Raw genomic sequence first — 266,952 nt, 5'->3', positions numbered from 1 at the left:
ATGATGATGAGTTTTTTTTTTTTTAAATCTTAATAAATAATAACTAAGGATGCTTTTTTCCCAAACTTTAACTCTGAGTTAAAGTTTGTATTGTTCGTATTTTAGTATCGGTTTGCACAAATACTTGTTGCTCTGGCACAGGAAGATGGCCTTCAAAGCTCTGATTGGTTTAGTAGTTTTGTTCAACTGCTGTCAGTAAACACAGCATCAGACCTAAAGATGTGGGCAGCGATTCAGAGGTCTGGAACCAGTCTAGGTCTGTGAAATACTACTTTTAATACTAAATATGAAATGGAGTCGCACTTTAATCTCATTGTTTTCCCTTTTACAAGACCAAAAATTCAAATGACCTCAACTCTGGAGATGATCAACACAAGGTCATCAGGCCTTTAATGTGTTGCCTGGGTGAACACTTTTCTTTTAACATAAGCTTTTGATCTATTATTTTTAAGAGGTTACATGTGTGTCCATGACTGCAACAGCAACAGCAGAAACCTCCTATCAGTTCTGTCTGGGATCTCAGCAGCTCTACTTTGACAGACAGACAGAATTGTCCTGGCGGCCCCTGGTGGTCACTTTGGATAAAGGCACTCCCTCAACCAGAACTCCCAGTCACACACACAGACCCTGGATCCCTGCAGTGCCTCTAAACTGCTGCTCTACTGGTACTACTACCGGTCTTACTGGTGGACTGGTTAACTGGTGGTGGAATAGGAAGAGACAACACACTGGATTATTCGGTTAACATGAGCAATCACTATATGTGGGAAAATACTGAAGATTTGGGGGTGTCGGGGGGAGAGAGGGAGGGAGGGAGGGGCTGCTGAGGGTAGAACCGTGGAGCAAGCAGGGGGCGTGGCTTATAAGAGGAAGGGCGGGGTTAGAGACAAGGAAGGAGGTGTCCTGTTTCCAGAAGGCAAAAGGACGCAGAACAAAACACTCCAAGATGCTGTCTGTTACCCTCATGTTCTAGAAAAATTACATGTAACCTACAGATACAGATGAACAAATACATGTTAGGCAAACCAGATCATACCCTTGTCATATGTAGAAGTCACTACATTAGAGGACCACCAGGTTCGTCTTCATTTTCATTTTGTTGAAATCAAAGTTCCCCAACGCTACAGAAATCAGTACCGATCACTATCTGAAACATTAACTGCTTCAACCAGCTTATAGAAGCTTATTGACTTTTATAATCAAAAAGTAAGTGATATTTCATATTTTTCTTATCGTAAACGAATCCCATGAAAAGACCAAAACCAATGATTAATTGATCCCACTGTGTAGCCAAAGACTGATATATTAAGATATATTCCTCTGTGCCATAGAGCTCCACTGTTGTCCAAAAACTATTAAAAATACGTCAGTGAGCCGCACTGCTGGGGGTGGGGTGGGGTGGGGGTGGGGGTGACATTTACATTAACTACATTCTTGTATTTAAGTTTTCAAATATTTCAATGGCAGTGGGAGAAATAAGCAAAAACCATGTAAATTATGCAGTCATGCCACAGCTGAGATTGGTGACATGGCAGCTCACAATTGCCGGTTGTCATGGTAACGCAACAACCCTTCTGGTCCATGACTTTTCCAGGTGCAACGGAAAAAATAATCTCTATGAAGAGGTGCCGTGGTTTGCAAAACTTTTGGAACCAGTGCACTAGCGCATTAAACGTGTATCAACCCGCAGCTGAAAATAGTTCCCAACAAAAGCACAATTTGATCCTATTTGAGTTACATTTACTTAAAATCACGGTGGCCAGCTGTTTCAGGAAATGACTGAATGAGTCTTTTTTATAAGTGAAACTAGGCTATATATCTGTGACCCATTTTTAAAGACTTATATCTTCAGTAGAAATCAGTGGGTTGATTTGTGAGAGCCACAGACAGGGCCGGAGTAGCTCAGTGGGGTCCCTGGGGCAAAATTAGGTTTGGAGCCCTTATTAGATAGTTTGTGATAATTTGATTGCACACAAATTTATTTAGCAATATGCACCATGTAAGAATAATATCAACAGAAATATTAAAGGTATAATTACTCGATTTTGAAACAGGGGCCCCTCCACAAGACGCCCTCTAGATTGGATAAAAATGCATTACTGTCACCTTAAGGCCCTTACTGTGCCAATTCCTTTCATATTGTGTTCGTGGAGCACATTAACACCACTTAACCAGATGACCATACACTAATTGCCACACAGTGAACCTGGGGCCTCATGTGGGCTCCCCCATGAAAATAAACTGAATTACACCTGCACCCACCGATAATGAAGCCTGCATCGAATTTGACAGACTTGCGTACGTACAGTACATACAGTAAACTGTACATCTGAATTAATGACATGCAGGATTTCCTTTTTTATTAACAAGTTTTAATGCAACTTTTGCGCAATGTATTTGCTGCTTATGCGATTTAACTGTAAAAATATCTAAATAAAATAAACTGCACTCTTTCTGTGTGTGACAGTGGAAAAGGCTTCAAGCAGCATTTCGCTTTGCACTTGGACAGAAATACCTCCCCACCCCCCCAACTCCGAGACAGACCATGTGTTTATTGGACCAACACAGGACTCAGCACGATAGTTTATAAAATATGTGTGTATTGAAGAGAGAGATCACAAGCTAGAGGCTGAGCAGTGTCTCTCTGTGTGTGTGTGTATGTGTGTGTCTGTGTGTGTGTGTGTGCTTTATGCTGGTCTGGACAGTCTCTCAGGGTTGAATCCAGGGGGGGCGGGGCCATCGACTGGAGTGTCGAGCTCTGACTAAAAAGGTTTCTCTGCTATTAATGTGGATCATTGAGCAACATCAGCACACCAGATGCGCGCGCGTGTGTGTGTGTGTGTGTGTGTGTGTGTAGATATGGGTGAAGTGGGTCGAGCCAAAGGCAGGGGAGGTCTTAACTGATTGGCTGTCTGCAGATGACGATGTGAGTCAATGACATGCACCCTGGGCAAAAGAAATATCTGTCTTGGATCTTTCTCTTTCCGTCTTTTTTGGTCTCTCAGTCAGAAAAGTACGCACAAACACACACACACACACACACACACACACACACTCCTCCTCCTCTCTCTGTCTCCTCAGGATGGAAAAAGCAGATTCACCATCAGGTCACACCAGGAAAGGGACACAAGCTGGTTTTGGTTTGCAATTAAAACTTTCTCAAAAATGAATTTCAGTGCTACTGACACTAAATGGTTTGTATTAAAATAACTCCTTACTGCAGAAATAACAAAAAGTAAGATAAAAACCTATGTCTTTTCTATTTTTTCTTTTTTTTTTTTTAGCATAACCAACTCAAAGTTCAATAACCTGCTGCTGATGAAAACTTGTGTAAGATATGATCTTCTTATGATTTGGATGATAATTTTATTGATAGAGATTTATTTTTTCATCTTTGTCATAGCCTCAAGATCAAACTCAGAAACCTGCGCGCACATTTCAGCAAATGATAACTGTGCACATGGATGGCTCAGGAAAATAATTCAGTTTTGTTGGCTATCATCCGCATGTCTGCTTGGAACACAAGTTCACTTTGTAAATGGGAATCTACATGAAATACATAATATCAAAAAGTGCCCTGATGCTCTTTGAGCTTCCTTAAAGCTCTATGTTTTAACTAATTTGTTTTTATCATTTCTGTTCATTATAAACACAAGAGAGCATCACTTCCCGTGCGGCACTACAATTTCACACCAGTGAAAACTTCTGGAGGGTGTTAAGCTAATTTGTCACAGAAATAAACTACAACACAGGTAACATTTTAAGTTTTACAATAAATAATCACATCCAGCTACAAATTTCCTCTTAAAGCTGCATTCTATTTTGGCCACTTGGGGGCAGCGCAACAAGCTCTAAACACAACCAACATATTATTACCTTATAAAGTTTTCCGGGGAACTTGAACTTAGCAAACAGTTGCCTATTTACACAACGACATGATAAGTTGGTATGTTGTTATAACAAGAAACTATACTTTCTTTGTCATGGCGGCAGCGATACGCTGCCGTAGATGAGAGCAGTGAAAGTGAACCAAAACGGTAAAGTTGCGGGCCGTAAAACCAGAACAATGAGCAGAAAGACGCAAAAACGTTACATAAATGTAAAGCTGAGGGGAACTGAAGAAATGTTTTTTTCAGAATTGCTGATTTCAAAAGACAAAAAGACAAAAGCCTGTATATTTGTCAGTAAAGCAACACGTCCTCCCTGGCTCCTCCTGCTCAGTTCAGATGAGGGAAACGTTTCAGTCATGGCCGAAACAAAGTGTTAGAGTGGAGGCTGAGCGTTTACACCTCCTCCCTCCCTCCCTCCCTCTCTCCTCCTTTCTCACAGGGTGTGTCTTTTCACCCCGAGCCAGAGAACTCCCCTGGAATGTGAGATGAACAGAGACAGCCACTTCACAAGCTTTTAATGTGTTTCTATTGGTGTGTACCTTATTTGACCATGTGTGTTTTCATGTGTCAAGGCGGTAAAAAAGTTGCCCCAGAAGATTTCAGTATGCATGTGTGTTCATGAGTGTGTGTATTCATGTCAAATGAATCACCTTAGGCTTTTTTTCCCCTTTGTCACTGTTTTTAAATTTGTTCCCTATTCAAAATCCAAGATAAAGCCCTGAGCCAACATCTGGAACTTCCAATTTAGCGTCTAATGACTGTTGCATTCAAGTACCTTTGTGCTGGAAAAACACTAAGCAAATATACAGATAAATAAACATATGGAAAACAGTAACAGACACAGTCAAGTAGCTTTCTGATTTCTAACGGGCTGAAATGATCGGATCAAAAAAACAACAACTGTACAGCAAGCCACTAACCAATCATGGAAAGACTGAGTCATCATTCCTACAAGAAGTTTTCAGATCCTTTACTTACTGTTAGTAAAAGTAGCCATGTCACGCTGTAAAAATACTCTGTTACAAGTCCTGCATTCAAAATGCTACTTAAGTAAAAGTATGTAAAGTATTATTAGCTAAATGTTCTCTAGGTATCAAAAGTAAAAGTATTAAATGAATACAATTATTTTATCATTAATGCTGATGCAGTAATGTGTAATTTACTGTTGTCGAGGTGGAGCTTATTTTAACTATTTTATATACTGTTGGATCTTTTAATCTATACCAGTGTATCATATTTTATGACCCTATCATGTTTTGTATGTCAAATCTTAATTCTTAAAGTAACTAGTAACTAGTTCTCAACCTAGGGGTCTGTTTTTTTGCATGCACAATTTCCCTTTTTTGGGCCTTTAAAACACGTATTTAAATGAAACCACCTGAGAAGTTAAGAGGAAAAATCTGTCTTTGGTGGAACAACTCACTGAAACATGACATGGAGCCCCGACCAGTCAGAGCTGTTGTGTCAGGCCAAAATGTTGGGAACCACTGGTTTAATTTTAAACAATGTGTTATATTTTATAAGTTTATCATATACTTTATTTATGTAAAATCTGAAAAATAACTAGTAACTAGCTATAAAAAAGTGGAGTATAAGTATAAAGTACTTAAGTAAAGTACTAGTACCTCAAATCTATGTTTAAATACAGTACTCTAGTACATGTAGGCCTACTTACTGTATTAGCCTGAATAGAAGACAATATTTTTTTCTGGAAATGATGTTTACAGTACACACCGGCTCGTCCAGAAAGTGTTGCATTGTGGGTTGTTTGTAGCCTTAATGTTGCTAGGCCAGTGAGTGTCTTCACGTCTGTAGGGTCCGTGAGCCCTAAAAGTGTTTTGTTAGCCCAGTTTAAGTCTGTGACGGCTCGTGTAACATGTTTCACTGCGGCGGAGGAAATGAGAGTGAAAATGAGTGAAAAAGCATCTCCCAACGTCTTTCCCGCAGAAATGCGCCACTGAATCATCTGCCAAGCAGCCAAGACTGACCGCTGTCTCAGATGGTGAGAAGCTCAGAATCAGGGTCATCTTATATTCGGCCCAGTACGGTAGTTCCACCTTGGCAAACATGGACTAAATTGCTGCATAAAAAGTAGGTTTATTAGAGAACACAAACACGCTCACGTTACATCATCAGACATGTTTCCATGACTACAGCATGTCAGAGGTACAATCAGTTTCCCACTCTACTGAAGCTCAGGGGAATACGAGGTGACTCTGTTTATTGCTTTACTGTATTAGATGAGGATTGTACATTTGAATCATCAGGCATTCTGTTCATGTAGAAGACATGCAATAAGAAACAGCACCGTTCTTGTATTGCAGTGTAGAGGGAGTTAGTCCTAGTGTTATAGTGCCGGATGACAAGGGAAATGTAGTTCAACAAATATCAGTTATGATGGGATCTAAAATTAGATTTGTTTTTGACTTACAGTAAATCCATTCACACTTAATTCTCTCTCTCTCTCTCTCTCTCTCTCTCTCTCTCTCTCTCTCTCTCTCTCTCTCTCTCTCTCTCAGTGAGCCTGTCTGTGCCTGCCTCCAGCATACCTCAAGTTCCAGCCCACTTCTAATAGTTTTCCCCTCTCTCCCTCTCTCCCTCCCTCTGCTCCTCTGAGCTTCTGTTCGTCCTGTAGCTGTTTTTGTTCCCCCCCTTCTCTTTACAACTCCTCCTCTTCTTCATTCAATCACAGCGCAAGTTCCAATAATACTAAAATGTGCTAATTCAAACAGAATGACTTTATGTCCAACCAAGCTTCAAACACACACACACACACACACATACACACACACCTGTATGCCAATTAAGTTACACTGGTTTGACCTCTGCCTATACAAACACATAGAGACAAGCCTGGACAGGCATGCTGCTGTGGATATAGGGTTACACACATGCACACATTTGTGCAGGACGTCCTGACACGCAAATGAAGATGAGGTCATTTCTGAACGTTATGTTTTAAAAATCAGAGAACAGTTCAAGAGTGGCCTAGTCATGCTCACATCACAATAAAAGCAAAGTGAGGAGCTCAGAGTGAGGAGATCAGGTAAGAGGAAAAGAAGTAGTGGCTTCTTTGCATTGAAAAGGACTAGTTAAGGTGGATTGTGTAGCTACTCCGGACTCGCTGATTCTTAAGCCCTAACCTGCGATTGTCTGTGACAACTCTATCATCACTGTTCGAACCCACGTTGAATATCGCTCCGTTGTTTGGTCTGCAACCAAAAAGAAGGATACACAAATTTGCAGTTAGCCTAAAACAGAGCTGCTAGACGATCTCTGCACTGTCCACATCGCACTGACACAGTGACTTCCAAATCGTCCTGGCTGCCTGTCAAAACCAGACTTCAGTTAAGTATCCTGTTGTTTCTTCTCAGGTAAACCAGAATTATGTTTGGCTCAGCTTAAATACGTTAGCCAAAAAAACAAAACAAAAAAACCCCCAATAATAATATAGAATAATAATAATAAGATGGTGTTTTAATCCTTGTTTATGTGGTGAATGCTAGTTGGAGCTTCTTCCTGGCTTCACTCGCTGCACAGCACAGGTGCCAGTCACACTGGCAACAAGTAAAGGGAAGTGGTGCTGTGCTCTCTCTCGCAGGCGCTCTGCAGTGAAGTCACCACCACAGTCAGACAGCAGCCTGCAGCAGAGGTCTCAAAAACAAACAGTAAATATATAAAAGGAAATGTTTGACATTTTGGGAAATACGCTTATTCCCTTTCTGGCAGAGAGTTAGATGAGAAGATTGATACATTGATAATCAATCAGTTGTTCAGCTCAGAAACTGTCGTTCATGCATTCGTCACTTCACGCCTCGACTATTACAGTACAATAGGATTTTAACTGGAACAAAGACAGACCAGCACATTTCACCAGTCTTTGCGTCCAAGGGTGATTTATTCCCACTGGCTTTTAGAACTGATTTTAAAATGTTATTGATAACTGTGAACGCCTTGTGCATGTTTATATTACCGAACGTCTAACCCCCATGTGCCTATCGATCTCCGTATGTGCCCTGCAGCTTTATGGAAGTGTGATGCTAAATTGCTTCTTTAGTGAGAGCTGCGTAAAATCTGCCTTCTTTATATGACTGTCGTTTACATGCCTTTCATAACCAGCAAAAATAGAAGAGGGAAGATTGGGCATCCCTGTCTAATGCCCTGATACACAGCCTTTACACACATCGTGTGTGTGTGTGTGTGTGTGTGTGTGTGTGTGTGTGTGTGTGTGTGTGTGTGTGTGTAAAAAAAAAGCATGCATCGTCAACGCTTCTATATTTTGTTGTAACGACATTATAAAAAAGAGAATTTTCAAAATCAGGGTAAACATGTAAAAGTCCTTAGAAACCAGTAAATAATGAGGATCATCCAAAATCACATCTCTCACATATAATTCTTCTTGTATGCAGTGATATGTCTTCCTCACATGAAGCCTGATCATTCGTCATGAACCAACACACATAATCCTTTTTAAGTCTTTGCAAAAATGGTAGCAAACAATTTAGCATCATTTTAAGGAGGATTAATGGATCTCCTTTGAGACTCCCCGGACCAGATCATCTGGAGCTGGTTTGCTTCCTGTTTGGAGCTTCATGCAGTTGCTGTCATCCATATTTTGTAGCGCAAATCACCAGAGGAACCGTTTTCACGGGAGATTTGAAACCTTTTTCTTCTCCTTGTTTTTTAATGTTGTACTTTCTGTCTTTATTCCTTAGTCTTGCTTTGTTTATGTGTAAATGTTTGTTTGAATTTGCCTCACTTTGTCAACTGCGCTCTATAAATGAACTTTATATATATATATATATATATATATATATATATATATATATATATATATATATATATATGTTGTATCACGGCTGTAATTTCTATTGTCCGTGTGCAGTTGTTTGGACCTTAGAAGTCAAGTGAGCTTGTCTCTGAGTGGGCGTATCTTTCAGGCTGGGTCCAGCAGCTGGATCCCTCTCAGTCAATCTCATTGTAATGCTTCCCCTAGTGGATTACTGCTTAAACACTTTGGTTATACACGTGTACTGTTTTCTCCAGTCATGAAGCAGAAAGCAGCAGAGTTGGCAAATTAGCAGCCTGGCCACCACAGAAAGGGAGAGCCGTGCATTGTGGGAGCTCCCAGCGCGACGTGGGCCAGAATCTGACCAATCAGGTCACTCGGTTGGCAATGTTTTAACTGTGGATGTGTTGTTGACCTCAACCATCTAAACCCATCCAACACCAGACCAGGCTCGTGTAATTCTAGTTCTAGTAATCACACACACGGGGAAGTCTACTTTCAGTATCGTGGTTTTCTGAGTTTTAACTCTTAACTCTGTCTTTCTAGTTTTATTCCACTGTATATCCAAACCGAAGCAGGCAAATGCACAGCCACACACAGCGTTCTTTTTTCAGGACCACGTAGATTTTACTCTGTTCCTTTTCTCTGCTTTTTTTCTTGTGCGTATCACAAGAGGGCTGATGTTGCTGATACATTACAGCCTTATGAATACTTGGGAATCTGATTAGACAGCGGATTGTTCTGAAAAAACCCCACGTTCCCCAAACCCCAACATCTTGCTCAAAAATTCAAAATGGATTCTTATACTGAAACAGGGCTTGTTTCTCTTTAAAGCTTATATTTCTGATAATATTGTGCAGGGACGTGCACAGACCTTTTGAGGGGCTGTTGCTCTAACCTTTTTCCAAGCTGGTATTAACCTTAACACCGCCATCTATCAGTCTGACTGTAAAAGACGTGTACCGTATAGTGATCACACCATTTCAACATGGCACGGGGGCCCTTCATTTAATTACTTGCTATAGACAGCAGAAGCTATGTAAAGCATTCAAACTTTGAGGAAACATTTCTGAAACCAAAAAAGTGAAAACCACAATACTCAAACTTAAACATAAACTCTTTGGACTCAGATGATTATGAGTTGATATTGTAAACGTCATGTAAAGTCAAATTTTAAAAGTGGATTTTGCAAATTTGAGTCGCTGGAAATGAAGCTCTAGCGTAAGTTCAGTCAGGAAGACTGCTACTGCATGCTTAGGTGTAGTAATTCTTATACCATTCTGCCATTCACTCCTCTCACACGTGCTCACGTATATTTCCTGCTGTCATTATCCGGGGCTGTCACATCAGGACGTCAGCTGTTCCATCAGCTGGTCTCATCTATCCAGCAGCACAGTGACACACCTGCATTGTCAACCTGTCGTCCTACTGCCGCCCGTTTAAATATTGTTCTCATGCAACGGTTGCGCGCCCCTCCACCTCCCCATCTCGGCCCAGTCTTCGCAGGTCCATCAGCTCATCATTCCATCAAACCTCTTTAGTGTTCAGCCTCAGCAGAGCCATCAGCCGCCACCACCAGTGTCTGGACTCCACGTCGGGGATTTATTCTGCCGCTGCTCAGGGCAGACGCCCTCCACCACCAAAATCTCCCCCCGCAGAGTCTGAGCGCCAAAGACTCTGTCAAGGTTAACACCTCGCATTACCCTGTTTAAATAAACACTATCTTTACTCATTCACTTGTCTCTCCTGATTAAAATTGAATATACTTCACTGTATCATCCAACAGCAAGTTTTAATTGTACTCATATCTCCATGAATGAATCCCACAGACTGTCTGGATTTCCAGAATAAACATTTCTGTCTATGAAAGTTCCAGAGACAATAATACAAAGACAGTTCCAGGCAAAACGCTGTCATTCTTTTCAGTCCAATTCCATTTCAGTTCCGCTCAATGCTTCCTGGTGAAGCCCAGGAATTAGACTGGAGTGGGCTATATCTCTTTTGTATGTAAAATGATGCACTAGAATACAGAACAACTACAAAATGTCATAAAGGATTTCATGAACATATTTTCTGGCCTTACCATCCCATATTTCACTACAGAAGTGTTTTACTTGATCACCAGGCTCTCCGGTGCTCTCTGAGCTGGAGCGTTTGGGGTTAGCCCGCTACAGAAAAGCACTCTCTTTAACGTTACGTTAAAGTTGAAACCCATTCACAATACTACGCACAGTTATAATATACTGTGTATTTATCATTGATTGAAATATTCATTTTTAGTTAGTTATTAGCCTACTCCCAGCTTTTAAAAAAATGCTTCTGATAAAATAGGCCTACTCCACATTCAATTAAAAAAGTTAAAACTGTTAAATTTATGTTCAAAACCCAACATAACAAAAAAAAATACAAATGCATAAACTCCTAATTTGGACACTGAGTGCCTCATTTCCTTGATGGCCTCTATGAAAGACCTGTGCCAGGTGAGGAGAGGGGGCCAGGTGAGGCAGAATCCAGGCGATGTGGCGTTTCACCGGTCTCTTCCAGCCCTTCCACCTTACTCTCCATTCCTCAACCCTCACAGGGGAATCCTTTGCCTCATGGAGGTGGAACGTTTATCACCACCAGCCACATGATCAGATGTCGCTCTTGGACACAGTGATGCTGGGTGTCTGCAGACGATTTCCAGGGATGGATCAGACATGCAAAAAGATCCTGTCCCAGGTGCATTGAAAGTGTGGACATTACAACTTGTGGCCAAATGCAGAATGCAGGGTTGAGTAGCACTGTTGTATCACCATATCTGTAGCATCGACGCATATTGCAGCATTTCCGAGACTTGATCCTGAGATGTGTATGAAGTGTTTTGGTTGCATTAGTTTTAGTCGTTGAAGAGAACTGTGCGAAGAGTTTTGAAAAAGTGAAGATGGTGTAGAGAAATGTGAGTTAGCAATTCGGAGTTACAAAGAGCAGCTATTTATTAGAACATGAAAGTTGTTTATTCTGCATTCATTTATTTAACTGAATAACCAGTGTAAGTATTGAAGATGTACAGTTTATTATTTGTCAAGAACTAGGGCTTTAAATATGAGACACATTTTTACTAATTTCCCCGAATGTGCCCCCCCACCCCCCCATTCATTTTTATTGATCCCTGCAGGCAAACAGAGAAGCGGTGACTCGAGGAGACAGCAGCCTGAACCAGGAAAAGTGTGTCGCATCCCACTGATGATGATTTGCTGAAGCATCATAGCGCCCCCTGGTGGCCACATTGGAAGGTCACCATATGGTTCCAGCTCAGCTCTGACTCAAAGAGAAAGATGAAGAATTCTGTATTTTTATTTACTTTTTTTTACAGTTGTTTAACACCAAAAGCCAAACAATTCTGTAATAATAAGAAACAGCATTTTTTTGGTGTTCATTGTTAAGTTGACATAATTGCCTAACATGGTGATAATCTTTCATTTTATTGACTTTAAGCTACTATCAAAACTGGATTCATGCACATTTCACAACAAGTTTCACAATTCATGCAAGATCACAACTGAAATTTGAAAGTTATAATAATATAAATGTAATGTAAATAATGTTTGTTACAAAACTTTAGAATCAGAGTTTCTGAACACACCTATCAGAGATTCAAATCTGCTCTTCCAGCTGTGCATGCTGGGATGTCTCCCACTGTTTTAACAGCCCAGATAGCAAAATATGATTGAATGAACAGTGAAGTGCTGAATCTACATTGATGCCTGACACTGAAACCAAAGTGAGCGCTCGCTGTGTTCAGTGTTGAATAAACGTCAGATATTCAATCGTGACGGAATCAATAATCATTCACCCGTGATCTAAAAGGATGTCTGGGATTGAATTGTAGATTATGTTGATACACTGAAACAATGTTACACTAATTAACTACAAGAAACCAGACCTCTTCATGACATTTTCTTTATTTATACAACATTTGCACAACATAATGTTGTTCTCAACATGCAAGAAAACTTTTGCTTTCATTAATAAGACATTGTTGTAAATTGGTTAGTTCAATTAATTTCATTTAATCAATAATTTAGCTAATTCAATTTTCTTATTTAATTAAAAGTTTCCAAAAAGTAAACAACAGGATTCATTTTAAATTCATATAATGTTTACTAACAAAATGATTGAATGTGCCATGGAATATTTATGAAACTATACATACAGAACAAATAAATAAAGTGAAATATAATATCACGGCATGTCTCAACGCAAATTAAACAGTGAGTGAAATACATACAATATTAATGCGATCACCTCATGTGATTTCAAACCTGTAGTAGTAAAAACTCCTTTTAAGATGTGTGCAGAAGACGAAGAAATCTTAACATGATATTGCACTGCTATAGTAAACCCAGCAAACCCAAGGAGAGAGGCCAGTATTCAAAATGAGTAATCAGAGAGCGTTGTTCAATTTTTTTAAAGGTCAACACACAGTTCATCATTCAGGTTACTGAATACAATCACTATTCAGGTGTTCAGGTGTCAACATATATTGCTATTACTGGTTGGTTGGAGTGACCAAGGGGGGTGGACAGAAAGTAACATCTGTCCAATATGTCATTTTGTAATTGTGGGCAAAACCATGGCCTCAAAAATGATCATAAAGCTGACTCTGACACAGTAACCAGTAGGCGAAAAAAGGTGACTGAGTATGGGGCCTAGTCACGCCCATGACATACCATTTCATGCAGGTGGTGGTGGTGGAGAGGAAGGTGTGGTTCTGGCCTGAGGTGGTTTCTGGCATCATTATACAAAATAAAATGACTTCACATTCCTGGCAAACAAGGACATTTTAAGCAGCTGTCCTCAGTACAATATTTATTTTCACTCAAAATTCATTTTACTTATCGTTATTCTACCTAAGTCAGGTGCAGGATATGTAGGAAGCGCCCAGCAGTCTCTAAAAGGAGGTGTCAGCACACAGCTGGAATCGTAGATACTGTGAATCCTCAAAAGGAGAAAGTTTCCCTTTAGCTGAAAGGATGGCTTTAAAATGTTTCTGAAGAATTCCGTGTCTCTGAAAGACTTGAAGTCAAACCATCCAGATACAACTTTTATGTTCTTTTGATAGAGAATTTGTTTCCCTCACGTTAGCATTTAAATAGAAAAAGTATAAAAATGTATAGAATTTTACTAGTTTGATCTCAAGCAGCAAAGGTGATATTTACTAGCACAGCTAAAGAGTAAGTTTGAGAGTTTTTTTGCTGCTAACCTATCAAACATATCTGTTTTCACCAAATTGGTCAGCATAAAAGAGGCTTTGTTAAACCTTCAATTACTTGGCCGTAAGTTAAGCGGAAGCCTGGTATTTGCTGGTGCTAACGAGAATGAAAACGAGGCCCTTGTTCAGATGTTTGCTATAAAAAAATCCATCTACCAGGCCATTGCCAAAGAACTTGAAAATTCTAGTCTGCTACATGCATTTGGGTGTATTTTTACTGAGCTAGCTAGCTTAGCTTAGCTTAGCTTAGCTTGTTTGCTTGTTCCCCGCCAGCTCAGCGTCAAATATTCCAACATCAGTGGACCAATTTGCCAAGACAACAATGCAGCTATGAGCTGGCCTAGCATTGTGCTTAGTTAAAAGAATGTAACATACCTCCTTCTCCACAGGCTGAGGAGAGATGATGAGGACTTTGGACAGTTTGGAGCAGTTAAATGTAGCATTTTTTTTCTAGGTGAAGGCTTGGATCTCCCTCCTCTTTCAATTTACCTCCAAAAACTACTTGTAGATATTTTCCTCATTGCATGTCAATTATTAAGCTTTCTTTGTCATATAAAACCAAACAAGTTAAATGCATCACAGTGAAGAAGTGATTTATTTCAAATAAAATGGTTGCTTCCCTGTCCTCATTTAATTTAGAATATGTTGGCGGGAAGGTTCGCAGGCACAATAAGACAACACTGATTAAATGTTAGTATTTCAATGTTGAAATATAATGTTGATTCATTGGCACTATTGTAAAAATTTTAAATAGATTTTTAACCTCAGCCATACAGCAACTTGACCATAACTCAATGGTGAATTAACAACGTTTTCTATCTGGGAGCTGAAACGGAAAAACAAAGCAGCTCAAAGGAACCCACAGCAGCCCGGGCGGGAGCTGACGCGGGGTCAGCTGATTATCTCCAACAAAGACAACCAACAGGCTGCAGAGTTACAGCTGAACATGTGTTTATTGGTCACATCACACACAGAGAGTCAACAACTCAATGCTTCCAGACAGGAGCAGGGAACCATGGCTGGGTTAAAGAAAATGGATATAGTTTGGCAAAATGGCCGCTCATCGTCACCGCTGCTTATGTGCGACTGATGGTTCACACAATTTCATCACCTTAATCATGATGGATAGGCTGAGAACTCATCGCAGCAAACAAGGCTCCTGTAATTTTAGGAAACAGACTTGTGTTTTGCAATAAAAACCTGAATACAGTGTACCACTGTGAAGCTCCAGAACTGAGGAGAACTTATTACAGATTGTGTTATATTGTATAGGCCTACTAAAGCTGCATTCATTTTTCTTTTCACTTTGGGGGCCGTGGAACAAGCAGAAAATATTACCCTGTGAAGTTGTTATGGCTAACATGTTAGCAAAGACTATTTACTAGCCTATTTTACACATCCAGCAGACACAGAGCAACATTAGCATTCATTTGGAGTCGTATATCTGGCCACCTGAATGCCAGTCCAATATTAACACTCATTTAGCTCTGTTTTTGCTCTTTATTGACTTCTGACTTCTCTTTAGCTGCTAAATGCTCCACTATGTTCACTAGCTTGTTGCTAACTTTGTCTGTCTGCTGTTTGGTGCTGGGCAGGCAGTGTACAGTGGGTTTATCAGAGGTCTCGCGTTAAAAACAGCTGTGTGCTGGAAAGGAGGTTAACAGAGAGATGCGTGCGCACACGTGGGCAAAAAACCAAGCCAGAATGGCTGACAGGTTATGAGGAGGTCAACACAAGGAGACGTTTTTGCGCCTTAAACTGCACAAATCGCAATGGGTGGGAAACGATCATTATCTCAAGAAGGCCCTGGATTTTATATGGTGCAAAGAACTGGGAGGTGGTGGATAGTTCTGCAAGGAACCTGGCGGGGAAGAAAGACAGCTCACGCTGTTGCTGTGTGTTTATGGCTGTTTAATGAATTGTGAATTGTTGCTGTATGAGCAATGCTTTGGCGATCAGTTTGACGTGCGCTCAGAGTTTCAGTGTGCAACTCAGCTGTGCAAAATATTGGCTTTGGATTCCATGATAATATTACTTTTGAAAAAAAAATGCTAAGAAGGAGACTTCTGTGCTTTTAATGGCCATGCTGCCTGTTGATGGTTTGGGACGCACCCAGGTCGCTCACTACCTGTAGCTAGCTAAAAGACGCTAAAAAGCTCTGTAGAGCTGAGGGGAAGTGTAGAGTTGGGTGATAATTCTCTGTGGGCTCGTCGATGACCCCTTTTTTTGATCCATTGTTAATATAAAGAGTATTGATGTGATAGTGCAGCTTTAAAGTTGTTATGCAGGAAAGTAAACATGTTATGGAAAAGTTAAAAAGGTAACTTGATATTCTGTGATAATATATTTTCCACCTTCAAATACTCTGCAAAAGCACATTGTTGAATATATTAAGGATTAACTAAGAACCACTTTCTCAGTATTTAAGGACAGATTGGTATATTTGTACATTATATTTTATTCTGCCAATAATTCATTGAAAAATGGAATAAAATACGTTTGTATACATGACTTTTTTTTTAAGTATTGAAAGACATGAATGACATAAAACCTTTCCTTCCACTATTCACAAAAATGTTTTCAGGGCTTAACAGGACATTAAACAATAGAAAGGACATTCCACTGACATTGCTCAGAAAGCTTACAGCAACGGAAACATGAACGTGGAGGAAGCATGAGACTCTATTGGAAACGATGTGTTTAAGGCTTCTTGTAACAGAGGAAGTTCTTTCTCTGACTGCAGTCCCTTATATCGAAGAGTGTGGCGGGGGTCATCAGCAGGACGCCACAGAACCTCTGAGTTGGGCAACCTTTAATATTGTCGTACTGCACTCTTCCTCCTCCACCAACCCACACCCAGTGACCAGCCAGGTGACGCAGGCCCGTCCACACCTACCAACATTTAGCAGAGAGATATAAACACGATGAGTTGCTCAGTCACACAAATACACTGTAGAAAACTGCCCTACCTCATCAGTGGTAGCCCCTTGTGCTTTCTCTCGTGCAAAGTCGTGGTCATCTGGAGTGAGCAGAGTGGCCAGGTCATAGCGGTGGTTCTGGTAGGCAGTGGCAGGCTTATTTGGGTCCACCGCCTCCAGAGCCCTGCAGTGCATTAATGCCTCCTCCCAAGTCTTCTTCTCCTTCACCAGAACCAGCGTCTCGTTGTAACACATGAAACTATGTTTGACATCACAGGGATCGCTGTCCCATTTGTCTTTTTTGGTGTACTTGAAAGCACAGTTCTGACCATCGTCTGGCTCACCTGCAATAAAGTAGAAGAAGTGGGGGCACTTTACTGGATTCACATTACAAATCTACGTAGAAAAGGTTTCAGTCGTAGTCATCTGGACACTGTTTTCAGAATCAAGACGTTTCGGCTCCCATCCGGAAGTCATTCTCAATTGTGAAAAAATGGACCGGGAACTCAGAAATTTAAGCTACTCTGTGTTACATAAGCCCTGCCCTCAGGAAGGAGTCTACCTGAGTATCTAGGTACTAGAACACTCCTGGATGAATGAGGGACTACAGCGTCTTATTTTGAGATACTCAGGTAGACTCCTTCCTGAGGGCAGGGCTTATGTAACACAGAGTAGCTTAAATTTCTGAGTTCCCGGTCCATTTTTTCACAATTGAGAATGACTTCCGGATGGGAGCCGAAACGTCTTGATTCTGAAAACAGTGTCCAGATGACTACGACTGAAACCTTTTCTATGATAGAACACTCCTGGACAAATGAGGGACTACACCTTATTTCAAATCTACGTTCACATTCATTTATGTCTAGTCGAAACATCTTTTATATATTTTTCCATGCATGTTTGCCTTTATTTGAAGAGACAGTAGAGAATTGACAGGAAAAGAGGACAAAGGGACCCAGGGACCCAGGGACCCAGGGACCCAGGGACCCAGGTTCCCGTAACGAGTGCGGAGACGCCCACATCAGTAATTTATGCACAACGTGCTCCCTGGCGTTGTTGTTCAACATCACTGATGCCACCTTCCTCATGTATATGTACGAGCGCCTTCATTCGGGGTCCCTCATTGGCCACAACCAGAAAAGCCACGTTAAGGCGTCACTTTTCGCTGTGTTAAATATATTTTTGTGTTAATACTACAAAACTCTACATCTTAACACGCATTTTAATGTAGTCTAAACAAGTCACCTCTAAGATGTTACTGTCGCAAATGGCGTTCCATAATCATGTTAACGTGTCAACGCTACACCTAAATGAAATGCCACATGTGCATGACGCCTGTGTAACCATTGTAAGTCTATGGAAATTGTCGGTATAATGTCAGAGGTTGGTCAGATCACAGAGGTGGTCTGCATGAATATTCATATGTTCCCCCCCCATAGCAATGAAGCTGCTGCCGCTTGCTCTGCTAACGTGCTGCTCACACCTCCTGTGCTTACCGATGTCCCAGCTGGTGAAGTTGGCTATCTCGTCTCTTCTGGACCATTTCCACTCGGCTGAATCCTCTCGGTACAAACCGATCCAGCCCTGGCCACTGAAAAGGGCCTGATTCTCGTTTGCGTCTCTGATGGTAATAAGGTCAGTGTGTTTCTCCCTGCAGTAGGCCTGTGCATCGCGCCAGGACTTAGTGTCACTGTAATGTTTAAAGTTGTCAGTTCTCAGGCCCGCCCCACACACAGGAGGAAGGAGGAGCAGCAGGGGGACAAGAACGCAGATCATGTTTTCCACAGGAAGGATTCCATACACCTGCAGTCACATGCAAATTTGTATGGAGAATTTATTTTTTGTTGAATATGAAACATTTTTTTAATGTGAATCAAGTGGCTTGTAAAGCTGGACTCACGTCTGCTGTGAGGGTGCAGTGAGATAGATTGGTGCATGCAATTTGGTGACAGCGATGCATTTTTAAGCAGAAGTGTAGAAATTGTACCTTTTTAATAATGATTTTACTTTATATATTGTGTTTCGCACAGTCTCAGCAGGTCAAACCATTCATTATACTGTTCCAAAGAGTTGAACTCACATTTCAGTTGTTCTCATTTTATTTCTCTTGTCAGATCACTTAGCAAGTGTAAAGGAGTACTAATTTGATCAGGGCTCTGTGAATGCATTCCCACTATTATTTAAAATATTAAGTTTTTTTAAACATTTTTTTTTTACAAAGTAAGTCAATGGAGCAATCTTTAAATCCTCTTCAAACCTACTCCACTTTGAAATGCTACTTTTTCCACATAGCATACTTTCAGCCACGGATGTCATCTAAACTGTAAGCTGGTCACAAGACTTTCATCTATTAAACTTGTATTCAGCTTTCAGGTGTGGTTAAGCAGTGCAATGCAATGCATCTGAGCTTGAAGATTTTTCAGACATTTCATTTCAGACTTCTGAATTTTCAGCAGTGTTTTGCAAAATCATTTCAGCTTTCAGCATTCCCACGCATTTTCAGCAGGACATGCAATTTTTCTAGTTAAACCTGAAGCAGCAACAATATGATACAATCATAAATAAACGATGCTCTGCTGTAAATGTTAATGCATCAATAACTAGTGACTATGAAATAGACAATTCTTCATAATCATAACCTTTGAGTACACCTTTCTGCTAATGCTGTACCTCTACCACTCCCACTACTTATACGTCTCTGACATTTTGAATGCCTGACTTTTACTTGTAAAAGAGAAGTTTTACACTGTGGTGTCGCAATGTGCACTTAAAAATGTAAATAATTCTTCGACAAATGACAAGCAAGAACAGTTTGATGACAACTTGAAGTTAGTCATCATCAACTTGATGATGACTAACTTATAAAGCAAATAAAGGCAACAAGTCATACAGTGTTGTGACATCTCAGGCAAATTTCAAGACTGCAGGAGGATTTTCTTACAACACTGAAATGACCTGAAACCAACTGCTGCCTGGAAGGAAGGAATCATGCTTTGGAAAATGGTTGGCAGCAGTTTACAGTACAGACAATACATAATTAACATTATTATGTTTCTTTAAGTGCATGTCACAACATACCATCTGCCATCCATGGGAAGCCCCAGTGGGAAATGAACCCCTAGCCCCAGCAGTGTTAGTGCCTTGCTCTACTCAACTTGCCAGCCTTGTTTCTACAGCGGCACTCACCTTGGACGACGGCAGCAGGGAAGCCGGCTTTGAATCTCCGGGTTTCCAGCTACGGCTGTTTCTCGGTCAAGTCTGGGAAATACTCATTTCCCAGACTGACTGCACCAATCACAGCTCAGATAAACCCTGACTAGACCAATCACAACTGGGTGCTAAACCTGGTTGCAGAGATCCTGCCACCCACCCATCCTCTCTGTCTCTCTCTCTTCCTGTCTCCCCAGTCATCTTAATCTCGCCTGCCTTTTTTTTTGGTAAATCCTTGCGATGCCTCAGCAGCTATGCAAAGCAGAGTTTAGCACTAAAGAAGCTGTTGTATTCCACTTCGTGACTGTGATGGTAATAGTTTTTCATTGTGTTCTGTGACATAATGCATATAGTAAACTAAGTAAAAATGCTCAGGTGCCTATGCAAACAATAGATAATATACTGTAATGTAATCACTGAATTTCAAATTTTAATCCCGTACACTACTCGTTACTGAAAAAGTTATCACATTTCGTTACTGCCCAACACGGGTAATGAATTAATAAACAGTTAAATTATGAGCAATCAAAAGTGAGAAAGTCAAAGGTCAGAGGTCACAGCACCCAGACAATAGATTAAGTACATTTTCCAGACTTTGTATCTTGCAAGACTCCTATTTCATTACATGTAGTAAAAAAGCTGTCTAATCCGAACTTATTCAAAATCACAATAGGTATATTATGTGCAGAGTATAGGTGAGGTGCATAGTGAACTGGACACCTGAGTGGTGAGCTCTAGACATGCATTTACAATTAAAGAGACCAGAGTTTTCTCTGTTACAAAGCCTCAACAGTCAGCATTTGCCACTGTATATTACAAACATTTAGCAGAAACACAAAGTACAGTTGAGGCTGGTGAGAATGTCATTAGTTTTGCAGGTATTTGACCTAATGATGGCACTAGAAGAAAAGTCAGATGATCACCAATTATTACAATTCCAAATTTAAATTAAAATCCATCCAACAATTGTTGCTACGTTTCACTCTGAACCAAAAGGACTAACCTGCTGGTGGTGCTGGATGAAACGTCAGGGGATCACCAAAGTTATTTCAAAAAGAGGAGATCAGTTGGAAGTGTGCATCAATATTAATCAATATTTATAGAGGCTAGCAACAGAGAAAGACATCAATCACAAGCATCCATTTAGCGAAGAACAACTAAGATAGGAGACAGGACAGGAATCCCTGGAGACTGGATGCTGGTGGTGGTAGAGTAAAGCCAGCAGGTGGGAAACGGAGCCTCTCAGTTGAACCTCTTGGAACATCGACAAGGTAATGGTGTTGATGGGGAGGTGGTGGGTTACGCGAGAGTGAGAGTGCAGATGTGCACTGGTCATTTTTAATGTGTGTTGAGCACATATTTTATTATTCTCTTGAGTGACTGGAAATGGGGTTTTTCTACAACACCCTAGACATATTCTGTCGCTACCAGATAGACCTGCCTGTTCTGCTGTAACACACCCAGCCATTCAAATACCTTCATGCCTTAGTGATAGGCAAAACATTGCATTTGACAAACAAATGTGTCTTTGTGTGTGTGTGTGTGTGTGTGTGTGTGTGCGTGTGTGGCAATATGGATGTGAAGGCAGAATGCAAACAGTGCAGAACATTTTCCCCTGTTTTTTTTTTAAGGTTTAGAATGTGTGTGCTCACAAGAAAGTGGATGGATTCCCCCAAAACATTTCAGGCACAGGGCTTCACTGGACTACAAAAAAAGGCTGTCATCGTCGTGGCTGCGTGATTAAAAACAAGACCAATTCACACTGACCACATGCCAGTCTTCCTCAAGGTCAAACAGTCACACACACACACACAGACACGTGAATACTCTCAGGCTTTAATCACACACGTGAAAAGTTTTGCATCCGGCTCCCTCATTACACCTGCAATTCTGAAGCATGTAATGAACGTTACCGAGCTCTGCGCACACAGAAGTGGTCGTAACTACAGATGCAGACAAGAGGTACCTCTATCGTATCCTGGATCAATTCAGCTTCAGCTCGGATTTTACATCTTGGGTCAGGTTATTACATAAGACCCTCCTTGCCTTTGTTCTCTAAGAATGTATACGTTCGTTCTTCCTCTATCGTGGAACAAGGCAAGGCTGCCTCTTATCCCCCCTTTTGTTTGCCATCACTACTGAGCCGTTGGCTATATGGCTCCGGGCAGAGTTTGATGGCACTGACAGGATGGGAACCTCCCATGAACTGTCTTTATATGCAGATTATCTTCTTTTAAATATTCCTGACCCTGATAAATTCCTGCGGTGTCGCAGCAGGCACGCAAAGCAGAGCTTAGCAACTTGGTGTTTAAGTCTTTTGTGGCAGACGTAGGCCTTCCACGACCTCATGGTATTCGATGGTATATAGTTTGGGGCTACAGCACATTTGGCAGCCAGTGTTTTGGCTTTGGTTGTTTTGCTTGCCAAAACAACAAAATAATGAATAAACAGATAAATTACGAGCACTCAAAAGGTCACAGCACCCAGACAGGAGATGAAATAATTAAGTAAATATTCTTGACTTTGTAACTCAGTCTGTTGACATACAAGGTGTAAATGTAAATGTAAATGTGTTTCCAATGTAAACAAAACAGCCGCAGCAAGACACGTTTTTCAGCTCTCCGTTGCAGCTTGCCTTGTGACCATGGCAACCACAGAAACCACATCGAGAGAAACAATCGAGGAGCTAATTATACTTAAAAAACATTAGCTTCAACTGGGATTATCCGGTAGGCTGTGGGCCTATAAATATAAATATACTAGTTAAATCCTAGCTATACTTGCCAGTCATTTATCATGCTATATCGCTAATCATTATTTAAGCTACAAACGAATAACTTAACTTTCAAACTCTTATATATATATATATATATATATATATATCCTATGAAATATAATCTATAATGGTAGGTCATTATAGAAACCCGCGATCAAGATGGGGTAGTGCCCTTGAGCTTTGACTTTCTCATAACTGTAGACAACATTTATGACAACGACACTAAAATGTGCTTAAAAGAAAGTCGATAAAATATCTGTATGTTTATATCTACAGTGTGCACTTGTATGCGGGCCTATGCTTTTGTGGAAATTAACTCCAGTTGACTCAAGGGGTCATGATGTCTATGAAACTCTATTATAATATACTGGCAGACATTGCCAAAATAAAATCAAATAGGGTGGAACTGACTTAGAAAACTTAACTTAAATATATATAAAACAAATTTAAATACACTTCAGAAGCAAAACTAAATCAATTAATATATTATTTTAATAATCAGATAAACCATAAACAACCTGAAATAAAACCACAATACAATGTTGCCCTGTAGCTGGAATACATATGCCAACTAGCCTACAGCCAAGGGATTTCTCCCTCTGCAGAAGAGAAATGCTGACAAAAAAAGCTCCCAAACTCTCACTGTCTCTTTGGTGGAGTTGTTGGTACCCGGCCGAGTTATCGGCTGCTGATGGTGTTCGTGCTGATGTGGCACGTTGCAGGGTGGTTGGGGTGGTGGTGTTTCTTGCTGGACTGAAGAAAGTTATGCAGCACAAGTTTTGCTTCACACCTGTCTCTGCCTTTTCAGGGCTAACACTAAGCAATCTAAAGATGTGCCACTGGGATAATCATAAGCACCGATGCATCCACCCGAAACATGTAGTCGGCATCTACCACTGCCAGTAACACAATAGAAAAAAATACCTTTAGAATTATAATATTGGGATACAGGTGATGCTGGGGCCTGTATTACGACATGCTTTCCATCTATTGTGCCGATGCAGTGAGGGAAATTCAATTTTCTTTCAAATTCCTCTGCCATCTTTAGCCAGTCTGCCCTTGATGGACGTGGCATGTGTTCTTCATCCAGAGTGTACCAAACAGCACGTCCTACTTATCCTACAACTGATGCCATTGTGAAAATTCCAACTCGATACTTGTGGCCAATTGTCTGAGTGAATCACCTGTGGCCAGAAATTGGAAACTTACCTGCTGCAGGGAATATAAATACTTAAATAATAACAAATAATAAATAGCATGCATAAATAAACATAAATACCTAAGATTTTTTAATGTTACTTTTTGTTCTTGATGCTGAGGGTAAAAAAAAAAACTGTTGGAAGTTGCGTGTTTTAAATATGCATGTTTTTTAAATTTGAATATTAAATGTTCAATGTTGATTATTACAATTACCCAGTTCTCCAGTGGCCAACACAACAATAATTCATAATTCAAAATTTTAAATAAATGTTAGTTTTAGATTTCGTGTGTATGTCAGAGTCAGAGACAATAGAGACAGATATTGTCAGATATACTGTTCATATTGCTACTGTCTAATAAATCTGTGTATTTATTGGAAGCTGTTCTGCTCTCTGTGTGGAGGCATGATGCAAGATAAACACTATAGCTACATCAGCTCAGTTTTTTAGAAGCAGGCTATTTCAAAAATGAACAAACAAGTCCCAAGTTATTAAATATTTCATTTTTCTTACCTCAAGCAAATAGCCAGACAGCCCTCAGGACAAATGTCTTTTTGATAGGCTGTGTCCATTTTCTTGATAACTCGAGAGATCTTGTAAAGCAGTTTATCAAACTGTACAGGTGAGAGCCAGACATAGGACTTTAATCTATCAATGTGCAACTTCATTTCCTGAATTCAGGTCTGAAACTCAGCCACATCTCTGGTGGAGAGGATACTGTGTACCCATCATCTTTTTTTGTTTCTTTCTTAATTTTTTTCAAATTTGATCCAGCGGCACGCAAAGTAGGTCAGTCTCCTCTATATCAGTTTTTAACTGTTGTAGAAATAGAGTCACAGAGTTGCTTTACGACATAAACACTATGACGTGAACTTGCTTGGTGACGTCCTGCTGTCACTGATTCAACATACAGAACATCGACGTTGCTGGGTGGCAAGGGCTCACTGTCTTTTAAAGATAAACCAGGTTTTCTCTGTTGCCAACACTCAACAGTCAGCACCTGCCATTGTCATTGACATTTGCTAATTATCAGTAACACAAAGTACAGTTGAGGCTGATGAGAATGTCATTAGTTTTGCAGGTATTTGGTGAAAAAACTAATTATTGGACAAATTGAAAGTTTGACCTGATGATGGCGCTAGGAGAAAAGTCAGAGAAGGGGTTTGAGGGCATTGACCCATAAACTCTCTTTATACGCAGATGATCTTCTTTTCTATATTTCTCACCCAGCTTAATTTCATCCAGTGGTGCAAGACATTTTAAAAACATTTGCTCAATAATCAGTATACAAGTTAAACTTTCATAAGAGTGAACTCATGCCCACTCTCTCCATAGCAGAGACCATATCATTCTGTCCATTTCCTTATAAAGTGGTTCACAATGGCTGTGAGTATTTGTTTTTATGGTATTTTTATAACAAAATAAAGGTTCACCTCTTTTTCAAAATTGTAAGACAGGTGTCGTTGGTCCAGAAATGATATGAAATGATAATGAATGAATATGATGAAATGATAACCCTATGCAGTGGTTAACATAATGTTATTAAGCTAACATTAGCTAGCTACCTTCAATTAATAATATCAATATATCTGTTGGGAGAAAATGACATATTTGATAAATACCAATCAGGCTTTCGTCACAAACACAGCACAGAGACAGCTCTGCTAAGGGTCACGAATTACATTCTTATGCAGTTAGACCACGGTGAAGTTGCAATTTTAGTTCTCTCAGATTTGTCTGCAGCCTTTGACACTATTGACCACACTACTCCAATTGATCGGCTAGAAAAATGGGTTGGGATATCTACAATCAAGTATGGGACAACCTTGTCTGATCCCATGTGAAACCTTAAATCTAGGGGTCATTCCTGGGTTGAGAGAAATATAACTGTGTATATCATTATAGAACATTTCAATAACATTGAGAAACCTTTTAATCAAATCTGAATTTTTCAAGAGTTTTGAGCAAAAAGGCTTGCTCAATAGAATCAACAGCTATGAAAAAGTCAATAAATAGAATGGGACTGTCTGATTGTATAAAGGATTGTATAAAGCTGTACTGCCATATTTGCCTACTTGTGGTGATTTAAAAAAACAAAACGGTTTTGTTTCTTTGCATAACTAGCCATTTTCCTGAGCATACCATTAATCTTAAAACAGACTTTCTAACTTCCAGGAAGCCATTAGTTTCACTTCATTTCAATATTGTTATGTTTTGTTTTTGGCAGACCCAGAAGCAGACACAGAGACAGAGACAGAGGGTGCAGTAAGTTAAAAGGTTTTAATGAATAAATGATGGTAAGCAGGAGGGGTATCGCAGGACTGAGGAAGGCAGGAGGCAGGCAGATTGGTGGGATGGAGAATAGCAGGAGATGAGCTGGTTGGGCGAAAACACTGGCGCTGGAGTCCTGTGGCACAAAAGAAAAAAATCCAGTTATCCAAAGGCACAAGGGGGCAAAAAAAACAAACACAAAAAGGTACACTAGACAGTCTCCAAGAAGCTACAGTACCACAGAACAATATGGCGATGAGTGGCTACACACACACAAACGGGAGGAGGAGACAGCGGAAAGACACAGGAGAACACCAGGAAAACCCGGAGTCACGGCAGGAACCGTGACAAGTATGATATGAAAATAAACTTGCAATTTTTCAAAACGATGGTGTGTTCAAGGATGTGTTAGAAAATAAAATATAGAACACAAACATATTAAAAAAAAGATAATTTGAATTTGGTCATTTCTTGATTTAAAACATTTATTCAGCGTCTAACTGCTCACTGCAAGGTCCTTTGCATTTTTAAATTCACAGCCAATCTAAATGCTGCCTGGGAAGTGTCAAAAGGTCTCATAATGCACATTTGTTTGATGAGCTCTTCTACTGACCTCTGTGAGCTTTAGGTCTGTCTATACAGGCACATTTTATGGGAGCGTGATTATGTTTTGGTAAATCTAATGAAGATTCCACCTGTGCATTCTCAAAAATATTTTATTTCGCTTTCCCAACATAAACAACTGGAATACGGACAATCTTGTATTCACACACTTATTGAACACTGCTTCCACTTGGGTAGGCTTTATTAAACCACATACGCGTTATTCTTTTCATATTGGAAGAATATCACATTGACCAATCTGGCAGTCTCACAAGAGAATTTCTATACATTTTAAGAATTGCTCTTCAATCCATCACACCACACATATAAGCTGCCAAGTAGTAGTAACATTTTAAATGTTTGGATAGGTTTTCCTGCTGTTTCCTCTCACCAGATTAAACCACAGAGACCAATGGTGAGAATGAATATGTTTAATGAGTGCTGCTTAATGGATTGGATATCTATTTGCTAAAATTGGCTCCTATTTAATTTAAAAGGCTTTAGGTGATGCACCAAGTACATATTGCATTTTTTCTGACATGCGAGATGGCATTAAATTGCAAGATTTTTGAATGGAGTTTGGTGCAAAGTTCTTCGGTAAAGCTTTTTTTTAACGGGTCGGTAATTCATATACAGTATAACATGTATGTTTTGTCCTTGTAAAGCACTTTGTAATGTCTGGGTTTGATAAGCGCAATATAAATAAACTTTATAATTATTTATTATTAATAATTTTCAAGAAGTTCCCTAAAAATGACTATGTAATTTGATACAAATTATACAGAAAATAGGAATGTCCTTGAAAGAAAAGCGCCATTTAAACCCAAGTAAATATTCATTCATTATTCATTTATTATTGGAAACTTTATTCTCTATGTATACAGAATTGTATTCTTGCCTGTAGAAAAGTTTCACATTTTGACATGTTCTGCTGACCTGCTGTGAACTGACTAAATTACTTTTTCAAGGTTATGCTAGCATTCCATTTCAGTTAATGAATTGGAAGTATACCAACTGAACACTGTTCATAATTAGTTCAAAATTACATCATTCTTTTGAGGAAATGTCTCGGAAATTATGGACATGTAAAATGAAGCGTTACCGTTTTTTCCACATGTCAAGGGTACACTTGATTCAAAGTAAGTTTACATTAATGCAGAAAATAGTTTCATAATTTCAACAATAGATTTTATGTATTTCCAAACAGAAAAGAAACAATCTGTAATGTCCTTATATGAAATGGAGTAGCAGGTGATATGTAACGGTCTTCAGTATGAGAAGCTCACCAGACATGACTCATCACATGCCGCTCAGTGTGATGTCACCATACAGTCTATGGAGGTCACACTGTGGTGAGGGGCCAGGAACAGTAAGTCCAGGACAGTTCATGGTCAGTATCATCAGGAGTTGGCGCCGGTCCGCGGCCCTCTGATGATGTGGATCTTGGCTTCATCATCCAGCTCCTCCATGATTCTCTCCTGTTTGACGGACAGGATGGTGTAGCTAACTGGACAACTACAGGTTAAAGGAAAACACGCTAACATTTATTTTTTTTTTTTACTTCATTCATTTAATCATTATTGGACTGGAAACTCAGACCTATAGCCTATTGAGTACAAAAACAAAAAAACAAAACAAAACAAAGAAGAAACAGCACATGGCTAATCATCCAGAAGGGGAAATAAACAGCACATTGCTGTTTTAAAATCAATAATATCAATAATCAAATAACAGTTCAACAAGGTGCTTGTTTTTACAGCATTTGACACAGCTGAGGGGTTATTGTATTGTGCAACATTTTCTCTACAGTTCTAATGCTAAAACATGACATGGGAAGATCAAATGTTTGAATTGAACCACACAACACATGCACTTGTTTTCAATAGAAAAAAATGTTAATTATAGATTAGATTTTGCCAATACACAGAACAAATTGAGTAAGATTTCTGGTGTTTGATGAGAACGTCATGAATCGCCCTCTGTATGGAGTTCATTTCCCTCTGTTTTAACTGATTGATTTCACTCTCTGTCAACACATAGTTGGTGTTAAAAGACAGAGTCGAAGTTGTTTCCTGTAAATCATCTCTGATAGTGTCGTCGTGATGATTATTAAGTGAAATTTAATCATCTCCTAACCTGGGTGACACCAGGAGTGTTCGTTTATTACTCCGCCCTTCACCGCGGAACAAAACTGCATGAACTTCAACCACAGACTGACACGGCGCTCCGTTTCTTTTGCTTAGCTTCGCAGAGTAAAACAAAGGTGCTGTCGGATGGAACGACGTTACTTTTTGATGCAGCTATTCATCCTTCCCTTGCTTAGTGGGATTTACGCCATTAGCTATCTGCTGTATCTGACCGGAGATTAGCCAAACGTACGTGGGTTTGTTTTTTTTGCAAGCTTACTGCTTACAGCTCTCATCTCCAACAATGTTATATTCAGATTATACTGTCAGGAAAAGCTAAATATTTTGAACTCTAGATTTGGTATTTTGACCACACACCTGTGTCACTATATCTTTAGAATTAGTTAGCATGAAATACCAAGGCTTCCTTAACTCTCTTGACCATATTCGCTTGACAAATTCAAAAAATGCACAACAGAATTATTACTATCTGGGTGCATACCTGTATATGTATGTAAATAACTGTAAATATTGTTTTACTTACTTTTTAAATCAAATTTGATTCTATTTCTTAATTTATATATATATGTTCTATGTATGCGTAGCATAAATGGACTACAACTTACATTTCATTGTGCAACCCTGTGTAAAATGACAAATAAATGACTTTGATTCCTTGACCTTGACACAGACAAAACAGGACTTTTATATGTGCTTACTGGCTCAACGGACTAATTACAGGATTTTTATGTTAATGTCTCTAAACTTATGAACTGTAATGTACTAGACTCGAGACAAACAGAATTTGAACATCTGTAATACAGATAGTGCCACGATATTAATGTGCTGCATGTTTTAATAAAATGTTGTGAAACAGAACAATTCTCTTTCTTTTAGCACAGTTTACTGTGTGTGCACTGTTTATTGCATTAGATGTGATTATTGAGATATTTATATGTAACCATATTTACAGTGTTCACGGAGGGAGCAGCTGTGCAGTTAACAATGACACTGTGAGGGCTTAGGGTTTGCTGATGTTGCCTTGTATGAATTTTTTTTTTAAATGACTAATCGTTTAAACTCTACCTGGCAGTATTTAAAACGTGCTTGGCGTGCTTTAATTAGTTTTTTGTCAACCCCATTTTGTAAAAAAATAAGATCATTACGTTAATTCAGATTCCTCAGTTATACTGAAGCAGCCTATGTAATGCAAGTTTGAGTTAACCAAAGCATAATAATAAAAAATAAAAAAAATCATTCTGATACATTGTTGATGAGACTACTTGATAGCTCAAATTATTGTAGATTTAAAAAAGGTTTTCTTATATCCGTCCAGCTCCTGAATGAAGGACACGGTTAATATATTTTGTGCAGCAGCTCATGGCATCCATCGGACCGGGAAGCCCTGTGAAGGATACACATGCCGACCACAAACGCTCCGATCGCCAGGCCGGTCAGCAGGTTTCTGCTGCGCAGGCGCGCTGCATTTCTCTGCCAGTAGTCGAGCTCCTGTCGGCGGCGGAGGAGTTGTTTCTCTGCCGCTGTTAGTGAAGGTTTAGCGGATGCTTCTGCTCCTTTCTCCGCCATGACTTGTTTGGATAATCAGCTGCTTGAAGTAGATGTCACATGCACCGGAATAAGAATTTGTTTCTTTTTTTCTTTTTTTTTTTAACTCGCATACTGCCACCTACTGTGTCGGAGTGTGTAGATCATTACGTAATCTGAATGCTGATTGTAAATTAAAGTGATTATTTGCTAAAAATGATATCCTGCTCCCACCAGCTCATTTTCAGCTCAGCCTTTGGCCTTCTGTGGCTGTTTGGTATTTTCAGGATGGCACATGTTTAGTCGTTTTGTCAGTGGTGGAAGAGCTCAGATCTTACCACAGTGTAAAAATACTCTGTTACAAGTTAAAGTCCTCCATTCAAAATCTTACTTAAGTAAAAATACATGAGTATTAGCTTAACAACGTACCTGCCCTACCATATAATCTTTTCCAAATTTGTAATGTTGTTGTGAGTACACTCACTATTTTGACTTGTGTGTGTGTGTGTGTGTGTGTGTGTGTGTGTGTGTTTTGATTTAGGATTATAGTGATATACAGGCCTGTATTTCAAATTGTAGCCGTTTCTGTTTCGGATTATTTAGAAATGTTTTCTTAATATCTTATTTTGTATTTCAGTGGTGGCACTATTGTCATTATACTACATTACATTATTATTATTATTATTGTTATTACAGCAGCCCCTAAAATGATAATGTTCATTACGGGTTATCAATAAAACTAATCAGAAAAGACCAAACAGTAACGCCAAAAAAGGAAGAGAAATACAAAATGAATTGATCTGAAGTGCAGGGAAATACAGTGAAACCATCATTTTGACAAGTCAGTAGGTACAACCAGTGATCTCAATGTCCTCTAGTCGTCTTCTATCCATATCGGATTCACTTCAGGTTATTTTTGAAGAAGTGAAGCTGCAGTTTGAACTCCTTGTCACTCCTTGCAGGATGTTTGAAGTGGGCGTCGCGAGCTGCGTCGTTGTGGCCTGACTTGACTTGACTTGTTATAAATTGGTACATTGTGTCTTTGCCTCTAGCCCAATACATGCTTGGATAGGCTCCCAGCGTATGTTAAGTAGAAGTAAAAAACAGGTAGATAGGTATGGAGGACCAGAAGTGTCAGGGAAATAATAATAAAGCCTGTCTTTACAAATTAATTTATTAATCTATAAATTACAAAGTAAGTCCTTATTTGATATTTTAATGGACAATAATAATAAGAGGAATTATAAAATAATTTACAAGTGAAATATAAATCATCAATAAATAGTTCAAATTAAAAAGGGATTTACAAAAACAACATTAAAACTGTCAATAAGTACATCATTTTAAAATACATTAATGAATTCATAAATAAATAATGGAATTTCAAAATCTATTTGAAAATGCAGTTTAAATAGAGCCCAAAATGTCCCGGAAAGGCTAAATGGAGAGGCTAAAAGGAGTAGCTAAATGACTCAGCAAATCAAATAACTTATAAAATAAGGAAAAGCAGCTGTGACATGGAAATAAAAATGGAAAAGGAAATTGCTCTTTTAAATACCTGAATAAAATCTGTATATTATTCAGTTTGTGAATCCAGTTATTTATTTCTCTTATATTTTCAAATAGATTTCGAAATTCCATTATTTATTTATGAATTCATTAATGTATTTTAAAATGATGTACTTATTGACAGTTTTAATGTTGTTTTTGTAAATCCCTTTTTAATTTGAACTATTTGTTGATAGATTTCATTTTTTTTACTCTCCATTAAAATATCAAATAAGGACTTACTTTGTAATTTATTCTCTTTAGTCTATTTTTATTGTACAATTAGTTATTAATTAATTAAATGCTTTATTATTATTTCCCTGACACTTCTGGTCCTCCATACCTATCTACCTGTTTTTTACTTCTACTTAACATACGCTGGGAGCCTATCCAAGCATGTATTGGGCTAGAGGCAAAGACACAATGTACCAGTTTATAACAAGTCAGGCCACAACGACGCAGCTCGCTACGCCCACTTCAAACATCCTGCAAGGAGTGACAAGGAGTTCAAACTGCAGCTTCACTTCTTCAAAAATAACCTGAAGTGAATCCGATATGGACAGAAGACGACTAGAGGACATTGAGATCACTGGTTGTACCTATTGACTTGTCAAAATGATGGTTTCACTGTATTTCCCTGCACTTCAGATCAATTCATTTTGTATTTCTCTTCCTTTTTTGGCGTTACTGTTTGGTCTTTTCTGATTAGTTTTATTGATAACCCGTAATGAACATTATCATTTTAGGGGCTGCTGTAATAACAATAATAATAATAATAATGTAATGTAGTATAATGACAATAGTGCCACCACTGAAATACAAAATAAAATATTAAGAAAACAGTTTTAAATAATCCGAAACAAAAACTGCTGCAATTTGAAATATAGGCCTGTATATCACTATAATCCTAAATCAAAACACACACACGAGTCAATAAAAAGCCATGATGTAAAATGGTGAAATCTCATGTAAAACTACCGAAAACAGAACAACTCACTAGATTACAGCCGCTCAGACCCATCTATTACCTCACACTTTGCAGAGGCAGAGTCGACATGGCTCCAGAGCCTCTAACTAGAGCAGGGCCGTAAATACAGACAGTGCAGGTAGTGTGGTTGCATTTGGCCCGTGAAGTGGGGGGGCCTGTATCCTACAATGTGATGGGCGAAGAAAGAAACTCTGCTAACTTTCACAGTCACTACTCAGTAGCAATCTCTATCAAATTGATATGCTTATATAACATGTTAGTCCTAAGTTAAATAATCATATTGTGTTAGATATAAATTTCAAGTTACATGGTAAGCTTATAGGCTACAAGTTGGCGACAAGTAACTCACTTGTAGGTGAGTACAAGTGCTTTTTCAAGGGGATTTGGGGTATCTGATGGGCTGCCGTGCTCCTATTTAACAGGTTGTCATCATTTCGGAGTCCGCCGAGCGCCTGTTTCATTGTCTATGTGTTTTTCAGATGTGGGTAAAGCCGTTGTGTGCTGCCGTACCAAACCATGCCCTTCATCAGTGTTTTTAAGAGTATTAGTTACACTATTTATCTATAATCAATCTCAATCATTTTGCTTGGTGCTTGTAAATTTTATAGGTAGACTATGGGGAGTATAATGTTACAGCAGCATGTCCAGGCCCGGTTGTTGACGAACCACAGGCCCACAGTGGTACTAAAACACAGTTTAGAAAAGTCATAGTTGTTGAGAATTATTAAGGCACTTACCACCGGCCCTGGGTGATACATTATTAGTCTCGTTATGAATAATATGAGGATATTAAGGTGATTTTACCTGAACTGACGAGTGACATTCTGGTGTCTAGGCCCTACACATAGTGTACCGGCAGGCTATATTCATAAATGCAGAGTCGATTTTTATATGTAGGATATATGCCAGAAATAAGGCTGTTTGTTGTGCAGTAAAATCATCATTTGATGGGATTTATGCAGACTTTGTGTAGCTGGCCAGTTTTCGGGACATAGTGTTGTTTTTTGTTAAATATTGCAGCTCTCTTATGTCTCGTCGTGTGCTATAGGCTTCATTTTACTATCATCTCTTGCCTTTATATCGACAGAGCAGAGAAGGAGTACTTTCCTGCCATAAATGATTGAACGTTGACTTGACTTTTAACCCCCAGACCACCATGACGAGTCTCTCCTACCTGTTCCCATGTCGTACAGGACTGGCAGGTGAGGCTGTTTGATGGTAATGGGAAACGCAGCTTCATGGTTCTCAAACTGGAAGGCTGCTAAGTACAGAAAAGGTCAGCTAAGCTGTGTCTTACTAGTAATTCATTAGCTAACATTTAGGAAACAAGGTGGACTCAAACTTAGCTGCCAGTAAATCTGAGACACAGTAAGTACACAGTAACTAATTTCACTAATTCTAGCTGAACATTGCACACAGAAACACACATTTATGCACACACATACCTGTACAAACCACTGACAACTGAACTAATTATTTTTGAATACATTTACTGTATCAGTACTTATGCATGTCTATTTGTGCATTTCATTTCTGCAACTGCATTTCGTTTTTTCACATAAAGATTCTGTTTTCTCGCTCAGTTCCAATTTCTTAGACACATACCGAGGTCTCCAATGACTCTCATACTTTGATTGATTAATAACTGCTCAATTTATATAATTCCGTTTGTTTAAATCATACCTAATAAAGTGGCTATGCCTTACACTAAGGCAGTGGTTCTCAAACTTTTTCTGCCATGCCCCCTTCAGAAGCTGAAAAAGTTCATCCCCCCCATCCCAAGGTGGATTTTATTTTTATCAATCATTAACAATACGGGCAGTTGAAGTAAATAAAGTATTCGGGTTAGCAAAATACCCTTGCTAGCATTAGAGCACTTTTCTTTATGTCACCACATGAATCATATTCATGCAACTTTAGATCTGCTCAACACCCCACCACACTTCTTCATGCTGAAAGCTTTAATCCCATCCCGCTTAAGAAAAGTCTACCTCTAAGTCATCTCACTAGACTGAAAAGAATATGCGATGCTCCAGAACAATATGATAAAAGTAAAGAAGAGATGTTTTCCAAATTTAGAGAAAGAAATTAACAAGAAGATTGGCTTGTATGTGCAGAAAACAAAGTGGATAGCAGAGAGGCTTATCTGCAAGTTAAACAATCCTCCAGATCTAAGGCACACCTTATTTACTGCACTACATTCATCCCTAAAACTAAGAACATCAAGGACATCATTTTTAAACACTAGCATATTCTTCAAAATGACCCATCCTCCAACCCTTAAAGATCTACCTATGGTAACATTTATAGCAGTTCTTAAATGTATCTTATTTATGAGTTTTGTAATGGGTTTGTTATGATGAATTTTGTTATGATGTCTTTTTTATGATGTATCGTCTTGTTCTTCCTACTTTTTCTGTGTATAGCTGTTCTGTTTCTAAAAAGTTTTTAAATTAATCTGTTTTTAAGTGTGCCACATCAAACATTTTTGGGTTAAGGCCTCTTCTGTACAAACTTAGTACCATCCCTTAGTTGCACTTCTCCAGTTTATGGACCAAATATGGTGTCACATATGTCCCTTATTGGACACCCCCCTTGCCTCTCTGATGTAATGTGTTTCATGATGACCCTGATGAAGGCCACAAGCCGAAACAAGTTGGTCTAACAATAAAGTTATTCTATATATTACAAGTGTTGCTGGAGTTTTGACCTCTTTTGAAAACAACATCCCAGGGTTCCATCCTCAAGAGTATCACTCTAGGAGAGTGGTTTACCTCTGTAGATCTATAAAATGCCTACTTTCATGTTCCTGTCAACCCAGATCACAGAAAATTCCCCAGGAATGGCCCCCTGTGGAATGGAGGTTGCACCTTCAGGTAGAGCAGATGAATTGTAATTGCAACGGCAAAGCCCACGTAGACCTGTTTACCTCAGACTGCACGACTCATTGTCCTCTGTGGTTTTCTGTGGTGAAAGTCAGTGCCCCACTTGGGATGGATGCTATCTCCAGTGCCTATCTCCAGTGCCTGGCTGAGAGGGCTCCTTTATGCATTCCCTCCAGTCCCCCCGATAGCACCCACCCTTCACAGGGTGATATTGTCGCATCACAGAGATCCTTGGCAGCTTCCATTCAGGACAGACCTCCTGTTCCAGCTGGACGGAAGGGTTTGGCATCCGTCTCCCAGCCTTCTTCAATTGTGGGTATGGCCATTGAGAGGGGCCGGTCACTCTTAGCTGACTCAATGTGTGAGACCTTGCAGAGTGCAAGGGCTCCTTCCACAAGGGTGGTGTGCAGAGTTTTCTTCATGGTGCAGGGACAGGGGATTAGAACCAGTCTCCTGCCCTTTGCAGGTACTTGCAATATCTCTTTGAAGCTAGCCAGGCTGCTTCAGCTTTAAGCGAGGAGATTCTGAGAGGCTGAATATAAGCTACTACGTAGTATTTATAGTTGGGATGCACAGGTAGCCTACATGCCCAGAGCGTGAACAGACATATAGATATATAGACGTAAATAGATTTATCATGTAGCTGTGGAGTCATCTAAATTTTGCAGAATCAGCACTATGTGTTCAATGGCAGTTTACTGCAAATAGGCCCTGGCTACAAGACTTTAGCAACCAACTACAGGAACCATACCGTGGTATGGTATATCAAACAGAAAGTAATAATTTGTGAAATTTGGTGAAGATTGGAGGAAAATGAATTTAATATATATTAAATATAATTCTTGGAATGTTTTTTTTTTGTTTGAAAAACAAACATTTGCAAGTTGAGCAAAAAGTATAGGGTTTTTTTTGGTCCAATTTATTCATTTTCCAAGATGGAAGCAGGCCAGGCCAGTCCAACACCACAGCCACAAAATCAAAGAATCAGAGCAAGGAAGGACAGGCCCTGCTGTCTGTGCACTGCTAGCAAAATCTGCAAGATCAAGGTGGGCAGCTTCATCACTGATCTTAAGGTTCAGGTTCCAATGGTTAAGAGATTTTGAAAGCCATTGCTGATTGCATAGTCTCATTCACAGTCACATTCTACCATGATATTCATCACCTTTCAATTTTGGCTATTCAGGGAAAGGATGTGTGTCCCTGACGTTATGACAAGAATACAATTATGGAGAAATAATACTTAGACTTTTGGCATAAAATGAAAAATTCTTCTTATCAAATTCAAAATAAAACTCAACAAACACTGGCTTTCAAAAACCAATCCATATGCATCTGTATCTGCCCCTATCTCTAAGGTTAACACCAAGATGGCTGCTGTACAATAATGTTAAATGATGTCATGGATAGCATGACATGACTTTCGGTGGAGAGAGAGAGAGTCTCAGCAGTGGTCTTTCTCTCTGTGAAGAAGCAGTAAAACCTGACTCTTCCTTCTGCAGGTACAGGGTATGCCCTTTTCAACTAGGCCACTCTCTTTGTTCTCCACACGTGGTGTGGTGAGGCCCAACATAGTGGTGTAGCTAAATTTAAGGAAGTGATTCCATCTGCATTTAATTCAATGCCATGTCTCAATATAACAGAGGACTCCTATGCTAATTGATCATCTTGTTGATAGTGCTGCTCACTGCAAACGACTCTCGACTCTATTGCCCTTCTCAAAAGGAAGATAGTAAAACAAAGAAGGTTAACGCCCTGGTATTACCCCTAAACCTGCAAATTAAAGTAAAAATTGCAAAAACTTGAAAGGCAATAGCATTTCACCAATCTTGAAGAATCTCGTTTAGTCTGGCAAGATAGTCTTAAATATAGCAAAGCCCTCCATAATGCCAGAGCAGCCTACTACTCATCATTAATAGAGGAAAATAAGAACAACCCTAGGTTTCTTTTCAGCACTGTAGCCAGGCTGACAGAGAGTCACAGCTCTATTGAGCCATGTATTCCTCAGAAGTAATGACTTTATGAGCTTCTTTGATGATAAAATTTTAATTATTAGAGACAAAATTAATCACGTCCTGCCCTCAACCGGTACCGGTTCCTGTGTTATCTTCAAACACAGGAACCTTAGAAACAGCTGTAAAACCTGACATATATTTAGAATGGTTTCTGCCCTCTTAAAAGGAATTTTTTCCTTGCCACTGTCGCCAAATGCTTGCTCATGGTGGATCTCTGTAATTAATATTATAAAGAGTACGGTCTAGACCTGCTCTATAGGAAAAGCGCAATGAGATAACTTCTTAAAGTTAGGTTTTACCCTTGATTAGCACTTCTTTACTAGATATGATCAATCTGTCTTTGTTAACAATTAAAGACAATTTTCCACTTTGCATCAGGTAGTTCTTAGCCCCCGCAAAACTTGTCAGGTTTTATCCCTGACCTATGTGGTGGAAATTGCCGGCAAACACTCTGCAAATATGGCAGCTTGGTCAGTGGCCGTACGATTCAAACTATGCTGCTGTAGGTACCCCTCTATTATAATTTCTGGACGCGCCATTCTAGCGTAATGTTTTGATGTGCCGTTGACATCAGGTGACGTAGTATGAAGAGTGCGAAAAATCTGTGTAGGGAAGAGGTTGGGGTGTCTGGATGAGTCAAACACAGGACTTTCACCCAGGAGACGGGGTTCATTTCCTGTGTGAAACCAATAGTCAACGTTGACTTCTTTTTAACTTACGTTGCGTAGTAAGTTCGTATTTTAACCCAAACCATGATCTTTTCCTAAACCTACCCAAGTAGTTTTGGTGCCTAAGCCTAACCAAACTGCATCTGTTTCACACGTTTATTATTGTTACCATGACGGCGAAGGTCACCTGACTATGACGAAATGTTTCTCAGCAAGCTTTATTTTGAAAGTCTAACCGGACATTGCATATCTATTATTGCTAACTTGACCGCAGAGCCCTGCATGTGCAAAACTGATCCTAGAGCATAGGACCACTGACCAACCTGCTGTCGAGATGGGAGTGAGAATGTGTGGACACTGATGGGTTGAAGATTAAAATATATTGTACATATATATATTGGAGGGTCTCAAAAGAGAGAAAAATAACTCACTGTTTATAGTTTTGCAGGAACAAAGAAGTAATACATGATCGGCCCCCTGTTGCATATATAAGTCACCATATAGAAAACTTCCAGATTCTAGCAAGAGTCAGATTTCAACACCAACATTACACTTTATGGTAAACACAGCAGCTGGTTACAAAGACAGGATGCCTACTTCTACACAGGGGCCCCTTTCAAGAATCAAAGAATCATCCTAACAGCATGTGACCACCCAATTTCTTCTGAGGCATTTGGATCAACACAGTTACAAAAGACATACAGTAGTAACAGAAACAAACACAAAGTGAATATATGATAAACCCAAGTGCTTCTGCTAGTTTACTTTCACACCTCACAGTAGCTCCTTATGAGCCCAGAGGGAGGTGTTAACCTAGGGGTGGGTGACAGCCCCTTAAATCACAATTAACATCTTTAGACCAAATCATTTCAAAGAAAACAGTTTCTAAATGACTACGCAATAAACTTAACCCAAAGACACACATTTTATCACTGCACTTCAAATGACAGTCATTAGTCTTAGTACAAAACTAAGCTTCAGCTGAAGTAAAGCTTTCAGGTTTATTATTAGTGTGACTTCTGTAAACGGTAGAAAAATGATCCTGCAGCATACAAAACCAGTTCTGAGATAAAGGCGTAGCTGGATTAACCCATGAGGGACCGAGCCCTAGTGCAATGATTTGCTGTGCTCTGGCCCCAGGTTTTCTGTGTGCCACTTAGTTTGTGGTAATCTGCAGTTCTCTTTATAAATCTGTCCAAGGGTTTTGATAGTTTTATAAAATAAGCTGGTTTCTATGGGTTTTGATTATTCTGCTTACAGATGATTCAAATGATATCTTTCTGGTAGAGTTCAGACTGCTGTTGCAGATGGTTTCAAAAATCCCACAAGTATCCGACAAGGATAGGCTGACAGGTTGAGCAGATAATTGAGGTAAGATGATACAGGATGTTGGATCATGTTTACTCAGTTCAAATGTTTACATCTCATTGTTACTTGTGTTCTTACTAAGCTGAGCTAGGACTCATTTGACATTTGTTTGGCATTTCAGTCGTTTCTGCCACTTAACAAACCTGTTTTTGGTCGGGTAGGCTTCCTCCCTCTCTGTACTGTACATAAGTAATAATTATCTTCCAAATATCTTTTTCTATTTGTATATTATCTGGATGCTCAAGACACAGTCAATAACCAGCGTGTGTGGGACCAAAAACAGGTTTGTGGCAGAAACGACTGTAATGCCTTGAATCCTTCTAAATATACTGGTAATTGTCACAGAGACCAGTGTTTATATTTTATATAAAGTAAAATATATGTTCATATTTTATATTGGTTCTAACTGACCTACAAAGCATTATTTATAATTATAATGTATTAAACATTAATAAAGTTATTAGTTGCTACTTGGGTGGTGAAATTAATTTGGAATGTGTATTTTTTGCAGCCCCATGCATGCAAACATACAGACATGTGAGAGATGTTGCAGATCTATTTATGAATTTATCACAGAGTGGCTCCTGTTCCTAATGAGAAACAAAAAGTCTAATCCCTGATCTGTCTGACAGTTGGTTTCTGCACTGCAACAAGCCAATCCCCACTGAACCTGCGTGTGTGTGTGTGTGTGTGTGTGTGTGTGTGTGTGTGTGTGTGTGTATGTATGCATGTACTGTGTACAGTATGTGTGTGTTTGAATGTCTTCAAAAAATATCTTCACGTGCTTCCAAATTTCACTGATAACCAAGAGGTGTCAACTAATTAACATTTCTTGTTACTCTGTAGTCCAAACAGTAAGAGTATTATCAGGAATATCTTTTTATTATATTGATTTTGTATACTTGATCAAACATTGGGTTACTCTATCATTTTCTTGTATTATTGTCTGTGTTTGTTGTTGTTAAAACCTGCACCTGTGCTACTTAAAGAAAACCATTTGTCAGCGCCATACCCATAAATCCAGTATTTGCGAGCACCTTTTGGATTATTAATTTCCTGTTGCTGTCAACAGCAATGTAATGTCTTCTTGTAAAAGTACACACCCACACACACATTACCCTGAAAACATAACAGTGAGTGTTGAGTGAGTGGTTTGTTCATCTAGATAACTGTAAAATATGTGTATAGAAGAGTATAACTCAAGTAGAGTATATTTGTCTAAACTACAGAACATTACCGTTGTGCAGTGCATGAATCTGTCTATAGTATGTACGACAAACTAATCATTATAGTATACTGTTTTAGCAATTATTATACAAATATACATACTCAACATACTTAGCATTTTATACTAACTTGAAATTATTCACAATGTGTGACATCAATTGTCAATCAAACTGCAACTTGTTACTGAAAGTTAAACTTCACAAATAGACATCAGGATTTAATACTTATCTTTTTGTTTGTCGAGATTTTCTGGAGCTGTTTCACCACCACCCCCGAATTTATTTAATTTTTTTCCAGCTGTGAGTAGCTCAATTTCCTAGGTGCATTGCATTGTGGGAAAAATAGTATGCATCAACAGCACACTCAATAATTGGTATAGTTTATTTTGTAATTTTTCTAGTGTGAACACACTATATACTAAAAACCAGCTTACATTCAGTATGTAGATTGGATTTGGGACAGGGTGCAAGAGTCTACAGTCTTGGTGGCAGCTCTGTGAGGCTGTACTCACTCTGTGTTCAGACCTGAGCCCTGCGCGAAAAATCACAGCCCTCTAATTATTATTATTTGAATGGAGCCATTCTGTTGATGCAGAGGGCTCTGGCTTTCTATTACTGTATATACTTTCTGTGAGTATTAGAAAACCATTGTGCAGTGTTTTAGTGTCTGATAAGCCTTTAAACACATTCATCTGTTACTTCAACTGGACTTCCTGGATCATATTTCATTGTTTCATCTGTACCGAAACAACACGCCCGCCAACACAGCCCTTTAAGACTGAAAACAGCCCCTTGCACTGTTCTAACGCAGGGCTGTTTTCAGTCTTAATCCCCACTTAGGCGCATCTGTGAGCTAAATGCTAACATTTTCATGCTAATATGCTCACAATGACAATGCTAACATACTGATGCTAAGAAAGTATATCGTTTACAAACCAATGTTCACCATCTGAGCGTTAGCATCCTAAGATTTAAAATAATTAGCACTAAACACAAAGTGCAGCTGAGGGAATGTCATTAGTTTTGCAGGTATTTGGTCATAAACCAAAGTATTGGACAAATAGAACATTTGAGCTGCTGGATGCGCTAGAAGAAAAGTCAGTAGGATTCAGCCTTTGGGGACCATGAATGTCTGTACAAATTTTCATTTGAACCCATCTGGTAGTAGTTGAGATATTTCAGTCTGGACCAAAGCAGCGGACCAACAGACATTGCCATCCAAAGAGCCATGCTGCTGTCATGGCTAAAAATCTAAAGCAAAATCTGCATTACTATAACAATGCAATTATTAAGTAGCCTTGCTAACAAAAGCATCTTGTTAACTTTGATGATGGTGCAAGACTGAAGATTGATGAGGGAAAGTATCACACTAGGACGTGAGAAAGAGAAAAGTAGTAGACGAGCACAGTAGCTAATGCCGCATCCTTTTCTGCCGGTGTTTGTGAGAGCGCGGAATTGTAGGCGGGACATGTTCAATGATGCAATGACACACACCTGCACACTTGTTAGCCTGTTCCATTGTGTGTTCTGTGCGAATGCTAGGAAGGAGTCTTGCCTTGCCTCTGTAGGACCCGACTTGGAAGGACCCGTCCTACCAAGGAAGCATCCTTGACTTTGAGAAGCAACTTGAGTGTCAGGATCCCACAGTTTTCCGATTCTTCCTGCTGATGCCTCAAGTCTTATTGCCTGTATCCACTTTTGTCTTCTTAAAAGCTCAGTTTTTCAGTTCGGCAGCTAATAAAAACTTAGTTCTGGGTTCTTTACACTGTTGGTAGTGCATCCCATCCATAGACTGTATATAAAGATGGACCCCCGGTGGCTGGCTGCAGTAAAGGTCATAAACCCCACCCCCGCCATGTTAGCAGATGGGACATGGGCCAAACTAAAAACTCAAAGAACACGTCAAATACACACTGATGTATGTTCAAGTGTGAATTTTTCTGATAAGTTTGGTTTTAATTAGTTATTTTATGTTATAAAAAGGGGGTTACACAGCTGAGGCCAGCTCACTATTGTGGCGACCGGGTGTATGAGCGGGACCTCGATACCGCAGATCCGACCCCTATCACCACTGAGCATGATTCTGGCTCCAAATGACATCACCAGCGCAAGATGGTAGCTACCGTATACGGGATATTTTGGCTTCATTAATTGTGCTCTGTCTCTATGGAATAAAGGTTCCGCAAATCTAAAACTGTGTCTTAAAGAGTCTCTGGCTTCTCTGGGATAATGTAGTCCAGATTTGACATTGTGAAAAAAGATGTGAAATCAATTTTTTGCATTTTCACAAATAAAATAAAGGTTTCACAAATCTGAAACTGTCTTTTAAAGAATCTTTAGCCTCTCTGGGATAATCTAGTGCAGTTTTGACAAGTCTAGGTATAGTGGTTTTTGATCTTCAACTAACTTCGATGATTAATTCATCTAAACCATCAACCTGTCTCTTTGACCCCATTCCAACTAGGCTGCTTAAAGACGTTTTACCCTTAGTTAGCACTTCTTTACTGGATATGATCAATCTGTCTTTATTAACAGGCTATGTACCACAATCCTTTAAAGTAGCTGTAATTAAACTGCTTCTTAAAAAGCCCACTCTCGATCCAGGGGTTTTAGCCAACTATAGACCTATATCTAACCTTCCCTTTCTCTCTAAGATCCTTGAGAAAGCAGTCTCCAATCATTTGTGTGACTTTCTAAATAACAATAGTTTATGAGGTTCCTGCATACCAGGAGGAGGGTAAGTTCCCCTAGTGTAGATGGGGCTGTTCTTCAAGATGCACACAGACTGTCTGGATAACCACCGATAATGAGGAAATAAAATAGTGTGTCTGACTGTGTGAGTTTTCACTAAACCCCTCTAAAGCTCAGCAAGTTAAGTTTCCCTTAACTGCTGAATCGGAAGCTAACTTCAGCGTCATGAACATCCATGACTGGGACTCAATTTGGAAAACCCTATCTGGTCATATCTGCATCACCGGGATCCAACCGGACCCTACCTGCCAATGTTTTGAGAGCATCGTACTGACAATGAAGACGGTTATGAAAAGCTGCTGAAAATGGAGACTGAGAGGGCAGTGAAACAAATCCTCCTCGCTGAGGAACAGCTGAAGCAGACTGTGCTTCAGCAGCAAGAGACACGGCTGAGAATACAGCTGCTTCTTCTTCAGATTCAGGCCTGTGAGCTAAGTTCTGTTAAATTCTGTTAAAAATATTAGTTTTGTTAGTGGCCAACTATGTACTTCTTTGTTGGTGTTGTTACCTAATTAAAACAATAAAAAGCACAATTAAAACCCTGTTTGGACCCTGCATTCCTGTTGTTGTTGTTTCAGGAGGCCTAACTATATTTCGCAATGCTTCACATTTCTTCAATAACTTTGTTCTGTTAGAACTGAAGCACTTTCACATTTGAAGGGCACATTCAATTTAGAGTTTAAATGTAATGAACATCTTGGGTAACAATATCTGCAAGAAGTGAAGCCTAGGCTATTTGTCTACATCAAATCCACCTCTGAGGTGGGATATAAATGATCCCAAATTGATCCAGATCTCTGCCTTAAATTTTGAAATACCCAAATGCAGCATTTTGTCCATCTTAAAGGTAGGATTGGATTACCAAATCTGAATCCCAAACTTCAGGACAGCAATCTTTGGATCTGCTTTGACATACCAAATTTTCAGATCAGAATTTAATCCAATCCAACCAATATAATCCTGTGAGATAATGTTGAAATACCAGCTCCAGGAGATGGTGTGCAGGCAGAAACAATTCATGAGAGGAGAGATGTTTTGGGAACACTAAAAGACAATAAGCTTTCACCCTGCAATAAGATTTTCATTATCGATTCATCTATTAAGAAAAGCAACAAATCCTAACCCTGGAGAATCTGAAACCACAGAATGATTGGCATTTTTGCATTTTCATTTGTTTGTTAAAAGGTGGAGTACGCAATTCTGGAGAAATCCAGCACAATGACAAATATCACGATATAGAGCGAACAACAACGCAGCAACTAATGTAACTAACGTTAGCTAGGTGGTGGGTTAGCAAACTGTCCCTACAGTTGCTGCTGCGAAGCTAACAGCCAGAGAGGACGAGATGGTTTCCCAGAGCCAGCACAGCAGCTCCAGACAGCGATACTCACAACTCTCCTGCTACTGTAGCTAACATCACACACAAAAAAAAACATTTGAATAACGTACAGCAATGTCTCTTTCCAGAAATCATGACCCGCTTACTCAAGATAATGCACAGACCTTGTTGTGAGCAGTTTCATGTAGAAATAGTTCCTACACGAAACTGCACACAACAAACCAAGAAGCTATTTATTAGTTTCGTCACCAATATCTCTGCATATATAACCATGTTTGTTTAAAGTTATATACCTATACAAGTAAAACACAAGTGGTGCTATTTTATGCATATTGAATGTTACCATTAATAATCCAAACCGCAACTTTGCGACTCTGAATGTCATAACACAGTGGCCTCACATTCTCCTAGGAATCGTCCATGTCCCGGCTGTAAAGGCAGTGTAGGACCTTCATAAATAACTCTCAAGGAGTGTTTTAACTTTCAGCGTGACTCCAAGGAATGATTCTGAGACAAAGTACAGAACCCGGAGTGATTGGTCTTAAGTATTTTATTGATGGTATAATATAACACACAAACAATAAGCAATAAGTTATTACACTTCACACATTTAAGAAGTGCATGACAACCATGGCAAGGAGAGTTTTGAGAGAGAGAGAGAGTTTTGTTTTATGATCAGCTGCCAAATAAGCTAGTGGATTCTAAAGTTTACTGTCCATTTCCCCAATTTGGTCAGCACAAACCATAGGAAACTGGCAAAATCCTCTTCTTCTTTCTGTTATTTGTCATTATTTTATGCTTGTGAATTAATCTGATATTTTAAATACAAATTAAAAGGATACTCCAGCTATTACAGTCAGGGGACTTGCAAGTGACAATAAAAAAAAAAAAAAAAAAAAAAAAAAAGAATGTTCAAAATCAAAGTATATAGCACAAGCTATAAGATATGCTGACTTTTAGGGTCTTAAAATGCTGGATCCTACATTTCCCACAATGCAACTCGACAGCATCTTTCTTCAGTCCCTGCCTAACAGGTAAATGCCCCCCCCCCCCCCCAAAGCCAAGACAACCCTGATGACATCACTATGACATCATCAGGGTTATTTTCTCAAACTTAAAATATCATACAACTGTTTTCATAGGCTGAGTAGGACTCCCCGTGACAAGACAAGAAAACTGAACTTTGTGTAAAAAGGTGGAGTGCCCCTTTAATAACCCCTGTATTGCGCACTTAGATGTATTGTCCTTCAAAATAAGCGATCACAGAAAGATCTGGAGGTTTGTGAAAGCATACAGTGCAGTAATCATTTTGAAAAGCTCAGTATTCCTGGTCCACATTACAACTTAAGACCATAGTTTTGAGATTTCTCCTCTCTGGAGAGCATTCTGGGTGTGAACAACACCTGTTTTGTCTGGATGAAAAATGTGCGGAAATAAATAAGTAAAACTTCCCTTTTCAAGCTAAGCGACCTTAGTGTGGACATGGTGTTTCTTAGCAAAGTGGAAACCCTCAGCCCTAATAGATCTACTACTGTACTCTAGCTCTACTATAACTCTTAGTTATCACATTGCACTTTTCATGTAAAGCAGGTCTAGACTGTACCCTTTATATTATAATAAAGATTTATAGCTTACCCAAATACTACATGTATGAAAAGTTCACTGTAGCTTTGGTTTTCAAGTTTCAAGGTAGAGGAAAAACCCGAGAAAAGACGCTCCACAAATAAGGACAAAGTCCAGTCAGAGCAAATATGAGAAAACAATATCCATAGCTCCAAGGCTAAACGAAAATAAACTCCAGAGCCTCAGAGCTTAAGGAAGTAGCACTAACAATTCTCCGGAGTTAAAGAGCTACACGACCAGCAGCTGGGAGGAGGCGGTTCAGGATCCTGTGGCAGGTGTGGGGGGCTGCTGGGAGGCAGCGAGAGAGGACTCGTGGAAAGAGTCGGGGAGGTTCTTGGCATACTCCACTAGCTCGTAAGAATCTCTTATGTCTCTCAGACCAAACCAGAAGACGGTCCACACCCCATTAACAAAGCTGCCATCACACTGTTTAAAGTACCTGGAGAGAGAGAGGGAGGGAGGGGGAGAGAGAGAACATGTCAAATTACATGGTTGTAACAAGACTAAGGGCCCTATTTTAATCCCGAAACCAGAAATGCAAAGCGGTAGGTCTTGTGTGCACCTGCTCTCTTGGTTCATGTATGTGCAGCAGCGCAAAGTGCAAAAGAGCTGGGAGACGTGGAATACTGATCGCAGGGTGTGGTGATTAAAATATATATATTTTTAGGATTATAAAATGTGACACAGCAACATTTTAAGAACAAAACATGAAATTACACTTTTGCTTTTTAAAAACGTTGAAAAATAATCTGACGTCTCCCGCATGAACTGTCGAGAATACCAAGTTATAACCAACCAGTCTGGTGTGCGTGCTTATTTTGTAGCAGCCTACTGTCGTTTTCAGGCAATTTAATGAAGGTAAACATAGCGGACGGCCGTGTGAAATGGCACTGCGCTTTGACGCGGCACTTCTCCAATCAGAGGCTGTAGATTTATCAGCATGTGTCCAGCAGAGTGAATGCCCACCTTCCCAACAACCCTTGCTAGCACTTACTTATGTCTTATTCTTAAAAAATAAAAAAACATCTCTAAGCAGTTGTACTGTAGCACTGCACATGCACAGTTATTAGTTTAAATGGGGTACACTCCCAATTTTGGATGATGTAAATGGCAACATCAAAGTCTTAAAATGTGTGTGTGTGTGTGTGTGTGTGTGTGTGTGTTACCAGGGGTTGATCCTGTTGGTGGCTCTGGATCTCCAGAACAGTTTGCCCAGGTCCTGTCTGATACATTCCCACAGGATGTGGCTGGTGCCCTGACCCTGCTTACTGCCGCTCACCACAAACTTGTCAAGGTAGGGAGTGCCACCGTTCACCGGCTCCATGGTGATGATGGCTGCCGCACTGTAGCTGGAGGGACAGAGAGATACAAAATCTTAGATTCATATGTTTGACATACTTACATCCATGGGCCTTTGTTCAGTAAGGAAGACAGGATGCAGATTATAATGCTGATCTGGATCTATATGTGGTCTTGTGGACATATAGTTAAGACCTTCAATTTGGACTTTTTTTTTTTTTTCCCTGGAATAGTTGCACACACCCTTCAGAGAGGTAGATGGAGTGCAGTCGTCCTTCCAGAGAGTTGATGTAGTCTTGCCTCAGAGTTTTATCAAACGACTTGTTGATGAGAGCCAGCAGACGCTCTACATCAATCCCATCCAGAGAGCTGTACCTACACACACGCACACACAAAACAATAACGTATTCTTAATGCAATACATGGGTCAAATGCAGTGTGTGTTCTTGTACTTTTAAACTTGTGAAGGAGAAAGCAACTCAACTCTTTTAAGAAGGTAATTTTGGTATCATGACTTGAATTTAGGGCTACGGGTCAGATTACACGTTTGTGTGTACTTACTGGTGTATGGGGTCTCCGTTTTTAAAGAGTGTCCCAGAACCTGAGCCAGAAGTACAGAAAGAAAAAACAAGTAGTTACAGAAATTGTATTTAGATATAAACTAAATCATTGTCGGGTGGTCAAAACCACCTCCCCCACACACACACATGGGTCAGTGCCCTCTTGGGTTACACCTCAAAATAGACAGCTCTGCATGCATATGTGTGGGTAAAAGTCAGCAAGTCAAGTCAGCAGTATCACCTTTGTGGCTGAACAGCTCGGTCAGCAGTGTGTCGGCGGAGGTGATCACCGCAGAGGACTCAATCGGCAGTTGATTGAGCAGTCTGGCTATGGTGGTCACTCTGCGGCGCTCTGCGGCACTCAGCCACGCCGCCGTGGACAGACCGGGCAGGTCACTAGGCAATGACACGCTGCCCAGCACCTGTAACACAAATATGAAGTGATCAGGAAAAGTCTTTTTATTACAGTATATGTACATTTATTATGCAGAGGTAGCATCTGTGCACATAGTCAGACATCACATTTGCTGGCATATCTACTACGTCTATGAAAAACACAGTCAGAGCGGGAGCCAAGTGTCGTGCCTTGCGTTCCTGGCTGTGGAGGCCTCCTGTGTTGTTCAGGAACATGACTTTGTGGGGTTGCAGGGCTCGGGAAATAGCCGCTGTCACCTCCTCTGGGTCCAACATTACCGAGCAACCTTGCCCATCCCTCCCGACTGGACAAACCAATGGGATTGTCCCGCAGTTCAGACTCCACTGGAGGAGGCTAGTGTCCACAGAAACGTAGGGTGGAGCACTGCAGGGAGAAGAGAAGGAAGAGGATGAAGGCAGAGTCAAAGGGCTGTTAAGAGGAGAGAATCTTTGGAAAAAAATAGATATACAGTACATTTGTCTGCCAAAGCAGCAGTCTGTGTCCACTGTGATTTGACGTTTACAGACCTTCTATGTTTTCCATAACTTCATAATATTAATAATAACAAAATAATGGGTTTTTAACAGTGTTAATGGTGTTATTAGATACATACACCACAATAAAAAGCTTTAAGCAACATTTTTATACAACCAAAAAATTCTGACTTTAAAGGGGAGCTCCAACGATTTTACACATTAAGCCCAGTTTACTCATCACGAGGAGTACTACTGAACCTGTGGAAAGAGTTGTATAATGTCTTTTAAAGTTTGAAAAAATAACCTGATGATGTCATCGGGATCATCTCAACCTGGGTTCAAGACTTAATTTTTTTCCAGAAAGACTGTTAAAAACTGGAGGTGTGGGGTTTGAAAGAAGTGGGCATTTAGGAGGCAGGGAGGATCTAATGGAAAACGTCCTCCAAATGTAAAAAGAAACCTGGTACGTCTCAACCCTCACCTGCTTCCACTTGGGGCTTCATGCAGGAGGAGGAAGGACTCGGCGGAGAAGAGTGGCAGGACGGTGGCCGAGTGCTGCTGCAGAGCCTCGGTCAGCTGCTGGCTCCGCTCCATCAGCCCTAGGGTGCACAGAGACCCGGTCACCGGTTCCTTGGGTCCTGTTGCCTCATAACCCATCACCACCACAGGCTTCATATCCATCCGCTGCAGGAAGGAGAGCCCGAAGGCCAGCCTCTGAACCATTTCCCTGTTGTTGAACACTGAGCTGTCCACCTGGGAGGGACAGAGACAGACAAGGCGGGAAGCATTAGTTAGCACTGTCTTAAACTAAGTAGTTCTCTAAAAGAGGTTTTTTAGTGTCTAAACCACAAAACAGGGTCGATTCGGTCCGACCATCAGTCATTATTCTTACAGCTGACCCTCTCGTGTCACAGCATCTGTCACAGATTTATGTGTTAGAACTACATCTTTGGAGTTGTCAGATTTCTTGGGTTGAATTAAGTTACAGTTAGTGTTCTAATGTGGCTTTATTTTCTAGCAAAAGATGGGTTTCTAATCATGTTTTAGTGGCTTTTCTTCTGTTAATGTTCTTATTTTATTGGTAGTTTAGGGCGACCATTCAGGTCCGATGGATTTACGCACAAATACAAAGTTTGCTAACTCTTGAATGCACTTGAACATTCCTTGAACCTTTTTTTGTGTCGTACAAGTATAATGCAGGTTTTGACTTCCGAATTTTTAAATAATATACAGTATTCATTAGGAAGTATATTTGGTAACTGCCAGCTTCCATAAGCCTAAACTTTCTTAGACTTTATTTTATGTTTTTTCCTTGAAATTAACTTGTAACTAATTAAGAATTAGTATTAGTTATAACGAATTTAGAGTGCCGTGTCCCACCCCTCTTTGTTTGAGTGGCGGAAATGGGAGCCTGAGCAATGGAGCAAGTGGAGCAAATGCATCCCCATTATTCAATTAGGGGGAGCAAAGTTATGGTTTTCTTACCCCACTTTTTGTCTTTTAAAAAATAAACTTATCATACAGTCCCTAAAATCAGGTGATTATATTTAAGCAGCCTATATCAGTGATCATTTTATTATTTGCAGCAACTGACAAAAACTAGCAATAAAACATTCCACATTTTAGCACACCACCAGTTGAGTTGGTTCAGTCGAACCCGTCGCTAATCTTTTGCCACAGCAAGCTTTGGCTGTCAATCACAGTCTGTCAATCCACACAGGAGTCTGACTGTTTCCGAACATGCCATTTAGCCTAACTGCGATCATGGACTGAAAATGGAACAGAGGAAAAGATAGGCTAGCGTATGTTGAATGAACCCACTTAGCCCACTGAGTCCAGCCAAACTTTAAATTAGCTAAAAGTAGGATTGTAATGTTGCTGAAATGCCGAACCGATTAGCAGTCGGATAGGATTCGGCTGTGGAGATAAGACGTTAGCGAAGGAGCCAAATCTAAAGCCTTGTTCAGACTGCCAGCCCAAATCCGTTTTTGGGATTGTTTCCAGATTGATTTTAGAAAATCTGGACAACCAAAAACCACATGAAATGCGATTTTTGCAAATTGGATCCAAGCCACATTTGGAGGGTTGGATTTCTACAGATCTCATCGTCTCAGTCCGGACGCTCTGATGCTCTGGTCTTTTGCGTCACTTGCGATGTGACACACAATGACGCCGTCAAATCCAGTGATGGAAGTGCATCAGAGCAGCTCATTAATAATACTTTTAATACTTAGAATACATCCGTGGAGCGGCTGAGCAGAATCCATGTTGCGCGTTGTCAAGTCTCGGCGCAGAACTCCGTCGCTGAGTTTGTCTGGTGTGATGGAGCGACTTGACAGCGCGATTGTTTGGAGGGCGAGATGATGGTTCTCCACTGCGTACGTCGTTACTGATGGCTACGTCGTTACCACAGCAACCCACGCAGATAGGCCGGTGATGTCTGGACACACAAAGCCGACCTGAACTTGCAAATAACAACAAGGCAGTCTGTCTTAAAGATCTGATGTGAGAAACAAATCTGATTTGCCTGCAGTCTAAATGAAGCCAAAGAGTCGGCTCTTTTAAGTGCAACGTGGCTATAAATATTTTGCATTAGCCCTGTTGATTTTATTATTTGGGATGCAGTGGAGGGTAAATGCACATTTTTCAAATGCAACTTATGGTTTGCTCATCTTTTTTTGAGTTTTCCATTATCTAACATTGGACAGTTTAGCCAGCGGACATTTATAGTTTACCCACTACATCCCCTCTGTGATTTTGTCCAATTACTGTTAATATCTCAGGCTAATTTGCTGCCCCGCTCTCTCCCTCGCCCCACATCACATCACACTAACTTTAGTTAGTGTTTCCCAAACCTCTGTTAGAGCACCACCCCCTGTCCAGCACGTTTTCCATCCAACCCTGCTTCACCACAGCTGGCTCAGAGGGAATTAATGAGCCATGCAGTTGCGTTCAACAAAGCCAGGAACACACAATCTCATAATGTGTCATTATTATTCGTCTAACTGTAAGACTGAGTCGGGCCTATACAAAATTATGATTATTTTATGTTTTGGAAATGATCCTCTATTGTTACCAAAAGCCAGATTAGGTGGTGTAGAAATGCAGTAAATGTTTTTTTTTCTTTTTTTTTTTTAAACATAACCAGGCGCCAATGCATGCATTAACGTTCCATGTTACCATGCCATACCTCCATTACGGCAAAGACAGGAGACTGAGCCGAAGTCGCTTTCTGGAACTGCGTCAGCCAGTACCGAGCCTCCCGGGGGTCTCCACCGACTTCATTGAGAAAAGCTTTCACGTCCCGGTAAATCAGATTCCGGTTGGGCAGCACATGTCGGTCTGCGGCGGAGATAAACCCCAGGTTCTCCTGCTGGGTCAAAGTCGCGCTTTTTCCTCTCATTCCGGCCGCGTCAGAGCTCATCATGCAATACTGTGGACCAAACATCCTCCGCTGCCGTTGGCAGGAACTCCGGGACAGCGCCGGCGGAGACGGGCTCGACAGGTATTTTCCTGCCATCACCATGGCCCGACAACCGGAGGAACCGCTGTTCACTTTGGCCATGTTGCTTGCTGACAGATTTCTGAGTCCCTCGGGTTGACGGCTGTAGTTGGTGACAACCGCATGAAGTCCCCGCCGAGTGCTAGTAGCGCTCAGTAGCCGTTAACGCCGTAGAGCGTGTTTCATTCAACGCGCTGCTGCGTCGGCACGATTTCATCAGCCAGTTTCATCAGCCGGGGGCGGGGGTGGGGCCATGGGTTTTTGTTGTCATAATCAAAAAAAAACCGAAATAAAACAAATAAATATTAAAATAACGCTCCAACTTTGGCTTTTGAAAAATCCCTTTGTCGTTTTGCCTTTTGAAGAAAGACTGAAGAAAGAACATAGACTATAAAACGTGGATGTAGTATCCGTGATGTCACAAGAGCCGTTGTAGTGCTGCTGCTGCTGCTGCTGCTCCTCCTGCTACTAATACTACTACTACTTCCGCTTCTTTTTTTTCTTCTTCTTGTTTTTTGAGATTTATTGGCAGTTGGCAAATAACGAAGTGGTTCATTACCGCCACCAACTGGTATGGACTGTGGATCAGAATGTCTAGTATACATCATTCAAAAACAAAACAAAACAACAACAAAAACCTCATTATACCCTCAATCAGTGTAGGCTGGTGGAAGCCGGGTTCGAACCGCAGTAGTCGCATCTGCCTATTCAAATCTAAGACTCGATATTATTGGCTCACCTCTCCTGTTCCTTCCTGAACACCTCACTTCTCCCACTTTCCTTTGAACTCTGTTTAATCATGCTCTTGATTTCTGTCTTACTGAAGCTAACTGTCACATCAATGTACGCATTTCTTTGTGGCCTGCTTTGCAACCCTAACTGCCATTTCATTTCCTCTGATACCAATATGTGCTGGTACCCATACAAATATTACCGTAAGACCCATCATTTGAAATCTGTATAATGTTTGTTGCACTTCGACTTTTCTGTAAACTGGCTAGTGATGAACTTGAGGCTGAACACGTTATTGCTCTCAATGGTTTTGTATCCTCTGTTCACTGCACTGCTAACAATATTGCAAGCACTTCTCTAAAACTGACCTCACTGGTTTTCAGATGAAACTCTGGAACAGTAAATTAATTTAGCTACTTTAAGTTGTGTTGCTTTTTTCCACGGTGTCCGCGGTGGTCTTAAACAGTATTAAAAGTTGATAAATCAATTTAGCTACAACTAAGGCCCTTAAAACGTCTTCAACGTCATTTTCAGAGGTATTACATTGTGTAGCTTGTTTTTAGTATGTATCAGGGATGTCGCACTAGCTTCACTGTCCTCTGCGTATTTGACCCCGAATGACCGAGGCCGGGCCTCAGCTCCTATACACTCACACACACACACACACACACACACACACACATAGCGGACAGCAGAGCAGACAGGCCGCGGTGGAGACGGTGAACCGGGGAGGTGAAGGTAACGTTACTCGAGTAAAGAGTCGAAAAGCGATTTTTCCACCTGCTTTGTCCGCAGTTGTTACAGCCACCGCGCGCTTGTTAAGCTAATAGCTAACTGTTACGAACTAGCTAAAACGAAAGCTGCCTGTATGTAGCCTAACTGTGTTTGCCACGCATTTTAAAATTTGGCCAATTCTTGTAAACTTAGCTGCTTTATCGATTCTACTACTCTTACCTATATTTATCGGTTGTTTTTCATTACTAAATAATTGCGTTTTAAAAAGATATATTCTTTTAAAAAAAGAATAAATTCAGAAAAGGATTAGAATTGAATATTTTAAATATAACTAAATGTTGTTTCTAGAGCAGCGACAGGAAAGTCACTATATAAACTCAATAATATTCCACCGAAAACAAATCTAAAATGTCAGTAAAATAAATCACATTCCTGACGTCAAAATACGGAGTGAAGTTTAGAAAGAATGAAGAACTCAGACATCAGTCAGTATCAGTCCCTCCTGTCCTCTGTCCTCCTGCCTCTGCTGCAGGTACTGTTGAATTGTAATTTGTGCAATTTATGTAACTTTTTGCGTTTGTTTAAAAAAAAAAACAAGAAGGTTGAATTCCTCCATTAATAACGTATGGACATGTGTTCACAGTTACAGTGTTAGCGCTGTGTGGTCTCTGTCGACCCCTGGAGGCAGGTAAGGGCATGACTTTTACCATCCAGTAAAAAACTCTTATCCCCAATTGAAGTGTTGTGTACACCCGAACATTTGTTTAATTTATATTTATGATATGGCATTTTTGTAAAGTGCTCTGAACTCTATATACAGTTCCTTCTATTATTATTCACAACTGCGGGAAGTTTGACACACAAAAGAAGACATTTGTTTGTTTTTTTAATTTTAATGAGCTGGCCATTTAATTATAAGACAACCAGATGGCTACTGATGTGCTTATGTTAGTAAGTGTAGTTGATATTACTAAATATAGTTGCAAATCACTATTACTGTAGATACTATTATACACATTGGCCCAGAGGCAAAGATGGTAGCTGCTTATGCCTGTATCATACAATATGGACAATATGCACGAAATGAACGCAAACATGAGTGCTTGTAACTTACCTCAGTTTGTGTTCTTTGTCACAGTGCCTTGTCTACTTTGGGCTGAACCGTGACTCTCTAAAACCCCAGTGGTCTGTGTTATAAGCCACGACATTGTCCCACAGCAGTTTTAACACTTTTACTTTTTACATGATACTTATTCTTCATTCTAAGAATAAGAGGAAAATGACATCAGTCTTCGAATTTGCACATTTTTGGCACCGGTGTACTGTATTTACCACAACCACACTGCTAAGTTTTGTTTTCTGGTCCCAGTCCTTTAGGTGATCTAGACCTTGTTCTTGACCTTTTGTGGCTCCAATGAACTTTCTACTATAGGTCCTGTGCTGGTACCCTCTGGAACCACTTCACTGTTCCAGAGGCAGGCCCTTTGATTTTTATTTATTTTTTTTTTACCTCCTGCCCTTAAAGGGACGGTGCATACCTGGGCAAGTTTAGAAACATTTGAACTGGGGGGCCAGACTGGGGCACAGTTTTAAAGAAGGGGGGGAACATTTGTTAAAAGTAGTAAAAATGTGTTAATAATTACATTTAAAGCCCTGGAAATAATGAACAAATAACTTTAAATATTCTAATATGAAATAATATCAATAACTAGCTGCTATTTGTTATTCCACCTACATACTATAGGAACAAGACACCCACACACTCTGTGGTCGTTTTGCGACTCTTTGTGGTTGTTTGAATGTTAACCGTTAATGTTAATCACTTCATACAGAGATTCTAGTCCAGGGGCTCCTGGGCCTGTACCAAGTAGGCCTGTTCATTAATTCATCCATGTTACTAATAAACTAACTACATGTCATCTTCTTACTCTGGTATGGGGGGCTCTAAGGGGGGCCAATAAGATTTTAGGTTCCACCCTGGCCACCCCTCCGGCCCCGCCCCTGGGTGCATAGCACTGTCTTGAGCCACAGATACCTGGCCATTTTGGATTTCCTTGTATGGAATAGTCGTGATTATGAGCTGCTGTGCTGCTCTTGACTCATGGGGATGTAGTGCCAGTGTTAACCACTGGGAAGTGCACTCGGCTTACTGGCTACTGACATTTCCTTAGATGTCAGAGATTCCTCTGGAACAGTGGACAGTGAGGGCCTCTTTGTGTTTCTAACATTTTAGCTGTTGTTCCCACACTCTACCGTTGACTCAGTACCCTGACTAAAGACACTCGTCATGTCTTCACTCTTGACACGCAGAGAGGTGCTTTTTGATCAATAGGAGACACAGAGGGAGTACTGGCTGCTGGTGGGCTTGTTTCTGCCGTTTCATCAGTTGTTCCCACAATGTCCTGACTGGCAATTCAGAGCAACATCTCTGTCACTCCAAATTCTCTTTTGTTTGAAAATAATACAAACTAACAATTCTTTGTTTGTAATGTTGTTTGTTGCGTTTGAGCAGTTGAAAATTTCGACAGAGAGGAACATATTCAGCCCAGCAGGTGTCATGGAGACAAAAAAACGGATCTTAACTACTGAAAGGTGGGGTATGCGATTCTAATCCAATACACGTCTTTTTGTCAAATTCAGCGACTATCTCCTTGCGGTCCGCGTTCAGTGTGTGTGCTGAAAAAAAAACCCTGGCTCTGTAAATGGGAAATAAACAAAGTGACTCGGACCGAGCCACACAACACTATTCCAGCCATGATTTGTGCGTCAGGTAACGTTAAATGACTTGCCCACGGACATTCAGCTTACTTTCTAGTTTACCAAGATATGCTGTTACTGTGACGTTAGCTATAGTAGCAGGAGAGTTGTGAGTATCGCTGTCTGGAGCTGGTTTGCTGGCTCTGGGAAACCGTCTCGTCCTCTCTGGCTGTTAGCTTCACAGCCGCAATTGTAGGGACAGTTTGCTAACCCACCACCTAGCTAAGCTAACCCACAACCTAGCTAACGTTAGTTACATTAGTTGCTGTATCGTTGTTCGCTCTATATCGTGGTATTTGTCATGTTATTGGATTTCTCCAGAATCGCGTACCCCACCTTTAATTTGTGCTCTCGAATGAAAAATTTGTGCATACAGTTAACAGACCATAACATTAAACAACACTGTTAATATTTAGCATATGCTCAAGGGATTTCAAAGATACCACAATGTTGTTTAATAGGCAAAATCCAAAGTATATCCACATATCGCAAACAAATCCAAGTAGTATCAAATTAAGCATGATTAAACTTTTTACGGTTATGTTTAGTCACTCATGGGACTTGGATAAGGTTAGAAAAAGATGCTGGTCTTTGAAATGTTTACTTGATTAACATTTAACTGAAACTGCAATGTATTCAAACTGCTTTTGTTGCCTAATCCTAACCACACGCAGGTGTCAGGATGTGGATCTGAGTCAAAGTTCTGCACTTTGTACGCCTACCATCCCCCTGGACCACCTCCCTACATATGAGTGCGATACAAATATTTAGCGCTTCTTTCACTCGAAAGAAATTGCCACTGAACAGAACGCAGACAGCAATGATGCTTCCCTCAAAACGTATTAGGCAAAAGAAATAAGTAATATATAAATGTAATTTCGAGGAGACAGCTGGATACCTAATGATATTAATATGAAGGAATGAATTCAGTGTTTGTAAGCACCTCAGTACCAAAACACAGTTGCTAGCTAGCTAAAGGCCGGGGTGCGCTCGAAACAAACTAGTTCGTACGACATACGACATGCAGTGTTTAGGAGCAGTAACTAACTAACTAGTAGTTTACTACATTTTGCAGTAGCTTGCTGGTAGTTTAACTACATTCATATTTGCATAGTGATTCAAGTAGTTAAATTACTTTTTTGCCATTTTTTGTGTAGTTAACTACTGAAACTGCAAACAATTTTGGGCCATAAAAGGAAAGGAATGATTTAAAAAAAAAAAAATTATTTTACCCTTGCTTCTCTACTGTAATTAAAAGCTGCACTTTCCCATGAATAGTGGGGTATTTTTATTTTTTTTTGGTTTGACCTATGAACAAGTGGGCCCTTTTTGCAATAAACCCAATTGAGTGGCATTTTTTGCTGGCATGTTTCTTTTTTGTATTATATTTTGTTAGAATTTCGTATCACATGTACATTGTCAATTTGATCTTTTGACAAAGTAAGTGTTTTTCTAAGTAGCTTTAGTTAACCAAACTAGATTTCTCCCTAGGGTAACCTTGGTTTGGCTATTATTGTCACCATGATGACAAAGGTCCCTTATCCTTAGCGAAGTAGTCATTTTAACCCAAACCATAATCTTTCCCTAAACCTATCCAAGTTGTTTTTGTGCCCAAACCTAACCAAAGCTTAACCACAGAGTTGTCACGTCATTTTTTTAACAGGGATTTGTAACAGTTTCGGAGGGCGCAGACAAATGATGGCATCCTGCTGATAGGGGGGTCAGATCAGAAAACACTTCTACGTGTTGGCTCTTCCCAAACTGATCAGAGTAGCCACAACAACCGTAACTTCAATTTCTACTACCACAACACCACAGTAGCTATTAAAGCTATTAAACTATTAAAGCTATTAAACTGTGTTTCACTCCATAAGATCATTTTTTTGAATAAAGTAAATACAGTCTATTGTGCAGCGACACCAACACGACACAGTTTCGTCAGTAATTATGTAATATCCTCTTTATTCAATCTCAAAGTATCAAAGCAGTGCTTATCCTTCAAGCCAAATGCTCCTGCTCACTTCTTCAGTTCTGCCGCTGCTATTCCTGAGAAGCCTTTACTGCCCCCAAAAACCATAATAATACCGAGACGTGCCAAAGTCATACTGACAACTAGCCGAACGACTTTACCAGCACTTCCATCTGTTTATTTTTGCAGTGTAAAAATGTGCTGACTCTTTTGGTCAGTTTATACGCTTTATGCACTTCAGCATGACTGCCAAACGTATTTATTACTCTTCTTGGGTTGTCACTCTTTGATGACATCATGCTTCTGTCTCTGTTTCTTCCCTATCTCTGTCTGTCATCAGGCTGGGCACAGAGGTCTACATCTGCCCTGGTTGCCCTTAGGCAAGCACACATGCTACACGCACATTCACACACACTCACACACACGCACACATTGAGGGCAGTGCGGAGGAGCACGTACTGTATAATCTTCAGGAAGTGATTAGGGGGTGTGAGATCAAAGGTTTTGTGCGACAGGAAAACATTCCTCCCTCCATCCCCCCTCGGGGATAGAAGGACGGACAGCTTCCTCATGTTTAACTTTGACTGCCTCGACACAGTTGACACTCAAACAGCTTTTATGGTGCGAAAAGCCCTTATCCAAAACTGTTACAGTATAAACTCATTTAAATCCAAATGTCTGATAATACAAGCTTTTAAGGAGGAAGATTTATAGTTAACGATTTTTAAACAAACTTCAGTTCTCTCTGTATTTTCAGGAAGGATTCTTTGAAGCGTAAGGAAAACATAATTTAGTAATAAATACCCTTAAAATCTCCGGGCTAAGATGAAGACAAAGTACCTGAAAATTTTACCTTGTGGTAAAGTAAAACTTCTTTCTACCCCACTGTGTAGTATATATATATATATATATATATATATGTATGTATGTACTGTAACTGAAAATGCTCTATAAAATACACATTAAAAGTATAAAAAGTTTAGAAAAATCTATTAATAAATATACAGACAACTAAAAATGTTTAACCTAATTATCGAATCTAGTTGAAAATAATAAAGTGGCTAGAAAGCAACTGGCAGTGGTGTAAAGTTGCTCAGTTGCTTGAGTATTTCCATTTTCTGCTACTTTATATTTCTACTCCACTACACTTCAGAGGGAAATATTGTACTTCTTTATTTTTATGTGACAACTATTGTCAGATCTTCCGATGAATTATAATGCATTGTTATAGGTTAAACTACCCAACAGTTTAAGTAATAAAAATTATAAAAATGCATCTTACAAGCTAATGCATGAATACATACAATCCTAATATATACTGTAATACTATAACACTTACTTCTTCTCCATAAACAGTACTTTTACTTTATATAATTCCACTTCGTTTTGCTGACAATACTTACTTATACTTTTACTTGAAAGGGAACTCTGACCATTTTACACATCGAAGTTTGTTTGCAGGTCTTGGGGAGTACTACTGCATGTATAAAGTCTTTTGTGGCTCCAGAGGGAGCTGCACGAAATTTGATAAATTGATAAATTGTGATGTCACTTGAGTCAGCGTCGGTTGGGGCCGAAGACTTTAAATTTGAAAATGAAAAAAATATCCAGGGGGGTTGAGTTAGAAAGAAGTGAGCTAACCAGACCTCTGTAACCTGCTCCTCATCTCTGTTTGAGGCTAGCTGCTCGGGGCTACATTAGCCACTACTAGCCTAACACACCAGCAACTCAGACCGAACTGTCTGCGGTCGAGTTGCATTGTGGGTAATGTAGGCGCCAGGTTTTGACAAGGAAGAAGAATGCTTGGAATAAAAAAGGTGATATCCCTAGTTAAACTGCATCAATTTTGATGTAGGAGTGCAATGCTTCAGTAAGTAAGAGTATTCTTAACATTTTAATTGCAGGAATTTTACTGGTAATGTTATTTTTGTATTTGTGGTATTGCTACTTTTAGTTAAATAAGGGCTCTGAATACTTGTTCCACCATTGGCAACTGGAAAGAAAATCAGTTCTTAAAAGAAAGGAAGGTATGATGTGTCACGTCCTACCATGAGGGGTCACGTATGTGGCATTGTATGTCATGGTGCTTCATATGGAGCTGATCAGATTTTTAGATGCAGTGTCCCTTTGAAATATACAAATATAGGCATATGAAGAACAGTAAGCAGATGATTACCACTTACAACCCTGATTTTCGACAAAAAAAAAAATGTATTGGCCTCATTTCTACATGGTCTTGAAACTAATGCATTCACAGTACTGTACTCAAACTGTCACAATAACTCAGTTGTTTTGTAAAATAAATGAAACACTACATTACAATAAACATGACAATCCACAGCATTAACATCAACAGCATACATTCTTTTTCTTACTTGTAATATGATTATTCATGGGATTACATTTTACTGTTTGTAGTGAATTATTCAGGATTAGGGGGGTCATCAGTTATATGCTTAAAAATATGTTTTACTTAATGCCGCATGTAGTACATATTAATAAAATGAGACAGTGTTAGGGAGCACACGGAACCATTTTACATCAGTAATGTTAAAGATAATTCATTGAAATTCCTTTAAATGTGTTCTGCTGTCAAAGGGGAAATATAAATTCACTTAACTTAAACTGCTGCTGATTTCAACCCGATGATGTCCATACATTACATTTCATCAGAACAAGAATACTTCTGATGTGGCAGTGTTAAACAACAGGATACAACCAAAGCGTAATGCATTCACCACCATCGTGTATGACTCTTTTCTCTTCATTCACTTGAATATGAGCCGTCTTAAAAACAGTAGAGGGCAGTAGACACCAGGAGCTGTGTGTGTGTGTGTGTGTGTGTGTGTGTGTGTGTGTGTGTGTGTGTGTGTGTGTGTGCGTGTGCGCGCGCGCGCGCGCGGATCATTGCACTGTTTCTTACTCCCCTGGGATCTGGCCCAGCCACCACTTGACTGACAACAACATGCAGTGCATTATATACAAACAAACTGAAAATATGATAATATGGCTCAGTGAATAAGCTTTCGGTACGTTTGAACTGACACAAGCGTCAGATGTAGTTTCGACTTTCATTATGACATCGTGGCATTTATTGTACAGTAATTCATGTCAAAGTATTTGCCACTGGCATGCTTGAAATAATTTTAAAGTCATTTTTATAAACATGCAGGCGTACCATTCCATTTAACTTGTTCAGATTTTGAGCAGTAGACAAATGACAAACACCAATTTAGCGCTCTCAGGTAAGTAGATACAACACACATTTTCAAGTAGGGATGTGGCCGAGTCTTGCAAACAATATGTTTTTAATCCTTAGGAGGAGTAGGAGTCCCCCTTCACTGTAACTATGACCCATTACTTCTAACTACGCCTGATAACGATGCAATCTATAAATGTAGGCCTACTACAACAACACAATTAAACCAACCTGATTACACTACCACCAAAACCACTCAATGAGATGAACTAGTTGCTGCTTTCTGGTGAGTTCAGTGATTTTATTTTACCCAAATCCTTTTTACAGAATTCACATCAAGTGTGTAACTGTACCTGGTTAAATGGATGGACGTAAGCAGAAACGATTAGTCGATCGACTTTTTGAACCATTTTCATCACTTGCAGGATCCAGCTCGTCATATGTGAGGATTTTATGTTTTTCTTTGTCATGTAGGAATCGTAGGCGACAACGGCTAACATGCTGTAACTGTATTTTCAGTCTATTAAGTATAGCATATGGGATATTATAGTTTTTGACAGCATTTGCATTATTTAATAGCATTTTTAAATGCAATTAATTACTGCATTACATTACTTAAAAATGTCTTTTACAGTATTATAATTCTCTGCTTTTACTCTAAATTCTCTGACAATCCGTGTGCACAGATTTCCACACCGGTATTTTTTATTCCTACAATATGACACCCAGGAAGGTCAGCACATAAGTTAACTTACTGTAAGTACAGTAGATGGACATGGGCCTGTAACGCGAATTTTAGAGGCGAAATGATTTCATACAAAGTCAATGGGGAGATGAGATTAGATGTGAATTTGCGCGAAGACACAAACAAAAAGGCACACTCCCACAGACACAGTCTGTGTCCACTTCTAGTTAGCTCACGGCTACGGCTGTGTGGGGCAAATAAACACAAACAGTATTCAAATGATGTGTGGCAAAAATTAGCTTCGCTATCTGTCTGAACACACCTAAAGTGTAGTTTGAACTTGAAACATCACTCAGGTCAACCCACCTGCCCCACGAAGATAAAACACAATAACTATCTATCTTGTCAAAACTGAGTTAAGATCTGAATCTGACTTTTTGACATCTCCTTTACCATATAAGAAATTATTCCTTATAAATGCTGCACTTACTGCCCTATGTCACAGAAAAACAGCCAACTAGACTGCCAAAGCAAGAGACCTATATTAAGTGAAAGCTAGCTGGTGTGATAGCCCTGTCTAGCCTTAGCTAAGCTAAAAGTGAATGTAATTATTAATGTTTGCCTAGCTGTTAACTGTAAATGAAAAAAAATGTATTTTAATGAACTTACTTCATGGTAATTCAGTTTATTCCCCATAACTAAATGAGGCAGTACCTAAATCCAGTCATGCTGAACTCATGCTAAAGCTAACTAGCTTAACAGATCTCAGTAGCTGCCTTCTCAGCTTTGATTCAATTGGAATTCATGTGATATGGTTTGGTTAAGCTACCTTTAAATCACATATATTTAAGCGTATTAACTAAGTTGTCAATTGATTATATTGATTTCAGTATAAGTATTAACAGTATATGGACAGACAGACACCTAGCGGAGATACCTTCATTTCCTATGACCTGTAGACTAAATAAGTTCATTTTATTAAACAGGCTAGTTCAAATGGACATGGAAGCTAGAAATGGAGTTTAAACTCAACTAATGAGATTGTATCTGTGCTACCTCTGAGAAAGTTAGGGTTTTTTTTTTCTGTTCCAGCTTGCAAACCTGTCTGTTCTCCTCTCTGCCCACCTGCCCGCTCACCCTGCTTGTTTCCTACCTGTCTGCGTGACTGTGTGTCTGTCTGTCTGTCTGTGTGGGTGGTCATTTAATCACAGACTGTATGTGATCCCTCATCTTCTGAGGGCGAGAGGGCAGATTGAATTAGAGCTTTAGAGCATCTCTGATTACACAGGCAGCAACTTGTGTGTGTACAAATCCATCAACAAGGGGTGTTAGAGTGATATTTCTCTCTGGTACAACAGTTTAATCTTTTTTCAAACACATGATAAGACTCTACCGGGCAGTAAACATGTGCGATTTGTTGGTGCATGACATATGGTTTCAATGCCGATGTGTTTTTAATCCAGTTTTAGCTGAAAACCGAGCAAAATATGTTTGTAAAAGCCTACCTGTAGTACACCCACAACACAAACACACTATGAAGATATTGAAAATCTTTTTACTCATGTCATTGGTATTATTATCAGTAAAATACACCTTAGATTTGGTCTATTTTATTGATAATACTGATGTGATATGACAATATTGATGTGAGATAACTGCTGGGGGGGAGCCAGAATTAGGACAAGTGGTATGTAATAAGGCACATGGCATGATGGAATGGGCTTTCAACATGCAAAAGAAGTTGGAGAATGATTTTTACATATGTCATTCGGAAAAGAGAAGAGGAAGGCAAAAGTCAATGTCAGCCAAAAACAGACATGGGTACAATGTCTTTTTTATTATAATATTACTGTAATACACTGTGCAAACTGTTATGAGTTATAAGGCTTTATAATTCCCTGTAATTTAAAGGGTCAATTTGCCCAAATTATATGTTAAAAAACATATCTTCTCTCTTACCCCTAGTGGTATGTAACCATGGAGATAGTTGTGGTGTTACTTGCCCATGTTTTGGGATATCTGAGATTTCTACCTAAATACATATATGGAATTTAATTTGTGGTTCTCACAGCATTGAAAACTTACAGGTGACATTGCTTGTGATATTTTCTGATTGTCAACAAATCCCAGGAAAAGACCAAAACCAACAATGAATTGATCCTACTAACAAGTATTGTGTGTGTATCAAAGCCTGATATATCTTATTCCTCTGTGTCCGAGCTCCATTGTTGTCCAAAAACTATTAAAAACACATCACTGAGCCACACTGTTGCACTGGGTGACATTTTCCTTCATTACCATGAACATGGGCTCTGTGGTTTAATTCAGTACCACATACACCATCCTGCTGCTGTAAATACTCACTAGAGCACCACATGTGTATTAATCCACGGCTGAAACAAATGCAGTATTTACTCCTGTTTGAAATAAGTTTAATAAAAACTACAGTGCCCAGCTGTTTTAAGAAATCACAGAGACTTTTTTTTTTTTTTTGGAGAAATGAAACTATAAATTTGTGACCAGTCTGGGGCTGAGCGTCACAGACAGGGCAGGGTAGTCAGAAAGTACTGAGAGTTAGACTAACGCATATTGTTGGTTTTGGTCTTTTCATGGGATTTCTTAACAATAAGAAAAGTATAGAATATCGCTAGCGCTATCTTTTAATATATATCTGAGGAAGTACAGGCCAGGAGAGGTATTTAGTTAGTTGGAACACAGTAACACCAGCCTTCTGCTTGTTCCCATTAGTCTGGATATCCTAACAGTTTTCATACCAACTATTTCTTCGGCAAGAAGTAGTTCAGATGAAAACTGTTGACAGTGTGTTCTGTGGATTATTCAGAGTAACCAAGTAAATTTGCTTTAAATTGACATTTTTGTTGTGGCTGCTGTTGGAGCCACTTTGTACCAAAGTTACAGTACAAAGGTAACATGCAAGGCTGCTCCCAGGGATGCTGTTCAATTTGACGTGCACAGGGGCAGGGACTGAAATCAATACTAACCTTTATTGTTGAAACAATCAGTGCCGGCAAATAATTCATTAATCATGATTCTTTAGAGACTTAAGTTGAGTTGCATGACTTGAGTAAACTCTTAGCAGCACATTCATTCAAGTCATCATTTCAAGTCAGATGAATTCATGTTTCTAAGGACAGGTTCACACCAGTCTTGTTTAGTCCGGTTGAACCGAACCCTGGAGCGTTTACCCCCTTGGTGCAGTTTGTTTGGGTCGGTGTGAACACCGGACTAGAACTCTGGTGCGGAGCAAACAACCGCTCTCTGGTCCGCCTCGAAGGGGTGGTCTCGGACCGCTGTCAGGTGAACTCTGGAGTGGTTCATTTCTGGTGTGAACACCATTCAAACCACTCACAGGAAGCTTTATTACTAACCTCACTGGTCCACTTTGTATGGTAAATGCAAATAAGTCGTGGTAGGATCTCATCAGAACCACTCGTCTTCTGTGATAAGACCGTCTGATGGCAGAGCGTCTTCCTCGAGATGCCAGCATTATTAAATTATATAATTCCTGCTGTCTTATGAGACGTTCATATGTGCAGCCTTTTAAAGTCTGCTGATCCACATCAACATGAACAGAACCTGGTGCTCCATGATGTACAATATCCAGTTGGACATTTTGAGGGGTTTGTTGTCTTTTTACCCGCAGCCTTTATGACCAATAATCAAACGACATGTCCACCACATGGCTTTTGTTTACAATTTCTGGACCGTTAGAATGTTGCCTTTGTTTAGCAAACTGGACCTGTTCGAAAATTGAAACAATGTATCATCCTCGCATTGATTCGATTCAGGGACCGGACCTTTATGTGTGAACCCGCCGTAAGTTCTATTTTTTAAGTTGGATTGACTTGAAACTAATAAAACATCCAGTATATTTACGTTACACTGCCGTACGTTAATGACAAAAGATTAGTTGATTCCACTAAATTCCTGTATGATGTTTTACAGTGTAGATACCAGTAGAACTAAGTGAGAATATGTTTTTTTTTTGTCATTTTGGTGAACTGTTTAAGATAAGCACCTTGGATCTCAGAGGCCTCCCATCCAAAGAGCACTGTCTTCCTCCTCTTTTGTCCAAGTACATCTCTGAGCACTTTCTTTGTTCTAAATATTGCAACAACTTCACAACAGTAATTCCCAAAGTGCTCAGTAGAAGTGACAGTGTGTAAAATGCAGCATTTTTCACCAAACAAAATGAGAGGCTGCTTTGAAGCCTGGCAGACAGCTTGTGGGCACATGCCCCCCTGGCAGTGTAGACACCCACAAATCCCCAGCGGTGCCACCCTGCCACCCTGGTGCCACACAGAGACTTGAAACGCTAAATTAGAGTCAGTTGGGATGGCAGATTTGGATGCAGAGTCAGGGTGGGCTCATTGGTGTGGTTGGATATTATGGCGAAATGCGGTTATGTGTGGGTATAAAGTATTTATTTTGGTGATACGGGGCTGTCTGTGTGTGTGTGTGTGTGTGTGTGTGTGTGTGTGTGTGTCAGTGTCTGTGTGTGCGTTAAAACCAGGTCTAGTCTGCATGTCCAACCATGTGATCTCCTGATTAAAATGTCACTACACAGCAGATTGAGAACTAAACAAGCTGTCCGATCCAGTCACAGTATATTTTGCTACAGAGTAAACAAACACCCATATCTCCCAACTCTGTTTTACTTGTTGCACTTTAGTGAAATGTGGTGAAAATGTGCATCGCAAATTTCACTTTTATATATACATATTCTGGTCTGCTTTTTAACAATCTTTTTATCACATTTTCCATGGTACAAAAATGCCCTCTTCTATCACACATCTCCAATAACAAATCATAAACAGGCAATCGTGGGAAAAACCTTCCCTCGTTTTCTATCTTCTTGTTCAAGAGATGTTCTTGTTATTTGAATATAAAACAGTATAACTCTACCCAAGGGCAAAGGTTTGGTTTCGGAAGTGGGGACACAATTAAGTAATATATGTACTGTATATACTATTGTGTGTGTAAAAACTGCTTTTTATGCTCAAAACTAGCTTGTATGTGTCTGCTTGGATTTAAAAGTTCACTTCATCAGAATTCTATGGCCCCTCCCTGCCCATGACATAACAGGCAAGCCCCATTGTAATAGCAGCTTGGGCCCTCCGATAACTGTGCTATACTCAGTTATTTAGAGCCTCTTGTACCAGAGATGCTAGCTGAGCTACAGCACAGGTACCCATACAGTAACTCTCTCAAAGGGACATAAATAGTGACTGTCAAAGCTACGCCGCACTCATTGTCTTTCCAGCGGCGACACAGACAGTCTGACAGCAGCTGCTCATGGCTGGTTACCTCTGACTAGTGATGTACGAGTCATGAGTGAATCGTTCAAAATGAACAACTCTTTTTTTATTGACTCTTGAAGTCCTCATCTCCACTAACTCGTTCACTGACTCGCCCCTCCTGCCTGCTCCTAGCTAGTGCGAACTGCGAAGACGAGGCGAGACCACGTGTCACTCCCACCGTTGTGCAACCGTATTTGTGGAAATGTATCAAGTTAATTATTGTATTAACCTAGCCCTGTGAGAAAAGCAACCACTTTGGGCTTGTTTCAACTCAGTACTTGCTCTCCCAGCCCGGAGCCCGCCCCCTGCCCTGAGCTGAAGGTCTGACTCGGGTTGTACGAATCACTCACTTACCCTCAAGTTCCATGCCACAGTCAGTAACCGTCCAGAATTTTTTATTTGTCCCTTTATAGTAGTTTACTACTACTCAAATCTGATTGATCAATCATGAAATGCAATTTCTGATTAGCAGACTGTGTTGCTATGGACGCCGTTCTGATCATAGATCTACGGGACTGACTTCCCGCACACAATCATGGGAAAAGGAGCGGCTATAAAACGGTGGATTTTTTGCGTGTGCATGGACGCGGATTAATTTTTTGGAGCGTCACAAACCCGCGGAATTACTTATTTTACTATCAGAATTTAAGCCATTCAGTCTGATAGCTTTTGGAAAGTCTAGAAGAGCCGCATTATTAAACTATTTTATCCTATTTAAGTTAGCGGAGGGCTAAACTGGAAGTTAGCTGGCTGGGCCGGCGGAAGTCTCTGGTGCGCATGCTCAATGGGCGCTGGGGCCGGTGGGGGGATTCGAGTGACTTGAAAACCCGACTCTCTTTAGTGAGTGACTCATACAAACTCGAGTCAGTAAAGAGTCAAACCTCCCATCTCTAGCTCTGACTACCAGCTCTACGTCGCTGTCCATGCTACACTAAGCGTCAGTTTCCCCTGTGTCCCTTTACCCTCGGCGTCACACACAACGCACAGTCACAGTCTGTAGCCACAAGGCCACGCCTCCTACAGTCGCTGCTCCCTCACTCCTCTGTTGCATTGGTTAAATACCCTGGGAGGGAGGGTTCTAGCCGAATTTGAAGGTGTAGTTACCCTTTAAGCTTATCACTCTAAGGGCACAATAAAGGGCTGTTCAAAAATCTCACTGGTGTTGAAGCTACACCTCACCGACACAGTCGACCAGAATGGAGCATTTTATACCTCACAAAGGCTTTATGTGTTGTAGGAATTGGGTTGCGTTAGATTTTAGTGTTCGTACGACACTACACCCCATTTCAAAATAATAGCTTGCCATATTTGACATTTTTTTACAGTTGTGTTATGTATCCAGACAAATAAATATATAAAATGAATACATACATTTAAATATGGAGCAGGTGTGTAGCCCAGTGAATCACTACACGAACATGATGAGTGCTGCCTCACTGACGGTCACAATCAATCCTTCACAACAAAGGCATCAAACATGGAGAATCTGAGTCATTTTCCTGTTACTGTGTCCTGTTGTAAAAACAAAAAAACAAAAATTCAGCTGAAATCAAACGATTATGTACCCTGATGGTCTGCGTACTTTTGCGTCCTTTGCTCTACATTATCGTGGGGAAAGTGTGAATAAATACATCTGTTGAATTGCTTACGGGTGTCAATTTAGGCAATACAAAATTGCAAAGGGTATTTTTCAATATTGATTTGTCCAATTAAAATTTTGTCATGAAAGTGCAATAAGTTAAAAACAAATATCTGCAATTAATGTTTTATTTTGTGCCCAGTATTTTGTGTATAACATTCTATTTTTATTCTCTTATTCCTCTGAGAATTGTGAAAATACAAGACCATTTTTGTCTTTTTCTTTTCATGATAAAAAAACAGGAAAGGCAATCACAAACGACTTGTTTTGTCGTTTAGGTTGGAGGACTTGTTGCCTAATAAAGCCTTGAGCGACATTTCAGCATTCAGCAGTATGTCTTTATGTAGGAGAGAGTAAATGGTAAATGGCTGCATTTATATACCGCTTTTATCCAAAGCGCTTTACAATTTTGCCTCTCATTCACACACACTCACACACCGATGGCAGCGAGCTACCATGCAAGGTGCCTGACCATCGAGAGCAATTTGGGGTTCAGTATCTGAGTTGTACTTGCAAAGGTTTATTCTAAAACATTATATATCCATTCATAACTGGAAAAACAGCAACAAAACACACCTTGTGTTTCTTACTCAGTGTCTCCACACACAAAAAAAACAGATCAATAATAGTGTCATATTTGATCAGCGATGATCTTCTTTTATTTGTCAAGAATAATATCCACTGTTTGAATGACAGGTGATCTCTGCCGCAGCAATACCCGCTTATCACCAAAACTGCTGCCAAAATAGAAAAAGACATGGAGCTTGTGGAACACCACTTCAAGCTGGAGCAATTATTCATTAAAAATCATTTGTTTTCAGTTAGCGCTATATGTCTTCTGGTAGGAGTAGTGACTGCTACAAAATAAGTTGGTACCCATTTAATTCTCGTCACGACTTAACTTTGGATCTCAGCATAGCTATTAGAAAACACCTTTTACACACAGACACACACACACCATAAACAGTCATTGAAAAACGCCCTCCTCGTATTTCTTCCAAGTGTTTCGGTTTTTTTCTTTCTTACACTCAGAACACCCGTCTCTTTTGTTTTTGCCTAAACTCTGGTGAAATTCCAACAAGAGGCGAATGGGGCAGGAGAAGGACGAAGGAAAAACATGCTGGAATTTTCTTCTCCTCTCAGATCTTCAGGGTTTCTCAGCAGCAATTACGCAGAAGTGTTACCAGATGCTTCTCGCCATTGTCGGACCAAAAACCACGTATCAGCACAAAGTCAGTCTGTCTTTCAGGATTGGGAAATGCGTTTTTTCAAATAATTTACACCAATGCAATTTTGAAAATTCACAATGGATTTTTAACAAAATAACTCGGGGTTGATGAGGCGCACAAACCAACAGCAAAACATTCATTCTGAAACTCTGAAATTGCAGTTACATGGTTATTTCCCGACAGCAGCGTTTGGTTTCTGCAACCTTATCTTATCCTTGAGCCTTGACTCCAAGCTCTCTCCAATTAGTTTCACAAAAACACACTTACATGCACACACACACACACACACACAGATTCTCTTCACACACAATTCTGCATGTGCATGGACACACACAAAGTATACACACATTCATTCCTGGACGGGTGGTAAATTTTGTCTTCATCTTGAGTGTACACGTATGTATCAATATATAGTAAGTTTGGAGGTATATCTGCACTCCCACACTTATACACACACTTGCATAAAACCACATTTTTCACTCACACACCATGTTGCTATGAGCAATGAATCACTCGCAATTTACTGCGTCATCCATTACACGGCACATACATCCATGCTGAGAGTAAACATTGTTTCCCTCCCAGAATCGTATCTCTGTCTCTGGCCGTACATGTGACCAGTGGTGGAACCTTTACTTCAGTAAAAGTACCAGTACAGCAATTTAAAAATACTCCACTACAAGTAAAAGTCCTGCTTACTTAAGGTACAGACATATTATCAGCAAAATGCTAACACCAATGCTAATCTGCAAAAAAAAATTCTCAATCTTGAAAAGACATTTCTGTCTATAATTGAGTCCTAGAACCATATTTTCCAGTGCAGTGAGAATATTTCAACCTGTTTTTAATTAACATCAACTTGTTTTAAACATTCTAGAAAAAGGTGTAATTTAAAATAGATACAAGAATAAATAAGGCAGGTCGCGGTACTAGGATTATGAATAAGTTCGTTTTACTAAGTTCACAAGTTGAACATGTTTAAGCTTATTCTTCAGCAGCCACATTGCCAATATTGCTTAAAGATGCTTTGCTAGCCTTGCTAGTATTTTACAAGCAAGAATTCATGGAGAGATTGTCATCACCGTTAGCATTGGGCACAGATTTGCTAAGGGCCCTAACCTACACGTGCATACACCCCCACTCACCCTGCGCACAGGACTTGGACGCCAGAGGTGGAAAGTAACTAAGTACAATTAATCAAGTAGTGTACTTAAATACAGTTTTGAGATACTTGTATTTTGCTTGAGTAGTTCAATTTTATTCTACTTAAACATCTACCTCACTATAATTCAGAGGGAAACATTGCACTTTTTAGTCCAACACATTTACAGAATATATGAATTGACCTATAAAGTGTAATACCATAAAACACCACTTACACATAAATGCATCAATAATAATAACCCAATAATTTAATATATATAATAATAAGACTTGCAGGGGCCATTTCCCTGAATATTAGTACTTTTACTTTTGATACATTGTTAACATTTTGCTGATTTTACTTTCGTATCTGTACTTAAGTAAGATTGAAACGCAGGACTTTTACTACAGTTTGGTATTGCTACTTTTACTTAAGTGAAGGATCTGAATACTTCTTCCATCACTGTTGGGTGTACAGTTGCACAGAGGCAAGTAACCTACACACCATGTATTATGTAAAATATACTGATAATTTTGGTATATGGCACTGACCGCATCTTAGTTCTGTTTCGCTCTATGCAAACCATGCAAATCATACATCATTTATCTTTAAAGGAATATTTTGACATTTTGGGAAAGTTAGATGAGAAGAGTGGCATCACTCTCATGTCTGTATGCTAAATATGAAGCAACCAATAGCATCTGGCTAACTTAGCTTACCAGTAATTTCCTGGAGTCTTTGCTGGTTGCCAGGCAACATGTCCCCACCAAAAAACAGTCTGGCACATAACAAGGTGGATTTTGTTACATTTGGACACAATCGGGCTCAGGAGTCCCCTTGTTTCCAGTCAGTATGCTAAGCTAAGCTAACCTGCTGCTGGCTGTAGCTTCACATTTATCGTACAGACATGAGAGTAGCAACAATCTTCTTATCTAATGCTCGTCAAGAAAGCAGACAGGTATATAAAAAAGATATTGCTCTTATTTAATTTTTAACACCCTAAATATTTACTGAACTAAAATGTGCTTCTTTTACAGATGTGTGCACGCATATATATATATATGTGTGTGTGTGTGTGTGTGTGTGCAACACTGTTGAATGCGAATGGCCAGAGTTCAGACAACAGCAGAGCCAATGACTGATCTCCTCTACTGGCAATTTAACCATAATCCGCCAATCACAGGGCTTGCTTAGCCCAACAGGTCAGCCCCACCTACTGTTCAAGGCTAATGGAAGAAAGTGCGATTATGACTAATCAAAAATTTCTGACACTGGTCGCTGTCTCACTGGCTTAACCTCAGAGTGCATCAGCTGTCAGTTTTTGAATAGCAGGGAGCTGGGAGCCGTTTTGTAAAGGAGAAACTAAATACCTCATATGGGCACACGGAGGGATTATGGGTATTTTGGGTTATGTGGGTAAGCTCAATTTTCTGACACGGTCGCTTTGGGGTTTCGATTCAGAGCAGAAACACATCTGATATGCGCACACACACACACACACACACACACACACACACAAATGCATACTTAAGCACACTGTAAGAATGCACTCACATCTCATCCACACACACAGACACTCACTCTTTACTCATTCATACACACACAGAGAAGCTGCCTATGCTCTCAGTTTCTCCCGGTGTCTCGAGGGAGAAGGTAATTGCTGCGGAAGCCGAGCTACTGAGCGCCAGCCGTCTGTTTGGTTGATAGGGATCAGTGGGTAAAGAAGTGTGAAGTCTACAGAGTAGAAGCAGAACTCTTCACAACCTTAGAACACAACATACAGCAGCTTTCCAACTTTCTCTGCTCTGATTCTGTCAAAGGTTTGTGCTCAGCCAATGTACTATACAGTCGTTTGCTGTAAGCTAGCTAGCAACGGACGCGCTGACCGTGTCTGTAGTGGGAGTGTTTCTGTGTGTTTTTGTTCCGCTCAGCCTCTGACTGATCTCAGAACTAACCAGAAACTTTCTCTTATTTCCCTCCTGTCTCTGTCCTTCTTCCTCTAATTACACGGACGTGTCTCCCCGTCAATGCACGCCGCCGCAGGCTAATTCACGTCTTCACATTGACTTTGTATGTATGCACCTTTTCTAAAATTCTCTTCCCGTTCTGTCTGAACACACAGTAGTCTGAATTAAAGAGTACTTGGAAAATCAATTGGTCCATTTATTGTCGCCACTGAACTCAATCCATAGTTTCTGCAGCATGAGCAAACAAATGCGTGAATTAGCAATCAATACTATGAGGCAAAGTGTTAAAAAACCATGTCAGTGCAAACAACATGTACATTATCCAAAGATATAAACAAAAAATTAAAGGGTAACAACCATGGGCGTCACCTGACCTGGGCATTCAGGGCCGTAGCCCCAAAGATTTTTTCTTTAGCCCCAAATAATTCTCCACTTTGAGCGGCTTGTCACTAAAGAAGACGGCAGTGTTGTAATTTTGTATATTCACTGAACGTAACGGAGCGGCGACAAGACCAGTCAGAGAGGGTTTACAGGAAAATAGAGAGGCCAGCAACGGCGGAGAGACAGCGGGAGAAACGGCTGTAGAGCCAGAATAAACTAGAAACTAACTCGGTGAATTAACCGTAAGGATTTATTTTGACCAAACCAGAGTTTGGCGATTGTTGGAACAGTGGAAAGACTAACCAAGACGGTTTTGGTAAGTTTTATTTTGTTTTTGTCGAGTTTGAATGAAGCGTGTTTTCCGATGAGTGAACGGGGCAATTAAGCTGGTTTTAGTTCAGGTGAAAGAGAGAAACTTGCATTTTTTCAGTTTAAAATAAAACAGTCAAAAGATTTCCTTTCTTTAGCGCACACTTCATCCTGTCCGCAGCTCTCCGTGCGTGTGTGTGTGGTGCAATGAAATGTGTTGGACAAGAAAACAGACCAGCTCAGCAGTAAGAGCACTAGTCATAAAATATAGACTAGCCTATGTGTCACAGTCTGTCATGTTCTCTCCACCACATCACAGCCACATCTCACCTCCTCACCTGAGTATTAATTCCCAGCACCTGTCACCCATCGCACACCTGCACATAATCAGCCACTCTACTCCCTATATAACCCAGCTCCTCACCTCAGTCAGGGTCCGGTCTCGTTCATAGGAAGGACAGAGTTACGCTACCTACCTTTGAATACCCCACGGACTCCCCCACGACGTCACGTTTGGATATCTACCACTTAGAACCCTGAACCCCGGCTCCTGTCTGTCTCCAGTCTCCTGAGTGTGTCGCTCCGACTCCTGGCTCCCGTCTGTCTCCAGTCTCCTGAGCTCCTGTGTATCTCCAGTCCTCTGTGTCTGTCGCTCCAGTGCCCACACTATTCCGCCAGTAGTAAGATCAAGGACAGTATCATATCACTCCGTGTTGCAGTAAACTCTCTCAGTCTCCTTACCATTGCCTCCGGTGGTTCTGTCCGTAACAGAAGACCGGACCACAAAAAACAAGGATGACGGCCACAACTTCCCTAATTCACCTGGGTGAGTTGGCCAAACGATATCTCCTCAGCCTCCCTAGTCCCTTTATTGCGGTGGACGAGTTTCTACAGTCAGGGATTTTCTCCGGGAGAGTGGAACATTGCGAAGAGTTCCTCACGAAGTGCTGCCTCGCGTTCCTGTTACACCCTGATCAGTTCCCGTCTGAGCGGACACAGGTAGCCTTCGTGGTGCTTCGGCTAGCCGGTCCGGCACTGCACTGGGCTGGATCCCTGGCGGTTAAGGAAGAGGCAGTTCTCCATTCTCTGGACCTCTTCCTGGCGAGATTCTGCCAGGAGTTTGGCCCGCCGAACCTATGGTCATCCACGAATCCCCAACCTGTCTGCCAGCCACCGCCGCCTGCCTCCAGCCCTGAGGCGCAGCAGCCGCCGCCGGCCTCCAGCCCTGAGGCGCAGCAGCCGCCGCCGCCTGCCTCCAGCCCTGAGGCGCAGCAGCCGCCGCCGCCTGCCTCCAGCCCTGCGCAGCAGCCGCCGCCGCCTGCCTCCAGCCCTGAGGCGCAGCAGCCGCCGCCGCCTGCCTCCAGCCCTGAGGCGCAGCAGCCGCCGCCTGCCTCCAGCCTCCAGCCTCCAGCCCTGAGGCGCAGCAGCCGCCGCCTGCCTCCAGCCTCCAGCCTCCAGCCCTGAGGCGCAGCAGCCGCCGCCTGCCTCCAGCCTCCAGCCCTGGGGCGCAGCAGCCGCCGCCTGCCTCCAGCCTCCAGCCTCCAGCCCTGGGCGCAGCAGCCGCCGCCTGCCTCCAGCCTCCAGCCCTGGGGCGCAGCAGCCGCCGCCTGCCTCCAGCCTCCAGCCCTGCGCGCAGCCCGCCGCCTGCCTCCAGCCTCCAGCCCTGGGCGCAGCAGCCGCCGCCTGCCTCCAGCCTCCAGCCCTGGGCGCAGCAGCCGCCGCCTGCCTCCAGCCTCCAGCCCTGAGGCGCAGCAGCCGCCGCCGCCGCCGCCGCCGCCTGCCTCCAGCCCTGAGGCGCAGCAGCCGCCGCCGCCCGCCGCCTGCCTCCAGCCCTGAGGCGCAGCAGCCGCCGCCGCCGCCGCCGCCTGCCTCCAGCCCTGAGGCGCGCAGCCGCCGCCGCCTGCCTCCAGCCCTGAGGCGCAGCAGCCGCCGCCGCCGCCGCCTGCCTCCATCCCTGAGCCGTCGCCGTCTGTCCCCAGAGGGTCCCAGCCTTCGCCGTCTGTCCCCAGAGGGTCCCAGCCTTCGCTGCCAGCCTCCAGCCCGGAGGTCCGCAAGTCGCCAGTGTCTCCAGGCTCCGCTCCGGATTCCAGTCCGGAGGTCAGCAGCCTGCCAGAGTCCGCTCCGGATTCCAGTCCGGAGGTCAGCAGCCTGCCAGAGTCCGCTCCGGATTCCAGTCCGGAGGTCAGCAGCCTGCCAGAGTCCGCTCCGGATTCCAGTCCGGAGGTCAGCAGCCTGCCAGAGTCCGCTCCGGTTTCCAGCCCGGAGGTCTCCTCTCAAGTCTCGGCTCCGGTTTCCAGCCCGGAGGTCTCCTCTCAAGTCTCGGCTCCGGCCTCCCGCCGTCTCCAAGCTCCTGGTCGTCCGCCCGAGTCCGCGACGGCCTCCCGCCGTCTCCAAGCTCCTGGTCGTCCGCCCGAGGTCGCGTCTGTCTCCAGCCCGGCCCAAGCTCCTGGTCGGCCGCCCGGTGTGACCGGCTCAACTCTTCTCCAGGTTCCAGGTCGGCCACCCGACACACCGGACTCCGATCAGCTCCCCGGATCGGCTTGGCCCCTAGGGACAGGCCGCAGTGTCGGGGGAAAGGGGGGGGTCTTTTCGGCCCTCAGGAGCTGGCCGTGGAGGGGGGGGTACTGTCACAGTCTGTCATGTTCTCTCCACCACATCACAGCCACATCTCACCTCCTCACCTGAGTATTAATTCCCAGCACCTGTCACCCATCGCACACCTGCACATAATCAGCCACTCTACTCCCTATATAACCCAGCTCCTCACCTCAGTCAGGGTCTGGTCTCCTTCATAGGAAGGACAGAGTTACGCTACCTACCTTTGAATACCCCACGGACTCCCCCACGACGTCACGTTTGGATATCTACCACTTAGAACCCTGAACCCCGGCTCCTGTCTGTCTCCAGTCTCCTGAGCTCCTGTGTATCTCCAGTCCTCTGTGTCTGTCGCTCCAGTGCCCACACTATTCCGCCAGTAGTAAGATCAAGGACAGTATCATATCACTCCGTGTTGCAATAAACTCTCTCAGTCTCCTTACCATTGCCTCCGGTGGTTCTGTCCGTAACACTGAGATAAAAATAAATAAAAAGATAAGATAAGGTAACTATTTATAATACTTCGAATGTTACAATAATCATAATACATTTGAAGTAAATTTGAAAGCACCTTTCACAAACTCAAGGATACTGTACAGTGTAAAATAAGTTGTAAAAAGTACAGTGGAAAAGGGACTAAAAACACCAGAGGCTCTAACGGGTTAAGTTTGTTTGAGGCATCTCCTAAAACTAGAGATTCTGCTGATTCCATATATATAGGTCTACTACTAATACTTCCATGGTAAATACCAGTTTTGTGGTGCACTGGGTGATTGGTAACTGAACCATCTTTGGTAACAGTTCCTGTGCTGTAATGACCTCATCTGTAGTGTGTAGTATACAGTATAGCATAGATGTTGTGTTGGGTTTAGAAAGTAGTCTTTAGATAAGTGTAGTAATACAAGTTTTGTTTGTTCATTCTGTCGTTGACCACCACAAAAGGTATTGCAAATGAAATAGCACACTAGTAAGTAGTAGAACTGTAGTCAAGAGCAGACTCTAGGTCTTGAGAAAAGTAGCTAGTATATATTAAATTTCATTATTAATGTTAGTATCTGTTTTAACTTCTCAGGTCAGCCAGCAACAAGAGAGAACAGGCAGCCAACACAGCAAACAGCAGCAGTCATATAATGCAGAACAATGCAATAAATGAAATTAAGGCTGTAGCGTTCCAGGCAGAACAACAGGGACAACCCAGTATCCCAGCTCGACCTTTAAAAGCTATAGTGAGTTTATTTTGCCACTGATGAGAGGAGTGGTATCACACGAAAGTATCACACTCATACCCTCAGTAGAAACTTAATTTTTTCCCCCTTAAGCAGGTTGCACTCTGGTCCACTCCAGACTAGTGCAGACTATGCAAACCACACTGATTTCCCCTGGTGTGTCACTGACTGACTGACCTTCGTGTGCTGCATGCAAACAAAGTTTCACCACCTCCACCCAGCAGCCACCTGCGCAGTGTCCTGTACGGGGGAGTGCGTGTTCCCTGTTTGATGCAGTCAGAGTGTAAGCACATCGATATGCTTCAAAGATCAAAGTCTTTCTGTGTCATTAAATAAGTCATTTCAAAAAAATCTATTTTGTGGCTCCATGTAAAAATCAAACACCCGGGCAGCCTTAGTGACATGCTGTAATCACTGTGTTGTACAGTGGCTGCCATGGTGTTAGATTCCTACATCGAGCCACCCATGCTGAAAGTGCACACAACCATATTACTGTCATGTGCTTTGTTGGAAAGTGTTGCGTCTTCACATAATTACAGATGCAGAGTCTGACTTGATTTGATCAAATCAATCCACACTGGACAGAGCAGCTCTGACTGTTAGGAGTAATTAAACTGAATGCTGAAAATTAAACATTGGGATCAGGACAATGAAAGAGTTGTAAAAAAGTAGGAAAGTCCCCCACTGTATTTACAGCCACTGAACTACCACCATAAGCTATAACTTCTGTTTGGCAGCACTGAGCAATGTTGGTGTAACACATAAACAAGTTATGATATAACTTGCTGTTGATTCATATCTAGAGCCAAGAGTGACAATTTTAACTCTGACAGTCATGACTAACAAGCTGAGAGAAAGTCCAAGAGAGAAAAAGAAAGAACTAAATCGTGAAAAAACTCTGATACTAAAGTGAAACTAGTGACTCTTGGGAATTCAGTCATGCAAATGATTCTGGTATTCTAGGGAGTTTTGTGTAAGTGTGTATGTAGTCACTCGGTATTTTCCATTTTTTTCCTTTTGGCAAATACAGCCTCACTGATTTTTTTTATGCAGTATTTATTATAGTTAATAATATTACATTTCCATTAATTCAAATTTTGGCAAGGCAAAGTCAGGCAGAGATGAGCTACGATGAGCAACCACCGTGGCTAAGGTTGAAATTACAATTCTGCAAAGATACCTGTTAATGTCTCTGTGGATCTATGTTATAGTTGACTGTAAAGCTGGGCAGACACTGTGTATTAATCTTGTACGTTGTGTTAACTCACACTACACGTTTGAATCGGGCTTTCTGCATGGCCAGAACCTGCGACTTTTATGCTCATACTGTACAGATCCATTGACAGGCCACGGCGTGGCTGGTCACACTGAACGTAAGAATGGAACCCCGTGTCTGTTTTGTTCAGCGACAATTTCAATAAAGTTTATTCAAACAAGATGACAGCCTCCGCAATGTTGACAAAAAGAGAGGAAGGCAGCATTACTATAGCAATTCCACTATGAACAAAGAGTAAGAAGAAAAAAAGAAAAATATGGAGCCGCAGATGGCTGGACGCTACAGACAATCTGGTCTGTCTGTTTTGCAGTGTTCAGTTCAAGTTCAGTTTTATAACACTCAAGACTACAGTTTTAGCCACAACATGTAAAATACTACTCCAGTAATATTAAAACAAGCTCACTACAGTTTATAATGGATCTTTTGACAGCAGCTGTGAGGGAAATTGGACTGAAGAACCGCTCTGACTGCGAGACAGCCAACCAAAATTTTTGACATGCCAGAAATCCATCTGATCGTCTGAGAGCCCGATAGTTGATCACATGAGAAGGAATTCAGCCAGATTAGTTGGGGCCGTCCAATTCAGAGTAAAAATTGCAGAGGCTCATACATAGGGATGGGTACTGAAACCTGGTATTAAACGGGCACCGGTGCTACATTAACATGTAGAAAGCAATATTTTAATCTGCTCTGTCCGCAGTCTCTCATCCAACACCGCTATTTTTTAAACAAGCACAGCGCGCTAGATCGGCTACTAGCAAATTGTTACAAACAAGTTAAAACGAAAGCTGTCTTTTGCATCTTAAATTATGGCAAATTCTTGTAAACTTAGCTGCTGGCTGAGACAAACCAGTATGGAAGCAAATAAGGGTCATTGTATTATTATTTTGAGCTAGCTTCAAAGCTAGCGTAGTGGTCAGTAACCACAACGCTCTAGAACCTTTTGCCCTCTGATTGGACAGTTTGACTTCCTCTGACTGGATGGTCAGTGGGCAACGCTGATTGGCTAGTCAGCTCGGTGTAAAAACAGGGTCAAAATTCGTGCTTGTAACTCTTGGCTTGTAGCTTGTAACTTTAGTGTCACATACACATAATTGGACATTTGTGTGTCCATCTCTGTGACTTTGTGAAACCTCACTGTTGAAAATATTCCTGCACAAATTTTAATTACACATACACAAAATATTTCTGCAGCTACAAAAGTTTTTACACATGTGCAAACTTGAATTTGTGAGTACACAATTTTTTTTTACCAATTCACACATTCAGATACGTGCATGCAATTTTTTTTCACGTGCACACAAAAGGTGATATACAACTGTAGGCTGTGAAATCATTTCACAAGCTCAAAATATTAATGACCCTTATTTGCTTCCATAAACCAGACCCTCCCCCTCTACCAGCGGTACCTGCAGGCAGTGAATCACAGCAGCAGCAGCAGAGGGAGGAGGACAGAGGATAGGAGGGACTGACACTGACTGATGTCTGTGTTCTTCATTCTTTCTAAACATCACTCAGTATTTTGATGTTAGGATTATGATTTATTTTATTGACATTTTAGATTTGTTTTCAGTAAAATATTATTGAGTTTATAAAGTGACTTTGCTGTTGTAAACTTTACTGTTGCTGCTCTAGAAACATCATTTAGTTATATTTCAAATATAAATAAATTCAAATCTGAATTCATTCTTTTTTTTTTAAATAATGTTTTTTAAAAAACAATTATATAATAATGAAAAAGAACCGATAAGAGTATCGATAAAGAACCAAACCGATAAGGAGTATCGATTAGAGTAGTAGTATCAATAAAATCTTAACGATACCCATCCCTACTATCACACGAGCCAACACCAAAGACTCAACAACACATTGTGCATCCCTGCACGTCAGTCGGTTTATTTCAACCGATTGATTGAGAAAAAAGTTGAGACTTCTTGTTAGAAAAAAAATTTATTTTGTGCTTCTCTCAGTCTGAGGTTTACTTCTGCAACGGCAGAACATTTTCATTCATTTTTAATTACGCAATTACATAATGATATTAGAACTCTACACATATCCTTGCTTTTCACCATCATGTTCATTTTGCCCAGTGAGTGAATGCTGAAGTCTACTCTCATGTGGTTGGCATGCTCCTCAGTCATACTGGAGGACGTTTGTCTTTTCATCCACACCACCTTGCTGTAACATACTGTAAATTGTCATTCTCAGCACAGCATCTGGGTGGTTTGAGAGGGTGCGGCATAAACAACGTTTCAGAGAGATTCGGTTTGATTTGATTCCCTCCACACTAGGAGGATGGCTGCAGAAGGGTGGACAGCGTGTTTTAAGTTTTGAAGCCAAATTGAAGAGAGGGTTAGCTGAAGCCGCACTAACAACAGAGCAACTGAGAGACACTAACATTTATGCAGAGAAACCACACACACACACACATGGATGCACATGTACTGGGTTACACGGTTACATATGAGTAATGGTTACATTACACAGACAAGCCAGATACACACATCCACAAGAAGCTATGAAGTGGTGTACATTTACAACACAGGAAAGGAAAGATGCCAACATTTACACGGGAGAAAATTAATGCAAACACACACACACACACACACACACACAGATGGTGGCAGCAGGGCAGACCCCCTAGTCTGTCCACACATGGCTGCAATTGACCGTTAGGGTGGGTGGATAAATGGCAGCCGACCAACCGGTGGTATAATTATCTGACCAGCCTCTTTATGTAGCCTTAAATAGCAGTCTTGTTTGCAGTAAAAATAAACTGTCATTTCAGCCTGCCGACATTTGACCCCTGACACCTGACCCCGGGCCAGAAAGGAGAAAGGTCGGCCATCTTGGACTGGTGCTAAAAATACCCTTCTCTTCACCCTTGAACCTGAATGAAAAAAAGGCTTTTTCTTTTTAGCCCAAAAGGAGCGATCCACCATTAAATAAAAAGTCACCTCCTCTTACAGATCAGCTGAAAACACAATACTAAAACAAAACCACTTTTAGCGCTTGGAAATGCTAACTTAAAGGAAAATGAGTCCTTTGGATTAGCTATTGTAGCTAACTGCATAGATCTACTTCCAGGACAACTTGCAAGCTAAGCTAGTTGTTTACATGTGCAAGGCTGTAGGTTGTTGTTGATTGAGCATGTGGACATGCTAAAGAAGTTGTACTGAAAGAGAGAAATTACTTTATAGTTTTCTAAGTAATCCAGTGGCTGTGTATTGTTCAAGTAGGCCTACAATGGCTTATCAGAGTGGACTGTGATGAGGTAGCTTGTGAGGCATTTTACTTTGATATCTGTCCATATTTATTCGAAACAGAGTAGACAGACAATGAGCTAAATCAAAAGACGAAGGATGGAGTTAGAGGGCAGCATGAGGACCATAAAATACCTCAAGACACTGGTGGCTTTTCTGTGCTTCAAAACTGACTGAGGAGGCAAACTTTGCTGCAGGGAGTAGGACTTGTTGATGACGGTCTTGGAAAATCCAGACATGTCCACGGAGGAGAGTAATTCCAGCTGGGTAACTTCAACAAATCAATTCACAGCTCTATGTAGCCTTGTTGGAGACTGTGTTTCTCCTCCCTAAAATCAGCTAGCCGAAGCAGTCAGCTCTCCATATGGTAAGCAACAGTGATTACAACCTACACAGCAATCAAAGCCTTTCAGAACATTTTTGTACTCTATACATAATGATATATAATAAATGTTTGTTATTACTGCAGATGAATAGGCAGCTAGCTTAGTTAGCCTGGAAGTAGATCTCTATGCAGTTAGCTACAAAAGCTAATCCAGAATTTCTGTGTTTATTTTCGGTCGGACTCAGAGACGACTCAGAAGTTTTTGAAACGATTTCTGTAAAACCAAAAGTTATTTTGAAAGCATTAGGAGGATTGCACTGCTTGCCCCAATATACGTTGTTTTGTGCAAGTCGCATTTCCTGAATATTCTGAACCTCTCACAAAGGAGGTGGCGAGTGCAACATGTTAGCATGAACCATAGTCAAAATGGCCACAATTATAAGAATAAGACCCAGGTTGAAAATACCCAAACTTTTCCATCAAATGTGTTCAGGCTGGAAATCTTGATACCCAACCACTTAGAATACACTTCTATTGAAGCCATTTTTTTAGGCAGAGCCAAGCTGTACCCTTTTTTTCTCTTTCTACTCTCTCCTTCTGTCTTTGAACACCAGATCACCACCTGTTCACCCTCAAAACACCCTCCTTCTCCGAGTCTCACTCACACACACAGAAAAGAGTTAATGACCCTGACCTGTGATTATGGTAGCCTGTGGCGTTCACCTGCAGCTCCGCTCCAGACTCACACAAGCAGCGGTTGCAGACACCCAGCAGACCCCTGACCTCTGCGATAACACACAGGACCAGATGTGGTGGCAAAACTCTCTCTCATGCATCCTATACACACACACAAACACAATGCATTGGATGGAGGATGTGAGTGTCATTCAGACATTAATCAAAAATAAGCTGACGTGATGCAGGCCGTCCTTCAGAGCAATCAACCTTCCAGGTTTAATCTAAATCAGACAAGGGGTGTAATAGCCATGGTTCAGTATTCAGTAATTGACTCCTCTCCTTTGGAATCACATCCCAACGTGGGTTCGGGAGGCAGACACCAGCTCCACATTTAAGAGTAGGCTTAAGACTTTCCTCTTTGATAAAGCTTATAGTTAGGGCTGGCTTGGGTGAGTCCTGAACCATCCCTTAGTTATGCTGCTATAGGCCTAGACTGATGCACCTCTTTCCTCTCTCCTGCTCTCCCTCTCCATCTGTATGCATTTTTATCCCATTACTGCATGTTACTAACTCGACATCTTCTCTCTCCTGTAGTTCTGTGCTTTGGAATCACATCCCAACGTGGGTTCGGGAGGCAGACACCAGCTCCACATTTAAGAGTAGGCTTAAGACTTTCCTCTTTGATAAAGCTTATAGTTAGGGCTGGCTTGGGTGAGTCCTGAACCATCCCTTAGTTATGCTGCTATAGGCCTAGACTGATGCACCTCTTTCCTCTCTCCTGCTCTCCCTCTCCATCTGTATGCATTTTTATCCCATTACTGCATGTTACTAACTCGACATCTTCTCTCTCCTGTAGTTCTGTGCTTTCTCGTTTCTCTCCTCTCTCCTTCTGTCGCTTTCAGCAGGTATTTCTGCCTCCGGAGCTGCAGAGTCTGGATCTGTGGTTGTGGGCCACCTGCTGCCCCCGTGTTCCTGCTCGACAACTGCTACTACAGTTGTTGTTATTGGCTCTGTTAATACTAATACTGACATTATTTTTCCTATAGCTGTCATTCCTATTATTATTAATTTATTAATATTAATACTACAATTACAATTCTAAAAAAAACAAATATTTCTAGGTGGTATGTTCATTGTGCCTGTGATGTTAGCTCAAGTAGTTGGTTGAAAACGCTGTCTCTGGTTGACTTTTTAATGTTTCAAGCTGGTTCGTTTTCAGGTCTTAAATATGCACCTGATGGCTACATACATGATATTGTACCAATAGACTGAGGCTAAAGCTAATTGCAGAAAATGGTGGCCTAGCTCGCATTTTCAGGTTGACGGAAAAAAACGTAGCTTTTGGAAAACAAGTTCCCAAGTGTGCCTGGTTGTGGGCTGTGTGCCAATAAAATCAGGAATTCAGGATTTTCATCTCTAACTCTGTGATCACTCACATGCTAATACAGCTAATGTCATTAACCTGTTCTTGAGTTTATTTTGTCAGACAACTCACAATCATAAAACTTTTATTGTTGTCTCAGCGCAGCAGCATAGCAAAAGCTTTGCCTTGTTAACAGGTAGTTATATGACCATCAATGAAATCACTATTTTATGCATATTTAGTTGACTGACAACTGAAAAATATATAAATGAAAAAAAAAACAAAGTAATGAGTTCAGCTCTATTAAAACTCAGTGTTGGTAATGATGGAGAGCAGGAGAGACTCAGACAGCAATGTAACCAGACTGTGTTTGCTCTGACCAGGTGGTGGCTGTGATGCACACTTTTGTTGTTTCCTGATCAAAAGATGGTGAAGAAGAAAAGATTTAACCAACTTTACTAATGGTTTGGTGTTTTAGTTTGCATGGATATCTTTACAAAAATTACCTGAAAAACGTTTCACACATATACAGCATTTTCAAATTTAGCCAACTGTGGATCAATGACAATTCATCAATTAAGGCAACTAATCTGATCACATTTTGGTGCTTTTTTAAATATTAGCTTTGTCAAAGGTTCAATAAAGACATTATATTTACAGCCTGTATTTGGATTGGTTAAATGAAATCCACCCATCAGTAATGCCTGTGAGCCCTACACACTGACTCAGGCAGTTGGTGGCAGGAAATCTTATAGAGACCATCAATATCCACATAAAATGTAATGTGAATACTGCTATTAGTGTTGTTCAAGGGAATATTTTGACCGTACCAGCAGAGCTAGAGGAAACGTCAAGGGGTTGTCAAGTTGTCATATTTCGTTCTGAACCAATTTACTGGATAGGATTGATGGATGATAGACCCACTTTCTGATCAACCAACTTCCCCATTTTAAGGCATCGCCAGTAGTTAGTTTTGTTCATTGTCCTTTCGGATATTCCTTTTGTGACTACCAGGACATAAACACTGAACAGCTTCCTTTCAAAATCACAGGTGCCACCAAACTGCAAAACTTTGTGTCACTTTTTAAGAACAAAAGGTAAAAGCTGAATTAATTATATTTTTACAAGCTAAAAATACAACATATTATCAACCCACAAACTTGTTATAGCGGAAGTGTTAGCAATCAGTTGCCGATCATTACACATCAAGCAAACAGAGCAACATTAGCATTTACTTGGAGTTGTGTTCCTGTCCACCTGCCGGATAGAAGTCCATTATATCCTCGCTTTGTAGCTCTGTTTTGGTCTTCACCAACTCTGAGAAAAATATCTAGCTCTTTAGCTGCTAAATGCTCCACTATGGTGACCAGCTGGTTGCTAACTTTGTCTGCTTGCTGTTTGGTGCTGGTCAAGTAGTGTACAGTGGGTGTAACTGAAACCAGCTGCCTGCAGTGGCTGGAAACAAGGTTGATGAGAGTGCAGGTTGTGGGCTGAAAAACCAAAACAATGAGCTTTAAAGAGCATAAAATGTTGTGTAAAGCTGAGGGTGAAGTGCAGAATTGGGTGATAATTCTCGTGGGTTTGTTACCACGAGAAACACTTTTAACATTACACATAGTCATTTGATTTATTGTTACAATAAAGATAATGTTTAGTGCAGCTTTAATCCTTAACAAATTGACAGTACTTTCAAACCAGTTGTGCAGTCAATCGTTATGTGGTGAACTTAAGTTGATGCTTGCTCTTTCCACCTCCAGTTTGGGAATTACTATTATCATATATATATATATATATAGATTTAATATATGTACTGTATACTCATTTCATTTATTGATACATTTCTTTTCTTTCTTTTTTTTTCACTGAATAGTGACCTTACAGATACAACAATGACAGAAACAGAGATAAACTCCACAATGGTAGACAAAGAAAAATAGGGTGATGTACAGAACGTAACATAATACATACATAAAACAAAACAAACAAAGATGAAAGTACAGTCATAATAATAAAAATTGTGCAGATACCGTGATTTAAATTTGTGTAATTACCAAATGTTTCAGGGGAAATCTGTTAAATATGACACACGTGTTTATGTGTATGAAGACAAAGGGAAAAAAATAAACTTCATACTTTGCCCAGATCTCTGCCCAAATAAAAATGGACATGAAAGAGCAACATGGTACATGCAATAGTGCAGCAGAAATTTTGAGGACCATTCTGTGTGTGCATATTTCCAGCGCATGGATAAGTATACTGCATGTGGGGATTTTTACCAGCATATCCTCTCACAAATATGCTCTTTACATTGATATGTTTGGCATGTGTCAAATCAGTTTGATTTTCTTTGGGCAAACTGTTGTTACCCACCTGAATGTAAAGCCACCCAGACACTGGAGAAGGGAGTGTGGGGTAAAGTACTCTTTCAACAACGTCACATTTGATCAGATATGACATGGAAATTGCTCTTTACAAAATCGCCACCCGGGCAAAGAGTTCATTATAATACCGCAACTCCGTTCTAAGGTTAAATATTTCTCTTCTCCCTTCTTTGTGCCTCTTCGCAAACCCATCTCCTATTTCACATAACCACACCCATTCACACCCGTACGTAATTTACATCTGTGCTGTAAATTCTATACAATACCTTCTCCTTAGAATATGAAACCATTACTGTAGTAATATTTTGCTGCGTAATAACTTTGAATTAACTTCCTGTCAGTGTTGTTACACTTTTTTTTATTTACACAAACAAGAAGGTTGAACGTTCAAGGTCAAGGTCCACATACTAGCTTTTCCCAGAGCTTTCAACCATATAAGTCCTAAAAGTGTGCATGAAAGCATATCAGCTTCTGAACTTGCACATTAATAGATCCACCTCCATGACAACCAAGCAAATTCCACCTGGAGAAAAAACTGTCCCTGCGCTTTTGAAAGCCGAACATTTGAACCTTCTAACTAACCAAATCCAAGAATCTAAGTATTGTTTGTTAAAGGACCATGACATTTGTTAGCCTGGGAAAAAATAAATGTGTATTTGTCACAGATTGAAGATATTTAGTAGGTTACAAAAATAGGTTATATAAAGCTTCTAATGTTTGGATAAGACCCTGTGCTGCCTGCAAGGCTCAGGTCAGGGCAAAAAACAAATAAGTGTATTGTGTGCAGTTTAATCTGCAAGTCAAGATTGTTGTTTGGTTATTGACCAAAAAGAACAACTCTTTTGGAGAACACCGACAGCATAAAATGAGCAGAAGGTGTTTTTTCCCTATCTGACAGGCAAATGAGCATATTTATCATTGTATGATTCATCAGGTCAATAGGTGTCCATACTGTCCAAAGGGAATCATATTGGTTTGTTTTATGGGTGAGAAAGAGCCTTATTACATCATTCATAATTCATAACAGGTTTTTAGTATGTAGCTCTAGCGAGGGCAATGTCGGTCTGTCAGGCAGTCCACCACTTTGTTCCAGACTAAAATATCTCTACAGAGTTTGGATGGATTGCCATTAAATATTGTTCAGACATTCATGGACCCCAGAGGATGAATCCAACAGACTTTGGTGACTTATCATGGAGCACCACCAGCAGGTAAACATTTTCATTTATCCTGTGAAATATTTCAACAATGGATTGGCACCAAATTTAGTACAGATATTCATGGTTCCCAGAAGATGTATCCTGCTGACCTTTCCACCAGCCACCCTGAGGCTGACAACTACTGGATAGATTGCCATGGCATTCGGTTACAGACATTCGTGGTCTCCTCAGGAGTCATTGTAACAACTTTGGTGATTCTGCAACTTTTCCTCTAGCAGTTTGTGCAAATGTTAGCATGTCAACACGCTAAGCTAAGACGGTGAACACGGTAAACATCATGCCTGCTGCACTGTCATTGTGAGCATGTTAGCATGCTGACGTTAGCATTTAGCTCAAAGCATTGCTGTCCCTAAGTACAGCCTCTCATCGCTGCTGGCTGTAGACTCTTAGTCTTGCTTTCCAGTTGTAAGTTATTACACTGACAAATATAATAAGCAGACACACAAACACTGCTCTCTCTTTTTTTCTTGCCATATTTCCTCCCACACGTTCATACCTCGTCCTTCCCCTTCCTCCTTATCCAAAAAGATATCTGCGCCCACCACCTGCAACAAAACTCAGACATCTAATGGACTGATCTCCAAAATTATGTGTAGATTCGTCATCATTTCAGGGTCATTTTGTGTCCAATTCCCTACAGCGTGCAGATAATCAGGTCCTAGAGTTTGGGGACGCAACTCTGACACACGAAAGGACAGACGTCTACGCACACACACACACACACACACAGAGGAAGCTGGGAAACTAAAGGAAGCTATGGTGACAAACCATTTCCCCAGTTCAGCAATTACCAACCATTCAACTCTGCACTGAGGCTCATTACACCCAGGCCTGGAATGACATTTGGAAACGGTTGAAGGGGCCCGTTTAGCGCTGCACTTTGTTGTTGTTATTATTATTGTCTGTGCTGAGAGCAGCCCATTAGCACATACTCTGGTCCTCCCTCTGCCTCTCACCACCTGCACTTGTTAAAGAAGCTGATCTGACTGTTGTCCCACATCGGATGGTTGCTACAAACCATCATTGCTGTCTTCACTGGAAATATTACAGTCCTGCATAAAGTGATAATACTGTAATATATTTAAAAAGCACATAGAAATGAGAGCTAATGGTTCAGGAAAAAGGAAGGCAGTGAGAATCATATTTAGACCAAATGAAATTTGTGTGTTGCCACATTTTAACAAAATTGTATTAGTTAAATAATAGTGTCCTGAGCGAGACCAACGAGATAATCCATAATTTATCTAAGCATGTCCTAGTAACTTGTCTTTTCTTGTTTCTTTTTTTTTTCAAAGGTCAAACATGTACTGTATATATAAGGATATAAGGGAATAAATCTAAGGAAAGTGTAAGGGAAGATGAGACTTATGTGAAGCAGAATGTAAGCAGAAGTCAAAGATCTCTGAGTGCACAGTTACGTTGAAGTAAATTAATATTAGCTATAGAAACAGGCAGGTTTAACGCTCTCCCTGAAGAGAAAAGGCTTCGTTCTGTGATTTAGTTGAGACTGAAGTCCATTTCGTGTTTTATTGCTCGTTATATGATGATTAAACGACTACACTTTTTAGTAAATGTGTAGTAAATGTCTTTCATTTCTGATGCGTTCTTCTGTTTGGATGATTGTAAAAAGCTTGAGCTGTGTTCTGTCTTATAAGTCCATGTGGGCTGAGCACTTGCATGTGAATGACGTAATAAATAACATAACTAACTAACTAAACACCCAAGTATTATCAGCAAAATGTATTTAAAGTATCAAAAGTAAAAGTTCTCATTCTGCAAGAGATGATTAATGATAATGATAATTAAGTTTTGCTACAAAAATTTATATTCATTTGGACTTTTCTCTAATCTTTGCTTTTTTTGCAAGATATTATATATATAACAGTTATTTTCATTATCGATGAATCTGCTGATTATTTTCTCGATTAATCAATTTAGTTTATAAAATGTCTGAAAATATTGATAAACACAATTTCACCCAAGGTGGCATCACCAATTTGCTTGTTTTCTTCAAACACCTTAAAATCTAAAAAATATTCTGTGCTGTACGATAAAAACAGCAAATCCCTCACATTGTGGAGGAGAAGTATAAAGTGGCATAAAATGGACGTCCTCAAGTAAAGTACAAGTACCTGAATATTATACTTAAGTACTGGTTTTAAGAAAAAAATATCCCTAACATGTATCTTACTGTTTTATATTCTGTGTTTCTATTGCTGTAGTGTACGCTCGCTAACAGACACGGAGCTATGCAGACATTACGCTGCACTGTAATATAGTGTGGTACAGGCAGTGGCAGTGGCTTCTAATGACTTTCCCAGCTGCTGAACTATTGACTCTATTGGTGATGATTTGCATGGACGACCTCTTCTTGGCTCTGATGTGTAGATGAAAAATACGTTTTGCAGAACTTTATCGTTTTTATATACAGTAACTTAAAACCGAGGATTGGTATTTGCAAACATCACACATTTAAACTGCCTCAGCGTAAACTGTGCACCAAACCTCAAATAGGATCTTTAAGAGAGAAGAGAATATTTTCATATGCACTCATATTAGCATATGCATTCATTCATATGCACAGTAGGGCACTATGAAAACAAAGCCTGTACTATAGTAAGACTGGCAGTCTTTCTACAGGTGGTGCTGCACTGCAAATACAGATTACACCTTAAACACAGTGATGGTTCTTTCTTTTTCCTGAAAAGGAAGCGTGAAAGAGGCAAACTTAGATAATGTTGCAAATCCAAGTCCTATATATGTCAGTATACTAACTAAGGAACTGGTTCAAAATAACTGGAATTATGACAAAAATTGCTAACTCCACTACATTTCTTTTCGTCTGTATTATCTCAGCGTATTTCACCTTCACCCTATTTTTGAGTTATTCATGAATATTCTTAAAATAAGTCGTGACAGAATTTTTATTATTTTTTTCTTTATTTAATCATGTAGACTCATTTAGATCAACATCTCTTTTGCAAGGGAGACCTGAGTACAGCAGAACACATAAGATGCAACAAAACACACAGTCAGTCACACAAAAGCACATGAAAACAGCATCAGAAACAAACACATAAATCTCTAAAAAAAAAAAAGTCGCAAATCAACAATTTAAATTCATCCAGTGGGATGAGACGTTTAGGTTTTAAAAGTCCTTTGAAGTTCATTCTATATATATATATATATATATAGTGCAAAGTAGTGGAAGGTTCTGTATTTACCTGTGAGGTATCAAGAGTTAGCCAGTCCTGGGATCTGCTCTGGTTAACAGTAGTTTTAAAGGTTCAGTGTGTAACATTTAGGAGGAGCTATTGGCAGAAATGGAATATAATATTTGTAAGTATGTTTTCATTAGTGAGTAATCACCTGAAAATAAGAATCGTTGTGTTTTCATTACCTTAGAATAAGCCCTTTATGTCTACAGAGGGAGCTGGTCCCCTTCCACAGGGGCTGCCATGTTGTTCCTACAGTAGCCCAGAACGGACAAACCAAACACTGGCTCTAGATTGGGCCTTTTGCAAGTTTCTCCTACACGGAAGGGGAGGGTGAGGCGAGTGGTATTCAAATAGCTGCAAACTGCAATTTCACTAGATGCCACTAAATCCTACACACTGGGCCTTTAAATTTGAGAAGAACTACTTGTGCTGCACAGTGATGAGGAGGATGTTTAAAATGAAACGCAGGGCACAGTGGTAAACTGCATCAAGTAGTTTTAGGATGGAATGAGCAGCATGAGAATAAATGATACCTCCATAGTCAAGCACAGACATGATGGTGGATGGCACAGTGGTTTTCCTGTCCTCAAGAGAAAATAATGCTTTAATACGATAAAAGAAACCCATTTCGGTGTCACAGCTAGCTGATACACGTCTGTAATAACAGGAGGACAGAGAGGACCAAACAGTGTGGAAGTTTTTAAACAGCAACATCTAAAAAACTGCGTTGGTGAGTTTTAATGTAAATGGACAAAACCAAGTTACGATGACGTCAGTACCCACGCTTGTGAATCTTCATGGGAGCTGTACTTTTTTTTACAAAGCAATCATTGTTTAACTTTGTTAAACTCACAAAGGTTTCAGTTTCTAACAGTAAGCTGTAGTGGGGCTGATTTGCTTTAGAATATGGAAAGTAAACCTCTGGAACACGCTTTATTTGCATGGAGTTACAGAAGCTAGTGGAACAGAGGCTAGCCCGGACGTGACGTCATGACTTCAGCTCTCTACTGGACTGATGAAAGAGAGATGGACTAGCTAGACCCCCTCCTATGTATAGTGTGTGACTAACACAGCACTGAGTGTACAGGAGCTGTTGATGAAGTAACCACGTCTCAAAAACACGTCTTATATCAATGACCATTGGCTACAGGGCTATGGCGCGCTCCAATCAGTAGCACACCGTGGAACAGCATGTCTCCTAACATCGCCAGCCAGCCTTTAAATGTCAGTCAACAGCTTAGACACTGTTTCCACAAAAATGGTTTTATCCTCTTTTAAAAAATGGAAAAGAATATGCAAATAGCAGCAGTATCACTGTAGCTCGTATCCTTAGACAAAGAGCGAGGAGAATTGTAATTTAATAAAGTAGTAAACTGACACATTTACAGCTGAGAGGGATCAGTTTTCATTAGAACTCTACTTTCTACCAAATCTATACTTCTAATGAAAACTGCTGACAGTGTTCTGAAACAGGGTTGTTGTGTCTGGGATGTTGCTGATGAATTTTTGGAAAAACATAACAGTAATCTCAGAGACAGAAACTCGGGCAGATACAACCATCTGCATGGCTCGTAATTTCCACTAGGAGTAAGTGAGAAAATATTTTTTTTTAGTAATTTGGGTGAACCCACCCTTTAAAAGACAGACAAACTCAGTCTAACCTCAGGAGGGAGGTAGAGGCTTCCAGGTCTCACAGCCTCTTTTATGGAAGGAAAAGTGTCAAAATTTCCCCCGAGCTCTTTCCACTGCTGACACGCTGTGCCAAGAACGACCACAGACACACACACACACACACACATGCACACCAGGCAGGCCTGTTAGAGCTGCAGGAGAACAATATCACAGACACTGAAAAATCAACAACAGTTGTTTGTGAAGACAGTGAGGAGAGCAAGGCAGAGGTTGAAACAGCCAATATGTCTGCCTCTGCAAGTGAGTGTGCCAACAAGTGTGTGTGTGTGTGTGTGTGTGTGCTGGGGGATGGTAGAGAGTGTGAAACTTTGTGAAACAAGGTATTACGTCAGTGTTTACGTCACTGGACTACACAGAGGAGCTCAGCTTTGTTTGCTACTGCTGTGAGATAATAATAAATTAAATTAAAAATGACCATCAGTTAAGTCAGGGTCTGTGTCCTGAGGCCTGTTCCAGAAAAACGGGTTTAGTAAAACTGTCAACCCTGAGCTGAGGGAAGCTCACTGGTTTTCCTCAGCTCTGGTTTGACTCAGGGTTGTGGAACTCTGGGTCAGTTACTGAGGTAACTTTCTTTAACAAAACCCTGGGTGCTTTCCACTTTGCTAATTATGCTTCCTCACTCCTCCCTCCTCATTGAGGATGTTTGGATCTCGGAGCGAGGAGCCACAGGTGTGTATCCTTAGCAGAAGTCTTTTTTACCGGACGGCAACACCCCATAAAAGAAAAGTCTGTTCAGGAAACAGCTTTACTGTAATATAAATAATATTGCATGATTTGTAACACTGTAGATTGAATACGTCTGGGAACAGGAGTGGCAGCACCAACATCAGGTCTAACATGTTTATTCATAAAATAAAAAACACGACGTGTAGAATCTCAATCATGAATGGACCATGAAAACACTCTTCACAAGCAAAAAGGCTTTTCTGTTCGTCCTTTTTTCTTTTTTTCCGTTCCAAGTGCATCTTGGCTCATTCAGGAAAAATATACAGCTACAGCCCTATAGAGCCGCACAGTGGCAGTTATTATTATTAGTCCTATAATATCAGCCTGAGCCTGAAAAGGACATCAGACCTGTGGTCTTTCACAAACTAACTATAGATTTTATTCAGAATATTTATAGCTGTATTTATTGCTGCCTCACATCTGTTCTGTTCCTTCAGTCATAAACACATTTTTGTGTCTATTTGTGTTATTTCTATCAGTTACATTCTATAATGCCCTGACGCCACAAATATCTTATGCTGAGAATCTTTTAAGCTGTTACTCTTACTTGCTTCTACACATTTGACAGCTGAGATGCTGTGCATCGTCAGTAGTTGCCGTCTCCTCAAACTGACGCTGGAAGGCGTCCCCTTTGGTAAATACAACTGCTCCATCCTCGTGTCTCTTCCTCGCATCTCTCATTTGCATTGTGAGGAAGAGACGCAAGTGAGGGAAGTGAGGGGCCATGTCAGCCAAATGGAAGTTAGCCTGAAGGAGCTGTTGGAGTTGGACATGTCGTTCATCGATCCCGTCGACATCAAAGCTCATAAATGCAGAGATTTACAACGGGGGAAGGAGATCCGAATCCTAATTGGATATTTGATTGTTCACCAAGGACTAAGGGTTTTTATCCCTTAAAATTGACCAAAAACCACAAAAACATCCCTGCATTATAACCTTAATTTAAAATTGAAGGCATTTTAAGGTATAAATTAAGGGGTGTTTCGTGTAGTTTGAGGGTCAGTTTTAAGGGTTTTTTTACCTCTTAAAAGCCCCTTAAACTGTGTATATAATCGATTAAAAATACCATAATATATTACAATCCATTAATTCATCCATTAATCATCCCTTTAAAATCCCATTAAAATACCTTAATTTCACCATTATTAAAGGGTAAATTAATGGAATTTTAAGGTAAAAAAATTAATAAAAAATAAAAAAGGAATTCCGTTTCATAATGAACTAATGAATACTAATGAACATAATGAACTCTTTTTAACTGAAAATCACCATTATTACAGAGTAACAATAGTAAGTAAAATAGGCTATGTCTTATCTGTGTTATAAGTGCATTTTCTTCCAGTCAGGCTACAGCTGAATAAATATATTCTTTAAAATATAATATACAGTAAGATTCTACCACTTCATCATCTAGTAAGGCAAAATGATGAATGAATGTGAAGGATTCAAGTATGTAATGAATGTAAGTTAATGGTGTTAATTCTTTTGACTTTTCCCACTCTAACTCTGGTTCTGCTGCTGCTTCTGTGTTTATAGCCACGCTAGCAGCAGATGGCAATGTTGATTGGTCGGTCGGTCCTCCACTTTCCAGACTGAAATACAGCAATCCATTCAATACTACTGAATGGACTGCCATTAAATTTAGTACAGATATTTATGGTCCCCGAAGGATGAATCCTACTGACTTTACTCTAGCGCCACCAGCTGTTCAAAGTTTTCTCTTATCCAGTGTAATAGCTCAACATCTACTGGATGGATTGTGATTTGGTACAGACATTTATGGTCCTCAGACGTCGAATCCTAATGACTTTGGAGCGCCCCTGACTTTTCCACTAGCACCACCAGCAGGTTGACATTTGTGGTTTTGAGTGAAATGTCTCAACAATGGTTGGATGGATTGACACAAAGTTTGCTACACACATTCATGTCTCCCTCAGATTGAATTGTTATAACTTTGGTGATCCTCTGACTTTTCATGAAGTGGCATAATCAGGTCAAAATTCTAATTTTTTCCAATACTTTGGTTTATGACCAAATACCTGTAAAACTAATAACATTCCCATCAGCCTCAGCTGTACATTGTGTTTAGAGCTAATTAGCAAATGTTAGCATGCTAAACTAAGGTGGTGACCATGGTAAACATTGCCTTGTTGGCATTGTCATTGTGAGCATGTTAGCATGCTGGTGTTAGCATTTAGCTCAAAGAACCGCTGTGCCTAAGTACAGCCTCACAGAGCTTCTAGCATGGCCGTAGATATAATAATAATAATAATAATAATAATAATAATAAACTTTATTTATACAGCACTTTTCAAAACAAAGTTACAAAGTGCTTTACATGGTTGAACCAGGATTAAAGCATTTCAGGACAAAGGCAAATAATATCAGGCATTAAAATAATACAGCAATCCAATAAAATAAATAAAAATACCATAACACCTCTAACAATAAAGATAAATACTAATAATAAAACGGAAACGATATGTTGGCAATATAACAAATGCTAGAATTAATAAAAGTCTTTTTTGTAAAGAGAAGGGATTTAAAAGATGTCACTGATTCAGCCAGCCTCAGATCCTCGGGCAGGGAGTTCCAGAGCTGAGGGGCCCTGACTGCAAAAGCCCGGTCACTTTTAGTCATAGGGCCGGGACTCAGGAACAGCCAGCAGAGCCCTGCCCGAGGATCTGAGGCTGCGCCCCGGCTCATAGTGGAGCAGCAAATCAGCAATGTAGCTAGGAGCTGAACCATGACGCGCTTTAATGGTGATTAGTAAAATCTTAAAATGAATTCTAAAAACTAACTGGTAGCCAGTGAAGAGAAGCTAAAACAGGTCCGGTATGATCTGGTCTTCTAGTGCCTGTTATAAGCCGAGCGGCTGCGTTTTGTACCAGCTGAAGGCGTGAAAAGAATAAAAGAATAAAAAATCAAATCTGTGCACATAGTTCTCACAGACACGCATTCATATTTATAGCTCCTCATAAAATGGAGGCTCTGCTTTTTATTTAGGCCATGGGGACTCACTACGATGAGTATTATGCCCCCTAAACACCACCACCCAAACAACCCAAGCCACACTTATATTTTTATAACAATAACTTATAAAATGTTAATATAATAGTATAATGTTAGTAGCATAGTATTAATATATTAATTATATAATTTCATATAATACCACCAGTATAACATTACTTTGATTTGGACAATACAGCTTAATTCTTCATTAAATCCTTGTGCAAGATAAATGGTTTGTCTCTGATTTGTTAATGCCAAGTACTAACTTGTCAATAATCACCATTCATGCATAACAACGAGTTCAACATTTGAACATTTCCTGTAGCACGTCAACCTTTTTTGGATGTCGCCGTCCCATCCAGGCTGTGATTGGTCGATACACGAAAAGTGAAAATGACGAGCGCATCGACTTTATGAAAAGTTGAACATGTTTCAACAAAAGCACCTGATGTAGCTAAATAGCCAGCTAGCCAAACGCAAACTTTGCTTATCTTATCCCTGTTGTCTTCTCGCCCGGGCCAGTCAGCCACACTGATGCGTAAGACGCATCTCTCTCGCTCTTGTTTTTGTAGAATTTTGGCACTTTGGTCTTTCGCAGATGTGCTGTTAATGAAGGCACTGAGCCCAAAGGCCGGGGGAGGAGTTTAAAGATGTGATTGGGCCAGCCCAGTGTCAAGAAAAAAAACAATGGGCCGATCTACCTGTTTCATGGGCCGGGCAGACAAAAAAAAAAAGGCAGTTGTGTCGGCCCAAAAGGCACGTTGGCCCACCGGGCCAGATGGCAAGTCCTGCCCTGTTAGGGCCACAATGAGGGAAGAAAAAAGAATAAAGTTGGAATATTTCAAGAAAAAAGTCATAATATTACGAGAATAAAGTCGAGATTTTATTACTCTGTTGTAGTAAAGAGATGAGAGCAGTCTGTTTTTTATGTGTCAAAGGAGTGATGTTGATGACCTGAATTTACAGGTTTGACCAATAAGCACGTATTATCAGAGAAAATGAAACCTGTTACGTGATGTATGAGTCAATATGAGTTCAGTCATGGCATCAGAAAGGGATTAAAGCTCAGCGGGCTTTATGTAAATGATATGAAAGGCAGCCAGAATCTACGTCCTGTAGTCTGCTGTCTATTACGTCATTGCCCTGCGCTCTGCTGATATGGTGGTATCCCATTCAGACCGACATCCATCTGACAGACAGCTAACCCCGTGTGGGACTGTCTCTGGATGAGACAAAATTTAAGGAAGCGGCTGTGCGCTGCTCTTCATCGGAGGTGGAAAACGGAAACTAACTGTTTTAAAACACCTCTGATCAGGCACAAATCTCACCACGGAGGGGCTTATTGTCCACACAAATGTTAATTTCACCACCTCCGATAAAGTGCAGCGAGCGGCCGCTTCCTGAAGCTTTTCAGTGGGAAGCATTCTGGAGTAGGGAAACAATCCCAAACAGAGCAAAGGTGCGACAGCGACACAGAGCTAGAGGAAAGACGTGACACTGCAAAACAAGTTTTTTACAAGTCAAAATAAGTGTAGGCTACAGCAGCCTATGGACTGTCAGGAGATGCGGTACTACAAGTAGCGGCGTTACTAGTTTAACTACATTTCCCAGTAGTGGTAGTAGGTGGTAGTGTTGGTATTTTATGAATCAAATAGCTTTTCAGTAGCTCAGCCCTTTTATTGATCAAGTGGTGCGGCAGCATCCACACAAGCTAACATTACATTTACTCAAGCATTTCGAATAAACTTTCTGACGCTCAAGCGCAGCGGAGCTGTCTGCTGCGGTCTGAAAAAGACAAACTTAAATAAATAAATAAATAAGTACAGCACATATGTGAGGGAAGAGGTGGAGAAAAAATGAGGGAACAAACAAACATAGATCAACATACACACATGCTCACCTGCATTATGTTTTTGTTTGTTTTTTTAAAACCAACTTGGCAAAAGTTAGTTTTAATTTTTTAATTCAATAAACAATTGAACTTGACATGTTTTTGACTGACAGTTTTATTGATTAAGCTTTGATGTTGCCATGTCTTTGGGGGGTAGCTTCCATGTAGAGAAGCTTTATTTAATGTAGAGTAACTGGTAGCTCGCTCACTACACTTTCCAAGTAGCCGAAGCAACCTATTCTATTCCGGCGGAATTCTAAAAATATTACCTGTGTTTTTTTCTTGAAATATCAGCTTTTTTTCTGGTGATATTATGACTTAATTCTCAAAATCTACGATTTTTTTTCTAACAGTGGCCATAATACTCGTAAGTCATAGCTCTGTTGATGATGGCTTTTTTTTCAGTCACCAAGCACGCACTTGAACTTGAATATAGTCGGAGTTGATTGAACGCATGGGAGTTTCTCATCTCGTGGTTAGTCATCCTAAAGAGTTTCCCCATCGGGGATCAATAAAGTATTTCGGATTCTTCTGATTTCTGATTCTGAACCCAGTTTCTGGAGTCTCCAGTCTCACCACGTAGGAAAATGCCAATAAAAGACAAACATTGATTTATTAGTATCAGATCACAGTACTTTTAGCTTCTTAATAGTGACACATGAGGGACACACAGTCTCCCACACACACATACACAGAGCTGTAGGCAGCAGAATCAGCGCGCCACATCAGGAGTGCACGCTCAGATCTGATCTCAACTATACTGTGTAGTTCTGGTCTGCTGACTTTATGGCAAGGAGGGAAATGTGTGTGTGTGTGTGTGTTTGTTTTGTATTTTTTCAATGCTCACTCCAGACTGTGTGTGTTTGTGCTGTGTGTGTGTTTGTGCATTGTATGTACTGTATCTTTACATGTGTGTGAGGTTTTGTGTAATGTGTGTTTCTGTTTGGCAGTATGTGAGCATGTGTGGCCGTGTGTGTGTGTGTGTGTGTGTGTGTTCCATCTGGGTGGTCAGCTAATACATTAACCAGCGCAGATGTAAACAACAACCAGCTAATGAGGCACAGTGGCCATGAACCTGCTGTTTATTTGTATAGTGATGCCTCAAAATGACACGGTCAGCTGCAGAACCATATTATGTTTATGTAGAATTTTTTTTTTTCCTACATTACACAACCTCTGCTTTAACTGACTACCCTTTAAATTAGTTTTTGGTCTGTTACCCAAAGGTTGTGGGTTTGAATCCCTGAAAAATAATCCCAAGAACTGAAGAAACCGAGGCAAAGATACCGCGTGAGGTGCATGCCGTTTGTTATACAGCAACAGAAAGTTAGCTATCGTAGTTTGGCCCGCTGGCCACTCACCACCACAGTCAGCAGTTGGAGCTGCAGCACTGGCTGTGACACACAGCTCATGGAGGCAATTAAGGTACTTAAGCTACTTCGTCTCGGAGTCATAACTCAATATTCAAATTTGAACACACAGGATATCATTATCATCTCTGATGTCCGTCACGAATAAACGTCCATAAATCCGTTTAGAAAAAAAAACGCTCCTTAAAACTCCAGTACTTGCCTGAGAATCATCACGTTTGTACGTATTTCTCAGTATCAAAGTAATCGAGTGATAGTTGCCTTTACAACCATGGGCACAATACAAACAGAAACTGCTAATGGTTAATTCGGCATACTTTGAATTGTGCAAATTTGCCAAAATGATCAGTTTAAAAAGGTGCGTTTTAAGACGGGGTTTGAAGGTGGAGAGTGAGTCAATAATGCGAATGTCTTGTGGGAGAGAGTTCCAAAGGTGGGGGGCAGAACAACTGAAGGCTCTGGACCCCATGGCAGTAAGCGTGCAGCTGGTGTGGTGAGTTGTATAGCAGAAGAGGATATGACAGTACAGGAAGGGGAAGGAGTGTAGATATGAAGGAGTTAGGTTATGAAGGGCCTTAAAGGTGAAAAGCAGAAGCTTTAAATTGATCCGGTATTGAATCGGAAGCCAGTGAAGTTGCTGAAGAACACGAGTGATGTGATCTATGGAGAGTTCTGGTAATAATACGGGCAGCTGAGTTCTGGACCAATTGAAGTTAAACTGGAACTGGAACTACTTTCTACCAAAAATAGTGTCCACGTTAAAACTGTTAGGGTCTTGTTATTGTGTAATTTTTCATTGCTTTGAGCAGCACTACAGTAAATACCATTCAAAAGCTATCTGAATGGTTAGATACCACTAAATGTAAGTGATAATACATCTTGAGGGCTCTATATGTTTATTTTAATGTTTGTTTATGTCAATGAAAAGGCTAATACAAGGCTCATGATGCAACCCATGAGCTTGCATGTCATCCTCTCTATCTCTCTTTATATATAAAAAAAATGAAAATATAATAACGATAATAATAATTCACTGCGACAAACTGAATGCAAATGGATCAGGTAAAAATGTGTAGAATGATTGACATTGATTTCCCACGCCCAGTTTCACTGTGACACAGAGGGGATGAGAGAGAAGAGAAGTAAAAGGAAAACAGAGCTTGAGGGAGTAAGAGAGGAAGGCAGAGAGAGGAAATCCTCTCTCTCTCACTCTCTGCGTAAATTGTTGAATTAAGAGATTAGAGAAAGACAGCTGAGATTACCGGAGAGACGCTGAGGATTAAGGTGTTCAAACATGACAAATAGCCAAATGCAATATTTTTCCAAGCATCACAAACATCACACGGCCAGTTATGGAAAACCCTTCCAGCCCGCTGCAACGCTGTGAAAAGCAAAACTTGGAATCGTTTGCTTTAATGGGATTTTTGATTCGATTGAACAAAACAAAGTGACCATCCCGACATCGAAAATATTGCCAAGTTATTTGCTAAAAATGACTTTATTTTCTTGTGAAAAGTTGGGCACACTAAAATAAACTCATTTCAAAATAAGTTGATCAGTTTAGTTGTTAAAGCCTGCTAGAAATGTTGCTAGACGTCGATATATTGCGGCACATGCTAACTTGCATCAGTGACATAACATAATATTTACATCTATACAGGATTTTTAAAAATTACAGTAGAAATGAAGTCAAGCTGAACTTAACTGACTCTAACTAGCTGTATCATTCTCTATTATTATTTTTGCTGCTTTCGTCTCATCAATGTGCATCTAAATCAGCCTCTAAATTCAAAATCTTTAAAGGGGCAATATGTAAGAATTGAGACTACTCTCTTGAAGGTTAGTTCATTTTTTGAATGTTTTAAACTAAAATTCTGGTCAAATCTTACATATTGCCCCTTTAATGAAGGCTGTTGTATAGACTGTGGAGTGACATGAATAAAGAGGATCCAGACGTAAACGTTTGTAAACTCTGTGCATTTTGTGGGGGGAAAAAAACAACTTTAAATGGTCAAGTTAAATAATTTAGAACGAAAACAAAGCATTCACGTTTGTGTCTGGCTGATGATCGATCCGGTCACTGAAAGTGCTGCTGCTCCCCTCCACTCACTAAACGCAGTCCGTCCAGAGAGCCACAGACAGCCACATGAGAGCACATTCACTGAGATATATTGGCGACGCTCTTCGATAGAGAGGAGTTCATGTCTGCCCAAAAAGTCTCCAGATTTGTCATTAGATTGTCTTTTCTTTTTTTGTTTAGCCGCTAAAGGCGTCTCAAAAGTTGCCAAATCTAGCGAGAGTTTATTGTTATAGAACTTTTCGTAGTTTTGTCAAACAAATGGAAAACTTGAGTTCTGAAAGATTCAGATTCGGAAGTCAAACACTGATTGAAGTAAGTTGCATTGAAATTTTGAGTTTTGTCAAGTTGTGTTTTTACAGTGTATACGACCAATGATGCTTGCACAAATACTGACAAGAAAATACTTGGATATATTTATCCTACATATTTGATCCCCATCAATGCATGTGCTTTACTCTCCATACCAGAAGGTGTTAACCATTGTCACTTGTGCATATTGACACTGCTTATGTTGGATTTGTTTGGATTTGACTTTTTATCTACTTCCCATACCGCCATAATGCAAAATGGTCAGTTTCTGTCTCCCTCCTGTTGAGTACCTGGATCAGTTATATCCATTATTTACATCCATTATGTTCACATGCATGTAAGTGTAAATATTTAGACAGCACCTCTTAGGTGTCTTACGTGAACCTGCCAGATATTTGTATGTCCTTATTAATTTTACTTTTATGTACTAGATCCAACTTGACCTGTGTATTCTTGCCAAAAGTAGTTTCCACAGAATAACTATCATTTCCTAGTAAGTATACATAAAATTACATTGTCTGAGCATTAACATAAAATGTGTGCATTGTACTATTTTAATAAGGTAAAGCAACTGACAAAAGCTGACCTCATATGTCAGTATGTTCTCATCAAGACAAATCCAGTATCTTTTTTGCATTTCGCAATGATAATGATGAGAACTGCAGCTTTACTGGATTTTGTTCACACCACATTGCTCCTCCTTTATGTTGAGGTGTATAAAATGATAACAGTCTTATTAACAGAAGTAGCTAGATCACTGGCTATCCTGACTGCTAGTCAGCAGGCAGGCTGAGTCTTGTCTCCTCTGTTTCCCCACCCTTTAATTTAAAAGGTGACTGCTTTCATAAATGTTCTCACAGACAAAGAGAAACATCACTCTCTCTCTCTCTCTCTCTCTCACACACACACACACACACACACACACACACACACACACATTAACTTGCAAGTGCACATAAACATATTTACAATGCACACTAAGCTTTGACAAAAAATGTATGGCATGGCATCAAATGAAATTTTTATTTTGAATATATGTATTCAATATCAATTCAATTCAATTGGTCAACTCATCAGAACAAATATTTTCTTTGTGTTCTGCATTTTAATGCCAAGGACAAGAAAAGAGCAGACAACAAAAGTGACTAATTTTTGCAGGTTTTGTCATTTTTAAAAACATCAATGTACATCAGTGTGAACCCGGTTGGGTTGAGAGAGAGAGAGCAGAAGGAGAGAGAGGATACAGTAGCACAATGCAAATTCCACATAGAATTTTAAAACAATAATAATGCAATGATAGTGGTAATATTAATATAAAAAAATAATAGTAATAATAATGATAAGAATAATAATGCTAATAATAATAAGACTAAAACTACGGAAGAGAGAAGATGTCGAGTTAGTAACATGCATTAATGGATAAGAATGGATACAGATGGAGAGGGAGAGGAGGAGAGAGGAGAGGGGTGCATCATGGAATGTCTCCTGGCAGTCTAGGCCTATAGCAGCATAACTAAGAATGGTTCAAGACTCACCTGAGCCAGCCCTAACTGGTTGAGGAAAAAAAGGAAAGTCTTAAGTCTACTCTTAAATGTAGAGATGGTGTCTGCCTCCCGAACCCAAACTGGGATCTGATTCCACAGGAGAGGAGCTTGATAACTGAAGGCTCTGGCTCCCATTCTACTTTTGGAGACTCTAGGAACCACAGGTAACCCTGCATTCGTAGTGTTCTAGTGGGGTAATAAGGTATTATGAGCTCTTTAAGATACGATGGTGCCTGACCATTAAGAGCTTTGTAGGTGAGGAGAAGGATTTTAAATTATGTTCTGGATTTTAGAGGGAGCCAGTGCAGCAAAGCTAATATTGAAGAAATATGATATCTTCTCTAGTTCTTGTCAGTACACGTGCAGCAGCATTCTGGAAAGTCTTATGGGACTTATTCGGGCAGCTTGATAATAAGGAATAATCCAGCCTTGAAGTAACAAATGCATGGACTAGTTTTTCTGCATAATTTTGAGACAGGATGTGGTAGGTGAAAAAAGGCAGTCCTTGATGTTTGTTTTATGTGGGAGTTAAAGGACAAATCCTGATCAAAGACAACTCCATGGTTCCTTACGGTGGTGCTGGAGCCCAGGGCAATACCATCTAGAGTAACTAGATATTCAGAAAACGTGTCTCGGAGGTGTTTGGGGCCAAATACAATAACGTCAGTTTTGTCAGAGTTTAACATCAGAAAATTGCAGGTCATCCAGGTTTTTATGTCCTTAAGGCGTGCTTGAAGTTTAGCTAACTGGTTAGTTTCATCTGGCTTGATCGATAAATATAATTGGGTATCATCCGCATAAGAATGAAAGTTTATGGTTTATGTTTCCTAATATATTGCCTAAAGGAAGCATAAGATGAATAGAATTGGTCCAAGCACAGAACCTTGCGGAACTCAGTGACTAACTTTGGGTTGCATGGAGGATTCATCATTAACATGTACAAACTGAGATTGATCTGATAGATAGGATTTAAACCAGCTTAGAGCGGTTTCTTTAATGCCAATTAAATGTTCCAGTCTCTATAATAGGATGTGATGGTCAATGGTGTCGGATGCAGCACTAAGATCTAACAAGACAAGTACAGAGACAAGTCCATTGTCTGATGCAATTAGAAGGTCATTTGTAATTTTCACCAGTGCTGTCTCTGTGCTATGATGCACTCTAAATCCTGACTGAAAATCCTCAAATAAACTATTGTTATTTAGAAAGTCACACAACTGATTGGCGACTGCTTTCTCAAGGATCTTAGAGAGAAAGGGAAGGTTAGATATGTAAAGGTCTATAGTTGGCTAAAACCCCTGGATCAAGAGTGGGCTTTTTAAGAAGAGGTTTAATTACAGCTAATTTAAAGGACTGAGGTACATAGCCTGTTAATAAAGACAGATTGATCATATCCAGTAAATAAGTGCTAACTAAGGATAAAACTTCTTTAAGCAGCCTAGTTGGGATTGGGTCAAAGAGACAGGTTGATGGCTTAGATAAAGAAAACCATTAAAAAAAGGCTTCATCACATTTATGTACTACCAATTTGTAACAGAATAGACTGGATTATGTTTTTTTATCAACAAAATGAGGAAATATTAATTAACATACAGTATCTGCAAAATGAGCATATCAGTAAAATGTTGACAGTTTATTTAATTTGTTTTCCAGACAATATCCGCTCTTGCAATTCAATATCTGTTGCAACAAGCATGATTAAACTCTTTTATGGTTTTGTTTAGACACCCACAGCACTTGGTTAAGGTCAGAGAAAAAGAAAAAGTCAAAGGTGACTTGAAGCACAAGACACACCATGTTTACTGTATTAACATTTAACCAGAACCACGATCTTTCCCTAAACTTAACCAACATAGCTCTAGGATGTCGGTCAGTCAGTCGGTCCACCACTTCAGTCCAGAGTGAAATATCTCAACAACTATTGGATAGATGAAATTTTGTGCAGACATTCATGTTTCCCAGATGATGAATCCCGATGACTTCGGTGATCTCCTGACCACCATGGGGTTGATATTTGTGGTTCAGAGTGAAATATCTTGACAACTATGGGATGGATTGCCATGAAATTTGGTACAGATATTCAAGGTCCCTAGAGGATTCTAGAATTCTAACGACTTTGTTCCCTAAATCCCCTAACTCTTTCTCTAGCACCAGCAGCAGCATCTGATTGTTTGATTAAAAGTTTATCTGACTGGCTTTTCCTCCATAGCAATGGCAGCCAAGGCTCATGGGTAATGTAATATTTAGACCTGTCCACCATGCTAAAATGATGGACAAAACATGATTTTTCAGAAAAGATGACCATACCCTAAACCTATATGATCATTACATTAATGGGAGTGTCCAGTGTTTGTATGTGAAGTAATTTTTATAAGAAAAATTTGAAATGATAATACAGAAGGGGGAACCAGTTGTTCCTCCTCGCAGAACCGCTAGTGTGGCTGTAGACTCTTATTCTTGTTTGGTCTAAACCTAAACACACGCAGCAGTAGTGATGTGCCCACCATCCACCCTGACCAGCTCCCATTGACTTCCATAGAAATATAGCACTTCTTACACTGAAAAATGTTCCACTGAACATAATCCTGGCAGGAATGGCGTAACCAGCAAAACAAATTAGTAGTATATAAATGTAATTTCTAGGAGAGAAAGATTTGTTTTTATTATGAGCAGGTAAATCACCATGACAACAGAAGGGAACTTATTAACAGTGAAACTGTAGTATATCACATGCACAAATGGTTTGATTGATTATTTCCGTGACATTGTCTATCTAAAAGACAAAACAATGGTGAAAAAAGGTGTGTCTCAGTATATGCAAGAGGACACACTCACACACACACATGCTACACACCTTTTACATGCAAATTTCAATCAACGTGTTCCCTCACAGCCACACCTAAGTTTCCACATCCCCAAAAATCAGGTCATCTGACACAACCGTTACAACCATATCCCTCAAATCTCTCTAATCAGCGCTAGCTCTCAGGCAAAAGATTATTCTGTTTTAAGGATCTCTTGAATTAAAATAACTTTCTGTCAGACTTTAAATCCAAAGTATCTTTTGGATAAATTAAAACTAGCCTTTTCTGATATTTAAAATCAAGTTGGTCTTAGTTTTAATGTTTATAGTTTATACTTTATCCACATTTTTAGTAAGTTTTTTGTGTGCAATGTACAAAAGAATTTTTTGCAATATGGAAAATATTGGCTCTTACTCGCTCTCTCACTCACTGACTTCTCTTTCCTAACAGTATGGGAGTCGGTCTGATTTGTATCTGATCCGTAAGCCTCGGAGTTCACCTCTAGACAGCCTGATAAATGACGGCAATTAGAGCTTTCTCATTAATGTTGTTTTTAATTCAGTCCATCCACATAGGGTATTCATCATCTCCCTCTGGTACCGCACATGCATGTGCATGTGTTTGTTTATGTGTATTAGCGCATGTGTGTAGTGGAAAGAGAGACAGAGAGCGAGGGGAAGGAGGGAGAGGCAAAACAGACAGAGAGAAAGAAACAAATCTCGACTGTCCAGCTCCTCAGTCTGTTTCTCTTGGCTTGATGTTGCTGTTACTTGAGTGGAGTGGGAGAGAGGAAGTGAAGAGTGAGGGAATTGCTCAATTTGAACAGACGCACATATGCAAGATCAATGACAACTGTGCACACGCACCTGTTAATGTCTTGTCTGTTATGGCTGGAGATTCAGCTAAGGTTTTTTTTTGTTTTCCTCTTCAGTCATTTGGCACCGCGACAAAGCTGAAGATAAAGTTTTTCCCATTTTTGAAGGAACTTGTAGTTAATAATAATGTATTATTATGAAGATAATTATTATTATTATGAATGATGATGATGATGACTGTAATGGTGATAAAAAAAGAAAAGGTATGACACATGGAGTAGTATAAAAGGATTACAACTGAATTTTACGATTTACAACTTTAAACTCTTTTACAGTTAATAATCCCATCAACTCTTACATGACTTGGAGGTGTTGCACTGGGCTGAGTAATGGAAAGAGGAATTAATTACTTTTTCAGTGAATGTTCAGAAATTAGTAACTTGTAGGTTAATGCAGATATAGAACATTATTATTGTCTATCTCCTACTGTATCTAGGGCATAACTACAATATCAGCGTCATTATCAGATGCTTGTTAGAACGTTGTAACCATCAAATAAGAAAGTGACACAGCGAAATTAATCTGCCTCTCTTTATGAAATATTTGGTTCTAGAAGCTTCACGTCGCTAAGTCGCGCTCGGTCACATTTGGGACAAAAATGCTTACACAGTTTTTCCAAAAGATATGTTTGTACCATCGAGTCCGGTCTCAAAAAGTTTTGAAAACCATTTTTATTTTGCTGAGCAGTTTGTATTCCATGCTTCGATAGCCCCTCCATTTTGGACTTTCTGGCTCTTCTCTGCACTGTCAATACAGTTTGCAGTTTGGTCAGCGGCACAAATTCACAGGTCAAACTTCACCAGAGTTGAACTAGATCTAAACCTTTAGTGTGGATTAATTTATGCCCCTGCAAGCGAATGTTCTAATGCTTTTTGTTGCTGTTTGTTTGTTTGTTTTAAATGCTGGTGTGACCAGGCCATTAAGATGCAAACATCATTCTGATTTTGCTAGTTGAGAGGCGCATGCCTTGAGCCATTACTTTCTACTGTTACTGTGGCCACTCATCAGTTCTTTTCAGTTCATCCTCATCACACAGATATGTATCTGCACAGCCCTCATGGCCAATGAGTGTTGTCATTGGAGGAAACTTACACTGAATGCAACGAAAAAATTACTGTGGCAAGATTACAGTCTTTTGTAGCTACAACCTCTTGACATAAAATGGAGGTCTGGAGTAACAACATGCTTAACTCAGCTACATTGCTAGCAACTTCAACAAGTAAACCCCAGTTTATATACAAAGGCTTATATTCATGGGTTGAAATGGGCCGTAACTCCTGTTGGAGCAAAAGTCAGGACCGAATTTTAAAAATCTAGGAGAATGTTTTTATTGGAGAAAACTGCTTGTGGAACTGTTTTACAGTGTTTTTAAAGTATGTGTGTGAAATAATTATTGTGCTGAACACAACTCAAGTCCTGCCTACAGCCCACAGAGCCAATGGGAAGGTGTGGTAATACTCAGTCCAGTCCTTAGAAGTAGTAGTCAGTCTATCAATATGTGCAAATCAGGTAAGCTGGAAGTTGTCACCAAACAGCTAAACTGCTAATGTAAGGTCCAATAGTTTGCTTTCTAAGTTCCTTAAACCTCATATAAAATTTCATTTAACCTTTGCATGCACAAGGCTAAAGCTTGTTTTCATTCTACGCTGACAAATCAGCACGTCGACCCTGATATAAAATAGAAACTGTGGCTTGTTAAACTTCGACTACCTAACACTATTTTAACAGCTAACGGGCTAGCTAACGTTATTTACTGAGTCTGACAGCCGCAAATAGTCACACCTGTTCTCTGTTCAGAAAAAGAAAATTGTTGCTCTTGCCGTTTTTCATTTTTTTTAGTAGCTACTGGCAAGACAGGTTGGGCACCCTCGATGTAAAGTATGTAAAGTTATATACTTCATAATATACTTATACAAAACAATTAAAGAATTCTGCCTATCCAGAAAAAATATTTTACTTATTATTATGTCATTAATGCAGGTAAGGTACTAGACTTAAACATATACTTGTTGATTTAGCTAACTAATTGATTGAACTAAATTAATCTAAAAACACCTAGACTAGATATATTGTGTGAAAATGCAGACAGCACATATCTGCCATTTCCACTGCTGCCTGTATTAAGTTGTTTCATTACTGTATGTTGTATCGCTGATTAACCATTTGTCTTCTCTATATCTTGCACTACTGTTTCTGCCTTGTCGCAAGATTTACGTATGTTTCACCGGCTAGCTCACTGTAACAATTTCCTTGTTGTTTCAGCGACAGTAAAAAAAAGTACCAATACCAGATTTAGTTTCTGGCAAAATGTGACTGTTGATGATGTCCACAATGTTGCCACACTTTCCTATGAAGGATTCAGTTTATCCAGACGTCCATCATTGACATTGATGTGTGTCCACACAGGCCTATGAAAAACTATGGTTATTCATTTTACTCAAGTTTTAGTTTGAGTTTGTTTCTTTTTTCAATATGCTGCTCAGGAAAATCTATAATATAATATATTGTAATGGGACCTTTCATGTTAAGTGACAGAAGTGCTAACAAAGCGCTTATAAACATGTGTTTAACTTTATAACTGCACATATTGTGTCTGGCCTTTCACCATTTGAACACACTGGGCTGTGGAATGTCGCCTCTCTTTATCTTCTCCTCAGACCAATTAGCTAAATCTGCTCTTCAAAGTGGGCACGCCCACCGCACACCTCTGGCACCCGGCACAGTTCAGAGGACGCACACAAACACAGGAGACCCACACTGAACAGGAACTGACATCCACGCACGAAGCACGCGCATAGACACACACCCACCTACAAACATCAAAGCGAACACGCCTATAACCACCGGCCTGTGCGCACACACCTTGAAATGAAAAAATAGGGTGTGAAAGTCAAAGAAATATCAAAGACTCAAGTGCGTGCACACAGGAAAAACAAGTACACACATACGTGTAGACCAAACTTTGCATCTGAGGAACTTTTGATTTGGGCCTCAGGTCATATTTCAGATGACATCCAGCCTCAAGAGATGTGTCTGAGTACATGTGGTACTGCAGGTGATTAAGTAAGGCATCTGGTGACAGATGAGATGTTGCCTTATGATATACCTGTCGCAAGTGTCAAAGTGATCACAAAAGACGTTCAGTTAGGCGGCTCCACCAATATTCAAAGTCCAAACCTGAGTTTGTGTGTCCTCCTTCCCTCTTACCCTTCCGGGTCTGCTTAAACACTTGTTTACTAGTGTTCTAATCCATTGTGCATTTGCGTCACACTTTCCTAATCGAAGTGTGCTGTTTATCACCGTTGCCAGGTAGCAGTGTAACACCCGTTTTGACATATGCAGAGAAAATGGAGAACACAGGCAGGCGTAGAGTAAAAGGAGCACTACCTCAAAGAAGAGTAGAAGCGCAACACGTAGTCCCTTGGCAGGGGCCTTCAGAAAATTCGAGAACACTGGAGAGCCGTGCTGAACAGACACTGTACGGATCAACTGACCGGCCACAATGTGGCTGCTCACACTGAACATAAGAATAGAACCTCTGGTCGGGTTAGGGTTTAAAACTGATCTTTTGACAGCAGCCATGTGGGAAATCGGGCCGAGGAACTGCAGAAATTTGGCCCGATTAAAAAAATTTGCTGTTGGCAACAAATTCAAGATTAAAATCGAGCTTCATCTGTACAGTGTCGGCCCGTCTTTAGAGTCAACACCTTAGACAGAAAAACTGTGGATAAAGGTGAGGCTGCTGACGTAAAAACCGACTGCTGTACAGTAATGTTAGCTTGTCACTCAAGTGAGGGACACGAATAAATGAAACAATGTCAATTCTAGACATACTTCAGGATTACGCTATGTGAGTAGCCTTCAAATTATTATTATTCAAATGTGAAAAAATGACATGTTGTTTAAACTTGATATTTGACAAGTGACAACCCTGTCTCATGTCTAGGACAGTAGGCGGGCACGAACTGGGATAATAATTCAGGGAATCTAACATCAGTTCAGGCCAATCTCCACATTCACTCCATTCACAACAGTCCTGGTATACTGTAAGTGGTTTGTTGAAATATTTTTTTGTGTTTACTGTTTATGCCAGTAACATAACTTTTACTTTACTACTACATCCAAAATAGTTTAAAACAGCCAACTGTCTTCATTTTCAAGAGTTAGTCAATTGCACTTCCATAATTAAGGCAACAGGAATAAATATTCATATATATCAATTCTGTGCACTTTTGGAGTGTTTGTTTTGCACCTGGCATTTCCTTAGAGCTCTGACTGGACTTATGTTTATCATCATGAAGCTCTGAATAAATGGAGATACTTCCACCTGACAGAAAAGAGTATACAGGTCTTTATTTTCCAGATTTTATTATTTCCATGCATACGCATCTCTCTGCTTTCCTACACAGCATGATTACGTTTTTTAAAACATAGAATCGACTCGGGAAGGTAGTTGTGGTATGAGGTGCTGAGGGTGGCCCTGCTAGTATGTTTTATCTTTTTTAACCTCTTAAACCGGGGGTTTAACCGCTCGGGTTGCTCATGAAGATATCTGTAATTTTACAGCATTTAGCAACACTTTCCTCCCAGGATTTTCTCCTTTTAATGCGCTCCCTCTCAGTTCTATCTTTTCTCTTTCTCTTGTTCTCGGTTTCTCCACATACTGTATGCCAGCAAACACTAACACTCCCTGAGTGTGTCACTGAGCAGCTCCAGGGGTTCTGTATGAGCAAAACAAAAGGATTTGGTTTTGGCCTCGTTCCCCGTACCACTTCAAAACAGTTTGACCACAGTGGTGATAATGATAATTATGAGGTATTTCATTGTTTTGAAGTGGTTCAGCAGAGTTTAACAGAGATGAGTTACAGGCAACTTCTCCAAGTAATCCTTAGGACTATTCACGGATTACCAGACTCCTTTTGTACACACACTACAGAATGAAACATGCACAAACATGTGCACACATGTATTCGTGTGCACAATGAAAACTGTGTCCATCTTAAGTATTATGCAATAAATTTATACTCTTCATAAGTGGAGGCTTACAGACTGATTAAATCTCACTCGCTTTTCTCTAAACAAACAGTTCTCAAGCCTTTAAGCAAATATGGTTCTATTAAACCTGAAAAGCAAAGAGGAAACTGGCTGAAATAAAAAAAAAAATGTATACACTAATCTGCCTGCCGATTTATGTGTTTGGCTCTCTAGCGATGCAACTCAATTAAATCAATTAACTTGCAATCCATGATTTCTTGTATTGTAATCAGATTTACCACATCATTTAATAAAAATCTGACATATATGAAAAAAGCAGACTTTACGGCCAGGAAACATAATGTTATCTAAGAAGGCAGTATGTGTGGCTTTTAGCCACTCTAGCAGCATGGCTCCATGTATGGCAATGTTGGTCTGTGGGACAGTCAGTTGGTCGGTTGGTCCACCACTTTAGTCCTGACTACTATATCTCAAAAACTATTAGATGGATTGTCATGAAATTGTTCAGACATTCATGTTCCCCAAAGGATGAATCCTACTGACTTTGATGATCGCCTGGTTTTCCTCTAGCCCCACCATCAGGTCAAAGTCTTTACTTATCCAGTGAAATATCTTAACATCTTTTAGTTGGATTGGCACAACATTTTGTACAGACATTCATGTTCCCCAGAGGATGAATCCTATTAACTTTGATGATCCCCTGACATTTCATCTAGCTCCACAACGAGGTTGACATTTGTAGTTTTGAGAGAAATGTCTCGTGTCTGGATGGATTGCCATGAAATTTGGTCCAGACATTCATGTTCCCCTCAGGATAAATTGTAATAACTTTGGTGAACCCTGACTTTTCATTTAGCGCTGTCCACTACTTTGGTTTAAGACCAAATACCTGCAAAACTAATGATATTCCCATCAGCCTTATTTTGTTTAGTGCTAATTAGCAAATGTTAGCATGCTAACATGCTGAACATGGTAAACATTATTCCTGCGAAACATCAGCACGTTAGCCTCAAAGTCTTGTTAACAGAGCACAGGAAATATCATTCTATATCACACATAGCTAGTTAATGTTGATTTGCAGGTGAAAAGATATGTAGGCGTCTATTAATTACGTTGAAAAGTTGAGGTTTTTAGAGTTCTGGGTTCGATACACCAGTGTGTAGTAAATTCTACAGGATCTGGACATATTTCTTGGCAAAACATGTGCAAAAGTGCTTAAAAGCTGAAATCCTTCACATCCTTTACAGTGTTATTGCGCAGGTTTAACTAATTCTGGCTTGTTTACTTCTGCCTTACAACCCAGATTAGTCTATACTTACTATAAATTAACTCTTTTCTTCAGTTGTTACTAGCTATATGAGTGCTCGTTGGAAGGTTAACAAGGCTAACTTGCTTATCTAGTTGCCTACATTACATTTTTTATGTAGTAGCTTGAGTGCAAGGCTAATGTTACTATGGCTATTTGGCGCCACAAACTGATGTTTAACTGAACCAGTCAGATTATTTCTGCCCTTAGAGCTGCTCTGCTCTCTGTCATGATGAACAGCCAGCAGTGTCGCTGCATCTGGTCCCTGCGTCAGCTGTGCGAGGAGACAATTAAGACAAAGCTAAACTTTCCCCCAGACATTTCTTCAGTGTTGGCAGACTAGTTTAAATGGGATGATAAATACTCTGGGGTCAACTGGAGGATAAGGGCAAGATCTGAGAGCACAGCTGCTGAAACCGCTATGATCTGTTCTTTCATCTCATTTCTTTTTTGTGTGGACTGTTAAGTTCATGCAGTGGTCACACAATTTTGACAAGTTGTGGGGCCACAATGCAAATACCACTTAGAAGTTTGTTTGTTTTTTAAATAGTAGGATAGTTATTGTAGTGTTAATATTAATAAATTAATAATAATAGGAATGACAGCTATAGGAAAAATAATGTCAATATTAGCAACAGAGCCAATAACAACAACTGTAGTAGCAGCAGGTGGCCCACAACCACAGATCCAGACTCTGCAGCTCCGGAGGCAGAAATACCTGCTGAAAGTGACAGAAGGAGAGAGGAGAGAAACGAGAAAGCACAAAACTACGGGAGAGAGAAGATGTTGAGTTAGTAACATGCAGTAATGGGATAAAATTGCATACGGATGGAGAGGGACAGAAGGAGAGAGGAAAGAGGTGCATCTCTCGGCAGTCTAGGCCTATAGCAGCATAACTAAGGGATGGTTCAGGACTCACCTGAGTCAGCCCTAACTATAAGCTTTATCAAAGAGGAAAGTCTTAAGCCTACTCTTAAATGTGGAGATGGTGTCTGCCTCCCGAACCCAAACTGGGACCTGATTCCAGAGGAGAGGAGCTTGGTAACTGAAGGCTCTGGCACCCATTCTACTTTTGGAGACTCTAGGAGCCACACATAACCCTGCATTCTGGAAGCACAGTGTTCAAGTCAGATAATAAGGTATTATGAGATCTTTAAGATATGGTGGTGCCAGACAATTAAGAGCTTTGTGGGTGAGGAGAAGGATTTTAAATTCTATTCTGGATTTTACAGGGAGCCAGTGCAGAGAAGCTAATATTGGAGAAATATGATCTCTTTTCCTAGTTCTTGTCAGTACACGTGCCACAGCATTCTGGATCATCTGGAGAGTCTTAAGGGACTTGCAGTAGTCCAACCTAGAAGTAACAAATGCCTGCACTAATTTTTCGGCATCATTTTGAGACAGGATGTGCCTGATTTTTGCAATGTTACGTAGGTGAAAAAAGGCAGTCCTTGAAGTTTGTTTCATGTGGGAGTTAAAGGATAAATCCTGATCAAAGATAACTCTGAGGTTCCTTATGGTGCTGCTGGAGGCCAAGTCAAATAAAGTGAGTACAGGTAACTGACATTATATGCATTCAAATTAAATTGAGAGTCAAAATTGTTTGACTTGACAAGTTGGAATGAATTTCTCTGCAAAGTTCTAACACTGTCAAATGAAATCCTTGGAATGCCGTTATTTATTTTGGCACCTGAACACCATCAGCTCACGTTTCAGATAAGCGAGACTCAATGCCAACAAGCTTTTACAGACACTCTAAACAGAGTATCAGATGTGCATTGTAAACCCTCAGTAATAACATCTGATCCCTCACAGGGACTTCACTTTACATTATGTCATTGTGATGATGACTGTGTATGTTGTAAGGAAAGCAGATTTCAAATGTCAGCTGTAGAGAGATAAATAAAAAAGAAATACTGACATTAACACTCGTCAGGATTTTGTCCTGGTTTATTTGTGTGTTTTCTGAATCAGTCACCACTGCCACTTTTTCTACCGTGATCTCATGAACAATATGATGTTAAACTTTTTAACTTGTATGTGAAGTATGCGAACGATGTTAAAAACCAAATGTCCCATGAGCCTTTCTGTTGAGGTATAACAATATCTGGAACTGTACAAGCCACGGTGTCACTCTTTTCCAAGTGCTGGATGAAGTATTCAGATCCTTTCCTCAAGGAAAAGTACCAGTCCAACAATGTAAGAATACAAGTAAAGTATCAAAAGTAAACGTATCCTTACACTTTTAGATTGTCAATACTGATGAATAAATGCACATGCAGCGGTCATTGGAGCTAGTTCAAATCAGCTTAGACAGTGATGTTCTGTAGTTTAGTCCAGTGGTTCCCAACCTAGGGTCGGGCCCCTCCAGAGGGCCACAAGATAAATAGATATAGATATATAAATAGATAATTATTGGGAAGGGAAAGAAGGAAAAACTACTGTTCTGCTACAAAAATGACAATTCATATTTTGTTCTTTTGTCTAGCTTTGATTTTTAGGGAAATGTTGGATAATTTGATCTATCTGGGATTCGAGCAATTATTTAAATGAAACCATCAGAAAAGTTCCATCAACAGCTCATGGACATGGAGACGTGACAATGTGGTCAAAGTAGACCAGCCACTGGTTCAATCTTTAAAAAATTGTATCATATGATTTTTTGTTTTGTTCTTGATTTGAAAATGAACAATAGTAACTTTATCTGTAACTATATAGTAACTATATCTGTCAAATAAATGTAGAGAAGTAAAAAGTGCAATATTTCTCTCTGAGATGTAGTGGAGTGGACGTATGAAGCACCATAAAATGGGCACACTCAAGTAAAGTAGAAGTACCTCGACTCTGTCTTCTGACATTTTTATTAAATGTCCAAACTACCAGTCCAAATATTTTTTCTGTCATGTCAAGAGGATTATTGCAGTGAGTTTTCCGTTTTGCCATTTTTCACTTGCAGTCATGTTTATAAATATTTGTAGGGTATCCATATAATCAGTAACACCATGAAATGCTCCATCCTATAAACCGCAAAACAAATCAAACATGTTAGTTAAAACATTTCAGGATAAGTCCAGCACAGATCCATTATTAATCATAGGCATTATTAATCAGAGCTGCTGCTTGGAAGTGAAGGCAGTATATTGTTGGGGCGCACGACGGCAAGAGGTATATGATATGTTTTCAGTGGAACATGTTCACTTGTGTTTCCTTCTGCTCAGAACCAACTCGTTGGCATACTTTATCCACAGCTTTGTTCTTGCACTTGGAGATTTTGCTTGAGTTTGCATTTCTGGAAAACAGAGCCTTATGTCTTTTATGTCAAATTTGAAAAGTAACAATGTAGTTGAGTAAAACATACAATATTTAGAAGTATAAAGCAGCTTAACATGGAAATACTTAAGTAAAGTACAAGTACCTCAAAATTGTACTTAAGTACAATACTTGAATTACTTATCCACCACTGGTAAAACACACTTTGGGCTGCACCTACACGCTTAAGTGCAAGTGAGACATGGCCGATATAGACAGCTGTTTTTATAAAAATATAAGCATATATATATGTCTGTCAGACACACGTACGACAAGACTGGGAAAGAGAGCCTTGAACAGAGAGTCACAAGGCACACTGAAGACTTGACGGAGAGAGCAATATGACCAAGAATGAGCACTTACAGGCCTTTTTTTACAAGAGACATTTTGACATGTCACAGCAGGAAAAGCGCAGGTGTAAATATGGTAAACAGACTGTACAGCGCCTTTCTACTGTTGCAGCCACTCAAAGGGCTTCACACTACATGTCATTCACACACTGATGGCAGGTGCCAACTGCTCATCAGAACAAAGAAACCAATCATTCACACACACTCAGCAATTTGTGATTCAGTATCTTGCCCAAGGACACTTCGACATGGGGGTCGGGAGAAGCTGGGATCGAACCACCGACCTTCCAATTAGTGGACGACTCGCTCTACCTCTAAGCCACAGCCGCCCCTAAATAATGAGAAAATGATGGCTGAATTCCATTTAGCTGCTTCAGTTTCAGGGTCCTGGTATTGTTCATGCTGGTTCACTGTCACACTGTCATGGCTTCCTGGGACACTTGAACAGAGTCCATGTCTGTCTCTGAACTGGTTCGTATGGTCCATATGCTTCTTACTGTGCTGTAATGGGTCATGTTGATGGTTTGTGTTGTGGCACGTGTGCATCAAAAGCCCTGCTGCACACTTTGTTGTGGACATCAGACCGCATGCAGATTTTAAAACATTTAGAGGAATTGTCTAAAGGACACTTTCCTTGTCATGTTCTCCCCAAACCAACTGGTGGGTTTTGTGTTTGTCATTAAAATGAATTTACACTCAGAGGCTGATTGTCGATGATAAAACGTACTCTTTCCCTCATTTTAAAAGGATGATTGGCTCATTTTACGGATGAACTCGCCTCGATAAGCCATACTTGCGGCATCACAGTGGCAGATAAATGGAGGCGTACTTTAGACCTTGACTCGTCCTCACGCTCTCTCGCATACATATCCAACCTGTGCAATGTACAAAATTGCAAATCTGTCACAGTCAGTCTTTCTCGCTCTTTGTCTCACACACACCCTCTCCCCTCCCTCCCATCTCCCCTGCATCACATATACGCACACACACGCAAGGAGACACGCGTGGGAGGTTTGACGCCGCGCTGTCTGCAGTGCGTTGAGGAGTATTGTTATTAACTGCGGTGTGAATAGAGGCAGCAGTACATCCCCTGCTCTCCGGCTGCTGCAGGGCTGCAGGGCTCGCCTTTGTTCTGCACTCCATAATGGCACGCCATAATTACAGTCTTAGCAGAGAAGGCACACAGGCAGCGTCTACCTTACACCTCGCCTCACCTCACCTCGCAGGGTAACAGAGCTACACACAGGCGCACATCTCTTTCATGTGTGTGCTCAAGTTAATATGTCAGTCCGTGATGTGTGTCACCGTCACTGGGACAGGTTCCCATGCACTGGTTCTTGGCATATTCTAAAGGTACTGGCCTGCTTCTCTTCCTCCAGCAATGCTTTTTTCCGCCCTCAAACTGCCCCATAATTGGCTACTGATGATGACATCACACGCGTAAGACAAATAAACCCTCCATCGTTTCCATTCTCTGTCCAGATCTCAGTATGCTTCAACGAACTGGCTGCGATGACGTGTCGTCGGACCGCGCCTCAAGGCAAACATGTTTCTAGCTGCTCCGAATGGTCACACTCGGGCGGAGGCCTGCCGTCATAGAGAGAGGCACAACCCCAAAGAACTGTCGAAACGGGGATAGCAGCATGATAGCCTTTCATCGACGGGGTTCATAGTGTTGCACTCATTTGTACACACAAAAAGAGACTGAAGTAGTTGTATGAAGCTGCGTAAAGTGAGTGTGCTTGTCAGATTTGAATAGTTGAAAAAAACTGTCGGACACATCCCCCCGATTACTGCATCAGGAAAGGGGTTGCAGACACGGTTAAGATGTGGTCAGACAGCAAGCGAAGCAAATTTTTACCTCGCCTCATCTACCAGCTGTACAGACGTTAGCTAGCTAGTGATGGACGCACGGGCCCTGTGTGTGGGAGTGTGCTCAGCCTCTCACTGATCTCGGAACTCACCAGGAACTCAAGTTCTTTCTGTTATTTTTCCTCCAGTCTCTCCTTTCCCCTCTCGTCTCTGTACGTTTATGTAGCAGATTCATAAAGCCCCTGAATAAGCGCACATTTTTCGCTCAACTTAAAACTTGTTCAACTCTCACGCTCACGTATTTGCATCAGTTTGCACCGCCCCGCGCAAATTTGCATCTTTCAATTGACTTTGTGTGCTAAAATTCGCCCCGTGTTCTGTCTGACCACACAGTCAGACGATCCGACACACTTCATTTGAAGCATACAGAGGCCAACATCGACAACGAAGTGAATAAATGACCTGAAATAGAACTTTCAGAGGCGAAGTTAACCCACCACAACGTGAGTCTTGCTAAAATGGAGTCCAACAGGGCAGGAACTCAGACAGTCTGACAAAGTTCTCCAGTTTTACCAACCTTATTTTGGAAGTGAAAATGAAGACAAATGTTAGAGTTATTAACAAATCTGTGCATGTAAACATCCATTACATTTAGCAGATATACTGTTTTTACTGTAGTTGAGTGTACAGACGTTTTTTTTTCTATCCAATGAATCATTATAACTGACATTTCAGGTGTGATTGCTTTTGGTTTCACTCAGAAATATGTAGTTTAGATAATCTGGCTAAACTGGAAGCTCCAGCCTGTGTCATCATCTGATCGGTCCTGTTTTTAGCTCTTTTGTAGCTTTATTGTCACATCCTCAGATCTCAGCAATTAATGTAACTTTAGAGGAGAGTGAAATGTCATTATAGGAATAACTGACAAAATTACAAAATAAGACCAGGATGGTGAACACAAATAATAATTTTCTTTTAAGTGAAGAACATGGCAATAACTATACAACAAGTGGGTGCACTTTGTTGCACTTTTACTGTGATTTCATTTCCAATATCAACTCTAAAAGCTTGGTCATCTCAGTCAAGGTGGGTGTACCCATTTACATTTGTTAGCCTTCCTCATCTCTCCTCGTCGTCATCTCATCTACGCTTCACCTCTCTTGAATAACTATTCGAGTCCTGTAATATTACAGCAAGCTACAGCAGATACACATGTTGGGGATAGTGCATCTGAGGAAACGCCTGAGAATAATGAATCATTTAAAAGTCTGGAGGGGAAGAAAGGGAGGATTATCATCCAACTCCACAGATCCCCTCAGATCTACGTAGCGCTTTGGCTTCTTTCGGCTCATTGTTTTGGTTTTACGGCCTGCAACTTTACTGTTGTGGTTCACTCTCACCGCTCTCATCAATCTGTTTCCGGCTGCAACAGGCAGCTGTTTACAGCACAGAATCTCTAAAAACCCACTGTACACTACCAGACCAGCACCAAAGAGCAGACAGGCAACGTTGGCAACTATAGCTGGTGAGCATAGTGGAGCATTTAGCAGCGAAAAGAGCCAGATAAAGAGTTGTTCAGTAATCTTATTGTAAAGCAGAGATTGAACATTGCGAGGTTCAATCCAATCTAATATCGGATGAGTGGCAAGGAAAGAGGACCAGGGCCCTCCATCCTTATCCTCCAAAGGATGAGGATGGCGTTATTTAGTATTTTTGTTATTGCCCATAATTCTCATGAAAAGACCAAAACCAACAGTGTTAGTCCATCTTTCAGTATTTTCCGACTTCCCTGCCCTTTCTGTGGCAGCTCCTAGCTGATTTGTTCCTACTGGAGACATAAATCTTTAAAACATACATAGTAGATAGTTTAAAAAAGGCAAAATAATTTCCAAAAAAAAAAAGCTGTATATCAGCAAATGTTACTCAAACAGGACTAAATAGTGTATTTGTTAGGGACTATTTTCAGCAGCGGATTAATCCACATTAGGTGTTCTGGCAGCAGGACGGAGTATATGGGTTTAACTCAAAATAAACTACAGTGTGTGTGTTGATGGTAATAAAGGAACCTGTCACTCAGTGCAACAGTGCGGCTCATTGATGCGTTTTTAATAGTTTTTGGACAACAATGGAGCTCTGTGGCACAGAGAAAATAAGAGATATCAGGCTCTGGATACACTTGATAGTAGGATCAAAGTTTAGTTTTCTATCAACTGTTTGTTAGCTACAGAACAAAACAAGGATCAGTTTACAACTTTTATCTAAAATACAGTCTGAAAAAAATATTTAAACTCATTGAAATGTTCCGATTTCTGTCTCGTTCTCCATCCCGCCCTCACCCTCTCTTTCTTTCTCCCTGAAGGTGTAAAGTGACCTGCGCGTGTTCCCACAAGCTTCTGTGTATGAGCTCCATCTCTTGCTGTCGGACAGTAACTCATCTCCCCATGACACCGGATGACAAATTGCCTCCCTGCATGCCAACAAATCAGTGTGGTTGTATGAACACAGTCATTAGCCTGTTACTTGTTGATTCAGAGGTGTGCGCACTGTACCTCAGTCATCAATTCCTCCATATTTGTTGAAAACGTACAACTAGTGCAACAAGAATAAGACTTTGACCTTTATGTTAAATGTGACAAAAATTCTATGAAGTCTTGCAATTGCTTTCCTTTTGACGTGATTTAAGAAGAGTAATTCTTTGTGTTTAGCACCTTATATTCCAGGTCAAGTACTCATAGATTGAAGTCAACTTGGAAACTGTTGGATACTTGGAACTCCTGAGCCTAAATGCCGAAGAGAACCTTCAATTTTCCGACTTGCACAGTTGAGTTTTACGAGAGCGATAATTTGCTCCCATGTTGCACCTCTCTCCAGCCCTACCACCTGACCGCTTCGCCTTTTCAGTGTGTGTGAAAATCAGAAAGAAAATATGATGACTGAACAAGATTGTGCCACTGAGTAACAGCACTGACACAGCGAGGAGGGTGTGCCCGGCGCTCACAGAGGTGAAGTCAGGGAGGGCAGGAATGTTTGGCCTCAGATGAAAGCAGGAGTGCAGGCTGGGATGTGTAGTAACTCTCCACACAACAGCCTGTTGGTATAATAAGCCGGCTCCTAGAGGCAGGAGAAGAGAAACGAGTAAGAAACATGCCAAAACATCTCTCACTCTGCCCTGTGTGTGTGTGTGTGCGTGTGTGTGTGCGCGCGCGCTCTCCTCCTTTCTGTCTTTCTCCCTTTGTCTACAGTTGTTGACAAAGTGCGTGTATGTGTTTTACAGTTGACAAGACAGAAATGATGCTGTCAAAGCTACGTAATGTAATGCTGCTGGGAGTAGTTGACGTTCACTGATTCATTCATTCTTCACGTTCAGTTCAGTCAACTTTATTGGCACAACGGCCTCGAAAATAGAAAAATCAGCATTTTAGAAAACAAAATCTCATCTGTCTCTTTTTCTTTCTGCGCGTGGGTGCTTGTGTGTGACTCTCCTGCCGGCCAGAGTGATAGCAGAGTTTCAAAGAGCCCTGCCAAAACCGAGCTTAGGGACCAAAGAGGGACCCGCAGGCCTCGGGGGCCGGTCTGAAAACGTCCGTATAGCCTACCTGTTACCTCCAGCTGGTGGGATGAAATCCTTCAGAAGGACCAGCAGTGTTGGAGGGAGTATTCAGATCCTTTACTGAAGTAAAAGTACATTAAAAATACTTCATTACAAGTAAAAGTCCTGAATTCAGAACCTTACTCAAGTAGAAGTACAGAAGTATTATCAGCAAGTGTACAGAAAAATGGCCGCTGTGACTGATATATTGTTATATATGATATTATTAGATTGTTAATACTGATGCATTAAAGTGTAGGCAGCATGTTACTGCTGTAGCTGCTCGAAGTGGTGCTATTTTAACTACTTTATATAAAGTTAGGTTTAGTCCAGTCCTTTCTAACCTGGGGGTCGGGCCCCCTCTGGGTCACCAGATAAACCTGAGAGGCTGTGAGATGACGAAGGAAGAAAAAACGAAACAAAATTCCGTTAAACAAATTTGGATTTGTTGTTTTGGACTTTTCTCTAATCTTTGCTCTTTGTGAAATAATATAGAACCTTTTACCTCTTTGGTCCAACTGCTAACAGCTCATAGACTTCCAAAAAGTGGCAAGGGCCCCCAACCCGGACACTGTTTTTTTTTTGTTTTTTTTAAGGGGTCTTATGGTTTAAACTTTCAAAATACATGTAAGCTTATCATATGTTTTGAAGTGAAATCGAAAGTAAAAAGTACAATATTTCCCTCTGGAATGCAGTGGAGTGGAAGTAGAAAGTAGAATAAAATGGAAGTACTTAGTACAAGTACCTCAAAATTGCACTAAAGTACAGTACTTGAATATTTGTAGCAACTTTCCACAACAGAGCAGCAGTTTCCCCACAGCGCAGCCCTGTCCGTGATGGGACCTCGTCAGATTGCATCTTGTTTTTTATTGCAGCGCTGTGATGAACGTGATGGCTCCAAACGCTGCTTTCCTTCATGCCAGGAAATGTTGAATGAAAAGAAAGATGTAAGGAATGGCCACATGTACACAGAAATGAAGGCTCGGTTATAAAGTCGCGCCATATCTGGCCGGAATACACCGTGGACAACTGTAATAATAAACTGTAATAATAAACTGTAATAAATAAACTGTAATAATAAACTGTAATAATAAACTGTAATAAATCCCATTAATACACTTAAAACAGCGCTTTGTGGGGTTTTTTTGTGTGCAACTGGCGATCAGGCTGATTTATCCGGATCTAATAATTCCCCTGACTCTATCCTATCCATTTATATTTGTTTGTTAATGCTGAGGTGTTTTAGTTTAATTTGAAAGCAGACCCACAGTCCGGGATTTCCACCGCAGATGAGCGTAATGACCGTGAGCTGAGTGAAATTACAGTGTCGGAGCCTCTGCTCTGCCAGAATCACAAGTTTGGAGTTTCTCTAGAAGGACGATGTTTGTTGTAATTGTCCCTCGTGTGGGACCACAGGCGGTACCCTCAGTGTGTGTGTGTGTGTGTGTGTGTGTGTGTAGGTTCTCTGCTGCTTTGTGACTGTTATTACGTTGGCGTAAAATCAGGCTGAGCTCGAGTCTTATCGCTTCAGCTTCATGTTGAGCCAAAGGGGGAAAAAGAAACGAAAAGAAATAATAATTTAAAAAAAAAAAAAAAAAACAAAAAAACAATGCGATGTTTTTTTGGAAATTGGATTCTTGTGGATCAGTGTAAGTGTGTGTTTAATAAAAAATAATTTGGATAATAAGGTCTGCGGCCTTTCAGCAGCAGCTCATGAAGATAATTTGGTCTGATCCGCCTTATTTTGCTTTTGGCAAGCGGGGAGAATTGTATTTTGGAAAGCCGCTGCTTTTCATGAGCCAACCTGCCGTCGTCCCTTTTTTTTTTTTTATGAAATCATGCGCAGCATTGGTTTAAATAATTATTCTCAAAGTCTACTGTCTGCTGATCGCACATGGTGGCAAAAAAAAAATGATATCTGTTTGAATTTATTTTACGTGAGAAACGATTGCAGTCGGATATCTTAACCTAAAGTGCGCGTGTAGACCTGTTTCAGTTTTGTATGAAGGTGTGAAGGTGAATCAAAGGCCGCAAGTGGGCATTTACCTCCTCATGGGTGAAATGGGAACCTACTGTCATTTATCATAGTGACAAATAGTCACACACCCAACTGCTCCCTTATTTTATTGTCTTTTTGGTTGTGTTGGTTATTTATTTATCTATTTAATTTATTTTGTTAGTCAGTCACTTACTGAATGTGAATAAACTGGCGGCCTTGAATTGTAATCAGACACTTGTTCACCTCATGAAAGGAATCGGTGCCGGTGCGGTTTTTTGTCCGGGATTTCACACTTGCCCATATTTGAATTGTTAAAGTGGCTCTTCGCTTAAGACTTCTTTTCCAAATGCGCACCGAGGCCCGCCGTCCGCCAGAACTCGAGAGGAGCCGGGCCGCCGCCGCTGCTCGTGCTTGTGATTTGTGTGACACGGCGAAGCGCGGCAGCCAATGAGCGCGCCGCGTGTGCCAAGTGGAGGCAGAGAATGGTGCGTGCAGACGCACAGTGCGCTCTGAAGAGGAGGAACACACTCCACTTCTCTCCGCTGCCAAGCGAACTCTTCACAACACGGGAGGAAACAAGCGCCGGGCTGGTTGTCTTCGGACGGAGAAGAGCAGGAAAATAACCCGATCCGGAGGATATTAAATCACTTTTACGGCCCTTTTTTGTCGGGAGTTGCTGTTTTATCACCGAGTGGCGTCTTGGCTGCGCGTTGGCCTGTCGTGCGTCTCGTCCGCCTCAATGGTGTTAAACTCTGAGCGTCACGTTTACGGAGCCTTCAGCTGGGATGTAGCGGAGGACAAACCCACCTAAACCCGCTTCATACTTTTCATTCGGCAGGAATATCGTGACATTTGTCGAAGGTAAATTACATTTTGAAAGACTGATGCTGGTTTGTGGAAACGGAAACTGAAACACTTCTCTGAAAGTCTACTGACTTTTTTTTTTTTAACGTTGATGGTGGGTTGCCTTATGATGACCCCCGTCTGGAGGTCATAGCTGACGCTTCTTATTTCCCACCACATCACTGCCCCTCACCCCAATGATGACTATGAGCTCTATATCGGACACTTTAGTCCCGCCTGATCCGTCCAAATCGGCGTTTTTGGAGTTCGGCGGCCACGGCTACCCCGGACACCAGCAGTCCTCCCCCGGCCTGTCCCACAACCATTACCCGGTCCACGGTCTGCACGCCGTCGGGCCCTCGCAGCACGACGGGCCCTTCTCCCCCGGTGCATCCTCGTACGGTCGCCCGCTGGGATACCCGCCCTATCACAGCCCCGTGAGTGCGCACCACCCCGGGGCCTACCTGCCCTATCAGCACGGGGGTCACGGCGGCGCGCTTGGACACACCAGACTGGAGGATGCAGGTAGGCTTACACAGAACATTTTAATAGAAAAAAATATATATATTGAATGCTCGTGTTTGCACCTTTCCCCTGCATTTACAGATCGCCTTTGTTACCAATATCTAATAACGCCTCGGCCTAAATACTGACCATGTGGAACCTTGAACGTCTTTTCAGGTGGTGGAGTTGAAATATCTCAAAGTAAAAGTAAAGCAGGCAAAGGAAATACAAGAAAATGGCAGCTCTTAGCCGCCATAATTGGGTCATGGCTTATTTGATTTGTACTGGGCCCACCCGTGCTAAATATATATATATATATTTTTTTTATTAGTGATTCCGTGTCGTCTTGAATAAAGGCCGATGGGACGAAGTCAAAATGATGTTGACTGTACCATGACAGAGGACATTAACTGCAACAATAAGTCTCAGGAAAACATTTTTATTCTTTACAGATGTCTTATTTAGGCCCATTAAAATACTCGAAGTGGGTCTAAAGTCTAAAACGCATGAAAATAAACCGCAGTGGCGCGCATAAATTGGATCCACACACAGGTCGGCCACAGCGTCATGTTCAGTGTACTTTAGGGTTGGACGGCAGATGAGTTTAAGGCCTGCAGAGGCTGTGGTGTCCCGCAGCGGCCCGGGAGCTGCACGCGCTCCAAAGCCAAACCCTCAGCATCTCCTCCACCCGGATCACATCCGCCCGATGGCTGCTGCCTGCGCCGCGCCGCGCCGCACGGAAGTCAGAATAAGAATAATGTATCCACTAGCACTTTCACACCTGACAAGATTCCCCGAAAATAATTGTTCATAATTCGATTAAAACAAAATGTTAAGTGAATGAAAATATTTCCTGTGTGCTATGCATTTCAACTTTCTTTCAAAATAAATTAACACAAGAATCATTAGACCTCAGATCAATAAAAATATATATATATATAAAATAAAATAATATACGCAGCATTACTTTTCAATATTCATATTTATAAAACCTTCACCCACAAGGTCCATTGCGAGGAAACTTGATGACTTTCGCAAATTGACTGCAGCCGTAGCTGTTCTATCTGATCGCTTTTCAAAGAGTAACAGCGCTTGTGTGCTTTATGTGCCCATAAATCCATCAAATCCCCGAGTCGAATTCAATGACATGGTGGACAGGTTATTGCCAAGAGCAGAAATCCAACTTACACTGACAGAAACTAAAAGAAAAAAGGTATTAAATTGATATGATCCACTCATTTAATCCTTCAGAGATCCTTCATCGCTCTGGAGATTTGGTGGTGAAGAAGAGCAACATGGACGGCCATTTGTCAACCATCTTACTGTATATGTCACATTAATTGTTAACAGATGTAGAGTCTGATGATATACTACTACTGCTAATAATAATAATTAAAATAATAATAATAATACAGGTTCTTCTGCACACATTGAATTAAAGTACTTGAGTGCAGGCAAACACATCTTGTTTTTTCTGTCAAAACTGTCACTTTCTTTCTTTCTTTCTTCTTCTTCTACCCCACATGCTGGGGATCCTTTTTTCAGCACACACTCCGCTGGAAGTCTGACCTCTCATATAAAGTATTTCTGATTTTGTCAATTTAACATAGAGCTGCCAAAAGCCAAGAAAAAAAAAATGACAAAGGCGCCTATATAAAAATGTAAAAAATCTTTAAGGATAATCAGGCAAAACATTATTATATAACAAGTTCAAGGTTGTAAAAAAAAAAATATTGTTTCACTATTTCTACACACAAATGCAGCAGGAAAAAAAATGTAAGAAATAAAACTGTAATACAGTCTGTTTGCATGTAAAATGATTTTGTTCCTTTTTCACTGAAATTCTATGTGCCCCATTGTAAATCACTGAACATGTTAATAATTCAAAGTTTAATTGGATTTAAATTTCTTTCAAAAGATCTTTTCATGGTCTACAGACATAAATGAGACCGTGTGTGAAAACCCCACATCCGCACTTTCGGATGGGTTTCTCAGCTTGTGTCTGTATGACGCATAAGTAAAGCAAATAAATATATGAAAACACGCTCAGTGCGTTCACAGACCAACTGACATTTCACCATTGTACTTTTGAAATTTCCTAATCTTATGAGAGGTGCTTATAAACGTGATTTTGAACTGATGACATGTTTCGGAAGTCTGTTACAGAAAATGACACATTACTCGTGTCAGCTGTAAAACGGCTAGATACAGTGGATTTTCATATTCTCTGTATCTGTGACTGGTGTTGACTGGACTTTATATGCAGGACTACTGCTCCCAGTTCCCAAATAAGTCTAATTCAATTTCACTTATTGGAGTTTTATAACAGTTTGTCCGTATGAGGTCAAACCTCCCTGTAAGTACATCACTCAGTGGGATAACTTTATCTGTCTGAGAATGACTTTTTGGGAAACAAAATGAACATTTACTGTATTTGTTCACACGTAGCCCATATAAACATGAAATATTTCTTTATTTGGGCGGGCTGACGTTGGCTTATGGTTGTTTCTGTATTTGATCACCTTCATCAAATGTGCAAGCCCAGTTTGTAGCAAAGCGAAGGGTTAACACTTCAATACACTTCTACATATAAAGGAAGAGAAAAAAGTTTATTTTACTATTATTAATATTTTTACACGTAGAGCAGTGGGGTCCGTGGGGGATCCCAAACAAAAAAAGTAAAGCTAATGACAGCAAAACACATGGCTTAAAACCCCGTTTGTGCTGGGCAGAAATTTACACCCGCTTAAGTTTTCTTTTCAAAACTGACCGTCTGGAAGTGCCCTTTGCTTTTCTCCTCTGCAGTCAGCGCTGGGCGCCGCGGTCCCTCCTGCTCGCAGGAGCTGCAGCTCAGTAACAGAATCTGAACATCTTGTGGGGCCTTGGCTTGTCCACAGCTGTTCTCTCCTGCCACTGCAGGCTATAAGCTCATGTCATAACAAAGATCAGCGTGGGCGAACAGACACAGTTGTATAGTTTTGCATATGAAAAAACAAAAGAAGAAGAAAAGCCCTCTCGGCCGAGCTGCGTGTAAACCAAACTGCTTCGGAGAGGACGGAGATGATTTATCTTTTTACCTGCGTCCATTGTCATATAGTCATTATACTCATTTTACAGCATTCTCGCCAGACTATATTTGATAATATTGGATTGTACTCTGTGGCATTTTTTCCTTGAGCTCACAGCAGGTCTGGACTCCACCAACATACAGTCTGTCCTCACAGAATTTATAAATATGTTGTATCACACAATATTACAAATGGAAAAGCCTTATATTTTGTCACATCATTACAAATCTTATACAAAAATGCCGCCACCACTATTTTATTTTCCATTTTGTGGTTCAGTTTTAGACGGTTAAGGTTAGACACAGTTACATTTCCTTACTGTTGTAAAACGGTTGAGCCCATATAAGGTCTGTCCCTACATATTGGACAAAAATCATTTTATTTTATAAACACATACGTTCAGATTTCCAGTAAAATAAGGCTGAATGTGTTGCTGTTCAGCTTCCATCACGCTCTAACAGAGGCCACGTGTCATTTCAGTTTTTACCTTTATATCCACATTTTACTTTACTCCTTTGAAAAAACAAACAAATATATGATAAAGCAGGTGTGTAGTGTCTTTCTGGTAAGAATTTTTGTCTTGCGCAACATTTCGAAGAAAGATGTGTGAGATGAAACACTGCGACTGATCTCGTGATCTTTTGTAGGACGCGGTCTGTAACACTAAGGTCAAACTTCTGTCCCCACTGAAATCCCCATGTTGATATTTATCTTGGGAAAATTCCGCTCTCCTCCAGATCACGAGAAGCCCACGGCGGTGATAGAGAACGGGGAGGTGAGGCTGAACGGGAAGGGGAAGAAGATCAGGAAGCCTCGGACCATTTACTCCAGCCTGCAGCTCCAGGCGCTCAACCAGCGCTTCCAGCAAACCCAGTACCTCGCCCTGCCCGAGAGGGCCGACCTGGCGGCCAAACTGGGCCTGACGCAGACCCAGGTACTGTGGTGGATAACACACACACACAAACACACACGGAAATAAGCCAACATGGGCTGTGTCTACTCTTTCAGAATCAATACACTCTCCAACAATAACTTATTTGAGCCTTTTTTTGAAATTTGAAAGAAAAAAAAATTCTCATGAACGCGAGCGCTAAATGACTGAAAAATAAAGAATATTTTATACACATATAAGGAATTAAAAAAAAAAATCATTATATCTGTGATGATGAAGAGTTGGAAACATTTCTAATATGTAAGTAATTAAGCGTTGGCTAATTTCTCTAATTGAGGGCGTATGTGCAACACCTCACCCTAATTTCCAAAGTATATATGACTGGAAGGAAGCTATCACTGGAATGCGTGACCACAACATATATTAATATTGATACAAAATACAGACCTACATTTTTTTTTTAAATGGAAAATACACAAAAAAGTGAAATCAGATTTATTCTAGAATCTGAATCAGTCATGTCTTTGATTGTTTCAGTGGATTTGTAATGAAAGTGTTCCTCGGTTCACAGTATAAAAGCCCAAAAAGGCACTGGAACATTCTTGTTAACCGGTGTCACCGCACGTTCCTCTATGTGTAATTACATACTGGCGTGTACAGATATGCTTAAATGTCATGTGAGGTTTAGTCATAGACTGTTTGTTATGAAATCAGAATGCAAAGGACATAAAACTGATGACAACAAACCAAGATAAACAAAGGGGTCAGAAATGCACATCACAAATTCCAAAGACCTGGGCTGGAGCTTGTGTGTGTGTGTGTGTGTGTGTGTGTGTGTGTGTGTGTGTGTAAATATGTACGTTCAGATGCAGCCGTGGTAAAAGGGGAAGACTTGCTTTGCCACTGGTCATCTTTCCCTCTCAGTGCTTTTTATTAGTCTGTTTTCTTTCTCTCAGAACGCACACACACACACACACACACACACGCAGTCACAGGCAAATAAAAGCCTAATGGCGGCCATTTTGTCTGTCACATGAAGTCAGTGAACCAACATTGGATGCTGTCGTGTTTGAACAAGTGATGTTTTTTAGCCTCTTGTTTCACCAGTTTGGAGATCTGAAAATCATATTGCGCTTTTATTAGAGTCTTTCGAATTTAATAATGATCCACAACATTTTCCTATAAATTAATGTCTAATTTGCCACACTCCATTGCTATTAGACAATAGTGACTGAACTTTTATCCAGTTGATGAAAGCTCTGATATTTGCTGTTCTAAACACTCGCAGTCTGGGGACAACCCCCCTAACTGTCTGCAAATTATTTTATTCCTCTTCTTTTCCATCTGTGAATGGCAAACCTGTTGAACCTGAGTTAAGACGGCAAAAAAAAAATGTTATCAGATATTTTATGTTCGTGTGAGTCGGCTATTACTGCAGGGAGACTGTTTTATGACTTTAGACATCTTTAATGTATTAGAGAGATCAGTTTCAGAGGTCAGTTTCTTTAAAGTACAATACATTGTGAAATAACTAAATAATTAAATTTAATTTAACGGCCAATGCTGTCATAATCTTGCTGTGCCTTATCATTTATTTGATTCATATAATAGTTCATGCGCTGTACTACTTTACAAAGGGAACGGGAAAAGTAAATACAGAAGCTGAGAAAGAAAGATTGGAACAGGCTGGATTTTATGGCAAAAATCATTGCCATAGAACTAACTACATAATACCTAAAAACATAGATACTGCACTCTTCCTTTAGATAATCCTCAGGAAATAAAAGGGGAAAACGCAGTATCTACCAATAAAATCTGTTCTTTCGGCAACTAGTTTGTTTAAAAGAAAAACTTTGACTATTCACAGTTTAGCAATTTAGCCTATATCGAAATCAGTATAATAAATGAAATCACTGTTTCATATGTTTAAATATGTACCTTACATCTTGGTAATTTAACTATATTACCAAGATGTAAAGGTAACAGTTCATTAAAATACATATTTTTCAACTACAGATAACAGCAAGGGAAAAATTAATAGGTAAATTTAGTTTTCGCTTTAGCTAGGCTAGCCGTGGCTATCTCAACAGCTAGCTTTCATTTGATATCTCTTTCTTTAGCAATTTGTCTTGATTTTTAGCTCTGTTTAATAGTTACTGCAAATTTGAAAAGCTGTTTTCACAGAAATTATACATTTTTATGACATAATAATTTTTCATATAGTAAAACAGATGTCAGAAAGTCAGATAACAGAATTTTGACCATATATGTCAGCTAGTTTCTGCGTTTTTGCTCTGTAGGGCAGTGTAGTTAGGCTATTATATGTAAATCCCTGGCACATTAATACTATGACATTCTATTAACAAGTTAGTCTTCAAAAAGATTATAAATTGCTTTTTGCACTGTTGCACTCTTCATCATTAACACATACGTATTTGTACGTAATTGTATACTCTATTCAAATTGGCTTACCGTGCACAGTCAGTGTTATTTAGAGCAGTTATCATCCTGTCTGTGATAATAATGGTAAATGGGCTGTACTTGTGTACAGCACTTCACATTTATACAGTGATGGCAGGTCATCAGTCCAGAGAAACTCAGTTACACACACTCACACACCAAAGGCACAGCCAGGGACACTTCGACATGTGGGCTGGGAGTAGCCGGGATCTAACCGCCGACCTTCCGATTGGTGGATGACCCACTCTTCCTCTAAGCCACAGCCGCCCCATAATCATTGTTCTTCTTCATGAAGCGACAGCAGGAAAGGAGAAGGCGGCACATGTAGCAGCATCTTTCTGCAAGGAAATAAAAGGGTTTGTGTCACACGGAGGCTTATTTTTAAGTCATGTAATGCTCTGTATAGCATTATCAAAGATCCTTTAAACATGTTGAAAAGGTGAAAAATTAAGGTTTGAGCAGTATTGAGCAGGTGTCCCATTGCAGAAACATTAGATAGGGTTGTTTGGGAATACCTCATTTGAAATACGATACGTACATGTCTGTGTGCGTGTGTGTGTGTGTGTACTGAGTATACATAAGCAGTTGATGTCATCAGATGAACTGTCCTAATCCCGGATGAATTAACCACTGCAGCTATGTTTACACTGAGAGTAAGAGATGATCCATTCATTCTCCTTTGCATTTTGTAGTGTGAAAGTGTTTTAAATGTGATCTGCTGCCAATCATACTCACATGCATGATTACCAAAGAAGCACATTGTTTTGTTTTTTAATATATTTTTTGTATTCTTTGAGGTGTTTTAGATCGGGGAAAGTAGTCTTTGACTGATTGCATCATAGTCTTTACACAGGGGCATCATGCAAGCAAAAGTCTGGGGGGAGGAACAATTAGAGCGGGGGGGCATAGGGTTTGCTCTCCAGAAAAAAAGAAAGAAAATATAACGACGCCATTTGACAATTGCAATGCAATTTGACATATACAGTGGTGTGAAAAAGTGTTTGTCCCCTTCCTGATTTCTAATTTTTTTGCATGTTTGTCACACTTAAATGTTTCAGATCATCAAACAAATTTAAATATTAGTCAAAGATAACACAAAGTAAACACAAAATGCAGTTTTTAAATGAAGGTTGTTATTATTAAGGGAAAACAAAATCCAAACCCACATGGCCCTGTGTGAAAAAGTGATTGCCCCTCCTATTAAAACATAACTTAACTGTGGTTTATCACACCTGAGTTAATTTTTTCTAGCCACACCCAAGCCTGATTACTGCCACACCTGTTCTCAATCAAGAAATCACTTAAATAGGATCTGCCTGATAAAGTGAAGTAGACCAAAAGATCTTCAAAATCTAGACATCATGCCAAGATCCAAAGAAATTCAGGAACAAATGAGAAAGAAAGTAATTGAGATCTATCAGTCTGGAAAAGGTTATAAAGCCATTTCTAAAGCTTTGGGACTCCAGCGAACCACAGTGAGAGCCATTTTCCACAAATGGCAAAAACACGGAACAGTGGTGAACCTTCCCAGGAGTGGCCAGTCGACCGAAATTACCCCAAGAGTGCAGCGACGACTCATCCAAGAGGTCACAAAAGACCCCACAACAACATCCAAAGAACTGCAGGCCTCACTTGCCTCAGTTAAGGTCAGTGTTCATGACTCCACTATAAGACTGTGCAAAAATGGCCTGCATGGTATAGTTACAAGACAAAAACCACTGCTGAGCAAAAAGAACATTAAGGCTCATCTTATTTTTGCCAGAAAACATCTTGATGATCCCCAAGACTTTTTGGAAAATACTCTGTGGACTGACGAGACAAAAGTTGAACTTTTTGGAAGGTGTGTGTCCCATTACAGCTGGTGTAAAAGTAACACCGCATTTCAGAAAAAGAACATCATACCAACAGTGAAATATGGTGGTGGTAGTGTGATGGTCTGGGGCTGCTTTGCTGCTTCAGGACCTGGAAGATTTGCTGTGATAAATGGAACTATGAATTTGGTGTCTACCAAAAACTCCTGAAGGAGAATGTCTGGCCATCTGTTCGCAACCTCAAGCTGAAGCGAACTTGGATTCTGCAGCAGGACAATGGTCCAAAACACACCAGCAAGTCCACCTCTGAATGGCTGAAGAAGAACAAAATGAAGACTTTGGAGTGGCCTAGTCAAAGTCCTGACCTGAATCCTATTGAGATGCTGTGGCATGACCTTAAAGAGGCAGCTCATGCTCGAAAACCCTCCAATGTGGCTGAATTACAACAATTCTGCAAAGATGAGTGGGCCAAAATTCCTCCACAGCGCTGTAAAAGACTCATTGCAAGTTATCGCAAACGCTTGATTGCAGTTGTTGCTGCTAAGGGTGGCCCAACCAGTTATTATGGTTTAGGGGGCAATCACTTTTTCACACAGGGCCATGTGGGTTTGGATTTTGTTTTCCCTTAATAATAACAACCTTCATTTAAAAACTGCATTTTGTGTTTACTTGTGTTATGTTTGACTAATATTTAAATTTGTTTGATGATCTGAAACATTTAAGTGTGACAAACATGCAAAAAAATAAGAAATCAGGAAGGGGGCAAACACTTTTTCACACCACTGTATATGTATATGTCAAACACCAAATGCTTGCTCATGGTGGGATTTGTTGGGTCTCTGTAAATAATATTATAAAGAGTACGGTCTAGACCTGCTCTATAGGAAAAGTGCAATGAGATAACTTCTGTTATGAATTGGCGCTATATAAATAAAATTGAATTGAATGGAAATGAATATATTCAAAGACTGGGGGGATTATTTTAAAACTTCACTAAATCAGTTTTTGCAGCTAGGTAATCTCCCACTCTATGTTAGGGTAAATACTGTATATTTATTTAGCTAAGCCTCCTCGAAAGATCCATCACCATCACAAGTATATATAACCTGTAACCACACCTACACACACTAATATAACGGGGGGGGGGGTTATGCACTGATGCACAACAGAGTGCTGTGTGCGTGCGTACCTGCTGCTGCGAACCGATTTCATCCTGCAACTTTTGGGAGAAACCAATACCATGGGAAAGGGGGTGTGTGACTATGACATAATTAGAAAAATATGTTTGACTCATTATATAAAATGATCATAACTACATATTATAACAAATAAGAGTAATATAATAAAATATAAAACCTGGGGGGCACGTGCCCCAGCTTGAATGGACATGATGCGTTTGTCTTTACAGTAAGTCAGAGTTCAACTGATACTAGAGTGCAATTAAAGGATATCTCTGGCTGTAGTTTGAGGAATGCAGACACTTTTTTGTGGGCTTGGGATAAAGAATGTTTTTTAACCGGGTGCTTTTCTGTGCAGTGCTTGCCCTGTTTTACGTTTCCCTTTTCGGAGACAAGGCAAAAAGTCATTTTTAGATGTAGCAACGCTATAAAGGGGTTTCCGAAAGGAACTCATTCATATTGGGCGATTCCTCGGCTCACGACTTGCAGAACTATTTCTTGGAGTCCTCAGACTCAGGAAGTCACTGCTCCCAGCCAAGAAATAGTCCAGGACATAACCCCTGGTAAAAACACAACCTGTTTCTTTTACACCTTGGCTTTATATTAAACAAACAAACTATAACATGTTAATTAGTGAGATTTTCTGTTGGTAGGTGGATTTTGTTACCTTTGGACAGAGCCAGGCTGTTTCCCCCTGTTTCCAGTCTTGCTAAGCTAAGCTAACCAGCTGCTGGCTGTAGTGTTATATTTGCCATACAGACATGAGCGTGGTATCGATCTTCTTATCAAACTCTGGGAAAGAAAGCAAAATATCAAACTATTCCTTTAAGCAAGCGTTTTAATTGCCTAACCATAGCCTTACCTTAACCATAGCTTATTCACTATAACCACAATCTTTCACTAACCTTAAAGGAAAACTATGGGGGATTATTATATTGGTTCTGATAAAATTGCACCAACCAAAGTAATGCTGAGATCTCAGAATGCGGTGACATCACTAAAAATAGGTCCAACTGGGTAACAAGCGGTCAGACAAGGGTAAACAAGCAGAGAGTTTAGCCACATTAGCTATCACTTTATTTGGAGGTTTAACCAAAAGTGAACGCATCCCTAATGTCTCTGATAATCTCTCATTGCACAAAAACAATTTGTGCCACTCTGGCAAGTACGGTCAACGGTAAGTTGAACCAGGAAGTCAAGCTGCATTGATGTATTAAGAAAAACTGGAATCCACATTCCAAGATGGCGGCCAATTCATTCCTATGAATGTTCCTCAGTGGGCGCATACACCAAGTAGTTTTTCAACCTATTGCGTTTTTGGGCAGGTAGAGCATGTCGACTACAGTCCTTCTCTGGCCGAGCCAGTTTAGAGCGCGTGCGTTAGAGACTTCCTGTTGGATCCCCACACACATGAATAGGGTAAAATAATTGAATGATACAGCTTTTCTAGGCTTTCAAAATTTGAATGGACTGAATGGATCAAATTCTGATTATGCAAAGAGTTATTTAGGGGTGTTTGTGACACAGAACAAAATGTCATCTTTAAACAGCTGTTCCATTTTTAATGATTTACATTTTGGCTAGTGCCACTACACCAGAATTGCCTCACAGCCCAGTGCTGTTCTTGGGGACTTGGTAAGCTGTGATGGATGTTTAGAACAGACAGTTTGAGTTGTAATTTTACTGTTTGCCTTCATTTTCTCTTCCAAATAAATTTGTCTAACCTAGGGGTTTGTTTTCAAAATGTCTGATCACTCATGTTTGTTGCCCACGTTGGCAAATGTTAGCTAACCATACTTCTCCTTTAACCATCCGAAGGTCGCAATGTGCCCAAATTTTTGTCATTATCCAGGGTTTTGCAGAATCATCCAATGATCAATCAATGTTCTGTCTGGTGATAGGGTTGGTGTAGGAAGCTAACGGCGAGAGAGTCTTAACGTGTAGTCTGAGTTCAGTTTTTAAAAAACAATCTTCTTGTTGCACACAATCAATACAAAAGTTAATTTGTTTTTCTCAGGAACACACAAAAAATTACATTTTAAAAAATTATATTGCATTTGAAATATAACACAATCTTGTGTTTTGCAGACTTGTTTTCTCTCCTATGGTGGTGACATAGTAAATAGATGGATACACAGAACAACCTGTATTGAAACACGCAGTCATGTTGCTTTCAGTCAGCTGTAATTAGCCTTGTGTGCATATGTAATGTGTGTGCATTTTCATACACATACAGATGGAAACATAAACACACACACTTGAAGATAGATATCATACACCACATCTCTGTCCTGCATTCATGCCATTAGGCCGGCAGCCAACCACTGACCACTTTCCATCTAAATCTCTAATGTTCCCAGACGCAGCTGAGAAATGGCACGTAGCACAGTTCTAGCTTTTTTCCTTGAAACTCTCATGCTCTGTATCTCGCTCTCTCTCATTCACACACACACACACACACACACACACACACACACACACACACACACACACACACACACACACACACACACACACTGTCCATACAGCTTAAACTACTCACTAAATGGAAGCCTTTTATTTCTGAAAATCCTCACAGGACACTGATCAACGTTTTCACCCAGTATTTAAGAATATGCAGACACACACTGCAAGGTTTGGTTTATAATGTCATGTTCAAACACATGCTGCACACACACACACACACACACACACACACTCAGTGGCACCTGGCCTGCCTCTCAGCCACCCTCCTTCGCTAATGTCGGTGTCATTAGTCGCGCTCTCAGGGAAGCTGTCAGCTCCATGTTGCTGCTGAAATATGAAACCAATAATTACAGCAGAAATCCTCTCACTGAGGCTGCATTAACCTAACGTGCTGTTGATTGACTCCTGGGCTCATATGCTACGCTACACATGCTCACTTTAGGTTTTCATCCGTGAGCTACCACCACCACTCCAGGTAATTATTATACTGCAGGCACTGCAGTTTGGTGGCTGTAATTTTTTATTACATTAGTCTATAGATTATTCTAAAGAGGGGCTCACAATTTGGTTTTAAGCATGGCTGTAACAACTATACGGACAGCTAAGTTCTTCAGATATGTTTCAGATATGTTTTTCTTTTTTGATATTAGGAGAATTTACTCAATATAGAAATTGGAGAACTTGGAGAAAGAGTTTAAAGTGCAACTACAAGTTAATTTCTGAATAACAGCATTATGTGGTGTAATTATGATGGTATTGCATATTTATGGAGTGCTAGTTTAATTTTATGTATTTGCCACCATCCATACTAACTTCTAACAGGCTGTGATTGACGTCAACAGATACACTGGAACAATAGAGATCAAATTAAATGTCAAGTTTCGCTCTGCATGACTTCTTGGCTGTTTAAGCTGAAAGTTGGGTGTGAAAGCGGGGTGCCTTTATGAATATCTGGTAAAGGCATAATTTTTTCCACATATTTAGAGTCAATTAGACCAGTCTGAAATTAGATTTTTTATAGAATCTCAAATATCTTCCATAAACCACTTCAACCATCTTCATAAATACTCATAAAATCCCTGGGTAATAATTCCCAGGACTGTCAGTGGGGAGGAGAAAATAATTTTAGCGCCAAGAGTGTTTTTTCTTCTTTTCCTTGCTCTTTTATCTTTCTCTCCTCTGTTGCCGTCCAGAGCTTTTTCTCCGTGCAGCACCAGTCCTTTGGGCGTTCATTTTTCCTTTACGACACAGTTAAAACCTGTTTGAGACAAAAGTATCCTTCACCGACTGTGTGTAATTATTTATGATTCATTTGTTCCTGCTAAGCTGACAGGTTGCCCGAGAGGCATATTCGAGTAATTTGATGCTCAATTTGCAAGCACGCTGGAAACAGAGAACATGTCAATTATATCAACAACAACACAACTGAATCATCTTTAACCACAGAAAAATGATTGAAGTGATATTCAGCTTAATATTTTAAGATATTCTAATAGTATCATGTCTGTCCTATTCACACAAATACATAATATTCTTATTATGGGGCTGCTGCCTTATGTGTTCAAAGGAATTAATACACTTTTTGTAATTTGGACATTATCATTTCATAAAGCCAAGCATCAGTTTTGGATTATATTCTGCAAGTATTCCATTTAACCATGTGTCTATAGGAGTCAGGGCATTGCAATAATCTTATCACACTGTATGTGATGGTATTTTTAGCTCCAGTGGTGGTATCACCATAATATTCCTGTAATATATTCCTATAGGGGCAGTTTCTGTGGTAGTCAATGGCACGGTGACGTTATTGTAGGCACACCTACTGTACTGGAATTTCTGTCTTATTATATTACTGCCGGCTTGTTACGCTCTAACGTTTTACAATCACTTGTTCATCTGTATGGGTCATTATTACCTAATTGTAGCTTACTTTATTGCATCATTATCTCTAATGGTATTCCTAGAAGGTGTGTCTGTGGTTGGTTTACAATAGTGAGTGTAGTACGACCTCATCATATCAATCATTGTATTTTTGTCTTTTATCGTTTCAATATTTCTAATATTAATTTAGGTTGTTGTCAATAATTACCTAGTGTTATATAGTGGTGTTAATTTCAATTTTGATGTTGTTTCAAAGAAGCTGGATTCAGACACTTGTTCACTAAAATACTGTTCACTTGCTGGGTTTAACTTGAGAGGAGCAGCTAAAACATTAACGCAGTAATATGCCTTAAGCAGACATCCACAGGAAGATTAGGACAGTTGACAGCCGACATTAATCTTGCACTCATTCCTACTGATAGCCTATAAACACAAAAAACCATTGACTGAAAGTGGCATTACATCCAAATACTGTATGGTTCTTCATAATGGTACGTTAACGTTAGCTTACCGCTTTATAAATGTCATCATCCTAGCCTGCATGTTTTCGCAGTTGTCCCAGCTGCTTTGTAGCTGCATGTATAATTTTTCAGTGGGATTGTGGATGCATTTAGTCCATAAATCTGTTACTTTTTTTCCTTTCAAGACGCAGTTACATTAGCTAACATTACTGGCAGAGACTTAAGAACTGGTAATGTTAGCTAACGTTACTGGCAGAGACTTAAGAACTGGTAATGTTAGCTAACGTTACTGGCAGAGTTTAAGAACTGGTCATGTTAGCTAACGTTACTCGCAGGGACTTAAGAACCAGTAACGTTAGCTAACATTACTGCCAGTTTGAGTCTGGCCAGGGACGAGGATATTTGTTGCATGTCATCTCTCCCCATTAACTTGCTGTCTCCTCTTTATCATACACTAACAAAATGAAGGCAAAAATTATAACATTTATGCAGTGCTACGTCTGCAGTCACTTTTACTTTTGAGTATTTTTCATATCAACTTTTAATCTATTATGAACTCTTTCCCTTTCTTTGTCTTTCAGGTGAAAATATGGTTCCAAAACAAACGATCCAAATACAAGAAGATCATGAAGAATGGGCCCTGTGGACCTGAGGGAGACCACCTCGCCCCCCCACCGCCGTCCTCCTCTTCTCCGTGCTCCCTGTGGGACATCAGCATGGCCGCCAAAGGTGCGCCGGTGCACTCTGGAGGATACATGAACAATTTTGCTCACTGGTACTCCGGACACCAGCAGGACTCCATGCCGAGGACTCAGATGATGTGACAGACAGGAGGACACAACACTTCCAGGACAAATTATGGATTTATACCAGCAAGCTGACTGGAGCTGTTAGGGACACACGGACATTGTTAAGAGTCTGAGCCACTCTGGAGGCAAAGATAATATAAGTGGCAGAGATCAATTGCAGTGAACAGTTATTGTGGCTAAGTTCATTTAGGCTGAGATCAGCTAAAAAATATAAACTTATATAGTACAGACTGCTACAAAGATCATTAAAAAGTTCACACAAAATGTTACTTAGAATTTACGTTATAGTCCTTAATTTCACAAATCAGCACAGTAACCATAGAAATGGGGTGAACCTGGCTACACTTTAGCACCATTGCAACAGCATTATAAATACCATTATACATTATAGCATTATAAATAAACCGAGTAAGACCGCTAAGGAGCTTCCAACTAGCTGTCAGCTTATGTCAGCTAAAGCTCTCACAAAAAATTTCCTTGTAACATTGGTTAGCAGTTAGCAGATCTCATGAGTGATTAGCGATATATGAATAGCGCTAAATTGGTCAATGGCTCAACTGTGAGAATTGGATGCTTAGTTCTGATAGGCTGCAGAGCTGAGAACTGAGCATGTGGTGCCACACAAAGCCCAGCACTCGGCAGCGAAGTTTAAAAAAAAAAAAAAAAAAAGCGTTCTAACCACAAGAGTTTGCATAGTTAGCCTAGCAGACCTTCCAAATTCAAATGAGCCATGCTAGTCTACAGTAAGTAAGTTAGCAACATTTTATTTATATAGCACCTTTTAAAACAAAGTTACAAAGTGCTGCACAGGATATAGATACAGAAAACTAAACAACATACATATATAGCAATATACAGAAAATTAATTACAGCCCCATTGCAGGGAAGGTAAGTTGGTAAAAATGGGTTTTTAGAAGTTTTTGAAAGCTGTTTTCAGACAGCTCATCTAACAGAGGGGGACTGTTCCAGAGAGATGGGGCCCTAACAGCAAAAGCACAATCGCCCTTGGATTTGCGGAGGGTGTGGGATATAAATAAGAGAGTATCTTAAAATCAATTCTATACTTAACGGGTAGCCAGTGAAGGGATGCGAGGATTGGTGTGATGTGGAATCTGCGGTTGGTTTGGGTGAGCAGCCTGGCTGCAGGGTATATAGCTATAGCCGTGTGAAGGAACTTTCAGACACAACGTGATTTGCACAGCTTCGTTTCAACGCTCTCTGCGCCCAAAAGTTAACTCTAGCTGGCTTGGAGCGCTTTGCTCTGCGCAGCGTAAAGCCGTCGTGGCGAGGCGCAAGCCAATGGAAATAATGGGTTTCAGAGCGCAGTGTCGCGTTGTGTCTCTGCTTATAATTTACTCCACCTATTAAGATTTAAAGTGAGAGTGTGCCACTTTTGCTGAACACCAGCCTTGGGCGAAAGTCACAATTACATGATAATGGGAAATGCTAAAATGTAGCTTTACAGCAGCAGATTAGAGTAAGAAAGTCAACGAACAGACTCAGTAATGTCCTTTACACAGCAATATCTATGCAAAGTTTATATTAGCTAACATTAGCCACCATAAGCTACTGGTCACTGACTACTGACTATGTAAGGCTGTAGCGACAACGCCTGAGCGTACTGAATGGAGCAAGGGTTTTTATTAATCGCTTATGAATTCAACTTTTCATTTGCAAGAGGAAGAAGGTGTTATTTCTTCTTTCAGAAAAAAAACATAGCCTCACTTTAATACAGCCAGTCAAGTTATTTCTGCCTCCAGAGGAGCTCTGCCTGCCAAGACATTTTAGATAAAGCTACAACTGAAGCTACAACTCAAAACTAATGCCAGCGCTGCATCTCTGTTTCTGGACATTTCAGGTTTTTTCTGTCTTTTCAGTGGGTTACAGTGGGGCAGGCACACAAAAAAAAAAGGGGGGGAAATGTTTTTTTTTCAGGGCTTCTTCATGGTTGTTCTTTATGGAAATACTGATTCAAAGGACCCTCTGCTTTGCTAACGTAAAAAAAAACAACTGGTCAGATTAACGAAAAGAAGAAAAGTTCTTTTAATTCTGACCATTCTGACAGGGTGTAACACTATAAAGGCTCTGTGTCGCATATAGACCTTTAAAGAGCCATTATGAAACGGTTGATAACAGCTCTGATAAGGTATTTGAACAAGAAGCCATTTTATGGTACTTATAATCCCCTTTTTTAAGAGTATATGAGAAATAGGCACTGAATGGATACGGCTGCTTCATTGTATGAGTCAAATTTTTATATATATTTTTTCATGATAACAAAAGACCTAAAATAGTTAAAAGATCAAGCCAAAAAGAAAATGCCAGCCGGATTGGAGGCTTTGGTGGTAAATAATGGGCTGTTAGATGCAGGGACTTTGCCATGCTACATAAAAGGGTTTAATTAATTGCGGCTCTACATTTCTGATTGTGATCAACATTTCACCTTTATTTTCTTGTTATTCTCCGATGGACATTAGTGCTGGTTGCTGTCACTTTCTTTTTTCTGCTCCCCTCTTGTGACCTTCTGAAGTGGGAAACGTCTCATGAACTTCAGTTTCCTGGAGTTTACAGTCATATATACTGTAAACCATGATATGTTGACTAGAACTTTTTCAACATACTGAATTAATATTTTGCCGATAATATAATGGCTAAGGGCCGGGATACGCTATGTTATTTGAAATAAATCAAACCCAGTGATCATTGCCACCCTATTTGATTTAGTTTATTTAACTTACATCCAACAGTGGAAATAATGTGTTTTTGCACCTTTAACAGATAATATGAAATTGAGGCTTCAGTAATGTATTGCTAAAATAACATATTCCTTCTCAGTGTAAGGTCTCTGTGTGCCCCAGAGGCCTGGAGCCATTTTCTCTAAAGTCGTAAATCAGAAGAAGCGGGTCACATCTTTCGCCCCGCAAACATCTGGAAAAGCAAAAAGAGTCGTCAAACATCGTCAATGATTTTATAAAATGACCACGTCAATTATAGGTAATTTAGGACACAGCTTGTTAAATAAAGCTTTCACTCCGCCGCTGTAATTATCTGTAATTGTCAGTCAAGGGAATATCCTTCTGCCTCGGGCCCTAAAGGAAAAGGCTAGGAGGTAGTGGATTACATCTAACTGGATTACTGAGGGCTAATCCTTTCACAACAAATTGATCTGTTGAATGAATATTACAAAAATGCATTCATACATTACTGTATTATGCTGCTTGTGGTTAGGTTGTTTTTTTTTTCTTCTGGGGTTTCATTTTAATACTCCTTTTGGAGATCATGTAACAGAGCAGGACTTTTCATTTCATTTTCTCCTGTGTTCATTTTTTTTTTCGAGGTCAAAAAAGGAGAGTAGTTAGAATATATTCCAATACTGTGTTAGAATAATCCAGTGGTCACGTCAGTGTTTCGACTGATCAGATGGACTGAAAGGACAAAAGAAAATTGGCCAAATGACCTCCAGGTGCAGTTTATGTGAGAACAAAAGGCCACGGTGACAAGAGGTGTGTGTGGGAGAATTTGTGTACGTTTCTGTGTCTGTGTATCTTAAAAGGTGATAAAATCATTTTTTCCTGGCAGAGAGAGAGAGGCATTGTTGCACTGTCACACTCTGGGTTGAAAAGTCGGTTGCATGTATGACCACACCCAGACGTGCAAAGTCATATAGCACTATAGCGCCACGTTCTACATCACAGCGGAAACATTACTATCGTCAAATAATCATCTCAGGGTGCTTCATGTTTAGAGCAAATATAACACACATTGATGGAATCAGTACAGCTGGCAAAAAGAAGATGAAAAGATGGGGCTAATAAAAAATAATGAACTGTATAGGTGGTCTGTATACTTTTAGGCGTTTAGGCTCAAGCGAAATCATGGCTAAACATAATGTTATTTAAACTCAGTAAAATCTAGGTTCAGCCTTCTTTAGATCCAGACAAAACGAATGCCAGCATCACTGTGATTTTTTTTATTTTTTTTTTTTTTTTTTTAGCATGATCTCTAAATGCTTCCAGAAGTCCGTTGTATCAGATCCTGGGCAGTGGTGGAAGAAGTATTCAGATCCTTTACCTAAGTAAAAGTGACAATACCACACTGTGAAAATAGTCCACTACAAGTCCTGCATTCAAAACCTTACTTAAGTAAAAGTATTTAAGTGTGATCAGCAAAATGTACTTACAGTATGAAAAGTAAAAGTATTCATTCTGCAGTAAAATGGTCCCTGTCAGTATTTTACTATTAAACATGATGTTTTTGGATTAATATTACTGCTGCATGAATGTGTATGTTGCATTTTACTGCTGTAGATGTTTATTGTTGAGCTAATTTTAGCTACTTTATATACTGTAGTTTAATCTACAGAAATGCATCATATTCTATAAGATCATCATATGTTTGTAGCGTAGCTGTCCTGTGAGAACCATGTATCTCTAAAAGGTCAACCTTTCATGAGCTCAGAAAAACGGCCCTGTTTTCAGCTTTGTGACGATGCATTTTCCAGCTGATCCAAGGTTGTTGTTTTTTTAAAAAGTTTATTTAGCTTAAGAAGTGGGAGAATTTTCTCAGCCCGTGAAGGAACACTTCATCCTTCAGTTTGTCACAAACATTCCCATTCAAAATCACCAAATTTGGAGATACATGGTTTTTACTGGACAGGAAGGATATGACAAAGCGTAATCTGACAAGTAACTAGTAACTAAAGCTGTCAGACAAATGTAATGGAGTAAAAAGTACAATATTTGCCTCTGAGGTGTAGCGGTGTAGAAGTTGCATAAAATGGAAATACTCAAGTAAAGTTCAAGTACCTCAAATGTACTAAAGTACAGTACTTGAGTAAATGTACTTAGTTACATTCCACTACCGGTCCTGGGAACGACTACATCTGTAGCATTAGCATTACGTTGTATGACTAATTTCCAGTAAACTGAGATTTACATATTATTTATGAAATTGAATCAATCTTATTTAAAATGAATTGATTGCCTAAACCCAAGTGTATACAGTTTTACATATGACGCAACATTTTATTGACAAAATCACAAACAAAATGCCAATTCAGGTGCAACTATTCCAACAGCAGGCAGAAACTTCTTGTTGAATTTATGTATATTTATCGCATAGTTTTGTAGCATGTACACATAGGAAACACTTTGTTTTAATCTACTACATACAAACAATTGATAAAGGGTTTAATAACACACTATAGTGTAACAGACAGTATATCAATGTTATTGTTAACAGCAGCAGTTACACTAAATGCTTGCTAACACAGTATAACGTAGTTGTAATTATACTTGATCATATGCCTTCAGTAGTTTTAAACACATATGGAAATTGTTATAAACCTGCTTTAATGCGTTCAAACATTTAATAAATGCTTTATAGGACACTATAAAATTGTTATAAGCCAATATATAAACATCTTATAATTGTTGTTATTGTTAAACAATGTTTAAGCCCCCTATCTTTAATCTAGATATTCACATTCAAGAACAATTCAAACTGTAATCAAGCATGCGTATCCATCCATCTGTTCATCCGTCTGTTTTTAGAAACGCAAATACTTTTTCTGATTTGTCCACCTCCTGCAAGTATACATTACTTTCCAGGACTGTACTTTTGGACATTATTTATACAACAAAGTCAGTTTGTTTGTTCGGCTGAGCAGAACAGTGTATTTAGAACCAGGACCTGTTCCGAGAAGCAGGTTTACTGAGTTATCCGGTTAACTAAACTGCGTAAAACCTGAAACTGCTCCGGCAATGACTCAGCCAAGTTATCCAGATAACTGATTCATGCACTAACAAATACATAGTAATGTTGTGTTAACACAGTTGTTAACTGAAAAGGAGACCTAAAGAAAAGTGTGCACTATAGTATGTTTTATTAATATTGATAAGAGATTACAGAATGTAAACTATAGATTACTTGTTAGGAGCAGTGCCGCTGCTAGCCATTATGGTGCCCTAAGCATAATTCCTTTATTATTCGCCCGCGCGAACAACCGGAACGGACCATCCGGCACGGGGGGGGGGGGGGCACTAGACTAGAGCAATTATTAAATATCTTTCTTGTTCCCCCTTTTTTGTTACATATACATGGCTAAAATGTGCCTAATATTTCTATAGGCTAATGAAATATTACCGGCATTTAAAAAAAAAAATTCATTAGGCTATTTTTGGTGCCCCCTCAGCACTTGGTGCCCTATGCACAGTGCGTGATGCGCGTGGTGGGAGCGGCGGCGCTGGTTAGGAGTGTGCCATTGGACTCAATACATGCTGAGCAATGAATGTGCATCCTATACAGAACGCTATGCATTATGGTGGAAACATCCACTGATGCAAGATTATTCATCATGTTAGTACATTCACTGATTAAGATTCATTCATTTTGTATAAAGATCGAAACTATTACCCGCCTAAAGTGGAGTGAAAGTAATATTTATTCATGTTAAAGTTGCTCACAGAATACCAGAAGACATTTCTTAGCAACAGCGGGGATGAACGCTGTGAAATTAAACAATGCAGCTTTTCATTTTTGAACACCTTTCCTAGTTTAATCAGTGGTTGTGTCACTAACACATAATATCTAATATAATAATGACACATCATAGCTGCCATAAACTTTAAACATTTCTTTAAAAGATCTTATAATGAACTGGACACATTACAGCAGGTTTATAACTATTTATAAATGTGTTTACTGTTATATGTATTTATAACTATAAATGCTAAATGGGGTTGAGGTGGGGGCTAAGGTGTTATTTGTACCCAAACATGAACTGACTTCATGTGGAGATTTGGGCGTAACAGTGAAGCACTTTATACACCGTTGGCCTCGCATGGGAAACTTTCTTCCTCTTCCTCTTAAATCTAGAGGAGACAGTTGAGTGCAGTCTCTTTTAAAGGGAAACACATGTTGGGGAACCTGAACAGTTTGCCACGACATCAGTGGACCAGGGAAATAGACATTTACATTTCTGGCAAACCCTCAATCTTTGAGGAAGCACAATGTAGGGAGAAATGATGACTCACGTACTAATTATTTACACATTGAAAAAGCTGTTTGGTAAAACAATGTTGGAGGAAATAATTTTTTTGGACACTGTTCTCCTGCCCCTCATAATATATATTTTACAGATCTTGTCTTATTCTCTTCCGAGGATCAAGCATCTCTTTCAAAAAGCCAGACAGTGGAATTTTCAGGAAGCCCCGACGTATTTAATCTGCAACTTGGAGCAGCATCCTGTTGCCTTTGGCGAAGTTCACACTGTGGAGTTTGATGGAATACCTTGCTTCACAGACTTCAGACACGTCGTATTGTCCTAATGAACTGATGGAAGCCCGTGGGGGGGCTGAGGGAACATGGCAACGCAACACTGTCTGCTGAAAAAAGGGCAAAACACAAAGACAACAACAACAACAGCAAAAATAAAAAAATAAAGCAAAGGGCCTAGCGCGCTCACAACTGCCTACAGAGACGTGGTGGAGACTTTTAAAGCAGCACTTCACTGATACAGTTCATACTACCTACATTTAAAATGTAGATTTGCTCAAATAAATTAACTATACGTTTATGTGTGTTTATTTAAGTCACACCTAACTGATAAGTGTAAAGATTTCAACAACTCATTATTGCCAGAAATTAAATTGTGTTTTATAAAACTCTGTAATAAGCTAAGTTCACAAAACTCCAGGAAAGCGCTTAAATCAAAAGTTCAACAACAACCCGCCCTGCACAAGCAGATTTGAGCTGGTTTTGCTGGCAGTGCAGTTTCTTAGTTGGGGTCGGTTGTACATGGAGTCTCCCATGAATTATACTCTACATAAAAGATGTAACGTTGAGTACTCTTTTGCAGTGTTTTAATCATAAACTGTATAAAAGAAGTGGACTTAGCCACCGGGTTTGTGGACTACTGCTTTAAACTCTCAAGTTTGGCATTTTGTCCGTCGCCATCTTGGTTTTTTGGAGCCAAGTGACCATATTTGGACTAGAGGGTGGAGCTAGCTAGCTTGGTTAGCAAGATGCATCCGTAATTCACGTTAACTGGGATAATAACAGGGATGCTAATTTTGGCTAGCGAAAAACAGGCTTAAAACAAATTGTACTTACTGGAAAAACAGCCGACTCCTTGTGTCTTTTAGTTCAACGTACAAGTGAATGCTGAACAAGACATTTTTAGGCGACCAAAATGTTACAGTTCTCAATCAAGTCATTTTCTCATAGACTTCTATACAATCGGACTTCTTTTTGCAACGAGTGGAGTCGCCCCCTGCTGGCAATTAGAAAGAATGCAGGTTTAAAGCACTTCTGCATTGGCTTCACTTTTCAGACCCGGAGGTTGCCGCTTGGGTTTTAATCCAAGTTTTAGAGGAAACACCACAAGGTGAGCCGCAGGCTTGTCTGAGGTAAAGCAGACACAGACATGTGAACACAGCGGATGTTGTCAGAGAGTGAATTATGTCCATAATTTCGGTTAATGGAGAATAATCCCAGGATTTATTGGAGCCTGCAGAAGGTAAATATGTGTGTGTATTTTTATTACTGTACCAATTTGGTGCAGTTTGTAAACCTTTGTATGCTAGCGATGTTAGCATAGCTCTCAGTGTAGTAGCAGCGAAGCACCTCCGGGGCTGAAAAATGAAGCCAACGCGGAAGTGCCAAAAACTGCAGTTCATCGAATGGCCACTTGAGGCTGGCTCCAAAAGCGAGTCAAACCCCATAGACCCCCATGTTAAAACGCCCAACTTCACAGCAGAAATAAACATGTTTACAGCCTGGTACAAAAAACTGTTTTGGTCTCTATAGCTAATTTCCCCGTTCATGACAACTGTGAGGGGGGTGAATTTTTTTTATATAAATTATATTAAGGCTTAAAGTTACGCATTATTGAGGACGTTGCTTTGAGTGACAGGTGGGTGCCCTCTCAGTTGGCTAGCCGCTAGCTAGTTTCATAAGCAGGCTTCATTCGGCCCGCCTCAGCTCCAGCTCTTTGCCAATTTTTGGATTAGCCAGAGTCAGGGACTGCCAAGATGTGACGGTCGGAGCCGCCCACTTTGAGCTTCTCAACCTATGGGTGACGTCACGGACACTATGTCCATGTTTTATACAGTCCATGGCAGCAGCCCGCATTACATTACAAGTTAAAACTACCTTGGTGTGATATAGCACATAAGCTTTTGGTTGACTGTGGAGATAGACATTTGTACTCATTAGACTTGGACCCCGTGAGGAGTCAATGTCTCCCGCCTGCTGCAGCTTCGTTCTGAACTGTTGCCGCCAGCCAGAGCACCGTGTTGGACTGTTGCAGCATCCAGCCTGACATCCACCCACAGCCTTTCCCCACCATTCCTAATCTTTGGAGAAAAAACATGATGAAGTTTTGGAAAAGGTCCACAGTTATAAGGGAAACACTCTTAAGGGCTTTTGTGTATTGTTATCTTATTTATTTGAGATATTTTCTATTATTTTTGTACAAGTGGTTCAAATATTTGTGTTAACTCTTACGTTAAACTTGCTAAACTAAAATGACTGTAGAGTTGAGTCATCCCTCTCTGACATGGTCTCAACAAACTTTGAACACAAAGTAGGACTGCGTTTTATCATATTGGAAGACGTCTCTTGTATTTTGTACACCTCCTGTATGTCAGAGTAACCAACAAGTTCCTATCTTACAGATAAACAAAGACTTCAGAAGATGCTGTCCAGCCCCTTGAGTCTACATCTGTGTCACAGCTGGATGGGTGCAGCGCAAACTCCAAGGAGAAGTGGTCAGCGAGGCAAGAGTGTGTTAATGGAACGCATTCAGGTGAGACGGAAGTTCTAAGCTTCCAAGTTCATATTAATAAATGATTAAGTAGTTTGTTGTTGTTTACAAACAAGTACATTTATTTTATGCTTACAAAATGATTTAAAGCTAAACTTGCTCTTCCTTGTGGCATACTGGTGGAATGTGTCCTTTTCAGCCTGTAGCTGATTTATTTTTATGTTTTTTAAAATAGGATGATATGTATTACTCCAGCAAGACTAAAGAAATGAAGCATCATCTGAATTTAATCACCTGACATATCTTGAATATATATTTGTGCTTTCATGCACAAATATAAATAAATGTTTCGAAGTATCCTTCCAAACTTTTCAAACTCCTGAGACTTAAAACGCTGAGGCTAAAATCAACCTACAAGTACATTAGATAATCAGAGATGGGTGTTGGGCTGACACGGCTTGTGCAAGGATCTTTTTTACTGTGTGTTCACACTGTGTTCCAGAATGTGGGGTATAGTGTGGAGCTTAAAGTTTTTTCTGTCAATGGCGTGGGGACTTTTTTTTATTTGACGTTCATGGACACTGAGCTGCACTTTAATATTGTCATGAGTGTCTTTTCAGAGGTTTGTCATTTTGGAAACTGTGATTACTGACAACTTTGCTGGGACACTCAATACATGCGTCCGTGCTGTGTAGTGCCTGTATGAAAAGCTTAGTTAAGTATGTTCCAGAATGAGTGTTGTGTAGGAGCTGTGAAGGGTTTTAAGTAAGCTGTATTTTCTAATTAAATGGTTAAACTGAAATTTTATAGATGTTAGATTTTTGGAAACTGATATGAAACACATTGCAGTCAGTTTTGTGGAGGCAACAGCAAGTCTTTTTCTTCTAATGTCTCAGAAATTGTTTACCTCTGATTTGGTTTACTATGTTTACATTTTTGACTTTACTCTTAGTTAATGTATTTGGTTGAACATAAGTGACTTGAATATTAGCATTATATTTGTTTTTCAATTTCAATGTGTTTGTTAAAATGTGAATTGTGTTAATGCTAACTAATTATTCAATGTAGATTTGATGCAATACACACAAACAGGAGAGTTGCATCACAATTTTCCCCACAATTCTCTTAAATTTGACTCCGTTTAACAGTAACAGCTCTGTTCACAGAGTTTGTATGGAGAGAAGGAATGATTACACCCACCAATAACTCTCTGCCATGTAAGAATTGTATTAAAGATCCCCTCCAGACATTTTATAAGACATATAAATTACTCTGCTTTGAATAATTACGTGTCTCATTATGGGGTTTTTTTTCATGAAAAAAAATCACTAAACTACTGACATATTCTTAAAATGATATCTACTCTTTCTCCCTTGATGAAAAATATAGAATCTATGAATATGCAAGTAAGTTTTGTTTAAAAGTTAACAGCTAGATGCAAAATGTCTCCTACTTCACTAGAAATCTCAGCGCATTTGTGCTGGAAGTATCAGGTGTCCACATCACCCTCGTGTAAGTTGCGTACTGGCCCATGAGTGGCTTCCAAACCAGTTGTGATGTCACAAAATCCTTCTCGTCCATCCATGTGTTAAACGGAGATTTAACTGGAGCACGGAGACTTTTCCCCCTTCAGCAGATGAATGTGAAAAGTGTCAAACTCTGCACATCCATCATTCTGCACAGTGAAGCTCAAACATGCGACAATAAGACAAACACATTTCTGAGTGGAGAGGGACTTTAAGACAAAATCTGTAATCCAAAGAACATACGGGGGCAGGGTGGGTCTCACTTTCAGCACGGGATTTAAAGAATGCACAGCTCAAAGCAAGAAAAATATCAGCTAAATTTACATGGACTCTTAAAGTTAAATGTTACTTTAAGAAGGTTTTGACAAATGAAATATACTTTTATCTGTCTCTCCTGCCTCACCTCCTTATCACTGGGAAAAAAAATAACATACAAAAAGAAAAAATATTAAAGCTCGCAAGCTTGACAGTGGATTTATAGAAGCACAAAGTTCATAAAATCAGCCTGACCTCCATCCAACTGCAAATATTATTCTCTGGTAACGGCCACTAAACTCTGAGACTCTACACCATTTGATTATTTGCATAAAATCCTAATCAAGTTTACTGGCTCATTTTTTCCATGCCATTTTAACTTAATTTAATCTAATCAATTTATTTGAGACAGTTAGGCCACAAAGCTGGTGATAAAATTAAAACATGAGAAAGCCTAGTATATTTAAGATGTGACAATTGAATTATGTCTATTAAAAGCATTTTCACTACTTCATTTGCACTTGGCAGCACCCAGCTGCCCCAGCACCTTTTTTACCGTGTAGTTTCTCGTCCTTTCTTTCGTTTTTCGTTTTTTTTTTGTGTATAGTTGCGTTGACATTCAGCAGGATGCCCACTATGACCTCAACAGGTCAAGTCTTTATCACTTTGGTGAGAAGTTGCTCGTATACTCCCCAACTGTAGACTTGGTTTCGACCTAACCAGTGTGTGTGTGTGTGTGTGTGTGTGTGTGTGTGTACGAATATGGACATGTGGTGAATCCTGGTAAAAGTGTTACTTTACCCACTTTACCCTCACTGCGCTTATAAGAGGGACGTTTACGCCATTGAGTGCCCCTGGCATAAATTGTAGTGGTAAAACTAAACGCGCCCTCCTCGGTCAGATAATCGAACATTAAAGCATAACGGACGGGACGAATCGAGCCCCCCGGCTGCACATTGTACTCAACAGGGACACTCTTGGACGGACTTTAAGTGTATGAACTCATCACACCCTCGAGTCTGAACCTGATCGCCGCCTCCGACAAACGGAGGCAAGAGGGATATTTAGCCTGGCCACAGTGTCCCCTCATGTGCGTAATGAGAAACTCGATCTGTCTTGTTTCATTTAAACCTCACTTGCAATAGATATGCAAGTGTATATAGTTTTGTATATTGTGTGTTTTCACCTGGATGGTCCTTATCACCTCATTCAATTTTGACATATTATTGCTCCATTAAGGGCTTCCTCCAGATTATTATGTGTTTCAGCATGTCTACCCTTGCTAATATTGTAACTGTATTTAAATTGGGTTACATATGTCACCATGTTAGAAGGCCACATGTTCAGTACTCTTTATCAATAATGCAAGTATCCCGTTATTGTTTTGTATTCCCGGTTTTATATTGTGACGTGTTTATCATGTCACTTTCTGCCTTTTCTCTATTTCTAGAGACACATCAATGTACACTTCATAAGAGCACCGAGATTAAAACGCGCTGCAATCCAGAGTAGCTGCTGTTCTGTGTTCTTCATGCCATTGAGTGCCTGTATTTGTGCACATATTGAGCATATTAAATTCTCCCGCTTTTTGCATACAACAGCTCCCCCACCTTTTCGTGTGTGTCCAAATGTGGAGACAACCTGAAGATGAGCGCCCTCGGTATTGTTAGCCCACAGTACCGGCCCAAATCAGTATTATTATTCTGTTATATTCCAAACATTGATCTTTAATAAACACCACGTAGATTGTGTTTGATTGGTTTTTAAAATACAGACAGTAGGTCCATCTATCTATCCATCACAAATAGCGTAGCTGTGGTAAGGTTAGGTTTACTCCCAGTTTGTAGTTGTTTTGTCTCTGTGTGAAGTGTTTAGAACAGGGGATAAAGCGCAGCCCTGTGATGCTCCTGTACTAATTATTCTGTGAGCTAATACGGGTTTCTGCAGGGTTCACCAAGTTAAATTTAAGACTTTTTAAGACCTTTTTCTACATTTTTAACCACGTAGAATGCAATCTGATACCTTTTTCACTGTCATACTGGCCAAAGTATGAAAGTAAGAAGTAAAACCAGTAGGAACAATATGGCCTGGAATTATAAAATAATTATTATATCAACTTTTTCAGTACTTCCCAGCCTTAAATACCTTGATTAATTTCTAATGATAATAAATAGATATGAATTAAATAAACACAACCTAGACCCAGATAAGGGGCAGGAAATGGATGGATGTATTAACCAATTACTTCATTTAAGTTTTTGCTAAAATTGACACTTGCCCATTATGAGTGGATGAGCTTTCTAGTTACTGTAACTAGCAGTAGTGACAGTGTGTGCTGCAGGTCTGATGGTTCAGACTGAAACTCCACAAAAAAGGACTGAAGAGCCTCCTGCAGGACAACCCACTGTCACAAGAATCCCGCTTTTAGTTTATAGGTGTGTAACATCTCCCGACAGCCCACAATCACATACAAAAACACTTTATAACTAACATGACTGCCTACGGCAGGGACGAGAATATATGTAAGATCTCTGAAAATGAAAATCAAGACTTTATAAAGCCTCCTAAGGCCATTTTTAGTCAAACTTTTTAAGACCTGCAGATACCCTGTAACAGCACAGAGTATAATGTGACTTGTTAGCAACAGTAGGATATAAAATCATTGACTTTTATTTTTATTAAAGATATGAGCAAGATGTTCATAAATAGTGTTTATTATAAGCAGCTTTCCTCCATGTTTTCTAATATGGAAACGTCAGGAATACGATTTTCACTCGTGAGCTTTTCACTATAGACTGCGGATAAGTACATATATTACTGTTTATGTAGAAAAATAAACGGCAAGTATGTGGAAGACCAATAGGAAATGGAGGGGCAAAACTCAAGAGCTTGCGTGAGGACAAAAATGTAAAAACCATTAAACTGAAGACTTCACAACTTGCTACTGGGCAGATGACAGCATGTGACCCCCTACAGAGTAGAAAGCAGAGAGAGAGAGAGAGATTCCTAGAATGAGACATGTTGAGGGAGAGAGAGAGACATGGGGAAAAAACACATTAATTAAAACAAGTCATAAACAGTAGGGGTCACTTTATATTTCCTTGTTAAACTTGACCCATGCGGCGCAAAAACACATACACGCTTAGTTTTTAAGTGTAACTGAGATACTGCAGCGCTTTGCTTGTGTGTGTGTGTGTGTGTGTGTGTGTGTGTGTGTGTGTGTGTGTGTGAGTGAGAGCGTTTGTATGTATGTATGTGTGTATGCAGATGTGGGGGTTGGTGTAATGCACTATGGAACCGTTAGACCGATATATTTGGCTGATATTGGTAGTCATGTTGTCCAATGTCAATATTTGTATGTATGATAAGTGAATCTGTGAGAATGCTTTGCTTGCTGATTTCTGTTCTGAAAATTCAATAGAAATATCTGAAACATAATCAAGCCTGGATCAGACCACATGATATCAGCCTGAAAATGGCCTGACGCGACAGTCATGGGACATTAGGGATAGAAAATGGGCATCGGACGCGACAATTGCTAATTTTATTCCGTGTAGTGAGCTATAGTGGAAGACAGGCGACTCAGCATCTGGGATCCTTCATCCCAGATGCTGAGATGATGATTTTGATTTCTGCCAGCTAATTTGACCCTCAGAAATGTCCTCAGTGGAAGGAAAAAAAGTAGTGTCCATGGCATATACACTGCAGTCTGTATTTTACAGATGCAAAATTAACAGTGTCTTGCAACACTACACCTGTCAGCAAATTATGCAAAATGTTTAGAAAAAAGGGTCCTAAATCCAAATGTACTGCTCACTATAGAATAAACTATTAAAGTTACACTGTTTATGACCAGTAGTAGTATTAGGGAGCAGTGTTTCTATGAATGGGTCCCCATTTTGTCTGTATTGTGCATGTGTGCGAGCAGTTCGACAGTTGGTGTCGGTAATGCACCAACAAACGTCACAGTGCCCCAACAAAGGCAGTGAAGATGAAGACTGCTAGCAAAGAAACATGGATTTTGGGAAATATGTTTATTCACTTTCTTGCTGAAAGTTAGATGAGAAGATTGATACCACTCTCATATCGGTATGCTAAATATGAAGCTACAGCCAGCAGTTGGTAACCTTAGCTTAGCATAAGATAACAAAGCTAACTAATTAACATGTTTTATCTCGTATGTTTAATCTGAGAGCATTCGCCAGGCAACCAGCGGAGACTCCTGGCCAAAAATAACCCCCCGTACAATGGCTAATTGATGTTTTTACACTTAAACAAGATATAACATGTTAATTAGTGCGCTGATTCTTCCTGTTTCCAGTCTTTATGCTAAGCTAACTGACTGCTGGTATATATTTGCGGTGTAAACATTAACAATGGATGTACAAACAACAGTCACCTGGATTACTTTTGATACAGGAGATTTTTATTTATATTATTTATTATTTTTATTTTGATTATTAGGCAAGATTCTAAGCACATTTACTGACATTTATTATGTGTATGTTATCACTGGAAAAAGTAAGTTGTGCTAATTGTAGCAGTATGTTCATGACGTCAGTGTGTTCTGGTTTGACGACGCTATTTTTGATGCAAACTGTATCGACTGGGTGCAAAAGGTTCAAGTTCATTTTCTGTGAAATGGTTTCTTCACATATCCCAAAGTGTCCCTCTCACTGAATTGGTGTGGAGTGTTTTTGTAGTTGTATTATTTCCCATAGTTTGACGTTTCATATTGGCACCATACATCTCCGATTGGCATTCCGCTGTAAAAAAAAAAAAAAATACAGGTGTCGGCTTTAGTATCGGCTTTCAAAAGCGCATATCAGTCCAAGTGCAGTTTGCAGATCATAGCTGGAGGCAGGGAAAGGAAAGTAACGTCAGTTCCAAATCTTTCATGACACTGTTATAAACTTTCCTTCCACTGCTGAGTTTTCCTCTCCGCTCAGCTCGCAGCAGCTGATGTCATTACCTCGTCTCACCCTCTGCAGCCTACCTGTGAATGCCAAAGAGCAGAAGTGTAAAACGGTCACATCAGCTCACCTTCCAAACACTTTGTCCAACTTTTCATGGGGTTATGAATGATCAGGCATTCATTTTCTCCACGTGCTTGGGCAGAAAGTGACTGGACAGGTCGTAAGATTCACAGAATTCACAGCCATGAAAAATAGAATCACAAAATCCACCTGGTATGTTTGTCATGTTCAAATTGCTGTTAGTTGCATAAATATAATATACTGGTTGCTTGTTAAACCATAACCTGTTAACCAGAAACCCACAATGGCTTTGATAATAACCATTTTCCTTGTGGAGTACCAGTCACAGGTTGCTACAAGTCCCTGTTTGCCCTCTTTGTCTGTCTCCCTGTGATGTTCAGATACATTCCTCTCTGACACCTGGAAGCTGAGGGCTCAGCACAGGAAGCTAAGAGCCTAAACAAACATGGAAGGTGTCCTAGGGGATCTGTGGTTTGGGGTCCACACCCTGCACACTTGTGGGTTCAGGTTAACATGATATGATAATGTAGATGTCTGCCCTTCCCTACTGTAAGTCACATTTTTTTTCTTCACTACACCTTTAAAACTACATTTTTTACAGCCTGTATCATTTTACAGTCCTGTTTATGGAGAAAAGGCCCCCACCCACCTGGGAGATGACTTTGTATGAAGCAATACACAAGGGCATACTTTTGATTCCAAATTACTGTAAGAACCCACGAGTCTATAGCCATGCCGATTATGCTCACAATGACAATGCTAACATGCTCATTTTAAGCAGGAATAGTGTTTATACCATGTTCACCGTCTTAGTTTAGCATGTTAGCATTCTAACATTTGCTAATTAGCAATAAACACAAAGTAGCTGAGGCTGATATGAATGTCATTAGGGTTGTAGTATTGGACAAATTGGAATTTTGACCTGATGGTGGTGCAATTTATCCTGAGGGGGGTTTGAATATGTGTACCAAATTTCATAGATATCTAAAGATATTTCAGTAAATGCCAAAAATGTCAACCTGCTGGTGGTGCAAAAGGAAATGTCAAGAGAAAGCCAAAGTCAATAGTATTCATTCTCTGGGGGCCAGGAATATGGAGGAAACTGCCAAAATTAAAATAAATGACTCAATAAATAAATTTAGAAAATTAATGTCATAAATGCACCAAAAATAATATTAAAAATACATGTAGGTATGAATTAATTAATCAAATGTAACTTGAATTAACTTGTAATTTGCTTCTGTATTTATTTACCTTTGCATAAATTCCCTTATTTATTTACTTTTCCATTTAATTTATTAATTTTTAAATGTATTTATTTCTGTTTTATTTTCCCATTGCATATAAATTCCCCTATTTATTTACTTTCCCATTTAATTTTCCATTTAATTTATTCATTTTTAAATTTATTTATTGATGGATTATTTTCCCACTATTTATGTCCCCAAACTTATTTATTTCTGTATTTTCTTTTGACTTTTCATTATACATTTCTGCTTCATTATGCAAATAAGAGGGGCTGCCAAGTGTGTCATGAAGATTTGTGAATGTGTACAGGAATCTGCAAATGTGAATTCCAAATCTGAAGTGTGTGTAATCAGATTTGAAAATGTGTAAAAAAAATCTCCAAATCTGTATTCAGATTTGCAACCGTATGGAGATTTGAGATCTGCAAATGTGTAGACAAAACAGTAAATGCGTACATAGATTGTAAATGTGTAGACTGCACTGGCAGCCAGTGGCAGCCTGTGGCAGGGGAGCGGCACTCGTTCGGCAGTTGAGAGACGCCTCCCTCAACTCGCTGTCAACTAGGGTGGGGCCAAATTTCCTGGGAAAAGAGTGCCACTGGGAGGATCTCGGCTTTGCTGCTCTTGCCCACAGTTACGGGCTCATGTGACAGATTTTTAAACTGGATGTTTCATGTCGAAGTGCACCCTGGGAGTCGTAGTTAACCTAGAAATGTCCCTCTAAGATTCCATCATAGTCTGCCTTGCATCGGCACAACAGCAGCCACTACCACTAGCCAGCCCAGCAATGTCACGCTTAAAATCATAGGCTGTCGGCTGTATAGCTACTGAGGCACACAGTCAGATCACCACGCGCATTTGCAGATCTCTGCCACGACAGAAGTGTAGTAAGTCACCTGTAAAAGGACGGCCTATTGAGAGGTCCGTCTGAGTTGTAACTGATGACTCGTCTGTATTTCCAGCTCTTGGAGCAAAATACTTTTCAGCCATTAATATCTGTGTACACATTTACAGATTTATCTGCACATTTACAGATCTATGTACGCATTTACAGATTTGTCTACACATTTACAGATCTATGTACGCATTTACAGATTTATCTACACATTTACAGATCTATGTACGCATTTACAGATTTATCTACACATTCACAGATCTATGTACGCATTTACAGATTTATCTACACATTTACAGATCTATGTACGCATTTACAGATTTATCTACACATTTACAGATCTATGTACGCATTTAGAGATTTGTCTACACATTCACAGATCTATATACGCATTTAGAGATTTGTCTACACATTCACAGATCTATATACGCATTTACAGATTTATCTGCACATTTACAGATCTATGTACGCATTTACAGATTTGTCTACGCATTCACAAATCTCGATACACTTGCAAATGTGAATACAGATTTGGAGATTTTTTTTACGCATTTACAAATCTGATTCCGCATACACAGACTGAGATACAGTTAAACAACTCACCGCTCACATTTGTAAATAGTTCTGCTACAATAATGGCCCCATATTCGCCTATTATTGCATAGATCGACTATGTGAGTCACTGGTGTTGAGTAATGGGAAACTTCATTTTGAAGGATTATGAATATACAGTTTGAGTCAAGCATAGAGGCTATATTATGTGTAGTTTGAAAAATGGTGATAATGGGGCACTGAATTTGATTTACTGTTTATCAGACCACAAATGAGACAAGAATTAGCATAACACACCAACTTTCTATCAAAGTCGCTCTCTTCTTTACCGTCTCCTCCTGCTGGAGATAAATTAACACAAAGCAGCTGCTGGTTGTCTTAGAGGCGAGGCGGCCTTCTGGCAGTTCAGGGATTCTGTTTTGTCTTTTTCTTTCTTCCTGGTCGGATCTCTTTTCCCAGGACTGCTGCCCTAAAGCAGCGGATCTCATTAACATGTCTATCCTTAACACCAGACACCCCCATAGTCAATCTATGCACTCTGATGTCGATCAACCAATAGGTGAGAAGTTGACCCCATGGCACACTTTGAATGACAGCCCCCTCATTTGCATAATGAAGCAGAAATGCATAAACAAATGTCAAAAGAAAATACAGAAATAAATAAGTTTGGTAAAATAAATAGAGGGGGAAATGTAAAGGGGAAAAAATACAGAAGTAAATGAATTTATAAATGACTAAATTAATAAATAAAATAGAAAATTAAATGGGAAGGTAAATAAATGGGGAATTTATATGCAAAGGGAAAATAATACAAAAATAAATCAATTTAAAAATGAATAAATAAAATGGAATATTAAATGGGAAAGTAAATAAAGAAGGGAATTTATACAAAGGTAAATAAATACAGAAACAAATTAAAACAGAAATATCAATGTCACATTTTATCAATTCATTAATGCCTACATGTATTTTTAATATTATTTTTGGTGCATTTATGACATATTAACTAATTTATTTATTTTTGATTTTGGCAGATTCGGTCCTCCAGACAGAAATGTCTGTACAAAATGCCATGGCAATCCATCTGATAGTTATTGAGATATTTCAGTTTGGACCAAAGTGGTGGACGGACAGACATTTCCATCCCTAAAGCCATGCCGCCAGCAGAAAATTTAATATTCGATCTGTAATGATCTATTAGACTTCAAAATTCTCAGTGTATAAGCGCACCGGGCTGCCTGTGCCTTGAACTCCAGCAGAGGGAGACTGTAAAACGTACTGTCCATTTGACCCATTGCTTGCCCTGTAGACCTGTAAGTAATGTAGGCCATTAGTTGTTTTTGCTAATGCAAAATGAAGAAAAACCAGCCAAGTGGATCATCATTACGCCAAACCATCTGAGAAGTAATGTGAGGAAGCATAACACCAGATTGAAAAATCAGTGAGGCTGGTTGCTGACTTTGTAAAATGCAGCTGCTATACAGTAACGTTAGCTTGCCACTCAAGTCAGGCACCGCGAATGAACAGGACAATGTCAGTTCTACAATGTAGTTTAGTTTGTGTTCATTCAAAGACAAAAAAAAAAAGAGGCAGCCTCACAATACACAACATTTTTGGAGAGATCTGTTATTTTAGCTTCTAGCTCCCAATAGATCATACACTCTGCTGCTCTATGCTAACACTTTGGCATAAGCTAACGTTGACTGATTATGGGTGACAAGCAAATTCAAGGGTCTTTTAATTATAAAAAAAATAACATTCATAAATTTTACACCAGAAATTATTATGTAAACTCTTAATCAGCAAAAAAAATGTTAACTACAGCTGTAAGATAAATGTAAAGGAGTAGCAAATGCAATGTTTGCCTGTGAAATCTTGTGCAGTTGAAAGCTGAGGACGCTCATCAACCTCATTTTTGAGAAAGCCACAGTAAAGGCAAATTCCTCCATGCTGTACGCCAACATGTGCCTCTGCCTTAAAGCTAGGGTAGGTTAACGGTGGGACAATTAGCAAGAGACAGCTAGATTTTGAAAGTATCCCACCCGAAATAAATCCCCCCCCCCTCAGGCCTCCCTCCAAAGCCACTCGGCCAAAACACATTTTCACCTGCAATGAGTGCACGGGCAGAGTGCATGCAGGTAGGCAGGTAGGTAGACAGCGAGGACGTGCACAAGGGTGGCCTAAAGTTGCCCGAGCAACAGCCCATTTGCCCTCTTTGGCTGAGCTGCCCCTCTGGAGTTAAAACATTAATAAAGTAAATGTTTTATTTATGCCGTTGTGGCTACATAAATACGAGTAGCCCGTAATTGCTAAAATAAATCGCCATATCATCCAAACTTTTATTACTTTTTGATTGACATGCCTCCGAAAGACACAGAGATGGGGCCATAGGGCCCCCCCCCCAAAAAAAAACGTTTCAGGGGAGGCTTAGAGTCAGAAACTAATAAATGCCTTAGGACAGACCGTTTTATGTATTTGGTGTAGTCTGAAGTTATGTCAAACAGCAATATTAGGCTACCTTGGCTCAATTGTTGAGTGTCTATGGGGTCAAACAATATAATCATGACCCCATAGGCATCCAGGAATTGAGCGAAACTAATCAAGTAAAACTAACGGGGGGTGAGGGGAGGCCCACAGTCTCAGACTTTGAAAACCCCTGGTATAACCAAAAGGATGCCCTGTGAATAAAAATCTCCACATATGCTTCCGAACAATGCGCAGCTTGTCACGTTTGCATCACGTCGCGCAATATTGCTATATTCTATTATGCTATCACATGCACCAATCTTAGCTAGCTAGGCTAATACATCGGCAGCCTAACCTAGAGAGAGAAATTGCTGAGGGAGGCAGCTAAGGGGAGCACACCTTTACAGAGCTGGATTCAGACTACCAGCAGGTGCCGCACTGTGATAGAAATGTCAAGCAACCATTTCCTACATAATTCATTGAATGTGGAGTAGGCCTATTTTAGCAGAAGCATTTTTTTTAAAGCTGGGAGTAGGCTAATAACTAACTAGAAATGAATATTTCAATCAATGATAAATACACAGTATATTATAACTGTGCGTAGTATTGTGAATGAGTTTCAACTTTAACGTAATTTTAAAGAGAGTGCTTTTCTGTAGCGGGCTAACCCCAAACGCTCCAGCTCAGAGAGCACCGGAGAGCCTGGTGATCAAGTAAAACACTTCTGTAGTGAAATATGGGATGGTAAGGCCAGAAAATATGTTCATGAAATCCTTTATGACATTTTGTAGTTGTTCTGTATTCTAGTGCATCATTTTACATACAAAAGAGATATAGCCCACTCCAGTGGACTGAAAAGAATGACAGCATTTTGCCTGGAACTGTCTTTGTATTATTGTCTCTGGAACTTTCATAGACAGAAATGTTTATTCTGGAAATCCAGACAGTCTGTGGGATTCATTCATGGAGATATGAGTACAATTAAAACTTGCTGTTGGATGATACAGTGAAGTATATTACATTTCCAATGGCAAAATCTACTTTTTACTTTACATGACGTTTACAATATCAACTCATAATCATCTGAGTCCAAAGAGTTTATGTTTAAGTTTGAGTATTGTGGTTTTCACTTTTTTGGTTTCAGAAATGTTTCCTCAAAGTTTGAATGCTTTACATAGCTTCTGCTGTCTATAGCAAGTAATTAAATGAAGGGCCACTGTGCCATGTTGAAATGGTGGGATCACTATACGGTACACGTCTTTTACAGTCAGACTGATAGATGGCGGTGTTAAGGTTAATACCAGCTTGGAAAAAGGTTAGAGCAACAGCTCCTCAAAAGGTCTGTGCACGTCCCTGGTAGGTAGGCAGGCCAGATATGAAATGATTGGATGGGCTTATTACAGGCCTGCGACAGCCACAGATACCGGATTTTTGTCTTTTTTTTCCCCGAGCATTTGATTTATTGATTTCTGTCGGGATGTAAAGAGAATTTCAACAAATATATCAAAAAATGCTTCTGAAATGCATCACCTACCCTAGCTTTAAAAAGGTTAGTCATACATCTGTGAGTTGTCATGCGATCATGTGCTTTCTCTTAACTTTGTTTTTTTTTTTTTTTTTTTCCACATTTGTCTGAAGAGGCAGACACAGAGAGAGGTTGGGGGCTGCCAAGGATGTAAGAACTATGTTCTTTCTATCACAAAAATTTTTTTTATATTACTAATATTTCATGTTGATCCTGTCACAAAGCATGGCTAAACATGTAACTTGTACCGTGCCAACAGGAGGAGGAGGAACTCGAGCACCTGAAGATGGGGCTGGATGAAGCTAAAGCCTCAGTCGCTAATATTAAGTTTATCTGGGAGTTCTTCAAGTGAAAGCCGCGGAGTGGAGCTGTCGTGCACAGCTGTGTCTGTTAAATGATCACAATGGAGAGTTGCTGGAGTGCCCCTGCCAGCTGATTTGCATTTTAGGCAAAAGTCAGAGCTTGTCACAGCCAAGCGGTTCATGGAAAGATATTTTGACAGAATGGATGAGACTGTAAAGGAGGTTCAGCTCTCATCCAGATTTTATGCCCTCCAAGTGTTCGTCGGAACTGAATTTGAACTTGTGCTAAGCTAAGCTAACCGGCTGCTGGCTGTAGCTTCATTTACCATACAGACATGAGAGTGATATCAATCTTCTCATCTAACTTTTGGTAGGAAAGAGAATAAAAGTATTTCCCAAAATGCTGAACCATTCCTTTTAAATTACCAAAACATCTCATTCAAGGTCACAAAGAGAATTTTCTAAGGTCCTGGTACATTGTTTGAAAATGTCCCTGTCTTTGCTTTCTTCCTCGTCACACCCTCTTTTTGTTGGCTAACCTGTGGGTTTGGTTGGTTGAGAGCCTGGAGAGCAGCTTGTTTATCACACACACACACACACACACACACACACACACGTCTCTCCTCCCTTTTCCAACTGTGTGCCACATGAAAGCATTGTACACCCGTCTCTCTCTCTGTCAGCGGTGTGTTATTAGAATCCAGAGACTCCAGAGTGTCTGCTGCACTGTCACCTCCCACAACCTTCTTTACACGCAGTGTGTGTGTGTGTGTATAATATATAGATGGGTGCAACCTGTATCTGTTGCCTGACTCACTCTGACAGACACTCCAGGAAAGCACACTTTCAGCACCTTTGTCTGTGTAAGTGTGTGTGTGTGTGTGTGTGTGTAGTGCATTCACACGTAAATACATACAGAAAATAATACACTAGTAGCTGTAATCTAGTAATATAGACATTTTATTTTTTACTTTTTCACTCTGAAAAAAAAATGCTCCTAAGGCACAAACTCCTAAGGCACTTTTGATCTACAGTTGACCTGAGTACAGTACATGTGTTAATAGAATATATACAACTTCTTTTTCAAATGTTTTAGCACCAACTTGATGAGTGTTGCTCTTGATCTTTTTTTAAGAGGTCACGGCCTTGTAGTGTTTGTGAGCAGGAATTAAAGGGCCCATGAGGATAAGTTTACTCATCGTGAAGAATACTACTCAGCCCCTGAAAACAGTTATATAATGTCTTCTGTGGCTCTGTAGGAGCTTTGTCAAGTCTGAGAAACTTACCCTGATGATGTCATAGTGATGTCATCAGGGTTATCTTGGTTTTTGGGATGGACATGTCAAATTTATAACAAGAAAGTCTGTTAAAGAGTCAACATGGAGTTTGAAAGATGTGGGACTTTATCGAGCAAGGAGGGTCTAATAAAAGACAATACCGAGTTGCATTATGGGAACTGTAGGATGCAGTGTTTTCATACTAGTGGCTAAAAGTCAGGATATCTCAGCCTCCGCTGTTTCGATTTTGCCCCTTATTTTTTTAAATGTGTCTCGCAAGTCCCCCAACTTTTTGAAAGTGAGACAATAAATCCCTGGGGGAGCCCTTTAATAGCAAAAAACCCCCAAAATGATTAAATGTAAATTACTGGCTAATTGGCAGATTTATACAGTTAAGAGAATAAGCAGCAAAGGCAGCAAAATTCTCAGTGATCACATTGTGAATGAATGAACATATCACCTAAACATTAAAATGTTTTAAATGTCTTCAGAAAGGAGGCCCCATGTGAACATTTCAGCTACCTTTACAGTACATACCACCAGAGTCAATTCTGAACTGCTGCTCGTACCTGGCAATTTTTTGACTGTGTGATGTAATATTCGAGGACGTAACCCATATGCTAAACCAAAAAGGACTGACAGTGCTGGATAACAGGATAACATTAACATCCCATTTTGTACCTGTGTCTCTCTCTGGTTTAACATATACCCTTAAGTTTTTACCAACTCACACACACTGATTAGAAGGCATCAGCACGGGGTCAGGTGGGAGGGAAGCCATTTTAAAAAGGGACAACTTTTAAAGGCCCTTAAAAGAGTACTCCACCAATTTAGCATTGCACTCCTATAAAATTAAAATCGATGCAGAAGAATCAGAGATATCGTTTTTTTTATTCAACACATTCTTTGTCCTTGTCAAAACCTGGTGCCTACATTGCCCACAATGCAACTCGACCACCACAGTTTGGTCGAGAGATTCCGGGCATTATGCTAGTAGTGGCTAATGTAGCCTCGAGCTGCTAGCATCAAGCAGAGATGAGGAGCGGGCTACAGAGGTCTGGTAAGCTCACTTCTTTCTAACGCCACACCCCCAGATTTATATCATTTTCAAACTTGTAGTCTTCAGCCCCAACCGACGCTGACTCAAATGACATCACTTGAGGCAACTTATCAGACTTCACACAGCTCCCTCTGGAGCCACAAAAGGTTTCATACAAGGTGATGTTCTTACCCATTGCTGTGTATAAATGTTTTATCCCAGAAAATGAGTTTAAATTCAGTTAGTAAATTGTCCTATTAGAAAAAGCACCCTCTCATGGATCGTTTCAGTGTCACTCCATGGTTTGTCTCCTGTGTTTGGTTGATATTGATGTTTTATTTTAAAAGGTTAAGTGTTGTTCACCTTTGACATGGTGTCTGACCAGAGCAACATCAAACAGTCCTGTTTTCTGTGAATTTAAAGCCTTACATATTTAAAAGTTTCCCAGGCTGGTGTGGTGGGCTTTCATTTGCTGCAAACCTTGGAAGAATTTCAGTAGTATTCAGTTTTAGAGTGAAAATACTGTGTCAGAGGCCCATTCCAGAAGGACATTTTAAGGGAAAGACTGAATTAATCCAAGTTTCTTGGCATAAATATAGTCATATTTAAAATATTAAATATACAAAATGTAATCCATTATCAGTGATTTCAAATAAAAATGTCAGTATCAGTTTTAGCACTGAAAACCCCACATCAATCACCCTGATCTCCATTATAACCTCTATGTTATGAGTTCATAAACTTCAGAGGAGAACAGGGTAACTGAGGCCAGCACTTGTTTTCAATCCACATTTACTGTAGAAAAGCCTGTTATACAACATGTGTGTCAGGTTTTACAGTCATAACTCATGTGTCATGATCACTTTCAGGTGTTTCTGGTCACAACAGCGCTCCAAATGATCCAAAAAAAAAATCCTGCTGGTGTTTAAGCGCAGGGCTCCAGTCAAACCCTTGTGCAGAGTCCATGTTTTAGCGTCAGTAGACGGCTCCCATACTCTGTGTGGCTGGCGGTGCTGTTGATGGTGGGTGGTGCGGCGGGTCCGACTGCTGCAGACCTAAATGTGCACCCTGCTGCTGGTACCAGTTCTGGTGTGTGTACTCTGCCATGCAGGCGGGTGAGGCATCAACTGGAGGCTGATAGGGACCCTGCCCCCTGCTGGTAGGATCCATCATTGCATTACCCTTGATGCTGCTGCTGCTGTTTGTGTTGTTGCTGCTGCTGCTGCTGTTGTTGTTGTTGTTACTGTTGCTGTTGTTGGTTTCCCACACAGCTGGGGATGGAGGAGAGTTGCAGGCCATGGAATCGCTGGCGTCTGGACTGTGTTCAAGAGGAATATCCCCGAGTGGAAACTCTCCATTCTTGTAGAGCTTCTTAAACTTGGAGCGACGGTTCTGGAACCAAATTTTGACCTGGAAGGCAGAGCATGAAATGTTAAGGTAACTTAAAGAAATTAAAGAACTGAACAACTTAAAGCAATATTCCTATATTCACTCTTGTTTTAGCTCTGGTTTGGTCTTCACCAACTTCGTAGGAAATATCTGGCCCTTTAGCAGCTAAATGTCACCACAGCTGTCGGATGTTGCTCCTTGACTGCTGGATGTGTGAATAGGCACTTTGTTTACGGCACAATACACGTCTTCGTCAAATTCAGCGAATATCTCCTCGCGGCCCGCTAGCTGTCCGTTCAGTGTTTGCGCTGCGAAAAAAAATCCTGGCTCTGTAAATGGGAAATAAACAAAGAGGCTCGGACCGAGCCACACAGCACTGTTCCAGCCATGATTTGTGCGTCAGGTAACGTTAAATGACTTGCCCACGGACATTCATCTTACTTACAAGTTTTCCAAGATATGCTGTTACTGTGACGTTAGCTATAGTAGCAGGAGAGTTGTGAGTATCGCTGTCTGGAGCTGCTGTGCTGGCTCTGGGAAACCGTCTCGTCCTCTCTGGCTGTTAGCTTCACAGCAGCAACTGTTTGGACAGTTTGCTAACCCACAACCTAGCTAACGTTAGTTACATTACTTACTGTGTCGTTGTTCGCTCTATATCGTGGTATTTGTCATGCCATTGGATTATTATGATACTGTGAGAGCTACTGTAATGCTGCACAACTTGAAATCCATGACAGCATCAAACCAAATGACATGACAATTACACGTTTCAAGTTGAGTGGGATTGTTCTCATGGCTTTGTTTTCTTAAAGCTTGTGCATGCAACCCAAGCATAATATTGATGAACAATGACAGCAGCAGTGATAAAACAAGTGCTGCATGTTTTGTTTTTTATCACTCGAGCGAAGATAATTCATGTCTTAGTAAATAATTAGGGCAGGTAGAGTATGACTGCATAAACCAGACTGACACAACAGAAATAACTTACAGGGCTGCCTAGGATCACTGTATAACATTCTGGCAAATGTATTTCCAATGTATTGTATTGTACTGTTTTCTGTTCTATTGTAATCTTAATTTATTTTGTTAAATGTTATCTTGGTAACCTAGTATGGTTTTGCATTGGATACTAGTATACTATTATTTAGTATATTATATTATTCTGTTATCAAAATAGATAGAAAGCTACTTGAAGTTATATTTTAGTATAACCTATAGTCTTAAAATACTGTATTTCTCACAAAGTTTGAACATTCTGCCCATTTTTGGACCTTTTCGCCTCCTCTTCTTCCTCTTCATATTCATTCATACTTTCACCAAGACCCTTCATTCAAGCTTTAAACTAGTCACCACCCTCTGTACTGTGTCATATATCAAGTTCAGCTTTTTCATACCTATCACAGTTTCAGTTTCTTGCTCTTTTCAGACAATCTCAAATCTGCACGTGTATTGCGCAGAATTCAAACCTACAGTATAGTGAGTGACATCATGAACTCTCAGCTCTTGAACTTACTGACTTCGAGTGTTTACAGTGCACACGCTTCAGTTATCTCTGGCAACTTCAACTGATTTTTTTTGCTTTCAGCCTCTGCACATCAACTGACACTTTAACTAATTTTTACTTTTTAAACTATCAGCTGAAATACTCCAACTGACATTTCGACTGCTGTCAACCCTTACATAGCAACTGACACTTCAACTATTTTCAATGCACTTAAACTATCCCTAGCGCTTCAACTTCAATTGCTTTCATCGCTTACTCTTTAAATGCCAGTTCAGCTGCTTTCATCTTTCACACTTCAAATGTTAGTTCAGCTACTTTCAGTGCTCACTTACAATCTGACAACTGAACTACCTATGGGGCTTAAACTTGAAATTAAAACGTTGAATGCTTTCAGCAATTACACTTCAGCTGATTTCATCTGCTTTCGGCTCTTACACCTCAGAAGATATTTCAAACCCTTTCAGTGCCTCAACTTCAACTTGACACTTCAACCACTTTAAGTGCTTCAACTTAAACGTCAAGTTGTATTCGACATCTCACACTGCAAGACATTTTAACCTGTTTACAGTGTTTACACCTGCGATTTTCAGTGCGAGAGAGCACACTTAAACTTTCCTCAGAAAACGTAGCCTTCTCTAATTTTTACTGCACTGTGTTATATTTCTGTCACTACTGAACTGCACTGGATGGCGTTCCCTGCAGCCTCACCTGTGTCTGTGTGAGGCCCAGCTGTGCGGCCAGCTCGGCGCGCTCCGGCAGGGCCAAGTACTGTGCCGACTGGAATCTCCTCTGCAGGACTGCCAGCTGGTAGCTGGAGTAGATGGTCCGGGGCTTGCGCACCTTCTTGGGCTTCCCGTTGACCATCCGAACCTCCACGTCTGGTTCTTCTTTCACTGCGGGCGGAAACAGTAAAAAGCCATTCAATATTCCTGCAACACTCCTGTATACTTTTTGTGATTGTGGAACCTTACGGTCAAAACTTCATTCTACTGTCACCTTCTTCTCTGATCTTATAAAAAAATGTAACACAACCTGTATGAGACTTTTTCCACGCAAGTCTTTTTCTTCAAACAATGAAATGAATTTGGATCAGGCCTCTACAGGGCAGTTTGTGCAGAGAAGTTGTAGCACAAAAATAGCCACGGCCGCTACAACCTCGAAATTTCAAAGAAATTCCGCCAGCACTCTGAACTTATAATTTTGGTCAGAGTGTCTCCCGCAGCCGGAGAGGGAGACAGAGATTTATAGGTGCTTTTCATGTAGCCTGGAGGCCCGCTGGTACACATCGCTCCCCGTTTGTGCTGTTATTCTTGTATCCAAATTATTTTAAGGGTTCTTTTAGATATACAACCAACGCTACTCAAATATATTTGTGTACATTTGATCGAGATATACATATATTATTTATTACCTTCAGATGGGAAACAACGCATTTAAAAAGAAAAAAAGATTGAACCATATGGTTGACATGCAGTTTGTATAGGAAATGTAATTCAGTATGATGATGTCTGATATTTATGCATTTACACCTATTTACAAATTGTGTATAATATAGGCTACTTACATGTTTTTATTTATATTATTTACTGAACAGAGTTAACTAAAGATATTTTTAAATAACAATTAGTCAAATTTGCCAGTGTTTATTACTAATCGACATATATTTATTTATATTTCCAAAAGAGTTTTTTGATGAATATCTCATTACACAACTATTAATTTATATAGTATTTTTGTTTGTTGTTTTTACTGCATTAGTTTACATTACCAGTAAGGACATTGATACATTCAGTTATTTTTTCTCTGAATTTAGCAACCTGGAGCGGAGTTTACACTCAACAATGAAAAGCATACACATAGTGAGTGTTTAAAAGGCTGATTCCAGTGAGAAATAAAGGAATCCACATCCAGAACTTTAATTTGTCGGTAGGCTTTGAAACAACATTTAGACCTTGATGTTGGGAAATAAAATTTCCAGAAAGTAAAACTACTAGAGCAATTCATTTAATAAATAAAATATGAAAAACTAACGTATTAAAAATAAAATCAAAGACTTTTTTTTTCTGAGGAGGTGCATTTGTGGGGCTTTGACTCATGACCTCGGTGTTTATTTACTACCCCCTGTGCTATTTGTCCCTTTAGTTGTTGTCTCTGTAATTCATTTGGATATTTATTCTATTTATCATTTTATTCCTTTACACACATTATTTAACCAATTATTTGGTTTGGAACATTTATTTTTTATTATGAATTAGGCATTTCTATTTCTCTGTGAATGTACTGTCTCACTCATTTATTTATTTATGTATTGATTTGTTTGGGTGTGGCCACGGGCCCTGCATGATAAGGAGCCGTCGGTGTTGGATGATTCAAAGGCCAAGGCCGACACGACATGTCATGGCACCTGACGTGCGTGGCTGTGGGCCAAAGTCCCCCGCGGCCATTTCCAGGAGTCAACTCCCAACTGGAACGTCAAAAACAGAACACCAGTCTGTCGAGTTTGTTTTTCCTCTGTCATTTGCACAGAGGCATCTTCCAAGCTCAGAAAAAGAGCCAAAAGAAAAAGCTTTTGAAAGACTGTCTGGCTGTAGAGGAACTTCAGTTAAACTTAAAGAGCCACAAGTTTGTTGTTCCAAATGTTGACTTTTATGTTCTGGTAATATTACTGTAGGATCTGTGTATTGAGTTTATAGTGACCTTATGGCATCACTCTAATATCTTGTGATACTTCACGTTTTTATCCAGTATTTTTACCTTGTTATACACACTATTGTATATCAGTTTATTTGTGTTAGCACAGACTGTTTAGGTGACCTATTTAGTGCAGATAAACTAATTGCATGTTAATGGATTAGTCCTTCATTCCTAATGTAGGTGAAGTTGAAAAGTCACTGGCTACAACTGTAGGCCACAGCTTCCATCCAAAGGCTTTTAGGCTGATCTCCATTTTCCTTTCACAATCAAATCTGAAAGAAGTTCAAGGAGTGAACAACAGTGAATAACAGCGAGAAACAGTGAGACACTAAACAATAACTAAGTGTCAAACTCAAAGGTCTTTTCCTCCAAACTTGCTACTGTCCAGGCTGAACCTTTATCTCGCCAGAAACGATCTCTCGTTTCCTTTTTCCACCCACAGATTCCCCCCCCCCCATGCCTCGCTCTAAAACTTTGAGTCACAAACTTGTTTCTTCTGGAAACGAGTGACGCTGCACGGCAAAGTAGATGAATACTTGTACAAAATCCCATTTGAATGTCTTAGAAATTCAACTGCGCTCATGTCACATCATACTTCTGTAGCTGCGCTTTTTAACATGGCAGGATTATTAATTTAGATGGAGTTTTGAAGGAATGCGTTTGATACAAACGTTGCATTTATAGCTGAAAAAACTCATTTTATAATTTATCTGTGACATATGTATTTTTTAATCAGGAAGACACTGTGACAGGTAGTACTTGAATACACTTAGTACCGTAAGTGCACTGTAATTCTGACTCCTTACTAATCATCTTCTAAAGATGGAGATTTAGAAGTCCAAGATTAAGAGCGCATCAGCTGGATGCTCCAAAGTCTGTATAAAATGCGATGTAAAGAGAGTTTAGGACGTCATTTTCCCCCCCAGTGCGTAAAACTCACGCGCAATTAGTGGGTTTATAAGGCTAGACATGAGCACTTTGCCATACATCAGCCTCAGGTGGCCAGTGTGGCTTTTCTCGTCCCTGGACAGAGATGGAGAGGATGCTTTCCAGAGACGCTGTAGGAGAGAGAACAGCAGCGCGTCTGTTCGGACAGCCTCACATGTCTTTCTTCTTTAAACTGATCCAAAATGAACGTGAGGTCGGCGATCGGTCACTTCTAACAGTTGGGTTTGACTTACCACCGTCCTGCAGCGTTGCCTGCACCTCCCTGCTGAATGCACCGTGCTCTCTGTATGCTGCATGGGGGTACGGGTATTCTGCCTTGCCAACAGCGTAGGCACCGCCAGCACCCATCCCGTTGAAGTTATAGTGGTGGTACGCGTACGGGTTCATGTGTTGAGCTGAGTACGGCTGCTGCGCCGGGTACAAGTCCTGCGAGCCGTGGAGCGCACTCTGGCCGCTGTAGAAGCCCATGTCTGTGGATGAGGACTCCGGCAGGGTCGGGGAATCCTTGGTGGCCGAGATGGAGCTCCCAGCCACGGGGAGGGAAGGCTTCTTCTCCTCGAAGGCAGGTGAGGACTGCCCGTTCATTCTCGCCCTTTTTTTTCTTTTTTTTTGTTTTGCGTCTGCTCCAAACTCTGAACCAGGAGGCGCTGAGGAATCCTCACAGTCTGGAGCTGGCGTTCCCAAACTCCCTTGACGCAGCAGCAGCAGCAGGGCTGTCCACCGTGGCGGCGCCCAACCCAACTAGAGCTCGTAATTACAGGGCGCGCCGAGCTGAGCCAAGCCGGGCAGGACAGAGGGGAGTGGAGGCCTCCTTCTCATTGGCTCGCCTGCTCGCTCCCTGCCTCTGCCCCGAGGCCAAGACAGCGCAGACTGCCGCCTGTCTGGCTCCCTTCTTCTCCCCACAGAAACCTCCAGTAAGCCTCTCCTCGGGCCTGCACCAGAGCGCATAAACAGTTGGCAAGCCCGTAAAGTCCTCTAACTAACATTTACCTCGACATATCCCGAAGACTTAACGACGTACGAGATTCTCAGCAGAGCAGATAAAGGTTGACCCACCGAAGCATGCGTAATGATGCTGTGATAAGGAGTGTTTACGCTTTACGGTGCTGCCTCCCATTCAAATGCAAATACAGAGCCAAGTGCTGTTGTCGACCCACGTTGGGAGTTATTTACAGTTAATCAAGGCTTATTTATAAAAAAAAAAAAAAAAAAAAGGCTTTTCCTTCTTTACTTGGACAGCAGGTTTCTCCCATGCCTCAGGGAGGAGAAACAGCCACCATAAACCTACAATAAACTTATATAACATTCCTAAGGATACTGTAGGCGGCCTACATGACGGTGACACTAAAAGGAGTAGGCTGCTACCATTGAGCGCCTCACTGTGAAAAGACTAAATCTGCGTCAAAATGAGCTCAGGGTCATTTATTTCAAGTATAAATTAAATCTGACTACACAGTCTACCCGAAATGCGTTAGCCGATGAAAGCATCTGTTCTGCAGTTTTCAATTTCCACTTGGGAAGAGAGGAACGTTCTTGTTGCAAACTACAAACACGAATATCTGCAATAAAACGTACATTTTATAGCCCACACACTGAGGAGTAGGTGAAATGGCCCTGAACGGTTCAAGGGTGTAATTCCGTTCTATCACCACCAGATGTCACTGCTGAGACTCTGGGAGACTTTAAATCTTAGTAGCTCTGCAGAGTTTCAGGAAACAGGCCTACTGCAACAAACCATTTAAACACCAGGTTCATTAAATGCACTTATTTAAAACCAATTTTGAAAATGTGTCTCGAAATGAGAACAATAAGTGGGTGTTAACCTCTAATCAATAAACACAGATTCAAGTAAAGTTAAAGTTCAAAGTAACTTAAAAGTCTGCCAGTATTTTGTTATATCAATTCTTTTGACTAAAGCAGTGGTTCCCGACCTGCACACAGCCCGTCAGATGAACTGAAAACCAAAAGCTACAACATTTCTTTCATTAATGTTTAGGTCGGTTTGATTAGCTACGACCATAACCATTAATCTAGCATCTAACATATACTGGATGTTACCTATGTATACTTTCAGCTATTTATTACTTTTAGCTATGCATTTCAATGTCATTAGTTTTAGCTAACTACTCATTAACTTTAGCTGTACATTTCAACTATGTATCCATTAACGTTACTTTTAGCTAGGTAGCTTGTTTACCTAGTTTTCATGCACTCTCAATTGCAATTTGTACTGTTCAGGTGTTTCAGACTCAATATGCATTTTTTTTTTAATTAAAAATAATAATAATCCAGTCGTTATTGAAGGTTTTTGTTTTTTTAAATGAGTTGAGCTACAATCTTTCCACACAGCCACTGGCAACTGCAGAAGCATCCCTGGTTGGAAATCACTGATCTGAAGTATGCAACTGAATACAAGGGAAATTAAATATGTACATTAGAAGCATACTGCTTCACTGAAAAAAATGTAACCTCATATATATGAGGCACACTAAAAAGGAGCACAGACAAGCTTAATGAACCAAAAGAAAAGAAAAGAAAACACATTTTCATTTCCAGGATCCTTACATCACACAACTTGCAGGTTTAAATTTTTTTTTTTTATTAGTATTTGTCTTTCTCTATGTCATATATGGTAAACCCCCGAGTCCTTGCAAAATTAAGTTCCCAGAAATGTACAGCTTGATTTTCTTCAGCGAAACCCGTCCTTTTCTGCACAACAAACCATCACGTCAGAGCGCAGAGTTCCCTCTCCAGTCACGTGTCGAGCATCAAAAGCACTTTGTGTGACTGACCGAGCTCTCAGTGGCGAGGCTTATTCTGTTCTTAAGCATTATAAAAAAAGGGGGGACAGTGTGAATACATCAGGCTTTGGATGAACAGAGATGCTTGGCAATGTTATATACAAACAGGAAGTAGGAGGGGGGGTATAGGAGACTCCAGAGTGGTGATGAATGTCCTCTCCTTGTGGCATGGTCCCAAGTGGACAGAAGAGCAATTTCCCTGTATGGTCCACGAATCCTAGAATGCCTTGTGAGTGAGTGAGACCACTCAGGGTGAAACAGGGGCGGCGCGAGAGGTCGTAGTAAGGATGTGAGGAGAAGGGAAGGGTTGTTCTGTGGGCCTCCCTTTTTCAAAACCATTCTTCAGGTGATCTAGTTAACTGTGGGGCAATTCTTCAAAACCGCAGAAATTCAAACATTCAGTTTCAGGGCTGGTTGGCAAGCTGAACAGAACAGGTAGAATCCGGTAAGAGACACAGACCAACCAACCCACGTTTACCCCCGGTTACACTCTGAGAACAGACCGAGCATGGTTTTTTTTTTTTATATATAATACATGTATGAATAAGTACTGTATATGTATTCTTTATTGTTATCTTACAAGATTCCCTGATGGCCAGCGCAGAGAGAAACGGGGGACAAAAAGGGGAAAGGGAGGCTTGTCCAATTTTACATACAGTAGAAACCAGTGGTGGGAGAAGAGAAGAGGGGCACAGTGCCTGAATTTGTCCATTGGGTGTAGCACGTTGTGTCAGATCAACCCCAGTCAGATTGGAAGGAAGAGACAGGAGGGAGGGAGAGCAGAGGGAGGACTAGGAGGAGCGGTGTGTCCACCCCGTCAGTTTGTTGATCCGTTGGGTCGTCTTCAGTTGGTCAGCTGGTTTGTTTGCTTGCTGGGTTGTTTAGTGTTTGTAATCTCCTCGTCCTCCTCCCCTCGTCCCTCCCGGGTTGAAGTGAACGATCAACGGAGGTCTGACTGGCCCGCGTCACTCCGGACAGGAGGACCGATGGTTTCACTCTCTCTGGGGGGGGGGGGGCGGGACAAAGGCAGGTCGATTTTACAGAAACATGTTTTTTTAACAAACGGTTAAACAAATGTTTTAAAGGATAAGGTTGGTGTTATATCTGCCATATTGTCAGCTGTGTCTACATTAAGGCACATTTTTAAAAGGAACAGTTTGACATGTTGTTTTTAATAGTTTCTGGACAACAATGGAGCTCTATGGGACAGAGGAAAAAGATGCATCAGGCCCAATACTTGGTAGTAGAATCAATTCATTGATTATTTTGGTCTTTTCATGGGAATTGTTGGCAATAAGAAAATTACAGAACATTACCAGCCTTATCATTTCAAATGTATTGTTTTTTAATTAGAAACCAATTTGTATTTTGGTAGTTTTGGCCAATATGCCCATATATTAGTATACGTTGTTCTAAGTATCATAAGTGTAGGGACTGTGGATAGGCATGCACCGCTGGAAACAGTTTACAACAATAAGTCAGTCAGTCTCATCTTACTGATCCATCAATAGCAGTTATTTAGAGGTCAAAATAAATGAAGTTATTACCTCAGTATGTAATCCGTTACATTGCACAATTACTGTTTTCATCTCTGCACAAGACAGTTGTAATGGACCAAAAGGTATCTCAGCCTCCAAAGTTATATTCAGGCTGCTACACCGTGTCATTTATTGAATTATCGCACACAGACACCGACATCATCAGTTCTATTGGGGCTGACCTTATGTTAGCTTCTTGGCTTTGTTGTAGAGCGAGTCGACCACTTTGCTCATGTTCTGAATGGTCTCCAGGGCCGCCTCGTACGTCTTGTCCACCACCGGTTCCTCGAAGACAATCAGCACACCTTCACCTTGGTCCAAAATACCTGTCGGGTAGGGTCGGGGTGGGATGATAAAGGGAGGAAAACAGAGAGAAAAACGGTAAAAAGCTGTTGGAGGGCTGTCGATTACAGGCGCACTCGCTGATTTTGTTGAGTTCATTTGATCCAGTAAAAAAAAAAAAAGCATTTTCAACTCTGATGGCACAGAGTAACTGAAACAAAACGCTTAAAAAATCAGCAAACTGAAACAGAATTAGTTTAGAGTGAGCGTAAATCTGATCCATCTGCAGGAAACAACCGCAAAACACAAATATTTACAACAAGAAAACACAAATATTTAACCCTATCCATGTTAGTGAACGCTAAAAGAGCTGCAGACACGTACCGTGAAACTTCTCGTCCAGGATCATCTGTGATAACTTCCTCTCCACGTCTCCCTGCAAGGCAGAAACGATCTGATTTTAGCTATTTCATTGCAACAACCTAAGGAATTACTTCAAATATGTGTACTGAAAGTGAAAGTCTAAACGGAAACATTGACAAAGACAAGTGAAATCTTACCTTCGGGAGTTTGATGAGGGAGGAAATGTGTGCTATCTGTTAGAGAAAAGAAGGACAAGCACAATGATTAAAGACCCTTAAATACGTATATTAGTAAGTATTCTTAGATACTAGAGTATACTAGTCTTCATGAACCATTGTGGAATATGATGTGAGTTTCAATAACAATACCAAAACAACTTTCATGTCTTCTATTTCCAGTTCTACCTGTTTTTCTAATTTCTTAATTTAACAACATCCTGGATAAGGTTCCACATCTGTCTGAATACGGACAGATGTTGTAAAGATTACCTGGACCCTGGAGAAAGGTTCGATGACCCTGATGAGGTTCTGCTCCAGCAGGTTGTCATACAGCTTGGTCAGATGGGTGCTGATGATGGGGTCATCCCTCAGCTCTGCTTTGTACTCTGTTAGTGCCTTGGGGGAGGGTGGGAACACGACACTTTAATCACAAATGAGGGGAGAGGCCAAAACATTATCCAAAAATCAAACAGGCAGAAAGACTCACTCACTCACAGTAGTTTCATTCATAATGTTGGTAAAGAACATATAATAGTTTGGCCACAGCCTCAACAAGATCAATATACAGCCCCGAACTCTAGACACTAACCTTTTCAAAGTCTGCCAGCGACCGGTTCTTGCTGGCTTGTGCCACACATTTCAGCGAGTCTGTCTGTAGAAAAAGAAAATAAAGAAAAGGTTAAGGTACATGACGGCGGAAGAGAGACTGAAGAATGCTGTACTATATACATAATAAATAAATAAATACAGAAAACCCAGCAATAACAATAAAATGAAATCTAAATTTCAATGACTGTTCTCTAAGCCCCGCCCCCCTCAGTTGTTTTGCACATTCTGCACTTTACAATGACAACAGCGGCACGTTCAAAGTTCTGAGTCCTTTTTGAAACCGTGTGTCCCTGAGGAAGGAAAAAGCAGCTTCTCATTTCTAGCCAGCGGCCGTGGATTTTCCCGGCTGAAATGCCAACTGTCACTGAAGTATCTTATCAGCTGTAGCCAGCTAGCTAATTTGTTGGCTAGCTCTGTCTTTTTAATGTTTCCACCTGACTCGTTTTAAAACCAGAGGAGCTGCAGGCGACGGGCTGCACACCTCCACCTTCTCAGCGAGGTAACCGAGTCCTTTCACTGTGCCCTGCTGTTCAGACTCATGCCGTGTGCAGCTTCAGATCACGGTCGCTCACAGAATGATGGAAAAAGACTAATTACTGCCTGACTTCTTTATTAAAACGACAATAGTTTGTTTTGCTGCCGCCAGAATTCTGTGACCTGTAGTGTTAAACCGCATTTGCTGTTACCACCAGCAACTAGGTGTCGCCAAATCAACCAGGACTGAAATCTTAAGGACTGACACTTTAAATATGCACTAAATAGCTGCATACATGACATTTCACTAAAAGCTGCATGTCCCAGGCAAACAGCAGTCGGGGGTTACTGAAGTGTAAACTTCCCCAAATTCAATAAAGAGCAGGACAGAGTTCCTGATGTTAGCTAAACTATCAGAGCACCTAGGACTGGAGTCCACACAGCTGTGAAAAAACTTCACAGTGGACATGAACAGGGCTTTAACATCACCTGTAACCCCCACAAACTAATGAATGGAGTTTGTTAATGATGTGCTCACGGCCTTGGAAATAACTATTGGTTAGGTGCCCAGCTAACTAGCTTAAGTTAGCCGGACATGCTAATATTTGCAGCTTACTTTAGAGCAGACAAACACACTGTTTAATCCATTCCTTTTACTTTTGCGTTAAGTTACGGTGACTAAACTATGATTGGACAATCGCTGTTCAGGGGTGGGGTTTAGCAAACAGTCAGTTAAGTTTAAATTAGAATTCAAAGTAAAATTCTTAGGTATGAAGAGTGATACCTGTCTGCCAGCATACCGCAGGGCTAGCTTGCCACTGATGAGGGCCTGGACTTCCTCAGGCCTGAAACAGAAACCATATGCATCAGACACCGCGGGACAAAAAGCTAAGACACATTCCGGGTTTTCTCCCAGTAAAAAATTATTTCACTGCATTTTGGCAACTCATATAAACATGTTAAATACTTTCAACAGTCGTACAATTAAATGTTTTAAAACCCAATATTCTATGAAGAATGGCCACAGAAACAAAATAATTATAAATGAATAGTGCAGTATACCACTTACGCGTTGAGCATGATTTTGCAGAGCAGCATGTATTTGAGGGCTGTGATGGCTCGGGGGCTGTCAATGGAGTCGTAGCCCTCAAAGGCCTCATAGAAGTAGGAGTAAGCCGTCTTCCAGTCTTTCTCCTCCGCTGCGTGAATGATCCCTGGACACACAAAACACACACACAGACATGGCAGTTTAACTGCAACAGAAATAAGCAGTTTATACACCTAGAGCTTCCTGCAGCTGGGAGTGATTTGATCAAGTGTTTGTCCTGCTTTGTACCTGACTGCATGTCTAAAGCTGCTTGTAGTTTGGGCGGGCAGTAGATGGCGTTGGCGGTCGTCCTGGCAGATGTAAGGGCGGCGCGGGCCTTAGGCAGGTTACTGAGCGCTTGGTATGTCTTACTCTCCAGCAGCTGAACCTCCACCAGCAGGGCCTTGTCGTCCATCTTCTTCAGCTCCTGCAGCAACTGGGAGCCTGGGGAAGGAAGGAAGTTTAGATCCAATGCAATGCTGTTAGCACGTTTACTTTTTCTTTGGCCCGAATAGGTGGAAAACATCCCCCATTAGAAAAAGAACACAATTACAATAAGAAATGCCATCTATCAATTTTTAAAATTAGGATGAGAAGTAAACTAAACAACATTTCAAGCTAACACCCCCCCCCCAACCCCCTTTATTTATAAATTAAATTTGTATTTTTACCTTGTGTATAAATTAAATGTATAAAAATACATTTATACACAAGGTTTCTTTTGTCTTCTAAACATTCTGTAATTGTCAAGCTAATTAAAAACACTTACACACAACACTTACCAAGTTGTAATGCCTCCTGGTAGCACTTTGTGTCCAAATACAGTGAAATGAGACGAGCCTGAGGAGAGAGGAGAACAAGCGTCTCAGCGTCCAGGTCTACGTGTTTGTTTATGGGTCTGCCCATACTCACACAGCTAGGGATGCTCATTTTTCAAGGAATTTCCTTAATCAATTATTGGACTTGTTTACAATCAATAGCTAGTTAACTGTTTTTAAAAAATGGCCCAACACAAAGCGCACATTGTTCCATAATAACAGTGTTTAAAACGTACTGGTGTGGTCCGAGATCCCCACAAAATCACATTAGTAATCAAGAGTAAATTAGGTATTTGAGCAACAGATTTAATTAACATACTATAAGTCATACTAACAAATTAATGCCTTCACTTAAAATTGCAATGCTCTGACTCACTTTTGTAGCTATTCAACAAATACCCGGACAAGTTTAAAATATTAAATATAGCAAATAATGCACAACTTCCAGGCTCCATTTTAGGATATAAATTAGATGAGATCAAACATGTTGGGAAGAGTTAGCACTTAACAGTCTAGCCCTCTTGTATCTACATGACGGGGGTAAATTGAACGATGTTTGTTCACTGTATCTAGTCCAGCGGCTGAATACACCTGCTCAGGTGCAACAGTATCCTGGGGATGCACAAATACAGTCATGCCAATGTTACCAACCCAGGGATTCTTTCAACGTTTCACTTTGACCAGTACATTGGATTAACACCTAAAAAAGGTGGGAACGTCAGTTAGAAAGTTCATGGCTTTTGTTTTGATGTTGCTGGAAAGTACTGCTTGTCTCCAGGGTTAGCACTCTTCTCCACTGTCAGTCTGGCATTAGCCTCTGGGTAGCTAGCTAAACCGAAATACCGCATAATTGGTGAAATAAAGAAGATTCCTCCGGTTAGTAAGCTTGTGTTGCCAAGTTATTTTTTCACATAGCTAGCTAAACCAGACCGACACCAGACAGATCGATCCCAATCTTGAGGTGGCCTGTCTCTTTGGGTTTCTGGACAAGGAGCAACAATGAACCACATCACGGTTTGTTTGGAAAAGTTCAGAGACCCACAGTTTCAGGCATCTTGGTGCAGTTATCTCGTGCCACTTGAGTATGAATGGCCTGTTCTCCCTCGCACAAACAAACCGGAACAGGAGAACAAACCACTTGGTGTGAACAAGCCCTGTGGCAACACCAAGTCTCACCTCTAGTGCCTGTCTGAGGAAGGTCCTCTTCTCAGTCTTGGCCCATTCTATGCACTCTAGGCAGAGCTCTACCTCCTGACCTGTGGCAGCTTCCATGTCCAGGAACAGGTCCAGCAGGGAGCGGACCAGCCGGGCTGCCTTGGCCTTGGAGATGGAGTTGAGGAATGGGCGTACATACTTCAGCAGACCCCCAAGCTCTGAGAAGATGGTGGGAGAAAAATTATTTTTAAAAAAAGAAGGAAAAAAATGTAGAAATAGAAAACAGGTGAAAATAAGCTTATAATCATTTTGCCACAATGGCTGATGAAAGCAAAAATGTTATCTGAGTAAGTCAGATTATTAAAAACAGGCAAAACTGTAAAAGGACACACTGCTAATTCAATAATGCTGATACAAGAAAAATCTTTTAATGAAAATGTCAGTCATATTTCAGAGGGGAATATTACAGGCAGCTGGTCAGTGATTCTGGCAAAAGTTAGGGATTCTGACTGAGTCATGTTTGTAAATAGGGAGTGATTTTGGACACAGCCCAGGCCTGTATAGTGCAACTTAAGTTGACGAAGGTCATACTTTCTTTTCTACTGTTCTGATGAATCACAGCACTTCCAATGGCCCATATAAGGCAAGAACAAACTTCTCATCCAAAGGCTACTCAAGCTCCTACCTTCACCAGCTACTACATTCCATGCACAGCATTTTGGCTACAGAACCTAGAACCTTGGCTACAGAACACATTTCTTAGAGATGCCCATTGACAACATTCTTTGTCTAGTACTACTGTAACTCCTTGTCTTAATCCCTGTATTTCAGTTTTAGCAACATTACTAAAAAGGCACTTTCATACAACTATGACTCTGTCATATCCTTTACAGCATTTTGCTACAAAACACATGCTACAGTATGCATTACTGCTTGAACCTGTTCTCATGTACATGTGTAAAAAAACAACAACTTTAGCTGAATTTTCAGCATGACAGCCATATGATGTAAAAACAAAAAAAAAAACAGCCTGGCGTTGAAAAATACAATGTTGTAAACAGATATTAGGTCAATGGTCACAGTTGCAGTCTGCACAAAAGTAGTGAATGACATCAGAACTCATCCATAAGGATTAGTAAGGAGGGATTTGACTTTGTCCACTCATTTTTCTCTGGTGTTTTTTTATATGGGTGCTCCCATGTACAAACCAACAATTTTGTGAGTCTTTTTGTCAGCAAAAGCAAACTACATTCCAACATGGGTTAGAACGAAAACAATCCAATTAGACCAAAATAAGTGTCAAAACCTCAGCAATGTGGGCATTGAGTCAGGAGTCTCTTATTCGTGACTGGGGTTTGAAAACTGTAGTGTTGAAAAAAAAAAAAAAAAGATTAAACAGTGTGACATAAAGCTTTGTGTGTGCCCCAATAAAACAGTATTAAAATTACCTGCAGCCTGTCCTGTCTTGGCCAGCAACCCACCCAGCTCCAGGATGCTCTGCTCTTTAACACGCACCGCCTCCTCATCACTCTCCTGGACGTCCCGCTTCACTACAACACACACACACACACAAAAACATATGATGATGATGTAATCTGATCCGTATTGACATTAATCACCGCGATATACAAACAGTGAAAATGCTGATGTGACACCCTTTCCTTCTGCCTCTAGAGACTGGCACTGAGTTAAGTCATATCATGGATAGGTTTGGTTGGATGGCAAGCAGCCAAGTGGCTAATGAAGCTGTGAAATATCAGACCTGTCAAATTAAACAATAAACGGTAATGACAGCTACGTAACTACGCTTTAATAAACAACATTAAGCACCATAGGGTGCATAAGCATAAACCAGAGGGGGTGACAAAGTAGGTGATGTTTAGAGAGTCACCTCAGTTTCACATTAATTTCCTTGTCGGCCTGACAACTGACAAGACGAGTCATAGCTGCTAACAACGCTGGCTGCATGCTAACGTTAACTAGCCAGCTGTCACCCAAGTTCCTGTCAAATGAATGAGCCGGGGTAGCTAACGTTAGCCCATCAGATAAGCTAGCCGGTATGGCACTAGCCGGCTAGCCCGCTGCTGCTGACTCACTGTGCAAGCTAGGAGAAAAAAGAGACGGCCAGCACTGGGCTAGCTAACTTAGCTTAGCTGCTAACTAGCTAACAGCAAAGCATGCTAACTCAATTGCTCCACGTTTGATGGAGGGGGTGTATTAGCTTCAGTGTCCGAACGTACATTTATTTTCCTTTCTATTGCCATACTGTGTCGATTATATTTACCTATTGAATGCAAGATATCGATAGAGGCATTCCGGTCAGTTCCAAGAAGAGACTGTGCTCTCTGAAACTCAGCCACTGCCGCGGCTGCCATCTTTCCTCTGCCTGCCTCCGCACCGCTCTGCCTGGTTGTTTTCCGGTCAGGTCGTTCACATGGTCGGAACAATTCTGCCCTCTAGCGGCGGTGCCGAGTCCTGCCTGACTAGAAGAATTAGAATCATTTCTACGGTGAATTACTGTTCAACGATGATATAATATTCACTCTCGGGTTCAATAACGATGATAGATGATCTGTCGTTTATAGCTTGTGATCCTTTAAAATGATCAATGTTTCACTGGACGCTGAGAATAGCGTTTTATTGATATTAGTCTAAAATTTGCAGCCGTTTCTTGATTAATACCGCAGAATTGCTACAGGTGAACTCTTTCCTTGTCCATATCGATGTGTTTCTAAGCATTGCATTTCAGACAGTTATACAGTGCTTTTTAATTAGGTTTGTACACACCGAGAAATTAATGTCAAGTATCAAATTAAGCGAAATTAGCCGTGAATATGGGCTGGTTACACTATTTAATTTGACAGACAAACTAGAAGTGTGGGTGTACTATTGATGGAGCTGATTTAGCTGAAGAGAGTCTATCCCCTTTTGATTGTGTGAAATACACTCCGTCAAGCCACAGCAGCCCAAGAGATTATTTGGGCCACGTTTCAAAATAGAAAAGTAAAGGGAAATGCTGCACCTGACAAAAACAGTTACATTCTAAAATACAAATAAATGTGTTTTGTTTAAATGATTAAAATGTCTGTCTGTAATGTGCACTGCAATAGCAGCCTTGTTTTGGTGGTGGAAGGTTGCATTAGTTACATCTACTGTGACTGGGGGACAGCTTGAAACGTGGGAAGACGAAGTATAGCAGGCAGGTTTCATTTAAGTAACTTGAATTTCTTAATAGTGTCAATGATAATACTTTGTGATAGTAAAATGGTGCATACACAAATTTTATCACAGCTTCAATATGACTTCAACACGTTTGAAATGGTAGTTAGAGAGGGGGTAGCATACAGTACAACAAAGAACAGCTACACATTAAATATTAAAAAATAGACTTTATTTCACAAAACATACAGAGAGCACACAAAAAAAAACTCACGAAATCTCACGAGTTAAGTCACTCATGACAGCAGTGTCTGCTTTTACAGGACAATGGACAGGTAGTCACAAACCTGAAACAGAGAAAACAACAATGAACCTGTGATGGCAAAGAATCCATCCGTCAACACTGATACTACTGTTATTGTGTGGCTCACACTGATTATTTTTCCTTTGGAGAAACTGGGTCAATCAAGTAGCAGAGAACATATGTGGGCAACAGGCCAGTACACATAATAATATGGAAAATACAGCACTTAGGACTTATGGGGGGGGGGGAATCTTCTGCAGCAGGAAGTTATGTATTTTAAGTTTCCAGCAGCAGCAACAGATTTTCTTTGGTATGAAACTTTAACGTTAAAGATGACTTGGCAGTGACTGTGCCGTACCTTGCAGCTTATCATCAGGTTGGGAGAGCTGTCTGTGTTGGGAGCTACAGAGAAAATAGGGTTGTGGAGACAGTCCTCCATGTGCTCCGACACCCTGGACTCCAGAAGATGCCGCAGGATATCGGGGGTGATGTTCTGGTTCTAAAAAGACAAGATGTACAACGTTGCACCATTTTAGCCAAATCCATTACTTAACTGAACCCTTGGCTTTTTTGCTTGTTTTTCCTCTTCCTTTATTTACAGGCTTTTTGCAGAGTCACCAAAACATATTTTTTATACAATTTAAATTCGTTTTGAGGTTTTTTTTTTGTATGTGTACAGATTTTCAACACAGGACAAATATCTGTATATGAATAAATACAGGTGTGTGTGAGTGTTCCAGTTCATTATAAGAATCATGTTGATGGGACTTTCTGCCTTTGTAATGTCTTTGTCTTGCTTCTGTTTGGGGGACAATCATTCTCTAAGTTTCGGAACAGATGTAAACAGGCTTTCTTTAGCCTGTATTTGTTTATATTTAGACAATTTTGCACCATTAAAAGAAGGCCGAATTAGCCATTAGCTGTTCCTGTTTGCATTGTACCCATGGATGTACAGACAACTACCACTGGATTACACTGATACTGAAGAAAAACTTGAAAACGTGAAGATTCTCAGGCAGGTTCTGGAGTGGATCATGTCTGTGTATTCAGATCTGACTGAGTTAGGACTCCGAAAAGAAATTAGTGCGATTTTTTTAAGCAAATTGCAGCCATTGTGCGCAAAAGGTAAACATACTTGGCTTAAAAAGATGAAAACAGAACCTCCTCACAACTTTGGCTGAGGTAATATGATTTCTAAGAAAGTATCCTGTAATATAAAACCAAGTGCCTTCATATGTCCCTCATTTCTAATAGGATAGAGCTTAACAAACAAACCTTAGTGTTAATGTACAGTCCACAGGGGCAGGAGATGAAATGGCTGTTGATGTTCAAGTTGTTCCTGCGCGACACAAGAAGCATGCTAATGTTGAATCATAAAAATGTGTTTGTTATCAACACAACTCCTGACATAAGACAGATTTCCATATGTTTGCCTGTACAACTTATGGTATAACTTAGTGCAGCTGAAAATAGAGAAGATTAAAGACATACCGACTGCAACTGGTTTTGAAAATTGTGGTAGTGTAATGATTAGTGGTTAAAAATTTGTACAAATGTGGAAACTATCAGCCTTTGTCAATATCTTATGTTATAGCAGTCATTTTTTGGACTCACGTGTGACATACGGGGCAAATAATATGCATCTCTTCCATCCCTTCCACAATGGACGATATGTACTGCTGCTCAAACTGCAGGTTCCTCTCGTACTCTTCAATAATAGACATTTCTGTGGCACGAAGAAAAGATTTCACAACTTTAGTAGGGGCTCAAAATCATCAGGCTCATACATGCTTGTTTCCAGCACATCTGCAGAAATATCTCAACCCTGCTGGTGTTACCACTGTCTATAATAATTTTCAGATATGTGGTATTCTAGATGTTTCCACTTATTTTACTGGACAGTTTTAATATCTACAGTCTGGAGCTTGGATAGAAAAAAAAAAAAACAGGATGGTTTCATTCACAGAAATGGATTACCTTGAGACAAGAGCTCCTGTTGGATTTCTTCGAGTACAGCCAGTTCATCGTACTCCTTCATGACACTGAACATCTGTTTATAAGAAAAGAAAGCAGACCTCCACTTGGTTGTAAAACTCAGATAGTTGTGGATTTGAAAAAAACATACCATTCAGCTCTGAGAGTCAGCTCCAGATGATGACACCTCAAGTCTTTGCTCTCTCACCAAGTCATTCATTATTGAGGGCAGTTTTTGATGAACTGATTTCATGTGAAGAAAGACTTATTTTGAACATTTGTAACAAGTGTTTATTAAAAAAGGTGCAGTGCAATCTGAAGGTAAAGGCAGCTGTCTCGGGGACCAAACAACTGACAGAGCTAAAAGTAACACACACACAAAAAAGAGACCCAAAGAGACAGACCTAGAAAGCATAACTAGTGAGGAAGAGACTGAAAGAAAAAGACCGAGACAGACTGAGAGAGACCGACCTCTGCCATGCCCTGTGGCCCCCACAGCGAGGGCAGCCTCCGGTCCTCTGACTGCAGGGCGGTCCACTCCTCCTCCATCACCTCCTGGACGATGATGGAGGCCCCGGAGCCGTCGCGCTGCTGGCTCTCTCCCATCTGACGGTATCTCTGCAGCAGCCTCGACCGGCTGTTTTTGAGTCGGTCTACACAGCGCTACAAAAAGACATAAGAAGTTTTTCTTATGTCTTTGTCGGTCAGAACCGCGCAATGTTACACTCTGACCAGAGCCAGCGGCGCCCCGACATGCTAGCTAGCTAGCTAGCTGACAAGTTAACATTTGAGTTCTCACCTTGCGATATGTTTCTTTCCATGGCGGAGTCGTTCCTTTATAAAGTGAACGGTGTCTGTGCAGAGCATCCATCTGTAGTGATACTAGCGAGTGTAAAGTTACATACCTACAAAGACTCGTTGAAACAAACTGACTTGAATTGTGGAAGACATGAAAAACACAACATTTCAGCTTTTAACACTGTGCCCCGGAAGTTGACGTGCGCTGCCGTGGATTGCATTATGGGTTATGTAGTTCAGTGCTGCCACGAAAGTAGGAATGATTCGGAGACAGGGCCATAGCCAGTATTTTAGAACACGTGCTTTTATAGGCGGAAAGTTGCTGAAGTATTTTCATTTTCTTGTGTAAATGTTATTTCCAGACATGATCTGAATGCTGTTTTAAAGCCAGGAATAACACTCTGGTGTAGAAATATTCTTTAATTAATAAATTCTTTATTTTTGTGTTCAAACATTAAAGGTGCTATTGATAACATTGATAACATCCAGCCACTAGATGACACACTCCCCCTCCCCCCTTCCATTCCATCCCAGTGGTTGCCAGTGAAATGAAAATAACCCTTCCCCCCCCATCATTTAATAATTATAGGGGCCCTATATTGCAACACTTACTGTAAAAGGACATTTCAATCATCCTTACACTATAAGACATTAGGTAAATATTTATATTTTAATCCAATCAAAGAGTGCAGTACAGTTCATTGCAGAGATGCTGTTAAAACCCACAGCGCTCGACAGACAGCCACAGTAAAAGCTGATATTAGCTAGCTCGTTCACATTTAAACACTATAATGAGCAGATTTACCTTCGACATGACACATTGGTAATATATTGGGAATATATTGGGACGTCCACTCCTTTCTTAAAGAAGAGCGACCATCTTTTCACAAGCGGACCAGTCCGCCACTGGCCCAGACGGACCAGTGACTGGTCAATCAACTTGCCCTGCATAAACTTGTACTGGCCCCCGGGCCATCGGTTATGTCGGACCCTGGCCCACTTCTAAATAAATAAATATTTATTTATTTATTTCTTGCAACAAATATTAGGCAGTGACCATAAGAAGTGGTACTAAAGAAGAGAAGAGCCGTTTGGGAGCCGAAAGAGCCGGCTCTTGGAAAAGAACGGTTCCGGCTCCCTTCAAAGAGCCGTAATTTCCATGACTTCTAAATCACCATTGTTTGAGAGAACTAAAACGTTAGGTAACTGGACGTCATCAGTGAATAAAGTTATAAAGGTTGTATGTTTTTGTACAGTAATCTGTGAGGCTCTGCCCCCAGAAACTCTGCAGTGTCTGTTGTTTTTCAAACCTAATTCTTGACTCATTTGTGGCCTGATGAAAAGTAAATTTATCAAATTCAGTGCCCCACATCGCTAGTTTCAAAATCAGTGAATACAGTTGTAAAGTTGTGTTTTTGTACAGTAATCCAGTAGTCAGCGAGGCCTTCGCGCCTTCCTGCCACAAGTGGACTACGCACATGAGCAAAGCAGCAGATGTTCAGGCAAGTGACGTCCTAACTGAAGACCCGCCTTGATGAGAGCACTGACATTTTCATTTTTACTCAAATAACACATACATATGTGGAAAGTTATAATGCTATTGTGGAATTACATTTTCATTTTCAAGTTTACATTATCGTTTGAATATAGTCCAGTATACGCTTCCATACTAACCGGTGACAACACATTAGTTAAGGTTGTATGAACTATGGCCGTCGGTTGTTATTGATTGATTTTGTTTATGATTTTGTTTAAATATGCAAAACTGTAATTTTATGGGATATTGTTGTTCAGACGATTAAGCTAAGATAGCTATTATATACTATACCACGTGATACCAACGTCGTTATACTTTTGGCTCACAAGCCTTGTTAGAAGCAGGAACCAAACTTCAGTGAAAAAAGTGATGCTTTTATTCCTCACCTTTCCAAAAGCTCTGTGGATGTTTTTTTTTTCTTTTTTTCATCTACATAAAAATATTATCAATAAAACCTTTAAGTCTGAAATTATAGACTTGCCTTAAAGTATCAACCATGTGTTAGAAAAACAATCAAACGATTAAAAAAGTAGACTATTTCAGCAAAGTCAGCAAAACTGTTTTGTTTTGCTGACTGTGTCCTTGGGAAAATTGAAACTCAAAAAATATATTCAATGAATCCATCACACTGAACATTTTGTCCGCTTTCATTTCTATACTACTTATGTACATTTTGTACGCAGTCCGCCAGCAGCCAGGTGACTCACTGTGTTATTCTTCTCAGCATTCAGATGCAGCATCCTCTGTAAGAGGCTTTACAAATCCCCTCCTCTCTTCCAACGCATGTGGGGTGAGCTGTATTTGGGAAGGAAGCCATTCAGTTAAATCCACTTTCTAGCTCACAGCCTCCACACTGGCTTTATGGAGACTTAGTTATGGCTGAAAAAGCACAAGCTGTTTGTGCCATTATGCAACAACAGCAGCAGGTGGTCCTCCGGATGACACATGGTGTGACTTTCCTCTGGTGAGAGAAAATGGAAAGTGACACCATAGCTGATGTCCTACATCAGGTTTGGGTGTCTGTGGTGGGGTGCCACATGGGGTTCTGAGATGGGGAGGTCCAGGACAAGTTCTGAGGGTGGAAGACAACAGACAAATATAAGAAATGTTACAAAGACTTTCCACGCGGTTTAACATGTGACTTGGCATGGTAGCATTGCAACTAGAGGGGGAAATACACATCAAAGAGGTAAAAGAAAAAACACAAAAGAAAAAATTGGGATTGGCTGAAATCACATTAACCAAAGCGGAAACCAGCCGGGAATAACGTCGTCAAATTCAGCACGCACGCGTGGAAGAAACCTTTCTAGCTCAGTCAAAAGCGCTCAGCAACTTCTCCAGGGCTTCACTTTTGAAATAGAGAATCATGTAACAATGTGACCTGTTGTGCAGTATACATCACACCTCATCACCAAAAATAACGGGGGCGACTGTAATCAACAACAGTGACACTGCACGGGCATTAAAAGATCCTGCAGATTTTTCATTATTTACTACAAATCTCTCGTGGTCCCAGTCCACCCAGTCAGGACCACTGGAACTTGAATCCACAGCTATGTTTGGCTGGAAGAAAAACCTGAGTGTGCTCACCCCTACGGAGGCATGTTCTTTCAGTTCTGAGGAGAACCCAGTATGAAGCAAACCCTGCCAAGTCAGCTAATCAGACAATGAGCTACAGTAGCCTTAAAGGGCACTCCACCAATTTTACACATGATGTCACCGCGTGTCTTTGTGAAATATTTGGTTCTAGAAGCTTGGTTAGGGAATTATTTAATTCAATTTCAATAAAATTGTATTTATATAGCGCCAATTCATAACAGAAGTTATCTCATTGCACTTTTCCTATAGAGCAGGTCTAGACCGTGCTCTTTAATTTGGGAAAATGAAGACAAAGTTATGTTTAATTGAGTTTATGTTAATTAATTGTGTTGCTCCATTTAAACCCAAACATTCAGTGTGCCTTTATTACCAAAAACATTACTTGCTGAATGGTTGCCTGTCAACAAATTTGACCTGTTTTTTTTTGTTATTTTGTTTAGTTCATTTCAGCAATTGAGTCTCTATTTTTTTATTCTAAGTTGTACCAAATTCTAAAAACGTTTCAATGAAATTTCAGTTACATAGCGTCACGTAATTGCAGTGGTGGCAGAAGAATTCTGTTAGCCACCAATGCATTAATGTAAAAAATGCTTCATTACAAATAAAAGTCCTGCCATCAAAATCTTTTGAAGTGAAAGTACAGAAGTATTATCAGCAAGATATACTTAAAGTATGAAAATTAAAAGTATTTATCTACAGAAAAATAGCCCTTAACATTTCATTATGTATGAAATTATTAGATTGTTATTACTGATGAATAGATGTGTAAGCAGCATGTGACTGTTGCAGCTGGTCGAGGTGGAGCTAGTTTTAGCTTTATATACTGTACATGAGGTAGGCTACTTTAGTCCTGTGGCTCCCAACCTTGGGGTCGGGCCCCTCCAAAGGGTCACAAAATCAATGTGAGGGGTTGTGAGATGGGAAATGGGAGAGGAAAGCAGAAAAGGAAAAGTTCTGCCACACAAATCTGTATTTTGTCATGTTTTTCTCTAATCGTTTAGCTTTTTTTGTGAAATATTGGATCGTTGCAACTCTTTAACCACCCGAGAGGTTTCGAGGGGAAATGTCTCTTTGCTGGAACTGCTAACAAGTCATAGACACTTGAATCGTGACAAGGGGCCCCAACTAGACACCGTTTTTTTTTGGTAAGGGGTCAGAAGCCAAAAAGCTTGGAAACCACTAGTTGAATCTTATGCTTAAGCATGTCATATGTTGTTTTATGTATAATCTTCATCTGAAAAGTAACTAAAGCTGTCAAATAAATGTAATGGAGTACAAAGTACAATATTTCCCTCTGAAATGTAGCCCACAGAGGAAAAGTAAGCAGCAGAAAATGGAAATAGGAAGTAGAAGTAGACTGTACCTTAAAATTGTACTTAAGTGCAGTACTTGAGTAAATGTACTTATTCATTTCCACTACTGGTTAATTTCTAGTAGGCTAAATAATCAAAGGGAGGCAATTCACCCTCTTTGTAATAATGAAAGCTTTCCCCTATAAAGCATATAAGCTCATGGACTGTGGCGTGAACACATGAGCACGTGTCTGTAAGCGGGGCCCACTCAAACTGATTCACAAAATCCTCCGTGTTCATCTCCCCCATACACACACACACACACACACACACAAACACACACAGCAGCAGCAGCAGCAGCTCCGACACATCTGGCCGGCTGGTTCAGCACCTCGGACAGCGAACTCTCCGATAGGCTGGAGCCCGGCGGCGGCCAATGGCCTCAGCGACGCGGCTGCGGCAGCGGCGGCAGCATCCCGGCAGCAGCCAATGAGAAGGCGCCGTTTCTCTCCCACATCCAACCCGAATAACTGCAGATGCCCGCATCAGAGCAACGGGTCTCCCTCTCTCTCTCTCTCTCTCTCTCTCTCTCTGGCAGGTTTGCATAGCTGAGGGTATAAGCCGCTGTCTATTTTTGGAATTCATAGTGGCCATTTTTTCTCTCTTGGTATTCTCCGCCTTTGTTTTGATTTGGGTTTTTAGACCGATATGTGCTGTTTTATTGATGCCTGATGGAGGTTTGTCCGAGCTGTGAGCATCGTCTCGGGACATTAATAGCCGTGATCGTGTAGATTTTCGGCTCTCAATGGAAGACATCTTCCTACTCGCTGCGAGCGAAGGAGCGAAGCACATTTCGCATCTGTATTCCCATCGACGAGCGAGGGACCTTTCATAAATGAAGGTTTGAAAAAGGCAGCAGCCCACCGGGAGACAAGCCTGTCTGCCTGTAACGCTGGGGGTTTATATAGTATCAGGGAGCGACCCGTTTTCACGCCCTGGACCCGGGACAGCTTGTGCTGGCGGTGTGGAAACCGAGCAGAACGGGTGGAAAGCGCCTTCACACTTTGACCGCATTTGCACAGCAGCGAGGGGGGGTCAAGGTGTGCTACATGGGTTTCACAAGAAGAGTCGATTAATCAGAAGGTAGGAAAACACAGAGGATTGTTTTGCTGCAAATGGCAACACCATTTCCCCCCCCCCAACTCTGTAAACAGCCTCTTATGAGAAGGCCCAAATGGTCCTCAAAAGCCAACAATATAGATATGATCACTTAATGCACAGGTGTGCGACCGCCCTATTCTTCATATTTAGATTATTTATGTTGCTCAAAAATGGATCACACGAACATGAAAGACAACAGCATCATATGTCTTGTGTTTAGGCTGTGGATGTGTGCGAGCACAGGCCCTTTAGCGGATGTTTCTGAAGCTGCCTTGTGTTGGAGGGGCTGTTTTCAAGGCTTCCATTTTGAAGCTAAGATGGATGCTTGCGCACATTTCTTTCTCATGCCTCTGTGGCCTTATCTCGGCTCTTATATAACACTGATGAACACTGGAGCGGCTGCAGGCCCCTGTTACACAGACGTGAGAGGCGATGCATATGCTTTATGTAGAGAGATATCAGCGGCAAGTTTACTCACAGACACTAAGGCTCGATTGGAGATTAAAACCGAAAGGAAATTAAATTCATGGTTGCTGAGGTCTCTTCTACTAAACTACCGAGGCAGACTCCTTTTGTGACCGCTGTTGAGCATTTACTGTATTAAACAGGTGCTGTGGTCTGTACATTACTACTGTGAAGGAATGCCATCAAATCATGTAGCTATAGAGTTTATAATAAAGTGTTCCGCCATGTTGAGATCTCAGAGCTAAAGTTCTATTTATTAACATTTCATCAAAGATAAATGTGAGTGCATGTTTTTTTTTTGTAAAATTCAATCAATTACCTTTTAAAATCTTGGAAGGTTTTCTTCTGACTCACTCACAAAAAAACAATAAAAAAACAGTGGTTGGACCAAAAACAAAACAACAAGAACAACTCAGAGTCCACTTATTAGATTTTTGCTAAGCTTTTAACCACATTTCATGGTCTTCCTCATGGGAAGCTCTGGGAAAAGCTCGGAAGTGGACCTTGATAGGTTTTCTCCTCGCTCACTCCTCACAAAAACAAGTAAAATCTCGAGTTTGAGAGTCTTGACCTTGAAGACAGTAAAAAGTCTTAACTTGAAGTCCACTTACTAGCCTTTTAGGGCTTTCAACCGCATCATAGGGTCTTCTTTAGGGAAGAGGGGTTTGCTCAGTTGACATGGGGGAGACTGTGAGATGCGGCTGAAAGCTTCAGAAAAAAAACTAGTGGCTGGAACATGATAACTTTTCTTCTGACTCTCTTCACAAAATAAGTAAACCCGGAGTGTGAGAGTTAATTTCTGATCTTGGAAACTCAACAGAACTTGAGTGAAGACATTTTTCACGGTTTTCAGGGGATGCAGTTTGCTCAGTTGTCACGGTAGCTGGAGGACAGTGACAGCACTGTGGACGTAGCTATCTTGGCAGCTATCTATATGACAGTTAAGCTAAGTCTGTCTTCTGAGGAAGACCTTGAGATGCGTTTAAAAGCTCAGAAAAGGCTAGTAAGGGGACCTTGAGTTAAGATTTTAATCATCTTTAATTAACTTAATTTTAATAATTTGGTTGTTATTATTAAGTGTTAGTTGTTGATGGCTTAATTCTGCATTGTTTACTGCATGTAATGTAACTAATGGAGAATATTTCTACTACATCCTGTTCTTTACTCACAGGTTCAACTTCCTCCAGAAGTGAAACACTTTGTTCCCCTCAAAGCTCTTTGTCTAGACCAATCAAAGAGCTTTTCCCACTTTCCCACTGCTGTCCCCTCCACCCTTCCTGTGTCCCACTGCTAACCCTCACGCAGGCATCATGGGTACGGTGCTGTCGCTGTCTCCCAGCTACCGCAAGGCAGTGCTGTTTGAGGATGGCCCGGCCACGGTAGGCCACTACACAGCAGTCCAGAATAGCAAGAACGCCAAGGATGCTGCCGCAGCAGCCACAAAGTCCCTCAAACGCCCCTCTATCATCAATGTGTTGCCATGGAAACGCATCGTGGCTGTATCCGCAAAGAGAAAGGGCTCCAAGAAGCTGCAGTCAGACGGCGGGGACGGTGTGAAAGGGAGCTCTCCGGATGGCCACGCCACTGCCACGGCCAACTCAGCCTCCAATAGCCTGAAGCTGAAAAAGTCTCAGTCCTGCGCTAACCTTTCATCTTACTCCTCAAGCCAGGACCCCTCGGCCACTGCCACCACTACCTCCTCCCACCTGCCCATCTCCAAGACCCTGGCTAACGTAGCTACTGTCGTTGCCAAAAAGAATTCCCTCACAGGCTCCGGGATCCAGCCGTCTACTGCAACCGGCACGCCAAAACGTGTCATTGTCCAGGTAACCCTAACTGTTTCTTATTTGGTCTTGTTTTGTAATCAAGATTTGTCACTAAATTAGTATTTTGAAAGCATTCTATCATCTTTAGCTATTTAAACTCTTTGCTGCCATATTTCAGCAATCCTTCCCTCAATGCTCTTTCTTATCTTTCTCTTTTCTCTTTCCTTCTCTCTCCAACCCAGGCATCCACCAGCGAACTAATGCGCAGCCTGGGTGAGTTCCTGTGCCGTCGGTGTTACCGACTGAAGCGTCTATCCCCAACAGATCCGGTGCTGTGGCTGCGCAGCGTGGATCGTTCCCTCCTTCTACAGGGCTGGCAGGATCAGGGCTTCATCACTCCGGCCAATGTGGTCTTTCTCTACATGCTGTGCCGCGATGTGGTCTCGTCTGAGGTGGCCTCAGAGCGCGAGCTGCAGGCCTCACTGCTCACCTGCCTCTACCTGTCCTACTCTTACATGGGCAACGAGATCTCCTACCCGCTGAAGCCCTTCCTGGTCGAGGCGGAGAAGGAAGCCTTCTGGGACCGCTGCCTGGAGATCATCAACCGCATGAGCGGCAAGATGCTCCAGATCAACACCGATCCGCACTTCTTCACCCAGGTGTTTGCTGACCTGAAGAACGAGAGCAAGAAAGAGGAGGAGAAGACCAAACTCCTCATAGGCCTTGACCGATAAGAGGGAGCTGGGAGGGGGGGAAGGAGATACATTGAAAGATTGATGGAGTTAATAGGTTGAGGAAGGGTGGACTAATGTAATGCAGTGTAGCGATACTGGGGAACAGTACTGTTGTCTGGCGTCTCTACTGGTTTATCATTAACCTAATTTCCTGTTTCTAACCCAAAACAAAGACACAGCGTTTAAATCATTTGAGTTGGGTAATGAGCCACCTAAACATTAACAGGCTTTCAGACAGAGGTAGTAACTGCGGTGTCTCGCCTGAAGGCAGTAATTGGCCCATAGGGGACTTTTACCACAACAAAGCAGATAAAATCTGGGTTGCTGTGGTGCTGTCCAAACCATCAGCCACATTGTTTGACGTGATTGGATCTGATAAGATTCTTAAGACTGACAGGGTACTTGTTGGTATCCAACGCCTGGGTCACTTGTCTCAGGTCGTGACAATAACAAGCTTTAAGGCTTTAAGGAGATATGATCATTAGTTTTTCAAGAACAACATAACTGACAACACAGATGAGGGAAGCTATGTTTTATCAAATGCCTGGACAGCAGGGGTCGGTGATGTGACATTAACAGGCTGTGAGAAAGCGATACCTATCATTTTTATCGTTTGCCTCTGGCCCAGAGACACGCATCAGTCTGACCTGTACCTTGTTTCAGTGAGATAAGAAATGAAATCTGATATTCCCGTTGAAGTATTTTTGATAAACATAAGTTTAGAAATGCCAGACAACACACATTTACAAATTAAGGGTGAATATTATAAATATGAAGATACAGGATATTGATACAATGATACTGTGTGATAGCATCCAGGCATTTTCGCTATAGAGAAATGTCAGGGTAATGAAAAACGAGAACCACCTTGCATGAGGTCACTTCATATGTCCTTGCACATGACCACCTGCTTATTGCCAACTCTACTTTACCTTATTCCTATTGTCCTGCCCAAGCTTGTTGCACTCACCAACACTGGCTGCAAGGTCCACTGTTGAAAATTTAAGAGCATTAAATAACACCATAACATGGATGAGCTAGAATCAACCACAACACAGCTCGTCTGCAAACGTCTCGGACTGTGAAATTTAAGTCGCTATTTGGCTTAATTGTACTGTAGTAGATTAATTAATCTGCATTTTACATAAAGTACTGTACTTTTAGGGGAAAATTTGGGTTTATACAGTCAAATCTGCTATGAATTGGGAGATCAGTTATTAATTTTAAACAGTAAGAAATGCTCATTTCTTCAGCACAGATTAATAATCATTATACAAACCCTTCTGTAAGCTGTTTACATTTACAAAAAACATGTGAAAATGCAATACTGACCCCTCCAGGGCATATTTTACACCGGGAATTATTTCATTCCTTCCTGTTCCCCTGCACTTTCTCCTGCAGTCCATATTGGTGCTGTCCTGAATGACCATAAGAAAATGTTTTACTGAAAGAAAGAAAGAAAGAAAGAAAGAAAGAAAGAAGAAAAGAAAGAAAGAAAGAAAGAAAGAAAGAGATTTCTGTTTTAAAACACTGCACTCATGTTGTTTGCTTCATACTGTATTAATGATTGGTGGAGCTGGGTCGTGGAGGACATGTTCAGAGAGTAGATCATGTGCTCTGTCTCACCAATGGCTACACACATCAAAATGAAAGAAAATGTGATTATATTCCAGGTGTGTGTGGCAGATGCTACGTTAAGTGTAGATGTGACTTTGCTTTCAAAACAACGCTTTGATGTTGCTGTCGCCACTCGGCTCAAGGGACCTCCTCTGCTGTTTGAAGTGCCCCCTTTCTCCTCTGTCCTCCGCTCATTACTCTTCACACCAACCCGACAAACTAAAACAACTCAGATTCTCTCTCTCTGTCCATCTCCTCCAGTCCGGTGTGAACCGGTCCTGTCCTGTCTGGTGCGGTCCAGTCCAATCCAGTTGTCCCATATTTAGAGACTCTCTGGTCTGCTGACCTGGCTTACTTATTCATTGAGTTGTTTGACATGCATGTGTGCTTCTATAGGTTTCCTAGCATGCTGCTTTGTGTTGGGCACGCCGCACTACATGTTACAGAAGAGACTGAGCGGTCGCCACGCTGAACTGCTGGAAGCTAGACTCAGTGATGTGACATCCAGGCGACTCGGCACAAGGACTCGCTAATGAAGAAAATGTGTGAAAAGCTAGTTGTGTACATACATCGATAAAGGCAGGTCCAAGCATTGGTACCTCATCGGGATTTTCGCTGTTCTTGGTTCCATGGTGCTTAAGGGCCTAAAAGACCACTTTCAAGATTAAATAGTTCTCCCTTTCAGAAACCAGTTATAGCCTAGGTGGGCTTCAAAAAACTCCAAAATCCATGCAAGTTTGGATCAGTTTGAGTGGTTATTTAAAGGGAAACTTTGCCGATTTTCAACCAGCTTTGTAACATTACAATGTGGGTAGTATATGCAAAAGAACAATGGTTAACTTCCCTCCATGTTGCCTGCACCCAGAGCTCCCCGTTCATTTCGCGCCATCCGGCGGACTTTTGACAGCTCTAGGGCAGTCGTTCGAACTACAGATTGTACTTCCGCATTTTTTGTATGTATCCTGTCCAAAATCAACTGGCTAGAACAGTGAAGCAGACCACTAGCAGAAGGCAATGTTCCTGTAGATAGGGAAGAAAACTATTTTAATAGTGTAATGCTGGAATCAGACATTCAGGGCTACTTATATCAGCCAGAACACAGTGCGGAGGAATTACGGTGTATGGAAGAGGAAGAGGTTTCGAGCACCGCCAGCCGATGAGGATAGCGGCGAAGAGCTGCCCCGTGCCAGGGACAACTGGTGGTGCCGCTAAATGTGCACCAATGGAAACAGAAGTGGAGTCGCTGTGCGTTACACCAAAGCTTTGGGCCACATATGGACAGGGGAGTTCTTGAGACATACTTCAGGATCCCGAAAAGAAACTGGAAAAAACAACCAAAGCCATCTTGGCGAAACGAACGTCTGAGCACAGAGTAAGCGCAATAGCGACAGTGATATGTTACTAGCTCTGCAACATTACAGTGTGAAAACATACAATACAAGTTTTTATGAAGCACATAACCACTGTCCCAGTTTGTTACCCGGCAGTGCTATCAAAGTTTAGCCAGTGGGGCGAATGGACGTCTGAGCATAGAGTATGGCTGTATCATCAAATCAAGTGTTGCGGCGATTAGCACAGGGTTGTGCGGGGGTGTGGGCATGTTTATTGTCATTTAGAACGTAACCACGTAATTCACTGGCTTTCTCGCTACCACCGCTCCCTCTCTTCTTTCACTCTCTAGCTTGCTCGACCACCGCTGCTCTCTCTCTCTCTCTCTCTCTCTCTCTCTCTCTCTCTCTTTCAAACAAACAAATGGACAATATATAAAAACCAATGCAATAGCGACAGTGTTTTGTTACTAGCAAGGCAACGTTACAGTGTGAAAACATACAATACACGTTTTTATGAGGTTTAGCACATACACTGCCCCAGTTTGTTAGCCGGCGGTGCTATCAGAGTTTAGCCTAACGTTAGTAGCTCTGACCAGCTGTTTGTAGGAGTTTGGGAAGGTTGTGAGTGGGAGTGGCCTTGGAAGGCAATGGGCCCAGTGCATTCTGGTTGTTGTAGGTTTTCTACCTTTTGAGCAAAAGGGAATATCACAGCTCTTTTTCTCTGTTTTCTCTGGTCATGTAGCACCAATTGCAAAGATATTTGCATCTTTCTACTGCATAGACAGCCCAGTTTTATGAAAATACCATCTTTCTATCAGTGAAATATCCCTTTAAGGGGTACTCCAGGGATTCAGTATTGCTGTTCAAAAAAGTAGGGGGCTTTACAAGAGACATATTTTAAAAAGAATGGTCAAAATCGAAGCAGCAGATGTCAAGATATCCTGACTTTTAGTTTCTTGTATGGCTAAGCTCCAAAAATGCTGGATCCTATACTTGCCATAATGCAAGTGGCTAGCATCTACATGCCCCATTCTTTCAAACCCCAAACCTCCAGTTTGTAACACAGGCTTTCTGTTCAAACTTTTAAGTCTCAAGCCCAAACAGAGATTGCACTGATGACATCATCAGGATTATTTTTTCAAACTTTGGAAAGCTCCCTCCAGACCCATTGAAGACAACTGAATTCAAAGGAGTGCCTCAAGAGATTCTTTGCCTTGATGATGTCACATCACTAAGTCTAACCGAAGCCAACAAACTGTCTACAATTTTAGAAAATATCTGCCTTCTCAAACAGGGCAGAGATCTTGTGCCATATCATTCTAAAGACTCATTATTTCATACAGAAAACAACAAAACACAAAGAAACATGAGCCAATTAAAAGTCTGACTGATGAACAAGAAAGACTACAAAGGAATCATGAATAAGCTTTTTCACGATGTTGCTACGTCATGTATCAGAGATGTGGATCAGAAAAGAGGAACTTTGTTCAGATGGCAAGGACGTGTGAAGTTTCATGTGTCACTTTGCAAAATGTAAGCCAAAATTGGAGTCATCCAAAGCTGGAGCATTCCGCATTCTGTTAGTGAATTTATAATTTGTGAAAACTGATACTTGGCCTGCTCCTTGATATGATGATAAACTGAAATAACAGTTCCCTATTTACTTAAAAACAAACCATGGGGAATGGGATTTTAAAAACTTGTTAACAAATCAGAATGTCATGCCTGTTTCCAGACTGGGTGTCTCCACGATGCAGGTGATGTTTTAACTCTGGTTTAGTGTTTGGATGATAACTGACTGGGCTACAGTAAGTACCATGCTGTAAAAATAATGTAGCCTTGATGCAGAGTCAGACCTCATGAGACAAATATGCACATGAAGACTGAATCCATGGCAAACAAGCTTGTTTACACGTCCTTCCTCCGAGCTGTTTCTGATGGGTTGAGCAGTATACAAGTAGCATTTCTCTGAATGGCATTTCCAAGACAACTGTAGAATAATCTTTTTTTTTTGTTTGTTAATTTGTTGTACTTTAAACTGCAAGTAGTAGGTTTGGTGGGAATTATATCCCAACAGCTTAATGGGTAAAAGACGATGTTCAAAGGTGGCAAATCTGCCTTTCCATGACAAGACATTTGGTGAACTGAAAGAAGGCACAGTGAACATAAATTTGTGTTTTTCTACAATGCAATGATTTGATTATCACCCAGATTTAGTAGAGAACTGTTACCTGATGTGGATTCTTTGTGGTAAATCTTCAGGTTTAATTGACCGTTCGCTAAGCCTTGCCACCGTCAGTTACTGTTGCTACACCTGTCAAGATTTCTGTTTTAACACGGCATGCAGTTTACAATGATAACATTGGCAGATTTGTGAAGAATGAAACAATGGGTCTTCGATTTCGATTTCAGCAATGGTTGAATTTGCCAGCTAAAATGATAACTGTCCTTGGCAGATTTCATTAGCTGTAGCTAGCTAATTAAGCTAATGTTAGCTCAATGAGTAAGCTGACTTTTTTCCAGCTGACTCTGACTTTAAAATGATGCTCTTAAATATGCACTTGATGGCTACATACACAATATCGTGCAAAAAGACTGAGGCTAAAGCTAACAGGTGCCGGGCAAAAAGTCAGTATTCTCATTAGTTATGATCCATGTAGAAGACATGAAAATAAAGAAACAGTATTGTTAGTCCTAGCAAAGCCTGGCTACAATTTCTAGCTAATAAGCTAGTTAGCCACTCTCACTGTTAATTCCATTCCTTGCACTTTTTGGTTTTGGTTTGGAAAGACTAAGAAAGAAATGAAAAATGTAAATGAAAGTAAATGGCAAGTATCTTTATCATTAATATGTACATCACTTCGGCATGTAAGGAAATCCAAAGCTTGACAGGCCTGCTGTGCCTAGTTACAGTTGCCAAGGTGATTAAACAAACACTGTTCGAGGGAGGGATTTAGTGAACGGGCAATTCTACTATTTCTATTCAATTTAAATTTGACACCCAATCCTATAGAAAACACACACACACACACTCAAGAGTATTATATTTTGATTATTCAATGCCATGTGGATGTCAGCTTTTGACAAGCAAGAGGAGAGATGTTTTTCTCTGTGAAACAAAAGAACTGAGGAGCAAAAAAGGTCCCTATTTTGCTTCCATCTGCTGCGGTCCTTCCAACTGTCCAGGGACAATAAAAAAGAGACAAGGAAGCCAGGAAAGGAGGCGAGGAAAGGAACCTTTCTGAATGAACCTTTTTCTAGAATTAGAGAGAGAAGTATGGGTTGTCTACACCTTCTCCTATACATGCTCTCGTCATTGATCAACTCGTGCCATATTTTATCTTGCAACACGTACAAGACAAAAATCCGTGTAACATTATGAAGCTTATGATAATGATGATGAAGTTATTATGGTTTTCCTTCCTTTTCATTTGTGAATCATATTGTGTAAACAAGAATCTTTGTTGAACAAAAGTCAAGGCTACTAGTGTTACTAGAGTGCTGATGCTGCAGTCTGTTACTATGTGTGTATGAATATGTATGTGAGAAATAGGAATAATTTGATTAACTGTTACAGGTACTTTATATAAAAAAAAACCTTTACAAGCATGGTCTTTGATTATTTTCAGGTCATGTGATTTTATAGAGCAATGTTATGACCCTTTAGAGACAGTTCCTAGTCTGACCACAGCAGGGCAGCACTGAGCTGTTGAAGTGATATGTAGAGGCCGAGAAAACTCAAAGAAATAAGGCAACCAGCTTAAAAGTCTTTGAGTTTAGGGCTAGTTAGTTGTGTCAATTCAATTTGATAAAGGTGTTCAGTTAATGAACACTAATATTGCGTTTTTTTATGCTTTTATTAGATATCGATAGTGGAGCGATGACAAGAAGCAGGTGAGAGAGAAATGCAACAAAAGGATGTCGTGTGAAGATGGTAACCTTGGATTTGCGAAACTCTCGCGAGATTTGTACGTGTTGTTCTTCATTGTGGGCGTTTCTAAACCTAACCAAGTAGTTTTAGTGCCTAAACCTAAGTCTCGCGAGAGTTTCTGTAAATCCAGGGTTACCATCTGGACAGGACCACAAAAGTCCTCGACTGGATTCGTTCATCATTGTCACTGACGGAAGCAGTGGAGCTCCTCAATGGTGACTGAGAGCACTGTTATCAACTCGGCTGTGATTCACAGAACGTCACTCCTTCGTTAAAAGCACATTAAAATACAGTGAAACCAACACAAACAATCATAATGTGATAAATTTCCTTTACTATGCCGATAAATAGGCTAACTAGCTAGCTAGCTAACTGGAACATACGTTGGCATTTTTAGTGTATTTCCCAAATAAGTAGGATAGAAGTAAATAAGGGTAAATGAGGTAGTAAATGTATTTTGTAAACCTTCTACAGGTGATTCCTGCAGAAATTATAGATAAGGATATTAAAACTGATGTATGTTAAAGAATATCTGCTAATAGTCAATGAGCCTACTTTATAGCTAACTAGCATTACTTTACAGTAGCTGTGGATGTATTGAAGAAACTAAATAGCAGATTAGCTTCTTAGCTTAGTAGCCCTAGAGATAGACTCTTACGTATTTGCTAGTTTATTAATTTGATGATCGGTATGCCTTTAATAGATGTATTTATTGATCCACTGATGGCACACTGTTAATAATTTAACATTCGTATATACAGACTGTATATATTGATGTGCCATTTAAAGCATTGTCTTGATTTGCTATTTCTTTATACGTAGTATTGACATGGCTGCTAAATATAGAGCTGAAATGGTCTCAGAGACACTAGATGATTGATCAGTGATGGGGTTTGACCACTCAGCTGTTCTCACAGCTACCATCGGGATGTGGAGTGAACAAGTGGTCACAGTATAGTAACTACTGTACATCCAATCATTGAGACTAGCTCAAAAAGAACTAATACAGACATTGTGACAGTGTTCACACTGATACATAAAAACACAGTATACTGTTCATTTCCTCATCCTGGGTTCACTGTGTTGCTGTCCGTGGTGCTGAATTTCTTGGGCGGGCTGCGCTGCAATGTAATTGCACTCATTGTGTTCAGCTGTCTGTTGATATTGTTTTGCTGTGCATGATGTTTGTGACTGTTCCACTGCCTATTTAATGTTCCATTTGCGTGGGGTTTTTTTTATTTATTTATTTATTTTTTTGACTGTTTTTCCTTGTCTCAGCAGGATTTCATGGCTGCGGTGCGGCAGCGCAGGGCCCCTCAGACGGAGGGACAGTCTGTGCAGCGGGGGCGCTGTCCGTGGTGCTGAAGCAGAGAGCCGCTGCTGAGGCCGAACACGTGATGTTTAGCAAAATAAAAGCTGGTGTTTTATAGAATCATAGGCCGGAAATAGCAGGTAAAGACAAATAAATTCTTTTTTTTTTTTGGTTTCAGTTATGGAAATTCAAGTCAGTTCACATTTATTAACATAATCACATTTATAGTCTCTCAAATGCGCGGAGCCTGCACGTGCCAAGTTGAGCACTGTGCATCATTAACTGTCGACGTTTCAGGCACAATACCGCCACAGCGAGCCACATGTCGACTGTGTTTTGCCCACTTTTGTCAATCTGCCACGTGAGTGTTTTCGCACGGCAGAGATTCGCGGGGAGTCGCAAAGACGATTGATCCTCCTCAACCGCACGCGAGCTAATCGGCACGCTTCCGCTTGAATCAGCCAATCAGAGCGAGGTGCAGCTGCAGCTTATAAATCCATCTGCTGCCGAGCCTTTCCGCTCACTATCCCCGCTGTCCTATGAATCACTGACCCCGAGCTGCATCCCTGATCTACCGCAACCGTGAAGATGGCGGCCCGGGTAAGATATATGCTTCATTTATTCTAAATATATATATATATATATAATATCCTCGTGTTTCTGTCTGGGAAATAAGGGAAAACATACGCAGGGCATAAAATGTCGAGCGAACGTTGCCTCCCTTCAAACTGGAAGCAGTCTTGGTACCTTTAGCGCTGTCGCCGGACAGCAGAATATGGTGTTTATTTCACATGATGTTGCAGCCCCATAACCCAGGCATGTCCCAGGAGGGATCATTTCCGCCACAATTGCATATTAACTGCAGCATCAGACCCTCTGCGCCTCCTCGCCGCTGCCTTCTCTGTTAGTACCGCTGCTTAATCCTGGGCTCCGCTTGCCCTTGAGCCGACGCGTCTGCGTAAAAAGCGGCCACTGAAAAGCGCTTACGAGCTGTGCATCTAGAATAACAGAGTGGACGTTTTGTTCGGAAAGCACGGAGTGGTCAGAACAGCGTGTACAACCAGCCCGTATCAAGCATGTCAGCGTGAGTTTGATGATAATGGTCAACACAGTGAGGTTCAGCGTTGCCGCTTTAGCCTCCAAGCTGCAGTCTGTGTACGTTGGTAAGCGCTGTTTGCGGTGCGCAGCAGTGCATGCCGGACTGGTGGATTGTGTGCGTATTTATTTCAATGGCTGCGTAGAACCTTTCGATGTACAGGGAGGACGGTGCCAGGTATCCAGTGTCAACCTGCTCTGTTGTCTGCTGTCACTCTCATCTCAGGCCCTACTGTGGAGGGATGCAGCTGTGGTTTCATTTACAGGCAAGGCTGCAGCTCAAGTCCCGTTTAGTCAAAGCTGGAAATTTCCCCCCAAATTTCCTTCTCCTTTGTTTTTTTTTATTTTTTTATATTTGTTTGATTTGCTGCATCTTAAAATGTAGCATCCACTGATTGGAAATACAGCAAAAATAAAAAAATAACTAAAATGTAATGACTAAGGGCAGGGCAACCCAGCAGTTGCATTCGCTGCAGCATGGACATTTATATTCCTGCTGGAAGCAGATTGACAGTACGTTTAGTAAAGTGATCACAGATGGAGATACTTTGCTCTTTCAATGTGGTGATGCTATCTTTCCATCATGTTTACCTTATAAAAAGCATCTGAACTGCAAAGGTTACATTTGGATTATTTCCTGATTTGAAATAGGGTGTATGTTCTTGTAAGTCATTATTCTCGACCAGTGGTTCCCAACCGTTTCGCTTTATGACTCCTAAAGGAATAGTTCAACATTTTGGGAAATACGCTTTCTTTCTGGCGGAGAGTTAGATGAGAAGATCGATGCCGCTCTCATGTCTGTGTGGTAAATATGAAGCGTAGCGCCAGCAGCTTTTTTAGATTAGCTTAGCATCAAGACTGAAAACAAGAGGAACAGTTAGCCTGGCTCTGACCAAAGGTAATCAAATCCGCTTACCAATAACCAATCACTGTATATGTGCTGGGCTATTTCTTGGCTGGACGCAGTAACTTCCTGGAGTCTCCGCTGGTTGCCTGGAAACTGTTTAGAGGCAAGAGGCATAATAGTCTGGCACATAACCTCCTCATAAAACAGCAACTTGTTGCTTTGACACTTGTGTTTCCAGCCTTTGTGCTGTGGCCGTAGCTTCATATTTACCGTATATACAGACATGAGAGCGGTATCTTCTCGTTGAACGACTTAAATGAAGCAGTGTGTACTTGCGGCCCCCTCGAAAAGAGAAGACAAGAGAAAAGTCACCAAAAAAAACCATATAATTGAGTTTTTTAACCGGTTAATCATCTCACGACCCTTCAGATTTAACTTGTGACCCCTGGAGGCGCCCCGATCCCCAGGTTGGGAACCTGTGTTCTAGTCTCGTTTTATTCTTAAAATGATGTGATGTAGCTGTAAATCCAGGGCTGGCCATCTTGGTCTATCTCTTGTCTAGCTCTCATTCTATCTTCCATGCATTTATTGGAGGTTTTTTTTTTTTTTTCCATCTGTGGTAATAGTGCGTCATAGCGCAGGCAACATGCAGAGTCATGATGCAAGGTGCTAATAGCTGTAGCATTACGCAGCAAGATTGTCTCCGTGTGCGCATGTTAAACTACAGAGAGAGTGAGCAGAAATCCTTCAGGCATGAGGGTGTACCTCTGTGTGTGTGTGTATGTTTCAGCAGGGGGGGGGGTTTGTTCATAACCTCTCACAGCAGGCGCGCAGAGCTCGATCACTTCATTCACTCGTTTCAACCCCTTCACTGTTTGTGCTCGCAAGCTAGATATGAAGAATGGCACATGCAGGCGTGACACTCGGGGGTCAATACATGCCAGTGGGTGTCCAAGAGCCTTGAGTTGCTTGTGCATAGATGTTTGTCAGAGTTGTCTCAGTGGAAATGCTACTTCTACATCACACATACAGAGGAAACACTTACTCTGTCAGCGAAGCTCTTTACTAATCGCTCCCATAGTCTTTTCACTGTAATAGTGATAATCTGCTGGAAAAGCAAAAGTCCATTTTTACTGCAGAGCCCAGACGGGCTTCAACGGCAGCAACAACAGTAACCACCAGTGCTGTGCATGTTTTCATTTGTCAGTTTTTGTCATGGGGAATGGATTTGTGCATTACTTCTTCTTCAAGTAATTAGTAAAAAAAAAAAAAAAAAAAAAAAAGGACTTCACTGAAAAAAACGAACTTCTTTCGTATAAAAAGAAAACCTTCAGGGCGGCTGCAGGTCATCTCTAGGAGTACAAGCTGTATTATTTGGACAGAGGAGAATAAGTGAATGTTTTAGTGTCATTGGATATCTTTTATTATTTAACCCTTTTCCCCCTTCCGAAGGTGGAACTTGTGCCAGATACCCTTAAAACTATTAACTAAAATAATGTTATCCGACAGCCCAGATCCACCTAAGCAGGATATCTGCATGACATAACAGGACGTACAAGTTACATAATTTAAATTTGAATGTTGGATCATTGCAAGCTCTGTTTTCATATCATTATAATAGTTGATTTTTGACGGGATTGTTGTTTTAGGGATAGGGAGAGAAATGACTACATACGTGATATTGCTAAAACAAAATAAAGCTACATGTCTCATGTCAGGTCAGCATCCTTACCAACAGATGATCCATGTAGAAGACATGGAAATAAAGACAGAGCGTTGTTCTTGTATTGCAGAGTAGAGACAGTTAGTCCTAGTATTAGTAAAAGTGTGCTTAGCTTGCATACTTTGTGTGTTTGTATTTTCAAACAGTATATTTTCACGTTTATCGTCACAGGAGAAAAGGCTTTTAGGATGAAGACTAACTCATGCGTTTGGTGAACGTAGCACTATCTCGAATAACGCTGTGTAACGCTGTGTAATCTTCCCCAAATCCAAGAGCAGGACAGAGCAGCACTGCACATATTTAACACATAGATGTCAAACATGTGCAGTGGATGTAAAAGAACATGGATCTGCCATGTTGATATAAGCTCGGACTGGATTCTGCATCACAAAATAGAGAAGATTTTAATAATGTATCACGTTTGTGTGTGTGTGTGTGTGTGTGTGTGCATGGAAAATGGTGATGCAATGGTACATTCCTCCTCTTGGCCATCCAGCATGAGTCAAAAGTGTCCACCGGCGTGTTGTCGACTCTCCCACAAACACACACATACCCTTCCCTCACTTGCCCAGCAGACCATGTACTGTTGCCGGGCATACTGCAGCTTGTCAGAGGGAGTCAGGACAAAACAAACAGTTCCCCAGACTGACACCATGATGGAGAATCAGTTTCAAAAGAGAACATTTTGTCATAAAAGGTAGAACACGGCATTAATGAAAAAATACAATGTCGTATGGGAAATTAATGATTTAAAGGTTGATATGTTGGTTGAGGGTTGAAAAATCTCCATCATCGTACTGTTTATATCGCCAATTTGCCCAGTGGTGTTGGCAGAAAAACTGCTTTGAAAATCAGCTCTCCCAATTTTCACTTCTAAAGCAGGGGATGGCCTTTCAACAGTCTGCCTGTTTGTCAGATGTATTCACGAATTTTTCATGGCTTTCACAGTTGTGAAAAACGTGTTTATGAGCCTCTAGTACTGACTGTATCTGTATCTGACGCGATGTGCTGATTTCCCTGTAGAGGGGGAAGGCAAAAAGAGAATTCATCACTGATGCCAAAATAAGAAACCACAGTGTGGTTTGCCCGTTCTGATGCTGATCCCATTCTGGGCTGTTTGCTGCTTTAAGCGTGTAGCTGTCACTGACTGTCCACCAGTGTGGGAAGAAGCAGAGATGCAGTGTACCCACAGCTGCATCTGACCAAAAACAATGTTTACGATGAACTGATTTTGCTTTTGATGATAAATTATACCATGTGTTTTAGTAATTTGTCAAATAATAATAAAAAAAAAATTAATACTGGCGATTACAAATGACAAATTCTAAAAAGTTTCTCCGCGTGTGTAAAACAAATTCATTTGGTCTTTTTGGGGCTATGACCAGTTTCAAGAAATTACACTGGTAATGAATAGCATTTAGTGGATTAAATGATAAATCAAGTTGGCCGTTTGATAAGCCCCGCCCCCTTAGTTACTGTCGCTACGCCTGTCAATCTCTCCATTCGGCACATATGCAGTTCACAATGATAATGGTGGCAGATTCAACACTTGAAATTCTTAGTGATGTTTGAGACGGACAGAGGTAGACAAAAGCAGACTTCTCATCTCGAGCCGCTGACTCTTGATTTTCCCGGCTGAACTGTCCTTGAAGATCAGCTCTCAGTGGACCAATTTTCCAAGACAACAATGCAGCTATGAGCTGGCCTAGCATTGTGCTTAGTTAAAAGAATGTAACATACCTCCTTCTCCACAGGCTGGTGAGAGATGATGAGGACTTTGGACAGTTGGAGCAGTTAAATGTAGCATTTGAATGCTGGAAAAATGCAGATTTTTCAACCTCAACCATGTAGCAGCCTTTCTGACCATAACTCAATGTTGAATTTACAACGTTTGCTATCTAGGCACCCTGCAAACTCTTTAAATGCACAGTATCACTCTTCCCACAGCCCCATGCACACCACTTCGGCATCAGGAGAAATCCAAAGCTTGACAGGCCTGCCGTGCCTGGTTATGGTTGCTAAGCTAAGACTGGACAATCGTTGCTTGGTTGGAGGGGTTTAGCTGGTAAACATTACAAATGTTGAGGAATAACATGGTTAAGCCCATACTTACCAAAAAATGACCATACTGCCTGATTTATGCTGTTTTGTTACCAGCCATCTGGCCTTCATAAAGCTGCTGGATTAGAGAGCAGCCACTCATGACTAACATTACAAATGTGATGTAGAAACACCTTGCTGCTTTTTATTTTTTGGTAATTTCTTCTTTACTAACAGCAACTGTGGCAGGAAAGTTAAAAGCTTAACCCGAATTAGAACTCAAGTGGAGTGTGGACACTAACCAGGTTACTCCGTCCACGGGAAAATAACCAGGTAAACACTATCGTATTGACTCTGGGTTCTTCGTGTTGTGGATGTGAAACAGCTGGACGTGAAAATGTCGATTGCAAGATTTAATTTGAGGGTATTTTCAGCCATAAGTCGAAGAATCAAACTCAGGCAGCAATTCGGCAGTTGTGTCGGCAGCAATTCCTTTGTTAAATTGTTTATTAATACCTGTTTTTATTGTCCATTTAAATGTCAATTAATAAAATACTTAGTAATTTAATTCAGTTTACATTTTCTTTATTAATTCCTATTTTTATTATCCAGTTAGATATCAATTAATACAGATGGTTTCAGGCATAAATTGAAATTCTCCTCATTGCTGTCAAGATTTATTTAGTCTCCCAGCAGCATGAGTAGGTGCTTTTTGTGTTTCAAGGACAACCTGATCGATTTGATTGTGTCAGAATCAATAGATAGAGCTGGGGGTGCTTTTGCTCCCACAGTCAGAGAAGGAAAAAAAAAAAAGAAACAGACGCCTTCTTGTGTGATGGAACAAGTGAGTGGGCTACAAAAGATCGCAGATCTGTGTCTCTCCTTCGCCGTGTAATTTCCCTGTAGTTTAGTCATCTATTGCTCAGGAGCTATTCATCAAGAGCCTTTCATTTGTTTCTGTGCTCCCACCTCTGTTTCAGCACCCACGCCCAATTTCGGAGGTAGCAGACTGCATTGTCAAGGTCGGAGGCTGTGGTGTTCTGCTTTTGACAAACACATCCCTCCCTCCAAACAGCAGGGAAAGGCTTTCAGCTGTTTTTTTTACAATCCTGATCAATCGACTGCACCGTATCATACCAGCCTGGACCTGCGACCTATTTTATCTGCGACAGCAGCAGCACCAACGCATGCGTTTTATCTGCCTCTCCATCCTCATCTCTTTCTGTCAGTCGTCCTCTCCCTTTCGCAGTTTTCTCTTGTCCTTTACCTTCCCCCCCCACACATGTACAAACATAGGTGTATAGATCATAAACATACAGCACCACAAAAAAAATCTCTAATCTTTGAAATCTTAAAAATCACAAGAAATGACGCAAATGTAGCTCATCTCCAAATATTTGTACGTTTTTCTACACAAAACTAGGGGTATGCATGCACATTTTACCATTCATCGTATATTTCCTCAGAAATTAATCTAATTGAGAGCCACTTTATTAGCCAAAGTGAATACCAAGCCTCAATCTCAACAAATTCCCTTGCAACGCATATGAAAAGGATTTTGTTTCCCCAAAATGTGTCTTCTCAGACAGCAGTTGCAACCAGGCTATCGCTCCACCAGGCAACCGATTTTCTAAGTTACCGAAATTGAACTATCTCATAATAGTTCTGTGTATGTTTTTACAATATTAACTGAGTTCATGCTTAAAATGTTGACAAAAGTCTCGTAATAACATGGCTTCAGTGAGCTTCAGCCAGATATCAAAGTTAGCTAAGCACATACGGGGATGCTAACAGCTTGGCTAACTTTTGCTCGGTTGACTGTTGTGTTGTGTCGGCAGCAATTCCTTTGTTAAATTGTTTATTAACCTGTTTTTATTGTCCATTTAAATGTCAATTAATAAAATATTTAGTAATTTAATTCAGTTTACATTTTTGTAATTAATTCCTACTTTTATTATCCAGTTAGATATCAATTAATAAAGTGCTTTATATCAATTTACACTTGTGATCCTCCATACTTTGCTGCCTCACTTGAGTGATAAGCTAACGTTGCTAAAATCCAAAATGCTGTCTCTCTTTTTGGCAGCTAGTGAGCCAGTCAGATTTTTATCGAATATTTTTATCAATAAGGCCATCACACAAGTATTTACATGCTAACAAACACTGAAAATGTGTAGCAGCCTCTTTTATGCTTTTTCTTTGAGTGTGTGTGGATATGTTGGGGCATGATCCGTCTGCATGAAAACCACATATGTGAGTATATATATCTTCTGTACCTACATACTGTATGTTTGTGTGTGTGTGTGTACCTGCGCGTTTAGTATGCGAGTGGGTGTGTGTCTAGGAATGTGTGTGTGTGTGTAAAGAGAGAGAGTAATGGTTCCTCTCCGGATGTCTCGACGCAGGGCCTTCCTCTGAGCTCTGAGCTGTAGCTATTTTTAGAGAGCCAGCCAACACACCAGCAAATACACTGATGCGCGCACACACACTGCACACACACTGTGTTTCTGGTCTTTGTGTGTGTGGTCACTGAAGACAGGAGCAACCTTCAGAGTGGGTGTTGGCGTGCTTGGGTTTGCTCTGTCATTTCATACAGCTAGCAGCCCTTATAGCCTATGTCTAGCTTAAGAATTAAACAAAAAAATTGATGGGTTGAGTTAGGGCTGGGTGTATGGTTTGAATAATATCATAACATTAATAAGAATATTTTTCCAGTATCAATATATGAAAACAAGGCCATAGAAAATGTATGTAAAATCACAAAAATAAAATAAATTGATGTGAAGTGCAATGAACTGTGTTGCGCTTCTATGAATTCAGTAACTACATTTGTACAATTTGTTCCGAGTCATTAAACGAATTGTTCAACATTTTGGTAAATACGCTTATTCACTTGCCAAAAGTTAGGTGAGAAGATTGATACGACTCACATGTCTGTACGTTAAATATAAGGCTAAAGCAAGCAGCTGGTTTTCTTAGCTTAGCATAAAGAGGGGGAAATAGCTAGCCTGGCTCTGTCTAAAGGTAACAAAATGTACCTACCAGCACCTCTAAAGCTCACTAATTAACACGTTATATCTCATTTGTTTAATCCGTACAAACAACACTCCCACCCAAGAAATAGTCCAGTTCAAAAATCCCCCAGCAACACTGCAACTTGTTGTTTTTTTACGCTTTGGTTTTTGTACGGATTAAACTTTGAGTTATAACGCGTTAATTAGTGAGCTTTAGAGGTGCTGGCAGGCGGATTGTTTTAATCTTCGGACAGAGCCAGGCTAGCTGTTATCCCGTTTCCGCTCTCACTAAGCTAGCTTTAAATGGAATGTATACACATGAGCGTGGTATCAATCTCATTTAATTTTCAGCAAGAAAGAGAATCAGCGTATTTCTAGAAATGGTGGAGCTGTACCTTTAAGCAGGACAGTGGTTGCAAAACTCGGCAGTGGGCGCACATGACCACGGAGGAAAATGTGGAGCAAAACTTAAAAGAACAAGATAAGATAAGATATATTGGTTAAAGGTATACACAGTATTTTTGGATTCTGCTATTTAAAGTCGTGGGGGAAATTGGCGTTTGCCAGTCACTATTGCTTACCTCACTCTTGGTACGTGTGACATTTTGTTTTCTTGCAGCAGAAGTCTTCGATTAAGGTCGGCACAAGCAGCAGGTGCCGTTTCGTGTGTCGGTTTTTAAACGGAGTGGAAACACTTTGAACACTGAGCCGTTCAGGTTTAGAAGTGCACCTGCTGATATCTGTTGACCTCTAAATGACACTGTGGACTGCTCTCCACGCTAGCTGCTTGAGCTAATGTTCACTTCCCAGACTGACAATTTTACAACAGGAGGTGACAGTTAGAAGATTAAAAAAGCCCTCTACAGGGGATGAATAATCGGTTACTCATCCTCATCATCAGCAAATGATGTGTCCATATAATAAAAAAACACTGCCCACTTTTCTGCTACAATGCATTTTTGCTTCATAATAATTTTGCTTTCCAAGCCCAGTCAGTGCTTTTATAACTGCTTTCATAGTGTCCTTTTTTATGCTTTGCAATGCTTACAATAGCATAATAAATATTTAATTATGTTTTAATACAATTTTTGATTAACTTGATGATGAAGAGCATCTGAATAACAGACACTCAGTTATAACAAACTGAATATGGCTGGGAAGCACCATCACTGCCTGTGAAAAATTACAGAAACCTTCTTGATTAAATATCATCTTCAACAAGAGACCGCCAAGGAATTACTTAGTGTGATTTATATAAATAAGAAAGTGAGTTGTGAAAGTGCTGTGTGAGGGCTGATGGCAGATATTGAATGTGTGCCTGTCAGCTTTAAGTGCCAAGCAGGAACTAATCAAGGTCTTCAAAGTTGATTTTGGGTGTTTCCTATCATTTACTGTAATTTGGCTTTATATGATCTATCAAACATGCACTAGTGAATATCAGTATCAAGATATTTTTAGGCTTTTAAGCCCTGTTTGGGCTTAATGTGTAGTATTCCAAAGCACAACCTATGGCTAGAAAATGCACACAGAGCTGATGTAACTAACTGCTGGGCTTGGCTCGTATTTCATTCACTTGGATGGAAAAGTCAGACAACAATGGTTTCAAATTTAATTGTAGTGCAAGTAAATGCAACAAATTTGTTTGACATTGATTTTTATGCTATTCTGTGGCAAGATCACAAAGCCAAGCTGAGCCCGGAGGTTGAGAGGCATTAGCTTAAGTGATGAAGATTGAAAGATTGTAGATTATCATCTCAATTTATGTTGTTTTCTCATACTGAAAAAGTTGAGTGCCTGTGTATGCGCCTTTGGCAAAAGAATATTTTTTCCCATAATGTAAAGTGATCAAATTCTGCCAGAGCTTTCCACTCAACAGATTGTTTATCAAAAATAGACCTGCCTATTCAACTTATCTGACCGTCTAATGCAGTCTGATACAACAGCCCTGTAATAAATCCTACGTTCATGAAGGTTATAATGTTCAATTTTTGTTGAAACTATTTTAGAGAGGTGTTGATTCAAATGTATGGTGATTTTGGAGGATGTAGTTTATGGTGCTGATGAATTGTACTGGTTTATACTGTGCAGTGTTTCTGGTATTTACTCTACCCTCATTGATATAAATGGGTTGGACGATGATGATATTAGAAACACCTCTCAGTCTGATGCAACATAATTTAACAGAACCACAAACTACAGCCTCCAAAATGACCCTACAGTTGAATCAACGCTTCTCTGTTCACAAAAACTGATCATTATAACCTTCATGAAGGTAGGATTTATTGCAGGACTGTTGTAATGGACTGCATTTGTTTTAGCTAGGTGTATCTAACAAACTGGCAACTGAGTATATTATACTCTTTTTCCAGTCAAATACATGTTTATGTGTTTTTTCTGGAAAATTGAAAATGAAAAAATGATTTAATAGCTCAGTTTAAATTCAATTTTGCTTTTCATTTTGTACCTTTAATTTTGCGAGTGGATTAGATATTAAAATTACACAACAAGCTAAAAATCACATGTCTGACATATTATGGCCTTATAAAGTTGATATGGCAAATGTGTTAGCAAACAGAGCAGCATTAGTGTGCATGAATAAATATGTTTCTGATGACCTGATGAATATAAGTTCAATATTCAGTCTCTTTTAGCTCTGGTTTGGTCTCCACCAACTCCTGATGGAAATATCTGGCTTTTTAAGGGCCAAATGCTCAATATGTTCACCAGCTAGTCGCTAACTCTGTCTGTCTGCCTGTCTGGGCTGGCCGGTAGTAGGGTTGATGAGAGCAGTGAGACTGAACCAAACAATAAAGTTGTGGGCCGTAAAACCAAAACAATGAGCTGAAAGACACTAAAATGCTCCGTAGAAGAGTTGGCTTTAGTCATGTGACCCATTGTTCATATAAAAATACTGATTAGTGCACCTTTAATCTCATTGAGAGGTCAAAAATAAGGGTATGTAAAGGTAGAGAACATTAAAGAAATGGGATGTAACCATCAACTATTTTTCTAACATCCATTCCGTGTTCAGAGATTGCTTTGTACCTTCAAAATAAGATGTGGGTAAAAGATATGACTCATGGGGACAGGTTCTGGTGACACGATATATAATATGGATATTTAGAGCACTGGTAAGCAGAAAATACTAACTGAGAACGTCTTTCGGATTCATTTTGTAGTCCAGCTCAACAGGGAATAACAGATACCATGCTACCCGCTGAGTCGCTATCGTAAACCCTCGGCTCTGATGCAGCTTCGTTACCCATCGATTGCCGGTGCAGACATCTGACTGGACACTCCCCCTGAGGCACAGCAGGATGAATAATTTAATAGGATGAGAGGAATATTTCGAGGGAGCGAGGGGAGATGCATGAAATGACCGTTTCGTTATCCGGCCACTCCCTTCCCAACACTTTTTGAATAATATATTGAAGAAATAGGAGATCATGCAGCATATTTGTTACAGGCGCCTGAATATTAACATGTCCTTATTAAAAATGTGGGAGAGGAAATTGATTCAGGTTTTTTACATTGCTGATAATGATGTTTGCTGAAATGAACGCAATAACTAATTATATGAGGGCGACACAGTGAACCGAAATCATTTCACAGCCCTGGGACTGATTCTTCTTCTACAGACAGGAGGTGGAGAGAGCACTGGGTCATTGAACCCAACGGACGAAACTGAAAGAGATGCCAGAGATGATGTTTTGGGAGCAGGAAATCAAAGAGATTGCAAAATAGCTTTTCGAAGTACACATTCATTTAACTTCCGATAAATATGGAGAGATTGCTACACAAGAGTAGCTTTGAAAGAAATAAACACCTGAGCTGAACTCCTTGGACAACAGATGTTCTCATATCAGCAATCCAGACAGCAACAGAGACAGTGGCTGAAGCTAAGTACATCAAACAAAGAGGCCGTTGAAGCCTTTCATCTTAGCCAAGCTGCAGTCATATTAATAACGGAGGAAAGGAAGGAAGGGGGAAGAAGGAAGGAAGTAAGGAAAAACAGATGGATGGAAAGAAGGAAGGACACTCAATGTCACGAGATCCTGGAAACATTTCAGCTATTTATTCACAATCTACATGTATAAATATCTGTGACCTATGTCTCTCTATGCAAAATGTTCCAGAAAAGTGGTTCCCACCATGTGGGTTGGAACCTCCGAAAGGGGTGGCCGGATAGATCTGAAGGAGTTGCGTGAGGATTAACAAGATACAAAATAAGACATACAAATTACAGTTTTTTTGTGAAGATTAAACAAACAAGATGTAACGTGTTAAGTAGTGAGCCTTAGTGGTATTGGTGGGTGAATTTTGCTACCTTTTGACAGAGCCAGGCTAACTGTTTCCCCCTGTTTCAAGTCTTTATGCTAAGCTAAGCTAACTGGCTGCAGCATGTAGCTACATATTTAATGTACAGACATGAGAGTGGTATCGATCTTCTTATCTTACACAAAGCAAATAAGCGTATTTTCCAAAATGTCAAACCATTTCTTTATCATGAGTGATATTCCTAACCTATTTTATGAAATCTATAAACTGTGTGATAAATAAATTCAAGCCAATACTACCAAGTATTCACAATACAGAGATGCGTAGAGTTACTATAAAATGAAATAATTATGTGGTTTCCGTCCTTTTCTGGTCCTACAAGGATACTTTCCTAGAAGTTGTGTCCCTCTGCTGTTCCTCATGAGTTTAAAGAGCTGTCAGAAGTAGATACAGCTCTGCTCAGAAACTGGAGCAGGAAGTCAAACGGGGAATTAATTCATGCAAGACAACTGATGTCAACGTGACTACTTGTTAAAGACATGTTCTGTTCATGTATTTTCTTCTGATGTTGGTCCACTACATGTGATGTCTTGTCTGTTTGAGCATGCCGGCTAATGCTAACGGACAGTCATAACAGTACAACAGTAGACAAAAAACACAAAGCAATAACATGGGCTATTACTGGTGTGAATCACTGTACACCATAAGGGAATTCATTTCAAATGTATTCATCCACGATTGACTGATTTATTGGTTGAATGAATGAAATGTGAGATTAAATTACCTTAAGGGTAACAGTAAAAGTTCCCATTTCCAGTAAGGTCACACGGATGACATTTCCTCTCTCATCCATTAACAGTCACACATCAGAGAACAAAATCAGCTCTCTAATGTGGTGAAGAGTCAAAGCCTTATGATAAACATAACACTGTATGTTTGGCATGGAATTTTGCATATGGCTCACATCATCAACCACTACCAGATTTGGGGTGTCATTTACAATAATAAATACAAAAATGTGTTTTCAATTTGAAAAATGGGTTTGAATCTAATCTAAGCAAACCCCAACTCTGGTCTGCATTCACTTAACACCATCCCAGGTGATCCCTATGTGTGTGTGTGTGTGTGTGTGTGTGTGTGTGTGTGTGTGTGTGTGTGTGTGTGTGAGTGTGGCATGTGAACGCAACCTGAGTGCACCTCTCTTCAGCCACCACAGCTTCACACCTCAGCCTCAGCAGCTCTAAGTCCCCCTCCATCTCAAATACTGTCTTCTGTCCTTCCCCTCTGCTTGCCTTCCCTGGCGCCCACAAGGTCGTAATATTTTTCAAGGTATGTATGGATACACACCTGTTGAACTTTAAAAACGAGCTGCCATCTTCCTCGTCATGTGGAATATATTTGCTATTTCTGCCCGATAGCGTGCTAACTGTCTGTGGCTCTCTGACTGGAGATGGTTGTATAGAGTACGTACGTCGCTACCCTCAGCCCCCTGCTTCAGGCTGGATAGCTGGCTAGCACCTCAGGAGACAGGCAACCATACACATAGCCGCAACCCTAGAATGTCTGGCATCATTGCAACCCAGTCACTGAGCTGCAATGTCAAGGTGGTATCACATGCTGACTGAATGGAAACGTTAACTCATTAGCATCCATTAATCACCTCCCCTGTTGCACTGCAACTCGCGCAGAACACTTTGTCTCTGAAGCCCAGAACAAAATGGATTTGTTCCATTAGGAGCTCACCATTTTGATTCAGGTGGCGGATAGTCTGCATACAGATTAAACCCAGGGAGCTAGATTGGAATGATAGCACATTAGCCAAGTTTTGCTGACATCTAAGATCCTAAATGTGAAATGAAGGTTGATTTTCAAGAGATTTGGTGAGAATGCCATTTTAGGTAAAGTGGTTGACAATAAGTTATTTTAAGTGACAAAATCTGTTTTGTGAGTATGAATTCCTTACTGCTTGTTTGCTTAAAAGCTGTCTGTAAAGATTTGCTCCTTTGTAGACAACGGAGACCACGCTGTGTCAGCGTGGAGTCACGACAGTTACAACGGATTCCAGTGATGACAGGTTTTCATGGTGAAAAAACGTATCAAACGTCTCCATCCACTTTTCAGCAATCCATCCATATGTGTTCAGTATGTTTCTGCACTGATTTATTTTAGGACTTCCACTTCACCTGCGCTTCAACTGACATTTCAACTCCTTTCAGTGATTGAACTTTGGCCAAATCTTCAACTCCTTTCAGCAGTTTCATTTCAATTTCAAATTCGCTCGGAGCTTACACTTAAATTGACACTTAAGCTTCCGTCAGTGCTTACACTTTAACTTCTTTTATGTTTTGACTCGGGGTGCTGTGGGATAGACGCCAGGCAAAGATATTGTGTGAGGTGAAACGTACAGGTGCATGCCAGTGGGAAGCTAGTTTTGTGGTTGTGACACACAGCTCACAGAGGCAATTAAAGTTCTTTAAAACCCTTAGCACTCTTTCTCTGAGTCATAACTCTTCACATCTGAACACACAGACATGATACACATATTTTTGGATTAAGTGTAACTTGCACTTATCGAGGATATCATTATCTCCAATGTCCATTGCAAATAAATGTCCATAAATCGCTTCGAAATCATTGTAACTCCTTTATAACTTGCCTAAGAAACATCATGTTTTTAAGATTTCTTCAGTATCAAAGTAATCCAGGGATAGTTGTCTGTACATCCATGGGTGCATTGCAAACAGGAACTGCAGTTGTAACTGCCCTCAGTGTCACACTTTGAAAATCCCTGGTTTAGATCATTCTTTTTTTGCCGTGACAACTTGAAACCATTGGAATCCAATGCAACTGATAAAAACGCGCTGAGGTTCTGTAAATTCGTGCCTACATCATACATCAGCTTATCATCTAGTACTAAAACTGGCAGCAACACAATCAGGCAAGAGGGGTTGGTGAGTCCCTGAGCCCATTAAATAAGGAGGACCATATCTTGAGAACGGAGGTTCATTCTTGACCTTGGGAACAGTTATGTGACAAAATAATCTTAACGTAAAAGTCCACTTACTAGCTTTTATCATAGCTTTAGACTGCCTCTTTGGTCTTTCTCAGGCTGTCCACTGACTATAAATATGTCACATGATAACAAATAGTTGATGAAGACCTTGAGTTGCAGTAGAAAGCTATTTTTCCACAGTACAATTTCTGTTTGAGATTATTTGAGACCAGATCACACAAAGTGATTGCCTACCACATCCCAGGTTTACTTCTACAAGAGTTGATTCTGATGTTAAAGCTTGATACTGTATGTTTAAATATAAATGCGGTTGCACTGTTGGTGTAGTGGGGTTGAAAAGACCATAAGCTTTTATATTTGATTTCTTTGAGAGGGAAACATTTAAAAGATTGGCCGTCAAAAACTGTATTTCTCAACAAACATATAGTGTACAATTCTAACTGGATCATGCATGCCGTACAGGCATTTCAAATGTCACTGCTTTGGGTTTTAAATAAACCATGTAATGAGGCTTGAAATTCACTGGTTTCTAGGTTACCCAGATGCTTTCTAGGGTAGCCTGTGGGATGCAGTTTGCAAATAACATGGCAATATTGTATTTGTATTCATGATGCATTTGCTCTTTACTACCCTCTCTGTCATCCATATAGATTCTTTTTGCCACTTTGCTGTCCCTGCTGAAAGCAACACTTCCCATCTCCATTACCGCAAAATGTTTTTCATCATGTATCACATTAGTATTCTGTTCCACAAGGGGACTTGTTTTTCATTCCCCAGTTTATGGCACAACCTTTTCAACAGAAAAGGATTTTTCTCGATTGTCCTTAATAATATTTGCTAATTAATTTCGATGAGTCATACTTACACTGTGAACATTTAGAGTATTCAAGATACCTGCAATTACATTTGAACAAGTCAGAGTAGCTTTTAATAAGACCATTTGGATTGACAGTTGCTCAAGAAATGTGTGAATTGAATTTTTTGTCCTGATACATGCAAGGAGCGAATAAGTCCTAATAATTAAGAATTGATGTCCTGTATAATGCATGAAATGCTGAAAAAAATGCATAGATATCTTTAATATTCAATTCAATTCAGTTTTATTTATATAGCTCCAATTCATAACAGAAGTTATCTCATTGTGCTTTTCCTATAGAGCAGGTCTAGACTGTACTCTTCATAATAATTTATTACAGAGACCCAACAAATCCCACCATGAGCAAGCATTTGGCGACAGTGGCAAGGAAAAACTTCCTTTAAGAAGCAGAAACCTTGGGCAGAACCAGACTCAATGGTGGGCGGCCATCCGCCGCTGCCGTGTCAGATTGTAGAGACCAGTTAAAACTATATCCATATGGTCATTCAACACTGAATTGCCATATTCTGAATGACCATATGGATATCTTGTTGAAAATGTTCCTGAGGACCTTTGACTAATTAGCTGGTAATGCAATCAAATGTGAAACTAATCAATATTATTGTATTAACAATGGATTAATTTACTGTGTGTAATGTAAAAAGGGGTCGCTCGTAGTGATGAACTCACAGAGAATTATCACCAGACTGCAGTGCCCCTCTTAGCTTTGCGGAGCGTTGTAGTTTCTTTTGTTTTGGTTTAACAGCCCGCAACTTTACTGTTTTGGTTCACTTTCACCGCTCTCATCAACCTTGTTTCCAGCTAACAGGTAGCTGTTTTTAGCAACAACAAAAAAAAAAAGCTCTGATAAACCCACATGCTACCTGCTGGTGAACATAGTGGGGCATTTAGCATAGCAGCTAAAGAGCCAGAAATTTCCCTCAGAGCAGAACAGAGCTAAAAGGAGAGTGAACATAAGACTTACAATCATCAGGTCTATAGTTTAGAGTCTAAACCAGCCACCTGTGACGGCACCCACCTGCCACTCACGTCCTTAATTGCGCATAACTTTAAGTCTTAATATAATGTTGGGAATTTTAACATGGGGGCTTATGGAAATTGACTCGCTTTTGGAGCCAGCCTCAAGTGGCCATTTGAGGAATCGCGACTTCATTTTTCAGCCCCTGAGTTTGCCGCTTGGTTGTAACTTAAAGCTATCTTTAACCTTTAAAGATAGCTTTGATTACAATTATTATGTATTATTAGCAGTTATTATTATATTATTGAACTAAAATGGGCATATCTCATCTCATCTCAGACATTATTTAAGTGGACATGGAATTCACATTTCAAAACAAGAGGTATAATGTTTGAGGCTGTAGTTTGTTGTGCTGTTGTATTGGATTGTATGGCCCGTGTTGTATTTCAGCCCTGCTATACATGATGTTTGATATAAGAGCAATGAATGATTCTATTTGCTATTAAAAGTCTAAACATTAGGATCAAATATCTATCCAGTGACCATGATGACATCCTCTTTGGGCAAATAAACACGACTAAACAAGAAGGGAAACAATTGACATTTATTATGAGGGAAATGCCCTTCAAGGCTTTTCTGACACACCAGTCTTGCTCTGTTTCACCTCGTCTGGCCAGGCTACAGGGGAGCAGGTGATGTGGGCACGATGCCAGCACTGCAGGGTTTTCTACCAGTTTGTCTCTCTGTCCCTATTCTCCCAGTTCCTCTCTATATCTGCTGTCTTCTCATTTTCTTACATAGAAATACAGTTGGTGTACAAAATATTATGTCGCTGTATCTCTTTCTGCGTAACTAAGCTTAATACCTCGGGATGCAGTGATCATTTAGATTTTTGTCTCCTTTTACAAGGGACTGATAATTGATGAGAGTTTTTCTGTCATCAACAGGTGGTTTACTTTATAGGAAGATAAGTAATGACGGAGAAATAAAAGCTGCTTCAAATCTCACATCTAGTTTGCTACATTATCTCATTTTGCAATAGTATATACACTGAAATACATTCTGGTGGCTGTAAAAAGGATAGAAAACCACATGAACATCTTGTTACCAGTGTTGTAGTCAACAGTAAGCTCATTATTTGTCTGTTTGTTCTTCACGCAAAGAATCCTTAGAATTTACCAATGGATTTGGCAGACATTTGGATAAATGCTGATCTTAAAGTTAGCAACTAGCTGGCAGAGGCTGCAGCTTTACAAGTTTCAGAATGCTCTGACAGTGGTGGATATTTGTTTATATGCCAGCTGGTTATGGATTAACACATACTGTACAAAACCACAGTAGGAAAGTTGATACCTTCCCAGCTAGGTTACATGATTCGTACCTGACTCTGAGATGGTCACATACATCTGCTGTTGCAAACAAATGGTAGGAATTATTTAAAGTGGCTATAATCAATATTTTTAGAATAACTATGTATCAAATGACAATGTAAAAACACATGGAAAGGGGTCACCTGCAGTTATGAATCTGCAGAAAATTATCACCTGAATCTACAGCTCCCCTCTGCTTTACAGAGCTTGTTTCTTCTCATCGTTTTTGTTTTCCGGGCCCACAAATGTACTGCTTTGGTTCACTCTCACTCAAGAGGTTGGTGAAACACACAAAACTAAAGATGAGGCGCAAGGTGCAAACACAGCAAACAACACTCAACTGTGCTGGAGAAGGAGTGGTTACTCTGCATACTTCCTGGATCAGAAATACCTATTTTTCCTCTTACCTTATCCAGACTATACAGACCTTGTTGTGAGCAGTTTCGTGTAGGAACTATCGGTAGAAAGGAAATAGTTCCCACCTGAAACTGCTCACAACAAATCTGTGGATTATCTTGAGTAACCGGGTCATGATTTTTTAAATGTATTTTTTTTTTGGCCGCTTTGAGCACCACAAGCCGAGTGCTATATACTCCCATTATATTCAACCCACACCAAAACAATCTAAATGGATAAATAGCACTACAGGTAAGAGGAAGAATATGTATTTTTGATTTTGGGGTGAACTGTCCCTTTAAGGTGGGCAGATGGGAATTAAAGACACCTTTACTACTATTAAGACAAACCCTCTCAGAACAGAAGTAAAGCACAGAAATAAAATACATAAAGAACATCAAAAACATAAAAACCTAGGCTAAACAGCAGTCTGTACTGCAGGAAAACCTTTTTAGCCACATGCAACAGCAAGTAGACCTCACTATTGAAACTAGGGCAATATTTCTTTCAAGTTGGCTCAACAGCTCTTTAAAGAGTCACTTAACACTAAATCCACTTTTTTGAATTAGTAACGTGTCAGTGTCCACAGCGAGAGCAGGTCTGAACAAATGACTTAAAACAATTTGTGGCAGAGTAACTTTAGCTGCCTCTGAGGGACTAAAAAAGCCAGCAGTAAAGCCTGATTTATTGTCAGAGGCTCTGCCTGATTGCTTAATGCAGTTACCATGGTTACCACTTCATTTGCGCAGGCTGCAGTGATGTGCATTGGAATTTCTCTATCTGCTGAACTCCACGACTGTTTTTTGTACCTTTCTTCTGTGCTGCAGAGATGGTTGTACTACAAAGGCTTTTCAATTTGTGTTGAAACGAGAGCATGTCAGTGTGTCCCTGGTAAAAATGTAACATAACCAGAAAAATCTTTAAACCTGTCTCACTATACCTGTAACATAGTGGGAGACTCCCAAAAGATAGAAGAATTACAGGCTCAAATGACATTGTTGAATTTTGTAATGGGAAGTCAGGGTAAAAGGAAATGACAGAGAACACGTAATAAAAAAGCATGGACTTTGGTGCACAAGTGGCTTTTCCTGCTTTATGTCCATTATGTCCAGCCTGAGTCAGATAAAGCTGAACAATTTGGCTTTTTTTTTTTTTTTTTTTTTACATCTTTAGACATCAAAAGATCCCAAATATTATCTGTCTGTCTCTGACCATCTGGTGATTACAGTGCTCATAAAACAGCCATATCACATCTTTGCTTTATCACCTCCTTTGGTAATGCTGAAAGGTTGCCAGAATCGATTCTTCACTCGCTTTAGAATAAAGTGTCAGATACGGTGATTCATTTTCTCTTCGGGCATTGCTGCTTCTCTTTTTCCTGAAGCAGCTTACTGCCTATTTGGCAGGCTGCAAATGCAGAATCTAGCTTTGCAATTAACCAGAATATAGTCCTGATACTTTACAATATTGTCTTTTCTTTAAGTGCTGATGTCAAGAGATTATTTGGGGATGTAGGCCAGGGTTCACATGAACAATTCTCACCTTTCTAATTAGAGAACCGAGGTGAAAACTTCACCACTGTTCTTGCAGTACTGATTTATCTCTGGAAGAAGTATTCAGATCCTTTACTTAGGTAAAAGTCACAATAGGTCTACACTCATCTAAAATTACTCCATTAGAAGTAAAAATCCTACATGCAAAATCCACTTACAGTAAGTGAAAGTACAGCAGTATTATCAGCAAAATATGCGTAAAGTATCAAAAGTAAACATACTCAAAAAATCGACCGTATTATCACAGATGACATTATTAGATTATTAATACTGGTGCATCTATGTGTTAGCAGTGTTTTACCATTGTAGCCGCTCAAGGTGGAGCTAGTTTGAACTACTTTACATACAGTTTAGTGCAGTGGTTCCCAATCTAGGGCTCAGGCCCCTCCAAAGGATCACCAGATAAATTTTAGGGGTCATGAGATGATTAATGTGGTAGAAAAGAAAAAAAAAAGGTATGCTACACAAATTTGTATTCATAATTTTGTTTTTTTTTCTGTAATCTTTGCTTTTTTGAAGTATTGTATAATTTACCTCTTTGGGCCATGAACACTTATTTAAATGAAAGCATCTGAGAAGTTTAGAGGTGAAATGTCTCTTTGGTGAAACGTACACAACTCACAGACATCTGAAACATAACAAGGGGCCCCGGCTAGACGCTAATCCATATGTTGAGTGTTTTGTTAGTGCACAGAGTGAATAATGTTGCTTGGTGTGTGAAGTGACAAATAAGCTGAGACAACACACATAATGATTGTCTTACCAGCCAGAATACAACCCTCAGCCCAATGTAGGATACAGATCTCATATGTTCAAATAGCATCTCAAACGATAGCAACAATTTAGAACTACTGATCTTTATGCCAGTTGTGCAACAGGTTTGGTAGAAGTGGGTTTTTGTCACACTTCAGTGTTAATTTTTCTCCTCGATCTGATGTTTTGCATGCTCAGAGTTCGTGTTCAGCAATAAATAAAGGCTAAAGCATAGTCCACCTCCTCTGTCTTTCTCTTCACAGACTATGCAAGCGGCGCGATGCCCGACAGATGAGCTGTCGCTGACTAATTGTGCCGTGGTGAGCGAGAAGGATCTGCAGTCAGGACAGTGAGTAGTCATTATCACCTGTTCACCGTTGCGTTTGTTAATGCAGGCGCACACCCGGCCATCTCTCCAATCATTTTTCACCTATCCATCCACCCACCCATCATTCTTCCAGAAGGCCACAGTCAATAGCCTGATATGAGGCTGCACAACTTGCAGTGTGTGATAGTCATGATTGTTTTGCTGGATATTGTAATAATGATAATTAAAGCTGCAAGAATTTGCTGTAAAAATAGACCAGCCTCACTCACCAAGTAACATGGTTTTAATAACGTTTGTGGAATAAGCTGTAAGTCTTGATTTTTCAATCCACCACAAGGAAAAAATAAAATAAGTCTTTAACTTTAGTACTTTAACTTTAAGCTTTAAGAAGTCCTCGAAACTAACTGACAAAATACATTGTTTGTTTTTGCCTTTAAAAATGACCCATTTGAGCGTTTTCCAGCACAGGAATGGCGGACTCCGCCAGCAACAATGAAAAATACTATTTAGAGACGCAATTACAGAATGTAGATATATTAAATGTCTATTGCAGAAAATTCAGACCATTAATAATATCAAAAAATGTTATAATAATGAAAATCTTATCATAACTTTAAGTCCGTGTTTTGGGAGGTCTTTAGCCTGTTATACTTTTGCTCTCAATCAAGGGTTATTGTCCATATGGGTCAAAGAGAAACCAAAAAAAGTTACAGTGGGTATCCAAGATTTCCCGACTTGTCAGATCAAATGCATTGTTGGTAATTATGTACGATACTTCCCACTTCTAACTTATTACATTCAGCCATAAACTAATGCAGCACAAGGTTGGTTTATTAATGTCACCTTGTACTGAAAATTCAAACAGTTACCTTTTGCTGCCATTTGGGGTGACTAACATGTGAAATACAGCGATTCATGCAGTAAGTTATTTTACTGCCATATCTGCATCATCGCAGTTGGCCCTCTAAATGAAATAAAGGGTCAGATACTATTGGGTCATAGCATAGATTTTCATGCACACATTAGTTTCCCACCAAAATGACCTGTTATCATTTTAAGAACTAGGTACAGTATTGCTTATTCAAAACAATAAAAGCATACCTTATACTTGTTTTTAGTTTAAATCTCAAAATAAATGTGTAACCTGAGTTTGTCCTACATTTTTACTGCCGTGGCAACTGCAGCCTTGTCTTTATCATTCAGTGCCACCAAGCAGTAATGTTGGTGCCGCCAATAGTATACTGTGCATGCACTTTTCAGTCAGGAATAGGATTTTCTGGTAATCAGTATATGCAGCAATTCATAGTCTGCTGGCAATATATTGTATCTTTAAAGTCATGACTTCTATAATAGCCTACCAACAAGGTAACATCTCTAAAATGAGGTGTTAAATACCCACTGCAATAATGTAATGTAATGCATTCCTAAGCATCAACATTAGAAGATGTTTTTATTCAAAATCTGTTTTTACCTGATGGTAGACTTGTAGCAAACTTTCTTGATCAGCCTTGTTAAATGTTTGAACCAGGGTGGCCTATGTGACAAGAAGGTATTGTTATCCTAGTTACCATCGGAGATTAACCAATCACAACTCTTCAATAATGCTCCTATGAAATTGGGCAATTAAATAGTGCTGCATGGTCTCAGATGTCACCTAGAGTACTGTAAAATATCAGTGGTGTATTTAAATGAATGAATTAAAGCTGCAGTAACCAATATTTTTAATCAACAATAATTCCCTTGGTCTTTCTGCAGGCATCTGTCTACCCAGAAACCAAACCTCAGCAACTAGCTGCTGAACAAAGTGGAGCATTTAGCAGCTAAAGAGGCACATAGTTCCCTCAAGAGTTGGTGGAAACCAAACTAGAGCAAAAAGGAGACTGAATATTGGACTTATATTTATCAGGTGGCCAGAAACACAACTCTAAATGAATGCTAATGTAGCTCCATGGCTGCTGGATGTGTAAAAGGCAATTGTTTGCTAAAACATTAGCCACACCATGGCCAACAAATGGAGGTATAACATTAACATGTCACAGAAAGGTACAAAGAAATAAACAGGGCAGTTACAGAGGAAGAATGCATGGCAGAAAAAAAACAAGAGTAAAATGTAGATGAAAATAAAAGTTGAGATTAAAGCACAAAATAGAGTAGAAAAGAACATATCATGCAGTGAAAGGTCAAAGAAGATGCAAGGGTTTTAATTTGTTTAAGATGAGTTAGCAGCGTTACATTGCATACAGTATAGTCGTTACATTAATGACATGTCATGTGCTAGCCAGAAATGATACCACATGTAATAACAGGGGTTCAACTGTTTCCCCTCTCTGCAGACATGTGACTGTGAAGACCACACCCAACCACAAGTTTGTGTTCACAGTCAAGACCCACCACACTGTGGCACCTGGAAGCATCGCCTTCAGCCTGCCGCAGGTACACACACACAAGCACTCACACGCCCATTGTTAATTACTAGTTGTTGGCTCGATGCTCAGTCTTTCCCTTATCTCGCTTTCCCTTATCTCTCTTGTAGAGGAAATGGGCCGGTCTCTCCATTGGCCAGGAGGTGGAAGGTATAACATTCTCTATTTGATTGCAAATAATGGTTAACTATACAAACAGAACATATAGCTCTTTTACTGTAATTGCCATTTGCTAAGCCCCAGCCTCCTTAGTTACTGTTGCAAAGCTTTCTGTTTTCTGCACATATGCTGTACACAGCGATAACAATGGCACATTACTACTTGAAATTCTTAGTATTTTCTAAAACAACGGGTCCATGAAATGAGCAGGCTTCTCATTTCTAACTGCCGACGGTCGAGTTTACTGGCTGAAATAACAACTGTGACAAAGTATTTTATCCTTAGCTGGCTAGCTAATTAAGCTAATGTTAGCTCCATGAGATGATTGAAACGCCATCTCCGGCTGACTTTTCAATGTTTCCAGCTTACTGGTGTTAAAACCAGAACCCCGTAAAAGGGAAATACAGAACGCCGGCAGGGGGGGTATGAGAAACCGACCTGATGAGTATGCAGTGTGGGATGAGAGAGGGCATTAATGAGCAGTGATTTCTCACCAACTCACCAACCTTCATTCATAAATCCTACAGTTTCGTTTCCTGTTGATGCACAAAAGCACTCACATAGTGAACTCGCTTATTTTAGATGTTTTATAAATCAAGAGGGTCCTCAGGTAAATTCGGCATGGATGACTGCCAACAAAACAACGCTTAACATTGACGAAAATGCATTATTGTAAATGGACAGACAGAAGGAAAACAACAGGGAAGTGAAGGGACAGTCAAGGAGAGAGAGCAAGAGAGACGCCATCAGCCGTTTCTACACAGCTACCCCTGCTACTATAGTGGAAAATAACATGACAGACAGGCTGAGGGATAACAGAGCAGGAGGGTTTCTTCTATCTCATACAAATCGCCCTGTCTTAATCTAACGGATCTAACGTGATGGCGGATTCTTTAGTTAGCATTTTCACTTTGAAATTGACATTTTACATCGCTGGTGTTTGTAGCCTGTCTACTCTGGTTCCACCTTGATAATGTGACCTGCATATTGTCACCTCTTCATTCCACTACTCTCATGCATACATGCTGGACACATAGCCTGCCCTGCACTCCCTGTTCCCCGGCCACATGCCCCTAGACCAACGTGATATCATGGGATGGCGTATAAATAGCATGCCACTTTTAAGGACATTCTACACCTTATGTCTACTAATTTTAAGCTTATCGCCTCTTCGTCATTTAACGCCGTTAGAGATGGCGCATTTTATGAGTTTTGGACGTGCAGGAAAGAAAAAAGTCAGGTGACCTTCGTCAGGTAATTTTCGTGTCATGGTAACAATAGTCAGGTGACCTTCGCTGTCATGGTAACAATAATAATGAAATGGTCGCCGTTAGGTACCAAAACTGCTTAGTTAGGTTAAGTACGTTAGTTACGTAAGTTAAGTTACGTTACGTACGTACGTATTTAACTAGTGTTAAATACGCTGCGTAAGTTAACTTACATACATACGTAAGTTAAAATAAGTCAACGTTGACTTTTGGTTTCACAGAGGACACAAACAGCGGTCTCCTGGGTGAAGGTCCGTCCACGCCGACCTCATCCCTACGTGGACTTTGTTGCTCTTTATACATCACCTGACATTTTTTTTCTCTATGACATTTGCACATTTAAGTCAATAGATGCCGTGAACAGACACACGAAAAGAGTGCACTCTTCATCATTAAAAGAGCAAATTCTATTATAGTCTGTCCTACTCTAATACAATGTAATGTGTGCTAGTCTAGTCTAGGATGTTGCATTTATTTATCTCATATGTTCTGTTCAGTTGCTTTTTGCTTTTCTGTTGTGGTCCATACTGTCGGTCCATCCAAAGAATTGTGAACTTTGCAATTTGCCCGTCTGTCCCCTCAGTGTCCAACTACAACTTTGACAAGTCCAAGCAGTGCATCGGCACCATGACAATCGAAATTGACTTCCTGCAAAAGAAGAGTACCGACTCCTCTCCCTACGACTCAGACAAGATGGCCGCAGAGTTTATCCAACAGTTCAACAACCAGGCCTTCTCTGTTACCCAGCAGGTTCACATGCCTCAAAATATCCACGCTCACACGCACAAACATTCATATAAAAATACAAAGTGTGGAGGTACACATACATTTCCCTTTTTTCTTTGCTCTTTGATGTTGTTCTGTACGTTTTTTGATCATCCTCTTGCTTTTCTCCGTCTCTCAGCTGGTGTTTAGTTTCTGTGACAAACTGTTTGGCTTGATGGTGAAGGATATCGAGGCCATGGATGCCAGCATCCTCAGAGGAGAACCAGCCTCTGGAAAGAAACAGAAGGTACCTGACCGCATGCACAGCTTGTGGTTCATGTGGTTTGAGATTTATCATCGAAACTAGTAAAATCAAAAGTTCACAGTGTCCCCATTTACAAACATTTCTCAAATTAGGCTTTTATTGAAATGAGTCATCTGCACTGTCCTGTTCAGATAGCGGGTTTGTCTTTCTTTTCTTTTTTAAACGCTGCTACTGAAAGCTCGTACTTTTAGTGATTCCTTTCAGTTAGGATTCTCAGTGTGACTCAAATCTCGCACCAGTGGGATTTTGTTGATTGTTCTTACATTTCATTATATCTCTGCTCCATTCCTGTTACTTGTAAACTGAACTAACCCCCCATAATTAAACTCTAATTAATTGCTTTTGAGAAATGTAATGGTCTGGATATAATCTGGATTTCTGGTGCAGTCAGGCGTTGCTCATAATGAATCAAGGGGATAGAAGCATAACAGGGACATACATTGTTAAATGGGACAAAACACATTCACCAGCAAAAGCGCAAGCATTGAGAGAAATGCACCTAAAAATGCAACAGATGCGCATACAATAGTAAAAACACAAACATTAAGAGAAATTTGCTTCCAATTCAGATCTGCTAAAAATAACAAAACACAACTTCAGAAATTCATCAAGTACTACAAAACCCAAAGACACAGAAACACAAACATTAGGAGAAAGTCATCAAGTACTACAACACATACAAAAGTAAAACAGTAGGGGAAATGCGCTCCAAATCTTGTATTTGCCAAAGTGTTTGATTCACAAGCGATCTCTCATGGAGGATAGATGAATAAAACACAATACAACACAATTTTATCATTAAGATTGTGGCTTATGGCTGGCTTGTGGCTAAATGTAGGAAGCTAATGAAAGAAGTCCACTTCTCTGAATGTCGTACAGACTGACTGTAACTCTGCTTCTCTGACAGATCGACAGCGGGCTGATGGTGGGCAACAGCCAGGTGATTTTTGAGAAGGCAGAGAGTTCATCCCTCACGCTGGTTGGTACGTTCCTTATTTCTCCCTTCAGGTAGATGATATTTCCCAAAACCTTATTGACCTCAGTATCTGGATTCTGAGGGGCTAATAGAAGGAAAATAGGTCACTAAATAAAGGGAGTAAATCTGATCAGAACCTCTTTTTCCTCAGTTTTTCTTTGCATGATTTTAGAAATGTAACATGAAGGAAAGTTTTTAAAACCTGAGATATTTCAATGCTGTACAACCATCATGGATTGCATTAACAATATGAGGGCCATGGAGCCATCATGGAATGGTCCCTTATCTATTTCCTCCACAGGATGGCAGTAAGAACACATTACAGTATTCTCTCACAAATGCATCATCATCCACAAGTCACTTCCTAAGTCTCCACTCCCCTGCCTGCTAAGAAAAAGGCCAAAAAAGAATTATAGACCAAACTTGGCTTTTATTTTATGGTTTTTAATTCATTATTGAGCTCCTCAGAAATCCCCTTTTATTTTCCATCTGACAATGTCCTGAAACATGGTTTTTGTTTTACAAATACCTTACGCCATCCTCTTGGAGTCACTTGCTTTAAAATATATATCTGTGATTTGCTTTGATTTGTTACCTTTTTTTATTTTAAAGGTAAGGCAAAGACCAAGGAGTCACGACAGACAATCATCAACCCAGAGTGGAACTTTGAGAAGATGGGAATTGGAGGTCTGGACAAGGAATTCTCCGACATTTTCCGCAGAGCCTTTGCTTCCCGAGTCTTCCCTCCAGACATTGTGGAGCAAATGGGTGAGAAACCCCCTCTATCCTCTATCTTTTTTCTCACTTTTCATATTTTTACCATGCCAGATTGTTGGGGTTTTTTTGGTTATTTTTTGTGCTGAGTTTTACTCTACATCCACCATCCTTTTATTGGCTCATCATTACGAGACAATTTGTCATCATGTCTCTGTTTTTCTCTGTATTTATGCAGGTACTTTCGTTTGCTTTTAAGTTGTACTGTAAATTAATAGTTTTTTCAACCAAGAAGTGAATGTAACCATAGTTAAAAAAAAACTTAATTTTATGGATCAAACATTTGGTTTGGAAAATCCAACCGTGCTAGTAATTTTGTATACTGTGTATTCCCTGCAGTAGCAAAATGCAATATACAGTAATACAATGGAGGAAATATGGTTAGTCACAGTACAACAGCAGCTATTTTTTTCTCATACACACACACACACACACACACGCAGACAATACATTTTTCTATTAATCTGGTTTCTTCTCCCTCTGAATTTGTGTGCATAAAACTATTCTATAACATAAAATAACCTTCCAATGTCCTTTTCCCCTCCTCTCCTGCTTCGTCCCTGCTTTTTCCTCTGACTTCTTCCTTTCTTTCTTGCATTCCTCCTTTCTAAATCTTGCACTCTTCATTTCCCCTAATCCTTCCATTTTTTTCTACCCTCTCCATCTCTTCCTTTTGGCGTTTGGCATCCCTCCCTGCTTTCTTTGTTCCAGGGTGTAAGCATGTGAAGGGCATCTTGCTGTTTGGGCCTCCAGGCTGTGGTAAAACACTGATGGCCAGGCAGATTGGCAAGATGCTCAACGCCCGCGAGCCGAAGGTCGTCAACGGCCCAGAGATCCTTAACAAGTACGTAGGAGAGTCTGAGGCCAACATCCGCAAACTGTTCGCCGATGCAGAGGACGAGCAGAAGAGGGTGAGAGGCGCTCAGTGTACTTTTCTATGTTAAATTAAAAAAAAACACAACTGAATTGATCATTTTTAAACTCGACCTGCCTCCAGCTTGGAGCCAACAGCGGCCTCCATATCATCATCTTTGATGAGCTGGATGCCATCTGCAAGCAGAGAGGCACGGGCGCCAGCAGCACGGGCGTGCACGACACTGTGGTCAACCAACTCCTGTCTAAGATTGACGGTGTGGAGCAACTTAACAACATCCTGGTCATCGGTCAGTAGCGTCAGAGGGAACTGAATTCAACCCATATATCATCCTCACCAGCTTTACATTATACTGATTGAATAGCAGGGGCCCGTCTCACACACATTCCACTAATCAGATCAAACAGCATACTTGCGAACCCATGCATGAGCACGCAAGAGGACACCCTGAAGGACTCTGCAATTTGCAAGTGACAATCATTTGTGAAACGTGACGCTGCCACAGTTTTCGATCTGGGTGTAAGCAGTGCTTGCAAATCGCTTTTGTGAAATGGGTTAGATATTGGAGCATTGGAGCTGCCCTGGAGGGGCCTTACTAAGTCACTTTATGTTGGTTTTTCCTTTAATTTGTCGGCCATCTTCTGAATTTAGGTATGAAGATGGCAAACCTTAAAAAGACTAAATATCAACAAAAATACAGTCTACTGACAGCTTTGGCTCGGAAACAACGGGCCTCATGTAAGAACATTTTTGTATTCTTATCTTAAACCGTCTTTCAAGTCAGATTCACCAAATCGACTTCAACTTGATGAGTTCATAAGTAGGCGTGCGCTCTAGAGATGTGAGCATTAGCATAATCCACGCCCCTAAAAGGCTGCCCGTTCTGCTCTATTTGTCAATTGTCTATTTGGCAAGTTTCATTCACAGAAGTCGTGAGCCAAAACACTTGGCTAGAAAATATTGAGAAACTGCCAATGACATGTCATTAGAGCAGCACTGTACTGGGAAAGAAATAGAGTGAATAGTTTGACATGAAGTTAGATACTGGACGGACCAGAAGCTGAAAGAATTTTCCTTAGTTGCCGTGCCAAATATGCCAATCAAATAATTAAATTTAAAAGTTGTCAAACTTCTCTGTAAATTGGCAAGCCATGCTGATGATGACGTTGTGAACAGAATGTGACTTTTTTGCACTACGTTTATTAAAAGTACGAGAAAATTGGTGAATGCAACAAATTCTCTTAAATCCCTCGTACACGCAACTTAAGAACAAATCTCTTCGTATGAGTGATTCTGGCGTGAGTCCCGTTGTCGGCTTTAAAGAAAACCTGTTTTGATCAGATTCGTGTCACTACTGTTTCCTTTTTTATTTTCAACTTTTATTTGCAAAAAAAAAAAAGATTTTTAATAATTGCAGTGACGAAAATACCCTTTGTCTCCAGAATATGCAATATTTTAATTTTGGTTAAGGATGATTACTATATAGAGGTATACATATTAAACAATATCAACATAATTTATTTGAACACATGCACAGAGTCACTGTGACAACTTCCTATAAATGAATTTCATACAGTGACTATCAGTCAGCTTAATTCTGCCCTCCCTCCTTCCTGCCATTCTCTCTCTTTCTCCCCAGGTATGACCAACAGGCCTGACCTGATAGACGACGCCCTGATGCGGCCTGGCAGGTTTGAGGTCAAGATGGAAATTAGTGAGTGTTATAGGACCCCTTCTCTCTCTCTCTCTCTCTCTCTCTCTCTCTCTCTCTCTCTGTTCTCTGTTCTCTCTTTTTTCTTTAGAAACAACTCAACTCATCCCTATCCATGACTTCAAAATGCTGAAATGTAACCTTTTATGTTAGGTAGTTTCTCATGGAGCCTTCTGAAATGTGTGAGTGAGACGTTTTATATATTGTTTACTTGGGGTTTTAGAATATAACAGGATAACAAAAATGATCACCAGTTGCCCATTTAATTGGGCTGCCATAAAAAACAGAAGACAGAGGACAATGACAGAAGACTTCAAAAAGTCTAGTCTTACCTTTCCTTCCACAAGAAGAGCTTAGCTGTGGGGCCCTGACACTGACAAAATGTAGTAAAATGTTATCAGACAAGTAAAAAATATAACATTAGCTTTATAGCTCATTTTTATTAACCAATTAGTTGGTAAAAAAAAATAGTTTTTATCAGTTGATAAAATAAATTAAAACTTAATTCTTCTCACTTGCTCATTTTATTTTCTCCTTTATTTTCCAATTTTTTTTGGTCTTGGAACACATTTAATCTTGTATCGATTCCCTACTTTCCCCAAGCAACAAGGCCATTTTCCTCACCACATTTCCAGTTCTCCTAATGCTTATATGATAATGAGATGGGTGTGTCCATGTACGTCCAGAGCAGTGATTGGTTCAGAGTTTGTTGAAAATACTGGTACAGTAGCTAAATGCACGGAGCACCAGCCCTTTCAGCTAGCTACCTAGCTGAGGCTAACTTTCATCATAAAACTACACCAGCCATGTAATGTTAATTATCTATATACTGTACTGCATTCTAGCTAATGCTACTTAGCTCACATACACCATGCTTCTGTTTTCTTAACATTATCTTCAAGTGCATGTCTCTTGTTCTCATCAAGGACCACAACTGATAATATTCTTTATTGATGTATTCAGTTCTATTTTTGACTTGTCTGATAGCCTTTTACTATTTTGTCAGTTTCGGGCCTCCATAATTAGCAAAACTCTGCTGCTGCTTGTCTAAAACCAACTGCTAACCGCTTGTCATAAAGGAATTTTCTTTTTTTAATCTTTATATACTGAAACACATGGAGTTGAATTGAATTGAGTGTGTTACAGAGAATGTGTGAATATTCACACCCATATTAGTGCCATATTACTCATTTTCCCTTTTACATGTTCATTATCTCCTCTGCTCCTTCACATCCTTCCTCTCTGCTTCCCTCACTCCTTCTTTTCTCACTCCTTCTATTCTTTCATATCAACTCTACCTCAACCTCTCTTCCCTTGACCTTTCAACACAAATTTCTTTCCTTTCCATGCTCCTGTCCATCTTTTCCTTCCACCCTTCTTCCTCTATCCCTCGCTGCCTCATCATCTAACCTCCAGGTCTGCCTGATGAGAAGGGGCGTGTCCAGATCCTGACCATCCACACCAACAAGATGCGAAGCTTCAACTTGCTGGCTCCCGATGTTGACATCAAGGAACTGGCAGCCGAAACTAAGAACTACAGCGGTGCCGAGCTGGAGGGGCTGGTCAGGGCCGCTCAGTCCACTGCCATGAACCGACACATCAAGGTCACTTGGCGCTTTCCAATACACAAAGCTTGCATTAGGGTTGGGATGTTACTGTAGTGAGAAACCAACAAACACAGTTTAGAGAATCAATTCCTACTGAAATGTGTCCACTGTAACATTTTTAAAAATAAAAACTTACATGTTAAAAATAACATGTTCGAACCCACAAAACAGTTCGCACAATCAGTAGTGGTCAGCAGGCAGTAAACATGCTAGCAGATTAGCTTGCTAGCGGTACTGCTAGCTTGGCTACCCCCCAACAGTAATGTGACCCTCGCCTTACAGGTCATAGCGGGCTGCCAGTGTAGCCCACAGAAAACTGGCTGACTCTAGGGCAACATTATACTCACCCAAAGCATGATGGGAACCAGGGAGGTAAAATTTTGAAATATATTAATTCCATTAAAAAAAGCAAAACAATTGGAGTGACAAAAGCCATGAAAATGAGCTTTTTGTTAGCTTGAAAGTTCATTCTTGACCTTGGGAATAGCCGTTTGACAAAATAATCTTAACTCAAGGAGTACTTATCGCTTTTTCTGGAGCTTTCATCCACATCTCACAGCTTTCATCAGCAAGTGGAATTAGTTCAGTGGCCATTGTGTGGGTTCAGTTGTCATCACGTGACCTAACTGAACCAGCTCTATGACAAATAAGCACACTCCATTCCCTGATGAAGGCTATAAGATGTAGTTGAAAGAACCTGAGTTAAAATTGTTTTGTCAGGCTAAATTTTTTGTGTCCCTCTTACAATACATTTGTCTATGTCACTAAGGCTCAGGATGTCCCATCAACATGGTTCTGATATCCCTGGATCACTGACACTCTCCTTGATCCATTCGTGATATGTTGAAAACCTGTAGACATACAAGCAACAACAAAAGACTCAAATAGTTTCCAATTTCCTTTTTTTATTTTTCATAAAGAAATAAAAGATATACTGTATAGTACCAGTGTCAATTGATGGCATTTTTGAGTAGTCTAAGGCATTCCTAGCTAATATAATAATATATATGGAGAGGGCAAAGACCACTATTGCACTGTTAAAGGGGGACTCCAGTGATTCAGTATTGCACTTCCATAAAGTTGGGGGACTCACAAGAGACTGATTAAAAACGGAATATTCAAAATCCAAGCAGCAGAGGCCGGGATATCCTGACTTTTAGGCCGTGTCCAAAATCACTCCAATCACAGTAAGTATCTTTTATTAGACTCCCCCTGCCCCCTAAATGCCCACTTCTGTATAAAAAGTCATGGCATCATCAGATTTATTTTGAAGTACTACCTTCAGAGCCACAGAAGACATAAAATTGTTTTCACAGGGTGAGTAGTACTCCTCATGACGAGTAAACTGAGCTTGGTGTGTAAAATCGCTGGAGTGCCCCTTAAGCTTGACATTGGCTTGATGCAGTTGTATGTGTATATTCTTTTCCAGGCCACATCTACAGTGGAAGTGGACATGGAGAGGGCAGAGAAGCTGCAGGTCACCAGAGATGACTTCAAGGGATCCCTCAACAATGACATAAAACCTGTATGTACCAGGTCTTTTTAGAGTGTGTGTTCCTAACTGCAGAATACAGTATAATCCTGCAATATGAAAAGGCAAAACACAGTTCGTAACACTTCTTCATGTTTTTATCCAGGCATTTGGTACAAACCAGGAGGATTACTCCAGCTACATCATGAACGGCATCATCAAATGGGGTGACCCAGTCACTCATGTCCTGGATGATGGCGAGCTGCTGGTACAGCAGACCAAGAACAGTGATCGCACACCACTGGTGACTGTCTTATTGGAGGGTAAGAAATCAGAAACACACACAAAAATTAAACTACATACACTAAAACATACACTTAATTCACCATATAAGTATAATAAAAGAGGTTATTAAACTCAAGTCTGGTGTTATCATAGTTTTGCCAAAATTGCTGATATTCCAGACCAGTGAGATTTACACCATTCAAATAGAGAAAACTACACAGTGTGGAAACGTGCAGGCACAAACAACTTTATCATGTTTGCTATTACTTCTGTAGCACGAACACACATAATCTCCACAGCCAGGAGATTGATGCCTCCACAGGAAATATCCACAGCCTCCTGATGTAGATCCCTATGCAGTTAGCCGTCCATGGCCGTTCCAGGCGGCTAATTTCTGTGTTTACGTTCGGTCAGACTCAGAGACAAGCGTTTGAAATGATTCATGTAAAAACCATGTTGATTTGGAAAACTGCAGGAGGCTTGTGCAGCTTGTATGCGTTGTTTTGCCAGAGTCTTCATTTCCCTGAATCTCAAAACAATGGAGTGCAAAGTTAGCATGACCCATAGAGCCTCAATAACCACATTTATGGGAAATACGCCAGGTTATAAACCAGAATTTTCCTTAAAGTAAAGTGCATTCAAATAGAGAAAATTAACTTATTTGCACTAAATCAAACGACACCCCAGCTTTCACCCCACTGAATAGCTACACACACAAATACAAGATACAAGATAGATTTATTGGTAATTTTACAACACAGGGCTGTATGATGAGATTTTGTTTTGTAGTTCCCTTTATGCTACTCAAAAAACAAAAATTATATATAGCAGATCAGTGAATAAATAATAAGTTATAGAAATAATAAGTCATAGAAATGAAGTTTTTTACATGGTGGAGTGCTGAGGATGAATTTAGTAATCTCACAGCCTGAGGGAAGAAGCTGCTCTGTAGTCTGGTGGTACGACAGTGGATACTTCTGTATCTCTTTCCAGACGGCAGCAGAGGGAACAGGCTGTGGCTTTGGTGGGTACTGTGCTTTAGAATCCTTTGGGCTCTGCTCTTTTTATCAGCTGGATGTAAGTAGGCAGGAGAATCAGGGAAATACGGTCTAACTGACCAAAATGGGAGTGAGGGGGGGAGCTGTGTAGCTGCCAGAAATGTTTGTGTACAAACACACGCAGGCAGTAAATTGTACCCCTCCTCTCCTCTCGACACACACGCCCCCAGGTCCACCCCACAGTGGAAAGACGGCCTTGGCAGCTAAGATTTCAGAGGACTCGCAGTTCCCCTTCATTAAGATCTGCTCTCCAGACAAGATGATTGGATACTCAGAGATCTCCAAGTGCCAGGCAATCAAAAAGGTAAGTGCTGTGTTAAGTGTGTCAACAAACAATGAACCATTTGCATTTAAACAATGGCTTATGGAACTATTTAATCTGTCTAATTACTCCTTCCCTTTGACCACTGACTCCTCTCTTTGTTTTTTCCATTCATTAATGCAATCCTGCATCCTCCCTGCCTTTTTCCTTTGTCCATTTCTTCATTCATTTGTCCCTCTCTCTCTCTCCCTCCCTCCCTCCCTTTCTTCCTTCCTCTGATTCAGTTCTTTGATGATGCTTATAAGTCACAGCTCAGCTGTGTGGTGGTGGATGACATTGAGCGTCTGCTGGACTACGTCCCCATTGGGCCTCGTTTCTCCAACCTGGTACTTCAGGCTCTACTGGTGTTGCTGAAGAAAGCTCCGCCAAAGGTCAGTGTTCATCTGCAATCTGTATACATATTGGTACATACTATTCATCAAATCAACAAATCCCATGAAAAGACCAAAACCAATAATGAACACTAATATGTATTGTGTGTGTATCCAAAACCTAATATATCTTATTCCTCTTTGCCATAGAGCTCCATTGTTGTCTAAAAACTATTAAAAACACATCAATGAGCCGCACTGTTGCACTGGGTGACATGTTCCTTCATTACCATGAATACACACTGTAGTTTACCCCCATGGGGTCTCAAGATAAATCTGAGGGGGCATGGGTAAACAGATTTGAAACGCAGAATAAATATATTATTATATATGTTAATTTTTCTGAGTTACTGAATTATTTTATAATTTAAAGTAATAATAATTTAAAAATGAAACAATTGCTCTTTGGTTGAACAGGACACCTCCATGTGACATTTGCAACCTGTGACGAGGGGTTGCAAGAAGACATAGCTATATTTTAAAGAGGAACTCCACTCAGTCTCGGTTGGGGATGAAGACTTCAAGTTTTAAAATGAAAAGAATCTGGGGGTGTGGAGTTAGAAAGACTGACTACGTTTTGGCAAGGAGCAGTAGCCAGGCTAGCTGTTTCTAAGCTAAGCTAACCGGCTGCTGGCAGTAGCTTCATATTTAAGGGACAGATACCAGAGTGGTATCAACAAAGCAAATTTCCCAAAATATTCACTTTCCTTTAAGATGACAATTGTATAACACGTAATAATCAGGCAATAACAAAATATTACCCCATATTATTTTATCTTTTTGTTTTGGTTTTCTCCTTAACATTTTTATTTCCTGTTTCTGTGCTCATTTTCTTTTATCGTTTTACTGCATCAACACATAATTTAATTTAGCTGGAGTCCTAGATAGAAAGCTGGAACAGGATTTTTATGTTTATCTCAAAAAAATCTGCTGAGATAAAAATCTACACTGTGCCTCTGGTTATAGCTGCCGATACTCATGAGTATTACATTTTTGAACTGGAGAATTTGCCATGTGATGTAATTAACAAAGGACAAAACAAGCCATTTTTTCCTCCTGCAGGGTCGGAAGCTCCTCATCATCGGCACCACTAGCAGGAAGGACGTGCTGCAGGAGATGGAGATGTTGGACGCCTTCAGCACCACCATCCACATCCCCAACATTTCTACTGGGGAGCAGCTAGTCGACGCTTTAGAGGTATTAACACACACACACACACATGCACACACTCACAGGTGTTCACATTTGGTTGCTTGAAGGCACTCATACAAGGACACACAGATGAATGCGGTAAATTATACATAACCATACCCCATTCTCAAGAGCGCACATTCATGCACACACACAGCTTTGAAAGATCCAACTCTGTAACCTTGGTGTATGTGGAGAGAAAAACATATTCATTATAGGTACTGAAAAAATGGTTTAAACATAATTAAAAGAATATTTTCACCAGCGGTCTTTCTTTGTTTTGCTTTTTAGTTGGAGGTTTTGAAGGTAGGATTGAATATATCCACCTTTCTAATGTCTTTGTTGTCTTTGTAGCTGCTGGGGAGCTTCTCAAATAAAGAGCGGGCCAGCATCGCCCAACAGCTCAAAGGGAAGCGAGTCTGGATCGGCATCAAGAAACTCCTCGTGCTCATCGAGATGTCACTGCAGGTAACAGGAGTCTTGCCAAAGCAGTGACGATAGTAACAGCTCATAAGCCACCATGCATAAGCTGTGATGTGACACACTGGATGGTTGATGTGTGAGATGTTAGGCAATCGATGTAAAGACAATAGACATACATAGAGAACCAGAAGAAACAGGAAATTACATGGTCATTTTGAATACATTTTTTGGGTTGCTGAAAGAAAACGGTAGCCATATTTTTACCAGACAGATGTGAGAGTGGTATCAGTCTTCTCATCGAACTCTCGGCAAGAAAGCAAATAAGCGTATCTCCCAAAACGTGGAACTATTCCTTTAAGGTGAGTCAAGCGTCAGCTTGGGCCAAAGCTAACTCTCCGGCCCCCTGCCACGAGGATGATGATGTTCAGGAAGAAGAATACTTTTATCCTCTGATGTCTTAACACTTTCAGTGTTATCTCCACTCTGACATCTAAGCATCTTTCAAGTCTGTACTGTACTTTATGAACATGCATGTGCAGAATTCAGGCGTTCAACGTGCCAATCATAATTAACATTTTAGAACAGTCCGCCTCCATCTGGACTACGGGGGATATTTATTTATTTGTGCTCTAGTCAGCCTCCATAATGGCACCAGCTGTGGCAGCTGGGAGATTTCTGATGCGACTACAAGGCCCCATATTGACTTTTGCAAATTATTTGTACTACTGTTTGTTTCTACTGTCAACAGACTGTTCAATCTCTTTCTCCCTCTGCTTTCTTTTACTGTCTCTAGATGGACCCAGATTACAGAGTGAGCAAGTTCCTGTCTCTGCTCAGAGACGAGGGGGCGTGAGTACAACCGTTCTGTACCAATCACATTCATTTTCATTGCTTGTCAACAGCCTCCATCAACTCAAACCCTCTTCTTTTATTCTCATCTTCATCCATTTTTGTTTCTCCTTCTATTACCCTGTCAGCTTGTTTTCTTTAGACCACAATGTGTCAGTATATTGCAAGGGCGTAGGTCTCTCTCTCTCTCTCTCTCTCTCTCTCTCTCTCTCTCTCTCAGCGCTGTCCATGGTTCTGAAACAACAGCTAAGCAAAAGTCACATGTATCTCGTCCAATAATTTGGCGTAGCCTCTGGGAGGGCACATCGGAATTCTCTAATATGACTTCACTCCAAAGATAATGCGAACAAGTTCAAATAATGAAGGGAAAATTCTTTTTTTTTTTTTAGATTGTTTTTTTTTTGGGGGGGGGGTGGTTGCCTTTATTTGATAGGAACAGCTGAAGAGAGACAGGAAATGTGTGGGAGGGGGGGTTACATGCAGCAAAGGGCCACGGGTTGGATTTGAACCCCGGCCGCTATCGCAAGCATCCATATAAAAACCTATGCCCTTGGTATATTGTTATTTCCATAAATTGATTTTGAAGACTCCAGTCTTGTATTTCCACACTGCACACACAGAGAAGATGTCCCCATTGTCCTAACAGTGCAGAAGAAGGCTAACAATCAGTGAACTCTTCTCACCAACTCTTGACCTTAACGGCTTTATTTTGCAATCACCAGGTTGAATGAAGGCGATCAAATCCGCATTTAAGCTGTCGGTCCCTCTTGCTGTGCACTGGTAAGGTCAACAGCAAAGCAATGAGACTACTGCCTGAAGATTAGCAATATAAAACCTGTAGCTTGCCAGTTAGCTATTAGATTAGCATTTACACATTTATTTTCCCACTGCTCTAGGATTTTGATTGTAGTAGTAGCTTCAAATAAGTGTTTTAATTGTGTTTTAGTCTGTACAGTACATTTTACATATAAAACATTTACACTGAGGGTACAAATTTGTCATTTTGCACAATTCACGTATCATTAATTTCAAAGTTTAAAGCGAGACCATGTAACTTTGGCTAACACTGAGTGACATTTACATGACAATGGTGAATGCTAAGAGAGAAGAGTTATCACGTCAGCGAATGAACTCAGTAGTATCAGTTACAATAAGCAATAGCTATATAAAGTTTGCTAACATTAGCTACCATAAGCTACTGGTCATATATCAGACCGAGACAAGTTGTATCGGCAAAAGCATTGAGGGCACTGAACAGAGCGCCAGTGCTTTTTTTTTCTTATGAATTCATCTTGTAATTTGTAAGAGAAAAAGTGTGTTATTAAGTTAAATAGTCTCGCTTAAAATGTCTTTAACCTGCCCTTTGCTCTTCCATCTTCACCTCTCTTTCATTAGCAAAATGGATTTTTACATGGAATTGTGGAACTTGTAAGCCTGCTCCTACAGTTGACTAAATAGCATGAGTTAGGTTAGCATATTCGGATATTTCCCGCTCATTCTTAACTGCATGAATGCTGCTAACTCTGAAACACACATTTAATATAAGTTTAATATATCGCCAGGCCCCATTTTTTGCAGTTATACTACAATTACAGTGACTTCCTGTCAACATGGCTGCTTTTAATTGGATGGCGCTGAAGTCTTGACTAGCTGATGCCGTGTTCACGTTATATTGGGGTTATCATAATTATGAGTTTCCGACTTGTAAATAGCATTCACGTCAAAATCCAAGTCTTAATTACAATTGGGAGACTCCAATTTTCCCAAAAGCTCCGATATGTCCAACTTGAGTCTTAATAATACAGGAAGGGCCTGAAAAATAAACTAACATGGATGCTCATGTCAGCTACAGTCCATCGTTCGATGTTATTAAACTCATTTAATGAATATTGTGTTATATTATCAACACGCAGTATTCACTTACAAAGTCATTAACATGGTAATCTCTCTCATTTATTGTCTGCAATCCATAAGACGTGAACACGGCATGAGACATTTCTTGAGTTTTATGGCTGCAATCCGATTTAGTAAATGAAATTATTCTAAGAATTAAAGAAAGACTTTACACGCAAGTTTAGTACTGAATTTACAAATAGCTGGTGCGACCCTAGCCTGGTCATCCCCTGGTGGAAATCCCAGAGTAGATGGCTGGAGTGAAAGCATTCAGGGCTACAATGAACCGTTTTAACACTATTTTGCCATGGTATTATGGCAATAAAGCTGTTCTAGTCAACCCTGCATACACAGAATCAAGACTGCAGTAGTCTCAAAAGGTTGATGAGTGATGGTTTTATGTTGTGGCTCTCTTCTTGTTTTATAGCCCGTTATATCCTGCTCGGCATTTTTTGTTTCACTCAAGACACCGCCCAGCCTTGTGCTGGTGTTGTGTGAGTAAAGCGGAGTTTGTTGAGGGTTGCAAAAAAAAAAAGGGGGCCCCTCTTAAATAGGAATACGTGGGGGAGGGTAACGCAGCACAACCAACAGGAAACTGAAACTCTTGTCTCCCTTCTGCTTCTTCTAGTGATCGCAGCTTCTATGAGTAGAGGGGCTGGAGGGAGGAAGGAAGCGTACATCTCGCCATCAACAAGCCACCCATAGGACGAAATGAGGAAGAGGAGGAGGAGGCGAAGACGACGAGATCCATCCATCTGTCTATCAATCTAAATACACACCTGGTCAAAGAGAGGAACACTTTATCTCAGCATGTTTACTTACGTAGGCAACATCACTGTATCACCGTCCTCCCACTCATCATCATCAACTTCTCTAATTGACACATCACAGCAAACTACTGGAAGTCCTACTGTTAAAAATCTGTTATCTGTAAAGAAACTGCAATAGGTGATTGTAAAAAGTGCTGTTTTGTGCATCGTGCGTAAAAAAAAAGCCATGTATGTTTTTAGCTATAGCATTTGTTGTATTTGTTGCATATCTCTTGTCTTGCTAAAGATAGTTATTGTTAGTGTGATATGTATCCTCACAAACACAAGCAGTAGAATCAGAATACATCCAGAAGTGACACAAACCCCCGAAGCCCTTTGAATATTTAAGATGTGAATCTGAGAGGCTTTTAGTGAATATGTTGTGGCTGTAAAAAAGAAGCTGTTCCATGTGTAAATGTAAACCCTTTAAATATACAGTATGTAACTTGTTCATGTTCTGTAAATAGTATATATAGACAAATTGCAGTATACCACGAGAATAATTTAAATGATCAGTCTTAAGTCTATTTCATACTATATCAGTATAATTCTTCTTCCCTATTGCTCCGGAGATGTTGACTTTACCAGGTTGCTGTAATAGTGAAAGTAAATGTTGGATTGTTGGCCTGTCTGTCTGTGTTGCGTGCAGTACAGTTCAGTCTAGCTAGTGTAGCTATGGCATCATCAGTGTTAAAGATTCAAAAAATATTCTGCACTTTTAACATCGACCTTTAGTACTCATCTCAGCGGGAACTCGAGTCTGTGTCCGCTCGTGCGCATGCGTGGGGAACTAAACGCTGCATGTGTCCAGTGTGTAAGAGCGTGTGTGAGTGTGTGGCTTCTGAATGTGAGCATGCGTGTGTTTAAGTGTGTGTGCATTTGAATCCAGGTTTAGACAGTTGGTGGTTAATTTGTGGGGGTTTTCTCATGTCATGTGTTCAGTGCTTATTGTCCAAAGTTATTGGTTTATTCTGACCATTGACATGTGTGTGTGTGTGTGTGTGTGTGTGTGTGTGTGTGTGTAAATATATATCAACATGCAGATGTATTATTGCAATAAAAAGCACAGATGCACAGAAAAAAGAAACTTCAGGCTGCTTGTCTGCTCTCATTTGTTTATTGATGGATGTATGGATAGATATGTTGTCTATGTATAGAAGAAAATATTGATTTTCAGTGGTGAAAAGTAACTTTCACTAACATTTACATTTACTCAAGTACTGTACTTTTGAGTATTTCCATTTTATGCTACTTTATACTTCCAACCCACTACATTTATCTGACAGCTATAGTTAATGGTGGCATTGCATATTCAGGTTTTACAAACAAAAAATATGATCAGGTTATAAAATAATAGTATAAATGGACTATACTTATTTCTAGTCTTTTTCTGACTACTCAAAGCGCTTCAACTACATATACCCATTCACTCATACACTGATGGCATACTAAGTGCTCATCAGTCCAATGTGACTAATCACTCCCACACTGAAGGCACAGCCCTCAGGAGCAATTTGGGCCCAAGGACACTTCGACATGTGGGCTGGGGGAAGCCGGGATCAAACCACTGACATTTCCGATTGGCGGACGACCCGCTCTACCACTAATCCACAGTCGCCCACTGTTACTGGTGTAACAGTAAAGCTTACACAGCAATTAAACATACATCTCAACTATAGGATCTTTTGTCCAGCATTCAGTGGCCTGCTAGCCTGTCTATTGTGAAATGTGCTGCTCACACAAAAGGTTCTGATTCGACCTGATTTGAGGTAAAAATGTATGACAATGACATTGTGGCTAAAACTGCTGCAATCTCCACTGATCCCACTATCTCTGTCATGAACATGTCTGCTGAAGCTATTGATGTTACAAACTGTAATCTCACTAACTTGTTGACTCTACAGAAGACCACACAGTCTGAGAAAGATACATGCTTAGCAGCAGAATTTATTGCTTGCCCAGACACAGGTCTCTGTAGGCATTTAGGAACTGGCAAGGTTGTGGCTCCTGTTTGGTTTTTACCTGCATTGTGCAGAGCGACGCATGGCATTTGCCACTCTGCAAGGGGGGAGATGATCAATGATTACAGCAGTTTCAATTACTGGTTTTGCCCATGTTTGACTGCATATGTATCAAAGTTTTTTTTTAATGTTCCTACAGTCTCCAAAAGTAGAGACTTCCCATGATGCACCTCTCTCCTCTTCTCCCTCTCCATCTGTATGCATTTTTATCCCATTACTGCATGTTACTAACTCAACATCTTCTCTCTCCCGTAGTTGTGTGCTTTCTCGTTTCTCTCCTCTCTCTTTCAGCAGGTATTTCTACCTCCGGAGCTGCAGAGTCTGGATCGGTGGTTGTGGGCCACCTGCTGTTCCCGCTTGACAACTGCTACTACAATTGTTGTTGTTATTGGCTCTGTTACTAATACTGACATTATTATTCCTATGACTGTCATTCCTATTATTATTACTTTATTTATATTAATATTACCACAACCATTACATTATTGCTATTTTAAAATTCTAGGTGGAATTTGCATTGTGCTTCCCGTGCTTATTTTCTGAGGAGACTGAGGTCCTTCAACATCTGCCGGACAATGCTGAGGATGTTTTATGAGTCTGTGGTGGCCAGTGCTATCCTGTATGCTGTTGCATGCTGGGGCAGCAGGCTGAGGGTAGCGGACGCTAACAGACTCAACAAACTGATCTGTAAGGCCAGTGACATTGTGGGGGTGGAGCTGGACTCTCTGTCGGTGGTGTCAGAGAGGAGGATGCTGGCCAAACTCCATGCCATCTTGGACAGTGTCTCCCACCCACTCCATGACGTGCTGGTCAAACAGAGGAGTACCTTCAGCGGAAGACTCACCCCCCCAAAATGCACCACAGAGCGCCACAGGAAGTCATTCCTGCCTGTGGCCATCAAACTCTTTAACTCCTCCCTCTAAGGGTTAGTCTGTATGACTGTAAGTCATTAAACTGGACATTGATCATTACATCTCTGCAATACTTGAAATAATTGTGCAATATTCTGTGTAAGTACTCCTGTGCAATATTTAGTTTTTCCTATTTATTGATATTGATATTATTCATACCTCCATTACTGCTGTGCAATATCCACCGTCTCATAATAATCTCAATAGGCTACACTTAACTTGACAGTACATGCACTACTACTTATTACTTATATTATTACATTGTATTATTATACCGTATTATCATCATCAACCGGTAAACCCACTTGGTACTTCACACTTATTTTACTTTATACTTATACCCACCTGGTACTTAATTTATTTTCTGACCTGTATTATAGTGTATTGTATTATATTTTTTGCTAGTACTTTTTCCTGTGTGCACTGACGTGAAGGTGAGCTGCTGTAACAAAGTTTCCCTTCGGGGATCAGTAAAGCATTTCTGATTCTGAGTTAGGTAGATGTTTCCACTCGGTCACTGTGATTCTTGTGAGCTTCATCTTAAGGTTGTGGCTCTGCAAAGCGGATCCTTTTTAGGCTTTTCTGCACATGTGAATATTAGCAGTTCACTTGTGGATAGTCCAAAAACAAATGGCCCTGATTCATCCACAGTGCAGAACTTGGCATTGACCCATTTGGACTCTTTATACTGGCACAGAATGTTAATAGTTCCAAGGCAAGGGATCTCATGCTCACTGTATGCAGTTTTTTGTATTTTTTATTTTGTCTTTTCTGGACACAAGATTTCTTGCCATACATTTGTCTGAATGTATGCAGTGGGAGCGTATTTCCCAACTCAATTTTCAGACTGAGTGTTATGTCCACAGCCTGGTATGTCAGGTGGTCTCACCTTCATGGTTGTCTATGTCCCCTCTCTGGGTGGTTTGCGGTCAATGCTATCCATGTACTTTTTACTGATGGTGATGGAATAGAACTGTTTTTGGTACGTGCATTCTTCATCAGCCTCTTTGCTGTCTATAACGTTAATGTGGGACTCACTCTGTTGCCTGTGGTCATTTTGGGAGGTCTGGTGTCTGTGATGTTTGTTTTGTGGTGGTCGAGACTTATTCTTCGGCTTTGGCTGAAGTGTTGTCGTGTCTCTGCCATCTACACAACATTGACCTATGACTTTTGAAGTTGACGGCGAACTTGTTAGCTAACATTATTTATACATCCAGCAGTTACGGAGCAACGTTAGCATTCATTTGGAGTAGTGTCTGTGGCAACCTGGCAAATGTAAGCCCAATATTCGCTCTTCTTTTAACTTTTTGGTCTGTTACCAAGAGAGTGAACCAAAACAATAAAGTTGTGGGCCTGACAGCTGAACAATGAGCTGTCTTTATGAAGCTCTGCACATTTCGAGGGGAGCTGCAGATTCAAGTGATAATTCTCTGTAGGTCCATCACTATCCACTACCAGTGACCACTTTCCACATTGTCACATTGTTTTCAATGTCACCCTTTGCTGTGCCGCTTTAAAGTGTCAGAATTATTGGATTATCATCATTGCTGCATTAATGCAACAATTAATGCATAGCATGTGCATGCGTGGGGCTAACTAAAATACTTTATATGGGTTTGGTAGATTCATTTACAACATGCATCATATTTTATAAGAGAATGTTTTGTACCCAAAATCAACTGGTATCTACAGCTGTCAGGTAAATGTAGTGGAGTAAAAGTACAATTTCTCTCTGAAATGTAGTGAAGTAGAGGTATAAAGTAGCAAAAAATGAAAATAATCAAGTAAAGTGTACCACGCTGTGAGGTACATAAAAAATGTTGTTTTTCACGCCTTTCTTATGGTAATGTGTCATTCCTCCTGTTTTGCACAGCCAGTAACATTAAAGTTTCTGTAGCCAATCAGTGAAAAGTAAAGCCAGACCAAAGCAATGCATCCATGAAGAGTGCACGCCAGTGTTAGGCTGCTGATCTGTGCTGTGCTTGTGAATTGTACAATAGGCTATTGGGTGAAATATGTTGATTCATTAGGGATAAATACACCATTAGAGAGTATGGGGTACGATTGAAATGTATGTGAATGGCAAAGGATATGGATATCTGATAATAAATGATGGCGATATGATAAGAGACCATAAGAACAAAGCAGAATGGGTATGAGCAAGGGTAAGATAATACAAGAATAAGTTTTGTTGGATTGTGATGCCATTATAAATTGTGACAGTGTAGTGGTGAGATTAACGGGTTAGAACTTTGATTTTTGCAAAGCAGGTGGCGGGTTCGCTTCCCCACTCAGCCCCCATTACTTGCATTAAGTTTTGCTGCAGGTAACTCTTTTAAAATGAACCACCCTGTGCTGATACGTTGCCTAACCCTCTGTTGGTAAAACGGACGAGAGTACGTGCACTCATAATGCACTCAGAATAATAGGTGTGCGACTATCATAAAGGCTTTGTCCGATTATAATATGATTAAATTCATCTAATTACAGCCTGTGTTGTCTAATTAAGCTTTCACAGGCCCATGTTGGCAGCATTAAATGTGGAGTCTTGGCAGTAAGAGTAGATCTAATTGTCTAACTGTAGCATATTTTGGATCTGATATGGTATTGTATTTGATTTAATTAGACAATGATCTTGTAAAATGGTGTCTAATTGTGTATTACGATCTCCTATTTGGTTTCTATTTACAGTATAATTTGGTATAATAGTGTCTAAGTATAGTATATTTTGGATCTAATACGCCATTATATGTGATTTCTAATTACAGCATAATTTAGGTATTTGATGTCTAATTAGGGTATAACTTATTTACTGTCTAATAAAGAACACAGGCTATTATTTCCAGTTTAGGTGTAATTTGATACAAAATAGGCTACCGCTTATTCCGTCTCATTAGTTTTAAAAAAATACAGTAGCCTACTCAGACTCAGAGTATTATGTGACAGCAAAGAACCTTGTTTTGGACATTCTCCCTGAATGCCATTCAGCATTCACAATCACATTGATGATGATGAACAAAACACACGCCATACTCTATTATGTCCACTAGATGGCACTCCATTACTTCCATTTACAAGAAGCTGGGATTCTTAACGGGTCTAGCCCATGACATGCTCTGCAGGCCCACTGCATTCTCCTTCTTATTAATAACCTAGAGGATTAATGCATATATCTGAGTCTTTGATGGGCTGTATAGGACAGGATTCTTTTGCTTCAATTGCTGTTGGAAAAGATTTAAGAACTGCCTCCTAGCTGATTGGGAGCATCCACATACACCAGGCAATAAAGCCGTGGGAACTGATGCTCGGTCAGTGACTGCAGCCCTCGGCTTCGCACCTTAGACCGCCATCGAAACAACCGTCCATGTGCGTCCATGAACAAAATCTGCATAGCTCGTTCTTGCGCCTCATTACCATCGCAATGTTAGGTGTGCCGGTGCACGGAAGCTCCATGACGCCAGCTGGTGAAAGGGATTCACAGATCACTCATCCCACCGACACTCCCGACGCCGGGCCAGCCAGTGACGTCATCGACGTCATCATAATTAGCCATGTGCTTTTGTTTATTTAGAAATAACTGAAGCTGTGTGGACAATGAATGAAATGAAGATGCCTCAGAGTAGGTTTATTTAATTCTGACCTTATTTGGAATGTTTGTTTAAACTATAGTCAACATCATTTGCTAACTTTGTATAATGATGACAATGAGGAGAAAATATGTGATTCATGTCCGTTTTATTGGTTTGGGCACGCGCTTCCTAAACCTCAAGAGGGGCCTAAACTTCAGTAATGCCACATTGTAATTACTCAATTCCCTAGTGGCCTTGCACTTTTGAATATACCATTGAACCATTCATAACTGAATCATTAGAAAGGATGAAGTTGATATTCTAACTTGCTGTCCCTATTCCACGAAGCATATTTAGTCTGTGATGAACAGTAGTAGTAGTATTTGAGATTATATGTGACATAATGGGGGTGGAGCTGGACTCTCTGTCGGTGGTGTCAGAGAGGAGGATGCTGGCCAAACTACACGCCATCTTGGACAGTGTCTCCCACCCGCTCCATGACGTGCTGGTCAAGCAAAGGAGCACCTTCAGCGGAAGACTCACCCCCCCAAAATGCACCACAGAGCGCCACAGGAAGTCATTCCTGCCTGTGGCCATCAAACTCTTTAACTCCTCCCTCTAAGTGTCAGTCTGTATGACCCGAATTCACTAAACTGGACATTGATCATTACATCTCTGCCATACTTGAATAATTGTGCAATATTCTGTGTACTACTCCTGTGCAATATTTAGTTTTCCCATGATAGTTTTTCTTATTTATTGTTATTGATATTATATACCTCTATTACTCTTGACAGTACATGCACCTCTTCTTATTACTTATTACTTATTTTATTACATTGTATTATTATACTGTATTATCATCATCAACCGGTAAACCCACTTGGTACTTCACACTTAGTTTATCTTATACTTATACCCACCTGATACTTAATTTATTTTCTGACCTGTTTTTATAGTGTTTTATAGTGTATCATATTGTTTGCTAGTACTTTCTCCTGTGTGCACTGACGTAAAGACGAGCTGCTGTAACAAAGAGTTTCCCTACGGGGATCAATAAAGTATTTCTGATTCTGATTCTGATGCTGTCTTGTTTGCATTTTGGTACACTGCACAAAGACGACCAAAAGATGAGATGAAAAAACAGATTCAATGAACAATTTACATTCCATATATACAGAGTTTCCACAAGTACCTTCCCCATCAACACCAGGGCCCAGGCATCACATAAATAACTGATGAGTGGGTTGCACTGTGCTTGAACTTGCTCCATTACAGGACCTTCCAAAGCAGCAGCAGCAGCAGCAGCCTCGAACAAAAACCTGTAGTGGGCTCAAGTGTCTCTCTGTCCTCATACGTCTGAACCGTGGGATATTTCTACCATCCACCATCAGGCGTGCAGCAGAATGCGTTCATAGAGTATGTTCAAGCCGTTGAAAACGTTAGACCTTACGGAGGTAGCTTGGGATGCCTTTGAGACATGAGATGCTATCTCTCCCACCTCTATGACACTGACATCATTGGAGATACTGAAGAAAGACCATCCTTGTTGTAGTCGCTTAAGATGTACATGCTAGATTTATGTAGTTATTTAGGGGCTCATGTGAAGACCGTACTCAATCGTCTCACACAAAGAGCACATTCTTTGTATCTCCCCCACATGCACTGTGTGTTCATGAGTTATTTTTTGTATTTTTTTTTTTTTTTTACCAGATACAATAAAATAATGAAAGCAGCACAAGGCTTTCATCTTAGACTCACATCTAAGATTTGATAAACAAGTGAATAATATTTGCAAAAAAAGTTCAATCCAATCTCAGCTGTTTCAGACTAATCAGAAAGTATCTGCCACTCAGTTCGGCCCAGCTCTACATGATTGTCCTCATTTGGACAATCAGTCTTCTCTGTTAAAGGAGCGAAACTTTGGAACTGTCTACCCACTGAGTTGAAAATGCAAAACAATTTTAATGTTTAAGGTGTTAAATCACGGCTGAAACACAGAATAACATAGCAGTGTGTATTTTCACCTTTAGACATTTTCATATAGTGGGTTTGAACCAGTTTGGTTTGGAATTGCAGGTGTGGAAATGTGTTTTTTATTTCTCTGGTTGTGGTATTAACACTGAAGGGTCTTATGAGAAATCTACTGATGTGAACCGAGAGTCAGTTCCCTCAGCTCGCCGAATCCAGGTAAACCGATGAACTGCTAGATCGTGAAAATGAAAAAGGGCAAGTCAGAGAAAGTGGGCGAGGGCTTAGGCCACCATTTGGGACACAGAGAATGAACGCCAGAGGGCAGAGTAGGGAAGCATGGTTTCAACTCAGAATATGTAATCAAGGGCTAGTCTCAATTTACTTTTTCAATTAATAAAAACATTTCAGTGGAACCCATTCGTACACTTCCTTGCAAGTGTTGTGAAAAAAAAAACCTTAGTGGCTACTCGTGGACTACCAGGTGCCCTCTGAAAGCGCATTGGAGACCCTTGCTTTAGATCCATAAAAGATGATGGCGGTGAGGGGGGTAGCCTATGATGTTCTGATCACAGACAGCGCAGTAATGCCATAATGCATGGTAATGGGATGTGGACTATAGTCTCCTCTGTCTTGTCCACATGTAGCATAACATTGTTCTCCACACACCGGGTTGTCAAAAGTTCCACCGCGTCCTGTACGCCGACTCGTCATTGCTGGAGAAGCAGCCCGCCACCGTCGGCGTGTCATCAGCAGGTGTTTTTGGGGGTGGGTCTGGCAGCGGAGTCGTGAGTCATGAGGGTGAGCAGCAGGGGGCTCAGGGTGCTGGTGCTGGAGACAAAGTACCACAGAAATGACAGAATCCAACCGCACCGGGGTGTTGAAAAAGAAGGTTGGGCTAGTTTCTCAAAAAAAAAAAAAGTATGGAAAATGATGGAGTTGGATGCAAAACAGAAGTCGATGAACAACAGTCTTGCAGAGAATACCGCAGTCCGGACAACACCATTCGACACCCTGCTGCCAGCATTTTGTTTGTGTCTAGTATCTGCATTTATATATGTTGCTTATCTCTAAACAGTATCACCGTGCAGCCTTCTCCCACCTGGCTACTCTGCAGTCTGCAACTTTCCAAGATTCCATCTTCAGCTGACGTGCCGCATCACTTAAGTGCATCTGCCTCTGCTGCAGCCCCCGCTGGTGTTCCACTTCGTCTGCAGTTGCCTTCTTATTAAGCAGCAGCAGCAGCAGCAGCTGTAGGGACAGTTTGCTAACCCACAACCTAGCTAACTTAGTTAGACTACTTGCTGTGTCGTCTATATCATGGTACTTGTCATTGTATTAGATTTCTCCAGAATCGCGTACCCCACCTTTAATGTAGCCGACCCGTTGCTTCTTTAAACAGCATTTAATGTTGTAGTCATTCTTCATTGTTGACTAAATATACTTGCGGAATCAATGTGAGTCTTTTATTCATGTCTAGTGTCTAATTCATGCTTAACAATGTAATGCGTTGCTCTGCAGCCTTCTCCTCCCTGGCTCCTGGGCAGCCTGAAGCCTTTATTCCATCTGCTTTCGACTCATCAGTTGCCAAATGACTCTGCTGGACCATCCTCCGTTGACATTTCACCGTACTGCACCATCTGTGGCCGGGGATTTGGTTAGACGGGAAATTCCCCTGCACTACCACGGCACCTGCAGGCGGCGTTGCCAACGAATAATTAATGACTGCGTCCGTTGTGCTGGTAACAAGAAGTGGAGACCTCTGTTGTCCGTGGCAGCACCACCAGCGGTAGCAGTGGCTTTGCAGAGAAAGTGAACAAGTTAAACCAAGCGCCCATTGCTCCGTCTCTTGTTGATGTTCGACATAACGCTGATCGATCTCCCTCTAATGCAACCTTCGCTGGTGTTCCACCTCCACCTCACATCATCTGCAGCTGCCTTCTGATCACGCCCTGCCTTACAGTGACTTTCTCCTTGCAAAAGTATTGAGATGAATTACAGTTTATTTGTAGCTGCACAATTACACCTTGCTTTCTGAAATATGCAATTTGTACCAGATGCCATATTAATCCATTCGTGTCATTGCTTGTTAACGGCCCGGCCTCCCCCATGGCTGCCGCCATGTGTTCTCTCCTGTTGTATATGTCTCCTCCTGCAGGTAGTAAGTGGTTGCGGTGTGTGTGCCGGGTTGCCTTGATAGCATCCCGCAGATGGGTGTGGGGTTAAGAATGCTGCAGTCTCCAGAGTTTCCAAGATTATCCTAAGCCCTACTGCAGAATGACATTTGGATTGGATTTGGCAGATTGACGTTGGGTGTTGCCTGATTGTATTATTGGTAGGGAAATGTAGGCACGTGTGAATTTAGAAACTACAGCATAGCCAAGTATGAAAAAGAGTGAAAGTGATGGTAAAGATAAAAAAAATGGGGGAAAAGTTGTAATGGTAAGGATGAGTTTTAAACCTTGACCTCTCAATTGCAAAGCACACACTAAGGCCACTAGGCTGCTGTCAGATACACAAAGCAACAGTATTTTGCATTGAGTAGCCTACCTGTCTTCTTCAGGGACAGTCAAGCGCAGTTACACTGACACAAAAGCGATTAATCCAGGTAATTTTAAAAGACAAGGTAAGGTGATCATATTCTCAGGCAAATCAATAGTTGATCCTCTGTAAACTGGACAATTCACAATCATCTTACAATAAAGCTGACTATAGCCTAGCCTAGCTAAGTGCCCACTTGCAGTAATAGACAACCAAATAGTTATTACCATTGATATATTTACAATGATCAATACGGGTTATTTTGAAAGACAATGAAGGCAGACAAGGTATATTCTCAGGTTAATGAACATTTAATCCTCTGAATCCGGGATAATGTAACCTACAATTCACAAACACAGCACAGATCAGCAGCCTAACACTGGCGTGCACTCTTCATGGATGCATTGCTTTGGTCTGGCTTTACTTTTCACCGATTGGCTACAGAAACTTTGATGTTGCTGGCTGTGCAAAACAGGAGGAATGACACATTACCATAAGGAAAAGCGCTGTGAAAAGTGGCGTTTTTGACGGCGTGAAAAACGGCACTTTAATGTACCTCGCTAGAGCGCTGTAGAAAGGTTTTCGCGGCGTTAAAAAGCGGCATTTCACCGTAACACGGCATGGAATGCGGCGTCCTGACACTTTACACACCGCTTTTTTTGCAGCCTTTTCTTAACTAAACGAGTTTGAAAAGTGACGTAATTTGGCAGCTCGGGCTTGCCATAATCTCCGGCGGCAGCTCCACTTCTCCTGACCCACATTCACCCGTACTGTACGGGCAGCAGGAGGACCGAGCACAGAAAACAAATAAACGCCGTAGAGTTTCCCCGAAGACCGTGGCCATGACTTTGGTGGCAGTCCCAGGCAGACACGGCGTTCCCGTCTCCTCAGACCTGATAGCGGCTTGAAAGGGGGGGGGGGGGGCTACCACCGGGAGAGCCATTAACGTTAGCTAACGTTACGCAGTTTGGGACGGTTAACCCGCTGGACTTGCTCTGTTTACACGTATTTGTGCGGCTTTTTCCTTCACGTGTTAATCCAGCTGTCCCTTGTACACGGGAACAGGAGGCGGCTTTGAATCATAAATCGAGCAGTGGTGAGTGTGTCAATATACTGCAGTGACACTATAGCGGAATACAGTGAATGCTTCTTTATGGGGCGGCGGTACAACACGAGTGCTGTCCTCACGTCAACCCGACACCGGTCGCTGCGCCGGGACACCGGCCTGCTTTCTGTACTGTCCCAATAGGTAAACGCAAAGAAGCCTGGCGTGTGTACTGTATGTACGTCTGTGTGCCATTTGAGAAAGTGACCTGCATGACTGCCATGTGCTCCCTTTACTGTCGTTATATTGAGGGACCTGGGTCAGGTAAGGCTCGGATTCCGAAGTTGGAAGGTTGGAACTATATGATCATTGCAATAAGAAACCTGTTAACTTACACTCTGCCCTAAATGGCTGTAGAGTCTGGACGTGTGAGAGATGACACCCAAGAGGAAACGTGAAGGTAGAGAGATAGGGATTTGTGCCAAGATGTAAGCAGAATATAGTGTATGTATGTATGTTTATACATATGTGGCCCTCCCAATGTGTGATTTACTGCTCAGCCACTGTTCCTTTGCTGTGACATATCCAAGGCGTGTGCAAAAGTGTGCAAAAGTATGCTTGAAATGCTCCTGCACACTTGATATGAATCATGCATGTGTTACAGGACAGCATGAAATATGAATTGTAGTTCAGCATGGTGTGTGTGTGTGTGTGTATACTGTGTGTATACATATGATTGAGTTACACATAATAACATTAGTCTTTGTGTGATTAAGTTAAAGGGTCGGTTAGGAAAAGGAATGTGTTGTTCATTATTTTTTAAATTTTAATTCCAGGATGAGGGCAGCAATCATCTGCTTTGTTTGTGGGCCAATCAGACTGGATTCTGTGACTCATTCTGGGCCCAGAGCTGCAGTTCAAGACACCCTGGGTTGGGGGTAAGTGACGAGCACAAACATCAGCGCAGCGTGCAGGGGTCAGGCTAGAGTGTGAGAAATGTAAGGTAATTTCGTATAAAATGTCTACACAACACACTAATGGTAAAGGTTCTTCTGCCTCGCAGCGTGCATCATGCACATCTTCACTGTCACTCCACATTTTATTTGTGAGCGAATAATATTTCTCAGCTGGAGGTGACATGACTTTTTTTTTTTGACATAATGTGACTCATTTGTCTTTTTGTGTAAAGTCTTCAAATCCAGTCAAGAAATCCAACGTGCATGTGATATTTTCAAATAGAACATTTTCAGAGAGGTGGACAAGAAGGACAACTCTCATATAACCATGACTGCTTGTAAAACAGAAATGAATATAGAACCAAAATGATATTTCCCTGGAGTGCAGAAGCCAGACGTAAAATTACACAAGAAGCACTCTCGCTCACGCTGTTTACATGAGTTTCCCCCAGTTATGATTATGGTAGCCAGTGGTTTTTATTAGTTCTCAGCAACCTTTCAAAGATGTATTAGTCTTTATGAGTCCTTCCCGCAGAGTTGTTTTCTTGGAAGAAAGGAAATTCGTCCGAGTGGGCATTTGTTTTTAAAAACAGCTTTACAAAAAAATTACACAATACTTAATAAGTCCTATGAAGCTGAACAATGCTAAAAATGCAGTTAACGGCAGAATAAGTGGGATTTTCCTAAAAGAGAACATAAAGACTCATACAAAAGAATCCCTCTCAATCATCACTTATGGCCCACTAGATGTGTGTGGCTGTGTCCGCGTCTGCTGAGACCCGGCCCTCTGCCTGTATTTTCTTATTTTGCTGTGTTCGGGACGTTTCTGGGCGTCAACCTCTGTCCCTCGCTCTGCCTCTGCCTCCAGCTCTCACTCCTCGGCCCCTTCTCCACCGGGGGCTCTGTTCCGCCCTGGCTGACAGTGTTATCAAAAGTCACTCATTTTCCCGCAGGTAGTCAGGTACACCGCTCTTGAGTCGCTGCCTTATGCCGCCGTGTTGCTGCAGGCGGTACACTGGGCTGGGCGCTTCTGGTGTCGTTGAGTCAGGGAGGAGGGGCCGACATTGAATGTTGTGTTTACAAACCGTAACCGACAAATCCTACTCATTCTGCCTTTAATATCCGTTTGGCAGGTATATGCCAGCTGTCAGGATTTCACTTACATCATAGAAAATTAAAAAAAATACTATTACTATTAATTTTACTCCTTCTTCCAGATCACAATGAAAATGTAAACCAAAGAAAGTCCATGTAAAAATACTGTGTGTGTGTGTGTGTGTGTGTATATATGTGTGTGTGTGTGTGTGTATATATATATATATACATACATACATACATACATACATACATACATACATACATAGGCATAATCTGTGCTCACAGCCAGACGTGTCCTCTTTTGACGTCCATTCCTAACGCTCCCTCTCCCCCTCCCCCTCTCCTCCATTCCCATAGCTCATTGCTATGTACGGCGCGCGCAAGGTGAAGAAGGGGGAGGGGGAGACAGGAAAGGAGTCTGAAGGAAATCAGTTACATTATAAGGGCTGTGGAGGCAGCCACTGCCTCAGTCCCTGAGGTCCCACGGCCTGCTCGCATCACAGAAGTGTACACAGAGGGGAGGGGGGGGGTTTAGTTTGGACCCTAATTTAATTTGACATGAGTGTCCACTGTTTAAGTGAAGGCTTGATTCACTAAAGATTTCTAACAAAAATATGTAATATTTGGCCACATGAATGTATTACTCTATTAATTACTCTGTAAAATGTCCGAAAACAGTTAGAAATTAGAAAATAGTTAATGAGAGATCCATTTGGTAAAAATGGTAAATGGACTGTACTGAAAGCGCCTTTCTGACTGCTCAAAGTAGCTTCAACTACATATCACATTCACCCCATTCTTTCAACTGATGCCAACTGCTCATCAGTTGATAGAAACTAATCATTCACACACACTCACACACCGAGGGCACAGCCCTCAGGAGCAATTTGGGGTTCAGTGTCTTGCCCAAGGACACTTTGACATGTAGGCTGGGGGAAGCTGGGATCGAACCGCCGACCTGGTGGACGACCCGCTCTACCACTAAGCCACAGTCGCCCGCATTGATAATTTCACATCATCACAAGATATTTTTCAGGTTATTATGACATATTCTTTGTTATTAGATACCAAATTATTCCGTACAAGAAACTTTTCTTGTTTTAACAACATATCACTTTATCTTGTTAAATCACGTAACTTTCTTTTTATTTCACCAAATGAACATATCTCATTACGACAAACGTTTCCCGTCCTGACATGAAAACTTGGTATGTTGTTATAACAAGACACTTCTATACGTAGTAAAAATGAGAAAAAGATCAAGCAATGACATTGCACCCTACCTCGGCTAGAAAAACTGACAATTTTATCCATATCTGCTTATCCTGCACAGGAAGCAGGAGCCTTTCTAGCTCACTTTGGCCGACAGGCTTAGAACACACCATTTCTTACAGGGCTGACGCATATAGACAGACAATCAAAGTGGTTACTAGTTAAATACGTTTAAAGCTTAAAATGACTGTAATAGACGATTAAGAAAACCAACAAGTAGTCTGTGCCAATCTACGTCATCAGTGTTGGTAAATCCCCTGCTAAACTGAAAAGGTGGTGATGCTGCCCTGATGGTAATTTGCAGTAGGCTCAGTAAATCTGCTTTAGTGTATCTGTGTTGTCGACAGTAAGCCAATTAACAGAATACTCGTGCTCACTTCCAGCTACACGGGAAAAACAAAAGAGGGGGAAGGGGATGACATGCAACAACAAAGGTCCCAGGCCAAAGTCAAACCAGGGACTTTGCGGTCACATGGTATGCATCTTAACCGCTAGGCCAACAGGATGCCCCGTGCAAAACAGGCTAGTTGAGTATTCAGATTAAGAATGTATGTAAAGGAAGGTGATGAGTCCATGGGTGGCTTTGGAGACTTTAGTTAGCTATTGATGTGTAACTGACATTACAAATCAGAAAGTCAGTTTGCTGTGGGAGTCTTCTCTCCTTGTGCTTTTATGTTTTAGCATGACACAGATACAATTTTAAATGATTTTGATCACTGGCACTGGCTTTGGCATGATACCGGTTTGCAGCAGCAGGCCGGCGGCAAGTGATAGTTTAGCGGAGTGTCTGATGTCCCGTACGGTAAACACTGCTGCGAAACTAGGAACGCTCGAGATGGTCAGTTTCACGGCACTGTTTAGATGCGTGTAAAAAGACATACGGTAGTGTCAGTATGTGTGTTACAAACTCCGACACAGACTGCAGAGGACAGAAGCAGCGTGCCCATAAATGACACCAAAACGTGGTAGAGACTCTCAGCATAGTTTATTACATGACTATTTTCAAACATTTACTCGCCAGTGTGGCAGATATCCTTCCGAGATTTACTCGCCAAACAGAAAATCTACCTGCATTTGGCGCTTGGCAGGTGTTAATTTCAGACACTGCCTACAGATATTGAATTTTTGAGGCCATGACAGTTTAAGTCATGTATCAAGGAAAGTTGATACTTTCCTAGTTTGCTGATGCTTACTTGTCAAATGTGAGGATTTGCTGCTTTTCTGTGTTTTATTTTGATCTAAATCGAATATCTCTGGGTTTCGGACCACTGGTTGGACAAAACGAGACATTTGAAGACATCACCCTGGCCTCTCCCATGTTTCTGACACTACCAAATCGATTCATCCGAAAAATAATTGACAGATGAACCCCCTAATGGCAATAATTCTTAGTTGCAAGCTTAATATGTGACCAAGTAAATGAGAAGGAAGAAGATGAAGGAAAAGAATGGGATGGGAAAGAGATAAGCAGTGCAGAGCCTAAACTGCATTTGTCATGTTTGAGAAGATTGTCAGAAAGATTCAGAGAGAAAGTGGGCTCACAAACACATATGCACACACAGACTCGGTATTATAGAAGAGCCTCGGGGCACCTCCTTGGTACTAGTTTCTTTGGAATGTTCTTTTCTGTTAAGGCAGGAACATCTTTATTTAATGCAGCCTCTATTCAATTAGTGTTATCTCCTACCCAGAAAATTAAACATCCGCCAAGGACAATTCTGCCTCCATATGATGGGAAATAACTTGCAAAGAGTCTTAAATTGGGGTTGAGAATGAACACAACTCTCCCGCCATGTTCTTTTAGGACCATGACATAGTGTTTTAATTGAGTTTGAGTTTTAATGTTATGTTACTTGTGCGATTTTATAGGAATATGTACTCAAAATAATGAGTTATGACTAAACAGGACACTTTAACAATTGGAATCAGGTATGGAAAGAGTTTGTGGAAGTGCTTTTTTTTTTTTTAGCAGTGTTTTAATGCAAATGCACGTGTTTGGGGATATACTGAACACATGAAGGGGTGCCAGAGTAGGGTAGAGTTATTAATCAGAAAATTCAAATTTTCCAAATTGTTGTTTCATGGTTTGACTAGGATCTAAAGAAAAACATAAGTGCTTAACTCACATTCCTATATTAAAGATACAATATATCTCCAAATATATAATTTGGTATCTTTTATGTGAAACGAAATAAGACAAGAACAATTCAAATGTCTTTTTGTCCTTATGTCT

At 40.4% G+C, this 266,952-nt stretch overlaps 10 protein-coding genes and 2 long non-coding RNA genes across 20 annotated transcripts in view; 6 read left to right on the top strand and 6 right to left on the bottom strand.

The window, feature by feature from the left end:
- The first annotated feature begins 6,881 nt into the window (after nucleotides 1-6,881).
- Nucleotides 6,882-12,687, top strand: LOC122868959. Its single transcript, XR_006376211.1, has 3 exons — nucleotides 6,882-6,936; nucleotides 11,261-11,400; nucleotides 11,837-12,687. It is a non-coding gene; the product is annotated as an uncharacterized LOC122868959 (long non-coding RNA).
- Nucleotides 12,688-14,897: 2,210 nt separating this feature from the next.
- LOC122868941 lies at nucleotides 14,898-20,096 on the bottom strand. Its single transcript, XM_044181402.1, has 4 exons — nucleotides 20,038-20,096; nucleotides 18,348-18,654; nucleotides 16,903-17,195; nucleotides 14,898-16,825 (listed from the first exon to the last, which is right to left on the bottom strand). Exons 2-4 carry the CDS (start codon nucleotides 18,625-18,627, stop codon nucleotides 16,634-16,636), a joined length of 765 nt encoding a protein of 254 aa, XP_044037337.1. The 5' UTR covers nucleotides 18,628-18,654; nucleotides 20,038-20,096; the 3' UTR covers nucleotides 14,898-16,633.
- A 6,201-nt stretch (nucleotides 20,097-26,297) lies between these two features.
- Nucleotides 26,298-30,672, bottom strand: LOC122869358 (cytochrome c oxidase assembly factor 3 homolog, mitochondrial). Of its 2 annotated transcripts, XR_006376306.1 has the most exons (3): nucleotides 30,455-30,671; nucleotides 28,197-28,417; nucleotides 26,298-26,443 (listed from the first exon to the last, which is right to left on the bottom strand). XR_006376306.1 is itself a non-coding variant. In XM_044182288.1 (2 exons), the coding sequence occupies exons 1-2, from the start codon at nucleotides 30,621-30,623 to the stop codon at nucleotides 28,311-28,313; spliced, it is 276 nt and encodes a 91-aa protein (XP_044038223.1). In that variant the 5' UTR covers nucleotides 30,624-30,672; the 3' UTR covers nucleotides 27,739-28,310. The 2 variants fall into 2 exon arrangements, 1 of the variants encoding a protein (XP_044038223.1); XM_044182288.1 differs by lacking the exon at nucleotides 26,298-26,443 and having other exon boundaries at nucleotides 27,739-28,417; nucleotides 30,455-30,672.
- A 15,229-nt stretch (nucleotides 30,673-45,901) lies between these two features.
- Nucleotides 45,902-53,696, bottom strand: nags (N-acetylglutamate synthase). Its single transcript, XM_044180335.1, has 8 exons — nucleotides 52,930-53,696; nucleotides 50,221-50,492; nucleotides 49,434-49,647; nucleotides 49,090-49,270; nucleotides 48,850-48,889; nucleotides 48,532-48,663; nucleotides 48,156-48,338; nucleotides 45,902-47,428 (listed from the first exon to the last, which is right to left on the bottom strand). Exons 1-8 carry the CDS (start codon nucleotides 53,302-53,304, stop codon nucleotides 47,248-47,250), a joined length of 1,578 nt encoding a protein of 525 aa, XP_044036270.1. The 5' UTR covers nucleotides 53,305-53,696; the 3' UTR covers nucleotides 45,902-47,247.
- A 73,293-nt stretch (nucleotides 53,697-126,989) lies between these two features.
- Nucleotides 126,990-146,998, top strand: LOC122868413 (homeobox protein Dlx4a-like). The gene is made up of 3 exons (XM_044180333.1): nucleotides 126,990-127,884; nucleotides 131,669-131,865; nucleotides 142,662-146,998. Exons 1-3 carry the CDS (start codon nucleotides 127,557-127,559, stop codon nucleotides 142,902-142,904), a joined length of 768 nt encoding a protein of 255 aa, XP_044036268.1. The 5' UTR covers nucleotides 126,990-127,556; the 3' UTR covers nucleotides 142,905-146,998.
- A 4,012-nt stretch (nucleotides 146,999-151,010) lies between these two features.
- LOC122868415 lies at nucleotides 151,011-167,284 on the top strand. Its single transcript, XR_006376103.1, has 4 exons — nucleotides 151,011-151,407; nucleotides 152,567-152,697; nucleotides 166,232-166,268; nucleotides 166,378-167,284. It is a non-coding gene; the product is annotated as an uncharacterized LOC122868415 (long non-coding RNA).
- Nucleotides 167,285-167,364: 80 nt separating this feature from the next.
- Nucleotides 167,365-177,696, bottom strand: LOC122868412 (homeobox protein Dlx3b-like). The gene is made up of 3 exons (XM_044180331.1): nucleotides 175,505-177,696; nucleotides 172,338-172,522; nucleotides 167,365-170,146 (listed from the first exon to the last, which is right to left on the bottom strand). The coding sequence occupies exons 1-3, from the start codon at nucleotides 175,854-175,856 to the stop codon at nucleotides 169,712-169,714; spliced, it is 972 nt and encodes a 323-aa protein (XP_044036266.1). The 5' UTR covers nucleotides 175,857-177,696; the 3' UTR covers nucleotides 167,365-169,711.
- Nucleotides 177,697-177,849: 153 nt separating this feature from the next.
- Nucleotides 177,850-187,083, bottom strand: LOC122868411 (26S proteasome non-ATPase regulatory subunit 11A). The gene is made up of 13 exons (XM_044180330.1): nucleotides 186,901-187,083; nucleotides 186,065-186,166; nucleotides 184,638-184,834; nucleotides 183,426-183,483; nucleotides 182,893-183,087; nucleotides 182,626-182,770; nucleotides 182,341-182,401; nucleotides 181,063-181,125; nucleotides 180,744-180,869; nucleotides 180,453-180,488; nucleotides 180,277-180,328; nucleotides 179,793-179,936; nucleotides 177,850-179,073 (listed from the first exon to the last, which is right to left on the bottom strand). The coding sequence occupies exons 1-12, from the start codon at nucleotides 186,989-186,991 to the stop codon at nucleotides 179,794-179,796; spliced, it is 1,269 nt and encodes a 422-aa protein (XP_044036265.1). The 5' UTR covers nucleotides 186,992-187,083; the 3' UTR covers nucleotides 177,850-179,073; nucleotide 179,793.
- A 902-nt stretch (nucleotides 187,084-187,985) lies between these two features.
- Nucleotides 187,986-191,058, bottom strand: rpain (RPA interacting protein). The gene is made up of 7 exons (XM_044180334.1): nucleotides 190,853-191,058; nucleotides 190,525-190,716; nucleotides 190,057-190,129; nucleotides 189,694-189,805; nucleotides 189,355-189,418; nucleotides 188,438-188,578; nucleotides 187,986-188,122 (listed from the first exon to the last, which is right to left on the bottom strand). Exons 1-7 carry the CDS (start codon nucleotides 190,922-190,924, stop codon nucleotides 188,093-188,095), a joined length of 684 nt encoding a protein of 227 aa, XP_044036269.1. The 5' UTR covers nucleotides 190,925-191,058; the 3' UTR covers nucleotides 187,986-188,092.
- Nucleotides 191,059-195,834: 4,776 nt separating this feature from the next.
- On the top strand, nucleotides 195,835-205,960 carry LOC122868410 (cyclin-dependent kinase 5 activator 1-like). Its single transcript, XM_044180329.1, has 3 exons — nucleotides 195,835-196,422; nucleotides 198,077-198,731; nucleotides 198,914-205,960. Exons 2-3 carry the CDS (start codon nucleotides 198,216-198,218, stop codon nucleotides 199,403-199,405), a joined length of 1,008 nt encoding a protein of 335 aa, XP_044036264.1. The 5' UTR covers nucleotides 195,835-196,422; nucleotides 198,077-198,215; the 3' UTR covers nucleotides 199,406-205,960.
- Nucleotides 205,961-207,984: 2,024 nt separating this feature from the next.
- LOC122868409 (vesicle-fusing ATPase) lies at nucleotides 207,985-250,427 on the top strand. 4 transcript variants are annotated; one of them, XM_044180325.1, is made up of 22 exons: nucleotides 207,985-208,196; nucleotides 221,905-221,922; nucleotides 229,777-229,862; nucleotides 232,175-232,274; nucleotides 232,375-232,414; nucleotides 234,275-234,441; nucleotides 234,596-234,703; nucleotides 235,629-235,704; nucleotides 236,310-236,465; nucleotides 237,183-237,382; nucleotides 237,469-237,634; nucleotides 238,985-239,059; nucleotides 240,473-240,660; nucleotides 242,093-242,188; nucleotides 242,301-242,457; nucleotides 243,648-243,781; nucleotides 244,024-244,170; nucleotides 245,233-245,367; nucleotides 245,716-245,829; nucleotides 246,578-246,633; nucleotides 247,356-247,413; nucleotides 249,155-250,427. In XM_044180325.1, the coding sequence occupies exons 1-21, from the start codon at nucleotides 208,185-208,187 to the stop codon at nucleotides 247,384-247,386; spliced, it is 2,262 nt and encodes a 753-aa protein (XP_044036260.1). In that variant the 5' UTR covers nucleotides 207,985-208,184; the 3' UTR covers nucleotides 247,387-247,413; nucleotides 249,155-250,427. The 4 variants fall into 4 exon arrangements, with proteins under 4 accessions (XP_044036260.1, XP_044036263.1, XP_044036262.1 ...); XM_044180327.1 differs by lacking the exon at nucleotides 221,905-221,922 and having other exon boundaries at nucleotides 207,987-208,196; XM_044180326.1 differs by lacking the exon at nucleotides 247,356-247,413 and having other exon boundaries at nucleotides 207,987-208,196.
- Nucleotides 250,428-260,690: 10,263 nt separating this feature from the next.
- The window catches only part of LOC122868404 (thyroid hormone receptor alpha), a 113,137-nt gene continuing 106,875 nt past the window's right edge, over nucleotides 260,691-266,952 (top strand). The window contains exons 1-4 of one of the 5 annotated variants that reach the window (XM_044180315.1): nucleotides 260,692-261,444; nucleotides 261,598-261,717; nucleotides 261,811-261,853; nucleotides 262,230-262,331. The gene's annotated coding sequence lies outside the window, so the exon portion shown is untranslated. Of the gene's footprint in view, nucleotides 261,718-261,810; nucleotides 261,854-262,229; nucleotides 262,332-266,952 lie in introns of all 5 variants that reach the window. The other 4 variants (XM_044180319.1, XM_044180317.1, XM_044180316.1 and 1 more) reach the window with 4 other exon arrangements.

This window comes from Siniperca chuatsi, linkage group LG21 (assembly GCF_020085105.1).
Source record: "Siniperca chuatsi isolate FFG_IHB_CAS linkage group LG21, ASM2008510v1, whole genome shotgun sequence".
Lineage (NCBI taxonomy): Eukaryota > Metazoa > Chordata > Actinopteri > Centrarchiformes > Sinipercidae > Siniperca > Siniperca chuatsi.
Note: the sequence above shows the minus strand (reverse complement) of the source record. Positions and strands in the feature narration are given on the sequence as shown.

Excerpts from the sequence above, each read along its gene's own strand:
- LOC122869358 (XM_044182288.1), bottom strand. The coding sequence starts at position 30,623 with ATGGCGGAGAAAGGAGCAGAAGCATCCGCTAAACCTTCACTAACAGCG. Across the intron at positions 28,418-30,454 it reads AGCGTTTGTGGTCGGCATGT|TTAGCTACACCATCCTGTCC; the intron begins GTATCCTTCACA and ends GTAGTTGTCCAG.
- LOC122868413 (XM_044180333.1), top strand. The coding sequence starts at position 127,557 with ATGATGACTATGAGCTCTATATCGGACACTTTAGTCCCGCCTGATCCG. Across the intron at positions 127,885-131,668 it reads CACCAGACTGGAGGATGCAG|ATCACGAGAAGCCCACGGCG; the intron begins GTAGGCTTACAC and ends GCTCTCCTCCAG. Across the intron at positions 131,866-142,661 it reads TGGGCCTGACGCAGACCCAG|GTGAAAATATGGTTCCAAAA; the intron begins GTACTGTGGTGG and ends TTTGTCTTTCAG.
- LOC122868409 (XM_044180325.1), top strand. Across the intron at positions 229,863-232,174 it reads AAGGATCTGCAGTCAGGACA|ACATGTGACTGTGAAGACCA; the intron begins GTGAGTAGTCAT and ends CCCTCTCTGCAG. Across the intron at positions 239,060-240,472 it reads TGAGGTCAAGATGGAAATTA|GTCTGCCTGATGAGAAGGGG; the intron begins GTGAGTGTTATA and ends TCTAACCTCCAG.
- rpain (XM_044180334.1), bottom strand. The coding sequence starts at position 190,924 with ATGGATGCTCTGCACAGACACCGTTCACTTTATAAAGGAACGACTCCG. Across the intron at positions 190,130-190,524 it reads GGCCACAGGGCATGGCAGAG|ATGTTCAGTGTCATGAAGGA; the intron begins GTCGGTCTCTCT and ends TCTTATAAACAG. Across the intron at positions 189,806-190,056 it reads ACAGGAGCTCTTGTCTCAAG|AAATGTCTATTATTGAAGAG; the intron begins GTAATCCATTTC and ends TTCGTGCCACAG.
- LOC122868412 (XM_044180331.1), bottom strand. The coding sequence starts at position 175,856 with ATGAACGGGCAGTCCTCACCTGCCTTCGAGGAGAAGAAGCCTTCCCTC. Across the intron at positions 172,523-175,504 it reads GGCAACGCTGCAGGACGGTG|TGAAAGAAGAACCAGACGTG; the intron begins GTAAGTCAAACC and ends TTCCGCCCGCAG. Across the intron at positions 170,147-172,337 it reads TGGGCCTCACACAGACACAG|GTCAAAATTTGGTTCCAGAA; the intron begins GTGAGGCTGCAG and ends TCTGCCTTCCAG.
- nags (XM_044180335.1), bottom strand. The coding sequence starts at position 53,304 with ATGGCCAAAGTGAACAGCGGTTCCTCCGGTTGTCGGGCCATGGTGATG. Across the intron at positions 48,890-49,089 it reads CGAGCTGTTCAGCCACAAAG|GTTCTGGGACACTCTTTAAA; the intron begins GTGATACTGCTG and ends CTTCTGGCTCAG. Across the intron at positions 48,339-48,531 it reads TCCATCTACCTCTCTGAAGG|CTACAGTGCGGCAGCCATCA; the intron begins GTGTGTGCAACT and ends CTGTCCCTCCAG.
- LOC122868411 (XM_044180330.1), bottom strand. The coding sequence starts at position 186,991 with ATGGCAGCCGCGGCAGTGGCTGAGTTTCAGAGAGCACAGTCTCTTCTT. Across the intron at positions 180,870-181,062 it reads CGCTGGCAGACTTTGAAAAG|GCACTAACAGAGTACAAAGC; the intron begins GTTAGTGTCTAG and ends CCCTCCCCCAAG. Across the intron at positions 179,937-180,276 it reads CCTGGACGAGAAGTTTCACG|GTATTTTGGACCAAGGTGAA; the intron begins GTACGTGTCTGC and ends CCTACCCGACAG.
- LOC122868941 (XM_044181402.1), bottom strand. The coding sequence starts at position 18,627 with ATGATCTGCGTTCTTGTCCCCCTGCTGCTCCTCCTTCCTCCTGTGTGT. Across the intron at positions 17,196-18,347 it reads CTTCACCAGCTGGGACATCG|GTGAGCCAGACGATGGTCAG; the intron begins GTAAGCACAGGA and ends ACTTTATTGCAG. Across the intron at positions 16,826-16,902 it reads AAGGGGCTACCACTGATGAG|GTGTGGACGGGCCTGCGTCA; the intron begins GTAGGGCAGTTT and ends AAATGTTGGTAG.
- LOC122868410 (XM_044180329.1), top strand. The coding sequence starts at position 198,216 with ATGGGTACGGTGCTGTCGCTGTCTCCCAGCTACCGCAAGGCAGTGCTG. Across the intron at positions 198,732-198,913 it reads CAAAACGTGTCATTGTCCAG|GCATCCACCAGCGAACTAAT; the intron begins GTAACCCTAACT and ends TCTCCAACCCAG.